Raw genomic sequence first — 288,358 nt, 5'->3', positions numbered from 1 at the left:
TCTCTGCTTTTGAATACGCTATCTAGGTTGGTCATAACTTTTCTTCCAAGGAGTAAGTGTCTTTTAATTTTGTGGCTACAGCCACCAACTTCAGTGATTTTGGAGCCCCAAAAAATAAAGTCTGACATGGTTTCCACTGTTTCCCCATCTATTTCCCATGAAGCTTAGGCAACTCCTAAACTTTATGAAGTTTACTCATCCACAAAACTGTTGCTTAAGACCTTTCTATTGTCGTTTACCCCAAATTACCCCTCTTCATCAGCAAGGTGAGTTTGACACATTCAAACCTAGCTGACCTTATGGAGCTATGTCACATTTGTGGGCCTGCATGTGTGGTTGCTAAAGTCATGTCTAATTCTTTGCAACCCCATGGACTGTAGCCTTCCAGGCTTCTCTGTCCAAAGGATTTTCCAGGGAAGAATACTGCAGGGGGTTCCCATTTCCTTCTCCAGAGTATCTTCTGGACCCAGGGATTGAACCCACATCTCCTTCACTGGCAGGTGGGTTCTTTACCATTGAGCCACCAGGGAAGTCCCAAAAGTTTTGAAATACAGGTCACTTCAGAGACCTCTCAGTGACTGCACTCTGCAGAGCAGACAATTTCTCAAATTATGTTGTCATTCTTTTTGTTCATACTAATTTCTGGACCATCCGGGCTGGCCCCTCTGCTGTATAGGGCTCTTTCCACAAGACTGAGCTTTTGCTTCTGTTTGTACCAATGTTATTTCTTCATCTTGAAGGAGGAAACAGAACAGGCTCTATCTTGAAAGCAGGACTCCATCTTGGGCCAGACTGTGGACTTTGAGCTATATGCCCAGTATCTATGGAAACAACATACCAACTGGAAAGCCAGGCCCCCTGAAGGAAGAGCCCCAGGGCTTGAATCTAGATTCTCCACCACCTAAAAGAATACCCTAATTATCTGTGTAACTGAATAGAATCATACATTCTATTATGGTTATTGGGGTATGACCACAGGCCTATTGATAATTGTCCACTGTTAACTACCTAGGTAAGGCATATGCATCACCGGTTAACTTTGTATCTTTGTTTTTCCTTTCTTCAGACTAGTTTCAGGGAATTTGGGGAGGCAGCTTTGTGCAGTTTTGCACACGTACACTTAGGGTATAAAAATTTTTCACAAAAACTAGTCAGGGTCCTTGGCTAAGAGGAGACTCTGTCTTGGGCCCACCAGTGTAATAAACTGCACTCCACTATCTGCATTGTCCTTCTGAGTGAGTGTTTCCCTGAACACATGGCTACAACAGTCTCAGTCCACTTCATGTTAAATGGAAATAGTAATAGATGACATTCAATATTACCTAGAACAAAGTAGCCATTGAATAAACGTGAGCTAGATTAGCAAGATGATTCTATATAGAAAGACATACCACTTCTGTCTTGGAAAAGTTCTAAATTTAAATAGCTAAAGGGAGTGGGGTTTGCTAAGGAGATAATGACTAAGTATCTCTGAGCAGAACTGGAGAGAAGCTGGGCACAGGCCCTGCTGGTCATCACCCTTGATTCCTGGAAATTCTCACAGTTGAAAGAGCTAGTGATTAAGCTTTAAGATCTGAACTTACATATTATCTAATATTTGAGAAAACCTTCTCTATTAGCTCCAAATTTTTTTGTTTAAAAAGAAATCACCTTTCCTTTAAAGACAAAGTTACTATTATTACTGCTACTACTAGAATCATATCCTGCTGACCAAAGTTATTTGACTGAATCATTATATAAATGGACTATGTACTTCCATTTGTGATGTTCATGGAGGAGCATAGGATAGAGATTTAGAGACTTTTATATCAGGACTTTGAGGGAGAACAGGGATGGTGGAGTCAGTCTTGGGTTGTAACTTTGGGCAAATGAGATCTTAGCAAGTCCAATAACTGTTGATCAGCACAGTTCCCTCCCTTGGCTTGACTAAACTTTAGACCAGTTTTGTCCTGACTATAGGCTCCCGACTTCCCTTCTCTTACAGCATTTACTTTAGACTACTTGTAATTGGATGGCGGGAGGGCATCATCAATTCAATGGACATGAGTCTGAGCAAACTCCAGGAGATAGTGAAGCACAGGGAAGCTTGGCGTGCTTCTGTCCATGGGGTTGGAAAGAGTTGAACATGATTGAGCGACTGAACAAAAACAACTTGAACTGTAAATTCATTTCCTTCATTTTTAAATGTAAATCTTTTTAAAAGCCTGTTACCAGTTTCACAACCCAGGGATATCTTTCTCAAGAAACTGGGAGCCATACTTTTGAAATATTAGCAAGGAATATAGAGTCTCTTCTCTCCCAGTCTCTGTGGGAGGGTAGGAGCCTAACTCCTGTGGGTGTCTTGGTCTGAGTTTAAAACTACCTTCTCTCAACTTTACCTTTCTTTTGGGTAAGAGCAATTAGCAAACACAGGTGGCCTAAGATTCCCCCCAACACACACCCTCCCACCACAACATGCACACACACGCTCTCTCTTAAAAACTCTCCCACCCTTCCTCTCTTCCTAGTTAAGTATACAGACTCGATGTGTTCCCCACCCGCCTATGCCTGGCAATAATATCAGACTAAAATCAAATTGTTTGCCGATTTTATCCAGTGAAAAAAATTTTAACACCCTACTGCCCATACACCAAGAAAGGAACAGAGTTTAGTCTTGGAATCCTACTATCTCGGATCCTTTCTTGACAGGTTTATAGGCCTTTGTAGGTCTGCCCCCTGCTTCATTTCTGCCAAGGAATGAGGCAGAAGATGACCCGTTCATGTGGGCATTCGTCAAGCTCTGCACCTTCCGGGTTGGAGACACCATCTTAGTTTTTTTATTTTAATAACATTGTGTTTCTGCTGTCAATAAAGGGAACCAGTTATATGTATAGCTTATATATACATCCCTTCCTCCCACCTCCTGTATCCCACCCCTCTAGGTCACGACAGAGCACCAAGCTGCACTCCCTGTGTCATACAGCAGCTGCTTTCTAGTTACCTAGACACTCTCTTTTTCTTTCTTTCTCCTTCCTTCCTTGTTCTGCCACCTCCCTCTTCCCCTTCCCATCTTTTTTCTCTTCTTTCCCTTTCTCCCCCTTACTTTAGTGACTGTTATTCATTTTTCCTGAAGGATCCATCCTCTCTTTAATGAGTTCAGTCTTTCAGGAGAAAATAAAATTGATTTTATTGTAATGCAAAGGAAATTGGCAACATGGTTCTGTTTCTTATCATGAAAAAACCACTGGTGAGGAAGTTAAAGGGCCAGGCTACCTTTTTGAAGGGGAAGAGGTTGAGACAAAATAGGTACAGAAAATAAAATAGAAAACTGAAATCTCAACAAAGTATCTTGCTAGAATAGCATGACCTGTAGCAACTCAAAGGCAATGCCAAAGAATGCTAAAACTACCACACAATTGCATTCATCTCACACGCTAGTAAAGTAATGCTCAAAATTTTGCAAGCCAGGCATCAGTATGTGAACCGTGAACTCCCTGATGTTCAAGCTGGTTTTAGAAAAGGCAAAGGAACCAGAGATCAAATTGCCAACATCCACTGGATCATCAAAAAAGCAAGAGAGTTCCAGAAAAACATCTATTTCTGCTTTATTGACTATGCCAAAGCCTTTGACTGTGTGGATCACAAGAAACTATGGAAAATTCTGAAAGAGATGGGAATACCAGACCAACTGACCTGCCTCTTGAGAAACCTATATGCAGGTCAGGAAGAAATAGTTAGAACTGGACATGGAAAAACAGACTGGGTCCAAATAGGAAAAGGAGTACGTCAAACCTGTATATTGTCACCCTGCTTATTTAACTTATATGCGGAGTACATCATGAGAAATGATGGAAGCTGGAAGAAGCACAATCTGGAAGCAAGATTGCTGGGAGAAATATCAATAACCTCAAATATGCAGATGACACCACCCTTATGGCAGAAAGTGTAGAGGAACTAAAAATCCTCTTGATGAAAGTGAATGAGGAAAGTGAAAAAGTTGGCTTAAAGCTCAACATTCAGAAAACGAAGATCATGGCATCCAGTCCCATCACTTCATGGGAAATAGATGGGGAAACAGTAGAAACAGTGTCAGACTTTATTTTGGGGGGCTCCAAAATCACTGCAGATGGTGATTACAGCTATAAATTTAAAAGATGCTTACTCCCTGGAAGGAAAGTTATGACCAACCTAGATAGCATATTAAAAAGCAGAGATATTACTTTGCCAAAAAAGGTCCATCTAATCAAGGCTATGGTTTTTCAGTGGTCATGTATGGATGTGAGAGTTAGACTGTGAAGAAAGCTGAGTGCTAAAGAATCAGTGCTTTTGAACTGTGGTGTTGGAGAAGACTCTTGAGAGTTCTTGGACTGCAAGGAGATCCAACCAGTCCATCCTAAAGGAGATCAGTCCTGGGTGTTCATTGGAAGGACTGATGCTAAAGCTGAAACTCCAATACTTTGGCCACCTCATGCGAAGAGTTGACTCATTGGAAAAGACCCTGATGCTGGGAGGGATTTAGGGAAGGAGGAGAAGAGGATGACCGAGGATGAGATGGCTGGATGGTATCACTGACTTGATGGACATGAGTTTGAGAAGACTTTAGGAGTTGGAACAGGGAGGCCTGGCATGCTGTGATTCATGGGATCACAAAGAGTCAGACACGACTGAGTGACTGAACTGACTGAACTGTAGCAACTCATCTTCCCAAAGGAGAAATGAAACTTTGGCTACCACTTCCCTATGAACAATTCAAGTGTAACTCCCTTTAAGTGAGAGTGTGGTAGGCAACCCTGAAGACTAGCAGCATCAACATCCTGGGAGCTTTCAGAGACACCAAATGTCAGATCCTACCTAGAACTACTGGATCCAACCTACAGAGCCATGAGGATCCCAGGGGATTCCAGTGAACCCTAAGGTTTGAGAAATCCTGGCATGAAAAGCAAACTTTGGAGTCAGAATAATAATGGTGGCAATTCAGGATGGTGTGTCCAGTAGAGTCAAGCAAGTTATCAACAATGCTTTAACAGATAAGGAAACAAGGCAATGAGAAGTAACTTGTCTAAAGGCACAAAGTTAACACAGACATACCTTGTTTTATTGTTCTTCACTTTATTGTACTTAAGATACTGCTTTTTTTTGTTGTTTTGTTTACAAATAGAAGCTTTCTGGCAACTCTGCTTTGAGCAAGTCTATCAGTACTACTTTCCAACAGCATTTGCCCACTTTATGTCTCTTTGTCACATTTTGCTAATTCTTGGAATATTTCAAACCCTCCACCAGTGAAAATAATACTCTTTGATGAAGATTCAAATGATGGCTAGTATTTTTCAGCAATAAAGTTTTAATTAATGTATGTATATTGTTTTTCATATAATGCTATTGCACCCTTAATGGAGTACAATATAATGTAAACATAAATTTTATATGCAGTGGGAAGCGAAAACATTTGGGTGACTTCCTTTATTGCAGTATTTGCTTTACTGTGGTTGTCTGGAAGCAAACCTGCACTGTAGCTGAGATACACCTATGAATGGAAAAGGAAGTTAAATAATAGTTCAGTTCAGTTCAGTTGCTCAGTTGTGGCTGACTCTTTGTGACCCCATGGACTGCAGCATATCAGGCTTCCCTGTCCTTCACCAACTCCCCGAGCTTGCTCAAATTCTTGTCCATCAAGTCAGTGATGCCATCCAACCATCTCATCCTCTGTTGTCCGCTTCCCTCCTGCCCTCAATTTTTCCCAGCATCATCCCAGGTCTTTTCCAAGTAGTTACTTCTTCACATAAGTATTGGAGTATTGGAGTTTCAGCTTCAACATCAGTCCTTGCAATGAATATTCAGGACAGATTTCCTTTCGAATTGACTGGTTTGATCTCCTAGCAATCCAGGGGACTCTTAAGAGTCTTCTCCAATACCATGCTTCAAAAGCATCAAAATAACACCTAAATTGAAGTCCTGAGTCTGCTACTTACTAGCTCTAGGAAATCTTGAACATGTTACCCAAACTTTCTGAGGCTTTCTTATCTAAGAAATAGAGGTGGTGTATACATTCCACAGTTGTTATGTAGATTAACTGAGATTACCTGTATAAAGAATCACATATGTTGATATTATTGTTTAGGTTTAATGCTTCTGATAATCTCTGGGGAAAAAGTAGTCATTCTGTTTAAGAATAAATATATTCAGTTATCTTTATGTTAGATGTGAGATGAGAGTGAAGGTAACCATAACAGGTAAGCGAGACTATACTGAGAGGAACTTACTTAGTTTTCAGATCCTTGGCTGTGGAAATACATGATATATTCCAGGGACAGAGTCTAGAGAAGAAATTAACAGGTCTGAGACTTCAAAGAGAAAATGAAAGAAGTCATGGGAGGGAATTTTAAACCAGCATCTTTTGTTGGCAATTAGCAGACAATTTTAACTTGATGTTTGCATTAAGCCCTGAGGTGTTTTAAGTTAGCATAATCAATCATTTTGCCATGTGATTTGCCTTAGGTTCCACCCCCCCCCTTTTTTTTTTGCTTTGTTTCTTTTTTCAGCAAAAGATTTACTCAATAGGGTCGAAGATGAGAGACATAAAAAAGTGGAACCTGTTAAGAAGTTTTGAGGTTAAAATCATATTCCTAGAATCCTGGTTCTATACTAGGCCTGCCAAGCCACGAGGCAAACTGAGAAGTCTCCTGCAGTGTTTTCAAAGAAACCCAATACAAAAAGAAAAGGAACAACCTAAAAGCAAGCAGTATGAGGTGTAAAAGAAGTCATGCTGCTGCAAAGACCCTCCCTTGTTTTAACCAGTAGACACACACTATGAGTGCACAATTCACCCTTATACACACACACACACACACACACACACACACACACACCCTTATATCCATTCCCCATTTATCTGCCTCCAATATTTTGCTTTGCTGGTAACCAAAGTAGAGGTTCTGAAATTAAAGGGAACATTTGAAAATTAAAAAAAGACTCAAATTTCCTTTAAAATATATTTTTGCTTTGAAATTTATCACCAGGCACATGTAACATGGGGCATGCTACAGTGTAGGCAGGGGAACTTGCTAGGGTTCCTCATGCCATTTAAACCTCCAATTTCTTAATTATCACCTACTTCCTACTCCCTAGAATGAACCCGTTAGTATATTTTATAGTATTAATAGATCTGTTATTAGCAATTGTGTTTCAGAATTGCTTTTCATATAAAAGGCTTGCACTGACTGTGTCATCCCATTGATCTTACCTCAATGTGCTCCTTACAGTCATTTCAAATGGCTAATAACTTGCTAATATAACTTTACAGGTACATTTTGTCCCTTTCTCTCCACTGATTGTAGACATACCAGCTCATTAAACGCTGTGAAAGAACACAGGTTAAGGTCCTTTCTTTTAACAAGCCAGCCATGTGAAACTGAAGTCTGAGCTCTTTTTCTTGTAATGATCTTGCTGCACCACCTCCATAATAGCAGGAGGTAGGGTGTGTGGCGAGAATATTTCACAGAGCTCCTTCTACAAGGGATAATTAATTTGGGGGTGGTATTTTCTAAAGTTTCCTTTCAGATCGTGCTTTAATCTTCTTGTTCCTCTCTCATGTTATTGCCAAATCTCATCGGTGGAGGTAGTGTGCCAACTGAGGAGCACGCCAAGGTCACACTGCAAAAAGAAACGTGTTGAGGCACACTTAGGCACTAACATTACTGCTTCTAGCCTGGAGCTACTTCTAACAACACATAAAAAGACAGCAAGTTGCGGTCACTTAGCAAAACAGCATCAGGGATGATGTGAGTCTGCAGGAGTCCTCAAGCGTTGGTGGTTGCTAGAACAGGTGCTAACTATAAAACACAGGATTTTCTATTCCTGGAAGTCCTTGTGATTGCATTTGATTTGGGGGTTAAGTTGAAATGAAAAGTGTTTGCACTAGTCCAGACTGTTTAATAAACTGCTTACATATAAAGGTGAAATAGGCCTGAAATTATTTAAATACTCAATAACAAAATAGACGCCAGTTAATAGTAGAACTATTAAGAAGTTAGTAGTGTCTCTTGCTGAGTTTACTGTGTATTTATGTAAAACAAATATTGCATACCTGCCAGAAAAGAAAATCACAGATTTTAATTTTAATTCCATTACCCCAGTTAAATTAACACAAAATGACAAAGTTGCTCAGTAATTGTGTTCTTTTATTATACCCACTGCTTATGATTTCAAATAAAATCAGTCAGCTCTTACCAACAGTGTTTTTCACAGGAGACCCTTTCAGTGAATGCCTGCTTCCAGAGTCTTCACTTAGAGTAAACCCCTGCTGACTCAATTCACTTACAGATATTTTCATAACCTCTCTCACACGAACATAAATGTTCATGGGCTACGTCCAAGAAGTTAACAAGCCTAAGATAAGAGCTCTGCTGAGCAATGAACTCAATTTCTGCTCTAGTTTGAGGGAGAACATGGGATGCAAGCAAAATAATGAAATGCAATACATCAACCTGTCTGCCTAGAGAACTCAACTCGCTCAGAATAAATTAATTTAAACCACCAATCCGGAGAGTTGAAATGCAAATGACCAACATGGCTGCATTACCCAGTCTATCTAGTTTTCACCATCTCAGTATTTTTCAGTGATTGGAACACAGTTCTCCTGTAATGCTATGTACACACTGTCATTCTAGCCTTTTCTTCCATATTTCACACTTCTTTGGATGACGTTTTTTCCCTAGGGATCTTGGGTGCCCTGAAGGTAGCACGTATATTTTGGTTTTAACAAATACTTGTCATATGAGTGAATGAATGAATAGGAATAGATTGAATATTTTAAAGTTTCCATTTTCTTTCACATGACCTGAGCTCTTAATTTATAACTTCTGTGTTTAGTATTCATACTATATTATGTTTGCAGATATTTTAAATTTCAAATGTACCATCTTTATTTTGCTAATCATCTTCCAAAGACCTTTTCAAATGTAACTTGAGCCATGAAGCCTTTGCCACTTCTTCTGACAGGTAGATCTCTTCCTTCTTTGATTACTCATAGCTCTTGAAACATATTTCTGTTTTAGAGCCTTTCTTACTGCTTTTAATTTAGAGTTATTTAATTTTTATTTCCCCAAACCCACAATTGGCTAAAATTTTCTCAAGGACAGGCAAGGACCCCCTTTTCACAGTTGCAAATTCAGCATATATTCATGTATATATGCTGCTGCTGCTAAGTCATTTCAGTTGTGTCCAACTCTGTGTGACCCCATAGATGGCAGCCCACCAGGCTCCCCCGTCCCTGGGATTCTCCAGGCAAGAACACTGGAGTGGGTTGCCATTTCCTTCTCCAATGCATGAAAGTGAAAAGTGAGAGTGAAGTCTCTCAGTCATGCCCGACTCTTAGTGACCCCATGGACTGCAGCCTACCAGGCTCCTCCATCCATGGGATTTTCCAGGCAAAAGTACTGGAATGGGGTGCCATTGCCTTCTCCGTCATGTATATATAAGAGCTGTTGATTCACCTTAACTAAAAATATTGATCCAAAATATGGCTCAATATTATGAAAGATATCTTAAAGATTTTGTCAGGGGAATGTGTAATTTCCTGGGTTCTGTCTCACCACAGCAAAAATTTGAAATGGCAGACTGGTGTTACAGCTCAGTTTTATTTGGCAAGCAAAGGAAAATACATCCTTGAGGGTTGAGAGCAGGTGGACCCAAAAGAAGAGGCTCAATCTTGGCTCCTCTTTTCACATGTTCTGTCTCCTTCCCCTGAGCCTGCTCTATGTAAATTGGGCTAGCCAGGGGGGCTGTTTGCTTCATCTGAGGTTCTCACTCCAGTCCTCGGATTTTCTTTTGTTCCATTTTCGTGGGCTTTTTCCCTTCTTTGCCTTTTAGCCACTGCCATTTTGGACTCCTGTTTCCTATTCTAGCTACCTAACAATTTTACAAAAATAAAACATGATCCCTGCTTATAAAAAGTTCAGGTCTTAAAATACATGAATTTTACCTAAATAACTCACCAAAATGATGAATGTGGGCTAAAATAGTTATAATAGAATAGGGAAGAAGCGATATTTTAAAAAGTAAAAAAGAACAAGAACTATAATCTATGAAAAACAAGTATCAGGAGTTATACTGTAATACAGTGGAATGAGCTCTGCCATTTGCTCTTTTAAGGGGCCTTGGCAAATTTGCATTGCCTTCTAGGATCTCTATAAAATGGATAATCATACCCACTTTGTTTATTGTGAGAAAGATGAGATTTCTGAAGCTTCTTTTAAACTTCAAGGTGCTACACAAATATGATTTAAACACACAGAGGATGTGGCTTCAGAAATAGAAGGAAATGGAGATGGATGGAAAGCTTTACGTCGTATTGAAAACTCTCAGAGCAGCTTGAATTTGAGGAAGTAGAAAGTAGAACATGTGCATCTATCTTTAATGTGGAGAATGATATTATAAACGTAGCTTTAAAATGCATAATTGCAAAGTATTCAGAAATAAGTCTGCCAGAGAAAGACAAATACTGTATATTCTTACCCATATATAGAATCTGAAGGAACTGAACTCCTAGAAATAGAAAGTAGAATGATGGTTTCCAGGAGCTGAGGAAATGAGATGTTGGTCAAAGGGTACAACCTTCCAGTTACAACATGAATAAATGTGGAGGGTCTAATGTACAATGTAGTGTCCATAATTAACATTGTATTGTGTTAACATACTTGAAAGTTGCCAAGAGAGGAGTTCTTGAATATTCTCACCACCAAAAAATGGTGATTATGTGAGATATTTTGTGGTGTCAACTAAGCTTATTGTGGTAATCATTTTGTAATATATATGCAGCACATTGTCCCCTTGTATACCTTAAGCTTATACAATGTTATGTCACTTAAGGGGGATAGGAATACAATAAATTTGTATGTGTGGGGCCAGACATTACCATTTTTTAAAAAAATATACCAGGTTATCCTAATGTGAACCAAATGGAGAATCAGACTGTATGCAGTGTTTATTTTACTATAATATGCTTAAGTTCCACTTGAGGACATTGTCAGTATGCATGTTTTGATGCAGTGAGTCTGGGTTGTAACTGAGATTCTGAGTTTGTAATGTCAGTCATAGGTCCTAACAATATCCTCTTTACTCTCAAATAAATAAACTTTAACAAAAAAATTTTTTTTAATGATCTGCAATTCTTAGAAATAAAAATTCCTATACAGTATGTAGTATTTGGGAGAAATATTTTTAGGGTAGTTTTTTCCCCACAAGTTTTATTGAGACATAATGGACATGTAAGATTTCTTAAGTTCAGCATAAACAAAATAATGATTTAATATATATTTATTGCCAAATTATTACTACCATAAGGTTTGTAAACATGTCACTTCACATAGTTAAAAAAAGTTTTCCCCTGTGATGAGATCATTTATGATCTACTATGTCAACATCTTTCAAACATATAATGATGGTATAGTATTAATATTAGTATTAGTATTAATACTAAATATAGTATTAATGATAGTCATCATGCTATACATTACATCCCCAGAATTTATTTGTAGTATAATGGGAAGTTTGTACTTTTTGACAACATTTACAGATTTCCAAACTTTCCACTCCCTTGCCCTTATAGCCACAAATAAGGTCTGTGTCCATGACTTTGGCTATTAGATTTCCCACATAAGTACTTATAAAGTGTTTTCCTCTCTGACTTATTTCTTAGAATAATGCCTCCAAGTTCCATCTATGTTGTTGCAAATGGTAGAATTTCCGTATCTTTTATGGCTGAATACTATTCCATTGTACATGTGTATGTACATAAACATATATAAATATATGAAAATATATAAATATTGGGTATGCTAAAAAGTTCATTCAAATCTTTCCATAAGCTATTACAAAAAACTCAAAAACTTTTGGCCAGCTCACATATATATTCCCCATTTTCTTTATCCATTCATCCCTCAATAAATACTTAGGTTGTTTCTATGTCTTGGCTATTTTAAATAAAGCTGCAATAAACAGGATAGTGTGTTCTTTTCAAGATAGTGATTTCATCTTCTTCAGATATTTTCTAGAAGTAGAGTTGTTGGATCATATGGTAGTTGTATTTTTAACTTTTTGAGGAGATTCCTACTGTTTCTTGTAGTGGCTATACCAATTTTCATTCTCACCAACAGCATTCAAGAGTTCCCTAGTCTTCACAGCCTTGCAAAACTTGTCTCAAAAAAAAAATTGTTTATTTTTACAGTCCTTATTAGTTATCTATTCTAAATATAGCGCTATGTACATGTCAGTCCCAAACTCCCAATTTATCTCTCCCCTCTCACTTCCCCCCGGTAACCATAAATTCATTCTCTAAGTCTGTGAAACTTTTCTGTTTTGTAAATAAGTTCATTTGTATCATTTTTAAGATTCTGCATATAAGCAATACGATATGATATTTGTCTTTGTCTGACTTACTTCATTTAGTATGATAATCTTCGGGTCCTCTGTTTTGCCGCAAATGGCATTATTTTATTAGTTTTAATGCCTGAAATATTCCCTTGTATATTCTTTAGCTGTACAGTATGTTCTTCAGCTATCGATGGATATTTAGGTTTCTTTCATGTCTTGGCTATTGTAAACAGTGCTGCAATGAACATTGAGGTGGGCATGTAACTTTTTGAACCATATCTCTTTTTTGATAATGGCTCTTCCCTGGTGGCTCAGACGGTAAAGCATCTGCCTACAGTGTGGGAGACCTGGGTTTGATCCCTGGGGCAGGAAGATTCTCTGGAGAAGGAAATGGCAATCCACTCCAGTACTCTTGCCTGGAAAATCCCATGGACAGAGGAGCGTAGTAGGCTATAGTCCATGGGGTCGCAAAGAGTCGGACACGACTGAGCGACTTCAATTCACTTCATTCTAACAGAAGTGAGGAACTTTTGACTTGCATTTGCCTAATGATTATGATGTCAAACACCTTTGTATGTACCTGTTGTCCACTTGAATATCTTTTTTGGAAAATGTCTATTCAGGTACTTTGCTTATTTTTAAAAATGAATTATATTTTTGCTATGAGTTGTAGAATTTCCTTATATATTAATATTTTGGAGATTAACCCCTTATCAAAGACATTATTTGCAAATGTTTTCTCTTATGCAGTAGGTTTTCACTGAATTTTGTTTATTGTTCCCTTTGCTCTGTAGAAGATTTTTACCCTTTCCCCATTGTGTCTTCTCGGATCTTTTGTTGTAAAGCAATTGACCACATATGTGTGGGTTGATTTCTAGGCTCTCTTTTCTGTTCTATTGATTTACATTTCTGATTTTATGTCAGCACATACTCTTTTGACTACTATAGCTTTGAATATAGCTTGAGATCAGGAAGTGTAACACCTTGAGCTTTGTTCTTCTTTCTCAGGATTGCTTTGGTTATTCGAGGTCTTGTTTTGTCCCATACAAGTTTTATAATTCATTTTCTATTTCTATAAAAAACACCATTGAAATTATGATAGGAATTGCGTTGATTCTATAGATGGCTCTGGGAAGCATGAGCACTTTACCAGTATTAATTTTTCTAATCTATGAGCCCTGGATATCTTTCCATCAATCTGTTTTCAATTTCTTTCATCTATATCTCTAGTTCTCAGTATATAAAACTTTCATCTCCTTGGTTAAATTTATTCCTAAGCATTTTGCTTTTGGTATTATTTAAATGAGTTTTCTTTTTCAGATATTTTGTTGTTAGTGTGAGGAAACACTACTTACTTTTGTGTGTTCATTTGATATGCTGCCTCTTTACTGAACTCCCTTATTAATGTAACAGGGTTTTACTGTTTGAGTCCTTAGGATTTTCTATGTATAAAATCGTTATCTGCAAACAAGGATAATTTAACTTCCTTCCAAATTTGAATGCCTTATTTTTCCTCATTGCTCTGATTAGGACTTCCAGTACTATGCTCAGTAGAAATGGTGAACAAAACCCTGTTTTGTTCCTAATATCTGTGCAGAGCTTTTGCTATTGAGTATGATGTTAGCTGTGGGCTTGGCAGATTGTTTTAAACTCTAAAATTTTAAAACACACGCAAAAAGCACTCAGCATGCCCTGGTGATTGAGAGACCAGAATTAGGAGACTAAGCTAGGAGATAGTTGTTGCCATTCAGTCACTAAATCATGTCTAGCTCTTTGCAAACACACGGGCTGCAGCATGCCAGGCTCCTCTATCCTCCACTATCTCCTGGAGTGTGCTCAAATTCATGTCTATTGAGTCGGTGCTGCTATCTAACCGTTTCATCCTCTGTCACCCCCTTCTCCTCCCACCCTCAATCTTTTCCAGTATCAGCGTCTTTTTTAGTGAGTTGGGCTCTCCTCATCAGGGGGCCAAAGGACTGGCGCTTGAGCTTCAGCATCAGTCCTTCCAATGAATATGCAGAGTTAGTTTCTTTAGGATCGACAGCTTTGATCTCCTGGCTATCCAAAGGACTCTCAAGAGTCTTCGCCAACACCACAGTTGGTGTTGTGAAAAGCATCAATTCTTTGGCACTCTGCTTTCTTTATAGTCCAACTCTCACATCCATACATGACTACTGGAAAAACCATAGCTTTGACTATACAGACCTTTGTTGGCAAAGTCATGTCTCTGGTTTTTAAGTTTGGCTGTCTAAGTTTGTCATAGTTATTCTTACAAGGATCAAGCGTTTTTTGATTTCATGGCTGCAGTCACCATCTGCAGTGATTTTGGAATCCAAGAAAATAAAGTCTGTCACTGTTTCCATTATTTCCCCCATCTATTTGCCATGAAGTGATGGGACCAGATGCCATGACCTTCATTTTTTGAAGGTGAGTTTTAAGCCAGCTTTTTCACTCTTCTCTTTCACCTTCTACCTGCCATAGAATCTACCTGCCAACGCAGGAGACACAAGCAACTTGGGTTTGATCCCTGGGTTAGGGAGATCCTCTGGAGGAGGAAATGGCAACCCACTCCATTATTCCTGCCTGGAAACTCTGGTGGATAGAGAAACCTGGTGGGCTACAGTCTGTGGGGTCGCTAAGAGTTGGACGTGACTGAGCATGAGCAGGAGAAGGCAATGGCACCCCACTCCAGTACTCTTGCCTGGAAAATCCCATGGATGGAGGAGCCTGGTGGACTGCAGTCCATGGGGTTGCTAAGAGTCAGACATGACTGAGCGAATTCACTTTCACTCTTCACTTTCATGCATTAAGAAAGAAATGGCAACCCACTCCAGTGTTCTTGCCTGGAGAATCCCAGGGATGGGGGAGCCTGGTTGGCTGCCGTCTGTGGGGTCGCACAGAGTCAGACATGACTGAAGAGACTTAGCAGCAGCAGCAGCAGAGCATGAGCAAGAGCACAAGACTGTCACCTTCGTCAAGAGGCTCTTCAGTTCCTCTTTGTTTCCTCCCATTAGAGTGGTATCATCTGCATGTCTGAGGTTGTTGAGCTCATATCTGAGCCAGGAGATAGCTATAAAAATTTAGGCACATAGGTGATTTAAGTCCAACTAGAATAATGGTACATAGAATGCAGAAGAAAAGGGAGAAAGCTGTGAGACATCTTAATGGAATACTAAGTAGAACTTGAACAGATAAGGATAGGATGATGGAAAATGCAGAAGATTAATAAAGCAGAAACAAAGAAAATTAGTTGTGGCATAGTAATATATGAAACAAGTGAAAAGATAGACCAATGTAATATTTTATGTTGGTTGTAAATTTAGAAAACAATGGTCATAATCTACAATTTGGGATATGGCCAAATTGTTGTAGTGTAATCACATAGATTTGGAGGAATTAGATAACCTATTATCCTGAAATATTGATCCAACCTCAACTTTTCTGGATGAGGCAGAGTAAAGGGGGTTCTTCATTATGTGAAGTGATAGTGCTCTCAGGAAGTATATCTGTCATTTAAACATGGTGTTAAATCCAGGACCTTTTAAACTAGAACTGTATCTTCTTGATGTTCATCCTACTTAGTACTTTTTAAAAATCTCTTATATAGAGTGAATCAACTTCTAAGTTCAAAATATAACTAGTAAACTAACATATGTCAGGTACTTAACACTATTATAAATATATGGAATGCAAAATAGAGAATCAAAGATGATTCCATGTTTACATGAGGTTTACAGCCTAAAAAGTAAGAAAGGTCCATTGTCCTTTCCAAATACTGTAAATGAGAGCTATTAATTTTAGACTAGCTGTATCTGAAGCTTGAGTTATTCCTGGCCAAAGCAGGCATGAATTAACAAGAAGAAAACTCATGTTTCTTTGAGGATCTTAGAACCCCACTAAATTGAAATCTAACCTTACCCTTGCTTTGTGTATCATACCTGTACTTCAGCCTTCGTCTCTCTTCTAGTCCTCCTTCTCTGCATGTTACTATTTTGATGGCCAACTAGGTCAGGTTGGATCTTTTCCCTTGGAGATAAATTTTGTACATATATTGACCAGGCCATAAATACAGTACAAGTGTACCTTGTCATCTGGACTCCTCTTTCTATAATCTGTCCATCAGATTCAGTCATTCCTTCAACAAATAAGTATTGAGCATCTAATATATTTCAGGTTGGCTCTTCACACCTACCTTTACTAGCCTACATCAAGTCTAACTCTTCTAACACTTTACATTGAACTTCTTGTAATGCCCTGATATGATTAAGACCTGTAGTCAATTCTGTTTGTTATTGTTTAGTTGCTAAGTCAAGTCTGACTATTTTGCAACCCCATGGACTGTAGCCCTCCAGGATCTTCTGTCCATGGGATTTCCCAGGCGAGAATACTGGAGTTGTTTGCCATTTCCTTTTCCAGGGGATCTTCCCAGTCCCTGGATTATACCTATGTCTCTGGCATTGGCAGGTGGATTCTTTACCACTGAGACATCAGGGAAGCCTCTGTTACTCTCAAATCTAATCTTGTTTCTACTGCTTTTTCTTCCCATGGGTTCATGTTGCTAAAATTTTAGCATCCATTGTGACTGGGCTGTCTAAGACCTTTTTTTTTAAAAAGGTACATTTATATAACAACATAGACAGATAATAGTGAGTTCCAAATGTGAGACTTCTTAATGAAATTCAAGTCAGTAAGTAGTGCCCTATGTGTAACAAACACTTTTTACAATTTTTTCTATGAATTTGCAGTCCATGCAGTTTTGCAGCTGAATAAGGTTTCTTATGTTCTTTCATCTGCCACCTGGTTTGCAACTGCATACCAAAATCTATTTACTTACTTTTCTCATCTTTGATCACATGATAATGGATAAATTTTTTCTGTACCAAGCTCTGGCACAGTTTGCTGTCCACAATATTTCCCTTTGTTTCTTTGAAGAGAAAACCAATTCTGCCTCTGTGGAAACTTGAAAAAAATCAAAAATTATAAAGGGGTTCCTAACCCCAAGTTTTTTCATTCTGGATACCATAATCTTAAATATAATTCTATGGATCCCACTCATCTCGATATCAACCCAAGAGAATAACTGAGCAACTGAAGCTGTTTTATTCTTAACCTTGTAAAGATAGCAAAATATTTAGTTGAGAGTATCTCCCACTATGGAATAAGAATTATATACATATTACTTAGAACAATTATATGAAAACATACTTTTAAAAGCTAAATATTCAGTAGAGCTATGATATTAATCCTGTTTATTCTCATTAAGCAATGGTGACAATCTTTAACCTAATATGGCACTGGTTCAACTGGGTTCCTGTTCTTGTGTTGTCAAAATAGCTGATCATTTTCTGTAGACTCCACACAATTCATCTTCTAAAAGACAGTTCAGAGGTATTACTTACTTATCACTGAATCTTTATCCTCTATTTTACCTTTTAAATTTGCTGAAGCTTTTTTCCAAGTACTTAGTCTAGGCCAGAGACAAGTTGGTTGCTCACCAAACTCATCTCCTCCTTCTCCTGAGACAGGAGTATATCATATTACTCTATAGAGCCATGTGGCTGTGTGACTAAGCTCTGACCAGTGGACTGTGGATAGGGAGCCACACCAGAAAAACCCTCCACAAGGGATTCAACATGCTTTGTTTCTCTTCTGACTAGCTGGAAGGAAGATGACCTTGAGGGCCCCTTTGTAAGCCATAGGTTGAAAATTCTTGAATAGTTAAGAGAAGAAAGGAGTCTAGGTTTTCTGTCATTGAGAGAAGAGCCATTCCTCAATCAGGAACACCTGTTTAGACATCATGGGAGAAAAAATAGAATGTACAATTTATTGAAATTTGAGATTTTATCTTTTATAGCAGCTAGTAATATCTTTGCTAATGTACTATTTAGGCCTGGAGATGACTGACATGATGCATTTCTGCTCATTGTCTTTACAAGTTCTGTATTTTGTGCTTGGCCATTCACTAGCTAAGTTTTGGGGCTTCCCAGGTGGCACTAGTGGTAAAGAATCTACCTGCCAATGCAGGAGACATAAGAGACGCAGGTTCAGTCCCTGAGTCGGGGAGATCCCCTGGAGGAAGGCATAGCAATGCACTTCAGTAATTTTGCCTGGAGAATCCCATGGACAGAGGAGCCTGATGGGCTACTGTCCGTAGGGTTGTAAAGAGTCAGGCATGATTGAAGTGACTTAGCATGCAAGCACATCCATTTATATCTTGGGTTTGGATTTTCAAGTTCTAACTTTACTTTATTCCTCAATAGTAAACAGTTTTACCCTAGATCTAGTTAAAATTCAAGAACATAGATTATTTTATTCATCTGTTCTCTTCCTACTCCTATTTCTGTGGTGTAAAGGAGATAGGAAACAGGAAAAAGAAAACATAACTTCTCAACCAAGGTTATCCTGCATCAGTGAAGAATTTAGTCTGAAGACTGGTCTGAATTATCTCTGGATGTGTAGGCAGATAAGCAACAAAGTAGACTCTCAAAACCAAACTCCAGTTTGAGAGGTGGTCTGGGAAGCTGTTCCATCCTAGAGTAAGCAGTTCACATCAATATTGGCCCCCTGGTTGGACAGAATCATGACATGGGAAGTGATATCTAGAAACTTGTCTTAGCTGTTGGACCCCCTACCATATAGGTTTTTATTCCCTCCACCTGCCCATGGAGAGAGACCCTTACCTTCCCTGTGCCCCAGGGTCCCTGCTTTGGCTGACACAGGATATATATTTCCTCTGGGCCCTGTCTCGGTACTCAGAATTTAAGCAGGCATTATGTGTTTTGTGACTCTTTGCGATGTCATGGACTATAGCTGCCAGGCTCCTCTGTCTATGGACTTCTCCAGGTAAGAATACTGGAATGGGTGGCCATTCCCTTCTCCAGGGGATCTTCCCTACCCAGGGATTGAACCCAAGTCTCCTGTATTGCCAGCAGATTCTTTACCATGTCAGCCCCCAGGGAAACCCTGTATTTTTTTACTAGTTCCCTCCTTTTTTATGTTAGGAAGTTTATACAAGTAAGCTTATATATTGGGTCTTACTCATTCTCCTCATACAAGTACTCATCTTCATATGCAGTAGCGTCACAGTACTCCTGACTGAAAAATAGAATCCTCACAAAATGTTGTAAATTGGAGAAGCTCTGTAAACTGGGAATTAAACCCTTTCTTTTTCCTCAATAATACTGCTCAACAAATAGTAAGCATCTGCTGTGTGCAAGACACTATACTTGGCTCTCTCTGTGAAAGAAAAAAAAGAAAAGCAGGCTCAGGCCCTGTACTAGTTGGAGCCTTTTGTGTATGTACTCAGCTATGTCCAGCTCTTTTTGACCCTTTGGACTCTAGTCTGCCAGGTTCCTTTATCCATTGTATTTTCCAGGCAAGAATACTTGAGTGGGTTGCTATTTTCTCCTCCAGGGAATCTTCCTGACCCAGGGATTGAACCTTCATTTCCTGTGTCTCCTGCATTGCAGGAGGATTCTTTACCCACTGAGCCATCAGGGAAACCTGTTGGAGCTGTAACTCTAGTCAAATAGTCTAGAAAGGAGAAATAGAGAAGCTGTGTTCTGTTGTTGTCAGAAATTATACTTTTCGGATGGTTATCTGGACTGAAAACACCTTCCTTTTTAATGTTATTAGCAGTTTGAAGGAGCTAAGTGAAATGATATTTAAAATGCTCATATTCTATGACCTGTGGGTCACAATAACTGTCTTACATTGTGTTTTCCCAATTTTTTTTCTAACAAGTTTGTACATTCTTCAGCATAGTAACCAAATTTTTCTACCCTTTTCACTGCCAAGCACACTACCTGGCACCTGATAAGCCTGCAGTAAAGAATTAAGTGATTTCTGCAAATATTTCTGTGACCAGATTGCCTGAGTACTGATTTTACTGGCCTGAAAAAATGGCTGCCCTCTCTTGTTACCTTTTACTATTCATAGGAGAACAATGGAAATGTGACCCACTGACTGTGAAAAGAACTCAATCAATCCTGGAGAAATCTCTTGATTAAACCTGTTTTCAGTTCAGGTTCAGATCTCCTTGTACTGTTGCCAACATCCCCATCACATTTCTAACTCATGGAAATTTTGTCTGCGTATATCCTTGTCCTCACACTGGGGCGGGGCAGGGGCCCGGGGGGTGGGGAACAGCAGGGCACGTTTGCATGCTTGCCCTTATTTCAAGAGAAAGGACTGGGAGGCACACTCATCAATCACTCTCTAGAAAGTAATGAGAGAAGGGAAATCTTGGGGAAAGCAATAATAAGGTGAGTGGGTGTACAGGAGACAGATGGAAGAATCCTGAAAATCAGAGTAATTTCAATGACAGAATTTCCTTACTCCAGATACATGCAAATATTACAGGGAATGTTGAAAATATCAAATTCTGAAAAGAATACTGGGTGTAGTTACAAGAAGTCTTTGGAACTGACCTGACTATTCATTTACTTATATTGACAGTAACTTTTTCCAAATGCTTAATGAAAACTTAATCATTAGGTATCATAAATTACTTATGGATAATTTCTTTAGAAAATATGCATTTTGTGAAAGAAGTTTGATTTGATTTAGACCTTTAATTTGTGCCTCCATGAGAAGTTATGTCTATCTTAGCATCAAATACTTTAAAAGCGTATGTGTATCAGAAGGTTACAAATGTATATCGCTTTCTGGTATAATTGGAGGTAACTGTAATATTTTTGCTAGTCTATAAAATTCTTGTAAGTGGTTTAGGTAATAGTCCTATCAGATAAAAGGGACTTTCATTCCGTATGCCTTTTACTATTACTAGCTTAGAGCAAAGCAAACATCATAAGACCTGTACATTCTGGAATTTTTATTGGTAATTAAACAACTTCAGTGAAGTCCAAAAGTTAATCAGATTATTTTGTTTCTTTTTCTGTCTCTGCAAACTTTTTGGAATAGGAATATGTAATGCCATCAAGTTTGTTGGTTCTGTCACAGTTAAAAATTAACCAAAAGTCAGATACACTGATATCAAGATTCACTCCACTCCACTACATGGCTTCCTGTAGATACTCCAGGGCACTGCTTCTATTAATTATTCAGTTATATTGTGCTATTTATAAGATTGCTCAGAGAATGAAGTTATTTATTCCATTTAAAAGGGGAAGTAGTATAAGATTCAAAACTGAGTGTTTGAGAAATAATATGCATTGAGAAATACTAGAAAATAATAATACATTAATATCATAGACATTTCAAATTTTTGTCAAGAAAGATATGGCCAACCAAGATTAAAATTTCCCTTGGAAAATGAGCTAAGAATAGAAAGTCCATGTTCTCCATATATATGTGTGTATTTATATGTGTACATATATCAGTCAAAAAAAGATGATAAGATGAAATCCACTTAGATTTCAACCTCTCAATTAAAATAGGATTGATCCTCCAAGCCAACACTGTTAAAAGAACAACTGCATGGGCCGGGTCAGTCATAAGTGAGGGCATTCTCTAAGTCAGAATCTATCAATAACTCCTATCTCCACTGTTCATATGTCCTCAAATGTAAATCTGAACATATGCCCCTACAAAAAGTTTCTCACTTCACCCTCACATTTCAGGGTTATCTTATAAGAGGTGATAGATAGAACCTTCAGTTGATCCTGAGAAGAAATTTAATTTGATTTTTCCTGAGGCAGCATCCTGCCACCCACACATTCTCTCTCCCTTGAGTTGAAATAGCTCTTAGCATTCAAATGAACAAAAGTTCAAATATGTAGAAAAATACAGCTTTGGAACTATTGAATTGTAGTCCAAATCTGCCTACAAAATGTAGAGAGTTTGAATAAAACTTAAAGCTGAGTCACAATATTATGAACATCTGGGTTCACACATACATTGTCAATAGCCCTATTGGGAAAAGTTAAGGGAATCCATGTGGAAACAGTCACTCAGACTCTGTATTTCTATTTGGTCATCCTTTCTATCCTCACAGTCAGATTTAGTGTTTAAAGAGCGTGACAGGGCAATAACAGAGAAACAGTCATCTTAAGTACCCCTTCCCACAGTATGGATTAAGTTCAGTCCACAGCGTAAGGGCGTTTTATTTTTTCCCCTCTTTGGGAAAATTTTTCTCTTTATAGTCTTTAAGCCTAGATTACCAAAGTGGCAGCTTAGTGTTTATAGTCCTTGAATTGCATTAAACACAAACATATTCAAAGCGAGTATTGTCATACCAGGCCAAGAACAGGCACTCAGCTGCTCTGGATCAGCTTCCACATCTGACACTTCACTAAAATTATTTTATACCAAAGAAGAGAAAATGTGGCCATGGTTTTTCTCGCATCACAAATTGTATACGAAGCAAAGGGCAAATTACAATCCATTACAAATGGAAAAGGGGCATTAATTTCTTCTAGAAAAGAAATTCTGATTTTAAATATTATCTTTTAAAAAAAATGTGGTAAGTTCATGAGATAGCAAAAAAACAAAAACAAAAACAAAAACAAATTGTCACCACCAGGAAAGAACCATATAATAAAATTAAAGATCTAGTATTTTAGAATACTTTTCACATTTTCTTACAAATTCATGAGTGTGTTCTTCTGTATATGACAATATTTTTTATGGAGCTTACATTTTAACTTATCATATGTGCTGTGTAATTTAAAACACTTCATAGAAATTATCTTAATAGCTATAAAATATTTAAACATGATTATATACTGCATTTCTTTTTAATTTTCCCAGTTTTTTGTAAAATAACTGACATAATATTTTATAATTAAGTTGTACAAGATAAAGATGTGATGCATGTATACATCCCCAAATGATTCATAAGTTTAGCTAACACCCATTACCTCACATAATTTTCTTTTTCCTTATGATGAGAGCCTTTAAGATATATTCTTTTCAGTTCAGTTCAGTTCAGTTCAGTCACTCACTCGTGTCCTACTCTTTGCGACCCCATGGACTGCAGCACGCCAGGTCTCCCTGTCCATCACCAACTACCAGAGTTTACTCAAACTCTTGTCCATTGAGTCGGTGATGCCATCCAACCATCTCATCCTCTGTCGTCCCCTTCTCCTCCTGCCCTCAATCTTTCCCAGCATCAGTCTTTTCCGGTGAATCAGTTCTTCGCATCAGGTGGCCAAAGTATTGGAGTTTCAGCTTCAACATCAGTCCTTCCAATGAATATTCAGGACTGATTTCCTTTAGGATGGACTGGTTGGATCTCTTTGCAGCCTAAAGGACTCTCAAGAGTCTTTTCCAACACCACAGTTCAAAAGTATCAATTCTTCAGCAGTCAGTTTTCTTTATAGTCCAACTCTCACATCCATCCATACATGACCACTGGAAAAACCATAGCCTTGACTAGATGCCTCTTTGTTGGCAAAATAATGTCTCTGTTTTTTAATATGCTGTCTAGGTTGGTCATAACTTTTCTTCCAAGGAGCAAGTGTCTTTTAATTCCATGGCTGCAGTCACCATCTGCAGTGATTTTGGAGCCCCAAAAAATAAAGTCTGACACTGTTTCCCCATCTATTTGCAATGAAGTGATGGGACTGGATGCCGTAATCTTCATTTTCTGAATGTTGAGCTTTAAGCCAACTTTTTCACTCTCCTCTTTCACTTTCATCCAGAGGCTCTTTAGTTCTTCTTCACTTTCTGCCATAAGGAGGGTGGTGTCATTTGCATATCTGAGGTTATTGATATTTCTCCCAGCAATCTTGATTCCAGCTTGGGTTTCAGCCAGCCCAGCGTTTCTTATGATGAACTCTGCATATCAGTTAAATAAGCAGGGTCTTTTAGGAACTTTCAGATATACAATACAGTGCTGTTAAGTATGGTCACCATGATGCATATTACATCCCAGGACTTATTTATTCTTATAACTGTAAGTTGGTACCTTTTGACCACTTTTATCCATTTTCCATGTCTCTACATCCTGCCTCTGGCAGCTATCATTATATTTGCTGCTTCTGTAAGTTTATTTTTTTTAGATTACACATATGAGTTCATATAGTTTTTGTTCCTAGATCTGACTAAATTCACTTAACATGATGCCCCCAAGGTTTGTCAGTGTTGTTGCAAATGGCATAGTTTGTTTTTTCTTTTTTTTTTTTTTATGGCAAGCAACACATTTTACCTATTGATTCATCCATCAATAGGCAGTTAGAATGTTTACATGTATTATTGGCTATTGTGACTAATACTGCAATGAACATGGAGGTGCAGATATCTCTTTAAAATAGATTCCATTTCCTTTTGACAAACACTTAGAATTTGGGTAACTGGGTCCCATGGTAGTTCTATTTTTAACTTTTCAGGAAACTCCATCCTTCTTTTCATTGTGACTGCACCCTTTTACATCCCTACAAACATGTACAAGGGTTCCTTTTTTCCCACCTCCACACATTTCCTTCATTTAGGTTTTGGTCTTCCACTATATAGTCTTTATTATTCTTCCTTGTCCAGTTATAAAAATACATATACAGTTTTTGATTCTATAGTGGTTATTTCAGAGTTTTCCATAAAATTCACAAACTGTGATTTTTTTAAAAATTTTACTTTATTTTACTTTACAATACTGTATTGGTTTTGCCATACATTGACATGAATCCAAATTGAAAGAGACATGCATACCCCAATGTCCATCGCAGCACTGTTTATAATAGCCAGGACATGGAAGCAACCTAGATGTCCATTAGCAGACGAATGGATAAGAAAGCTGTGGTACATATACACAATGGAGTATTATCAGCCATTAAAAAGAATACATTTGAATCAGTTCTGTGATTTTTTATGTTACTATTTTATAGAGTCATTCTGAGAAGAACTCGTTTAGGATATGTTAATAAATCATCCTAATGATCAGAAAAGCTAGGGATGTAACAACCATCCCTCCCAATCTTAATAGCTCCTAACAACAGGTTACCATTTTCTCTCAATTCTCTAGGGTGAGCAGGTTCAGCTCAGGGTCTTGGAATCTGTCAGGAGGGAGAGGGTTCCAGTCATTAGAACTCAAAACTATGGTAGATGCCCAAGGATATTCACTGTGACAGCTGGTAGCTGATCCCGGCTGTTGCTGAGTCTGAGCTGGGCTAACCAACTAGTATGTCCACATAGTTTTAACATGTGACTTTTTCCTCTCACAACAGAGTGGTGACTGGGTTCCAAGAAAAGTGTTTTTTGGTTGTTTTTTTTTTTTTTTTTTGCTTTTTGGTTTTACTGGCATATAGCTGATTAACAAACAATGTTGTGATACTTTCAGGTGAACAGTATAGGAACTCAGCCATACATATACAGGTGTCAAGTTATGACCAACCTAGATAGTATATTCAAAAGCAGAGACATTACTTTGCCGACTAAGGTCCATCTAGTCAAGGCTATGGTTTTTCCTGTGGTCATGTATGGATGTGAGAGTTGGACTGTGAAGAAGGCTGAGTGCCAAAGAATTGATGCTTTTGAACTGTGGTGTTGGAGAAGACTCTTGAGAGTCCCTGGGACTGCAAGGAGATCCAACCAGTCCATCCTACAGGAGATCAGCCCTGGGATTTCTTTGTAGGGAATGATGCTGAAGCTGAAGCTCCAGTACTTTGGCCACTTCATGAGAAGAGTTGACTCATTGGAAAAGACTCTGATGCTGGGAGGGATTGGGGGCAGGAGGAGAAGGGGACGACCAAGGATGAGATGGCTGGATGGCATCAGTGACTCGATGGACATGAGTCTGAGTGAACTCCGGGAGATGGTGATGGACAGGGAGGCCTGGCATGCTGCGATTCATGGGGTTGCAAAAAGTCGGACATGACTGAGCGACTGAACTGAACTGAACTGATTCTCTCCCAAATCCCCCTCCATTGCAAGCTGCCAAATAACACTGAGCAGAGTTCCATGTGCTGTATAGTAGGTCCTCCTTGGTTATCCATTTTAAATACAGCAGTGTGTACATGTCCATCCCAAATTCCTTACTATTCTTTACCCTCAACATTCCACCTGGCAACCATAAGCTCCTTCTGGAAGTCTGTGAGTCTGTTTCTATTTTGTAAGCTCTTTTGTATTATTTCTTTTTAGATTCCACATATAAAGGATGTCATATATTTCTTCACCTCCGTCTGACTTACTTCACTCAGTAGGATACTCTCTAGGTCCATCTATGTTGCTCCAAGTGGCATTATTTCATTCTTTTTAATGGCTGAGTAATATTTCATTCCATATATGTACCACATATTCTTTATCCATTCCTCTGTTGATGGACATCCAGGTTGCTTCCATGTCTTGGCTATTGTAAACAATGTTGCGATGAACACTGGGGTGCGTATATCTTTTCAGACCATTGTTCAAGGAAAGACTATTCTGATAATCCCAAACAGCACCTATAAAATGAATTTAGCATCAGAAATCCTAAGACAAGACAGTTTCAGATGCATTAAATTACTCAGGAAAAAGTTAAGACCAGCGTAGGTGCAAGAGGAGGAAAAAGTTCCACTTTTTTGTTGGAAAGAACAATATTCTCATATAAGGAGGGAAGGAATTGGTAGAGGGTGTATTTTAGATACTTAGAAAACTTTCTCATAGATATAATATTTTTGAACATACTGAAGAAAAATCTTGTGTAACAGCTAACCAAACTATTTTTTCAAGGCAAGATTTTTTTCCTCACACATAACTCATCATCCTTATAACAACAGTCCCTTAACAAGTAAGTTTTAGAAGTGTTACTTTAGGCCAGCATTGTCTAACAGAAATATACAACAAAACGTGTAATTTTAAGTGTTCTAAGAATCCCATTAAAAGTAAAAAATAATAGTATCTTTTATTTAACCCATTATTTCTAAAATAATATCATTAATAACATGTAATCAACATAAAAATTGATAAGATGCTTTACCTATTTTTGTACTTGTCTGAAATCCAGCTTTGTTGAAACCAGTTCTTTCTATATTAATTTTCTGTCTGACTGATGTATCCACTGTTGATCGTGGAATATGAAAATCCTCTCCTATTATTGTGCTACTGCTTCTTTCTCCTTTTAGATCTGTTTGTATTTGCTTTTTATAATTAGGTAATCTGATGTTAGATGCTCAAATATTTACAACTGTTGTATTCTCTTGATGAATTAACTTTTTTATCCTTACATACTAACCTTCTTTGTCTCTTGTAACCGTTTTTAACTTAAATTTTATTTTGTCTGGTTTAAGTATGACAACACTTGGTCTCGCTAAGCCTTTGCTTGGAATAGCTTTTTCTATCCCTTCCCTTTCAGTCTATGCATGTCGTGATGGCTAAAATGAGTCTCTTATAGGCAACATTTTCTGTACCCTGCTTTTCTATCCGTTCAGTCACTCTTCCATTTTGCTTGTAAAAGCTCATCAGAGGAGCTATTGATAGATGTGGCCTTGCTGTTGCCGTTTTGTCCACTGTGTGCTGTTTTGTAGTTCTTTTACCCTTTACCTCTCTTGTCTTCCTTTGTGATATGATGACTTTCTGTGGTAGTTTGCTTGGATTCCTTTAATTTACTCTTTTGTACTACAGGTTTTTCCTTTGTGCTTATCATGAATCTACATGTAATTTACTTATTATGGCTAGGCTGGTCTTTATTACTACACACAGACTTTTTAAGGGCTGCTCTCTGATTGTGCTGTTCAGGCTTCTCTCTGTGGTGGCTGCTCTTATTGCAAACCCCAGGCTCTAGAGCACAGGGGCTTCCATAGTTGTGCTGTGTGGTCTCAGTATTTGTATCGCATGGGCTTAGTTGCTGTACAGCATGTGGAATCTTCCCAGGCCAGGGATCAAACCCATGTCCCCCGTATTGACAGGCGGATTCTTAACCGTTGGATCACCAGTGAAGTTCTACATATGATATTTTGTAGGTAAACATCCCACTTTAAGCTGGAACATTTGACTGGGCGCCATAGTCACCTCTGGCTGGGTGGGACCACAGGCTGTGTTCCGTGGCAGGGTGAGGCCCCTGGCTGGAGTCTTTAATTACTGCTGCAAGGTGAGTTCCTCAACTTTTCTTGGCCAGATGGGGCCTTAGGCTGTGCTCCCCAAATCTACTTGTGTAGATTTTGCATTCAGGCAGGGCTGCAGGTAGAGCTTCATGATCAGACAAAGGCCTCAGGCTGTGCTCCACAATCAAGAGAGTCATAGCCTGTGCCCTGAGGTGAGATCAGGCTGCAACTGGGCTCCACCATTGGACAGGTGTTGGTTGTGCTCTGCTGTTGGGCAAGGTCCCTGGCCAACCTCCCTGGTCAGGTGGGCCTCCAGCTGAATCCTGCAATTAGATATGGCAGGAGGCTACTGTGCTTCTTGGTTGGGTGGGTCATTGTCCAGGGCCCTTGGTCTGGTGGTGTCATGGAGTGTACTCAGCAATAAGGCAGAGCCATACGTTGCACTCTGTTGTTGGGCAGGGCTGCAAACCAGTCTCTGAGGCTGGGCAGTTCCATAGGATGGGTCTGAACTGGAACCACTGCTTGGTCTTCCTGGTCAGACTGGTCAGGAGGGTTTGCTGAGGAATTTGACAGGTCTTCTGACTTATTTCCCTACCCAGCCATGCCGTAGAATGTGCTCTGTAGCTGTCTGGCATCTATGGCTGGATTTCCTGGTGGGGCAGGATGGGAGCCATGCTCAGTAGTTGGACGGGGTGGTAATTTGTTTTCTTGTCTGGGTAGGGCTGACAATAATGGGCTCCATGGCTTATATGGCTGCTGGCTGGGGACACAACCCAGGTACAACTGTTTACTGAGTTCCCTGGCCAGAAGAAGCCATAGCTGGGATCTCTGCTCATACCACCACCAGCAGAAATGTGGTCTGCCAATATTCATGCACTGGTTGCTGTAAGCTGTGAATTCCTTCTCCATCCCTGTCTGATTCCTGGGTGTCCAGGCACAGCCAGTATGCCTTAGAGGCAAGATCCAAGTGGCCCTTCTGGGGAGCATCTGACAATGGTGTGAAGGACATCTACGTAGCTTGGGCTCTCTTTTGCCCAATGGAGAAATTGAAGGCCAAGGCAGGCTCCTCTCAGTTTGGTGCTGTGCCAGCGTGGGGAGAGGGGCAATGCAATCAAAGTTAAATCACTCCTTTTGCATTTCTAATGTGGTCCTTCTCAGTCTCTGTGGTCCAAGGGAGTGCTTCTGCCTAACCCATGGGTTCTGGGGTCTTCGTATAGGTGTCTTGTCTGTGGATAGTTTCCAGTCTTGTGAATGGGATTGAAGTCAGGGAGCACCTATTCTGCCATCTTAATGACATCAGTTTGTTTCTTTTAATAAGGTAAAACTAACCTGGCTTCAGATTGTCAGTAGAAAGAAAACACAGATCACAGATAACCTTTTATTCTGCTCCTTAGTCCTTAGGATCTTATAAAACTGCTTCTGTCAGGTTTAAAGTAAACAAATATAAAAAGAAATGCATACCTCACTTGTGTTTATCCATAGGAATTCATCTGGTATGACTTTGCTGAACAAAGGTAAATTGCTGCCCAACCTCCTTGACTCTCTGTCAGAGACAGAAATTGTTTCTGTGCACCAGAATGTATTTCTTCCTTGTACAGGTTTATAATGTATAAAGGAAGATGAGAGATCACATCTTCAAACATGTACTGTATACACATCTTTCACTCTTCCTTCTCATCCACAGTATTTGGCATAAGAAAATTATATATATCAGAATCCTGTATCCTACTGAGCATCATCTTCAACTTCCTGTTCTACTGTTTCTTAGTAGATATAAGCCCCAAATGATAGAAGAATGTACTAATGGGACCTCAGGAAGGGGATAGGCTTGATTCTGCTTTAGAAACCAATACTGCACAGTAGGGGATTGATTGCCAATTTTCTTGTTGCTGCACAATCTGCATGAAAATGCAGGAAGTAAATAGCAAGGAGAACTAAACTCTCTTCATGGTAGATAGCTCTATTTCAAAATGGCAAAATTTATCACAGTACTGTATCTTACTTCAGCTCCATATGATCTAAGGTTACTGTAATTTATTCTCTCATACATATGGTACTATTAAATACAGTTAATTTCAGACGTTAATCAGTTAATCAAAACATTAATTCAGTTTAGCTAGTGTAACTAAAATGACGATAATACAACAACAGTAGTGATAGGATCCAATGTGTGTGCTCTTAGTTGCTCAGTCACGTTCGACTCTTTGAGACCCCATGAACTGTAGCCTGCCAGGCTTCTCTATCCATGGGATTCTCCAGGCAAGAATATTGGAATGGGTTGACATTTTCCCATCCAGGAGATCATTCCAACATAGGGATTGAACCTGCGTCTCTTGCATCTCCTGTATTTGCAGGTGGATTCTTTACTCTTGGAGAAGGAAATGGCAACCCACTCCAGTATTCTTGCATGGAAAATCCCATGGACAGAGCAGCTTGGCAGGCTATAGTCCATGGGATCGCAAAGAGTAGGACACGTCTAAGCGACTTCACTGTCTTTACCTCTAGCGCCACCTGGGAAGAACGATAGAGTCCAGTACTAGGTATATAATGATCACCAGAGAGAGTTTGTGCTCCCTTCTATTTTCTATCTTAAAGAAAAGTGCCAGGAGAAATAGGTGAAATATAAAGACATTGTTTGGTAATGATGCCAGGGTATATTTTTGACTAATAGGGAAAAGAATGAACCTTGCTTCTCCATAGCATGTGCTCTTTGCCTTTTTTCTAGCAGGGATGGCATCTCTTTGGAGTAGCTCCACATTATCTTTAGAAATCTTGATGCTTTGTAACTTATTAAGGCTTGTGCAAAGTAACTATTAACTATCTCCCATTTGGGAATGGGCTCTTGTTCTGGAAAATCCTAGAGTAATAGTACTCAACAGAAGGCAATTTTGCTACAAGACGGTTTGTAATGTCTAGAGTCATTTTACATGCTACAATGTATAGGACAGCCCTCCACAACAAAGAATTATCCATTCCAAAATATCAATGTGCTATATTAAAAACCTTGGTATGTACTGCAATGACCAGAATGAAGGCCACAGGGTGAGAGTGGGAAGCCAAAAGGAGGTGACGTAGGTATTTACATTATTACATCAATCTCTAATCTTCCCTATCACGATAAGCCTGTCATGTTGGTATTGTCTCCATTTTCCTCAAGAGGAAGGCGTTGTGTATGCACACTCATAGGTAGACCTGCAGATAGATACGTAGATGCATAGTAATATTATAAATAACCCTCCAAAGTGAATTTTAATTACCTGTTTGTGTGTGTGTGTATGTTCAGAAAATATTATGACAATTCAAATGAGTTATTTTGCTCAATAGCTCACAGAGCCAAGATCTAAATCCAAGCCACACTGCAGACTCTTTGTTGTTCCATGGTACCACTCTAACACCAGAAGTGCATATTCACTCATCTGTGAGCCACTAAGTCATTCACTCATTGAGCTACTATTTTTCTCTGAAGGGTGATTGGACCTGGAAAGTATCAGACTGCATGTGTTCACATCCATGGAGCTCTTTGCAGTTGTATAAAGTGCTTTTTTTTATATATTATCTTATCCTCAAAATCGATCGGAAAACTGTGGCTCTACAGATTAGAGAAATCAAGACTCACCATTGGATCTTTCTGATTCTTTCCATTAGCCTTCACTGGAAGAGCCATTCTCACCTTAGCTCGTCTCATGTTCACCATAAGTGTTATTTCAGTGCTTCCCCAATTTTTGAACAAAGTGGTAATACTTGCTCAGTCACTTTAGACAAAGAAAGTATTATTTGTTTATTCTCCTGGCACTTCAGCTGTGTCAAAACCTCCCAGGCCACAAGTGCTGAAAGAATCAAAGACTTGACACACCAGCAGGTTGTAGACACTGGCTGAGAGTATCTGGTTAGCCTCACAGACAGACTTTACAAGATGTCTCTGTTTACTCCCTTGCTCACTAAAATGTATTGGGTTCATTTGAACTATTTGTCCAGCCCAGTAGCAAGCAATACTAACATTATGTCAATAAAAGCACAAATTTATAATCAAAATTGCAATGATTAGTGCCCACATCAGATGACCATCTCTATAAACATATCTTCATGTTTCCTAGAATTTTAAACATTATAGAAGACTAATTCAAATATCATCCAAATTATTTCTGGAGGGATAAGGTAAAGAAATAGTTGTCTCTTAAGATAACACAAATGGCTAGTGTATTTCTCTCAGTGTTTTTTCTCATCATCAACATAAGCCAGTAAGAAAAAAAGTGAATTATGATATAATTATGTGCTTTTCTAGTATACCATTTACTGTTAATCCTTACCTTTACATGCTATTGTAATTCATTTTACTCAACAAAAACAACAGTCTTAATGATGTATTAGCTCAAATTTAGTGTAATATTTCAGGAAGTAGAAATAGGAATCTCAGATATAATAACATGTCAGTATGGGTGAATTCTGTGACTATGTCACTTTTGAGTGTATTTTTCCCCTCACTGGATTTTGGTCTTTTCAGATAACACTTCTCAACTCCCATCACAGCATTATAAATAAGTTTTGAGTCCTTTTATATTAAATAATCTCACAGGTTTTTCTTGGTTAACCTTTTCCTCTAGCTAATCTAGAATTTCTATGAATTGTGAACAGATCAAATAATCACATGCATCCTATTTCTTACTTGAATGTGTTAATTGCTAACAACTTCTTGCAGTATTTTCTGTTACCATGAATAAAATTACATCGATTCACTTCATCAAAGGTGCTGAAATAGTAACCATTTGTAAGAACAGAGTATATTAAATAATCTAGTTTATTTGATGGTTTTTTAGGAAAATTGATTTGTGATTGGGAGAGAGTATAGAATGTTCAAATATGGTATATCATATTAGAGGATATTTAGTAGCATTTTTGTGTGTGTGTGGTTATAAATTTTCAACCTGCTTTGTTAACAATTCTGAGTGAATCAGTAATTTAACCTCCTGGTGAAGAGAAGCCATGTTCTTGTGGAATTTTAGAAAATGCCAGTCATCTGTGAATTAATTGTCCAGAATCTAACCCCAATAAATTATGCACCTGCATTTTCAAAATACATATGTTATTTGTACTGTATATATAAATTGGACTGAATAAAGTTTTTTTGTGTGTGTGATTCATGTATTCATAATCCCAAAAGCTTAACTCTGAAAATTTGTCTTTTATCTAAAAACAATGTTTAGAACTGCTATTCCTGCTTAGAGTTACACACACACACACACACACACACACACACAAATTTCTTCTTCCAAGTAGAGAATTATTTATGCATGAGAAAAGTAATTCAAAAATAATCTATAGACAATGACATAATTGGTGTAATAGTAAAAAATTTTTAACAAATATAAATATGTTTATGTCACTGTCTTCCTCAAAGTCTTTGGTAATCCCCCCACTGACTTGAAGATAAATACTAGGCATTTTATTAGGCACCCAAGGTCCTTTAGCCTTTCCAGCCTCATGGCTCTCCCCTCTTCACCATGCCTTCTGTTCCAGGTTTGGTCTATCTGATATTCCTTGAACCTACACACCAGAAGTATTATTTTATGCTTTTGCCTAGAAGTACTTTCCCCAGGCTTCTGTCCTGAGAAGTGAAATATTTTTTCCCGCTGAGGGTAATCAGCATTCCTGCCTTTCCTTGTGTGTGTAGCCCTAGTTAGCCACTCGGGCTTCTTATGCTACACAATGCACACCTCTGCCTTGGTTAGAAGATGAACTACTTCTACAGAACAGAAATGTTTATTCCTCCTCCAAGAAACATACAAGACCTTAGAATGTGAATTTTGTACAGAAAACTTACACTTGTTTCAGTCTAAACTTACTTCTCCTAGTCACCTCTTTCCTTCACTTAATTTGTTTTGACCTTGTAGTTTTCTATGACTACATTTTCAAATAAGTAGATATACTTGTATTAACCTAGAAGTTGGCATTAGAATTCTTTTTAGAGAAAATTGTATTTATTAGGTAGCACACTTCTAAACCACGAGCCCCTGTGGCATGTGTTGGCAGCCTTCAAGATTACAAAAGCTATCATGCTATTGCTCTGCATTGACAATGAACAGGAATTTGTTGGTGGAAAATGAAGAGGAAAGAGAGGAGGGGGAGAAAGGAGGACAATGAAGATTTCAGCTAGACTTTGATACTGCAGAGAAACTTAGAAGCAGTGTTGTCCTAATGAGGTGATTTCATTGATGTAATATAGACCTGTCCATCATTCTAAATCTCAAATATATAATCTGCACCAGGAGACAGAATCCCACCTCTGGGATGTCTAGGTACATAGCAGGGACACTGGGAATGGTATCATAAGAGGATCCCTAAACTGAGCTAATCATGAAGGCAGCAGCTGAAATCAGGTATATCCATGAGAACAGAACCTCCTGATATATGCAGGCATGTTTTTCCAGACAACAGTCTATGGAAAGTCAATTAAGTCAATCTGAGTAATACTTTAAGGATAGTATGACTCAACTTGGTAGTAGTATGCAAGAAAATCAGTCATGGCACCATTAACATAAGACTTTGTTTTAAAAATGCCTAGCAAGAGAAGGCACAAAATCTTTCTAACTTGAGAAACAGGGATGGTGATTTTATAGAGCTTTGGCAGGAGGGTTAACTATTTTCAGCTAATTAAAAGAACAGTGCAAGGGCAAATGTATATTAAAAAATAAAATGCTTAATTTTCATTTTTGAAAATAGAATTTTATCCCTCCCTTTCCTTAGAAAATTTATTTTTGAAAACTTATAAGTTTTTTCTTTGTCTCTTTGAAATACATGTAAATCTTTTCAGAAGTTAGGAAGCCTCTTGCCAGCTTTATGACCCAATAATATTTTTCTCAAGGACCTGGGAGCCATCTATGTGAAATGCAAACATTAAGGAAGATAGCACCCCTACCTTCCCAGTGTCTGTTGGAAGGACAGGAGCCTAACTTCAGCAAGTGCCTGGCTCAAGCTGCAAAACTACCTCTTGTCATAAAGATATGATAAATTTATTTTCCTTTGGTGTGAAAGCAATTAACTATGACAGTCATCCCAATTACCAGGTGAATTTAGGGTGAACTATGGGAAATAGATGGGGAAACAGTGGAAGCAGTGTCAGACTTTATTTTGGGGGGCTCCAAAATCACTGCAGATGGTGACTGCAGCCATGAAATTTAAAGACGCTTACTCCTTGGAAGGAAAGTTATGACCAACCTAGATAGCATATTGAAGAGCCAGAGACATTACTCTGCCAACAAAGGTCCATCTAGTCAAGGCTGTGGTTTTTCCAGTAGTCACGTATGAATATGAGAGTTGGACTGTGAAGAAGGCTGAGCGCCGAAGAATTGATGCTTTTGAAGTGTGGCGTTGGAGAAGACTCTTGAGAGTCCCTTGGACTCCAAGGAGATCCAACCAGTCCATTCTGAAGGAGATCAGCCCTGGGTGTTCATTGGAAGAAGTGATGCTAAAGCTGAAACTCCAGTACTTTGGCCACCTCATGCGAAGAGGTGACTCATTGGAAAAGACTCTGATGCTGGAGGGATTGGGGGCAAGAGGAGAAGGGGACAAAAGAGGATAAGATGGCTGGATGGCATCACTGACTTGATGGATGTGAGTCTGAGTGAACTCTGGGAGTTAGTGATGGACAGGGAGGCCTGGCGTGCTGCAGTTCATGGGGTCGCAAAGAGTCAGACACAACTGAGTAACTGAACTGAACCGAACTGATGTGCAACAAATGGTGCTGCCAAGTACCCTGACTTGACTAGTTATTTATTTTTAGAACATGTATGCAATGAGCTGCATATGCTTACCTTTATAAAGGGATGTGGCTTCTTATTGTTTTTGTAATCTCTTCACAAATTGCTTATGGTACCTATAACGTTCTAGTTTAATGCTCATTCAGTAGTAAAACGTTTCTTTCTCTATTATCATTGTGATGAAGTTTTCTACATTGGGAGGAGATTTTGATTTTATTTATATTTGCAGGAACAATTGGTCAAAAGAAGTTTTCCCCAAAATGGAGCAATTTTTCTTGTAGATTACAATCACTGGGCAATTTGGATTTTACCGAAAGAGAATGGATAGGAGGGTATATTACATCAATATCTTGTGTATTAGACCAATATCTTGTGCACAAGAGGGTGGAAAAAAAGTAGATGTGAAAAAGAAGGGGAACACAAGGACATGAAAGAATCACAGTGGGAAATTCTCATTCAATATCTATTACAAAATATTATAGAAGTAAATTTATTGTTTAGAATTCTCTTTCTCCCATAAACACACTGACATCAAAGGGATTGTATAACTCATTCTGCATCCTTGCTGTCCAGCATTTACTACAGTAAAAAATGTTTCTTTTTTGAGTTGATATATAATTGACATTACATTGTGTAAGTTTAAGGTTATGTAATGTGTTGATTTGAAGCTATTGCAATATAATTGCCACCATAGCTCGAGCTAACACCATTATCACATCCCACAATTATTTCTTTTGTTGTATGAGAACATTTAAGATCTAGCCTGTTAGCAATTGTGAAGTAAATGCAGTATCGTTGATTATAATTAACAGGTTACACCTTCAGTTCAGTTCAGTCACTCAGTCGTGTCCGACTCTTTGCGACCCCATGAATTGCAGCACGCCAGGCCTCCCTGTCCATCAACAACTCCTGGAGTTCACTCAGACTCACATCCATCAAGTCAGTGATGCCATCCAGCCATCTCATCCTCTGTTGTCCCCTTTTCCTCCTGCCCCCAATCCCTCCAGCATCAGAGTCTTTTCCAATGAGTCACCTCTTCACATGAGGTGGCCAAAGTACTGGAGTTTCAGCTTTAGCATCATTCCTTCCAAAGAACACCCAGGACTGATCTCCTTTAGAATGGACTGGTTGCATCTCTTTGCAGTCCAAGGGACTGTCAAGAGTCTTCACCAAAACCACAGTTCAAAAGCATCGATTCTTCAGCGCACAGCTTTCTTCACAGTCTAACACTCACGTCCATACATGACCACTGTAAAAACCATAAAATAGCCTTGACTAGGCAGACCTTTGTTGGCAAAGTAATGTCTCTGCTTTTCAATATGCTATCTAGGTTGGTCATACCTTTTCTTCCAAGGAGTAAGCGTCTTTTAATTTCATGGCTGCAATCACCATCTGCAGTGATTTTGGAGACCCCCAAAATAAAGTCTAACACTGTTTCCACTGTTTCCTATCTATTTGCCATGAAGTGATGGGACCAGATACCTTGATCTTAGTTTTCTCAATGTTGAGCTAAGCCACATCTTAGGTCTCCAAAACTTTTTTATCTTCTAGTTGCAAGTTTGTACATTTCAATAACATTTCCCCAATGTCCCTGCCTCACAGTCCATGATAACCACTATTCTACTCTGCTTCTTCAAGTTCAGCTTCTTAAACTTCCATTAAATAAGTGATATCATACAATATTTGTTTTTCTATATCTGACTTTCCTCATTAAGCATAATTCCCTCAGTGTTGTTCTTTCTCTTTCATGACTTGATAACATTTTGTTGTATATAGCTAACACATCTTTATCCATTCATCCATTGATGGATACTTAGATTGTTTCCAGGTCTTGGCTATTGTCAATAATGGAGTGCAGATGCCCTTTTGATATCCTGTTTTCTTTTCCGTTAGGTATATACCCAGCAGTGAGATTTCTCAATCATATGGTAGTTCTATTTTTAATTCTTTGAAGAACCTTCATATCATTTCCCTTTTAACTGTACCAATTTACATTCCCACCAACAGAGTACAAGTTTTCCCTTTTCTCAGCATCCTTGCCAAAGCCTATTATCTCTTCTTTTTGATAATAGCAGGTGTGAGGCACTATCTCATTATGGTTTTGAGTTGGGTTTCCCTGATGATTAGTGATGCTGAACACCTTTTCATGTATCTGTTGTCATTTGTATGTCTTTTTTGGGAAAATGTCTATTCAGTTCCACTGTACATCTTATATTGAATTGTTTAGTTTCTTACCATTCAGTTGTATGAGTTCCTCATATACTTTGGATATTAACTCTTTATCAGATATATGATTTGCAAATATTTTTTTTCCATTATGTAGGCTGTTGTTTCATTTTGTTTCCTTCATCATGCAGAAGCTTTTAGCTTGAGGCAGTCACACTTACTGTTTTTTGCTTTTTGTCTTAGTTTTCAATGTCATATCCAAAAAATTATTGCCAGACCTGATGTCAAGGAGTTTGCCTCTTATATCTTCTCGATGTTTTATGATTTGAGGTCTTACATTCAAATCTTTAATTCCAGTAGATTTTTGTATATGATATAAGATAGGGATTCAGTTCCTTCTTTTGCATGTGATTGTCCTGTTTTCTCACCACTATTTATTGGAGAGACTATCTGTATCCCATTATACATTGTTGGCTCCTTTATCAGAAATTAATTGATCATACACATGTAGGTTTATTCTTGGCTGTCTTATTTTGCCCCATTGATCTATGTGTCTGGTATTATGCCAGTACATGCTGTTTTTAGTACTACAGCTTTGTAATATAATATGAAGTCAAGAAATGTGATGCCTCTGGCTTTGTTTCTTTTCATTGCTTTGGCTATTCAAAGTTTTTTTGGTTCCATGCAAAATTAAGGATTGTTTTTTTCTATTTTTGTGTAAAAATTACATTATAATTTAGAGAAGGATTGCATTGAATCTATAGATGGCTTTGAATATTATGGATATTTTACAATGTTAATTATTCTGATCCACAAACGTGGCATATGTTGCCATTTGCATTTTCAAGTCCTTTTATCAAAGTTGTCGTTTTCCTGGTATAGGTTTTCACTTCCTTGGTTAAATTTATTCCTAAGTATTTATTGCCTGTGATGCTGTTATAAATGGGATAGTATTATTTTAGCTCTTTTCCAGGTATTTAATTGATATATATAGAAACAATTAACTTCTTTATATTGATTTTACATCCTGTACCTTTACTAAATTGATTGATTAGTTTCAAATGATGTGGGGTTCAGTCTTTGTGAGTTTTTTATATACAAGATCATATCATATCATCTGTAAACTGAGACAATTTTACTTTTCTGATTAAAATGTCTTATTTCTTTTGCCTGGTTGCTTTGGCTAGAACTTGTAGTACTACACTGAATAAGAGTTGCAAAAGTGGACACACGTCTTGTTTCCAATATCTGAGGAAAAGTTTTCTATCTTGTGTCATTGAGTATAGTGTTAGCTGTGGGGTTACCATAACAACCTGCTTTATGTTGGGGTATGGTTCCTCTATGGGCTTCCCAGGTGGCGCTAGTGGTAAAAAAAAAAAAAAAAAAATCCTGCCTGCCAGTGAAGAAGACAGAAGGGACATGGATTTGATTGCTGGGTTGGTAAGATCCCTGGGAATAGAGCCTGGCAACCTACTTCAGTACTCTTGACTGGAGAATCCCATGGACAGGGGAGCCTGGTGGGCTAAGTTCATATAGTCACAAAGAGTCAGACATAACCGAAGTGACAGTATGCACGCACACATGTATCTTCCATATTCAATTTGTTGTGGGTTTTTATCATGAGAGGATGTTGTGTTTGTGACAAATGCTTTTTCTGTATGTATTGAGATGATCATATGGTTTTTATCTTTCTATTAATGTGAGGTATCACATTTATAGACTGATATATGTTGAATTCATCTATATATCCTAGGGATAAATTCCAATTGGTTATAGTATATGATTCCCTTTATGTGTTGTTGAATTCAGTTATTATTAATAATATTTTATTGAGAAGTTTTGCATAGGTATTCATCATGTATATTGGCCTATAGTTTTCTTTTCTTGTAATATACTTACCTGACTTGGGAATCAGGGTAATACCACCTGGTAAAATGAGTTGGGGTGTGTTCCCTGCTCTTTGGTTTTTTGGAAGAGTTTGAGAAAGTTTGTCATTAGTTATTTAAGTATTTGGTAGAATTCACCAATGAAACCATCTGATCCTGGGTTTTTCTGTGTTGGAAGGTTTTTGACTACCTGTTTAGAAACCTTCCTAGTTACTGGTCTGTTCAGATTTTCTATTTCTTCATGATTCTGTCTTGATAGTTGTATGGTATAGGAATTCATCCATTTTTTCTAAGTTACTCAGTTTCTTGGCACGTAATTATTCACAGTAGTCTCATATGACCTTACGTATTTTTGTGGTATCAATTGTAATGCCTCTTCTTCATTTCTAACTTAATTCGAGTCTTTTTTTTCTTAGTTACTCTAGCTAAATGATTTTTTTCTTCTTATCTTTAAAAAAAAACCAGTTCTTATTTCTGCTCTTGCTTTAGTGTTTCTGATCTCTTCTTTCATTTACTTGCATTCTGATCTTTATTTCCTTCCTTCTGCTAACTTTGGGATTAATTTGCTCTATTGGAAACTAATATCTGACAAACCTTTTCCAAGCTCTAGGCATCTATTACAAATTAACTTTAAAACAGGTCCAGATATTGTGAAAAAGAGGTCTTTTGACATAAAGCTTGTCTTTTTTTGTTGTGGTTTTCACATAGCAATTATTATCAATTTGATTTATTGTTAAACAGAAGTACAATACAAACCCAAGAATGCTTTTCTCCAGAAATTGATAAATTGATTCTAAAATTATATGGCAATGCAAAGCACATAGAATAACCAAAACAATTTAAAATAGATGAGCACAGTTTAGGAACAGATGACCCAGTTTAAGACATGCTGTAGCACAATGTTGACCAAGTGGTTCTGGCATAAGAACAGACAGATATAAGTGACAGAGATTCAGAGGTGTTAACTTCTAGAAACAAAATAAGTGACCCATGCGAATGAAATGTACATCATAGGGAATATGGTCATTTATATTGTAGTAACTTTGTATGATTATGGATGGTAACTAGACATAATACAGTCTTCATTTCATAATGTATAGAAATAGCAACTCACTATGTTGTTCATCTGGAACTAATGTTGTAGCTGAATTAAACTTCAATTAAAGAAATATGTAGACTGAGAGGAAATACATCCAAAAGGTAATAACGGTTACCTCTGGGATAGTGAGGAATATGGGTGATTATTCATTTTTAATTTATGATAAGGCTTCCTTGGAAGGAAAGTTATGACCAACGTAGATAGCATATTGAAAAGCAGAGACATTACTTTGCCAACAAAGGTCCATCTAGTCAAGGCTATGGTTTTTCCAGTGGTCATGTATGGATGTGAGAGTTGGACTGTAAAGAAAGCTGAGCACCGAAGAATTGATGCTTTTGAACTGTGGTGTTGGAGAAGACTCTTGAGAGTCCTTTGGACTGCAAGGAGGTTCAACCAGTCCATCCTAAAGGAGATCAGTCCTGGGTGTTCTTTGGAAGGAATGATGCTAAAGCTGAAACTCCAGTACTTTGGCCACCTCATGTGAAGAGTTGACTCATTGGAAAAGATTCTGATGCTGGGAGGGATTGGGGGCAGGAGGAAAAGGGGACAACAGAGGATGAGATGGCTGGATGGCATCACTGAGTTGATGGATGTGAGTCTGAGTGAACTCCAGGAGTTGTTGATGGACAGGGAGGCCTGGCGTGCTGTGATTCATGGGGTCGCGAAGAGTCGGACACGACTGAGCGACTGAACTGAACTGAACTGAAGGCTTTCTTTAATGACATTATTTCTCTCTCCATTTGTTGGAAACAGTATTTGTGCTCCCCAGAATCTACTCCCCAGACTGTGGGAGTAGATTCATTCCCACACCCCCCAGAATATGCTCCCCAGATCCCATCCAAATCTTCAGTCATTTAAATCTGATTTTGAACTTTGGCTTCTTCATTATGGTGGTTTTTTTAGGTTGGTTTGGCTTTTAATCTCTGTTCTTAAAAACCTCTTTGTCACTATCCTAATGCCTTATCATTTAAATAGCCCTTCAAAATTTACATGTTCCATAGAAGAGGTTTTAAAAACTTTGGAATTGAAGGATACAGTTTTCTCATTCTTAGTAAAGTTTCCTCACAGCATTAGACATTCTCCTTATTACTTCCAACCAAGGATGAACATGCTGACACAGCCTCTGAAAATCCCACGCCCAGCCCTGAGGGCTGCTTTAATCAAATCTGTAATCTCAAGGGGCATAAATAAGCATTTCTTTCTCTGCCTCCTACACCGTATTGCTAATCACCCTACTATAATCATGTTAACTCCTCCACCACCTCTTCCATCAGACAGAAGTTCCTAGATCAGAAATATACTCTATTTGTATTTTAATCATTAGCATCCTGTACCTTTCCTGGTGCTTAATAAGTGTTTGCTGACTCAGTGAGTGAATCATAATTTCTCCAAACACAAATAAATTTGCTAAATTAAACAATGAAAAGGAAGAAAGTTAAGCTGGTGGACATCTCTGGATGATTGGTAGTGACCATCTGGGAGCTATGTTGAGAAGGACTCTGACTATAAATATAAATATGTAAATAAATAAGTATGTACATACACGAACACACACTCCTTAGAAAGACTATTGAAATTAGTAATATTTTCTATGAACTAGTAGAATAACGCTGTCGTGAGTGGCACATATTTACCATTTTGAGGTCAGATTTTAAATGTGTGTGTGTATGTTTGTATAATTTTATAGATAGTTTACAAAGACCCTAATGTATTTTAAAGCATTTGATTTTTTACAACAAACTTATTTCCTGCTTTACAGATGTGTAAAAGGAGGTTAGAGCATTAAAGTCATTTTCCAAACATTATAATTTATAAGGTTACTCTGGGACTCAAACCTGACGTCTAACAACAATAGCAAAATGACAGAGATATTCCCACTATATCACTATTGCTCACTTCTCTATCACCTGTAATTATACACAATTCATGTGCAGGCATGCCCAAGCAATATATGGATGGCTTCCATTTTACCGTAATTATAGCAAGGAAACAATCTGGAGAATATAAACTAAACAATTTTTACCAAAAGAGATCCATATGTCCCTTGCAAATGTCAGTTATTAACAGTTACTAATTATACGTTCTTCTTCAGTACAAAGTTCTGTATTGTTTAAGTGATTGGAGGTTATACAAGAGTTAGTTTAACAACAGAAATATCCATAGTGATTGAACTTTGATGGTAAAATTAAGTTGAAACCCTTCTTATTTGCTTTGTATTGCCTGGAAAAGTCAAATTAGCATAAATAAGCAAATACTTCTAGCAACTATGATCCAAGTATAATGTAGCTCAAAAATATGTAAGGGAAAAGAATAAGACATGAGGGAAGAGCTCAATAAGGCTGACTCAAGGCATTAGCCTTCTCGTGTATTTGGTATTTTGTTTTATTATTCTACATATTCATTGTTTTTTCAAAGTCAGCCCCTCAGGGATTTAGATATGGATGATGAGCAGGGAAACAATTCTAGAATTCTACAACCCTCTATAAATTCTGCTAAGGGCCATGTAATATGTTCTGAGTTGGGGCCTGAGGAATAAAGAAGTTAGGGGGACAGAGCCAGAAAGGTTGTACACAGATATAGAAAGACACCAGCATTGCTGTGTGACTGTGGACAAATAGGTTCCCCACAGGTCTCTGGCCTCAGCTGTGCACCAGACGGTTGGGATAATAACATGGTGTTGTGGGGCTTTCCTGGTGGTGCAGTGATAAAGAATCTGCCTGCCAATAAAGGAGATCTAAGAAACATGGGTTCGATCCCAGGGTCAGGAAGATCCCCTGGAGGAAGGCATCGCAACTCACTCCAGTATTCTTGCCTGGAGAATCCCATGGACAGAGGAGCCTGGTGGGCTACATCCATAGGTTCACAAAGAGATGGGCACAACTGAAGCAACAGCTTGTACGCACATATGCTTGGAGTTGTGAGCAGCAAATGTGTAAATGTGCAAAATGCTTGAGAAAATGCCAGGGCAATCTCAGTAATTATAAGCTACTAGTAATAAATGTCAGAAAGGCAATGGCACCCCACTCCAGTATTCTTGCCTGGAAAATCCCATGGACGGAGGAGACTGGTAGGCTGCAGTCCATGGGGTAGCTAACATTTGGACACGACTGAGCGACTTCACTTTTCACTTTTCACTCTCACGCTTTGAAGGAAATGGCAACCCACTCCAGTGTTGTTGCCTGGAGAATCCCAGGGACAGGGCAGCCTGGTGGGGTCGCACAGTCGGACACGACTGAAGTGACTTCGCAGCAGCAGCAGCAGCATTAATAAAAGTAGGTACAGGGTCAAAACTATTGTTTTTTAAAATAGGAAGAATTGCAGGAGTACTGAAACTCCAATACTTTGGCCACCTGATGTGAAGAACTGACTCATTTGAAAAGACCCTGATGCTAGGAAAGATTGAAGGTGGGAGGAGAAGGGGACGACAGAGAATGAGAGGATTGGATGGCATCACCGACTCAATGGACATGAGTTTGAGTAAACTCTGGGAGTTGGTGATGGACAGGGAAGCGTGGGATGCTGCAGTCCATGGGGTCGCAAAGAGTCAGACATGACTGAGCGAATGAAATGAGCTGAGCTGATAGTGAGAAGAGCATACTCTGGAGTCTAAATACCTGGCTTTAAATACAACCCCTGCTACTGATAAACAAACCTCTTAACCTCACTGATTCTTAGTATCACCATTAGCAAAATGGATCTAATAATATTTAATGCAAAGAAGGCCTTGCACAGTTTAAAAAAAAAAGGTTTTTGTAAGTGAAAAGAAAAAATACTATGTAAACTTTAGTTACTTTATTCCCACAAATCATCAGCACAGTTTGAGAGAAAACTGTTATGTCAGTTATACCATAAGGTAGGCTCAGATTTGAAACAGACTTATGCCACTCATTTCCACTCTGACAACCAGGTAAGAGAAGATCTGAATGGCAGGCTGGAGAAGGAGGGCAGGGTCAAAAGAGAGAACTGGAGCATAAAGCACTCTTTTGGAAGGGTTGAAGTGATTGGTTATAAGCAAACAGCATTAGACCTCAGAGAAAGAAGACATTCAGTTCAGTTCAGTTCAGTTCAGTCGCTCAGTCATGTCCAATTCTTTGCAACCCCATGAATCGCAGCATGCCAGGCCTCCCTGTTCATCACCATCTCCCGGAGTTCACTCAAACTCATGTCCATTGAGTCAATGATGCCATCCAGCCATCTCATCCTCTGTCGTCCTCTTCTCCTCCTGCCCTCAATCCCTCCCAGCATCAGAGTCTTTTTCAATGAGTCAACTCTTCGCATGAGGTAGTCAAAGTACTGGAGTTTCAGCTTTAGCATCATTCCTTCCAAAGAAATCCCAGGGCTGATCTCCTTCAGAATGGACTGGTTGGATCTCCTTGCAGTCCAAGGGACTCTCAAGAGTCTTCTCCAACACCACAGTTTGAGAATCAAATACCCAAGAAAAGTTTCAGTCACAAACCACACGATTCAACTAAATTAGACCTAGCATGAACTTTTTATTTTCTTTTTGACTTAAAAACTATGAAGGATATATTATTGAATTGGACAAAATATTTTCCTTAGTTTAAGTATGATGTGAAAGCCATTTTTTAAGAGTTCATTGTGATTTGCCAGCTTACTAATTCACTCAAGTTAACTGTAAATATCCACATATAAATTACATTTTTCTTTAACCTCTGATAGATTGCTGTGCCGGAGAAGGCAATGGCAACCCACTCCAGTACTCTTGCCTGGAAAATTCCATGGACGGAGGAGCCTGGTAGGCTGCAGTCTATGGGGTCGCTAAGAGTCGGGCATGACTGAACAACTTCACTTTTACTTTTCACTTTCATGCACTGGAGAAGGAAATGGCAACCCACTCCAGTGTTCTTGCCTGGAGAATCTCAGGGATGGAGGAGCCTAGTGGGCTGCCGTCTATGGGGTCGCACAGAGTTGGACACGACTGAAGCGACTTAGCAGCAGCAGCAGATTGCTATGTTGCTGTGTTCAGTTGCTCAGTCATGTCCGACTCTTTGAGACCATGGACTGTAGCCTGCCAGACTCGTCTGTCCATGGGATTTTCCCAGCAAGAATACTGGAGCAGGTTGCCATTTCCCCCTCCAGGGGATCTTCTTGCGAAAAAAGCCTCCTTTATCTTAAATTATTTGGTGTTTTCTCTCCAAAGATTCTGTGATGAGCAATGCACAAATTCTAAACTGTTATAGTTTCTGAAACTCATTTTATAAAAGTGGAAAACAACGTTTTGGCTACCAGAAATCTCTGTAATGACACTGGCATCCTGAGCAGAGACCTGTAAAAGGGCCCACCTGTCAGCAGATCTTGGTAAAACATTACATCTCCTTTCAGAGCAGACGGTAGCTATTAGCTCTTTAATATGGAAATGAGCAGTCTCAGCATAGTTTCAAAACTTGTGAAATGTCACCACACACATTTCACTGCACCTGCATGAACCACAGAAATTACAGCCATGTTCCCAGTCTCATTAGAAACGTCATTGACAGTTGCCTTAACTCACTTTTTTTTTGCTTTGAAACCATAAACTCTATCTTCTGTTTCCTGTCCTAAGCAAAAATATCTAGACTTGCCAGGGAAGAGCAACTTTTTGAGATACACTGTGTGGTAATGCTAGTTCACACAAAAGATTTTAAAATTGCCTTTGATTCTAAATTGTGCCCTGTGGCATTCTTAATTAATTCTCAAATGTATTGTATTCCTTTCTAGGTATTCTCTACCTAGTTACAGCAAAGCCACAGTGAGATCTTTGCAGACATTAAGAATTAATACTTTAGTAAGCAGACTGGAGACTGAGATATAAAGATAAGTGAAGATAAAAAATTAAGGATTTAAGTAAAACTGAGCCCATGAAAGTAGTTCTCCCAAGATTATGAGCACTTTGGTTGGGTCTCTCATTCACTTCATATTGCCCTCAGCACATAGCCTGCTCAAATGTGCATTTTATAAATATCTATTGGTGATGACACACAGACATGACTTTTAATAACACTACAACAAGGAACCCAAAGTGCCAAGTTTTATTAAATCTCCTCCTTCCCCTCAACCAAAAAAAATGCATTCTCTCCTAAGTTCCCAGTTATTGACAGTAGCAGAACATTTTAGCTTCCCATTTATGTTTTAGGTCTAAATGCTATTTTTTAACATTCTAATTGCTCATCTCTGGACACTTTTTATTAGGATCTCAGATGTTGGTGAAGTTGAATGATGCTTTTCTTTGAAAGTTTGTATTTGCAAGTATTCCGTTCTTGAAAGTCAGACAAGTCTCCCAGAAAAAAAGGGAACTGGAACCCTCTCTGAGGTTTTTAAATATAAAAATATTGCTGACGGGCTTGAATAAGTCCTTTGAATCCAGCCTTCATAATTAATACCAGTAGCTCCTGAAGGGGAAATTCACATAAAGGTAAACAGCCTGGATTAATGATCTGGCCGCAGCACCAAGACCCAGACGTGTTTGGAGGAGAAGTCTAGGCTCTAGCAGGGCTGGTGCTGCTGTAGACTTCATGGTGATCCAGTCTCCCTGGCATCTTCCACGTGTGTAAGGGTAACGCCAAAGGACAAGACTCTTAAAGATAGATAACACCACTGTTGGCTCCAAAGATTGCTACAGGATGCATGGATTGAATGTGACATTGTGCTCTTGCCTGCTAAACCTGGGCATGAAACTAGCAGCAACAGCCTCACCCTCTGGCTTCCCTGGCAACCTCATAGCCCTGGTTTCCGCAAGGGCACAGTGATTTCTCAAGCAAGGAAGGTCCACCCGATGGTAGCACATTTCCTCTGGCTACCTTGGGCGTTGTTGAGTTCCATCTCATTGGTTCACAGGGTCCCATGGTCACCTACAGAAGTTCATTCTCAGGTTAATGAGCATCTCTGGGATTTGGAGAAAACATTCATGGAATTAACCAAGTAAAAGACTGAACTTTTTGCTAGTTAATATATAGTGTTAGTGTTCAGACACAGAGCAAAATGTAAACATGACCTTAATTTACTCAGATGTCCAACTGATGGACATAAATTTTTCCTCTCCATAATCAGCCTTCAAGAACTCTAGGGATTATCTGGCATAAAAACAAGCAAAGCTAAAGCATATTATAGTAAATCAATATGTCAGTTGAGTGGTACATATATAAATCTTGAAGTGTCATTTTTCACTGGAACCAGTTTTCCTGCACAGTGTCTGCAATATTGCTGCTGCTAAGTCACTTCAGTCATGTCCGACTTTGTGCAACCCCATAGACAGCAGCCCACCAGGCTCTGCTGTCCCTGGGATTCTCCAGGCAAGAACACTGGAGTGGGTTGCCATTTCCTTCTCCAATACATGAAAGTGAAAAGTGAAAGTGAAGTCGCTCAGTCGTGTCCAACTGTTAGCGACCTCATGGACTGCAGTCTACCAGGCTCCTCCGTCCATGGGATCTTCCAGGCAAGAGTACTGGAGTGGGTTGCCATTGCCTTCTCCGAATATGGCTTATCATGTCAGAGCTTTCCTGAGTAAGCGTCCTACAATTGAGATATACCTCCTTCATACTGAATGCTGATCACCAATGGGTACTTAGGTTCCTTGCTGGGTAGATGCCTTGCCTCTGTCTCTGTCAGCTGATGCCAAAGTCATGATTCACAAATTGAGCAGTCCTGACATGTCTAAGAAATTGACTCATCTCCTTGCTTTTAGTCACCATCTTTCTTCTCCTCTCCTTCCCTTCATTCAGATGTCATGTTCCTTGACCACTTTGTAGAGCAGCACTTGGCATTTTTAGCTACCTTCGACTCACCTATTGACTTTTTGCACTGTGGCACTTCCACTAATTGCATGGTGGTCAGTGAATTTTTTCTTCCCAATTTTAAAGGTGCATGAATTTAGAACAGTGAGATAAGATTATTATTTTAAAGTAAAGGATTTCTGACAATCTGCTGTTTGGATTTTTGAATCTTTATTTTTTTTTCCAAATTTATCCTCAGAATTTTTAGTTAAAAATTTCCTGATTTTTCATTATTTTGGCAAAATATTCATATACTAATTGAAAGCATGTAAGACTTCAACAATTCTTCAGTACCATACTGTCATCTTTGTTTATTTATAGTGGAGTCTAGTTGCTTTATGATGTTGTGTTAGTTTCTTCTGTACAATAGAGTGAATAAGTATATATCCCCTCTTGAGTGTGGGGGAGGATTTCCTTGCCATTGAGGTCAGCACAGAGCACTGAGTAGAGTTCCCTGAAGTACACAGTAGGTTCTCACTAGTTATGTATGTTATACAGTAATAATGTACATATGTCAGTCCCAGTCTCCCAATCCATCCCACCCCTCTACCTGCCTTGGTATCCATATGTTCGCTCTGTATGTCTGGTTTCTCTATTTCTGCTCTGCTATTTCATCTATACCATTTTTCTAGATTCCACATATATGCACTAACATGCAATATCTGTTTTTCCTCTTTCTGACGTACTTCATTCTGTATACCTGTCTCTAGGTACATCCACGTCTCTGCAAACGGCACAGTTTCTTTCCTTTGGTGTGCCTGAGTAGTATTGCATTGCATATGTGCACTGCGTCTTTTTGATCCATTCCTGTGTTAATGGATATTTAGGTTGCTTCCATGTCCAGGCTATTGTAAATAGAGCTGCAGTGAACATTGGGGTGCATGTATCTTTTTGAATTATGGTTTTCTACAAGTATACTCCAAGGGGTAGGATTGTTGGATCATATGGTAGTCTTATTTTTAGTTTTTTAAGGAACCTCCATCTTGTTCCCCATAGCGGCTGTATCAATTTACATTCCCACCAACTTTGTGTTAGGGTTCTCTTTCCTCCACACCCTCTCCAGTGTTTATTGTATGTAGATTTTTTGATGATGACCATTATGACTGATGTAATGCCTCTTTATACTTTTGATTTCCATTTTACCTTCTTTGGATAAATGTCTATTTATATCTTCTGCCAATGTTTTATTGGATTTTTGGGGTTTTTTGGTATTGAGCTACATGAGCTATTTGCATATTTGGAAGGGGGGTTACTTTTTAATTATTCTATTTATTTTTGGCTGCTGGGTCTTTGTTGCTGCATATGGGCTTTCTCTAGTTGGAGTGAGTGTGCTTGTTGTGGTAGCTTCTGTTGTTCTGGAGAACAGGCTCTAGGGTGTATGGGCTTCAGCAGCTGTGGCACACAAGCTTTATTGCCTCAGAGCATGTGGAATCTTCCTGGGACAGGGATTGCACCTGTATCCCCTGCATTGGTAAGTGGATTCTTTACCACTGGACCACCAGGGAAGTCCTGTTTGTATATTTTGGAGATTAATCCTAGTCAGTTGCTTCATTTGCAAATATTTTCTCCCATTCTGAGGGTTGTCTATTTATTTTGTTTACAGTTTCCTTTGATGTGCAAAAATGTAAGTATAATTAGTTAATTAAAATTCCATTTGTTTATTTTTGTTTTTTTCATACTCTAGGAGGTAGGTCAAAAAAGATCTTGTAGGAATTTATGTCAAAGAGTGCTTTTCCTATGTTTTCTTTCAAGAGTTGTACAGTGTCCTGTCTTACATTTACGTCTTTAATTCATTTTGAGTTTATTTTAGTGTGTGGCATTAAGTAGTATTCTAATTTCTTTTTTTTTTTTTTTTTTTTAACTTGTAGCAGTCCAGATTTCCCAGCACCACTTCCTGAAGAGGTTGTCTTTTCTCCATTGTATATTCTTGTCTCCTTTGTCATAAATTAAGTGATCATAGCTGTGTCTGTTTACCTCTGAGCTTTCTATCCTGGACAATTATTCTATATTTGTTTTTGTGCCAGTACAATACTGTCTTGATGACTGTAGCTTTGTATTATAGTCTCAAGCCAGGGAGCCTGACTCCTCCAGCTCCATTTTTCTTATGATTGCTTTGATTGTACAGGGTCTTTTGTGTTTCTATATAAATTGTGCACTTTTTAGTCTGATTCTGTGAAAAATGCCAATGTTAATGCCAATTTGATAGGGATTGCATTGAATCTTTAGATTGCTTTGAGTAATATAGTCATTTCTACAATATTGATACTTCCAATCCAAGAATATGGTGTATTTCTCCATCTGTTTGTATCATCCTTGATTTCTTTCATCAGTATCTTATGGTTTTCTGAGTACAGGTTTTTTCCATCTTAAGGTAGACTTATTTCCAAGTATTTTATTCTTTTAGTTGCAATGAAAAATGGGATTGTTTCCTTAATTTTGCTTTCTGATCTTTCACTGTTAGTATATGGGAATGCAGATTTCTGTGCATTAATTTTGTATCTTCAACATCACCAAATTCATTGATAAACTCTAGTAGTTTTCTGGTGTCATCTTTAGGATGTTCTATGCATAGTATCATGTCATCTGCAAACACTTGACAATTTTACTTCTTTTCAAATTTTGATTCTTTTAGTTAATATTTCTTTTTCTTCTCTGATTTTTGTGCATTTCCAAAACTATGTTGAATAAAAGTGGACACCCTTGTCTTGCTCTTGATTTAGGAGGAAATGCTTTCAGTTTTTCATCTTTGAGAATGATGATTGCTGTGATATTGTCATATGCAGCCATTATTATATTGAGGTAGGTTCCTCTTTGCTCACTTTCTGGAGAGTTTTAACATAAATGGGTGTGGAATTTTGTCAGGCTTTTTCTGCATCTATTGAGACAATCATATAGTTTTTATCTTTTAATTTTTCAATATGATGTATCACATTGATTTGCATATATTGAAGAATTCTTTTATCTGTGGGATAAAACCCACTTTATCATGGTATATGATCATTTTAATGTGCTGGTGAATTCTATAGGCTAGTATTTTGTTGAGAATTTTTCATCTGCATTCTTTAGTGATGGTGGTGGTTTAGTTGTTAAGTTGTGTCCAACTCTTGTGACCCCATGGACTGTAGCCTGCCAGGCTCCTCTCTCCATGGGATTCTCCAGGCAAGAATACTGGAGTGGGTTGCCATTTCCTTCTCTAGGGGATCTTCCTGACCCAGGAATGGAACCTGGGTCTCCCACATTGCAGGCTGATTCTTTACTGACTGAGCTATGAGGGAAGCCCACCTTTTGTGATATTGGCCTATAATTTACTTTTGTGTGTGACATCTTTGTCTTGTTTTGGTATCAGAGTTTTGGCGGCCTTGTAGAATGAGCTTGGGAATGTTCGTCCCTCTGCAATTTTTGGGGTGAATTTAAGAAGGATAGCTCTTTATTCTCTAAATGTTTGATAGAATTAACTTGTGAAGCCATTTGGTCCTGGACTTTTGTTTGTTGGAAGATTTTTAATCATGGTTTTAATTTCATGACTTGTGATTTGTCTGTTTATATTTTCTATTTCTTTCTTGTTCAGTCTGGGAAGGCTGCACCGACCTTTCTAAGAATTTGTCCATTTCTTCTTGGTTGTCTATTTTATTGACATATATTTGTTTTTAGTTGTTTCTTATGCTTCTTTATTTTTCAGTGGTGTCAGTTGTAACCTTTTCCTTTTCATTTCTAATTTTATTGATTTGAGACAGCTCCCTTTTTTCTTGCTGAGTCTAGCTAAAGGTTTATCAATTTTATTCTTTTTCTCAAAGAACCAGCTTTTAGTTTTACTGTTCATTGCTGTTGTTTTCTTATTTTCCATTTTATTTATTTCTGTTCTGATCTTTATGATTTCTTTCCTTCTACTAATTTGGGGTTTTGTTTATTCTTCTTTCTCTAGTTGCTTTAGATGTATGTTTAGGTTGTTTATTTGAGATTTTTCATGTTTCTTGACAGAGGATTGTATTGCTTCCCTCTTAGAACTGCTTTTGCTGCATTCCATAGGTTTTGAGTCATGGTGTTTTCATTGTCATTTGTTTCTAGGCATTTTTTTGGTTTCCTCTTTGATTTCCTCGGTGATCTCTTGGTTATTTAGTAGCATACTGTTTAGCCTCCAAGAGGCTGTTTTTTACAGTATTTTTTTTCCTGTAGTTGACTTCTAATCTCATAGTGTTGTGGTCAGAAAAGATGCTTGATATGATTTCAGTTATCGTAAGTTTACTGAAGCATGATTTGTGACTGAAGAGGTGAACTATACTGGAGAATGTTCCATGTGCACTTGAGGAAAAAGTGTATTCTGCTGCTTTTTATGAAACATCTTATAATAAGTATAAGTGAAGTCACTCAATCATGTCTGACTCTTTGCAACCCCATGGACTGTAGCCCACCAGACTCCTCCATCCATGGAATTTTCCAGGCAAGAGTACTGGAGTGGTTTGCCATTTCCTTCTCCAGGGGATCTTCCTGACCTAGGATCAAACTCAGGTCTCCTGCATTATAGGTAGACATTTTACCATCTAAGCTACCAGGGAAGTGTCTTATAAATATCAATTAATTCTATCTGGCCTAATGTGTCATTTAAAGCTTCTGTTTCCTTATTAATTTTCCATTTGGATGATCTGTACATTGGTATAAGTGGGGTATTAAAGTCCTCCACTGTTGTGTTACTGCCAATTTCTCCTTTTAAGGCTGTTAGCATTTGCCTCATATATTGAGGTGCTTCTATGTTGTGTGCAAAAATATTTATAATTGTTATACCTTCTTCTTGGATTGATCCCTTGATCATTCTGTAGTGGCCTTCCTTGTCTCTTATAACAGCCTTTATTTTAAAGTCTCTTTTGTCTGATAGGAGTATTGCTACTCTATCTTTCTTTTGATTTCCATTTGCATGGAATGTCTTTTACTACTCCCTCACTTTCATTCTGTGTGTGTCCCTAGATCTGAACTGAGTCTCTTGTAGACAGCATATATGTGGGTCTTGGTTTTGGATCCATTCAGCCAGTCTTTATCTTTTGTTTGGAACAATTAATTTATTTACATTTAAGGTGATTATTGAAATGCATGTTCCTATTGCCATTTTCTTAATTGTTTGGGGTTTGTTTTTATAGGTCTTTTCCTTGTCTTGTGTTTCCAACCTAGCACTTGTTGTAAAGCTGGATTTGGTGGTGCTCAATTCTTTTAGCTTTTGCTTGTCTGTAAAGCTTTTAATTTTTCCATTGAATCTGGATGAGAGCCTTGCTGGTTGTAGGTTTTTCTCTTTCATCACTTCAAATATATCCTGCCATTCCCTTCTGACCTACACAGTTTCTGCTAAAAAATCAGCTGGCAATCTTCTGGGAATTCCCTTGTATGTTATTTATTGCTTTTCCCTTGCTGCTTTTAATATTTTGGTTTTGTATTAACTTTTTGTTAGCTTGATAATGTGTGTCTTGGCATGTTTCTCCTTGGGTTTATCTTGTATGTGACTTTCTGCACTTCCCAGACGTGGGTGACTATTTCCTTTCCCATGGAAGTGAAGTTTTCAATTGTAATCTCTTTAAATATTTTCTCAGACACTTTGTCTTCCTCCTCTTCTTCTGGGATCCTTATAACTTGAATGTTGGTGTGTTCAGTGTTATCCCAGAGGTCTCTAAGACTGTCCTCATTTCTTTTCATTCTATATCATTCTGTTCTAAGGCAGAGACTTCCATCATTCTATCTTCCAGGTAAGTTATCTGTTTTTCTGCTTCAGTTATTCTGCTACTAAGGCTTTTATTTTCCTAAGGTATGTATAACTTACAGCTTTGGGGAAAGGTTTAAAGAAAAAAGAGAACCAAAATATATACAGTCAAATATATCCTACTACCCTATTAAATAAGAAATGTAATAGTTTAGCAAAGGAAGTTAGATAATGTGAATTGTGAGTAGTGACAGAGTTCTTCACACAACTTAATCAAAGTTATAATTGGCCCACCCAAACCCAAACCAGAGTAGCCAATAACTCAGAAAATCCTAGTCTCCTGTGTCAGTTTCCACCAAGACCCAGAGAGAAATGAAACATGACCTTTAGCTGCAAGATAGTGAATGCAGAGAATGCAGCTACCCTAGTCCAGTGTCACAAGTATCTTTTCAGTAGCAAATAGGAAAATATAGCCGGTACTACATAAATATAGTTGATAAAGACTCTACACCTTAAAATCTGAATTGTATAGACATATACAGAGAGCATAAGAATTGTCTGCACCTTGGATATCAAGCATAATATACAGAAGGGATCACAGTGTGGTGAGCCAACTCCTTTCTGATAGAAAAGAGGATTATAAAGCTACCAAACTCCATAATATACAAGGAAGGCTAAGGATCAAAGCTTTTAACACATACAATCTAAACTAGATATAGTTCCAGTTTTCAAGTTACATATATTGATTGGTATGAAAGCCAACTTGATATTGCAGTGTGCTGTGTGTGCTAGTCTCTCAATCATGTCCAACTCTTTGTGGCCCCGTGGACTGTAACGCATCAGTCCATGGGGATTATCTAGACAAGAACTGGAGTGGGTTGCCATGCCCTCCTACAGGGGATCTTCCCAACCCAGGGATCAAGCCCAGGTCTCCTGCATTGCAGGCAGATTCTTCACTGTCTGAGCCAACTACAGAGTGACCCAGAAATCAATGGTTCAGATAAGATAGAAATTTGCAATTTAACAGTGCAAGATTTGCCGGCAAGCTCCACTCCATCAGGCAATCTGTGGTTCAGATGAGCAGGGCAGTTCTACCATCCTATGGGCATTGTTATCAACTGCATAGTAGAACTGAGTTTGGAGGGTCCTGCAGTTCAAAGGGGACACATTTCGCTTCTGCCTACATTCCACTGAAAGAAGTAAGGAGCAAAACTTGGTGGAAACCTAGCAGGATTTGACTTAACAGCATGGCTGCACATTTCATTTTTGGTTTGAGAGAAATGTGTGGTTGGATGAATGGTTGAATGGATGATTGTCATCTATTAACAGTTTTCAAAATACTAAAATGTATATGATCTAGTTGGTGTAGTGACTCTTAATTAACACTTTTTATGTTATAAATTCAGTGTCAGGAGTTTAAGGGGAAAAACATTAATTGATCTGAATGGACTGAAATTTCAGAGATTAAAGTGTTGAGAATAAGGAGAATAGGTGAACAACAATATCACTGAATAATGTCTCATTAAGAATATCCCTAGACCTTCCCTTTGTTCATTAACAAGGATTTGCATTCATTTTCCCCATCTTCAGTTTTTTTTATTGATACATCTTTGTTTGTTAGCTTTCTTATATAGTGAGCAATGAGAGGTACAACATCCATATGCACATATGTGATAGGTCATTGAGAAATATACACCAAAAACCAGTAATAAAATGGGTTATGAGGTTGTGAAGAAAAGGAAACCATCATGCACTCTTGATGCTAGTGTAAATTGGTACGGCCACTATAGAAAATGATACAGTTTTCCTCAAAAAATTTTAAAAAGTATGATTTAGCAACCTCACTCTTGGTTATATGTCAAAAAGAAATGAAATCAGGAACTCAAAGATATCTGCACCCTCATGTTCATTGCAGAATTAGTCACAGATAATGAAAGATAGCCCAAGTGTCCATCAACAGATGAATGGATAAACAAAGCTGTGGGATGTATATAAAATGGAATAGTACTAAGACATGAAAAGGATTGAAATCTTGCCACTGTGATAACACAAATGGACCTAGAGAGTATTATGCTAAGTTAAGTAAGTCAGAAAGGGAGAGACAAATACCGTGATCCCACTTTTCTGTGGACTCTAATGTCAAAATAAATGAATATAAATATATTCATTTATATACATATATGCGCATATATATATGCACAGTAGAATGCTATTCAGCCTTGAGAGAGACTGAAGTCCTGCATTTGTGACAACATGGATGAATCTGTAGGAGATTATGCTCAGATTAAGCCAGATACAGAGAGACAAATACTGTGTGTGGGATCTACGAAAAAATTAAATGCATAGAAGAAGAGAGTAGAAAGGTGGTTCCAGGAGCTAGAGGGGTGAGGGAAATGGGGAGAACTTGTCAAAGGCTACAAGGTTGCAGTTTGTAGGACGAATAACTCCAGAGATCAAATGTGCAGCATAGGGTCTACAGTTAATGCTGTACTGAATACCAGAAATATGCGAATAGATTCAGGTACATTATAAAAAGAAATGATAACTATACGAGGAGATGCATTAATTAACTTAAATTTAGCAATTATTGCACTATACAACATGATTTGATATATATTTGATGTGTGTATATCAAATCATGTTGTATACTGTAATTATCTACCATTTATTAAAATGTATATTTTAAAATGTGCTATATATTGACTGATTTGGAGACCAACTGACTCGTAGTATTGTTGGAAAGAGGAAGATTTTTCAAGGAGTTCAAACCATTTTGTCCATAAAACTCTCTTCTCTCAAAGCTAAGTAGTTCAAGAGGGTATGAAGATGCATGTTTAGTGTTGTACATGTACTTACAGGCCAAACTCTCAACTGCTTTTCTGTCTGACCCATTCACTTTCACCATTTTCCTACTAATATAATGGAAATGTTTATATAGTGGGGAAGGGAATTATGACCTTTGAAGATTTCCTGATCTGAGACGAGCAGGGAGCATACCATTATGGCAGTCTGTCAAGAATGAGAGTTTAAACAGTATATTTAACCTGACTTTTTTGAACGAGATTATTTGATAGTCATAGAATCCGAGTACTACCTTTTTAGTTTCCCATTACATTGATCTCTGCAACATCTAAATAAAGAGAACGGCATGTTCTTAAAAACAGGAGGTTTCTAGAGCTCTGCTGAGCTGTGAGCAGTGGCAGCATCTGCAGAAAGTTGCATAGGAACAAGTTTACACCAAGCTTCTGTCAGTATTTCTTAGGATTTTACGCTCATTTCATTGACAAGAAATGGCTTCATCCCTATAAAAATGTCTTCCAGCAGTTTTTACTTGTGTATCAGTACTTATATAAAGCAGAAGAACACATTTAGAAGAACAAAGGAGGCGGTCTTATGTCCTGGTTATACTTAAAGGCTTTGTAGGCATACTGGTGTATATGCACCCACTGCTTGCTAGCTTTGAATCAGGTCAAATTATTTAAACAACCTAGGGCTCAGTTTCCTCATCTGTAAACGGACTATCATTTTGTTTCATGGTACAATCTGAGGATAAAGTGAGAGAATATGTGAAAAGCATTTAGGACAGTGCCTAGCACATGGTAAGCAGTCACTAAGCATACTACAGTTACTTACTGTTGTTTATTCTTTGATGGACTTTGATTTAAGAATAATATTGACTGTTTGTATAAATTATGACAAAACCCTGCTGTGGTCTCTATCTGGATCTGCAATCCATAGTTACTTCCATTAGTATTTAAATTGGTGGTAAATTCATAAGTTTCTACAGCATATCAAGATAATGTTTTCCTATATGCCTCAGCATTGACTGATGGTCAAAACATCTGAGACTCACTGTGCTTGAGAAACTGGTAATGAAGCTTATAGAGCTTATTGAAAATGCCATTTAACAAAATATATTAGCCCATTCCAAATGTCATCTCCAACTCTATTGTATTTCAAGTTAAAACACCATGCAAAAATATATCTAAAAGGCTCTATTACTTGCTTATTTTCAAGGGCATGGGGAAAATGTCACCAATTTGCAGATATCAAGGGCCTCTATAGTGTCTGTCTAACAAAATGGTGGGAAAGCAAGCTATGCACAAAACATGTGGTGGTAATGATCCCTCACTTATTAGAAATAATGTTTTCTGATTTCCAAATCTTTCAGAATAGAAACTGCTCATTTCACTATTTCATGGCATCTTTTTTGGTATCCATTAATGTAACATTTCCTTCTACATTCAGTGGGGGAGATTTCTCTCTAGTGAAATGTCACCCTCCATAAATAAGAGTAGTGCAAGCCTTCCATCACTGTAATAGTTAAACAATGGCAAAGCTGAGTAATTGAAACAGAAAGAGAAGTCACCTTGACAGGGTAGTTTAAGGTACCATAGCTTTTATTGTGAATGAGTTGAGTGAATTTATATATATTCACCAAACAAAATATATTTAAATAATATTCCAGTTTTGAGACAAATCAAGGAAATTCTTCTTGGACTTCTTACCTCCCTGTTTAGTTATTAAAAAAACATGCACAGTTTGGAAAATAAAATTAAACTGCAGCTTCTCTAGACATTAGGAAAATTACTGATTCCACTTTGAGATCTTCTACAAAAGAATGTCATTGAAATGAAAAGCGAATGAAGTGCTTGATATGAATTCTAGGATTTTTTAAAGGTTTGGGTTTGTTATTGTTTAATATCCCACAATGGGTATATACAAAATCAGTTATATTAGACTGTTTGGAGTTGTAGCTGCCAAAGTAGATATTAGGATAACATGGACTACAAGGACTTTAGAAAATAAGCATGCTACTTTAATATACAGCTCACTGGGTAGGATATTCTTTTATTTCCCCTGAATTGAACACATAATTGCATCAAATTGTCATTTGGCATCACTAAAGTAAACCTCTTTTGAACACTGTCATTGCTACTTTTTGTACAATCCAGGAATGGCAGCACTTCACTTTATATAATAAAAGTTAAAAGACTGCTTTGAGTTACAAATATGTGGAATTTTGATAACTTTTAGTTTGGACAAAGATTCTACTTAAATGATCTGAACAGAAATTAACTTGCCAGCTCAGTATTATTGACATTTAGATTCCATGTAGAAAATATTATATGACCCAACAATGAAAATTAGAGCTTTTTGTAGAAAAAAAAAAATAGAACTCTTAGTCTTAATGTCTATTGCCTATCAAACAGATTTTCCAAATTTATAAAATATAATGTGTTTCCATGGAGAAGGCAATGGCGACCCACTCCAGTACTCTTGCCTGGAAAATCCCATGGATGGAGGAGCCTGGTAGGCTGCAGTTCATGGGGTCGCTGAGTCAGACACGACTGAGCAACTTCCCTTTCACTTTTCACTTTCATGCACTGGAGAAGGAAATGGCAACCCACTCCAGTGTTCTTGCCTGGAGAATCCCAAGGACAGGGGAGCCTGGTGGGCTGCTGTCTATGGGGTCAGGCAGAGCTGGACACGACTGAAGTGACTCAGCAGCAGCAGCAATGTGTTTCCTGCTTTGATGCATTAACATTTCCCATCACACTTTCAATGGCATGGTGATTATTGCTTAAAATTAAACTTTAGCAGGCCTCCAAATCTAAGTCCAAGAGCTATTCAGTTGCTGCATGACATTTTTCTGGAAGTGACAGAAATATAGAAGAGATGCTGAAGTGAATTCATCAGGAATATGCCTTGTAGCACCCCACTGGGCAAGCTGAGTTTTTCCTGAAATAGTTACAGAATAACTTTTTTTCATGGAAGCAACTAGAGACCCTTTTAGTGAATTCAGGACCCATTGCCATGGGGATGTGTGAGATCCTGGACCCTGACTCTACATGCAAACAAAGCAAGCTTTGTCCCAGATGACCTGGAAATAACTGCTCAAGTCTCATCGGACTTTCTAGGACCACCTGTCTTCAACCAGGAATCACTGTACAACATAATTCTTCCCCAGTAGAGTGATTATTTCCTTTGTATAGGATGATTACAGTTTCTAAGCATACACACACACACACACACACACACACACACAGATGCTCACATGTTCTGTTAATGGGCTAGTTTCTTTTTTCAAACATCCTTTTACTTAGAATTACTTTCCTTTATGTAATATATAATGAAGGGTTTCCCTGGTGGCTCAGACAGTGAAGAATCTGCCTACAATGTGAGACACCTGGATTTGATCCCTGGGTTGGGAAGATCCCTTGGAAAAGGAAATGGCAACCCACTTCAGTATTCTTGCCTTGAGAATTCCATGGCCAGAGGTGCCTGGCAGGCTATAGTCCATGTGGTCGCAAAGAAACAGACACGACTGAGCAACTTTGAGAGAGAAATGCACAATGGAAACAAAAATTAATACTATGAGACTCTTGGTAGAGCTAAGAAAATCCAGAACCACCTGCTGAAACATGGAGATGAGATTTTCAGACTTGTGTTCTATCTATTTTCCTGGTTTCTGTACTTTGAGTATTTATTTATAAGCAAGGAGATCCAACCAGTCCATTTTGAAGATCAGCCCTGGGATTTCTTTGGAAGGAATGATGCTAAAGCTGAAACTCCAGTACTTTGGCCACCTCATGCGAAGAGTTGACTCATTGGAAAAGACTCTGATGCTGGGAGGGATTGGGGGCAGGAGGAGAAGAGGACGACCGAGGATGAGATGGCTGGATGGCATCACGGACTCGATTGACGTGAATCTGAGTGAACTCCGGGAGTTGGTGATGGACAGGGAGGCCTGGCGTGCTGCGATTCATGGGGTCGCAAAGAGCAGGACGCGACTGAGCGACTGAACTGAACTGAACTGAAGTATATTTATTATCAATGGTAATTTTGCTATTAAAACTGAAAATAATGCTGCATAGTTTGACACATACAAGTATACCTGAGAAATAGAAGAGGATTTTTTAAAACAGAATTTCTTTTAGAAAGTGAGATATACCGATTCTTAGCCCTTTATTCTATTCCGTGAAGAGGCTGCCCATTGGGGCAGAATATTGGCAGAACTGGTCTCAGACTGAAATGGAGTCACCACCTTCAAACCCAGAGATCATAGTAAAAGGTTAAAAATATTGAAAGGGTCTAAATCCTACTAGAGGCTTGGTCCTAGAAATTCCATTAACATAAGTCTTAACGTAATTTGCTAAAAGCAAATTCTTAAAGGGCCAAGCCTGACGATTGTCTTCATATTTAAATGACCTTTCAAAACTATTACAATAAATCTATAAAACAGCTATATGCTGCTGTAATATGATGGAGCCGATGGTTATCCTGACATGTTTTTCTTAGGCATTATCCTTTTTGCTTCTATAATCAATGCTATAAATTTTAAGTACAACTACCCTTTTATAGGAAAAGGTATTTCACATAAAAATCAGCCTTCAGCATTGTTCGACCTGAATATTACCAAATTATAAATCCCTTCTTTCTCAGGCAAGCAGTGCTCAGTGTTTTTGATACTCTACATAATCATTACATTTCCTTGCCAGGTTGATTTATCTCTGAAAAGAGAAAGATAAAATAAAGCTACTGCTTACTTTAACGTATATGTCTAATTAAGTTAATTCTATATTTCATTTGGCATATGAAAATATGTCACTGATGGCTATTTAACATCCCTCTTTACATGACATCCTTTGTTTAGATTCCTGATCCCCAATGGAGTCCTAGTATTTCTTCCAACTAGTTTCTACATGACAGATACAGTTGCCCCTTGAACAGCATGGGTTCGAACTGTACAGGTCCACATACACCCTTTTTTTTTAAAACAGTAAATATTACAATACTACATATTTCCTAGCTGGTTGAATCTGTAGGTATGGAACCATGGATACAGAGGAACTGGACTGTGTCTAAGGAGGGCTAACTATATGTTATAGGTGGATTTTCCACTGCTCAGAGTTGGCAGCCCTAAACCTTACATTGTTCCAGCGCCAACTTTACAGTGGTTATAAGTCCACTGTCGGACTGATAAAATCCCAGGCCTATGGTTCTGTGCACCTTTCCCATAAACTAGATCTGACAAAAATCTGGTTTCCTTGAGTTATCAAGACTCATCTATATGGTGAGTCACTAGAAACAATTATTCTTTCAATCTGTTCAACAGGGAAGAAAATTGAGTAAGTTTTGTCTCCTGGCATATTTGTTTCTAGCCTATCCTTACAAAGTCTTGAAAAAGTGGAAATGTGATAAATGCTTGTATAATCTTATCAAAGCATAGAGTCATAAAAGATAACCTACTTTTCACATTCCAAATCCAAGCTTAAGTTTATCATAGTGAATACATAGTCTACAGATTTCTACCTTTCTTAGCTTCTTTAAAAAATGATCCTTAAGAAGGAAACAAAACTTTCTATCCAACTTTCTAGAACCCTGAAAGAAGCCCAGTTTAAGTCAAAGAAGACTGTATTCGTAGAACTTGTCATCTGTTAAAAATGTTACATGAATGCTTGTTTTTCAAATCTAGACATTTTCCCTGTCACCCCTGTCTCAACTGAGATTACTGTTATAAAATTTTTCCATTAGCATCAGTGACAGAGGGAGGGCCGAGGGCTTAAAAAAGTCACGAACAGCAAAAGTCACATGAGACCTTGTGTCACATTTTATGTAGGTCTTCTTTACCAATTGTGCCACTGCAAAGACCTTGCCTACCAAATAGCAAGTTACCAAAAAGAAATGTTTTTTGATAGAATTATTGATTGAAATCATGATTTATATGACATAAATAGGTAAAATGCATCTATGCTCAGTCACTCAGTCAGGTTCAACTCTTTGTGATGCCATGGCCAGGCTCCCTTGTCTATGCAATTTTCCAGGCAAGAATACTGGGTGAGTTGCCATATCCTAACTCCAGGGTTTCTTCCCAACCCAGGGATCAAACCCATATCTCCTGCATTGGCAAGTGGAGTCTTCACCACTGAGCCACATGGGAAGCCCCCAAATAGGTAAAATAATATGCAGGAAATCTTACCTAAATATTAGAGTGTCAAGCCTCAATAGAAACAAAACAATTCTATTTCAAAACATTCTGACTGATTTGAACCTGTGTATATATTTGTTCATACTGGTAACTGTCACTCTTGTGAAAAAAATGAAAGTTTTGATTTTCTGAATGTTGTATTTTATCCTTTATTCTAGTAGGATAAAATTATTTTTTAAAATAAATGTATTAGTTGGGAAACTACTCAATAATAATTATGATGGTGATAACCACTTACCTGTCAGATCCCTCTTGATTTTAATTATTTCAAAAGATTTTCACAGCTGCAGAGTTAGTTGCTATTGCCCTTATTTTGGAGAAGGAAATGGCAACCTCCTCCAGTATTCTTGCCTAGACAGTAGGCTGCTGTCCATGGGGTCACACAGAGTCAGATATGACTGAAGCGACTTAGCATGCATGCATGCATTGGAGAAGGAAACAGCAACCCACTCCAGTGTTCTTGCCTGGAGAATCCCAGGGACGGGGGAGCCTGGTGGGAGGCCGTCTATGCAGACGCACAGAGTCAGACATGACTAAAGTGACTTAGCAGCAGCAGCAGGAGCTCTTATTTTACACAGGAGAAAATTAGGACTTAGGAAACATAAATAACGTGTGCCAAGTTGTTGAGACTGAACTGGGACCCAGGTCTTTCTGATTGTAGACACGAAGCTCTGAACCACTAAGCCAAATCAATTCTGTCCTTTTTATAGAAGTAGTGTACCATTGAAATAGGTTACAGTTATATGAAATTCAACATTCTATCTTCCAAAAGAATAAACATGTCTGAACTTCACTAACTATCTAATAGAATTCCAATACTGGAAGAGAAAATTAGAGTAGACAATCCCTCTGGCTGGGAGACTAGCAAATATTTGATATAAATTGACAGTCTTGTTGGTTGTATTTGAGACAGTGAGTATTATGTCACTACCTATGGAAGCACAAGCTGGAATCAAGATTGCCGGGAGAAGTATCAATAACCCCAGATATGCAGATGACACCACCCTTATGGTAGAAAGTGAAGAGGAGCTAAAAAGCCTCTTGATGAAAGTGAAAGAGGAGAGTGAAAAAGTTGGCTTAAAGCTCAACATTCAAAACACTAAGATCATGGCATCTGGTCCCATCACTTCATGGCAGATAGATGGGGAAACAGGGGAAACAGTGGCTGACTTTATTTTTTGGGACTCCAAAATCACTGCAGATGGTGCTTGCAGCAATGAAATTAAAAGACGCTTACTCCTTGGAAGGAAAGTTATGACCAACCTAGATAGCATATTAAAAAGCAGAGACATTACTTTACCAATAAAGGTCTGTCTAGTCAAGGCTATGGTTTTTCCAGTGGTCATATATGGATGTGAGAGTTGGACTATAAGGAAAGCTGAGCACCAAAGAATTGATGCTTTTGAACTGTGGTGTTGAAGAAGACTCTTTGGAGACCTTTGGGCTGCAAGGAGATCCAACCAGTCCATCCTAAAGAAGATCAGTTCTGGGTGTTCATTGGAAGGACTGATAGTGAAGCTGAGCCTCCAATACTTTGGCCGCCTAATGTGAAGAGCTGACTCATTGGAAAAGATCCTGATGTTTGGAAAGATTGAGGGCAGGAGGAGAAGGGGACAACAAAGGATGAGATGGTTGGATGGCATCATCAACTCGATGGACATGGGTTTGGGTGGACTCTGGGAGTTGGTGATGGACAGGGAGGCCTGGCGTGCTGCAATTCATGTGGTCGCGAAGAGTCAGACATGACTGAGCGACTGAACTGAACTGAACTGATGGCATGAAAGAACAGCCATAACTATTTCTAGTAAATTGTTTGCAGCAAGATCTTTTAGAATATAAATACATTATTATGCAGACTTTTCTACTAATAGTACTATGTTTCCCTTCATATGTTCTTCCTATAGTTATCTAATGAGATTCTACATATGAGAAATGACCAGGGAATCTCTCTGAGGGATAATTCCAGCAACTGTGGCATATGGAGACATTGTTTTCAAGTCCCTTTGCATGATTTCTAAGCACCATAATTACCTGGTGGTAGAGGCTAGAACAATTGTCATCTCTCACTTGTAAGTTTCACAGTGTTCTCTGCTGCAAATCTCAGGCTATCCTGACAGGTCTTGTGCTAACAGGAAACAAGGAGAAATTTTCTATCAGAATTTGAGTGCATGCAGTCTTTTGTCCATTCCACAGTGAATATTTTTCTGCCACCAAGATCAATTCCATGGCTCTATGAAAGGAATTGTTGGGACTTTTGCATTTGGTACATTTAGTTCTATGTCATTTATGAGCCATTTTGTGTTACTGAGCAGTTATGTTCCTCTAAATACAGGTGAAGATTTGTCAGACTGATAGGTTTTATTTCAGTAAAGATATTTCTCCCTCTATAGCTCTGCTTTTCCCCAATTCAAATCGAGAAGACATACCTTTGAGATAAGATGGTAGAGAGCTGTGATGTAGTGAAGATGACTCTTCACCTTCCTTGTCCTTCACGTTCCTTAAAGACTGTGATTGTGCCACTTATTTTTTCCCATGTTCCAGTTACACAGACATATTCACTCTATTTACTCACAAAGTAATGACCAATAAAGGCACAATCAAGGACAGAAATGGTATGGACCTTACAGAAGCAGAAGATATTAAAAAGAGATGGCAACAATACACCAAACTATACAAAAAAGATCTCTAAGACCCAGGTAACCATGATGGTGTGATCACTCACCTAGAGCCAGGTATCCTGGAATGCGAAGTCAAGTGGGCCTTAGGAAGCATCACTACAAACAAAGCTAGTGGGGGTGATGGAATTACAGTTGAGCTATTTTAAATTATAAAAGATGATGCTGTGAAAGTGCTGCACTCAATATGCCAGCAAATTTGGAAACTTCAATACTGGCCACAGGACTGGAAAAGGTCAATTTTCTTTCCAATCCCAATGAAAGACAAAGAATGCTCAAACTACCACACAATTGCACTCATCTCACATGCTAGAAAAATAATGCTCAAAATTCTCCAAGCCAGGCTTCAACAGTATGTGAACTGTGAACTTCACATGTGAACCAGAGATCAAATTGACAACGTTGAATCACAGAAAAAGCAAGAGAGTTCCAGAAAAACATCTACTTCTGTGTTATTGACTACACCAAAACCTTTGACTGTGTGGATCACAACAAACTGTGGAAAATTCTTAAAGAGATGGGAATACCAGACCACCTGACCTGCCTCCTGAGAAATCTGTATGTAGGTCAACAAACAACAGCTAGAATGGACATGAAACAACAGACTGGTTCCAGATTGGGGAAGGAGTACATCAAGGCTGTATATTTACAGAGTAAATATTTACAGAGTACATCATGAGAAATGCTTGGCTGGGTGAAGCACAATCTGGAATATTGAGAAATATCAATAACCTCAGATACTCAGAGGACACCACCCTTAGGGCTGAAAGCAAAGAAGAATTAAAGAGCCTCTTGATGAAAGTGAAAGAGGAGAGTGAGAAAGTTGGCTTAATACTCAACATTGAGAAAACTAAGATCATGGCATCTGGTCCCATCACTTCATGGCAAATGGATGGGGAAGCAATGGAAACAGTGAGAGACTATTTTGGGGGGCTCCAAAATCACTGCAGATGGTGATTGCAGCCATGAAATTAAAAGACGCTTGCTCCTTGGAAGAAAAGCTATGACCATATTGGAAAGCAGAGACATTACTTTGCCAACAAAGGTCCGTCTAGTCAAAGCTATGGTTTTTCCAGTAGTCATGTATGGGTGTGAGAGTTGTACTATAAACAAAGCTGAGCACCAAAGAATTCATGCTTTTGAACTGTGGTGTTGGAGAAGACTCTTGAGAATTCCTTGGACTTCAAGGAGATCCAACCAGTACATCTTAAAGGAAATCAGTCCTGAATATTCATTGGAAGGACTGGTACTGATGCTGGGAAAGATTGAAGGTGGGAGGAGAACGGAATAACGGAGGATGAGAGGGTTGCATCACCAACTCAATGGACATGAGTTTGAGTAGGTTCTGGGGGTTGGTGATGTACAGAGAAGCCTAGCATGCTGCAGTCCATGGGGTTGCAAAGAGTGGGACATCACTGAGTGACTGAGTTGAACTTGTGAAAGTGAAGTCTCTCAGTCGTGCCCGACTCTTTGTGACCCCATGGACTGTAGCCTACCAGGCTCCTCTGTCCATGGGATTCTCCAGGCAAGAATACTGGAGTGGATTGCCATTTCCTTCTCCAGGGGATCTTCTCAACCCAGGGATCGAACCCAGATCTCCCGCATTGCAGGCAGACGCTTTAACCTCTGAGCCACCAGGGAAGCTCTGAGCTGGCCGGGGACTCCCTCCCTGCTTCGTCCACACGGGTAGGGGTACGGTCCGTCCGAGTCTCCGAACGGGGATTTGGCTTCGATGTGCAAAAAGAAAAAAGAAGAAAGAACTATCAGCGAGGCGCTTCCAACGGGAAAAGCGGGCCCCGACCAGGGACAGCGCCCGGAGCCCAGACCGTCCTAGGCGGGACACCCAGGACGGCCCGAGCCGGTCCCCACCTCCTGACTGGGATTCAGGGAGTTGGAGAGGGGTAAGAAAAAGTCGCGTCCGACGACCGAGACCCACGAGGGCACGCTGAAGGGTCGAGCGCGCCCTCCCCGGCCACCCACGGAAGCAGGGTACGGTCCATCCACGTCTCCGGACCCATCGGGACTTTGACAAAGAAAAAGCATGTGTGCCGGGAGACGCCTCGGGCGACCGGACCCCACGGGGGACCGCACACGCGCCTCCCCCGGTCAACCCTCACGACTCCGGCGGGCGGGTCCCCACCTCCGGAGTGCGACGCGGAAAACACCTCGGGCAGAAAGAACCCGAGGGCCCGGACCCAGGCGCGCCCTCTGGCGACCTCCAAGCCACAGTCCGGGCAGGTCCCCACCTCCGGAGCGGGGCCCAGGGCGAAGCAAACGCTCCTGAGGGTGGCCCAGGAGAAGTCCGGACGGGCGGTCCGTCTCCGCGGCCGCAGGGGCACGGGGAGATGCTGGTCGACCCGATCAGACCGCCCCAGAGCCCGGATCTGGAGCGTCTCGACGGTCACCCTCCTCAAGCTGAACTTACTGAAATTAATGAACACATTCCTGGTTTGAGCAGCTCAGCACTGCCATTCACCACAATTCTGTGTGTTCAGTGTTGCCTATCATTGGAGATCTTTGCTTTGCTTATTATATCCCACTCCCCAGCTTGGTCTTTTTATGTTAACAGAATTAGTCTTCACTCAGACATATATTGTGATTCAACTATTCAAGCAAGCGGATAGTCCAACTTTTCTTTTCCTCCCTCACTTTTTCTTCTTTTATTTCATTATTTAAATAAACAGGAATGTGTCTGCTGCTTGCTAGACACTCTTTTAAGATCTGGGGAAATAATTCTTTAAAAAATAAACAATATCATACCTTCATGGGTTTACATTTTTGTCAGATTAGGGAGGGAGTTATGTAATATGTGAGTAAACTAGATAATACCATATTTGACAAAAGCTTTAAGGAAAATGAAATAAAGTTAAGTGGTGAATGGACAAAGTAAAGCATTGCATACTTTGACAGGGTACTTGGAAAGGCGTCTCTTAGGAGGAAACATTTGAAAAGAAATGTGAATGACAATTTGGAAGCTAACTCCCAGATATCTGGAGGACAGACGGAACAGTCAGAGTAAGGAATATGGGGTTTATTCTGTTGTTTGAAGTGTGGTAGACCTTTGGAAGGACTTTTCAGAAGAGTGATTTATCTATTTTAAATACAGGCATACCTTGGAGATATTGCACATATTGATCCAGACCATCACAATGAGGCAAAAATATTGCAGTAAAGCAAGTCTCATGAATTTTGTGGTTTCCCGGTGCACATAAAAGTTATGCGTATGATATAGTCTATCAGATGTGCAGTAGCATTATGTTTAAAATGCAATGTGCATGCGTGCTAAGTCACATCAGTTGTGTCTGACTCTTTGCGACCCCATGGACTGTAGCCATCCAGGCTCCTCTGTCCGTGGGATTCTTCAGGCAGGAATACAGGAGTGGGTTGCCATGTCCTCTTCCAAGGGATCTTCCAGACCCAGGGATCAAATGCATGTCTCCTGTGGCTCTTACCCTGCAGGCAGATTCTTTACTGCTGAGCCACCAGGAAAGTCCCTTCAAAGACAGTGTGTATGTCTTAATTAATAAATAATTTATTGCTAAAAGATGGCAACCATCATCTGAACCTTTGGAGAGTCATCATCTTCTTTGCTGGTGCTGAGTCTTGCCTTAATATTGATCGCTGCTGACTGATCGGGGTAGTTGTTGCTGAAACTTAGAGTGGCTGTGGCCATTTCTCAAAATAAGACAACAGTGAAGTTTGCACCTCGATTGACCCTTCCTTTCACAAATAATTTCTCTGTGGCTTGCCATGCTTTTGGATAGCACTATAACCACAATAGAACTTCTTTCAAAATTGGAATCAAGCCTCTCAAACCCTACTGCTCCTTTATCAACTAAATTGATATAATATTCTAAATCGGTTGTTGTCATTTCAACACCCTTCACAGCATCTTCACCCAGAGTAGATTACATCTCAAGAAAACACTTTCCTTGCTCATTCATTAACAGCAAATGCTCATTTATTTTATCATGAGTTCAGTCACTTCTTCAGATTCCATTTCTAGTTCTCTTGCTATTTCTGCCACATTTGCAGTTACTTTTTCCACTGAGGAAGTCTTGAACCCCTCAAAGTTATCCATGAGGGCTGGAATCAACCTTCTGTAAATTTCTGTTTGTATTGATATTCTGAATCTTCTCCAGGAATCACAAATGTTTTTAATGGCACTTAGAATGAATCTTTTCCAGAAGGTTTTCATTTGACTTTGCCCAGATCCATCAGTGGAATCACTATCTGTATATTTCTTAAAGGGTAGGTCTTGAAAGTCGAAATTACTCCTTGATGCATGAATTGCAGAATAGGTGTTGTGGTAATAGGTGTAAAAGTAACATTAAACTCATTGTATTGAATACATCAGAGCCCTAAGCTGACCAGATTCATTGTCAATAAGCAGGAATATCTTAAAAGGAATCTTTTATTCTGAGCAGTAGGTCTCAGTAGTGGGCTTAAAATACTCAATAAACCATGTTGTAAACAGATGTGTTGTCATCCAGGCTTTGTCGTCCATTTATAGAGCACAAACAGAGTAGATTTAGTATAATTCTTAAGGGAGCCTTAGGTTTTTTGGAATGGTAAATGAGCTCTGGCTTCAAGTCCAGTTGCATTAGCCCTTAACAAGAGAGTCAGTCTGTACTTTGAAGCTTTGAAGCCAGGCCTTGGCTTCTCCTCTCAAGCTCTGAAAGTCCTAGATGGCATATTCTTCCAAGGGAAATGTGTTTCATCTACATTTAAAATCTGTTGTTTAGTGTAGCCACCTTCATTAATTATATTAGTGAGATCTTTTGGATAACTTGCTGTAGCTTCTAAATCAGCACTTGCTGCTTCACCTTGTATTTTCATGTTACGGAAATGGCTGCTTTGCCTCTTTCGTGAACCAGCCTCTACTACCTTCAAAAGTTTCTTCTTCATTTTCCTCATCTCTCCCAACCTTCATAGCAAAACATTGAAGAGAGTTAATGGTATTCCTCTGGCTAAGACTTTGGCTCAAGGAAATATTGTGGCTAGTTTGATCCTCTATCCAGACCACTAAAACTTTCTTTGTATCAGCAGTAAGACTGTTTGACTTATCATTCATGTGTTAACTGGAGTAGTGCTATTAATTTCCATCAAGAACTTTTTCTTTATGTTCACTACATGGCTAAGTATTTGCTGCAAGAGATCTAGCTTTAAGCCTATCTCAGCTCTTGCCATGCCTTCCTCACTAAGAATAATCATTTCTAGTTTTTTATTTAAAGAGAAAGACATGCACCTCATTTCGCTTGAGCACTTGGAGGCCCTTATAGGGTAACTAATTTACCTAATTTCAGTATTTTTGTGTCAAAGGGAATAGGAAGGCCTAAAGAAAGGAAGAGAGATGGGAGACTAATCAGTCAGTGGAGCAGTCAGAATACACGCAACTTTTATTAAGTTCTCCATATTATAAGGGTGTGGTTATGGCACCCCAAAACAATTGCAATCGTAACATTAAAGATCACAGGTCACCATAACAAATTTAGTAATAATTTTAAAGTTTAAAATATGTGAGAATTTATCAAATATGACATGACAAACACTAAATGAGCAAATGCTTTTAAAATAAAAAGCAAAAGTGCCAATAGACTTGCCAGACTCAGGACTGTCACAAATGTTCAATTCAATTTGCAAAAACCATAGTATCTGCAAAGTGAAATAAAGGAAAGTGCAAAAAAAACAAGGTATACTGGTACATTTGATGCATTTTTTATTGAAACGATTATAGGTTCACATACGATTATGAGAAATGGTGAAGGGCAGATATGTTGTACCTCTTATGTAGCTTTTCTGATGCTAACATCTTGCAACACTATAATATTACAGAAAGAATGCTAACATCCATTCAACGTATCCCACTTTTACTTGCTGTTGTTTTTCACTTTAGCCATATTAATATATGTTGACTTATATCTCATTGTAGTTTTAATTTCTGTAGTAGCTAATTATTTTGAACACGTTTCCATGCACTTATTTGCCATCTTCAGATCCTCCTCAATGAAATATTCATGTCTTTCACCATTTTCTACTGGTAACCTTCTTTCCTCGTGTATATATATATATATATTTAATTAGAGGATAATTTTGTTACAGTGTTGTGATGGATTTTGCCACATATCAACATGAATCAGCATTAGGCAGACATATGTCCCATCCCTCCTGAACCCGCTTCCCACGTCCCTCCCCACTCTATCCCTCCAGGTTGTCAAAGTCAGAACAGAGCACTGACTTTGGCTTCCCTGTGTCATACATCAAATTCCCACTGGCTACCTATTTTACCTATGGTAATGTATATGTTTCAATGTTATTCTGTTGTACCATCCCTCCCTCTCCTTCCCCCACTGGGTCCAAAATGACTGTGTCTCCTTAGCTGCCCTGAAAGTAGGTTGTCAGTACTATATTTCTAGATTCCATATATATGCATTAATATGCAATATTTGTCTTCCTTTTTCTTACTTCACTCTGTAGGTTCATCTACCTCGTTAGAACTGACTCAAATATGTTCCTTTTTAGAACTGAGTAATACTCCACTGTGTATATATACCACAACTTCCTTGTCCATTCATCTGTTGATGGACATCTAGGTGGCTTCCATGGCCTAGCTAGTGCTGCAGTGAACACTGGAGTACATGTGTCTCTTTCAGTTCTGGTTTCTTTGGGTGTATGCCCCACAGTGGGATTGCTGGTCATGTGGTGGCTTTATTCCTAGCTTTTTAAGTTATCGCCATACTGTTTGCCACAGTGGCTGTATTAGTTTGCATTCCTACCAACAGTATAAGGGGGTTCTCTTTTCTTCATACTCTCTTCAGCATTTATTGTTTGTAGACTTTTGATGACAGCCATTTTGAGTGTGAGATATCATGTTGTAGTTTTGATTTGCATTTCTCTAATAATGAGTGATATTGAGCATATGTTCACGTGTTTATTAGCTATCTGTATATCTTCTTCATAGAAATGTTTTAGGTCTTCTGCCCGCTTTTTGATTGGGCTGTTTGGTTTCTGGTAAAGAGCTGCATGAGATGCTTGTATGTTTTAGAGATTAATTCTATGTCAGTTGTTTCATTTACTATTATTTTTTCCCATTCTGAGCGTTGTTTTTTCACCTTATTTAGTTTCTTTCATTGTGAATTTAAAAAAAAAAAAGAGAGAAGAAAAGAAAGAAACAACCTTTAAGCTTAATTAGGCCCCATTTGTTTATTTTTGTTTTTATTTGTATTACTCTAGGAAGTGGGTCATAGAAAATCTTGTGATTTATGTCAGAGAGTGTTATGCTATTCTTTTCTCTAAGAGTTTTTATAGTATCTGGTCTTACATTTAGGTCTTTAATCATTTTGAGTTTACTTTTGTGTATGGTGTTAGGAGGTGTTCTAATTTCATTCTTTCACATGTAAGAGACTAGTTTTCCCAGCACCACTTGTTGAAGAGACTGTCTTTTCTCCATGGTAAAATTTTGCCTCCTTTATCAAAGATAAGGTGCCCATAGGTACATGGATTTATCTCCAGGCTTTCTGTCTTCCTCCATTGGTCTATATTTCTATTTTCATGCCAGTACTATACTGTCTTGATGGCTGTAGCTTTGTAGTGTAGTCTGAAGTCAGGTAGGTTGATTCCTCCAGTTCCATTCTTCCTTCTCAAGATTGCTTTGACTCTTCAGGGTCTGTTGTGTTTCCATAAATGTTGTAAAATTATTTGTTCTAGTTCTGTGAAAAATACCATTGGTAGTTTGATTGGTATTGCACTGAATCTATGGATTGCTTTGGGTGGTATAGTCACTTTTACTACATTGATTCTTCCAATCCAAGAACATGGTATATTCCTCCATTTGTTTAGGTCATTTTTTATTTCTTTCATCGATGTCTTAAAGTTTTCTGCAAACAGGTCTTTGTCTGTTTAGGGAAATTTATTCCCAAGTATTTTATTCTTTTTGTTGCAATGGCAAATAGGACTGTTTCCTTAATTTCTCTTTCTGATTTTTCATTTTACTGTATAGGAATGCAAGAGATTTCTGTGAATTAATTTTATATCCTGTGACTTTACTATATTCATTGACCAGCTCTAGTACTTTTTGGTGGCATCTTTCAGATTTTCTTTGAAAATCATGTCATCTGCAAACAGTGAGAGTTTTACTTCTTTTCCAATCTGGATTCCTTTTATTTCTTTTTCTTCTCTGATTGCTGTGGCTAGAACTTCCAAAACTGTATTGAAGAATAGTGGTGAGTGGGCACTCTTGTTCCTGAATTTAGAGGAAATACTTCCAATTTTTCAACATTGAGGATAATGTTTTTTGTGGGTTTGTCATATATGGTCTTTATTATGTTGAGGTATATTCCTTTTAAGGGCTCCCTTAGTGGCTTAGATGGTAAAGAATCTACCTGAATTGCAGGAGACCTGGTTTTGATCCCTGGGTCAAGAAGATCTCCTCTAGAAGGAAATGGCAACCCACTCCAGTGTTCTTGCCTGGAGAATCCTATGAACAGAGGAGCCTGACAGGCTACAGTTCATGGGCTCACAAAGAGTTGGACATGACTGAGTGACTAACACTTTCACTTTCACTTTCATAATCCTTCTAGGGGCTTCCAAGGTGGTGCTACTGGTAAAGAACCCACCTGCCAAAGTACAAGATGCAAGCTACACAGGTTCAATCCCTGGGTCTGGAAGATTGCCCTGGAGTAGGAAATGAGTATCCACGTCAATATTCTTGCCTGGAGGATTCCATAGACAGAGGAGTCTACAGTCCATGGGGTCACAAAGAACTGGACATGACTGTTTGACTAACACTGCTTATATTCCTTCTATGACTACTTTCTGGAGAGCTTTTATCATAAATGGGTGTTGAATTTTGTCAAAGTCTTTCTCTGCATCTATTGATATAATCATTTGGTTTTATCTATTTGCTAGAATTGTGTTGAGGATTTTTGTATCTATGCTCATCAGTGATATTAGCCTATATATATATATATATATATATATTTTTTTTTTTGCAGCATTTTTGTCTAGTTTTGGTATCAGAGTGATTGTGGCCTTGTAGAATAAGATTGCAGAGAAGGCAATGGCAACGCACTCCAATACTCTTGCCTGGAAAATCTGATGGACAGAGGAGCCTGGTAGGCTGCAGTCCATGGGGTCGCTGAGAGTCGGACATGACTGAGCAACTTCACTTTCACTTTTCACTTTCATGCACTGGAGAAGGAAATGGCAACTCACTCCAGTGTTCTTGCTTGGAGAATCCCAAGGGCGGGGGAGTCTGGTGGGCTGCTGCCTATGGGGCCTCAGAGTCAGACACAACTGAAGTGACTTCGCAGCAGCAGCAGAATAAGATTGAGAGTTTCCCTTCCTCCGCAATTTTCTGAAAGAATTTGAGCAGGGAATGTGTTAGATTTTCTTGAAACTTATGGTAGAATTTGCTGGAGAAGCCATCTGGCCCTGGGCTTTTGTTTATTGAAAGGTTTTTTATTACAGTTTCGATTTCTGTGCTTGTAATTGGTCTGTTCATATTTTCTGTTTCTTCCTGGTTCGGTTTTAGAAGGTTATACTTTCCTAAGAATTTGTCCATTTCTTCCAAGTTGTCCATTTTATTGGCATAGAGTTGCTCATAGTATTCTCTTATGATCCTTTGTATTCCTGTGTAATCTATTGTAACTTCACCTTTTTCATTTCTAATTTTATTGATTTGAGTATTCTCCCTTTTTGCTTCATGCAGTCCATGGGGTAGCAAAGAGTTGGACATGTCTGAGCAACTGAACTGAACTGAACTGGTTTCCCCCACCCCTAGCAACAACCAATCTGCTGTCTGTTTCTGAGTTTGGTTGACTGTAGATTCCATATATAAGTGAGATCATACAGTATGCTATGTCTGACATTTCACTTAGCATAAGGCCCTCAAGGTCCATATACCTTGTCGTGAATGACAGAATTTCCTCCTAAATAATGTTATATTCCATTGTATGTATGTACACAGATGATAGCTTATGGTGAACAGTGTCAGACTTGTGATTTCCAAGGAAGAGAATTTAGCTTCGGGACTGGGGACAAGGCTTAATCACTCAGAGCTTTTGTGTAGCAGAGTTTTATTAAAGTATAAAAAGGATAAGGAAAATTTCTGACACAGACATCAGAAGGGGGAAGAGAGTGCCCCACTCCCCAGTGTTCTCAAGGCCGTATATACCTTTTCAACTGGTCACTAAAAATAGAGCCACTCCTATGACTTACATTTTAAGATAACAGGATTAGTCAGAAGGTTCTTAAGAAGGAGAAACATGTTCTTGAGCAAGATACATTCAGTTCAGTTCAGTCACTCAATGGTGTCTGACTCTTTGCGACCCTTCCCTGTCTATCACCAGTTCCCGGGGCTTACTCAAAATCTTGTCCTTTGAGTTGGTGATTCCATCCAACCATCTCATCCTTTGTTGCCCTCCTTCTCCTCCCACCTTCAATCTTTCCCAGCATCAGGGTCTTTTCAGAGTCATTTCTTTGTATCAGGTGGCCAAATTATTGGAGCTTCAGGTTTAGCATCAGTCCTTCCAATGAATATTCAGGACTGATTCTTTTAGGATTGACTGCTTTGATTTCCTTTCAGTCCAAGGGACTCTCAAGAGTCTTCTCCGACACCACAGTTCAAAAGCATCAAATCTTTGGCACTCAGCTTTCTCTATAGTCCAACTCTCACATCCATACATGACTACTGGAAAAACCATAGCTTTGACTAGACAGATCTTTGTTGCAAAGCAATCACTTTGCTTTTTAATATGCTGTCTATGTTGGTCATAGCTTTTCTTCCAAGGAGCAAACGTCTTTTAATTTCATGGCTGCAGTCACCATCTACAGTGATTTTGGAGCACAAAAGTGAAGTCTCTCACTGCTTGCCCATCTTTGTGCCATGAAGGGATGGGACCGGATGCCATGATTTTAGTTTTCTGAACATTGAGTTTTAAGCCAACTTTTTCACTCTCCTCTTTCACTTTCATCAAGAAGATCTTTAGTTCTTCTTCACTTTCTGCCATAAGGGTGGTGTCATCTGCATATCTGAGATGATTGATATTTCTACTGACAATCTTGATTCCAATTTGTATTTCATCCAGTCCAGCATTTGGCATGATGTACTCTGCATGTAAGTTGACTCATTGGAAAAGACTCTGATGCTGGGAAGTTTTGGGAGCAGGAAGAAAAGGGGATGACAGAGGATAAGATGGCTGGATGGCATCAACAACTCAATGGACATGAGTTTGGGTAAGCTCCGGGAGTTAGTGATGGACAGGGAGGCCGGGCGTGCTGTGATTCATGGGGTCACAAAGAGTCAGACATGACTGAGCAACTGAACTGAACTGAACTCTGCATATGTTAAATAAGCAGGGTGACAATATACAGTGTTGATGTACTCCTTTCCCTATTTGGAACCAATGTGCCATTCCATGTCCAGTTCTGAATGTTACTTGTTGACCTGCATACATATTTCTCAGGAGTCAGGTCAGGTGGTCTTATATTCTCATCTCTTTCAGAATTTTCCACAGTTTTTTGTGATCCACACAGTCAAAGGCTTTGGTGTAGGCAAAAAAGCGGAAGTAGATGTTTTCCTGGAACTCTTTTGCTTTTTCAATGATCCAGCAGATGTTGGCAATTTAATCTCTGGTTCTTCTGCCTTTTCTAAATCGGGGTTGAACATCTGGAATTTCACAGTTCACATATGGCTGAAGCATGACTTGGAGAATTACTCAAGCATTACTTTGCTAGCATGTGAGATGAGTGCAACTGTGTGGTAGTCTGAACATTCTTTGGCATTGCCTTTCATTTGGATTGGAATGAAAACTGACTTTGTCCAGTACTGTGGCCACTGATGAGTTTTCCTAATTTGCTGGCATATTGAATGCAGCACTTCCACAGCATCTAGGATTTGAAATAGCTCAACTGGAATTCCATCAACTCCACTAGCTTTGTTCGTAGTGATGTTTCCTAAGGCCTACTTGACTTCACATTTCAGGATGTCTGGCTTAGGTGACTGATCACACCATGGTGGTTACTGAGTCATAAAGATCTTTTTTGTATAGTTCTTCTGTGTATTCTCGCCACCTTTTCTTAATATCTTCTGCTTCTGTCAGGTCCATACCGTTTCTGTCCTTTATTGAGCCCATCTGTGCATGAAATGTTCCCTTGTCATCTCTGTTTTCTTGGAGAGATCTCTAGTCTTTCCCATTCTATTTTTTCCCTCTATTTCTTTGCACTGATCACTGCAAAAGTCTTTCTTATCTCTCCTTGCTATTCTTTGGAACTCTGCATTCAAACAGGTATAGCTTTCATTTTCTCCTTTGCTTTTTACTTCTCTTCTCTTCTCAGCTATTTGTAAGGCCTCCTCACACAACCATTTTGCTTTTTTGCATGTTTTCCTTGGGAACAGTTTTGATCACTGCCTCCTATACAATGTCATGAATCTCTGTCCATAGTTCTTCAGGTACTCTGTCTATCAGATCTAATCCCTTGAATCTATTTGTCACTTCTACTGTATAATCATAAGGGATATGATTTAGGTCATACATGAATGATCTAGTGGTTTTCTCTACTTTCTTCAATTTAAGTCTGAATTTGGCAATAAGGAGTACATGATCTGAGCCACAGTCAGCCTCTGGTCTTGTTTTTGCTGACTGTATAGAGCTTCTTCATCTTTGGCTGCAAAGAATATAATCAATCTGATTTCAGTATTGACCATCTGGTGATGTCCATGTGTAGAGTCTTCACTTGTGTTGTTGGAAGAGGGTGTTTGCTATGACCAATGTGTTCTCTTGGCAAAACTCTGTTAGCCTTTGATCTGCTTCTTTTTGTACTCCAAGGCCAAACTTGCCTGTTACTCCAGGTATCTCTTGACTTCCTACTTTTGCATTCCAGCCCCCTATAATGAAAAGGACATCTTTTGGGGGTGTTAGTTCTAGAAGTTCTTGTAGGTCTTCACAGAACCATTCAACTTCAGCTTCTTCAGCGTTACTGGTCAGGGCATAGACTTGGATTACTGTGCTATTGAATGGTTTCCTTGGACAAATAGAGATCATTCTGTTGGTTTTGAGACTGCATCCAAGTACTGCATTTTGGACTCTTTCATTGACTATGATTTCTACTCCATTTCTTCTAAGGGATTCTTGTCCACAGTAGTAAATATAATGGTCATCTGAGTTAAATTCACCCATTCCATCCATTTTAGTTTCCTGAATCCTAAAATGTCAACGTTCACTCTTGCCATCTCCTGTTTGAATGCTTCCAATTTGTCTTGATTCATGGACCAAAAATTCCAGGTTCCTATGAAATATTGCTGTTTATAGCATTGGAATTTACTTCCATCACCAGTCACATCCACAGCTGGATGTTGTTTTTTGTTTTTTGTTTTTTTTTTTTGTTTTTTTTTTTTAAATTTTATTTTTTTTTTATTAAATTTTAAAATCTTTAATTCTTACATGTGTTCCCAAACATGAAACCCCCTCCCACCTCCCTCCCCATAACATCTCTGTGGGTGATCCCCATGCACCAGCCCCAATCATGCTGTATCCTGCGTCAGACATATACTGGCGATTCAATTCTTACATGATAGTATACATGATAGAATGCCATTCTCCCAAATCTCCCAGCTGGATGTTGTTTTTGCTTTGGTTCTGTCTCTTCATTCTTTCTGAAGTTATTTCTCTACTGATCTCCAGTAGCATATTGGGCTCCTACTGACCTGGGGAGTTCATCTTTCAGTGTCCCATCTTTTTGCCTTTTCATACTGTTCATGAGGTTCTCAAGCCAAGAATACTGTAAGTGGTTTGCCATTCCCTTCTCCAGTGGACCACGTTTTGTCAGAACTCTCCATCATGCCCCGTCCATCTTGAGTGGTCCTCCATGGCATGGGGCTCATAATTTCATTGAGTTAGACAAGGCTGTGGTCCATGTGATCAGTTTGGTTAGTTTTCTGTGATTGTGGCTTTCTTTCTGTCTGCCCTCTGATAGATAAGGATAAGAGGATTATGGAAGCTTCCTGATGGGAGAGACTGACTGAAGGGGAAACTGGGTCTTGTTCTGACGGGCGGGGCCATGCTCAGTAAATCTTTAATCCAATTTAAAAAAATATACATTCAGTTCAGTTCAGTCGGTCAGTCATGTCCAACTCTTTGTGACCCCATGAATCACAGCACGTCAGGCCTCCCTGTCCATCACCAACTCCCGGAGTTCACTCACGTCCATCGAGTCAGTGATGCCATCCAGCCATCTCATCCTCGGTCGTCCCCTTCTCCTCCTGCCCCCAATCCCTCCCAGCATCAGAGTCTTTTCCAGTGAGTCAACTCTTTGCATGAGGTGGCCAAAGTACTGGTGGCCCTAGTTGTAAAGAACTTGCCTGCCAATGCAAAAGACATAATGATACAAGGGTTCATTATGGGTTGGGAAGATCCCCTGGGGGAGGGCATGGCAACCCACTCCAATATTCTTGCCTGGAGAATCCCACAGACAGAGGCCTGGTGGGCTTCAGTCCTTAGGGTCACAAAAAGTCAGATATAACTGAAGTACCTAAGCAAGCAAACAATTGAAAAGACTATCCTTTCCCTATTGTATTCTTGGCTTAACAATTAATTGACCATTTATGCATGGGTTTACTTCTGGGCATTCTATTCTGTTCCATTGATTTATGTGCCTTTTTTTGTTTTGTTTTGTTTTGTTTTATGCCAATGCTATACTATTTTGGATACTGTAGCTTTGTAATATGGTTTGAATTCAAAGCATGTAATGCCTCCATCTTTGTTCTTCTTTTTCAAGTTGCTATGGCTATTTAGGGCTTTTTGTGGTTCCAAACAAATTTTAAGAATGTTTACTGTATTTTTGTGGAAAATGACCTTCCAATTTTTATGGGGATTACATTGAATCAGTCAATTGCTTTAAGTAGTATGGAGTATTAACAGTAATAACAGTATTAATTTTTTCCAGTCTATATGCATGAAATATCTTTTATTTATGATGTCTTCAATTTCTTCCATCAGTGTCTTACAGTTTTTAATGTATAGGTCTTACACCTTCTTAGGTAAATTTTTTATGAGCATTTTATTCTTGTTGCCATTGTGAATATGACTTTTTAATTTACCTTTGATAATGAATGAAGTTGCTCAGTCGTGTCCGACTCTTTGCGACCCCATGGACTGTAGCCTACCAGGCTCCTCCCTCCATGGGATTCTCCAGGCAAGAGTACTGGAGTGGGTTGCCATTTCCTTCTCCAATATAATAATAAACTATAAAAGGTAAATTAAAAAATCATATTCACAATGGCAACAAGAATAAAATGCTCCTAATAAATTTACCTAAGAAGGTGTAAGACCTATACATTAAAAACTGTAAGACACTGATGAAAGAAATTGAAGACATCACAAATAAAAGATATTTCATGCATATAGACTGGAAAAAATTAATACTGTTATTACTGTTAATACTCCATACTACTTAAAGCAATTGACTGATATTAGTATATAGATACATAACTGATTTATGTATCTTGATTTTGTGTGCAACTTTAGTGTAATCTGTTTATTACTTTTAACAAATTTTGTTGGACTCTCAAGGTTTTCCTAGATGTTATATCATGTCATCTGGAAATAAAGACAGTTTTACTTCATTTCTGATTTGGATGCACTTTGTCTATTTTTCTTGCCTATTGCTCTAGCTCTTACTTCCAGTACTGCGGTGAACAAGAGCGATAAGAGTGGGTTCCTGATCTTGTTCTTGATCTTTGAGGAAAAGCTCGTAGCTTTTAAACATAGAGTCTGTGGTCTCATATATAACCTCTATTATGTTGAGGTACATTCCCTCTGTGCCAAGTTTCTGAGAGCTTTTATCATGAATGTATTTTGAATGCTGTCAACTGCTTTTTCTGCCTCTATGGTTTGTAACGACCATGTAAGTTTTCTCCTACATTATGTTAATGATGATATAGTGTATTTTTGTGGTATCCTCTCTGTCTTGAAGGAGTGGCCACATGTAGGAAATGAAAATTTTAGTTTAGCTTAGTCCTGACTCTTGTCTCTCAAACTTTTATGATTGTTCAGCTTTCTTTGTTCATAGTGATTCCCAATATTAGATATTGTTCCAAGACCTGTCAGTGTTTCATAGAGGAGAATCTCAGTCAACATCTAGATGCAGGCTTATTAGAAACTGAATCCTCAAGTACCAGGTTTTAAAATGTGTAAGTATACCTCTTTTAGGGGAGATCAGGAGATGGGTATTCTTGCCTGCTCCCTCTGGTCAGACCTTAGGTGGACAGAGCATTAAGAACTATTGTTGGTTTGCTGCCATACTCGGGCCAGTGAATACAATTCCTGCTGGTCCTCAGAGCCAGGCTTATCAAAGGAAGTGACCTCTGAACAGAAGGCACATAAGCCTGGATATCAGACATGTGCACAGTCTGTTTTGGGGAGATACTAGCATGCCGAAGTGAGACAGAGGGAGATATGACTGCTAGTCTCTCCATTATCTGGACAGTATTGCAGTCAACTCCTGGATGTGTGTTAAATTAGAAGCCTGGTCCTCTGATGACAGCTTTTATAATAAATCCACAGGGCTCTTTAGTGGGAAGACAGGATGTTTCAGTCTAGTGCCTCTGCAGTGGGCCCTGCTGGGGAAGGATACCAGTGGAGAGTCCATGTGTGCCCATTAAGAACTCTTTCTTAGTTCACAATAGCCTTATGGGTTTCATGGACACAATACCTGTTGTCTTTCAGAGGTAGATGTTTTAGGGAGCTCTCCCCCAGGTATAAATCTGAGAAGTTGGGGCATGAGATAAGGGGTCTAAACCTTTCTCTTTTCATGGAAACATTGTGACTTCTTTCCCATTATATGCTGATGCTCATGTGTCCCAATTATATGTTGCCAAGAATGGGATATGACAAAATTGCTCCTCATCCTCTCCTACCCATTTTTTCTCTTTTGTCAAATGTATGTGAGCCACTCAGTCAGCTCATTTCTGAATTTCTTTCAGAGGAAAGAATCTTCCATTTGTAGCTGTAGATTTAGTGTGTTCATGGAGGAGGTAAGTTCAGAAGCTTCCTGTATCATATGAAATTAAACTCTTACTGTTGAGTTTTAGAAGTTGTTTATATACTCTAGACACTAGTAATTTATTGAATATGTGGTTTGAAAATATTTTATCCAAGTCTTTCATCTGCCTTTTCAATCTTTTCACATGATATTTCACAAAGCAAGTTTTAAAATTTTGATGAGATTCAAGCTATTAATTAATACTTATGGATCATATGGGCTTCCCAGGTGGCTCAGATGGTAAAGGGTCTGCCTGCAGTGTGGGGGACCCGGGTTCGTTCCCTGGGTCAGGAAGATCCCCTGGAGAAGGAAATGGCAACCCACTCCAGTACTCTTGCCTGGAAAATTCCATGGATGGAGGAGTCTGGTAGGCTACAGTCCAGGGGTCGCAGAGTCGGACATGACTGAGCAACTTCACTTCACTTCACTTCGCTTCATGGATCATATATTTAGTATCAAGTCTAAGAACTTTTGCCAACTGTAGATTCCAAATTTTTCCTCCATGTTTTTTCCTAAAAGCTTTATAGTTTTGCATTTCACATTCAAGCCCACAATATCTTTGGAGTTAATGTTTATATAAGGTGTGAAGTTTAGGTTAAGATTTTGGGGCGTTTGATTTTGTTGATCTGTTTTATTGTTTGCCTGTGAGTGTACAATTGTCCCCGCACAGTTCATTGAAGATAATGTTATACTTTGGAAATTTTATTTTGGCTATTGTATGGGGAATGGATTATGGTAAGGGGAGATAGCTCAGCTAGTAAAGCACTGCCTGCAATGCAGGAGACCATGGTTCAATTACTGGGAATGGGATCAAACTGGTGAAGGGATGGGCTACCCACTCCCATATTCTTGGGCTTCCCTGGTGGCTCAGATGGTAAAGAATCTACCTACAAGCAGGAGACCTGGGTTTGATCCCTGGGTTGGCAAGATCTGCTGGAGAAGGAAATGGCAACCCATTCCATTATTCTTGCCTCGAGAATCTCCATGGAAAGAGGAGCCTGGTAGGTTACTCTCCATGGCGTCACAAAGTGTTGAACACAACTGAGTGACTAAGCACAGCACAACACAGCTTAGTCAGAGAACAGACAGAGAAATGAGGGAAGAGCAGCGAATAGGAATAAGGTGACCAGTTAATTTTTTTTTTTCATTTGTCTAGGTAAGAGATGATGGTGAATTGTAACAGGTGATAGCAGAGGAGATAAAGCAAAATATTCAATAGATTTAGAGTGTTTGTAGATGTGGAGTAAATAGCACTTGCTGATGGTATTAGTTGTAGCAGTGAAAGAAAGAAATTAGAGATGAATAAGTTTTAATGTGAGAAACTGAGTGTATTATAACTATATTTATGAAATTAAAGGAGACTGAGAAAGAAGAGCTGAAGGTTAAGACAGAGGAATCAAAGCTTCTGTTTTGTCCATATTCTGTTTGAACACTAATTAGACATTTGGGTGAAGATGTCAAGTAGATTTTTGGAATAAGGATCTTAGCATTCAAGGGCAAGATTAGGACTAAGGATACTAAATTTGAGGAGTCATTAGCATGAATAATATTTTTAGGGAGGAAATCTAAACAGAAAATATAAAATCTTTCATCATTGTCTTAGATTAAGAAATTAAGTCTCCTGAAAGATCACATGTGTATATTTCCTAAAAGTGATGAAGTTGTGTTAACTACGTATCTAACCCAGTAAAATTCTATTTAATTATTTATACTTGGCATGCATCTTTGATCAAATATTTTAATATATTTCATTGTACGAAATTACTAATTACTAAATTAAATTATATATCTTAGTAGTCTCGTGTATGTGTGTTATTGCACCTAAAAATTAGAATCTGGTAAAATAAAAGGCCTTAGCTTATGCTTTATAATCATTTGTCTTCCAAGAATAGCTTCAATGAAACTAAAAAAACATACTGAAATAAATTACGTTGGCTAAACATGATGTGTTTTTAACCTCAGAAACTATGATAATAAGTGAAGACAACCCTCATAATTCCAATCAATCCTCACATTTTATGTGTTTCAAAGGACTCTGAGTGACTAGTTTAGTGTTTTGGATACAATGAAAAGATTCAAGTCTGCTTTGGAGTGTACCACAGCTTTTTTATTATGAATCCTTAGTCATGGATATTTATGAATCCCTATAGGCTGAAAGAAAAGTTGATTCAAAATGTGTATATTCATTGAAAATGGGGTAGAGGAATTTACCTGAAGATATTGATATGGCTCTACAGACAGCTCTGTAATGAACTCCAAGTACTTATATTAAAAAAGATAAGTGCAAAAGATAAGAACACATTAAGTACAGACTGTGTATAATACAGATTTGTATGACTATTAATTAAAAATCAATAATAGACATCTGGAAAATTCTTGTTAAACTAACTCTCTTTAATTTCCTCTCAATAGAAAGGCCAGAACACCTCTTTTTGGCTAGATGCTTGTATGTTAAATGGTGATTGAGAGAGAATTTCAAAATATAATGGAGAGTATAAGTATTTTGGCATTTGGGAAGACTTAGAGACCAGCTACTGGTTTGAAGCCCTGAGACAGCTATGTCTCTGAATCAAGGTTCCCTATAAATTCATAGTCATTATGTGCATCTCCACATAAAGGTTTAAGTATTAAATGAGATTATATAAATCAAGGGTCTGGTGTTAGAGTAGGTGTGTTTTAAAATACAGTATTTTTCTTTAATTTCTCTTTCATTTCTGCTTGCTATCTCCAAAAGAATCACTCTCTACTGCAGCAGATAATTAACATGAGTAATAAGGAATCAGACACATATATATGTATATAGGAAGACATTCTTTCAATGGATTCATGCATCCGTTTCAGATGGATTATTTCTCAAAATTATTGAAAGAATTCAGATTACAGCACCAAATCATTAAATGACAATCACTAAGTAATCAGAGATAATGTAGAAGCACTGGGAGATGAAGGGTAGTAAACGTTCTGATTTCCAAAGACTAAAAGAGAAATAATGGTTGGATTATGGCACAAAGAGTTGATGTATGCTAGTCTAGGCTACAGAATAATTCTGAGTAACGCAGAATTCACTTGACCATAGTGTTAACAGTGAAAGTAAAAGTTGCACAGTTGTGTCTGACTCTTTGCAACCCCAAGGGCTATACAGTCCATGGAATTCTCCAGGCCAGAATACTGGAGTGGGTAGCTGTGCCCTTCTGCAGGGGATCTTCTCAACCCGGAGATCGAACCCAGATCTCCCCTACTGTAGGCGGATTCTTTACCAGCTGAGCCACAAGGGAAGCCCAAGAATACTGGAGTGGGTAGCCTATCCCTTCTCCAAGGGATCTTCCCAACTCAGGAACTGAACCAGCGTCTTCTGCATTTTAAGCAGATTTTTTACAAACTGACGAATGTTGACAGTTACATTGAAACATAACTGAGCCACACAATTTTAAACAAAAAACATATAAACCTCTTTATTCTAATTGGACATTTGTTTTGGAATATTAAACTGGATGTGGAGGAATCTTGACTTGTGATAGCATCCCATGTGCTATCATGGTTGTGTGTGTGTGTGTGTGTGTGTGTGTGTGTGTGTGTGCTCAGTCGTATCCAACTCTGTGACTCCATGGACTGTAGCCCTCTAGACTGCTCTGTCCATGGAATTTTCCAGGCAAGAATACAGGAGCAGGATGCTATTTCCTTCTCCAGGAAATCTTCACAACCCAGGGATCAAACCTGCATCTCCTGCGTTGGCAGGCAGAATCTTTACCACTGTGCCACCTGAGAAGCCTTGGTTATGGAAATATTCAAAGACAACTTCTAGTCAGCAGTGGGGAGCACACAATGACTCTACTAAGATCTTGGTTGTTTGCTCATCTCTTCTTTTCTGTTGTTTAGTCCAGATGAGACATCATCTGCATAGATAGTGTTGATCCACCTGGAGAGTGTTATATGCAAATCTAGCACTTAACGTTGTTTTATTTGTACAGCATTCAAACCAACTAACCTAGAAACTGCAAGCATCTTTACTTATAACCCATATGGTTTATTACCCACCAAAATTGATAACAAGTCAATGCTGAAGACCACAGTCTCTGTAACCAGATAGCCAGGATTTGAATCCTTCTCTACCACTTTTTAGCTAGCAAATTATTATACTTAACCCCTTCTATTCAGTTTCCTATCAGCTAAATGTAGGCAATCATAGTACCACCTTCATTAAGTGGTTGTGAGGACTAAATGAGTTAAAATTTGTAGAGGGCTTAAAACTATACATGGCGTAATCACCTAAAAATGTGAAGTAAACACTGAATTAAAATAAAGTATTGTTTTAATTTTGTCTTTAAGACTGCTCACTTAGAGATGGTCTTTTCAAGAGAATATATTTATAATTAGGAGTGAGAAGATGAAATATGATTCACTGCTTAGAATAGCATAAGAATGCCATACACAAACAACATTTACTCAAATCTAAAGGTATTTAGATGTACCTGAGAAAAGAAGAGAAGCTAAAGACAAAGGAGAAAAGGAAAGATATACCGATGTGAATGCGGAGTTTCAAAGAATAGCAAGGAGAGATGAGAAAGCTTTCCTCGGTGATCAATACGAAGAAATACAGGAAAACAAAAGAATGGGAAAAACTAGAGATCTCTTCACGAAAACAGAGATACCAACAGAACATTTTGCACAAAAATGGGCATAATAAAGGACAGAAATGGTATAGACCTGACAGAAGCAGAAGATATTAAGAAGAGGTGGCAACAATACACAGAACTATACAAAATGATCTTTAGGACCCAGATAATCACGATGGTGTGATCACTCACCTAGAGCTAGACATCCTGGAATGTGAAGTCAAGTGGGCCTTTGGAAGCAACACTAAAAACAAAGCTAGTGGAGGTGATGGAATTCCAGTTGAGCTATTTCAAATCCTAAAAGATGATGCTGTGAAAGTGCTGCACTCAATATGCCAGCAAATTTGGAAAACTCAGCAATGGCCACAGGATTGGAAAAGGTCACTTTTCATTCCAATCTCAAAGAAAGGCAATGCCAAAGAATGCTCAAACTACTGCACAATTGCACTCATCTTACAAGCTAGCAAAGTAATGCTCAAAATTCTCCAAGCCAAGCTGCAATGGTATGTGAACCATGAAATTTCAGATGTTCAACCTGGATTTAGAAAAGGCAGAGGAACTAGAGATCAAATTGCCAACATCCGTGGATCTTAGAAAAAGCAAGAGAGTTCCAGAAAAACATCTACTTTTGCTTTATTGACTACATCAAAGACTTTGACTGTGTGGATCACTACAAACTGTGGAAAATTCTTAAAGAGATGGTAATACCAGACCACCTGACCTGACTCCTGAGAAATCTGTATGCAGGTCAACAAGCAAGAGTCAGAACTGACATGAAACAGACTGGTTCCAAATTGAGAAAGGAGTATGTCAAGGCTGTATATGGTCATCCTGCTTATTTAACCTATATGCAGAGTACATCATGCCAAATGCTGGACAGGATGAAACAAAAGCTGGAATCAAAATTGCAAGGAGAAATATCAATAACCTCAGATACGCAGAGGATACCACCCTTATGGCAGAAAGCAAAGAACTAAAGAGCCTTTTGATGAAAGTGAAAGAGGAGAGTAAAAAGGTTGGCTTAAAACTCAGCATTCAGAAAACTAAAATCATGGCATCTGGTCCCATCACTTCATGGCAAATAGATGGGGAAACAATGGAAACAGTGGCTGACTTTATTTTTTGGGTCTCTAAAATCACTGCAGATGGTGATGGAGCCATGAAATTTAAAAATGCTTACTCCTTGGAAGTAAACCTATGACCAACCTAGATAGCATATTAAAAATCAGAGACATTATTTGCCAACAAAGGTCTGTCTAGTCCAAGCTATGGCTTTTCTAGTAGTCATGTATGGATGTGAGAAAAGTGAAAGTGAAAGCGAAGTCACTCAGTCGTGTCCGACTTTTTGTGACCCCAAGGACTCTAGTCGGCCAGACTCCTCCAGCCTTGGGATTTTCCAGGCAAGAATCCTGGACTTGGTTGCCATTTCCATCTCCAGGGGATCTTCCTGATTTCCTGGTGGCTCAGACGGTAAAGAGTCTGCCTATAATGCATGTAAAGAAAGCTGAGTGACAAATAATTCATGCTTTTGAACTGTGGTGTTGGAGAAGACTCTTGAGAGTCTGCAAGGAGATCTAACCAGTCCATCCTAAAGGAGATCAGTCCTGGGTGTTCATTGGAGGGACTGATGTTGAAGCTGAAACTCCAATACTTTGGCCATCTGATGCGAAAAACTGACTCATTGGAAAAAACCCTGATGTTGGGAAAGTTTGAAGGCAGAAGGAGAAGGGGACAACAGAGGATGAGATGGTTGGACGGCATCACCGATTCAATGGCCATGAGTTTAGGTAAACTCTGGGAGTTGGTGATGGACAGGGAGGCCTGGGGTGCTGTGGTCCATGGGGTCGCAAAGAGTCGGACACGACTGAGCAACTGAACTGAACTGTACAGCCAAGCAGCTTAGTTATCTGTATATAGGCCTTCGTTTAAATATTTTTCTATTACGCTTTATCACTGTACTATACAGTAGGGCCATGTTGTTTATCCATTTTATATGTACCAGTTTGCATCTGCTAATCCCAAACTCCCAATCCAATCCTCTCCCACTTGCCTCCCGCTTGGCAACCACCAGTTTGGTTTCTATGTACATGATTCTATATTTGTTTTGTAGGTAGGTTCATTTGCATCATATTTAGATTCCACATATATGTGATCTCATATGGTAGTTGTCTTTCTCTCTCTGACTTAGTATGATCTCTAGTTGCATCCATGTTGCTACAAATAACATTATTTTGTCCTTTTTAAAAATGGCTGATAGTATTCTATTCTATATTTGTAAACTTCTTCTTTATCCAGTCATCTGTTGATGGACATTTAACTTGTTTCCATGTTTCAGCTATTGTGAATAGTGCTATGAACATAGGGGTACGTGTATCTTTTAAATTATAGTTTTGTCTGGATATATCCAATAGTAGGATTGCTGGATTACATGCTAATCATATTTTTAGTTTTCTGAGGAACGTCCATGCTGTTTTTCACAGTGGCTACAACGTATATCCCCACCAGCAGTGTAGGAGGGATCCCTTTTCTGCACACCTTGTCCAGCATTTATTTGTAGACTTTTTAATGATGGCCATTCTGACTGATGCAATGTGGTACCTCAATGTAGTTTTGATTTGTATTTCTCTAATAATTAGTGATGTTGAGCATATTTTCATGTGCCTGTTGGCCATCTGTATTTCTTCTTTGGAGAAGTTTCTCTTTAGGCCCTCTGTCCATTTTTTAGTTGGCTTGTTTTGTTGTTGTTGTCAAGTTGTACAAACTGTTTGTATATTTTTGAAACTAAGCCCTTGTTTGTCACATCATTTGCAAATATTTTCTCCCAATTCTGTACACTGTCCTTTTGTTTATGGTTTTCTTTGCTACTTTAACTTAATAAATAATAAATAAATAATAGTCTGGGGCAGCAGAGAAAACCAGATACTATTATTTTTCACAGATGAGAAAATCAAGGCTCAAAAAATTTTTAAGTAATGTGCTTGACTAAAGTCTCAACTTATTTCATGGCCCAGATTCCCTGCAGTGCTCTCAAATAATGGCTAAGTCACAAATCAAAAACCTCTTTTACTTTTAATCTCCATATTTCTTTGAAAGAAATACCTCTTTCACAATGGGGAAATTCAACAGAGTTTCTGTTTACAGTTGGATGAGATGGATGCTGCACAAACTGAGGGACTGACATTCCCAAAGTGGTGTAGCTAAGTGGTGCTTCTTGAATCTGTGCAGTGCCCAACCTATATGAGCACATGAGGCAGGGATGAAACAACTAGCTTTACTGATCCAAAAGCTCAAATTAGAAACACCAAACAGCTGTAGAATTGCCATCCTGGTTTCTGTTTCATTGTGTTTTCACCCCAAAGAAGAAAAAAAGATGAAAATCAAACAAATGTAACTGTAAGAGAAAATTTGTCACTCTGGTTGAATTTTCTTTTACTTGGAATTCACCCTGTCTATACGCAATTGAATAGAATGACATTTGATTGAACTGACTGGGAAAGAAAGTGACAAGATACATCCGGATTCAGGTTCTCATATTCGGTTTATTGTTTAGTGCAGCAATGCCTGAAATTAAATGAACACACACAGAAGATTCATCATAATGCTATCTGTAGAGTTCTGTTACAGGAAGACATTGCTGTTACAAAGTCTTCCCACAGTTGAACTCTGAAGATGGACTTGGCATTCTGCAGAACAGCACAATTCATGTGAGTCTGAAACCTTTTTTCCCATATATTCACTGAAATTAGAAATCTGGTAATTGGATTTGTAAAAGTGCCTTGTGAAGTAAGTATCTGTAATACATTCTCAAGTATTCTTTCTTAGTAAACCTGTTAGGGATGCTAAGAGATACCCCACACCTTCCTTTCACAACTGCCACATGGTCCTCTTTGAAACTGGTTCCAATAATGAGTTCCTTTAAAAGAGAAAACAAGCTGTTTCAACTTTTAAAAACTAAATAAGAATCATAAGACAAAAAGATCTAATGTTTAGTTAGAGGTGAAATGAGGAGGGCCAGATAAGTTTCACTCAGTGTCGTTACAATGCTACCAGAAACAGTTAAGCCAACAAAATATTTAAGCTTCTATTAGTGTTTAGAGATGAGGAGGGCCAGATAAGTTTCACTCAACGTCATTACAATGCTGCCAGAAACAGTTAAGCCAACAAAATATTTAAGCTTCTATTAGTGTTTAGAGATGAGGAGGGCCAGATAAGTTTCACTCAGTGTCGTTACAATGCTACCAGAAACAAGCCAACAAAATATTTAAGCTTCTATTAGTGTTTAGAGATATTGGCAATATATATCATTAGTTTTCATAAAGAAATACCACAGCATTTTTAAATGGATAAAATCATCTTTCTAAAAAATAGAAACCAACACATTGTAAAGCAAGTATTCTCCAGTTAAAAAAAATAGCACAGAATAAATTAATAGAAAGCATCTAAGGTAAAAATATGACCAATGCCGGTGATGTTTTAGTAATATATTTGGAATGCCTGACAATGAAATAGCAATAGATTGTTCATGTATTCTAGAATAAACATTTAAATTATAATTTGAGTGTTTCCTAATGCCTTGAAATTAAAAAAGAAATATTTTCCATGCGAACTCACCAGCTAAGACTGACAACAGTGATTATCTTTCTGCCAGTTAGCAGCATGGAAATTAGAAGGAGCCATTTAATCCCTCAGATTGTTTAGCTGTGACATTTTTGATGCATAGTACAAGAGATTTAACTATCAGCCAGAAAACAAACAAAGATTAACATGACATTTGCACTGCAAATCACAATCAGGCTCCATTTGCCAGAATCTTTCTTAACAGCTGATACTCAGCATTTCCAAGTTAGCAACAAGTTAGTCAACAAGAAGCAAACTCGCTTATTACTAAGTGTGACTAGGTAGTACATATTAAATCATGGAATGATTTCATTTAATAAGCAATGTCTTCACTATCTGCTGCATCCCAGACATTCTTGCACAATTAGAATTGAGACAAAAAGCTAGGATTGCAGAAGTGAGACAGCAAACAAATAAGCACTATAAAGGAAAGCAGTGGGAGCATAGAGAAAAGGCATCAGAGTTGGCTTGGGTAGGGGGAGAGGCAGGTCAGGGGAGGCTTGGCAGAGACACTCACTGAAGGAAAATTCTTATTTTTTTCCTCTTGCTCATTTTATAAAAGGAAAAGAGGCTTTAATGGACTGCAGATAATTACCTCAAAAGCAACTTTTAAAAACTCTATGTAAACTATTTTCAGTTCAAACTTTAAGATATCAACAGGAAATATATATATAACTAAGATTAATAATAATAATTTAATACTACCTATGCTGAATTATGGAGAAGGAAATGGCAACCCATTCCAGTATTCTTGCCGAGAGAATCCCAGGGACAGAGGAGTCTGGTGGGCTGCCGTCTATGGGGTCACACAGAGTCAGACACGACTGAAGTGACTTGGCAGCAGCAGCATGCTGAATTAAATCTTTCTTGAGAGCTTCTTAAGATGGTAGGTGTTGCAAGAGGGCATCAGAGGGCAGACACACTGAAACCATACTCACAAAAAACTAGTCAATCTAATCACACTAGGACCACAGCCTTGTCTAACTCAATGAAACCAAGTCATGCCTGCGGGGCAACCCAAGGCAGGTGGGTCATGGTGGAGAGGTCTGACAGAATGTAGTCCACTGGAGAAGGGAATGGCAAGCCACTTCAGTATACTTGCCTTGAACAGTATGAAAAGGAAAAATGATAGGATACTGAAAGAGGAACTCCCCAGGTCATTAGGTGCCCAATATGCTACTCAAGATCAGTGGAGAAATAACTCCAGAAAGAATGAAAGGATGGAGCCAAAGCAAAAACAATACCCAGTTGTGGATGTGACTGGTGATAGAAATAAGGTCCAATGCTGTAAAGAGCAATATTGCATAGGAACCTGGAATGTCAGGTCCATGAATCAAGGCAAATTGGAAGTGGTCAAACAAGACATGGCAAGGGTGAACGTCGACATTTTAGGAATCAGCGAACTAAAATGGATGGGAATGGGTGAATTTAACTCAGATGACTATTATATCTACTAATGTGGGCAGGAATCCCTCAGAAGAAATAGAGTAGCCATCATGGTCAACAAAAGAGTCCGAAATGCAGTACTTGGATTCAATTTCAAAAACGACAGAATGATCTCTGTTCGTCTCCAAGGCAAACCATTCAATATCAGTTATCCAAGTCTATGCCCCAACCAGTAACGCTGAAGAAACTGAAGTTGAACGGTTTTATGAAGACCTACAAGACCTTTTAGAACTAACACCTAAAAAAGATGTCCTTTTCATTATAGGGGACTGGAATGCCCAAGTAGGAAGTCAAGAAACACCTGGAGTAACAGGCAAAGTTGGCCTTGGAACGTGGAATGAAGCAGGGCAAAGACTAATAGAGTTTTGTCAAGAGAATGCACTGGTCATAGCAAACACCCTCTTCCAACAACACAAGAGAAGACTCTACACATGGACATCAACAGATGGTCAACACCAAAATCAGATTGATTATATTCTTTGCAGCCAAAGATGGAGAAGCTCTATACAGTCACCAAAAACAAGACCAGGAGCTGACTGTGGCTCAGATCATGAACTCCTGATTACCAAATTCAGACTCAAATTGAAGAAAGTAGGGAAAACCGCTAGACTATTCAGGTATGACCTAAATCAAATCCCTTATGATTATAGAGTGGAAGTGAGAAATAGATTTAAGGGCCTAGATCTGATAGACAGAATGCCTGATGAACTATGGAATGAGGTTCATGACATTGTACAGGAGACAGGGATCAAGACCATCCCCATGGAAAAGAAATGCAAAAAAGCAAAATTTTTGTCTGGGGAGGCCTTACAAATAGCTGTGAAAAGAAGAGAGGCGAAAAGCAAAGGAGAAAATGAAAGATATAAGCATCTGAATGCAGAGTTCCAAAGAATAGCAAGGAGAGATAAGAAAGCCTTCTTTAGTGATCAATGCAAAGAAACAGAGGAAAACAGCAGAATGGGAAAGACTAGATCTCTTTAAGAAAATTAGAGATACCAAGGGAACATTTCATGCAAAGATGGGCTCGATAAAGGACAGAAATGGTATGGACCTAACAGAAGCAGAAGATATTAAGAAGAGGTGGCAAGAATACACAGAAGAACTGTACAAAAAAGATCCTCACGACCCAGATAATCATGATGGTGTGATCACTAATCTAGAGCCAGACATCTTGGAATGTGAAGTCAAGTGAGCCTTAGAAAGCATCACTATGAACAAAGCTAGAGGAGGTAATGGAATTCCAGTTGAGCTATTTCAAATCCTGAAAGATGATGCTGTGATAGTGCTGCACTCAATATGCCAGGAAATTTGGAAAACTCAGCAGTGGCCACAAGACTAGAAAAGATCAGTTTTCATTCCAATCCCAAAGAAAGGCAATGCCAAAGAATGCTCAAACTACCACACAATTGCACTCATCTCACATGCTAGTAATGTAATGCTCAAAATTCTCCAAGCCAGGATTCAGCAATACGTGAACCGTGAACTCCCTGATGTTCAAGCTGGTTTTAGAAAAGGCAGAGGAACCAGAGATCAAATTGCCAACATCTGCTGGATCATGGAAAAAGTAAGAGAGTTCAGAAAAACATCTATTTCTGCTTTATTGACTATGCCAAAGCATTTGACTGTGTGGACACAATCAACTGTGGAAAATTCTTCAAGAGATGCGAATACCAGACCACCTAACTTGCCTCTTGAGAAACCTGTATGCAGGTCAGGAAGCAACAGTAAGAACTGGACATGGAAAAACAGACTGGTTCCAAATAGGAAAAGGAGTACATCAAGGCTGTATATTGTCACCCTGCTTATTTAACTTCTATGCAGAGTACATCATGAGAAATGCTGGACTGGAAGAAGCACAAGCTGGAATCAAGATTGGAAGTGAACTCTGGAGAAATATCAATAACCTCAGACATGCAGATGACACCACCCTTATGGCAGAAAGTGAAGAGGAGCTAAAAAGCCTCTTGATGAAAGTCAAAGAGGAGAGCGAAAATGTTGGCTTAAAGCTCAATATTCAGAAAACGAATTCATGGCATCTTGTCCCATCGCTTCATGGGAAATAGATGGGGAAACAGTGGAAATAGTGTCAGACTTTATTTTTTCAGGCTCCAAAATCACTGCAGATGGTGACTGCAACCATGAAATTAAAAGACGCTTACTCCTTGGAAGAAAAGTTATGAGCAACCTAGATAGTATATTGAAAAGCAGAGATACTACTCTGCCGACTAAGGTCCGTCTAGTCAAGGCTATGGTTTTTCCTGTGGTCATGTATGGATGTGAGATTTGGACTGTGAAGAAGGCTGAGCGCTGAAGAATTGATGCTTTTGAAGTGTGGTGTTGGAGAAGACTCTTGAGAGTCCCTTGGACTGCAAGGAGATCCAACCAGTCCATTCTGGAGTAGATCAGCCCTGGGATTTCTTTGGAAGGAATGATGCTAAAGCTGAAACTCCAGTACTTTGGCCACCTCATGCGAAGAGTTGACTCATTGGAAAAGACTCTGATGCTCGAAGGGATTGGGGGCAGGAGGAGAAGGGGACAACGGATGATGAGATGGCTGGATGGCATCATGGACTCGATGGACCTGAGTCTGAGTGAACTCTGGAAGATGGTTATGGACAGGGAGGCCTGGTGTGTTGCGATTCATGGGGTCTCAAAGAGTCGGAAACGACCGAACCACTGAACTGAACTGAACTGAGAGCTTCATTCCAGGAATCTTTGTTTAAAAATTATTTTACCAATAGTAATCTTATGATGTCTCAATTTTTCCCCATTTAATTCTATAGTAGAATTGTTAACATAATTTGATAATTTAAACTTACAGATGTGATTTAAAAAACTGACTGGCAAGGCAGCAGGAAAATACAGGTAGAGTCCAGCTTCAGAGACAAAAGAGGTGTTTGGGAGGAGCAACTCCAATACTTTGGCCACCTCATGCAGGAATTGACTCAGTGGAAAAGACTCTGATGCTGGGAGGAATTAGGGGCAGGAGGAGAAGGGAACAACAGAGGATGAGATGGCTAGATGGCATCACCAACTTGATGGACATGAGTTTAAGTGAACTCCAGGAGTTGGTGACGGACAGGGAGGCCTGGCGTGCTGCAGTTCATGGGGTCGCAAAGAGTTGAACACAACTGAGTGACTGAACTGAACTGAACTGAACTGAACTGAAGGAAGTTTTCAGAACTACCTGCAAGGATTGGGTGTGATAGGATTTAGCAGTACAAGCATTCTTGTTCAGTCCCTAAGTTGTGTCTGACTCTGTGACCCCATGGACTGTAGCATATCAGACTTCTCTGACCTTCAGTATCTCTCACAGTTTGCTCAAACTCATGTCCACTGAGTCAGTGATGCCATCCAGTCATCTCATCCTCTCTCTCCCCCTTCTCTTCCTGCCCTCAGTCTTTCCCAACATCAAGGTCTTTTTCCAATGAATCAGCTCTTTGCATCAGTTAACCAAAGATTTGGAGCTTCAACTTTAGCATCAGTCCTTCCAATGAATAATTCAGGGTTGATTTCCTTTAGGATACCTTTAGTACAGACATGGGGTGGGGGATGGGGCAGAAAGTATGTAAGGGCAAGAAAGTGGAAGGCCATTTATGTCTGATATAGAGTATAGGTTTCATATCAGGACCATGAGGAGCCATTGGAGAATTTAAAGTTGATGTTCCAAAATCATATTAGAACTGAAAGGTTATTCACATAAACAAGCAAAGTTTGTTGGAGGGGAGTAAGATTAGCATGAAGCCACTAGAGGTGACTGAAAACATGGCCCCAACTCTTCATCCTTTCTTCTATCTAACCTTACAATGTGACTTTATAGCAGCTTTCACTAAGAAGTGGTGATTTGCAGTGATTTGCAGCTTTCTCCACCTGCAGAATATGAGTTACCTTCGTAACTGGCTATAGCCACGAAATGTAGTCAAAGTGAGTCTTTACCAGTTCTGAGTGTGTATCTTCATGGTTACAGAACCCTGCCTGCTCCGCTGCAAGAACAAGCCAAACTACCACTTGGAAGTAGTCCAGTTGTTCTAGCTAAGATCATCCTAGACCAGCTTACAGTCAGAGACTCCCAGGAGATGTGAAAAATTCCAGATAGACTCAGCAATGCCTGCCCAAACACAGCTCCCTACATACATAAATGTGAGCCCAGCCAAGATCAGAAGAACTTACCAGTTGACCTATAGACTTCGGAGGCAAAACTGAGGATTATCTTTTTATGCTGCTGCATTCAGGAACTGTATATTACACAGCAGTGGGTAACTGATACATCATTCTTACAAATCTTCCCTTGCATTATGAATGGACATAGTAACAGAAAACTCAGCTTCCAATTAAAAATCAAGGATAAATCCTTAACAAAGAATGCAAACTATGTGAAGTCTTTCTTCTGTAACATACTCAGGCCTTAGTGAGGTTCCTCATTGCTAATGCTGCCTACCTTCATCAAAATGATAGGCTGCTTCTTGAAGCATTTGTTTTCCTGCTCTTCATTTCCATGTTGTACTTTGAGTCAGTACTATCTCTCTCTCTGAGTGCTGCTCTATGCAAACTCAGTGTTTTGTGGAATTTATCTGAAGATTCTTCAGTTGATTTACTAAAAGTTCAGTTTATTATCACCCCCGGGAGGGATATCATTTGAATAAAAGGTAAAAGTTACATTTCATTCACTGCATCTAACATAGTTCTTGGCACATAGTAGGAACACAAAAATGTTTGTTAATGAATTAATGGCTCACTCCTAATTATTACTCATCCTTAATAAGACTGTTCTCCACTTTCAAATCTATTTCAAGTCTCTGTTCCCCTCCCTAGATTTAAAACCAACATTCCTTTTTATTTAACTTGCTCTTTGAATTTTCCTACAGCTCATGACACATGATTTGCATGGCTAAATTAACACCCTACTAGTTGCTACTCTAAAGGTTAAAATCCTATCTCTGCCACTTACTATTATGTGACACTGGGGAAATTGCTTGAACACTCTGTGGCCCCAGTTTTTTTAATCAGCAAATTGTAATGTCGAGAACACAGATCTCAAGTAAGGTTAAATATACACTTAAAGTGCTTAGAAGCTTCCCTGGTGGCTCAGATGGTAAAGCGTCTGCCTGCCATGCAGGAGATCTGGGTTCGATCCCTGGGTCAGGAAGATCCCCTGGCAAAGGAAATGGCAACCTACTCCAGTACTCTTGCCTGGAAAATCCCATGGTCTGAGGAGCCTGATAAGTTAACAGTCCATGGGGTCGTGAAGAGTTGGACATGACTAAGCAACTTCACTTTAAAGTGCTTAGAAAGAACCCCTGGTACAGAGTAAGCTCAAGAGATGCTAGTGATCTTTTTTTTACATTGTCTATATTCATCCAAAGTTGATTCCAACTATTCATTTTCACCCTTCCTTTCGTCCAGACTGCAGTGCAATGATGGAAAAGCCACACATCTCTACCGATTAAATGTCCTATGTTGTGACTCTTTCTTTTGAGCTCTCAGCATCTAAAAACATCAAGGTTTATTTGAAATATTTTCTACTTCCCTTGGAGATTCCAAATTGAATTTTGTCCCTTGTATACTCAGCAGACAAAAATCTACGTAACACCTAGATGTGACATTCTTTCACCCAGAGGCTTCTAGCATTATTTTCCTTGGCCTCAGTACCAAATTTGTCTTCAACTTCATCCATCTTTTTATTTGCTTATCTGACAAAAGGAAGGTTATTTCTCTCACACTAACCCTTCTGCTTAATATTCAAAACCCCACCTGTTTCTCCTTCCTCCAGGATATTAATCCATCCCTCCCTTTACCAATTTCTCCTTCCCTACTGCCTCCTTGCACTCAGCCAATAAACCTTTCTGCCTTAACCTGTCAGAAAAAAAGTACTTTCACTTAGTCTGAGACTAAGATTACTCTTTTACCTTCCTTATAGTCACTTAATTCCAGGGGTGGGGGAAGAAATTATTTAAATGTAATGCCTCTACAATGTCCTTTTCTATTTATCATTTGTAATGATAATAGCCAGCTCCAAACTCATTTATATCATATATAGCTTTATTATTTTCTACCAGCTTGACTTTACACCATTGCAGAACAAATGGGATTTTGACATTTTTCACAATGAAAGAACCACCATTGAGTAAATACTATGCACAAGATAGTGTGTTAAACATGTTATGTGTATTAACTCACTGAATCTTCACAACAATCTTGTGAGGTAGATATCTTCATTTCATGAATAAGGATACTGAGACTTAGTTAATTTATCTCTTTTTTCTATTTATGATCTTCAGTTCAGTTCAATCACTCGGTCGTGTCCAACTTTTTGCAACTCCATGAATCACAGCACGCCAGGCCTCCATGTCCATCACCAAGTCCTGGAGTTCACTCAAAGTCAAGTCCATCGAGTCAGTGATGCCATCCAGCCATCTCCTCCTCGGTCGTCCCCTTCTCCTCCTGCCCCCAATCCCTCCCAGCATCAGAGTCTTTTCCAATGAGTCAACACTTTGCGTGAGGGGGCCAAAGTACTGGAGTTTCAGCTTTAGCATCATTCCTTCCAAAGAACACCCAGGGCTGATCTCGTTTAGAATGGACTGGTTGGATCTCCTTGCAATCCAAGGGACTCTCAAGAGTCTTCTCCAACACCACAGTTCAAAAGCATCAATTCTTCGGCACTCAGCTTTCTTCACAGTCCAACTCTCACATCCATACATGACTATTGGAAAAACCATAGCCTTGACTAGACAGACCTTTGTTGGCAAAGTAATATCTCTGCTTTTTAATATGCTGTCTAGGTTGGTCATAACTTTCCTTGCAAGGAGTAAGCATCTTTTAATTTCATGGCTGCAGTCACCATCTGCAGTGATTTTGGAGCCCAAAAAAATAAAGTCTGACACTGTTTCCACTGTTTCCCCATCTATTTCCCATGAAGTGATGGGACCAGATGCCATGATCTTAGTTTTCTGAATTTATGATCTTAGAATTAGTAATTCTGTAAGCCTAAATAGCCCAGGGACAAGCTGATACTCATCTATGTGCTGATCAACTTCAGTGATTGCTTTTTGACTCATGGTCTAACTACCTAATGACATTTCTCTGTCGTCAGTCACCAAATAGCTAAACACCAATGGACTCTTCACTGTACCCTTAGAATTTCTAAGGGATTTGGTCCTGATTATTCCTCATACATTTTACCTTTTTTTCCATCTAGAGAGGAATGCCCCTATTTCATCTATTCCTTTATTCCTTTACATTTTTAGCCCTAGGTTCTTAACTTGCCTCTCCACCTTTCCTTCCCTCCATAACAGTATATATAAACAGTCTAAACTACTGCACAATTGCACTCATCTCACATGCTAGTAAAGTAATGTTCAAAATTCTCCAAGCCAGGCTTCAGCAATACGTGAACCATGAACTCCCTGATGTTCAAGCTGGTTTTAGAAAAGGCAGAGGAACCAGAGATCAAATTGCCAACATCTGCTGGATCATGGAAAAAGCAAGAGAGTTCCAGAAAAACATCTATTTCTGCTTTATTGACTATGCCAAAGCCTTTGACTGTGTGGATCACAATCAACTGCAGAAAATTCTGAAAGAGATGGGAACACTAGACCACCTGACCTGCCTCTTGAGAAATCTGTATGCAGGTCAGGAAGCAACAGTTAGAACTGGACATGGAACAACAGACTGGTTCCAAATAGGAAAAGGAGTACGTCAAGGCTGTATATCATCACCCTGTGTATTTAACTTCTATGCAGAGTACATCATGAGAAATGCTGGACTGGAAGAAGCACAAGCTGGAATCAAGATTGCCAGGAGAAATATCAATAACCTCAGATATGCAGATGACACCACCCTTATGGCAGAAAGTGAAGAGGAGCTAAAAAGCCTCTTGATGAAAGTCAAAGAGGAGAGCGAAAAAGTTGGCTTAAAGCTCAACATTCAGAAAGCGAATTCATGGCATCTGGTCCCATCACTTCATGGGAAATAGACGGGGAAACAGTAGAAACAGTGTCAGACTTTATTTTTTCAGGCTCCAAAGTCACTGCAGATGGTGACTGCAGCCATGAAATTAAAAGATGCTTACTCCTTGGAAGAAAAGTTATGAGCAACCTAGATGGTATATTCAAAAGCAGAGACATTACTTTGCTGACTAAGGTCCGTCTAGTCAAGGCTATGGTTTTTCCTGTGGTCATGTATGGATGTGAGAGTTGGACTGTGAAGAAGGCTGAGCGCTGAAGAATTGATGCTTTTGAACTGTGGTATTGGAGAAGACTCTTGAGAGTCCCTTGGACTGCAAGGAGATCCAACCAGTCCATTCTGAAGGAGATCAGCCCTGGGATTTCTTTGGAAGGAATGATGCTAAAGCTGAAACTCCAGTACTTTGGCCACCTCATGCGAAGAGTTGACTCATTGGAAAAGACTCTGATGCTGGGAGGGATTGGGGGCAGGAGGAGAAGGGGACGACCGAGGATGAGATGGCTGGATGGCATCATGGACTCAATGGACGTGAGTCTGAGTGAACTCCGGGAGATGGTGATGGACAGGGAGGCCTGGCGTGCTGCGATTCATGGGGTCGCAAAGAGTGGGACACGACTGAGTGACTGAACTGAACTGAACTGAATTTCTATATTACTAAAAATGCACCATTTCAATTCTGCCTCTCTGACACAACCAGTGTGCTACTTTTCTATTTTATTTCCTTTGGAAATAGAAGGGGATTAAAAACATGTGCTGTTTCCACTTTCAAATCTCTCATTTACTCTCCAACCCACTGAAATCTCAAATCTACAATAAACAATTTATTGAAACTGCTCTTTCCAAGACCAACACTCTGTAATTACAAATCCAATAAAACCTGTTCAATTCTTATCCAACATGATCTTTCTGAATGTTTCCTTGGCACTTTAAACTCATTAGGCTTAAAAAATTATTTCATCTCCACCTGCCACTCAACTCCTTTTCCTCCAGAGTTTTCTAATATTTAACTAAATCTCAATTATCCCATTTTAGTAGGCTCAGGACTAAGTTCTCTTCCACATCTTCGTTACACTTATCCAATCATCCTACCCAGCTTCTCATTTCTACCTTGGCAAAACCCTTCATTATTTCTTAACCCAGTGAAAGAAAGTGTTAGTCACTCACTCATGTCTGACTCTTTGCAACGCCACAGACGGCAGCCTGCCAGTCTCCTCTGTCTATGGAATTCTCCAGGCAAGAATGCTGGAGTGGGTAGCCATTCCCTTCTCCAGGGGATCTTCCCAAGGCAGAGATTGAACCTGGTTCTCCTACACTGCAGGCAGATTATTTACCCTCCGAGCCACCAAGGAAATCACCCAAAGAGCTTTTTAAAAAATATTTGTGCCCAGATTCTAATCCTAAACCAATTAAGAGACTCTCAGAGAGTAGAGTTGGACATTGGTAGTTTTATATCTTCAAGTAATTTAAATTACAACCAGGATTGATAGCCATTTGTTTCCCCACATTCTCTTCAAGGTAATAGTCCAAGCTCAGGCCCTCAGTTGCTCTCTGGCGTTATGTCAGTCGCCTCTAATTTCTCTCCAAGCCCATAATCTCTCTTCTTTAAGACCTTCTATCACTTTTTGCTGAAATCTCTGAAACACAACTTTGCAGTGCCCTGCTCACATAACTTCTAGAATAAAGTTCAATTGCTTTGTATAACAGATAAAATCTTTCAGAAGAATTTTGACGAAGTGCATACCATTTAGTAATTTGAAATATAGTGAAGATTTGAAAAAAATCAAAACAAATATGAAACACTTTAGTCTCCTCTGTACCTACTCTCCGTTGATTAGCATAGTGCCCTGATGATGCATGACATTTAAAAGTATCTATTGAACAGATTTTAAAGACCCTTTAAAAGGTAAACTTCAGGTAAAATTTGATTTAGCCAAATATGCTTGTGCCTAGTAGGAATTTAGTAAGTCAATGAGATGCTGGATAATTGTAATATTTATACTACTTTTCAGTATCACACAAAGTAGTGAATAAAATCTGCTACCTGTACCCTTTTTTCAAAGCATTCTATATATTTAAAACAATAGAGAAAGAAGGGAAGGAACGGCAGGATGGGAGGGAAAGGATGGTAAGGAAGAAAACAAGAAAAGAAAGGAGGGGAAGACAGGTATGTAGTCAGACAGACAGACAAACCTATACTTTAATAAAAACAGTAATGTTCTACTATGAGTTCTCTATGTGGGTAAGGGGAACAGGAGATGCCCAGTATATGTCTCCCCAACTTTTCAGCTTCTCTAGGATGTCTTTCTTTTTCATAATTTTCTCTACATAAGTGGGTCAAAATGAGAAACATCTCCATGATGATAAATACTACTAGATATCTTTGCACATGTTGTTCTGTCAGATGGATATATGATCATGAGGGTTTCCCTGCTGGTTCAGAAGGTAAAGAATCTGCCTGCAATGTGTGAGACCTGGGTTCTATCCCTGGGTTGGGAAGATCCCCTGGAGAAAGGAACAGCTACCCACTCCAGTATTCTGGCCTGGAGAATTCCAAGGACAGAGGAGACTGGCAGGCTACAGTCTGTGGGTCACAAAGAATTGGACATGACTGAGCGACTTTCACATATGATCATGAATTGAGAAAATGATCAAAACTTTTTAAAAGATCATGACCCAGTTAATGTCCCACTTAATCACTGTGATACTAACCATTGTGTACTATTAAAAGTCACAGTCCAATTATATAGCATTGTATATATGGGTCTTGCTAAGAAAAATGAAGAACGGTAACAAACTCCTTTTTTATTTCAACCATAGATACAGAATCTCAGACCTCTTCCTATCCATTAATACGAACTGCAAATTTGAAATCTTATATGGTACTGTGTGATGTTAAAACTGAAGGTTTCCATTGTGTTAATGCAATAAGAATGTAAATGAAATAAAATAACTCTATAGGATGTCATTCCATAAATAGAGAACTTCAAAAAAGTCATCACCAATCAAACACCTATTGACCCACACTCTGTGTTGTGACATACTGGAGTAGATATTTACCAAATTAATTAAAAAGAATAGGATCATGCATCACATATTATTGTTGTTTAGTCTCTAAATCATGTCTTACACTTTTGTGACAAACCTATACTTATACTTTTCTAGGCTCCTCTGTCCCTGGGATCTCCCAGGTAAGAATACTGGAGTGGGTTGCCATTTCCTTCTCCAGGGGATCTGCCCAACCCAGGGATCGAACTCACACCTCCTGCATTGGCAGGTGGGTTCTTTAACACTGAACTACCAGGGAAACCCCAGGCACAAAAATAAACATACTCAAAGTGTATGTGGAACAAGTGAAGTCTGAAAATTCTGTATTTGAGAGGATAGTATTGTACCAATGTCAATTTCTTGGTTGTGTAAGATGTTATCACTAGGGAATGGTGGGGAAAGGGTACACAGAAGCCTTCTGAACTGTTTTCATAACATTTTATAAAAAATCTTAAATTCAAAATCAAAGCTATTTAAAGTAATTTAAAAGGCTAAATCATAGCCATATGTGTTTTAATTAACACTCCCATTTATGGTTGACCTTTGAACAATGCTAGGGTCAGAGGAGCTAACCCTCCTTGCAATTAAAAGTCTACATATAATTTAGAATCCATCCTCTCTGTATGTGGTTCCTCCATATCCATGATTTCACCTCCCTGGAATTAACCTCAGATTGTGCAGTGCTGAAGTATTTACTATAGAAAAAAATCCATGTATAGGTGGACCTAGGCAGTTAAAACCTGTGTTTTCAAGGGTCAACTGTATAATGAATTTCAAAGGATAAGCAGTATATTCTTTGACACAGTTTTTTAAATAAAATGAGTTTTGCATATTGCTAGCAAAAATTTGCCAGTTGTGCTCACAGTCAAGATGTGAGCAAGTGGCACAAGTATAAATATATCTATTTCAATTGTTTCTTAGCAAAGAAGCAACCCAAATATTGGAACCTTGTGTAAATGGCAAGATTTGCCATGGATTTTTATAAAACGATTAAAGAATATATGTCAGCTTTCCCATAAAATCAGAGGTTTTCCAGGATAGTAACTGAAGTGCTTTTAAAATAAAACACTGAAAAACAGATTCTCTGAAAATAACTCAGGAAAGAGAGTCCATTTTTGTATTCCAATTTTATTCACCTTTTCTGAAGAGTCACAACATTACTGGGGATAATCTAGTTAGTATATTTGAAATTCCATTTATTTTTTCTATTGATATGCATGTATTACACTTGAATATAATACAGTATTTCCAGCGTTGTTTTAAAGGACATAGTTTAAAAAAGAGAGGCATAATCTATAATTTCAAAGCTAGGACAAATTCATAATTTCTAAAATAATATAATTTTCCACTTTGTTCCAAAGAAATTAATATTATCACTGATGCAGAAACTCCAGCACAACTATACTCCTTTCTTTACAAGTTCAGACAGTCTTGAACCATTGTACAATTCACTCAGAGCCATCAAATTGTATGCATAATGAAAATGGAAGAAGAAAGTCATTCCATGGATTTATGAGTTAGTATACTTTAGTTCAATATCAAAAGTATACTTTACAAATTTCATATTTAACAAATTTTACAGTGTTAGTCATTCTGCTGAGAAAAGATTCTGGGTAATATATTGGTCTTTGAAGATTGTTACCAATTTACCCTGGAGAGCTTTGGTCTATATGTCAGCCTCCATCATGGAAATCAACATATACATAATTGGCCATGTGAGTGAGTTTTAAAGTCACAGAAGATACCCACACTCTCTCTAACATAATCGAATGTCTAACAGGACAGTTTCTGAAGTATCTTTTTATTAATCTAAGATGAGTAAAATACAGAAGCCTCTCCTTTTACAATCCTTCAAAGTATACATTTACACAATATTATTACAGAATGGCTATGCAATATCCATTCTTCTTTCCCTCCACATAACAAATGAAGCAAAATAAAAGTAGTATAAAATTATACATTCTGTGAATAACTTAGAAAAAAAAGTACATACGTGTTTAAGGCCTTGAAATATTTGTAAGATTTTCCTTTAGAACTGAAAACCACAGATGTTAAAAAGACTACAAAAACATAGACAAAAACTGACCTAAGAAATTGTTTGAATGGGAAAACTATAAACAAATATTTATAAATTTGAAGCCAAGGAAATGAACAATTTATTCTACCAACAACTTGCATAAACAAATAGGCATTCAAACAGTCCTTGGAATCAAGCAAGAGACAGTCTTTTAAAAATGAGATAGAAAGGACAGTTTAAAAAAATATTAGAAGAAATCTAAGCAAATAACTTTCAAGCTAAGAAATCAAAACCCACATGCATCCCTGGCAATTTTTTGAAACTGAAGGTTACCTAAATACTTGACTGCTCACTGCTGATTTCTGTGAAGGGAAAAAGTAAGGATAAACATAAAAGAAAAAGTTCACTTAAAAAAAAAACAAAACTCTGAAAGGGAATGTACTCTAGAGGTACCAAATAGGAGTATATAATGAAAATGGTAATTCAGTTCTAACTACTACCTATTTAACTGACAGAGAGCTGCAGTAGTGTGTTAGCCTTGGGGAAACATGTCAGCTTGTCTATACATTCTTATATGATTGATGTTTTCAGATAACTATAACTTGCCAACAATAATTATTATCAATGGATATATATTTCCATTCCTTTAACAAAAGCAACTTTAAGATGTTAAAACATGTAGGCTTTCAGAGCTCCAAGGTTAGGATACAAATTAAATTGTCCCAGTCTTCACCATGCCAAAGGAGAAGTTTGCAAAAGGAAATGTCACTGAAGCCATGTACAATCCTAGCCTGTTCCTGGGAGCCAGGAACAGGTCCATGACAGAAGGCCAGTACCCTTGAGAGACTTCAGAAACCAGAAAGGCAGTCACATTTGGGGCCAAGAGCCCAAAGTGTAGGTGTCTCTGATACCATCCAGAAATGCCAACTCTTCAGACAGCAACTTCTTTTTTTAAGTACAATTATACAAGTTGAACACAGTTCAGATCTGATGAAATCTTCATGATACTGAAGTTCATGTAGGACTTCTAAAGAGTCTTGATTCCAAGAAGCTGATTATGAGCCATGAAATCCCCCAGAAGTAATAGACTCCAGAGTGCCACTTTGGAGCTGTATAAAATTTTTTCTTCAAGATCACCTATGAATTATGTTTGTATGCATATGTTCAGTGTAATCAGCCTTGAGGATCACTTGATTTCACCTTGGTTAATGGGTTACCTACAAAGAAAAAGAAAGTAGAATCATTTCATAACAGCTATCATCTTAAAACTCTACACAATTAAGTATTAGAAATGAATATGTAAAAACTCAAAGTGCTGGTATTTGCTATATTAAATAAATTACTGAATTTTAAGGGACTACCATATTTAGGTATTTATAGCTTATTAAAATTATTTTCTCTATTATTTCATAATATTTTTGAGAGCCATTTGCAGTTATCCAAGTGACTCCAACAGTGACCAGGAAGATCTCAACTGGAAAAGTTACCCCTTTTGGACCCAAAGATTGATTCTGGAATCCCTGTTCTTTGCATAGACTTTGTGAACATAACCCAGAGATCATACACTTCACGCCAGGTGTCAGTGAAGGAAAGACTTTTGTTCTTAGGAATCCTATCAGACCACATCTTCAAGAAAGCCCTTGGGATTTGGTTCCATAAAACCCATTCTTGAAATAGTTGACAAATTGAATGCTTATTTGACTCAACTGCATTTCAGAAAATCCACTATTCTTAATGAAAAAAAAAATTGGGGAGAAAAACAATTATAGTACAATCCTTTACCAAATTTTAAAAGTCCCCAAAATTTCTCATGAAATTGATTAGAGCAGTATTATTAATGCTACTGTACATATTACTGAGGCAGAATCATGTGGATTTTCACAGGTACTCAAGTCAAAAGAACGTTTATTTACAGGAAAAAAAGAATAATAGCTAGAATACCTAATATATACATAGACATCATTATATGTATGCAGAAGAAATATGATACAAAGAGAGACAAAGATTTCTGCTGTGTCAATGAATTTCTAGTTATGCTCTTAATACCATGGTACTTAGGATTGCCTAGCAGTTCTTTTCCAGTGATGCTTACAACAAAAAGTGAATTTTTAAAACTTACTGTGGATATTTTATTTCATTAAGTAACATAGTTACTTATCTTTTCTCAAAACATTTGCCAAAAGACAAGTTTTTGTTTTGTCTGTAGTTTGATCAACTATGAAAAATAGAAAAATAAAGTAACAAGATGTTGCTCTGCCATGGCTGATTTCAAACCACAGTGTGAAAGAAAGGTGTAAAATTCAAACATATTTATTCTGCATGGAGGCAGCAACCATGTTTGTGTCTCTTTGGTCAGTTTCATTCCCATAGGTCTGTAGCTTCTTATTCCTATGCACAGACAAGGACTGAACTGATGATGAGGGGATACAAACATAATGGGCCTGCTGGACTCTAGAGATTCTGGGAGCAGGGGTGTCTTAGACAGGGCAGCGATTTTATTATCAATTTGTCTGCCATTCAGTGGTTACTTTACACAAGTTCTGTGAAGGGCTCCCAGTCTGGGAGTCAGTGTAAGAAGAATATGGGGAAGACATATATTTCTATGTGTCATAGGTTGCTAATGAAGATAGCTCATCACTGGGGAAAATACAGAAATTTTACTTTTATGATACACTTTTTTGACAAACATTGATTTAACACAGTTTTTGATTTCCGGGGGCTGAGAAAATTCACCTGCCTTTTCTGAGAGTTCTCCTCTTGGTTGCAGGAAGAAATCACTGTGAAATGTAATATGGGCACCAGTGTTTGAAATGACAGGAATAAGGAAGAGAACAACCGATTTAGCCTCAGGAGAGGTTCAGCACTGACCACATAAGAGGCACGCTGCAACAGCTCCAGGAAAGCGAGTAACACGTCCTCTCAAACTACTACAAGCCCAGATTCTGAGTAATCTATAGGTGGGTACGGAGGACACATTCTTACATCTTCATTCCAAGGTAAGCATTTTGTTCTGCTGGTTTATATAAAGCTGAGGAGTGATTCTCTCAACTATTTATGTATTTAAAGCTTTATTTTCACATAATTTTAATTTCAAATAATTTTTAAAACAGATGTCAAATTGACAGTATAAAACCAAGGACTTATATATCTGAAATATGACTTTCCTCCATCTCAGTAGAGGAAACATAAATATATACAAACACAACTATACAATCCAGATCCTCATAAATGTACATTTATACTATGCTGTGAATTATATACATGTACATTTACATTTCTATCAGCTAAAATAATTGCTAGAAAACTAAGCTTAACTCAAAGAAGTAATTGTCTAAATAAGCATGGATTGAAACGATGAAAGCTTTTCCTTATTCTCTAATTTTGTACAATGTTTCCTGGTTTCCTAGTTTTTTAATCCTAAAAACCCCCACATTTTATGAGATGAAGAGTAACAGACAATTTATTTTAGGTATGATTTTTGTGAATTATTTGATTTTGATCAGAGGGCCACTGTAGTTGGGCATATAGTTGCTGGATTTAGGTCAGTGTGGCAATAATGATACTGGCCGCGTCATGCAATATCTGGGCCCCACAGTTTCCCATGTGCAGAACGGGAATAATCTTGTTAGCCTCACAGTGTTTCTGTGAAGATCAAGTATATTTATGAAAACCTAGCTTTCTCAACTATGAAGTACCATTAAAAATAAAAGTTTCAGAGTTGGGATCAGTTTTCTTTTTTTCTTTCAATACATAAATCTTTAACAAGAGAACCACTAAAAGTAGAATGAGAGAATCCTACTAACAGACAAGTTAGAGGATTCAGGAATTCAAACAAAGGCTGTCATAATTTGCCCTTTTCAATGAAATATAAATATGAACATATATCATCACCCTCCCTGATAGCCTCCAGATTTGTACCAAACAAAATGGCAAAGCCAAAGATTTTAAAACAGGCAGATGATTCCGAATACAGGTACATTATCATGCAAGATCCGAATAACATTTTAAAATAATTGTCTAAAATTTAATACAAAAAACTGCATTTATGGTTTTTATGCTCATTAAGTTCAAGTGACTCATAGTTAAATTCTGACATGCTAATGGGGGAGAAATGAATTTTACCCTTTATAGATGATAAACTGAAACATCATTTTTTTAAACTGAAATTTCTTGATATGAAAGATCTCAGGCAATACTTATACAATCCAACATTTAAAAAAATTTCTTCCACTTACAAGTAAGTTTTTAGTATACCAAATGAAACACTGCCTTTTTTTTTTTTTTAGAACTTAAATATTATTCTCTTTTCACTCAAGCCCTATCTTTTGGAAGAGGCCAACTAGCAAAAGTTTTACCTTAAGTTTTCAGTGACTAAAAGCAGGAGGTTGCAATAAAACCACTTTTACAGGATAGGAAATAGCATTTACTATCATGAATTCACTGTTTTCTCATTCTGAGGGCAATAGATATAAAATACTGCATGAGAGAGAGAGAAATGTTCCTGTGATCATTACGGATATGCCTTGAGCTTCATACACTATAATCACTAGTCTCAGTAAATTTGCCTTTCCAAAGGCAGTATTCTACACAGCTGTTCTTTTTCATGCAACTTTTATTTGTGTGTGCTGCACACCAGCCAATTCAGTAAGTGAAACTGCTGGGCTGCTGAACACATGCAATAATAATAACCATTAGTATTATTATTTCTAGTTACAAGCACAAAGCTACCTTGGTAATGAGCCACCAGGATGAAGAAGCTAATCTGATAACATTCAATAAGAAGCACCATTTTTTTTTAATTTTTAGATATAAGCATCCATTTATTTCTTTCAGTCGAACAAATCTATTATAGGGCTTTCAGATTTCTCAATAATTTATGCTAAAATCATGTCTTTTAAATCTGCTCACCAATTTAAATTGAGAAAACAAAACCAGGTAAATGGCATATTTGAGATTAAGTGAAGTCAACTATTTTAAAATTGTGTGTGCTCAGTTGCTGAGTCATGTCCGACTCTTCGCCTGTAGCCTGCCAGGATCCTCTATCCACAGACTTTTCCAGGCAATGGTACTGGAGCCAGTTGCCATTTCTTACTCCATACTGTATTCATTTTGTGTTTGGACCATTGTGTTATATCCTCTGCCTATCTTCAAGGTAAAATAAATTTAAAAGGCAAAAAGGAAAAATATTCAAGAATCTATTCTGTCCCCAAATGTAAAAGATGCTTTGATGCTTCTATACAGTTCCTAAAATTGTTATATGTATGGAGTCTACAGTTCTTTTTACCCTGTTTAAGTCGTGCTGATTAGGTCACCAATGGGAGACAGTACACCATGGGGAGAGACACAGTGACAAGTAGTGTGAGCTCTGCAGACAGACTGCCTGAGTTCAGATCTTTGCCTTACCACTTTCTCACACTGTGGGGTTGAAATAAATTATTTAAGCTCCCTGAGCCTTAGTCTCCCCATGTGAAATACAAAAACGGTATTATCAGCCCTCATAAGTTTGCTATTGTGATTAAATCAGATAATCCCTGCAAAGCATCAGTCCAAGCAAATGCTTTTCAAATATTAACAGGTGGTAACAGTAGTAATTCCCAACTAAGATTCAAAAGGTGATACATAGGATATCTATGGCAGAGGACATTACATCTTGTTTCTCTACAAATATTGATTTAATTAGTTAATTTTCTGACTTATAGTAACTGAATTTGCAATCATTCATTTCATATGCTGTTAATCAAAGTCATAAGATGGTAGTTATACTCCAGTACTTTGGCCACCTCATGCGAAGATCTGACTCATTGGAAAAGACTCTGATGCTGGGAGGGATTGGGGGCAGGAGCAGAAGGGGACGACCGAGGATGAGATGGCTGGATGGCATCACTGACTCGATGGACGTGAGTCTGAGTGAACTCCGGGAGATGGTGATGAATAGGAAGGCCTGGCGTGCTGCGATTCATGGGGTCGCAAAGAGTTGGACACGACTGAGCAACTGAACTGAAACTGAAACTGATATATCAAGAAGAAAGCACTATTGTTTTGGTTGGCTATGGGAGAGACTGTCTTTTCAGACAAGGTGAGAGGGTATTTAATGGTCAAAAAGAATATACTTTGAAGTCAGGTTGTGTAGGTTCAATGTTTCATTCTGTTGATAACTCAGCATGTGACCTCAAATAAGACAGCTATAATATTAGTACCTACATCATAGGATTGTAAGAGCTGAGGAAAAATAAGTTAATTAGTCAAGTGCTTATATTATAAGACTCCCCTGGTGCCTCAGATGGTAAAGAGTGTGCCTACAATGCGGGAGACCCAGGTTCAATCCCTGGACTGGGAAGATATCCTGGAGAAGGAAATGGCAACCCACTCCAGTATTCCTGCCTGGGAAATCCCATAGACGGAGGAGCCTGTCAGGTTACAGTCTATGGGGTCCCAAAGAGTAAGATAGGACTGAGCAACTAACACTGAGAATTATATTCCAAGGTACATAATGAGCATTATGTAAGTGGTAACTATTATTATTCAGGTATGGATACATTTCTAGGCAGCTGAATGCACTGAATTAGTTTTGCTCTCAATTATTTCTGTGCATACGCTACTAGTCTTTATAGGCAATTCCATTATTGGTCTTACTGATGAATCAGCTGCCATCAGACTCTGAATTCAGGAAAAATATTTAGGAAATTAGTACTGTATTTTAACCATCTAGGCTCAAAAATAAATGTGGTATAATTATGCCAAACAAAATGCAGATTTGTAAATTTCCTTATTCATTATGGTTCTTCTGATATATTTGAGTTCTATCCCACATATCAGATATTTATTTTTTTAATTTTAGATATTCACTTTACCCACCTATATAAGTTTGTGAAATCAATGCCAAAACTCCATAATATATACATGAATCTTATCCTATTAGCTTAATTTACAAAATATTCTTATTTTTTCCTGGGTGGTCACGAAAATCTTGTTATGAGGAACTATATTCCTTTGCATGTAAAATAAGTCACATATACAAAATATTAAATACAATGCCTTATGAAGATTAGAAGTCAATTTCATTTTTTAAAAAGTTAAATTTTCGCTAAAATATCTGTGTAATAAGAGAAACACTTGTCTTTAGACTGATGGATATTCTTTAAACAACTGGAAGGCAAGGACTATGTAGCTGTATTTCTGAAGGGAGGCAGTAGGTTGAAATGCAGTACAAGTTCAATTTTTACAATACAACTGCTTAATAGCATCATAGATAGGCACCATTTCAAATGAATGTTTTAATAAATAAATTTAGCTTAGTCGATACAGGTGAAAAGGAAGACTAGAATACCCTCACAATCCTAAATGCTGACTTTTTAAATTAATTTCTTTATTGAAATATAATTGACATACATTATGTTAGTTTCATGTGTATAACATAAGGTAATCCACCATTTAAAATCTTTCTGAATCAGTAACTGGATTCTTAAAGCAATCCCATTTTTTTAAATCACTAAATGCTGATTTGAATGAACTTTTCTTGCTTGGAATATAATTGCTGCTTCACTGCAAATGTATTTTTTTAATGTAGCTGTTACAAGTACATGAATTAAATTCTTGCTTCACTCTTTGTGTACTAAATGTGCAATTAAAACATCATTACTCTGGAGTAGCAGGCTTTCTCATTTAAGCAGGATAAAAGCTCCCATTCAGTTGGTTGTAACAGTACATGAAAATGCACTTGTGCTTTCTTAAAGCACCTTATGCAATAAGGTATTATGAAATGAAAGATTCCTATTGGTCTGAAGTAATCATTTAAGAGCAAGCTGACCAGACAGCTCTTTAGTATGGATGATGTGGTATGAGGCAATGACTTACATGAATTACTGTCATAAACATGTACGTCCATATAAAAAAGAAAACATGTTTTGCTTTCATGGTGTTGGAGGTGATTCCAATAAGCCCTGAAGCCCACTGCATTTTCATATCATAGTTTAATTTTCCTTCCCAATAATGGCTGGTGCTGTGGATTGGCCTCCACGTTCGGGGCACAAAAACCAATCTACTTAGCACTTCAGCTAGGGTCAACATTACTGTGAACTGACCTTGTTATCTGTTCTAGGAATTCTCAAAAAATTTAACAGCCTTGGGCAATTAGAAATACAGTCATTTCAAACAATAGAGCTGTAGTTAATTGATTCTATGTAGGTGTACCACAGTGTGGGTCCCAGTGTGGAAGCAGAAAATGGCATAGTCTTCCTAGACTTCTGAAAAAAAAAAAAAAGAAAGAAAACAGAGCCCCAGACTGACTGAGAAGAGGTGGCCTTGTACTGATAAGAGTTTATAACAGTGATATTGATACTACCGTCTGATTTTTAGAACTCTGAACAAGTCACTTAAAAAGACCTCTGAATCTCTAGGGTTCATTCACACGTGCCAAACAAGTTGGCTGGACTCAGTGAGTTTCTGATTCCCTTCTGTCTCCAAACTCATGACTTTTCCTAAGGACTAATTCAAAAGAGGATAAAACTTTATCCTGATTATTTAAATTCATGGGTGGTATAGCCACCATGTAGACTTCATTTTTCTGAAAATCCTATATTAGAATGCAGAATTAGTGAGCTTTTTACTGCAAATACAACATCTGTCAGTGGCTTTCAGCTTCCTGTGCTGTGCCAGTGAAGATCTCTACTAGAAATGAATCTTCGGGAACAGATGGACTTGCCCCATTTCTTGGAAGTTTGAAAGCTGTGCAGTGTGCCTGCCATGAACTCTTTCTTCTATGTGAATCAGGAAAGCAGATGACTGTTTCCATTGCCATTTATGCACATTCATCCACTCAGAGGCAGATCAGCTAACATTAACTGTTAGCCAAACAAAACATTCCCTGGTTTCTCCTTGGGTATTTAATAATTTCCTTTGGGACATTAAGAAAATTTAAAAATTTTCTTCTTCTCCTGGTCCTGCACCATACACATTCTTTCATTTACTCCAAGTGGAAAATGATGAAAAATAGATACTTTTGAAAGACAATAGTATAATGGGATTACACTGTTCAAACTTTAAGGAAACATGAGAAAGTCCTTAAAATGGGAACACAGTTATTTTGGATGCTTTGAGGAAAGCTGATAGATTTTTAATAATATTTTTCTATATACTATTAATAGCAAAGTTTACCTATTTTCAGAGACAGTTGAGACTTTGAATGCAACTGGAAAGGCACTTTACCTGCTGAGTTTGATTGGTTCATTTTTTAAGACTCACTTCTCATTTATAAAGGAGTTATTTGAATGGATAGTTTTCATCCAATTTCTGTCATAAACACTTACTTTAAAAATTTATATTTGCTCAAGCATCATAGTCAAGTATTTCAGCCTCACAGCATATAAGGGCTAACAGAAGTTTGGAAGAAGACTTTGGAGAAATCTGAGTTACTGGTGTAGGAATTACTAAGGGCAACACTTTCTCTTAGCTTCTGGTTGGTTGAGTTATAAATATAAGTGGCTGTAGGTAACAACTTTTCCTTGGGATACTTGTCTGCATAAAGAATATGCCTCTGTCATTTTGAAAAGAACCTGGTGAAATTTGTGGAAGTATGAGGCTAGTACCATGCCTGAAGGATCCTTATATTCTGCCGTAAAATTAAGTTTAGAGATGACCACTCCACATGTGGTATATCTTTGGGAAAAAATCATTCTCTAAGTTAAAAAAGCTATAATTCACTTTCTGAAGGTAAGGGCAGCATAGGCAATGATGTTTAATATGTCAGAAGTTTCTGCTTTTTTTCTATTTCCCAGATATATTTCTCACTTTTTAAAAAATAGTCTTAATCCAGTAGTCTCAAATTCCCAAAGTTGACTAAAATATGAATCTTTAAATCCAACCAGTTCTAATTACCTAGATGCTGGTATGACATAACTTATTCAATTAAGATGCAATTTAAACATACAAAGAATTAATGATTAGGTAAGAATACAATCTTCATTTGGCTTATGGAGATTAGGTAAAAATTTGATGGTTCTATGCTTTTCATGCTAATTCACAGACTAATAGGCAGGTTGAACACTGACAGAGGTCCACTTATACACTCAGGGTTTTGTTTCTGTTCTTAAGAGAACAATATATTAGCTACAGGGTCTTTGTAGGTGACAACATTCGGTTGACCAACAATGACATTGGCTATTTGTGGCCAGTTTGAGGGCCTCCTATTAAAAAAATGATGCCTCCCCTTCTTCCCTTTTTATGAAGAATAGTTCAGAACCTTCTTTACTGACCACTGAGGCAGTTTTGGAGTCATTTTGAATCTTTACTCCTTAATGAAGCTTCTGCCCCTTCCTTAGAATGTCACCAACACTAGGATTTGCCACACTAATGCTCCAACGTGGAGCCAGAACATTTTTGGGGTGTGGAAAAATAAAAAATTGTCATCAAACACAGCAGAAACCTTCTCTTTCTACTTCTCTGTTCAAATTTGAAAAGTTTTACACGTTTGCCTAAGGAACAAACACATGTCAGGTACTCCACTGTTAAAAACATTATTACAGGAAACAAACCTGGGCAAAGGGGAGTATTTCAACAATCATAAAGGGACAGCAAGACAATAACTTCCTTTACCTCCATAAAAACCCACAATGGGGACAGTTTTGCATCTTTCCTAGAGGATTATAAACTCTTAGAACATTCTTTTTATTTCAGAGAAACACATACCCATAAATAGGACCTAAAATAAACAGCTCTTATGAGAAACTGATAAAAGGATAGTAAGCATTTCTCGTGACTATTTTGGGAAGCATTCTGTGCAAATGTAAGAAAGGAGTTCATTTAAAATCAAGGAAGAACATATATAAAAATCAATAGACAACCATTTTAACATAAAAGGGTAAGAGAATTGTAGAAACATTATGTAACAATATGTAATTAGAATTCGCAGACTTAATATTTGCAATCGTAACCATTCATAAGTTGCCTGAACATCCATATCTACAGTAATTTGTAATTTGCTAAAGCATGAACCTGAATAATACCTACTTTAATGCTGATAAATAAGGCCATGTCATTTACCCAGTGTGTCTGGCCATCCATGGGCCTTCAATTCTCAAGGCAGCTTTGCTGTTCCCTATCATCAACTGTGTAACCCCCACTAACGGTCTGAATGGGATTCATGACTTTTTTCAGTTGTAATTTATGACATTTTGTAGACAGACTTTCAAAAGTTTTCTTTATAATCTCTCTTTCCCAAAGTACCCCCAAAATATAAAACATATACTGCTTGATTTTCAAATATTTAAATATTCGACAGTATGATATGAATAATAATAAATCACCTGAAGGAGTGGCTAGTAATCAGGATCAGATAACAGAGAGCTTTGGTAAAATGAATCAAAAGTAAAGTAAAACATTTCCCACATAAATTGAGAGTTCTGGATAGTTAAAATTAATAGCATAAAGAAGATTAATCATGTCATAATATAAAAAGATGTCTTCTAATTTTGGAAAAAAAAAAAAACACAAAAAGATGGGTCTTTGTGCAACAAGAACAGATCCCTGAGTCCTTGTGCAACAAGAACAGATCCCTCTTTCCCATCATTACACCTTGGCCTCTCTCTACCTAACCAGAAAATGTGAGATAAAAATGATTGTCTGAGGAAGAACGGAATTTTGGGTTCTAGTCACATGTACTGACTTTATCCAGATATATCAGGGCCAATACAGCTATGAAGTGGGTCAATGTCATGACTTGCCATGGTCACGTGTGACTGAAGGCAAAGGGTGAAGTTGGAGAAAATTTAGAAGACCTTCACATTTTTTAGAAAAAGCAAGGGACAGATGAGAAATACACTGATTCATATTTCCAGGCCTCCATTTTCTTCACATTGTTCAAAAACATGGAAAGCCTTATAGGAATGTTCTTTAATTTCATTTCTCCCCATTGAATATTTTCAACAATGATAGTATTTTCTCCAGATGTTTGTCTCTAATTAGTTTCTAGACTCTAGTTATCTTCTTAATCAGTTCCCCACTCTGTCTCATTGTTACTATCTTAATCGAAGCCTTTATTCTGGTTTGTGGGATTGGAATAACGTCCTAATTTGTCTCCCCGAATGGTCTCATGCCTTGGAGCTTCTCCTCCTGTTTGCTATCATGATCCTGAAAAGAAAAAGTTATAAAAATGTCCTATTATAGAAGGAAATCTAAATTCTTGCTGGTAATACAGACAGTTCTTTATGATAAGACCTCAACCCACCCAGCTTCATCTTTCCTCTTCCCACCCTCTTCAGAGAGACACAGACCCAGCTCCAGGCACACCTAATGAGTTAATGCTCCTAGGACTTGACATGCCCTGTTGAATCTCCTTATCTTTGGATACATTTCACCTTTGCCTAAAATATTTTCCTTTCAAACCTCAGAACAAACATTACCACTTCATTATTCATAAGCCTTTGTGATTCATCCAGTCAACATATTGGATGGAAAACATACTTTTTCCATACTTCTATTATAAGACATATCTTATTGCATTATGATTATTTATTAACCTGTTTGTTTCTCTCACATAACTATGATGTACTGAAAAAATATTAGCATACATTTTGTTTCCTCAGTGCTAAGCTGTATTTCACTCCAGGTACATAAATAATGCCTAATACTTACTAAATGAAAGGATGAAATGATGAATGGGTAGGTAGATGGATAAATGAACAAATTAATGTATAAATATAAGAGAAAAGTGATAAGTAATTTCAGAAGGGAAACTAGAGGTACTATTTGGATTCTCTGGGAAGAGCAAGAGGAATGATTAGTGACTCAAAAGGTCAGTACCTCCATTAAAAAAAAAATTAGGATTATTCCCATGATGCTGTGGTTTCAGAATTTGAAATTATAGATATGCATGGGTCTTGACATCAGCTTCACATTTGTACCTCAGATATTTAAATTTATTCTCATTTGGAGAAGGTCTGATTTTTAAAATGAAATTAATTCAGGAAAATAATAATGCAAGAAGATAATAGCAATCCGTGGTGCTTTAATTGGTTTTAAACTAACCACTTGGGATGTGGGAAATGTCCAAATAGATACATCAAGGTTCATTCTGGCATATACATTACAGTTAATATTTCAGTTAAAAATTATCCTAATTAAAAAAAAATAACTCTCTTGAGTAATTTGCATACTTCTGCTTAACACTGTCAGGATATTTTCTCATGAACTACTATGTGGTGACAATTACCCTACATCTAGGTATTTCATGTTCACTTGCATCAGGTATGGTGGTACAAATGAAATATCAAATTTCTTATGATGTAACAAAGTAAACAGATACCATGATGAGTGCTTCACTCCCAAAATACTGTACATGCAATCTCTATCTCTCTCTACCATACATGCTATCGATATACTAATTTAATTTATAGCTTCTATATTTAAGATGCCTGACCCTTCCAACCACCACTTTATTTTTTCAAATAAAGAGACTAGAATTTTTAAAGGCAAACAAGTTAATTTTTGCTTAGCAAAATGCAGCTGACTGCATTTTCTGGTCTGCACTCTAACGCCAAAGACAGTGAATCATTCTGCTCCTCAGGAAAACCTGGAATCACTCTTCCTTTGCATTTATTCCTCAGGTCATAATTACGGGCATCAGTAGACAGCTGAGTGCACATCGATTTTCTTTTGCAATCCTCATGATTATTATGCGAGATTTTTCAACTTTTACAATTTATTGTTAGTCTTTGTTACTAATTACTATCATCCCCAGTTTATAGTTGAAGAAACTGAAGCTCAGATAACTTAAAACTGAAACTTCTCAAAGAAGCATATAAGTGTGAGTGATACTCTGGGGGCTGTGATCCCTATTTGAGGGGCTTTAAAACTAGTGAAACAGGTCCTTCATACCTGGTTCTTCCATTCATTTGTTGGACTAATACTTACTGAGCACATAATAAGTGGTAGGCACTGTCCTATGTATGAGGGGGAAAAAAAAATCACTGCTCCTGTGAAACTGACAATCTGGAGAGCCAGACAAATGATAGACATGGCCAGTAAAATTTTAAAGTATGTTAGGCCATGCCAAGAGAACATTAGGAGGAAGAGAAGGATTTCTGAGGCAGGGATATGCAAGTTCAGTTAGATGGGGAAGGCTTGCTGAGAATGTGAAATTGCAGTTAACACCCACAGAGATAAGAGAGCCAATCAAGCTGACATCTGGAGGAAGAACATTTCAGGCAGAAGGAACAGCATCTGCAAATGTCTGGAGACAAGATAAGTAAGAGGGGAAGGGTGGTGGCAACGGAGTAAGCGGTGAGCAGAGTGGTAGTAGATGAAGTCACAGACGTTTGCTCATTTGTTCATTCGTCTATTTCTTTGTTTATTCCACAAGTGTTATTGCTCCTATGTGACCAGGATAAAAATGGGCAATGCAGATACTATCCTTGTTCCCACTGGGGGCTCAAAAAGAAACCACATTGAGGTTATCAGAAACACACATGGCTTTGTATGCTCCTCCCTCTAGAAGCCTCATTCCTGGAACTTGGACCTGGAGAGAGCCTAAGTACATACGTGAATGAGACCACAATGACTTCTTTTCATAATGGACTCTTTTCCTACTCAAATATTTATTCTTATAACTTAGAGGGCTACTGTTCTTTCTGTTTAGACAATGAAGGCTTGCAATGTTTTAAGGAGGAGGGTAGTGAGGGACTGTATCCGCACACATAGGGCAAGCAATAGAAGTTTTTCCTGGCAAATGCTTTCCACTGACTGGTGGCAAAGAATTCCTGCATACATGACTTACATTCACTTCTACTGCAGCTAAATTGAGACATCTCCTAGTATAGAAATCCAGTCTAGAAAGAAGAAGGTCACTCATCCCTCCACTGTAGCATTTCGTTTTCCATGTCTACAAGAAAAGCTTGAAAGCCATGTTCCCTCCCCCTAACTATTCAGCTGTTCTTGAGCTATTGAAGTTAAAGAGAAATGTGAGTTCGGTCATGAGAAAAAACACCATCTCTCTGCTTTTAGAAGATTCTCAAAGAAAGAGATGGAAAAGCAGCTAAACTAATATCCGAAGTACAGGGGAAAGAATATCTTAGGTGCTACCCCATCCATGGCAAACTCATTTGAAATGTGTATTAGAGGGAAAGCCAAAAACTATTTGGTCCATTTAGGCTCTTCTACTCAAATATTTGTTCTTATAACCTAACGGGTAGATTGCCTGCATTTCATCCCAGCTCCATTGCTGATTAGCTCTGAACCTTTGGGCTACCTTTTAATTTCTCAATCTCCTCATGTGTAAAATGAAGATAATAATCATGACTATCTCATGAGGTGTTTGTGAGGATTAAGTGAACTAATATGTGTTAAGTGCTCATACTACTTCTTGATAATACTGAGAACTTAATATTAGTTTTACTAATTCTAGTAAAAAGGGAAGTAGCATGAAGCACTAATGTATGCAGAAAGTACTTATGTGAATTCTTCATGAGGAATTAAACCTTTTATTAGGAAACATCCCGTCTTAACAGTAATTGTTGCCACAAATTCTTCTTTATTACTAGTATTACTATATCACTATTTGTTAGGTTAGTTTTTACATAGTGTATCTTTTCTATTTAAAAAAAAAAAATGTTCAGCTTTCCCTTACTTTTATAGTTCAGAGGCACTATATATAACAGGCACTCCTGTTAAATACCATATACTTGTGTTTTGATTTTTTGATCTGGATTGACAATCGTTGTATTTACCTTTTATTAATAATTGGGTCACTCAGGCCTGGGGGATTTGATATAATCACTGACAAATATGGGTTGATAACTACCGAGTACTTGCTCTTTGTTTCACTTATTCTCGATTCCCTTTTCCTCTCCTCTTGGCCTTCTTTTGCACTCTAACACTGAGAGTTATCTCCAAGGCTTTAGTAACTCCCCAGACGGGACTAATCTCTCTTGCTCTTCATCACCACTTCTGCACCCTTGCCCACCACCCCCTCGACCTTGGACTCTAGACTAGATGCTCTTCCCTTTCTTGCGGACTTTTCAATGCCTCCAGGTATACCACCTTATAATTTGCCAAATTCTTCAATCTCCTTTTGGGGGCAGGAAAGAAGAAAAGGGTGCCTTGACCATATTACTAAATATCCATTACTAAAAGTGAAAGTCAAGTTACGTGGGCTCAGTTTTAATGATGCACCTGGTGTTGATTAGTCATCCAACAAGTTAAGATCCACCTGGGTATTCACCCGCATCGTACCTCTGCATTGTAATCATGTTTAAGCCAAGCCTGCTCTTCAAACTTACTTTCCTCCAATGCTCAGATTAGAAATTAAGCTGCTTATACTTGGGCTGACTATATTTTCTCATTTGCCTTGGATAATCCTGATTTACACCCGTCGTCCTGACTTTCTGTAGGGTCTACCCTGGAAATAAGGCCTCAGGACCATAAATTCTATTATCACCTACATAGACTAATTACCCTTATTGTGGAAATTTAAATTTTAGTAAATAATTCCTGAATGTTGAAATCCTTAAGCTATGAATGAATGACTCTCTGATACAAGAATATCAGCCACTGAAATTCAGGCAAAAAGGGAACATAACTTGAAGCATAAAACATTCCTGAAACCCATTAAATCACATGAAATTGCTAATAAATTTTTAAGGCTGGCATTGAAGAAGGGTTCCTAGATATAGCTCTGTACTAAGTTCTTCAACATTTCCATCATAAAGATGAGACATAGAGGTTGTAATGTGAAAAGCTGACTATAATATTATTAGTTAGTATTGTAATCCAAGGTCATGAACTCTGAAAAGCAAATTAACGCTGTTGCATAGACTATTACTTTTAAGATAAAATATTTGTTATAATAAAAAGGCAAATAGGCTTTGTACAAAATCTAGGTCTATTTCAAAACACTCTCTTAAGTATAGGGTTCATTTCCTGAACTTGGGGGGTTATGTCTATCAGTTTATAAGTAAAAATTCTATTATGATGGAACTTTTGCAATTTTGCCCGAACTTGAAAAAGGCAATCATTTGTGAATTTAAATTTCTCCCAATTAAAAAAAATTTTTTTATATGTTTGACTTATATGAATGCTCATTAACTGATGAGGAGGAGGAGGAAAATGATGAATTTAGGATTTTTAGAAAATTAGGCAGGCAGTAATTATAAGCAATGGTTAAGAGCATGGGGTGAAGAACATTAACCAGCCAGGGAGCTTATCCTGAAGTAGCTATTTGTCCACTGTGCAGCCCTATTATTTCACTCTCAAAAACCCCTCAGTTTTCTTCCCTATCAGTTCAGTAGCTCAGTCGTGTCTGACTCTTTGTGATCCCATGGACTGCAGCACGACAGGCTTCCCTGTCCATCACCAACTCTGGGAGATTACTCAAACTCATGTCCATTGAGTCAGTGATGCCACCCAACCATCTCATCCTCTGTCATCCCCTTCTCCTCCTGCCTTCAATCTTACCAAGCATCACAGTCTTTTCAAATGAGTCAGTTCTTGGCATCAGGTGGCTCAACTATTGGAGTTTCAACTTCAACATCATTCCTTCCAATGAATATTTAGGACTGATATCCTTTAGGATGGATTAGTTGGACCTCCTTGCAGTCCAAGGGACTCTCAAGAGTCTTCTCCAACACCACAGTTCACAAGCATCAATTCTTCGGCGCTCAGCTTTCTTTACAGTCCATCTCTCACATCCACACATGACTACTGGGAAAACCATAGCCTTGACTAGATGGCAAAGTAATATCTCTGCTTTTGAATATGCTGTCTAGGTTGGTCATAACTTTTCTTCCCAGGAGTAAGCGTCTTTTAATTTCATGGCTGAAATCACCATCTGCAGTGATTTTGGAGCCCCCTAAAATAAAGTCAACCACTGTTTCCCCATCTATTAGCCATGAAGTGATGGGACTGGATACCATGATCTTAGTTTTCTGAATGTTGAGCTTTAAGCCAACTTTTTGACTCTCCTCTTTCATTTTCATCAAGAGGCTGTTTAGTTTTTCACTTTCTGCCATAGGTGTGGCGTCATCTGCATATCTGGGGTCACTGATGTTTCTCTCAGCTATCTTGATTGCAACTTGTGCTTTATCCAGCCCAGCGTTTCTCATGATGTGCTCTGCATATAAGTTAAATAAGCAGGATACAGCCTGATGTACTGACAATATACAGCCTTGATGTACTCCTTTCCCAATTTTGGAGTTAGTCTGTTGTTCCATGTCCAGTTCTAACTGTTGCTTCCTGACTTGCATACAGAATTCTCAAGAGGCAGGTTGGGTGTCTGTTATTCCCATCTCTTTCAGAATTTTGCACAGTTTGTGGTGATCCACACAGTCAAAGGCTTTGGTATAGTCAATAAAGCAGAAGTAGATGTTTTTCTGGAACTCTCTTGCTTTTTCAATGATCCAACGGATACTGGCAATTTGATCTCTGGTTTCCTCTGCCTTTTCTAAAACCAGCTTGAAAATCTGGAAGTTCATGCTTCACATATTGTTGAAGCCTGGCTTGGAGAATTTTGAGCATTACTTTACTAGCTTGTGAGATGAGTGCAATTGTGTGGTAGTTTGAGCATTCTTTGGCATTGTGTTTCTTTGGGATTGGAATGAAAACTGACCTTTTCCAGTTCTGACCACTACTGCATTTTCCAAGTTTGCTGGCATATTGAGTGCAGCACTTTCACAGCATCATCTTTTAGGATTTGAAATAGCTCAACTGGAATTTCATCACCTCCACTAGCTTTTTCTTCCCTATACAAGGAGATAATCCCTATCTCATCCCACTACTGTGAAGGTTAAATGCAATAATGCCTGTAGTGAGAATACAATCAATCCTAACAAACACTTTGATTCAGTACTTGGAAATAAATAATTTCAAAAACATAAGTTTAGGCCCCATTTCATCGCCCTCAGGAAGCTCTGCCAAACCTTTTCTTCACTTTACAGCAGAGGTGGGAACCTCTGCCTTAGAGGACTAGAGGGGAATGTCGCAATTTTGGGGTAGAAAACTCTGGGTTTGAGACTATAGCACTGCTTTTCCAGCCAGTACAAAGCTGTTTGGAGGCTGTTAGGGGTGGTGAGGCCCAAAACAGCTTCTGAAATTTCTGAGCAGCCCTGGTCAATACAAGATGGACCCAGTAGTCTTGAGTTACATGGACAGTCTACTCTGGCAATCAGACTTCTCACTACTGGATCCTCCAAGCTGGCTCAATGTCCATGCTATTGGGTTTGCCTTTAAGTACTTTTCCAGCAGTCAGTTTCATGCCTGCTCTGACCATGTCTGCTTCATCAGCCCTGAAGTTACTCAGTTCATCAAGTGCACTGGCAGCCCAGCAGAGAGTGCCATGTTCCTTGAACCCTTGGACCTCCCCAGTAACAGAGTTATATTTTTAGCCATCAACGAGTTCCAACCACACAGCTGGGGGAACCCACTGGAGCTTTTTGGTTTATCTACAAGATAAAAATGGCCTTTTTCATTATGATTCTTATGATTACAGTAACTCATTCCATGCAAAGCAGGTAGCAGAGAAACTAGAGGCTTTCTTAGGCAGAAAAGGAAACAAACTGGCCTTTATGGAAGAGATAGCCCCTGCTCAACAAAACAGCTATGACTGTGGGATGTATGTGAAATATAACACTGAGGCCTTGTGTCAGAACGTCTTTAGACAACAGCCAGAATCACTACTGCAGCTACTCAATCCTACATACATCACAAAGAAGAGAGAAGAATGGAAAGATCCCATTGCCAGACTTGCTAAAAATGAGCTGTTGAAATATATTTGACTTTTGAAGTCTCTTCCTTCTGCTGTCCCCATGTGTTGGATGGCTGCAATCTCAGTGCCTGAGGGAAGATGCCTGGGAGAGGAATGCTTAGAATGCTTACTTTCTCCTGAAAGTATGTAGTCCTCTGCATTATCCTAGTGGAAAATGTCACTTTAGCCCTAACTTCAGAGCAATATGTTCTGTAAATATGTCTTCAAAATATGCACCAAAACTGGTTAATTCCCTTTCGGGGTCCTTTATACACATTAGTTTATTCCAAAGAAAAAAGATTGATCTCTAAAACAAATTGAGAATATGTGAAATCTAGAAGCAAGAAGAAAATCATAGAGCAACTAAAACTTACCGCACAGCCCACATCCTTCAAGAGATCAACTGGCTAGAAGCAGATCAAGACCTAACCTAATTCAAGATCGCAGTATTATCAGTTACTCCGTTCTGTGATACCTATTCTACTCAACAAGCAAAGGCTTTCCCAGCTATGCTGCAACTGCTTCTGCTAAGTCGCTTCAGTCATGTCCGACTCTGTGCGACCCCATAGACAGCAGCCCACCAGGCTCCCCTGTCCCTGGGATTCTCCAGGCAAGAACACTGGAGTGGGTTCCCATTTCCTTCTCCAATGCATGAAAATGAAAAGTGAAAGTGGGGTGTTAGCCCATAGTCACCCATCTGATTCCTAGAGCACTTTAAGAAAGGGGGAATCTTAAATAACTTTGTTGAAATAAATGAATGTCGTGGACCTCTTGTTTTGCATCTGAAACTTACTAAAAGTTAATTTATTTTTGAGATATAAAGGAGAAAAAGTGACCTTTCTCAACTCTCACTTAATTCAAAATGCAGACAATGTAATTTTTGAAATGTGGAACCAAGAGTAAAAAGAAATGCTACTCCTTCTAAAAAAGAAAAATCAAAAACAAAAACATGTTTAGATACTCTAGATTATTCTCATTATTCCACTGTTATAAAATATGAACTCTAATTATATAATAAGGCATTATGTGTAAATGCATTTCTGGTTCTTTGATAATATGATTGTTCTTTCAGTGCTATGTATCTCCTGTGTCAAGTCCACTTTATTTTCAAAGGTTATATTAGAGTGAGGATAAATTACAAAGAAGGTATATTATGGACATAAGATCTAACTAGTTTATTTCCTAAGATCAAAAATGTATGTGTAACATATTTTGTTTGAAATATACTGAGGTTAAAAAAATCACTTAACTTTTATTTGTTATGCCATAAATAGGAATTATTGGCCTCTGCTAATTGCTGAATATCTATAAATGCTTCCATCAGTTTCTACTTGGTGTTTTTGTGATTTAGTGAGAGCATTAATGTTGTATTAGCAATAGCAGAATGGGCAAGGGGAGCTCCACGTTCAATAAAAGTCCTTTACTGCTGCAGCAACTAATCTCATCTCTCATTGCTATAGGCAAACAACTGCAACAAATTTAAATGAAAAAAAAAAAGAACCCTCCCCCCCCATACCTAGCATGTAAACCACAACATAACATACCTCCCTTTCAAGTTAACAATTTAACCATAAATGGATACCTTCTGTGAGTCCTCCTTGAATTGTATCAGTGAATATAAAAGCATCAGTGAAGTTAATGTCAACAACTGCAATAGGCAGGGGGAAAAAAAAAGCCACCTTTACTTTGTAACTTCAAGAAATCCTCAAAAGAAGCTGCTGAAAAGCCACCAAAGGAGAAACTGTTTCAGTTCCTGCAGCATAAACCTGGGAAAGATATCTTTACAACTGATTAATACAGAAGTTCCCACTAGGCTTATCTGTCTTATCTATAATAGGTAACTGGAAAGGCCCAGAGCCTGTGACTATTACAGGCACTGGAATCCACTTACTCCATCTCTATGGTTTAGGATGAATTTTTGTAGCTAATCCAACGGGGAGGGAACGGGTACACACAGACCAACCTCAAGGAACTTGTTTGTTCTTTAAAAGTGAAGTCACTCAATCATGTCCAACTCTTTGTGACCCCGTGGACTATAGCCCGCCAGGCTCCTTTGTCCATGGGATTCTCCAGGCAAGAATACTGGAGTGGGTTGCCATTTCCCTCTCCAGGCAATCTTCCCAACCCAGGGATCGAACCCAGGTCCCCCTACATTGCAAGCAGACACTTTAACCTCTGAGCCACCAGGGAAGCTGTTCTTTAAAACCTTTGTTTAAATGTACATGGAGGTGGTAAAAGAAGTCTTGAGAAATCTCTGTGTCAGTATTTATTTAAAAAGACTGACTCCTGTGGAATAATTATGTTTATGTTTGAGTTATGAGAAAACTGGTCCACTTCTTGAGCCTATTAGTAACTTGCTTGATTCATATATTTCACTTAACAAGGCTATATAGCCCTTGCACTCGGCCAAGAGCTGTTTTAAATGCTTTACAAATATTAACTCATTTAATCCAAATACGGAGACTATATGGTAAGTGTATTGTTGCCCCAATCCCACAGATGTGCAAATTGAGGAGCACAGATGTAAAGCAATTTGCTCAAGGCCATCAATAACTCAGTTGCAGAACAGGGATGTGAACTCAAGTAATCTAACTTCTAGACAGTTGGTTTCTTAATCATCATACCATCCTTGAAGACATTCTCAATGGAACACAGCAACCATTTCTCATTGAAGCAAATGAGATCCTTTGTGAAAAAACAGACAGACAGACAGAAACTCCTGACAATGTATCCACTGAGAGTAGCTAAGGCAAAGCTAATAGAACTCTGGGATCCTTCCTAGGGTTTTCAACAATTAGTGATTTTGTTTTTTTAATGTAAAAGTCCTACTAAATTAAACAGACTATTTACTCCCCTCCCAAAAAACAAAGCTTCTTTGCTTACATGTTAGGCTAAGCAGCTAGGCATAGAGCTCCACAGTGTTTTGATGACTCTACTTCTTAGCTCTGTTGTTTGTGGTATACCTAAGGACTGAGATTATTTTCTTTGGTGTTGTAACAGTTGTTTTTTTTTTCTTATCAAAATCACATACCTTAGACATAGATGATTTAAGATTACAACTTTTCAAATTACTTGTCTGCTTTACATATCTTATTAGAAGATTGCCCTTTCCAAAGTAATCTTGTATCTAATAGTCATAATAAAAAGAATGTAGCCTAAAGACATCAGAAAATATATGTCAAAACTTCTACTGTAGATAGGAAAATATGTAATAAGAAGAGACCTCTCCATTCAGCAGAAATATTGTGACTACATTTGTCTTTGAATATCCTGTTCCTGATACAACGACTGGCATTGAATATATGTTGAATAACTGCTTAGTAAATAATGATTCAGATTTGATTTGGTCTTGCTATATCTATTGATAGGAACTATATACAGGGTAAAAAAATTCTCCATATTTACATAGAGTGCCAAACTATACACATGAAAAATATCCTCTAGGCATATAGAAAGATATCACTTCTTTTTATATAGGTGTCATATATAATGTGTGTGTGTGTATATATATATATAATGTTAATTTTTTATCTTTTCTATTATATTTTAGTCTCTTTTTCATTTATTCCTCTCATCCTTGTTAGTTCATTCCTTCCACTATGTTTGGGTTTAGGTTGCTGTTTTCTCCTAGGTTCTTAAGGGGTAAAGTTAGGTTGTTAGAGACTTTTCTTGTTTCTTAGGTTTTTGTTTTGTGGTTATTATGAGGCTTACATATAACAACTTACGCTTATAACTCTCTATTTGAGGTTGATAATAATTTAAGTACAAATAATCTAAAGTTCTACAGTTTTATTCCTCATACCACATTTTATCTATTTGATGTTATGTTTCACATCCTTCTATCTTATATATCCCTTAACAAATTATTATAAATATTTTATAAATATTTATTATAAATATTTTTATTATTATAAATATTATAAATATTTTTATCTTTCATTCTTCATAATAGCTTTCTAAGTAATTCATACTTTCTCTACATATTTATCTTTACCAGTGAGATTTATACTTTTTATATGTTTCCTTGTTGCTAATTAGTGCCCTTCCTTTTTAACTTAAAGGGGTCACTTTAACATTTTTTTGTGAAGCCAGTTTAATAATGAACTTGGTTAGTTCTTATTTGTCTGGAAAGTTCATCCATTCCTTCAATTCTAAATGACAACTTTGCCAGGTAGAATATTCTTAGATGGTAAGTTTTTCTTTCAGTACTTTGAATATTTCATGCCACCTCCTTCTGACCTGCAAAATTTCTGCTGAGAAAACTGCTGAGTCTTTTGGGGGTTTCTTTACATAACAGATTGTTTTTCTCTTGCTGTTTTTAAGATTCTCTCCTTGTCTTTAATTTTGACATTTTCAGTTCAGTTCAGTTGCTCAGTCATGTCCGACACTTTGCGACCCCATGGACTATAGCACGCCAGGCCTCCCTATCCATGATCAACTCCCAGAGTCTACCCAAACTCATGTCCATTGAGTCGGTGATGCCATCCAACCATCTCATCCTCTGTCGTCCCCTTCTCCTCCTGCCCTCAATCTTTCCCAACATCAGGGTCTTTCCAAATGAGTTAGCTCTTCTCATTAGGTGGCCAAAGTATTTGAATTTCAGCTTCAACATCAGTCCTTCCAGCAAACACCCAGGACTGATCTCCTTTAGGATGGACTGGTTGGATCTCCTTGCAGTCCAAGGGACTCTCAAGAGTCTTCTCCAACACCATGGTTCAAAAGCATCAATTCTTTAGTGCTCAGCTTTCTTTTATTTATTTTTTTAATATAAATTTATTTATTTTAATTGGAGGCTAATTACTTTACAATACTGTATTGGTTTTGCCATACATTGATATGAATCCACCATGGGTATACACATCAAGTCTTCAACCCTCAGCTTTCTTTACAGTCCAACTCTCACACCCATATATGACTACTGGGAAAACAATAGTCTTGACTAGACGGACCTTTGTTGGCAAAGCAATGTCTCTGTTTTTTAACATGCTGTCTAGGTTGGTCATAACTTTCCTTCCAAGAAGTAAGCATCTTTTAATTTCATGGCTGCAGTCACCATCTGCAACAATTTTGGAGCCCCCCAAAATAAAGTCAGCTACTGTTTCCCCATCTATTTGCCATGAAGTGATGAGACCAGATGCCATGATCTTAGTTTTCTGAATATTGATTAAGCCAACTTTTTCACTCTGCTGTTTCACTTTCATCAAGAGGCTCTTTAGTTCTTCTTCACTTTCTTCCATAAGGGCAGTGTCATCTGCATATCTGTGGTTATTGATATTTTACCCGGCAATCTTGATTCCAGCTTGTGCTTCATCTAGCCCAGCGTTTCTCATGATGTATGAATACAGATTGGGTTCTTTGGTTTCCATCTCATTAGGAACTCTCTGGACTTCCTGAACATGAATGTCTGTTTCCTTCTCCAAGTTAGGGAAGTTTTCAGCCATTATTTTTTCAAATCAGCTTTCTGCATTTTTTTCTTTCCTCCTTCTGTGATCCCATCATGCCAGTGTTAGTCTGTTTTATATTGTCCCTTAAGTTCCTTAAGCTAATCTTGACTTTTTTTTTCTTTCTTTTTTACTGCTCTGATAGGGTATGCTCACTGTTCTCTTTTGAAGTTCATTGGCCTTTTTTTGCCTCCTCTAGTCTGCTGTTGAACCCCTGTAGTGTAAATATCTTTCAAATCAGTTATTCTAAACTTTGGCTTCCCTGAGAGATAAAGACCCAGGAGACATGGGTTCGATCCTTGGGTTGGGAAGATCCCCTGGAGAAGGAAATGGCCACCCACTCCAGTATTCTTGCCTGGGAAATCCCATGGACAGAGAAGCCTGGCAAGCTACAGTCCAAAGGGTCACAAAGAATTGGACACTACTGAGCAACTAAGCACATATTATAAACTTTAGTCCTGTGACTTCTATTTGGTACTTTTTATATCTTCTTCTCATATTGAGGTTTTCCCTGTGTTCATTTATTCCACTCCCAAGTACAGTGATCATGCTTAAATACTATTACTTTGAATTATTTACCAGGTAAATTACTTATCTCCATTTCACTAAGGTATTTTGACTGATAAGACAGAGGAGTTCAGTCTTTTGTTCCATTTAGGACTTCAAATGATGGCATGAGGCCCACCCACAAAATGAAGGGTAATCTGCTTTACTCAAGTCCACCTAAATTTAAATCTCTCCTAAAAACAGCCTCATAGACGCCTTTAGGAATGACTATCTGATTTGAGTTCGTATAATAACTGTCCCTTGGAGAAGGCAATGGCACCCCACTCCAGTACTTTTGCCTGGAAAATCCCATGGACAGAGGAGCCTGGTAGGCTGTGGTCCATGGGGTCACGAAGAGTCAGACTGAGCGACTTCCCTTTCACTTTTCACTTTCATGCACTGGAGAAGGAAATGGCAACCTACTCCAGTGTTCTTGTCTGGAGAATCCCACGGACGGGGGAGCCTGGTGGGCTGCCATCTATGGGGTCACACAGAGTTGGACATGACTGAAGTGACTTAGCAGCAGTAGCAATAACTGTCCCTGGAGAGGACAATGGCACCCCACTCCAGTACTCTTGCCTGGAAAATCCCATGGACGGAGGAGCCTGGTGGGCTGCAGCCCATGGGGTCGCTACGAGTCAGACACGACTGGGTGACTTCACTTTCACTTTTCACTTTCATACATTGGAGAAGGAAATGGCAACCCACTCCAGTGTTCTTGCCTGGAGAATCCCAGGGATGGGGGAGCCCGGTGGGCTGCTGTCTATAGGGTCGCACAGAGTCGTACACGGCTGAAGCGACTTAGCAGCAGCAGTAACTGTCCCTAGTATTAGGAACTATGGAATGGAATATTCCAGAGATAAGAAATGCAAATTCAAATGAGCTATTACAGCTAGATCCAGATGCATTAGGTATTAAGTCATTACCCCTAAAATTGATCTTTTAGATACTGTAGTATGTCTTCCTTTAAACTGTGAAATCAGTTTTCCAATAATTTCTAACAATGAGAATACACCAATGTGTTGTGCCATGGCACTTGTAATTCCGTAAATGTGCTGTCCCCGTTGAAAATTAGGTAAAACAGTTTTGAGACCTGTGACTTCATGCAAAATGTAGCTTAAACCATTTAAGATTGCTGTCTCCTGGGGGTGGGGGTGACCTTGGAATTACCGGTGCTGATGAAATCTGTTTTTCTCTTCCCTCAAACACATACAGACACACACATACCTCCACAGAAACATCCCCCAAAATGTTTGACCGAATATCTTGGCACTATGGCCCAGACAAGTGTACATATAAGATTAACCATATACCAACTAATACCTTGCCCTTGACTTTCTGACTTTCTGAACACACAGTTCCTATACTTTACTGCCTTGTAATAATCAAGATCATGTGATGACTGAGCAACAGTTGCAATATTTCTTGAACTTCTTTCTGGTGGAACTTGAAAGGGACACTCTCAATGTGACCATTCTACTTGTAAAGCCTATAAAGTTGTGGCCATCATTTGCCTTTTGAGCAAGAATTATAGTGTCACTTCATGATGAGTTTGCAGAGCTCTGAATACTGAAGTGCTTAGGGGTGCCACCCTTGCACAGTCAAAAATCTGCACATACACAATTCCATATCCATAGATTCAACCAGTCATGGATCAGGTAGTATTACTGAAAAACATCGACATGAGTGGATCTATACAGTTGAAATCTCTGATGTTGAAGGGTCAACTGAACTTCTATCCTAGATATTTTTAATCTATTGATAACAAACACTTTTCTTTCATGTTACAATATCTTTGGTATAATATACAGTGATGAGATATAGTTTCACTGAATTAGGGTCTCCTTAGACCATTGCATATGTGAAATGTGAATTTGTCAAAAGTCACCATTAACCAAAAGCTTTATTCATAAGGGACTTCCCTTACAGCTCATACAAGAAATCATCAAGGTTATAATGCGGAGGCAGATAGTTCACATCTATATTATACATGCAGGGGTCCTCTCAACAAGTTGATTTCATTGCTGAAATTTAATCTCAAACAATGGTCAGCTGTCTGGCAGACATTTGCCTTCAGTAATCTCATAAATCGATCACACGTTGTAATTGAAGTTGGAGGCTGAGATTTCTAATCATGATACCTGTTTAAATTTATCTGTCAGCCAATGTGTCTGTTGAGAATATTCAATTTTATTTCAAGATAGAATAAAAGAATCTCAGTTATGAATCCTAGAAACAGGCTGACCAAATCAACTCTCTTCATGATTACTCAAACAGTCCTTTCTAGAATAGAGTGTTTTAAAGTTGCAAAACACATTGCATTTGATTATTTGCAAATATCCTTTGAAAGTGAATTTACACTGCCTGGTGTTATTTTGTCTGTCTGTCTGTCTCTCTTACTTCTAATGTTCCTTTAATAGGGCTAGAAAGAGAACAGGAGAGGCAAGGTAAAGGTAAAATATATTTGCCACCAGAAGAGAATCAGCAATAAAGAGTGAAGGTAAAATAGCCAACAGTAAACAGAACCTCAGCAGAACAGCCCTTTATTGACTCCAGGTTAATCCCATCGTAAATCATAGGAAGCCAACATCACAACTTAATAGGAGCAAAGCACAATAATACTGAGGCCACAGCAGCAAAAGGTACATTCAGCAGTAAATAATTCTTGTCTATAATAAGTTCAATATTAAGCATTATATAAATGGAATTCCCTATCTTAGTTATAAACTATAAAGATTTTGGCTTCTTTGCTTTAATTTGGCAATTTGAGTTTTATATCTTAGGTGACATTTTAACTGAAAGGCTGGTTTTGCTGTTAGTAACATGTTAAAGATTTTAAAATTCTTCTATAAGCTTGAAGCATTAATTGATATGCACAGTGTTATAAGGCTCCAATATTCTTTTCAGGCAGCAATTTTAAATTATTTTCCATTTAATTAGAGCTATTACTATGGTCCCATATACAAATCTTCCTCCTTCCCCTCTCTCATATTTTAAAACTAGCAGAAAATTTTTAAGTGATTTAAAAGTCTAATTCAGAAAGTACTCAGTGTTGTCTCTATGAATAGTTCATCAAGAGGAAAGAATCTAGTCGAAAAAGCATCCTAATGGATTTTCATTTTCGTATAGTAGTAGAATACCAGGTGGAAAACAATGAAATCAAATCTTGACATCACAGAACATAATATTTTCATTGTGCTTAGTCACTATCTATTAAGGAGACAAATTATTTAGTAATTTGCATTTGAATGGTCTAAAAACTTGTTGTCCATGTGTTTTAGGAAGGTTATAGGCCAGCAACATTAAACTGCCCATGCACTCCAGTGGCATCTATATGAATCTCTGTCCTACCACTTTTGTACATGAAAGTGATTTATTGACTTTCTCTCCAATTGAACGTGAACTCGGACAGCAAAGGTTCATGATTTTTTTTTTTTTTAATTTGAATCCCCAAAGTCTACCACACCATCAGGCTCAGTGCCACATAACAGACCTACAATTGACCTTTACAGACTGAATGAACAAAAGAATGGATAAGCCTCCCTTAAATAGAGTAAGTTAGTTCTGCTAAAGGGAGTCATACTCTTATTTTAAAAATGTTTCTAACACTCCTTTCTGTTTTAAATAGATGCATATTCTGCAGTGTTTACAATGTGTCACCAATGACACCATCCAACTAGGAGTCTGGTATTAAGATTATGATAGTAAGTAATATTTAGCTGACAGATCAAGAACTTCCAGTATTTCTTTCAAATATCACACCCAGAAAGAAACTTGAAGACGATATAGTCTGTCTGTAGTTTCTATGTCCTTGTTGGATCAGCTGATGGCCCTATCTCTCTGGAACTGGAACTCTCCCATTCTGTGTTCTCTTGGAATCGCTCTCTTGGTTTTCTGAGCTCTCTGTCCACACTTCATGTTCCTTAGCAAGTACCTTATACATTGCCAGCTAAAATGTCATTGATGCTCTTCCCTTTCAACATATTCTTTTTAGGAGAGCCTTCTTAGTTAATTATTTCAACACCATCTAGGTACGATCGGACTTCCCTGGTGGCTCAGATGGTATAGAATCAGCCTGCAATGAGGGAGACCCAGGTTCGATCCCTGGGTGGGGAAGATCCCGTGAAAAAGGGAATGGCCACCCACTCCAGTATTCTTGCCTTGAGTATTCCATGGACAGTGGAGCCTGGTGGGCTGCAGTGCATGGGGTCTCCACAGAGGTGGACACGACTGAGTGACTAACACTTTCACTTCAAGGATGATCATTCTTAGACTTCTATCTTGATTTCTAGGGCTATATAGTGAACTATCCACTCAATATCTCCACTCCACTGTGTCTTTATCAATTAGTATTACCAAACAGGTTAAGCCAGAAATACAGTGAGAGAATTTTCTCTCAGGAGCCTCTTATATTCAGCTAGTTACCAAGCCTTGCTGATTTTCCTTTCCACTCCTGGACACCCTCGGTGTATCACTTTTTTTTTCCCTTAGTTCAAGACTGTTATCCTTATCTCAGTTCCCTACAATTCACCACTGTAGCCAAACAGACTTTGTAAAGTGTAAATCAGACCCTTCTCCTTTACTATTTAAGGTTCTTCAGTGGTTCACCATTGCTTAGAGAATAACACCCACTTCTTTTAGCATGGCAGTTAAAAGGCCATTGTGATTCCCTTTTCAGGGGTCCCATCACACAGATGAAATTACCCCATGAGCTGATTTTAATCCTAGGAGTAAGACATGCTCCTCTATGCCTCCCCGGCTTTGCATAAGCTATTTTGTGTTTGTTGTAGTAAAATGAACTAGTTAACTCTGAATTTATGCTTATCCTTTTAAGTCACAGATTGATGACCTCCAGAAATGAGGAACTTACCATTTCTCAAGGCAACCCATTCAACATCACCTTGAGCTGACACCAGGAGAGTTATTCCTTGCCCCTAATTATATTCTCTGTAGTCACACAGAACAAGTCTAATGTTTTTCTTTTGCATGTTATATCTTCAAAAAACTTAAAAACTATTGCTCCTAGTACTTCTATTCTCTAAGGGAAATAGCTACAAAATCCTTTACATAAACTTCTTTTTTCTCGCTCACTGAAAGTTGGTGTCCAGAATTTTATGGGTACCACAGATGAGGTCTAACCATTATAGAGTTAAGCTCAACCCTGCTTTCGTACACCTCAAACCAACTGGCCATTATTAGAGGTAGTCTGTGAAGAGGGGGATGGGATTCACTCTCATCCAAGAGAGTCTGCACAAAGCATTTGGAATTCTGAGCTTCAGGGAAATTTTACCATATTCTCCAAAGAAAATAAAAGTGGATCTGAAATCATTGATTCAGGCATTTAAATTTCATAGAAAATGTGTGGGGAGTAGTGGGAAAGAGCCATTGGAGAATGCATTCAGGAAAGGTTATATTTCTAATAGAGGGGTTGTTATACACCACAGAAAAGAAAAAGGCATAGAGATGCTTCAACTTCCTGTTCTCTTCTCCCAAGTCCTAGGACGTACTGTTCTTCTTTGATTGTGCTCAGTCATGTCCAACTCTTTGTGACACCATGGACTGTAGTCCACCAGGCCCCTCCCTCCATGGAATTCTCCAGGCAATTATACTGAGTGACTTGCCCTATCCTTCTCCAGGGAATCTTCCCAATCCAGGGATCAAACCCATGTTTCCTGCTTTGCAGGTGGATTCTTTACCACTGAGCCACAAGGGAAGTCCCCCAGGAATACTTAACTTTGAACAAATAGCAAGCTCCTTAATATTAAAAATAAATCTCTGACATAGTTTTAGCCCTCACATAACAGACAGGAATACTGTTTAGGCAGTAGCCTAAAGATATAAACCTCATAGTGCTAATGAAATTTTATGATGCCTGAACTAGATTCCCATTACAATGTGCAAATATTCACAACTAATTATAAGATTATAAGCACAATATTCAGAGTAACGCCTACAAAAAATACCTGGCACAAGTACTGTAGAAGCATTTAAATCTTATAGGAACTTCAAAACACTCATGTGTTGTCCATTTCTCATTTCAATTGTAAAAATATAGGCCAAGTTTTTTTTTCTTAGAATATATTTCCTGATGATTTATTTGTTAAAGGTCTTTGCAATAATTTCTAATAGCTATCTTAATAAATAACAATGGAACCACTCTTGGCTCTTTTAAATTATTATTAAGTAAGTAAGCAGCTCTTAAATTTAAAATACTAGGTTTAAAATGTCATTTTTAGTAGTGGTACTTCTTGGACACCTAGCTTGGTATTCCCCTACCCTTAGACTCAAATCTAATTGAGGAAAAAAACATTCTGTCCACATCTCTTTTAAAACCTTAATATTACAGTAATTACAGACTTGCTTAAATGCTTCTTTCAAACGTCTGTGTCATTTGAGATTTTAAATCTCCAGTATGAATTTCACTCAATTTCTCCATTTTTTTTTACCATGATAAAAAAAATTTTACCTACTCTTCTTAATAAATATCAAATTTAAGAAGTTATGCTTAAATTTCTACTAAATAACCTAGATTTAGTGGGTATTAATGTAAAACAAAGTCTGTTCTCCCCACAGTTCTCCCCAACTCACCTAATGTCAAATTCCACATTCTATTTGCTCGAGACAAAAATTAAAGTCAATACTGACTTGCCTCATATTACCTTTCTAATCAAAATGTGACCACTTGCCCTTGCTCACTCCCCTCAGGCACACTAACATCATTGCTATCTCTTGAATATGATATTCCCAGAGGAGCTTCCATGGCAGGTATTTTGTGCTTTTTCTTCCCTTTACCTGAAAGGCATGGCCTCTAGATGGTCATGTGACTGGTCCTCGCATCTCCTTTGAGACTGCAGTATGCAGAATGCAATCCCTTGGCTCAGCACTCTCCATTTCTCCTCCCTGCTTTCCTTTTTCCCATGGCATCTACCACCATCTAATATATACTTTACTCATTTATCTTTATTTTGTCTCTGCATGTCTGATAAGGAGAATTCTAAAGATATACTCCCAAGATTCCTGTCCCCTAGGTATTCAAAGAAACACTAATCTTAGTACTTCTGTGAGGGGACTCTGCTAGGTAATTAAAGTTGCTAATCAGCTATCACTTCTTGGGAAATAGATGGGGAAACAGTGGAAACAGTGTCAGACTTTATTTCTGGGGGCTCCAAAATCACTGCACATGGAGACTGCAGCCATGAAATTAAAACACACTTACTCCTTGGAAGAAAAGTTATAACCAACCTAGAAAGCATATTGAAAAGCAGAGACATTACTTTGCCAACAAAGGTCCGTCTAGTCAAGGCTATGGTTTTTCCAGTGGTCATGTATGGATGTGAGAGTTGGACTGTGAAGAAAGCTGAGCACCAAAGAATTGATGCTTTTGAAGTGTGGCATTGGAGAAGACTCTTGAGAGTCCCTTGGACTGCAAGGAGATCCAACCAGTCCATTCTGAAGGAGATCAGCCCTGGGGGTTCTTTGGAAGGAATGATGCTAAAGCTGAAACTCCAGTACTTTGGCCACCTCATGTGAAAAGTTGACTCACTGGAAAAGACTCTGATGCTGGGAGGGAGGAAGCAGGAGGAAAAGGGGACAACAGAGGATGAGATGGCTGGATGGCATCACCGACTCGATGGACATGAGTTTGAGTGAACTCCGGGAGATGGTGATGGACAGGGAGGCATGGCATGCTGCGATTCATGGGGTCGCAAAGAGTTGGACACGACTGAGCGACTGAACTGAACTGAACCTTAAAATAGGGTGATCATCCTGGACTATCTGGGTGGGATGAATGTAATCACTTGAGTTTTTAAAAGCCAAAGAGTCAGAGGAGAAATGGGGGAATAAGGACATCAGAGAGATTCAAAGTGTGAGAAAGACTCAATGCACCCTGGCTGGCTTGATGATGAAGGAGGCAATGTGATAGAGAAAGCAGGTATTCTAACGGAGGTAAGAGAGGCTTCCAGATGCCAGCTGCAGGGGGATAGAAACCTAATTCCTGCCTCTACAAGGAACCAAACTGCCAATGACCTGAATGGGCTTGGAAGCAGATTTTCCCTTAGAGCCTCCAGGAAAAAAAACACAGCCCTTTTTGGAAAAGATGAAGCACCCATTGGTTTGAACCTTGTGAAACACAGAGCAGAGAAACAGCCAGGCATGGAAGTTGGACCTACAGATTAGTAATGGATGTTGCTTCCCGTCACTAAGTTTGCTAAGGCAACAGTAAAAAACCAACAGCCCTATAAGAATCTAGGCCCTATGAGGCCAGGGATCCAGTCTGTTTTCCCCTGAGCTGTGCTATGAAAAAAGAAAAGCGACGGTGTTAGTTGCTCAGTCATGTCTGATTCTTTGTGAACCCATGGACTGTTGCCTTCCAGAATCCTCTGTCCATGGAATTTTCCACACAAGAATACTGGAGTGGGTAGCCATTCCCTTCTCTAGTGGATCTTCCCGACCCAGGGATTGAACCTTGGTCTCTTGCATTGCAGGCAGATTCTTTACCATCTGAGCCAACATGCACTAGAACCTAGAATAATACCTGACAATAAAAGACAATAAATACTTACTAAATTGAAGAGCAGATACAGTATACACATTCTTTCCCAGGAAAAATATATTTTACAAACCTTGTGCAATTTTTACCCCAAAATATTGACTAAAAATATTTAAAATATAAAACATGAACTGACTTGAAAACTGTCTACTCAATAGCTTGTATCTTTGCAAGTCAGCAGTGGCTATCACTTCCATGCAGCCAACACAAGAAGCAGTCAAATACCACTTCTAAAGTCATAGTTTTCAACTTGCATGTTGAAACATATTGTTGGGTTATAAAAATCAATTTATGGGGTTGATGAAGAGAGGGAAGAATGAAGGAAAGAAGAAGGAAGGAAGGAAATAAAACACAAAAATCAGAATATGAGTGTGTGTGTGTGTGTTAGGGTGGGTGTTGTATATATCTTGGATCATAATGTAAGATGTATTTCTTACTTAGGTCCCATTAAAATAATTGAAAACTACAGCCCTAAAGAGTCATCATGATCTGTCATGGATGGACACGGACAAGAATGCAATTCAGGCCCTGGTCAGATGTGAGATAAAGACAAAAGAATGATGAATGTGTCTGTTAGAAAGGGCTGATCAAAAAAAGACCATACTACCTTAAGTCTATGTTAAATTCACAAGTCAAGAAGGGAGCTTGTGATTGAATAATTCACACAAATTGCACCACCTTAAGGTGAGAAAATGAACCTTTCTTCTCTTGCTGTGTTCTTGCCTTGCCTTGGACCTGGAGTTGCTCCCCTGGACATCACTCAGACCCACTAACTGAGAATCATCAAGTCTTGGTATAAAATCAGGCAGCATCTGGAAAGGGGTGACTTGAGGATTTAATCAGCCAAGCACCCTAAATTGCTATTTCTTTTCTCCCTTAGAGAGAGAGGATGAAAAACCTAACACTTATTTATCTTCTGATATCAGCCAGTTATTAGTGTCATATAAATTTAGCTGGAAAAGAAGTTAGAAATGTCCTTGGCACAAGGAATCAAAGAATAAATGGTGGTTAGAAGAATCTGAAATTGAATCTAGATCAATATTCTTTTTTTTTGCAGATGAGGAAGCTGAATTACAGGCTTATGTTATCCCTATTATTATACAATGTTATTCTTGACTTAAGTTTACCAGTAGATTCCAATGTTTATTGTTGCTGCTGCTGCTGCTAAGTCGCTTCAGTCATGTCTGACTCTGCGACCCCATAAACAGCAGCCCTCCAGGCTCCCCTATCCCTGGGATTCTCCAGGCAAGAGTACTGGAGTGGGCTGCCATTGCCTTCTCCGAATGTTTACTGTTAGTGATCTGCATATGCATAGCAAAAGAATAATGCAATTGTATACTACTTTTTCCCCTACTCAAGGGCATATTCCTGGTGGGCAGGCAACATGCTATATATATATACACATATATATCTTTGTGCTCTAGTTAGTAACTACTGTAGTTGGGGAAATTTAATAAGATAATACCTTCAATGTATTTAGCAGAGTACCCAAGCATACTTTAAGAGTTAAGTAAATATTTTCATATTTGATTTTGTTGCTTTGATTATAATATTTTTACTATAGAATATTTAGGTATTTTGGGGGCTCCAAAATCACTGCAGATGGTGACTGTAGCCATGAAATTAAAAGACACTAACTCCTTGGAAGAAAAGTTATGACCAACCTAGATAGCATGTTGAAAAGCAGAGACATTACTTTGCCAACTAAAGTCCATCTAGTCAAGGCTATGGTTTTTCCAGTGGTCACGTATGGATGTGAGAGTTGGACTGTGAAGAAAGCTGAGCACCAAAGAATTGATGCTTTTGAAGTGTGGTGTTGGAGAAGACTCTTGAGAGTCCCTTGGACTGCAAGGAGATCCAACCAGTCCATTTGGAAGGAGATCAGCCCTGAGATTTCTTTGGAAGGAATGATGCTAAAGCTGAAACTCCAGTACTTTGGCCACCTCATGCAAAGAGTTGACTCATTGGAAAAGACTCTGAAGCTGGGAGGGATGGGAGGCAGGAGGAGAAGGGGACGACAGAGGATGAGATGGCTGGATGGCATCACCGACTCGATGGATGCAAGTCTGAGTGAACTCTGGGAGTTGGTGATGGACAGGGAGGCCTGGCGTGCTGCGATTCATCGGGTTGCAGAGTCGGACACGACTGAGCAACTGAACTGAACTGATTTAAGTATAGGAAATTTTTAATATTTGCTGATTCTCACTGAATTACACAACAAAGTAAAATCATGTTTTATACCCTTAAAATCCATTATGTTTGAAGGGACGTTAAAAAATTAGAGTTCTTATCTGTTTAAGGCATTTAAAGTAAATGAGTAAAGATGAAAGAATTCCAATTAGTTAAAAATTACTCAGAAAATGTCTTGTTAGGCATATGAGGACTTATGATAAGATAATATCTTTAATGAAAATATAAAACTCTTCTATAATATCAAGTCAAGTTCACTTATCCTTAGGTAAGAAACAGACCTCAGAGCTGTGTGACCACTGATGTTTGGAATCTGTACCAATGCTGAAGGGCTGTAAATCCTAAAATTAGAATGTGACTCCTTTTAGGAGATATTCCACAGAGAAAGAATATCCAAACATTAAAAGAAATGAACCACAGTCTATTTTTTCTGAGGATTCCAACAATGTTATTAAAGTTTTTTTTTTTTTCTCAACTCTTACATGTTCTGTAGCACCTTTCCCCTCTGCTACTTTTCTATTCTATAATTAGCAGATAATTATGTGCTCTTTCACAGTGGAAAGACTATTCTTTTATTAATGACTCTTTGAAAAGTTCTTTATTATTTATCTTTGAAAGTGTTTGAAATCAAAAGTCTTTCATGGCTCTTTTCTTTTTAACTTAGGAGTTCTTTAAAGTAATACACTAGATGCTTACAGATGTTGTATGCAGTCATTAAGTTTTACCTTTAGGCGAGAAGTAGGGCTTGGGAAACAAATGTTGCATCCTCCTTTCTCTGCAGATTAAATGTCTGAGGTTTTGAAGAGCATGTATGCAAAATATTGATGCTCCAACAAGGCCTGTCTATGCTATGCCTTTTCCCCTTGTTAGGACAAACAGAAAATGGGTTATAACAATAAGCTTCCTGAATCTAGTACAAAGACAGAAGGAGGATATAATTAGCATTTATGGGAAGTACAATGTAAGTTCCAAATTAGTCTTAAATGAGGAATTCACCCAGCCCCTGATCTGTAGTCAATTCTGGAAAGTATCATACGTCTCTGCTGAGGCCAAGCAAGCCTCATTGATGTTTTTGGCTGACTGCTTTTCTTCTAACATTAAATTTACCAGAGCACTCCAGATTGGATATGGGCAATTATGAGGGAGGGTGTACGTTATCGCAAATTTTAATCATTTCTTGAGCCATTTTGCTTGCAGTGTAATCCCACAAGATCAACATATTCTGCATAAGAAACCCAAATGGCTTTTGGCTGAGAGCAGCTCTTCAGTTACTTTATAACCTATTCCTGCTTAACTTCTAGACGCTCCTATTTGTGGCTAGGGCCTGCCAAATCAGGGCCTCAGGGGCTTGTTGGCTCCCCAGTCATGGCTACCTTATCCAAGTGGATAGTAATACCAGTGGTTAGAACAGTGATCAGATTTCTTCTCAGCACTATTGCTGCTACCTACCTCTATCCAACACTTTCACTATGGGTAAAGTAATGTGCCAGAACTGTTTCAAGAATTTTTCTTATCTCCTATACCTTTGGGGCTATTTCAACAGAGATGGCAGAACAATAACAATCTGATGACCTTGGGAACTTTTCTTCTTTGGGGCTTCAGGGAAATTCACCCATGTTGTTGTGTAAGCCAAACTCACATTCATAATTTAACATCGTTTTGCCCAGCCATTTGAAATGCCATGATGCTCCTTTAGGTGAAAACATCTAAGTAGCTTCATTTTCACCAGCAATCTTTTTACTTGTGAAGCAAAAAATTAAAATAATTTACTTTGGTTGTATAATGAAGAAGCTCCTTCTCTTAAGCCTCTTATTTTCTCTTATATATAATGATTTTTCCTTTTTAAATGAGAATCAAAGACTCTCAGGCTTGGGAGGAATTATTAAAACATAATTTAATACAAACACCCACTGTTTCATGAAACCTTTCGACAGTGTCTTCCAGGAGGTTTTACAGCTGTTCTCCAGGGCAAAAGAGATGATGGAAAAATAAAAAGGGCAATCCACTGTAAGTGGATTAGTTATATAAACTTATAACTAAAATAAACCAGAGGATCTAGATGTGTCTTCCCTACTCACAAGTTCTCAGTCTTTATCCATCTTGTTTAATTACACTAGGAAGAATTTGTGAAGAGACTCAATTTTAACTTTGAACTCTTGAGAATATGGCCAAACAGGGAGTAAAGCAACACTTCTGAAACAATTAATTACGAGAATTTAGATCGCATGGTACCGACCTTTTCATTTCAGTGATCTGAAAAGCTAAAAATATTTTTAAAGGTCTGCTTGAACAGAATGATAGTAAATTTTAATAATAGTTACATAAGTTAAATGATCTAGTATAAACTATGGGTTCAGAGGTTAGGTTCTGTAATAAAAAATGTATAGTTTGAACCCTAACTTCTTATTAATTAGCTATATGACCTTGAGAAGTCACTTAATATTTTAAAGCTTTGGTTTACTCAGCTGTATAAAGGAGATAATATTACCTTTTTTACCAGGCTATTAAGAGGATTAAATGAGCTAATTCACATGAAGCACGTTTTCAGTATATGGCATATGTTTTACATATCTAATAAATGTTAGCTTCATCTTTATCCACTCATTTAATAAAAACAGAACTTTTACTGGAGCATGGCTGCTTTACACTGCTGTGTCAGCTCCTACTGCACAGCAAAGTGAATCAGCCATACATATACATGCATCCCCTCGACTTCTTTCCCATTTAGGTCACCAGAGAGCACGAATAGAGTTCTCTGTGCTATATATAGAGTATGTTCTCATTAATTATCTGTTTTATACATAGTATTCATACATATGTCAATCTCAGTCTCCCAATTCACTCTACCTCCATCCCCCACCATTCCTCCTTGGTATCCATGTGTTCTCTACATATGTCTCTATTTCTGCTTTGCAAACAAGATAATCATACCAGTTTTTAAAACTCTCCACATATGTGTTAATGTACAATATTTGTTTTTCTCTTTCTGACTTACTTTACTCTGTATGGCAATCTTCAGGTCCATTCAAAACTCTGCCTATGTAAACTTAAAAATTTTTGCACAGCAAAAGGAAACCATAAACAAAACGAAAAGACAACCCTCAGAATGGGAGAAAATATTTGCAAATGAAACACCTGACAAAGGATTAACCTCCAAAATATACAAACAGCTCATGTAGTTCAGTATCAAAAAATCAACCCATTCAAAACTGGACTGGAGACCTAAACAGATATTTCTCCAAAGACGACATGCAGATGGCCAACAAGCACATGAAAATATGCTCAAAATCACTAATTACTGGAGAAACACAGATCAAAACTACAATGAGATATCCCATCACACCAGTCGGAATAGCCATCATCAAAAAAATCTACGAACAATAAATGCTGGAGAAGATGTGGAGAAAAGGGAATCCTCTTGCACTGTTGGTAGGAATGTAAAAGATACAGACGCTATGGAGAATAGCACAGAAATTCCTTAGAAAACTAAAACCAGAGCTACCATATGATTCAACAATCCTGCTCCTGGGATGTACACAGAGAAAACCATAATTCAAGCAGGTACATGCACCCGTGTTCACTGCAGCACTATTTCCAATAATCAGGATATGGAAGCAACCTAGATGTCCATAAATAAGAGGAACAGATAAAGCAGCAGCTGTGGTACATATATACAAAGGAATATTACTCAGCCATAAAAAGGAATAAAACCATAGACGTTAGAGGAATCACTACTTTAAAAAAAACTGTTTCATAATCAAATCTTCACTCATTTCCATGAGTGTTATTTTAGACTAAGGATTAATAATTAGGGGGGGGCGGATTTTCATGCTATAAGTAGCTTATAAGGAAGTTTGATATTGCTAGAATGATTTTAACAAATCGGTATGGATTATATCATGTGCCAACTGAATAATACAATTATTCTAATTAACTGATCATGCCCTCCATGGTTTTAGAAAGGAGTGTCAGCATTTAACTGACAAGTTAGAGTCATAAATCATTTGACAAAATATAAAGTTATTATTTATTATAAACTTGGTTACTTTTGTGTATGTCTGAATACACAGAAAATACACTAAAGATATTATTTAACATTATATCTCATGGGATTTTAAATTAATCCTCTTGAATATGTCTGGACAAGATTAAAAAAAAAAAAAAAGAAACTGCTACTGTTAAATAATACCCTAAGTTAACTAGTCTCTAGTTTTATGTTACTTTTTATAAAGCATTATTATCTTCTAGTCCCCAGTTATCCAATTCTAAGCAATAGTCAGCTTTCCCTTCAGAGCAAAAAGCAAAATAAGACAGAACTTTCATCTGCTGATTCCACAAAGAATTTAAATTCTGCCAGTCTAGAAGATCCATTGGAGGTAATTAGAAAATCAAAGAATAAAAGTATTTTTCACTTCTCCCCAGAAATCAGTCATTGCAAGGTGAAATACATTTTGATCCAGAAATTAGGGAGGTCAGAAGAATTACTTTCATAAAAATGAAAGAATATTAACTAGGAAATGTTTATTGAGTCATAAATAAATTCTCCTTTTTTTTCAGGGTTTTTCAGATTACTATCCATCAGAAGAATGAGAGATTAGGGTCACCTCCCCAGCATTTAACATGCATCCTCTGGCAGGGGTGGGGGTCGGTTCACATTACTGTGAGTATCTCATCAAGGAATAAACAGTATTTAATTATTAGATAACATGACAGTTGTTGGCAACCTACAGATATTATTCTGAGTGAAACAAAAACGTGGTATGAAGAAATGAATTAGGGAGAAAATGAGGGAATAATGTACTGTACCAGGGAAAACTGTACCCTCTCAATCCTACAACCACTTAAAGAGGTCACTGCACATGCTCCATGCTCTATGAATTCAGCGATCTTTTACTTTCACAGACTGACTGTCCACTTACCCTAGTTGTTTTCACTTTATTCCCGGAGGAACAGCTCCATCCTTTCCGATCTGGAAGAACTTTACATTCCTCTCCTTCAAGACATGGTTGCATATGGCACCACCATTTTTGTTCCACTATGGAAGCTATAGGAGATTAAAAAAAAAAAGCAACTCAAGATTTTCTATTCGGGCTTGTTAATTCTCTGGGTGTGCATGCTTTTTTGTTTGTTTGTTTTTGGTCCAAAGGGAATAAACTTTTCTAGATTTTCTGACTAAAATATTTTTAATTTTTAAAAATTTTATTGTGATAAGAATACCTAAAAGTTTAAGAGCGTAGATCTCATGTTCAGTGTATAATACAGTATTGTTAAAGATAGGCACATTTTTGAAGGGTTTTTCATATAAACACATAGGTTTCATGGAAATTAGCATATTAGAAACAAATTATGTGAATGTATTCATGTGCTGATTTACATAAACATATAAGAAATTGAGTCTATGACCAGTTTAGAATCAATATTTTAGAATCAATGTAATATCTCCCCCAAGTAGACTAAATTCAGGAAGGCATTCAAATTGATGTCTTTTTTTTAACTATGGGCAGTAACAATCATTGCAAAGAATGCATCATGAAAATATATGAGCCCTTAACAAAATATTATTTATGATCACATCAATTACACAGATCCACATAAATATTTATATCCTATTAGGTGAATCCTCCAAGAAAGAAATTAACATTTTGATGAACCTCTATAAAAATATTTCATGTGACTTCTATCCACAACTAAACATTCATTCATATGTATGATGTTTATTTTTTCATTAAGAACCATCCATGGGTTTAAGGACCCAAACTATTTTAATTATCAATTTTTATATTGCCTTTTCCAATTAATTTACACACACAAACAATACACACTGGCTCTCCACTGGCAAATCAGTATTTCATGGTATCAAAGTAAGAAGTACACGGACTTCTTGGAACCTCATTATAGTGCCTTTTGCTACAAGACTGCACAAGTCCTTAGACCTTTATTCAGTGGTTTTTAAATTTCAGAATGCTCTTCAAATGATCTTGTGCCAACCATATGATTGATGGTGAGGCCCCCCAGGATGAACCCCAGAATTGAGAATCACAGTGAGATTCCAGTTCTATGCAGTCCCCAGTTACACTATCACAAGAGCAATGGAAGAAGCCTCACCATCCACACAAGATGGAGCTGCTCGTGTGGTGCCCGCCACCTGCCCAGGGAAACAGGAGCACTTGACTGTTTGTGACCGTTCTTCTATCTTGTTCTTATTACAGCATCTGTGGAGTGCCACCACTTCGCAAGTGCCCGTTTTAACATGGTGAGCTGCACACAGAAAAACAAAAGATGAGACAACACTGAGAAAGCTTTGGATACTTCCCCCCTTTTTTAATTAGAAGTGCATTAAATATAGCTCTATAAAGGGTCTACCATGCATAAAACTAGAAATACAATGATGCTGACTCCATAATGCAGATTTGATTTCTTTGCTAAATGTGGTAGGACCATTTCTATCAGTAAATGCTTGGTGAAGCAGGAACAATTAGTGGCTAGATTAGAATGAGCTGTTAGAACAGTCTGAAATATAGAGGCAATATGTGGTGCCATCAAAAACATATTTATTTGCATGTGGCCTTTTTTTTTTTACACCTTTTTGTTCAACATGTTGATCAAAGTAGGGTAATTCCATAGACAAAGTGCGCTCTATTGGGGCTGAGATGAGCCTTATTGTCAAAGTGGGTGGGTTGATAAAGGTGATAGTCTTTAGGCTACACTCTGTCAGGTTATGGCTTAGAGTCAGGAAGGGAATTTCTTTTCAGAAATTAGGACGTCTGAGGGTGGGAACCCACCTCTTCAGGATTCTTCTCCTCAGTTTTCTTGGAAATGAACTAACTGGGTGATTTTTTAAATTGCTGCCATTTTCCTGAAAGTTCCATCCAGTTTCAAGACCCACAGATCATTCCTGTCAATTTTGCCTGAGGGAACAACTGCCACCAAATGGCAACAACCACAGCCAGAATGTGGACGGACTTATATCTACGCAGGCAAAATCCAGTCCAGTGAGCTGTGAGGCTCCATTAGCCATTTTGTCAGCCTCACAGTAAGGTTACCTAGTTGTTTAGGTGATTGACACTTTTGGACCTCACTCATCATATTAGGATATGGTTCAAGTTTGCCTTCATTGTTTCTTTTTCCCCAGCATGTCTTCTTCAAAGTAGTAACCTTACTGTGAAACGATAAACCAAAAGTTCCATCTGCTAGAAATAAAAAACAGCTTAAAATCAAACATTTGTTGAAATGTTACGTTTTCAGAAATTTTAAAGCATGTGATTGCTATAAAAACAGAGATTTAAATAGAAAAGTAGGACATCTGAAGTTATTTAATGTTATAAACAAATTAAGACCCATTTTGTAAATGAGGTTAGGACATCATGCATTTATATTAATCTTCCCCTTAGAGATGGGGAACCACTGAGCAGGGACTCAGGTTAGATTGTTTAGATTTTTCTTGTGAGAACAGATCACATTCACTGTCCAGCTCCTTCCCTATGTGAGACCAAGAGACTCAGGTGTAGCTTTGACACATAATCCTCAAAAGAATTTGCAAGAAGCAGGTACCATTTCCAATGTCATGAAGGTTTTTCTGCCATGGTATATACAAACAGGGATTTCTCTGTGTGTGCTTCAAGCAGAAGGCTATCTTTACAAAAGGTAAAAACTTGAAAGCCAAATTTCTGTTCCTTGTGCTCTAGACAATATTCTCTTAGCTAATAATGATTCAGTTTCTCTCAATTTATTGAATGCTTTATGTAATAAGCAAGTCAAAATACTGCTTTCTACACTGAACCTCCCTTATTCCCTTTTCTTATTGGAGTATAATTGCTTTACAATGTTGTTAATTTCTGCTGTACAACAACGCAGATAAGCTATATGCATATGTATACCTCCTTCCTCTTGCACCTCCCTCCTAACCCACTATCCCGCCCTCTAGGTCACCACAGAGCTCTGGGCTGAGCTCCCTGCACTATCAGCAGGTTCCCACTAGCTATCTGTTTCACACATGGTAGCGTCAGTCAGTTCAGCTGCTCAGTCGTGTCTGACTCTTTGCCACCCCATGAACTGCAGCATGCCAGGCTTCCCTGTCCATCACCAATTCCCAGAGTGTACCCAAACTCATGTCCATTGAGTCGGTGATGCCATCCAGCCATCTCATCCTCTGTCGTCCCCTTCTCCTCCCACCCTCAATCTTTCCCAGTATCAGGGTCTTTTCAGGCTCTTTGCATCAGGTGGCCAAAGTATTGGAGTTTCAGCTTCAACATCAGTCCTTCCAGTGATCAGTCCCTTCCATGGTAGTGTAAGTCAGTCCTAATCTCCCAATTCATCCCACCTTTTCCTTCCCCTCCTGTGTACACACGTCTGTTCTCTATATCTGTGTCTCTATTCCTGCTATGAAAATAGGCTCATCTGTACCATTTTTATAGATTCCACATATATATGTTAATAAACGATATTTTTTTTCTCTTTCTGACTTACTTCACTCTGTATGACAGACTTTAATTGAGTTACTACCACATATCTGAGATGGTTCTGAGTAATGGGGATGCAACAATGCATAAGATGGATAGAGACCTGCCCTCGGAGCACTCATATACCTCTGGAGAAAGCGAATAATCCTTAGGGACTAATGATTAAGTAAGCCAACAGTGGATTTTCTAGCTCCTTAAAAGAGATGCAATAGGGTAATGTGATAGAGAGTAGCCAAACAGCAAGGGAAGGCAGAATTGTATGAGAGTCTCAGGGAGGACCTCTCTGAGAAGGTAATCTGAATGATGACCTGAGTGATGAGAAAGGAAGCCTCCATGATGAAGAGCTAAGAAAGGAATAAGTTTCCAAAGAGATGGAGCAGCAAATGACATGGTTCTGAAATGGGGAAATGTGGGCTGTGTTCTCAAGACAGCAAGATGACCAGTGTGGCTGCACCGTGGTGGAACAGCTGCGAGGCTGAGGACAGTGTGTCAGAAACAGAGGGAAATGGCTTATGGGCAGGTGTGCCACAGTAAAGAGGTGGAATTTTTTTCTCATTTCAAGACAAAGCCTTTGAGTGGATGTGTTATCTCTGAGTTTGATCCCTAGGTTAGGAAGATCCCCTGGAGAAGGGAATGGCAACCCACTCCAGTAATTTTGTCTGGAGAATTCCATGGACAGAGGAGCGTGGCAAGGCTACAGTCCATGGGGTCACAAAGAGTCAGGCAGGTCATCTCATTAATGCTTTAGGAGTTTACTCAGGCCACTCTTTAGAGAAAAGACTGAAGAAAGCAAGAGTGGAAGCAGGGATACTAATCATGAAGGGGCTACAGGAGTTCAGGAGATGAAGGATGGGACACAAACTAGACTAAGGGCTGGGATGAAGTACCAGATGAGGACGTATTTCAGGGTAGAGTTGGTTTGAATGGATTGAATGTGAGCTGTGAGGGAAAGAAGAGTTAAAGATCATTTTTAAGCTTGTCCTGAGGAATTAAAAGTTGGTGGTTCTGGAAGATAGAGGAGGCCTGGGAAAAAGGTGTTTGTTAAGAGTTGGGTTGGGTTAGAATTACTGTGCTTCTGTTTTGAATTTGTTAAGTCTGAGAGTCCTATAAGACACTGGAGCAGAGGTGTAAATCAGGCAGCATCATTTATACAATGGGGTTTAGGAAAGAGATCTGGACTGCAGATACACACTTAAAGGTGATATTTAAAGTCATACACTGACTAATTACCATGAAAAGACTACTGATAGAGAAGCAGAGAACTAATAGTCTAGAACCTAATTCTAGAATTGGGGAGTGGAACATGAAGTAAGAGGAAAAGTACATGAGACAAAGGCATGGAAAACCAAAGACTACACTGTTTCAAGAAACACAGATCGGTCAGTTATGTCAAATGCTGCTGAAAGCTTTAATAAATAAAGCAAAATAATTGTCTACTAAAGCAGTAATATGGTACAGCAGTTCAAACAGAGCCTCCAAAACCAGAGTGCATGTGTGTGAAGTCGTTTCAGTCGTGTCCAACTCTTTGAGACCCTATGGACTACGGCCCATCAGGCTCCTTTGTCCATGGGATTCTCCAGGCAAGAAGTAGCTGGGTTCACGTCTGCTGCTGCTGCTGCTAAGTCGCTTCAGTCGTGTCTCACTCTGCGACCCCATGGACTGCAGCCTACCAGGTTCACATCTAAGCGCCTCTAAATAGTAGTGCGACCTTGCCCAAGTCAGCAACTATCTCTGGTTAGCATTTTTCATATCTAAAAGATGAATATTAATAGCACCATCTTCATATGATTGGTTAGAGGATTAAATGAGTTAATATGTACAAAGTATTTAGAGCATTCCCTGCCTCATAGCAGGCACTCTGTGTTAGCTATTATTAGCACTTGATCCAGATGAAAATCATTTAATGGCATGATGGAGATAAAAGCATGATTAAAGTAAGTTTATTAGATAATGAGATGCAAAACTGTAGACAATTATAAAAATTTCTTTCAAGGAGTTTTTCTGTAAAGGGAAAAAGGAAATGAAGCAGTAGTTGGAATGAGTCTAAGGGTCAGGGAAATTTTTTTAATGGATGCCATAAAAGCATGCTTGCTAGCTGCAATAATCCAACAGAAAAAGAAAATAACAATAAAGGAGAGAAAATGGGTAATTTTAAAAAGACTGTTCTTGAAAGGGGAAAAAAACGAATTGAGATTCAGGGCATGTGGTGGAGTTGGTGTTAGATTCATGTGGGGACATTTAATCCATTTTAACAAGAGTGAAGGTGGAATGCGTGAACTTAGGTAGGTGTGAGCTGTTTAGGTGGTTAGAAGATAATGCAGTTTCATATCTGATGTCATCTCATTTGCTATGAAATATGAGAGATGTTTGAGAAAAAAAGAACATGAAATATGTATTTCAAAGAGGAAGAATAAATTTACTGGGAAGGAGTAGTTGGAATGCCTGGCAGGGAGCTGGCTGATGGACAAGGTAAACCATAGAGGACACAGTGGGATGAATGGAGGGGTGGGATTACAGCACAAAACGGAAATAAACATCTGGGGGATGACACACTATTCGGGATGCTTGGACCTCCAAGAGGGATGATGGGATGTGTCCTGCAAGTCTTTGAGTGGAAGCCAGAGACAAGAGATTATTAGGGTTTCTTAATATAGTGATGCCAGGAGGCAGAGCACTGAGCTGAGACAGCTTCAGGGAGAGCTGGATGTTGGCTCAGTTCTCTCTCACAGAACCACAGAAGATAGGCGCACACAGTGAGGTTCCGCGGGTCCCTACCCTGAGAAAAGAAGCACCATTTCAGCATTTCCCACCAGGGCCATTTTATCATCTTCATCATACGGAGATTTCATCATAAGTTGGAAAAGAATTGGTGAAAAACCTGCATCTGGTTTCCCCTTCCCAATGTCAAAATTCTTTTATACTTTGCCTGACAAGAAAAACTGTACTTCACCCCATTAATTACATTTAGATGTGGTGATAGAACTTGCTTTGGCCAATGAAATGAAAACTAGACTTATGAGCAAAAGCAAATGATATCAGTCTGTGAGGACATTTTAATAGTATTCATTCACCAGATTTCTCCCCACCAGCCAGAGCAACAAATTTTACAGAAATTACTTAGCAACTGAGCACAAGAAAGGGATAATTAATTTTTTTTAAAATAGAATAGATGGTAGGTAGGTAGGTTGATGATGAAGACTATATCAACCTCAGTCCCCAAGTGAAGAGACACGAAACAGAGTCCCCACCAACCACATGGACATAAGAGTGAGAAATAAACCATAAAGTAACACAAGGCTCTAAAATTTGATGGCTTGTTAATATCACAAAACAGCCTACCCGGACAACACAGTAGTACTTTCTACTGCTTCCTAGGTTGTTCAACAGGATATATATATACAAATGCATTGGTGAGTGGATAAGTCAGTAAAGAATGATATCTCAAAACCAGATCATTCTAGGGCATTGAGTCAATGAATGAATATATACAAGAAAATGCTGTTTAGATATTTATATCATTAAATGAATTGTAATAAATTATTCCCAATTGGATAATGCTGGCTAAATTCAGTATGTCAGGGCTTTGGTTGAAGAAAGTGTGCTTCTTTCTTCTTTGAGGAGAAAAAAGGTGAAATGGTGCCCAAATGGTATGAGGAGAAAGATAAGGTTGGAGCTGCACTGAGAAGAAGAGAGGCATGTTTCCCTTCAGAGAAGATGGGACTAAATGTTAAGGGATTCATAATAAAGGTAACCTGGAAGACCAAGCCTCACAGACCCACAGGTTTTCTGCCTATGAATAAAGTGCACAGACACACAGATTGTTTCCTTGTTAGAAGTGGGATTTTGTAAAACAAACAAATAAACTCTATCAATCTTGTTCTTTTTATTAAAAATTAAAGTTGTAAAGCTTTTTTCAGGGGAATTAGAAAGGGATCAGAGAAGGAAATGGCAACCCACTCCAGTATTCTTTTTTTTTTTTTTTTTTACTTTATTTTACTTTACAATACTGTATTGGTTTTGCCATACATTGACATGAATCAGCCACGGGTGTACATGAGTTCCCAATCCTGAACCCCCCTCCCACCTCCCACCCCATATCATCTCTCTGGATCATCCCCGTGCACCAGCCCCAAGCATCCTGTATCCTGTATCGAACATAGACTGGCGATTTGTTTCTTACATGATAGTATACATGTTTCAGTGCCATTCTCCCAAATCATCCCACCCTCTCCCTCTCCCTCAGAGTCCAAAAGTCCATTCTATACATCTGTGTCTCTTTTGCTGTGAGCAACCTAGATAGCATATTCAAAAGCAGAGACATTACTTTGCCAACTAAGGTCCGCCTAGTCAAGGCTATGGTTTTTCCAGTAGTCACGTACGGATGTGAGAGTTGGACTGTGAAGAAGGCTGAGCGCCGAAGAATTGATGTTTTTGAAGTGTGGTGTTGGAGAAGACTCTTGAGAGTCCCTTGGACTGCAAGGAGATCCAGCCAGTCATTCCACTGCTGGGCATACACACCAAGGAAACCAGAATTGAAAGAGACACATGTACCCCAATGTTCACTCCAGTATTCTTGCCTGGGAAGCGGACAGAGTAGCCTGGTGGGACTGGAGAACTTCGGGTCACAAAGAGTCAGACATGACTTAGTAACTGAGCACAAGAAAGGATAGTTACTTTTTAAAAAATGGAATAGATGGTAGGCATATAAATAGGTAGATGTGGAAGGATGGATGGAGGGATGGAGAATCCTACACTCAAAGAGTTTGAAGACATGGGTAGGGAGAATATTGCCTGTTCAATATTTTTATATATGCCAGTTAATATGGTAAACAAAATGAAATACTTCAAAACAGACAAGTGAATCTTCTAGCAAAATTTCATTCACCTAAGCATGGCACCTGTCTCCTGAGAAACCTGTATGCAGGTCAAGAAGCAACAGTTAGAACCCTTTATGGAACAATTGATTAGTTCAGGATTGAGAAAGGAGTATGGCAGGGCTGTCTGTTTCACCCTGTTTTATTTAACCTATAGGCTGAGGACATCACGAGAAATGCCAGGCTGGATGAGATACAAGCTGGAATCAAGACAGGTGAAATAAACATCAACAACCTCAGATATACAGATGATACCACTCTAATGGCAGAAAGCAAAGATGAACTAAAGAACCTCCTGATGAGGGTGAAGGAGGAGAGTGAAAGAGCCAGTTTAAAACTACATATTAAAAAAAAACTAAGATCATGGCACTCTGCCCCATTACTTCATGGCAAATAGAAGGGGAAAGCCTGGAAGTAAGGACAGATTTCCTCTTCTTGGGCTCTAAAATCACTGCAGATGGTGACTGAAGCCATGAAATCAGAAGACAATTGTTTCTCGGCAGGAAAGCTATGATGAACTTAGACAGTGTGTTGAAAAGCAGACACATTATTCTGCCAACAAAAGTCCGTACAGTCAAGAGTATGGTTTTCCCAGTGGTCACGTATGGTTGTGAGAGCTAGACTGTAAAAAAGGCAGAGCGCCAAAGAATTGATGCCTTTGAACTGTGGTGCTGCAGAGGACTCCTGAGAGTCCTTTGGACTGCAAGGAGGTCAAACAAGTCGATCTTAAGGGAAATCAACACTGAATACTCATTGGAAGGACTGATGCTGAAGCTCCAGTACTTTGGTCACCTGATGCAAACAGCCAGCTCACTGGAAAAGTCCCTGACGCTGGGAAAGACTGAGGGCAGAAGAAACAGAGGGCATCAGAGGATTAGATGGCTAGATGGCATCACCAATGCAACGGACATGAACTTGGGCAAACTTCAGGAGATGGTGAGGGACAGGAGGCCAGGTATGCTGCAGTCCATGGGGTCACAAAGAGTCGGACACAACTGTGCAACCGAACAACAAAAAGCATTGCATAGGTGTTCACATATATAATTCTTATTTTTCTGCTATATAACTTAACTTCTTACATCAAATTCTTGTAGACAAAGGCTAATTTTTCATGTAAACTGCTCAGTATGTGGTACATGTTTAATAAACAGTAAACAAGTAATAAGAAGGTAAAACTAATTTCTGTTGTTTTCCTTTAAAAGCTTAATGACTATAAAAAATTAAAGCAGTTACTAGAATTCTCTACACAGAGTCGGGCAGAGCTCATGATAAACTAATCTAGTCAAATATTAGGCCTTTCCAAATTAACAAAATAGACTTCACAAACAATCAGTTAGCATCATGCTAAAATGATGCAAGACCCCCTGGAGAAGATTTAAATGAAAAAAGAACCACCAATTTCCTTGATGTCATAACCCCAAGTCACAAAAGATAAAACAACAACAACAACAACACCTCACATCTTTCTGCTACATTCTCCTCCCTGGACATAAAGCAGAGCACAAAATGTTGCCTCTTACGTTTTTGTGAAATGACACTAGACACACATAGGCTTAATTCCTATGAAAACAGGAATACCAAGTCTTGCCCAGCTCTAATTGTTGCCTGCCAAGATTATTCTTGCCACCTCTTATTAACAAATATCTTCTGCTTCTGTTAGGTCCTTACCATTTCTGTCCTTTATCATGCCTATCCTTGCAGGAGATTTTCCCTTGATATCACAAGTTTTTTTGAAGATATCTCTCTTCTTTCCCATTCTATTGTTTTCCTCTAATTCTTTGCATTGTACACTTAAGAAGGCAGTTCAAAGCCTCCAAAACCAGAGATCATCTGAATTAAATTTGCCCATTCCCATTGATTTGAGTTCACTGATTCCTAAGATGCCAGTGTTCACTCTTCCCAATCTCTTTCTTGACCACATCCAATTTACATTAATTCATGTACCTAACATTCCAGGTTTCATTATGATATCATTCTTTACAGGATCGGACTTTCTTTTCACCATCAGACACATCCACAACTAAAAGTCATTTCCACTTTGGCCCAGCCTCTTCATTCTTTCTGGAGCTATTTCTCCAGTCTTCCCCAGCAGCATATTGAACACCTTTCAAATTGGGCGGGTGTGGGGGGTGGGGCTCATCTTCCAGTGTCATATCTTTTTGCCTTTTCCTACTGTTCATGGGGCAAGAATACTGGAGTGATTTGCCATTCCCTCCTCCAGTGAATCACATTCTGTCAGATCATGTATCATCAAGGGAATATCCTATGCAAGGAGGGGCACAATAAGGGACAGAAATGATAAGGACCTAAGAAGAAGCAGACAAGATTAAGAGGAGGTGAAAAAAATATACAGAAGACCTATACAAAAAAAGGTCATAATGACCTGGATAACCACCATAGTGTGATCACTCACCTAATCAGACATCCTGGAGTGTGAAGTCAAGTGGGTCTTAGGAAGCATTACTATTGAATAAAGCTAATGGAGGTGATGGAATTCCAGCTTAGCTATTTCAAATCCTAAAAGATGATGCTGTTAAAGTACTGTAGTCAATATGCCAGCAAATTTGGAAAATTCAGCAGTGGCCACAGGACTGGAAAAGGTCAGTTTTCATTTCAACCCCAAAGAAGAGCAATGCCAAAGAATGCTCAAACTACCACACAATTGTGCTCATTTCACATGCTAGCAAGGTAATCCTCAAAATGCTTCTAGCTAGGCTTGAGCAATACCTGAATGGAGAAATTCCAGGTGTACAAGCTGGATTTAGAAAAGGCAGAGGAACAGAGATCAAATTGCCAACATGCATTGGATCATAGAGAAAGCAAGGGAATTCCAGAAAAAAACATCTACTTCAGCTTCAATGACTACACCAAAGCCTTCAACAGTGTCAGTTCTGTTCAGTTCAGTCGCTCAGTCGTGTCCGACTCTTTGCGACCCCATGAATCGCAGCACGCCAGGCCTCCCTGTCTATCACCATCTCCCGGAGTTCACTCAGACTCACGTCCATCGAGTCCGTGATGCCATCCAGCCATCTCATCCTCGGTCATCCCCTTCTCCTCCTGCCCCCAATCCCTTCCAGCATCAGAGTCTTTTCCAATGAGTCAACTCTTCACATGAGGTGGCCAAAGTATTGGAGCTTCAGCTTTAGCATCATTCCTTCCAAAGAAATCCCAGGGTTGATCTCCATCAGAACGGACTGGTTGGATCTCCTTGCAATCCAACGGACTCTCAAGAGTCTTCTTCAACACCACAGTTCAAAAGCATCAATTCTTCAGTGCTCAGCCTTCTTCACAGTCCAACTCTCATATCCATACGTGACCACTGGAAAAACCATAGCCTTGACTACACAGACCTTAGTTGGCAGAGTAATATCTCTGCTTTTCAATATACTATCTAGGTTGGTCATAACTTTTCTTCCAAGGAGTAAGCGTCTTTTAATTTCATGGCTTCAGTCATCATCTGCAGTGATTTTGGAGCCCCCAAAAATAAAGTCTGATACTGTTTCTACTGTTTCCCCATCTATTTCCCATGAAGTGATGGGACCAGATGCCATGAATTTATTTTCTGAATGTTGAGCTTTAAGCCAACATTTTCACTCTCCTCTTTCACTTTCATCAAGAGGCTTTTTAGCTCCTCTTCACCTTCTGCCATAAGGGTGGTGTCATCTGCATATCTGAGATTATTGATATTTCTCCCGGCAATCTTGATTCCAGCTTGTGTTTCTTCCAGTCCAGCATTTCTGATGATGTACTCTGCATAGAAGTTAAATAAGCAGGGTGACAATATACAGCCTTGACGTACTCCTTTTCCTATTTGGAACCAGTCTGTTGATCCATGTCCAGTTCTAACTGTTGCTTCCTGACCTGCATACAGGTTTCTCAAGAGGCAAGTTAGGTGGTCTGGTATTCCCATCTCTTGAAGAATTTTCCACAGTTGATTGTGATCCACACAGTCAAAGACTCTGACATAGTCAACAAACCAGAAATAGATGTTTTTCTGAACTCTCTTGCTTTTTCCATGATCCAGAGAATGTTGGCAGTTTGATCTCTGGTTCCTCTACCTTTTCTAAAACCAGCTTGAACATCAGGGAGTTCACGGTTCACGTATTGCTGAAGCCTGGCTTGGAGAATTTTGAGCATTACTTTACTAGCATGTGAGATGAGTGCAATTGTGCGGTAGTTTGAGCATTATTTGGCATTGCCTTTCTTTGGGATTGGAATGAAGACTGGCCTTTTCCAGTCTTGTGGCCACTGCTGAGTTTTCCAAATTTCCTGGCATATTGAGTGCAGCACTTTCACAGCATCATCTTTCAGGATTTGAAACAGCTCAACTGGAATTCCATCACCTCCTCTAGCTTTGTTTGTAGTGATGCTTTCTAAGGCCCACTTGACTTCACATTCCAAGATGTCTGGCTCTAGATTAGTGATCACATCATCATGATTATCTGGGTTGTGAAGATCTTTTTTGTACAGTTCTTCCCTGTATTCTTGCCACCTCTTCTTAATATCTTCTGCTTCTGTTAGGTCCATACCATTTCTGTCCTTTATCGAGCCCCATCTTTGCATGAAATGTTCCCTTGGTATCTCTAATTTTCTTAAAGAGATCTAGTCTTTCCCATTCTGCTGTTTTCCTCTATTTCTTTGCATTGATCGCTGAAGAAGGCTTTCTTATCTCTCCTTGCTATTCTTTGGAACTCTGCATTCAGATGCTTATATCTTTCATTTTCTCCTTTGCTTTTCACCTCTCTTCTTTTCACAGCTATTTGTAAGGCCTCCCCAGACAACCATTTTGCTTTTTTGCATTTCTTTTCCATGGGGATGGTCTTGATCCCTGTCTCCTGTACAATGTCACGAACCTCATTCCATAGTTCATCAGGCACACTTCAACTGTGTGGATTATAACAAACTGTGAAAAATTCCTAAAGTGATTAGAAATAACAGACCACCTTACCTGTCTCCTGGGAAACCTGTATGCAGGTCAAGAAGCAACAGTCAGGACATGGAACAACAGACTGGTTCAAAGGGGGAAAGGACCACAACAAGGTTGTATGTTGTCACCCACATATTTAATCTATATGCAGAGTACATCATCCAAAATGCTGGGCTGGATGACTCACAGGCTGAAATCAAGATTTCTGGAAGAAATATCAACAACCTCAGATATGCAAATAATACCACTCTAATGGCAGAGGGTGAAAAGGAAATAAAGAGCCTGTTGATGAGGGTTAAAGAGGAGAATGAAAAAACTGGCTTAAAACTGAACATTCAAAAGACTAAGATCATGGCATCTGGTTCCATCACTTCACAGCAAATAGGTGGGGAAAAACTGGAAGCAGTGACAGATTTGATTTTCTTGGGCTCCAGAATCACTGCAGATGGTGACTACAGCCATGAAATTAAAAGGCTCTTGCTCCTTGGACGAAAAGCTATGATGAACCTAGACAACGTATTAAAAAGCAGGGACATCACTTTGCCAAAAAATGCCTGCATAGTCAAAGCTATGATTTTTCCAGTAGTCATGTATGGATGGGAGCATTGGACTATAAAAGAAAGCCGAGTGCCAAAGAACTGATGTTTTCAACTTGTGGCACTGGAGAAGACTCTTAAGAGTCTCTTGGACAGCAAGGAGATCAAACCAGTCAATCCTAAAGGAAATCAACCCTGAATATTCATTAGAAGGACTGATGCTGAAGCTGAAGCTCCAATACTTTGGCCACCTGATGCAAAAAGCCCACTCATTCAAAAAGACCCTGATGCTGGGAAAGACTGAAGATAGGAGGAGAAGGGGGCAACAGAGGATGAGATGGTTGGATGACACCACCAACTCAATGGACATGAGTTTGAGCAAACTCCGAGAGATAGTGAAGGACAGGGAAGCCTAGCATACTGCAGTCCATGGGGTCACAAAGATTTGGATACAACTTAGTGACTAAAGAACAACAAGCTTACTACCCTTGTATCTCATTTCAACAATAGGATACAGCCCTACTGGTTCCCTAGAAACATGCCCTTAAGAGACAGCCTCTTAAATCATATCTCAAGATTCTTAAATGTTATTGCAAAGCTATTATGACTGGGATGAAATCTTACAAGGCATTTTACTAAAACCTTTGTTTCTAACTATGTTTCACCTTCTCCAGGGGAGAAAAAAAAAAAAATCTGAATAGCAATTGATTTGTATGTGTGCACAAATTAAATATATATATATATATGCAGATACCTATATATACACATAAAATTATATACACATATTGTTTATATAGGGACTTTATATATATATATATGTTAATGTAGTCACATTTTACTTATTACCTATGAACCAACTGAAAAGAAAGTAAAGTCTCTGAGTCATGACCCCATGGACTGTAGCTGCTAGGCTCCTCTGTCCATTGAATTCTCCAGGCAAGAACACTGGAGTGGGTAGCCGTTCCCCTCTCCAGGGGGTCTTCTCAACCCAGGGATCAAACCCAGGTCTGTCTGAACCACCAGGGAAGCCCAAGAATACTGGAGTGGGTAGTCTATCCCTTCTCCAGAGGATCTTCCTGACCCAGGAATCAAACTGGGCTATCCTGCACTGCAGGTGCACTCTTTACCAGCTGAGCTGGCAGGGAAGCCCTGCTAGAAATACATAAATATGAAAAATTGGTTCACAGTAGAATAGTATTTATGCAAATTATTTACCTTCAGTAGTGGCTGCTTGCCTTTGGTTAATAAGAACACAAAGCTATGCATATCACATTCTAAATGTAAGAATAGTCCATTCACTCTGGAAACAATTTAAGGGATAATTACCATGGCTAACATCTATAGAATATTCACTGTATACTATGCATTATTCCATTTTATTATCACAACAACCATTAAAGAGGAAACTATAATCATCCCCAATTTACAGATGAAGGAACTGAGCTAGGAAATGATAAGTAACTTGCCCAAAGTAAAATAGCCAATAGACAAAAACAGATGTGAGAATTCAGGGCAGTTTGCTTTCAGAAGCCACGATCTTCAACTCTGTCATGTAATGCCTTTTCTGTGGAGCTCTGCACACCATGCAGTAAACTATAGTTTCAGACGATGTGAAGGAAAGCACGAAGTGTATCACTGTCCCTACAAGTGATGCTTGGTAGCCTTGAAAAGACGAGGGCACTGGAACTGAAATACTTCAATACAACTCTACCCTGTAATGTACTATACTTGAGTGAATGCTTAAGTCTATTTGCCTTTCAAAGAACTGCTGTTCATCTCTAAAATAGCTCTGGAGTCCTTATAAAGATTTAAATGAGATAATGTATGTGAAACTGCTTTTAAATTGTATACCATTAAATATTTTTATTATAACTATTAATGCAATTAACATCAAAATGATTCAACATATATACATTTTAAAAATATAGCTAAGAAAGATCCATATTCTATAAAAGTTCCAATTTCATATATATATATATATATATATATACTTAATTATGTTGACATGAGATGCTTGTAAAAAGAATCTGACACAAGCTACAGAAAAGAGTGAATTTAGCATCAAGCTGTGAATTTTTCCAACTTGATTTCCTCTCCATTAGATTTCAGTTCTTATTTGTATTCTGATTTGTCTCATTGATTCTGAAATTTTGTTTGTCTCCATATACTTCTTTTGAATAGTTTTATCATCTTGACTAGCTCCCCAGACAGTCTGCATTACAACTTCTAAGCAGAAATAAAGCATTGCCTACATTCACCAAAAGTTATCTGAAATGCAAGCTAGTTAGTGGATTTAGGTTGCTGTAAATCACGTTGAATGGAAAAAATGTGCTGAAACAAAAACTTTTTGAGACAGCTAATTTCTCACTTTAATTCATTAGACTGAAAAAAATAGGGCACATGTTTAGACTTTCATGCTCAAGCAATCTAATTGAAAGAAATGGTCATTTAAAAAGCTAAATGAAATTTCAAAAGTTCACATAATTTATGAAGTCAGGGTGATCAAGGAGGAAATAGCCAAATGCCAATGACACTTTTACAGAGCTTGTTTTCTAAAATTGCTCCAGTTTCATATGGAAAAGATAAAATCATTGAGGAAAACCAGATTGCCACTAAACGATAATAATCCTAATAACAGTACAGTCTCCATTAACAAAAGCAAACCCTCGACCAGGGGATGTCCTGCAATCTGTTTTAAGAGAAAGAAGCAGAAAAAAAGATTTATTCTTGGAAGAGTTTTAGATTTATTGCCCCTCAGCTCAATCATGAACACCTTCCACTATATTTTAAATGAGAAGTGATGTTGAGGAAGGTAAGCCTCAAGGAATATTGGTTTCTTTATAAACTGCTGGTAAGGTCTGCTCTGAAAAAGAACTGGACCCATCAAATCCATCTCTCTAGAAATCTGAACTCAAACTTACAGAACTGTCCCCTGGAAATGGACCCTTACATCCAAAGGCCATTTGGTGTCAGGAGCTTTTTGCAAGATTCATGGTGTTGAGAGATAGGGACTCACCAGAAGCAGGTAAGAGCAGGAGCTAAGCACGAGGGCAGATGTAAGAGATAAAGAAGTAGGTAGTCTACTACCCGCCCTGGTGTCCACCTTTCCTTAGGGCTTCCTGAACTTCCCCCTCAATTCCTGAAACATTTTATAGACTAGGTTTCAATGAGCCCCTTTTTCCTGATATAATCTGATGATGTCTCTGTTCTTTGACCCCCAAATAATATACCGACTAGGCTATTTCTTCTTTTTAAATAAAGTTAAAATTAACAAAAGCTAATTAGCAATCAGAACTATTGTATGGCACTGGGAACTATATTCAATATCCTATAATAAACCAAAATAGAAAAGAATATGAAAAAGAACACACACACATCTGATTTACTTTGCTGTGCATCAGAAACTAACACAACAATCAACTATACTTCAATTAAAAAAAGAAATATTTTCTACCCCCATTTTTAAGAGTAAAAGACAAATTTCTACCTTCAAAGTAGGATCTGGGAAATTCACAATTCAACAGTCTCACTTTCTATATTTATCTCATATTGAAAACTGACATTTCAAAAGATGACTATCACCAATTACTATGAGGGGGACATGGTCCATTATTTTCTTTTAAATGTTTCTAAAGACACTTAAAAATAGACTTCCTGCTTAATCCAAAATTATACCCCCAAAATGTGAAGAATCATAAGACCCTCAATTCCTAAATACTATGAGAGTCAATGCTATTCTTTTATGACTGATAATATTCCTATAAGTGCTCGTAGGAAGAAGGGCAGTGCAGCCCAAGTGCTTTTTGAGGAAAATGATAGAGTGAGTAACAAGAGCAGTGAAAAAAACATGGGATTTTTGTCCCTGAAGAGTGAAATGTTGAGTGTTTGAGTTTCTTTCCTCATCTGCAAAATGAAGAAATCAGGCTAGTTTTAGAGTTAATTTAGAGGTTCCCTCCAATTCTAAAATGCTGTGAGCTTATGAAATGACAAGTTCCATTATAATTGGTACAATATGTTAGACCTAATAGAAAGTGAAAGTCAAAGTAAAACATATTTTTAGTAGATTCAAACTCACAAATTAACTTCATAAAGTCACTGAACTTAATGAGAAACTGAGAAGAGAGTTTATGAAATTTATATTGTGAATGTATTTCTTATCTGTATGAAACCATGAATCTTAACTGCACAGTATAATATTCACTATAAAGTCAACCTGTATCTTCATCCTGCTTTATGCACAAAATAGTTTGATTATTGTTGATTCCATGAAATCAATCAAGTCAGAATATTATATATAGCATGGTGGCTTAGGTGACCTTTAAAAGCAACTATCTACCTATTCACCAAGACTCCCTTTTCTTTCCCACTGGGCACACAAGTAGACTACGTTTTCCAGTCTCCTGGCATGCAATACATGGAATAAGGGCAGGAGGGAGCTATACTTCTTCATGATCAGGTCTTCAAAAACCCTCCCCCATTATCAGCCACTCTCTGTCTTCCTCTTTCAGACAGAAGTCAGTGTCAAGGGTTATCTTGAAGAATCACCATCATCCTGGGACCCTGAATGATGTATAGAGAGGAGATCTACCCTCTGATACTAACTAGATTCACATGCACAAGAAATAAACTTAGGCTTTGTTAAACCAGTAAGATTTAGAGGTATCTACCTGCAATGCAGAAGACCTAGGTTCAATCCCGGGGTTGGAAAGATCACCTAAAGGAAAGCATGGCAACTCACTCCAGTACTCTTGCCTGGAGAATCCCAGTGGACAGGGGAGCCTGGCAGGCTATAGTCCATGGGGTCGCAAAGAGTTGGACATGACTGAGCGACTAAGCACAGCTGTTAGAATAGCATATATTAATTAGTATGCAATAATATTCCTAGTAATGGATGTAGGAAGGAGTTGGATGCACTCCAAACACTTGATAAGAAAAATTACACAGAGAATAAAAAGAGCAGTTTTATAGCCTGAATGTTTGTGTCTCCTCTCCCACTTGAAATTCATATATTGAAAACCTCATGCCCAAGGTGATGGTATTAAGAAGAAGGAACTTTGGGATCTTTGAAGGTGATTAGATTTAGTGCTCTTATGAAAGAGACTCCCTGAAAGATAATGATGCTTATATATGAGAAAGAGTAGATTTTAGCTATAATTATTAGATGCTAGGTAGAATTATTATGGATACCTTACTTAAACCCTTGAATTTATTCATACACAATGCAGATATCTAAGAGAGAATCTTTGACTTTTAGAGACTCCTAGAGTAACAAAGTCCTTTGTTGTTTAGTTACTCAGTCATGTCTGACTCTTTGCGACGCCATGGACTGTAGCACACCAGGCTTCCCTGTCAGAAATTGATGGTGAGAAAACACAATGCTAATTCAAGATTGTAGATTAGTACTCAGCTCTCTTAATTTTAGTCCAGTGTCACTTCCATTACCAACCCCCACATCTCTGCTCACCAAATTCCTCTCTTTGCCTCTTTTAAACCTCCTTAATTTCCCTCTCTCCTCTACAACTTCACTTCTACTGTCCTAGCCAAGCTATCCATAGCACCTTTTCCGTAAATAATCATGAGGGTCCCTATTGGCTAGATCATTCCCTTACACAAAACACACAGACCACCTACCTTGGTAGGTCTTTCTAAAAAAATTGTAAATAGATAATAAAACTAAGGCTATGGTTTAAAAGTATTCTTGGCTTTTTATTTTTCATAGGATAAATTCAAAAGTCTTGGGTGTAGCATGAGCATCCTTCCATCAGACCAATTCTGATTTCTCCAGCCTCACTTTCCTGGGTACTCTTGACGCAACCTACACAGAAGTTATATCAACTATTTTTATAACCTTATTATATATTTGCTCAGCTCCTTTCACTCTTTCTTGAATACTGGCCCCACTTTTTACTCTAAGGAAATACCTATCCCATCTTTAAAGTTCAGAAAACTGTGAAGCTGTTAATCAACCTCTCAGGTAGACTGTACTGCTCTGTCCTCTGGTTAGCATTTTCTTATTTTGCCACACTTGTCATAGTTTTCTATATTTACTTTTTATATCTCTCTTTCCCTCTACTAAATTGTGAAGCCCAAACTCATGATTATTCATCTCTGAATCCCTAGCTTGAGGTACAGTTTGAGATCCATAACAGAGAAATCAATATCCTTGATGAATAAATGAATAAATAAATGCTTTACTATAAGAGTTCTCAGGAGAGGGAAAAAACAGTAAATTTTAATCATTTTTTCAAGTCCAGTCTTAGATGAACTTATTAGAATTGTAAAAACATTTGACCTTGCTATTTTGAAATGGATACATGAATATGTGTTGAATTTGTTCTATTGGAGAACCAAGTAGAGTTTCAAGAGGAAAGACACATTCAATGAGCCCTGGATTGGGCAGTTGGAAGCCCTAAATTCTATTTCCAGTACTATCACCAACTGGGCTTCCCTTGTGGCTCAGCTGGTAAAGAAACCACCTGCAATGCCAGAGACCTGGGTTTGATCCCTGGGTTGGGAAGATCGCCTGGAGAAGGAAAAGGCTACCCACTCCAGTATTCTGACCTGGAGAATTCCATGGGGTCGCAAAGAGTTGGACATGACTGAGTGACTCACTTCACTTCACTATCACAGACTGACTAATTTTGAGTAAATCACTTAATCTGTCTATTCACAATTCATCATCCACAAAATAAGAAAGTTGGCCATATATAATAGAGAAATATTTAATATCATATATAAAGAAAATAATATGTCACCTAAAAGCATTTCAACCAGTAGCATTTGTACATAATAGAAGAAAGTTCCAACATAATCACCAAAAGTCTGTTTATCAGAGAAGTCATGTGATATTATACTCTGATGCAGGAGACCTTAACTTTGGTCTCAAATTGGTCAGAAAAGCTCTTTGAAAAATCATTTTACTTACTTAGACTGCAGTTCCATCAACCACACAATTAGAAGGATCTCTGTTTCTTTTCCACTCTGAAAATTTACTGTAAGCTACATACAAATCTAGATAGAGGTACTAAAGTCATTTAATTTTAAGAAATGATTATCCCCTGAGAGAAGGTTGAACTTCTATTCTCTGGATCTAATTTTGCAGATTCATAATTTCATACCCTTCAGTGTACTAAGAGGTTTTCTACATTGGAGGCATTTTGGGGGGCCAGCAAGATATTTATAAACAGAAGTAATCAACATTATTCAAGAATGAACAAAATCTCTACCTTCCAACAAAATCTTTTCTCATACATGGAAGGTTTTCTTTGTTCCCAGTGATTGACATGAAAAGGAAATTTAGGTTATCTTTCCTCACCACTTCAGCAATTTCAATATGGCACTTCTGGGTTCTGAGTGTCACTGTAGATCAAAAAGATGTAAATCCTAAGTCAAATTATTAAAGAAGACTAGATAAGGCTTTGTTTTAGTTTTTAGATGCCAGTAGCTCTTTGAGAAATTATATTCCGTACTACCTAGTCACTGGGTAAGAACTTTACGCTGTCATAAAAACCAAGTTTTATGGTTGTTGATAGCTTCTCAGATAATGTCCTCTTTTAAAATGTGTTCAGAATTCACATTTGATTGGAAATTCAAATTAGAATAGAGAAATAGCAAAGTGTAGTAGAAGGATCATTGCTGGATGAGTTGGAAAAATCTATGCCCTCCTTTGCACTCCACTACCAACTAACGCTGCATTCACACATGGAAGATATACGTAATACTGATTATATCCCAGGCACTGTGCTGTCTCCTGAGAATATAAAACCAAAGGGAAAACAACTCTCAATGAGCTCAGAAGGCACTAGAGGAAGAGAGCCGTGTGCACAAAAAGTAAGATAAAGTTATTAAAGGGCCATGAAATTCATAGCCACAGATTGTACTAAGATAATCTAAATCCATGAATTCTACCCAGGAAGGGGCAGGCATGAGAAGGGAGATAGGAAATAATTTGTAAAGAAGATGTTTAATCTGAATTTTGCAAGGTGCTTGAAAGCTTGCCAAGTCAAACCAGCAACACTGGCCTCACTTAGCTTCCAGATCTGGAATAGATGGTCTCTGAGGTTCCTCTGGTTTTAAATTTCTATAATTTCATTGACCTTTTCAATAAAAATATAGAAAGGTTTATATTGATTTGGTTTACTTTACCACATACATATATGCAAATATGTGTATACTGAACCAGAGAACATGTACTATCCAAAACCTTATAATAAAATATTTAGAATATAAACCTTTCTAAAACACTTGTCCTTCTTTAAACATTTATCTCCTAAGTATCACTTAAGTTTCAGTATTAATCCTGGCCATGATTCTCAGCTTCCAGCCCTCAGATGCACTGGAAGTGTAGCTTTACACAGATGCGAAAAAACATAAGACTCAGTGTGAAATGTACCAGTGAGTGAATACTAACCGGGTGACATCCCAGGAATGTTATTTAGTGGGAAAGGTCCCTGGTGTTAGTTTGTTCTTTGCATAATTTTCCTTTTTCTTCTAAAAGTGATGTGAGCATGTATAGTGACAGGCCCTCCTGGGCAGTGTAAAATGGTCACCATCCAGCAAAACTGATTAATGAGTCAGAGGCTCAGGCGGCCTTCCGCTGGGGGGTAGCAGAGCATCTGGTGATTTCAAGAGGCAATCAGACAGATGCCGGCTTTGCCACAGCTGAGTCTTGCTGTGTGACTTTGAGCAAAGTTCTTACAGTCAAGCTGCAGTTTCCTCATCTGCAAAACAGGAATAATAAAGCTACTTCACAATCTAGTTAGGAAGATTAAATAAAAGAAAGTAGGTAAAGCTCTTAGCACTGTGTCCACCACATAGACAGTGTTCAGTGGTTATTGGCTGTTATTATCAACATTATTATTACAAATATGGGGCTCCTATTATCCTGCTGAGAACACTCTTCAGGATAAGAGCTAGGACAGATGGCAGTGGTTTTAACTGAAACAGTAGCATTGATACACACACGCACTACTATGTCTAAAACAGATAGCCAGTAGGAAGCTGCTCTGTAGCACAGGGCAGCTTGGTGCTCCATGATGACCTAGAAGGGTGGGATGGGAGTAGGTGGAAGGGAGGCTCAGGAGGGATGGGATATATGTTTACATATAGCTGACTCACTTTGTTTTACAGCAGAAACTAACACATTGTATAGGAATTATACTCCAACAAGGAATAAAAGGAAACTAATTTATGGATCTAGTCATCAGCAAGTTACTCTCTTTTCTAAGTCAGTCAGTTCAGTTGCTCAGTTGTGTCTGACTCTTTGCAACCCCATGGACTGCAGCACGCCAGGCTTCCCTGTCCATCACCAACTTCTGAAGCTTGCTCAAACTCATGTCAATCGAGTTGATGATGCCATCCAACCATCTCATCTTCTATCATCCCCTTCTCCTCCTGCCTTCAATCTTTCCCAATAGATAATATAAATAATCGCACATAGCATAGTTGACACTTGAACAACATGGGTTTGAACTGTGATAGTTAATTTACACACAGATTTTTTTCAATAGCAAACAGTATAGTACTGCACCATCCATGCTGGATTGAATTTGCACAAGTGGAATCCTGAAGGTACAGGAACCATGTGTAGGCAGGCCAGACTGTAAGTTTTACGGGAACTGTTGACTGCTCCGAGGGTGGATGCCCCCTACTGCCACATTGTTCATGGGTCAGCCATAGCTGAGAACACAGTCTAGAGGCAGACTGTGTGTGTGTGTATGTGTGTGTGTGTGTGCATGCGTACGTGTGTGTGTGTGTGTGTGCATGCGTGTGTGTGTGTGTGTGTGTGTGTGTGCATGCGTACATGTGGTCAGTCATGTTCGACTCTTTGCAACCCTTTGGACTGTAGCCTGCCAGGTTCCACTGACCCTGAGATTTCCCAGGCAAGAATACTGGAGTGGGTTGCCATTTCCTCCTTCAGAGTATCTTTCTGACCCAGGGATTGAACCTGGGGCTTCTGTGTCTCCTGCATTGTAGGCAGATTCTTTACGGCTCAGTCATGTCTGACTCTTTGCGACCCCATGGACTGTAGCCTACCAGACTCCTCTGTCCATGGGATTCTCCAGGAATGAAGCTGGAGTGGGTTGCCATTACCTTACTCAGATTCAAATTCCAGTTTTGCTCTTTACTTGCTGCATAACCTTTGACAGGTTACTGAATGTCTGCATGTTTCTGTTTCATCATGTGTAAAATGAAGAAAAATCATAGTATCTGCCTCACAGCACAGTTTTAGGGACTTAATAGCTAATAAATAGAGAGCATTTGCAACAACAATATCTGGTAATAGTACATATTCTGTAAATGTTTGCTATTGACATAAATGATGATTTGCTTAACACCTTTGTTGAAGCAGGAGGTAATGTCATTGATGAGGGATGAGTGGGGAGTGAGGAGGAAGATATGGTTGGTGGTAGGTAACTTCTTAACTGCAAAATAACATTCTCAGGAAGCCTTCCTGAGGAAAAGGATAGCTTAGAGCTCATTCTCTAGGGTCAGAGACACCCGGATTAGAAAGGTAACCTCACTGAAGTTACTTCACTCCAAATTCTCAAGGGGCTCAGTCATAAAGTGAGAGACAATCTACCTCATGAAAACGTTGTGAGGATGAAATGGAATACTGGATGTGAAGCAGTTACCTCTATGCCTTGGGAAATTCTTTTTAAAGGTTTGACCTAAGGGCTATGTCAACTCAAAGCCCTCAACTTAACCACTGCTGGGCATTGTCTCTCTAGGCTAAGACCCAAGAAAGCCACTCAGAAAAACTGTCAAACTATACTGCCACCAAACCCCACTCTTGAACCTTATTCCTCATTATATCATTTCTTCTCCCTCTAACCCCAAGCTGCACTTGCTTCTTACCTTGGGTTCTTAATGAGAGTCCTCATGACACCTTGTGAACATTTACCAACAAGTGCTTGCCATCATCCTTGGTCTTTTGGTCCAATTCTGTTCCCACCTACTCACCCCAGCTCTTATCTCTCATCCTATCACCTTTCTCATGGATAACTTCAATTATTTACTCATTTATTATTGACTAATGACTTGTGGTATGCTAAAGGCTGTATATTATCACCCTGCTTATTTAACTTAAATGCAGAGTACATCATAAGAAATGCTAGACTGGAAGAAACACAACCTGGAATCAAGATTGCTGGTGAAATATCAATAACCTCAGATATGCAGATGACACCACCCTTATGGCAGAAAGTGAAGAGGAACTAAAAAGCCTCTTAATGAAAGTGAAAGAGGAGAGTGAAAAAGTTGGCTTAAAGATCAACATTCAGAAAACGAAAATCATGGCATCTGGTCTCATCACTTCATGGGAAATAGATGGGGAAACAGTGGAAACAGTGTCAGACTTTATTTTGGGGGGCTCCAAAATCACCGCAGATGGTGACTGCAGCCATGAAATTAAAAGACGCTTACTCTTTGGAAGAAAAGTTATGACCAACCTAGACAGCATATTCAAAAGCAGGGACATTACTTTGCCGACTAAGGTCCGTCTAGTCAAGGCTATGGTTTTTCCTGTGGTCATGTATGGATGTGAGAGTTGGACTGTAAAGAAGGCTGAGTGGCGAAGATTTGATGCTTTTGAAGTGTGGTGTTGGAGAAGACTCTTGAGAGTCCCTTGGACTGCAAGGAGATCCAACCAGTCCATTCTGAAGGAGATCAGCCCTGGGATTTCTTTGGAAGGAATGATGCTGAAGCTGAAACTCCAGTACTTTGGCCACCTCATGTGAAGAGTTGACTCATTGGAAGACTCTGATGCTGGGAGGGATTGGGGCAGTAGGGGAAGGGGACAACCAAGGATGAGATGGCTGGATGGCATCACGGACTCGATGGACATGAGTCTGAGTGAACTCCGGGAGATGGTGATGGACAGGGAGGCCTGGTGTGCTGCGATTCACAGGGTCGCAAAGAGTCGGATACAACTGAGCGACTGAACTAACTAACTAACTAACTAAACATAGGGAGGCCAAACTCTCTGCCTTGGTGGGGAAGACAAACTTTGACCAAACTATGATAGAGCTGGAAGGCAGTACAGGGGACTGATTTGGGATACAGGCTATGGCAGCTGATTGGGCTTCCGAGGTGGCACTAGTGGTAAAGAACCCACTTGCCAATGCAGGAGACATAAGAGACATGGGTTCAATCCTTGGGTTGGGAAGATTCCCTGGAGGAGAGAATGGCAACCCACTCCAGTATTCTTGCCTGGAGAATCTCATGGACAGAGAAGCCTGGCAGGCTACAGTACATAGGACTGCAAATAGTCAGACACTACTGAAGCAATTTAGCACTCATGGAGTCAGATCAGCCCAGGTCTTCATGTTTATTAGCTGTCTTCAGTGACCTATGTCATTGCTCTAAGATTAAGTTTCAGCTTTTGGGACATGTGAATACCAATGACCACTTGTAATTAGAAGACTAACCCTCTTACATTTACTTGCCCACTACTTGTCTTTGGTAATTTGCTTAAGACCAAAAAAGGAAAAGAAATCATTTTACCTGTGACCCTTTGCTTGCAAAGACAGATGGAAGAGAAAGCTAATTTTAAAATATGATCTGATAAAAAGGAAAAAAAACTTGTTTTCAAAGCTTTGGCTGATCTTTCTATAAATAAAAGATCACCACCACATCTCTGTTTTTTGAAAACACAAAGCAGCAAGCTCCACTAGAGAATGTACTGTGCTTAGTGTCATAATAAAAAGCTCTGAGTTCATCTTGGGCAAGTATCTTTGAATATTATGTTGCATTTAAGAAAACATTTTTCTTCTTAAATTATGCTTAAAAGAGAGTCAGACTGAGAAGTACATTCTTTGTAAGTATTCTTTGTACATTCTTTGTAGTATTGTGCATATCTGTGTGTGTGAGAGAGAGAGAAAGAATATGCTGCTGTCATTTCAGTTGTGTCCGACTCTGTGTGACCCCATAGACGGCAGCCCACCAGGCTCCCCGTCCCTGGGATTCTCCAGGCAAGAACACTGGAGTGGGTTGCCATTTCCTTCTTCAATGCAGGAAGGTGAAAAGTGAAAGTGAAGTCGCTCAGTCGTGCCCGACCCTCAGCGACCCCATGCACTGCAGCCTTCCAGGCTCCTCCGTCCATGGAATTTTCCAGGCAAGAGTACTGGAGTGGGGTGCCATTGCCTTCTCCGAGAAAGAATATGAGAAACTTTAATCTAATAATTGCACATCTGAAAGCAGGCAGAATGAGGAGAACTTTTACTACACACTGGTACAGGGGTCAAGGACCCTCAGAAGAAATCAGCACTTTGAGTGACTGTTATGTCCAAAGTCTGAGTCCCCAAAACTGAGAGAATAAGACGTCCACAGCAATGCAAAAGCATGAAGGGGGTTTTATTGCTACCTCAAGCTAGGGCCCAGGTCTCATCCAGCACAGTGGAATCCGACAAGAGCCCTGAGCTCTGAATCACAGCTGCTTATATACAGGGGGTCCTTTGTTTCAGCAACAGGGTAGCTGGCATTAAATGACTGGCTAAGCAGTATGCGCACACGTGAATTTTGAACCTCACGTCCCATTTGGATTGGCTTAAGCTTGGCCCGGGAGGGGACTCTTCTGAGTGGCCCGGGGGCGCAGTCTTCCGGAGTCATCATGACTCAGGTTTCTTTGTTTTAGGCCCAGTGAGGTTTGTTAAGCCTGTCTTGGCTCAGGTTAGGTCCCAACATTCCCCCCATCTCTGGATCATATAGAGGAATCTTCCTCTTTGTTTTGGGGCACAGCCTGGTATTGCTGTCTCAGTATGAACAGCTGGACAGTATTGATTCGTTCCTTTATATAAGTCACGAGCCTGTTCAGGATGCATGGGCCAAAGGTAAGTATTAGTAAAAGCACCATAAGTGGCCCCACCAGGGTAGAAATTAGTGTTGTTAGCTAGGGAGATTGCTGGAACCAAGACTCAAACCATCCCTGTTGGGCCTCTCGCTCTCTTTTTCATTGGGTTAGTCTTTTTCTCACCTTGGGCATAGATTTTCTTACCACTCTGGTATGGTCTGCGTAAAAACAACACTCTTTTCTCAGAGCTGTGCAGAGCCCTCCTTGCTGCAGGAAAAGTAAATTTAACCCTCTTCGGTTTTGCAAGACTACCTCAGACAGGGAGGTCAGTGACTTTTCTAGGTGACTAATTGACTCCTCTAGGCGGCAGATGTCTTCATCTATGGCTGCTCGTAATAAAGCAAACCCTTGGTCTTGGAGGGACAAGGCCGCTATTTCAGTTCCAACCCCGGCAATTTCAAGGCCGAACATGGTTGCTAAGGTGATGGTCGTGATGGCCTCTCTCTTAACCCTGCTAACCTTGTTACCTGCCACCTGATCTATTGTTTTTTCAGGCCAGTAGCTATATATAACTTCTTCGGGGTGGTATAAGATTTTGGGCACAACAGCCACTAATATGCAAAGCTCCTTATTTTGATTAAAAACTGAGACATGTAAACATGGAGTCAGTCCCGTATGAGAGCAGATCCACCATCCCCCTGATTGTGGCACAATCCATTTTGATATACCTGACTCGGTGTGTCTATCTGACTCTGTGAGCGTGGCTGATAGGGCACACAAGGGGGATTTGTTAGGTGGAACTCTACCTATACAAAGTCCTTTTCCCTGAACCTCTTTCATTGTGAGACCTACTTTTAGTTCTCTCTAGCAACATTGAGGTGGATGGTGATCAGGTCGTAAGAGTGTTGAAGCTTACTGCTTCATAGTAGGGAGGATATAGATCATAGCAGAGCCAACAGAATTTAGTTGCTTTTGGGTTGGCTTGGTTTAGTGTTGTATAGACTGCCTTGACTAACTTTCATAATGGGTCCGATCTTCCAGCATTGGGACTGAGAGCCCGGAGACCGGGGGGAGTGGAAGATGTAAAACCCAGCATGGCATGACTTGGTGTTGGATTAATCTTTCTGACCAGGTTGGGGCCTATATTATGTACCTGTATTGGCTCTATGATCTGGCTGACCATTATGACTCCGTGACATTGACGAGTCCCATATGTTTGTATTTGTATTCCCCAGGACAGGCCAGAAGGCCAAGACCTCTCTTTGTTTGCTGCCTCCCGATTGAACCTTATCCTAACTTGTACAACATTACAACTCTCTTCACATATGAAGAGATGAAAATGAAAAGGTGAGGAGATCTCGACTACCTGCCTCCCAACGCTGAGACCTCCGCCCAGCACCACAGGTCGCGCAACTCAACGACTTACAAAAATAGTCTTGTACATCCCCACACGCTCTCTCGTGATTTCTCCTCTGGTGTCCTGGACATGCCCAGAACCCCTGCATCTGGAGGGAGCCTCTATCTAAATGTTGTACGCCCACCACCACCGGTTTCAAGTGAAAATACAGATCTGGCCACCAGGTGTTCAGAGGATGTACTTCTGTGGTTGAGTTGAGCACCTCTCGTGTCAGTCCGTTCTGAAGTTTTCAGGTGATTCTGACTAGCGGGTGCGGGGTCCCATTGGCAGCTCCAGGGTTGAGGAGGATGGTCACCAACAGGAAGGTTAGGGTGACTTGCCTGGATCTTGCCGACGGGCAAGCTTCATCTTTAAGGGGTTGGAGGGATGTGGTGCCACCTTTCATTTTTGGGGGGCTTTTTCCCATTCCTCTGGAGTGGCATGGTGCACGTGGTTACAGTGTAACCAAGGTCCAATACTGTCGACCTTCAGGGCAGTAGGGGTAGTAAGAAGAACAACGTAAGGCCCCTTTCATCTAGGTTCTAATGTCTTAACTTGATGCCGTTTGACCCAAACCCAGTCCCCTGGACCAATGCTGTGTGAAGGAATTGTCCCTTTTTCTTGGCCTTCATGGATTTCCTTGACTAAAGCCCAGATGTGCACATGCACCTTGCTTAAGGCTACTAGGACTTCCTGGAACTGCCGCAACAAAGGAAGCGGCTGGATTTTTTTCTCAAAAATAGGACACACTGGAGGGGGCCTCCCATAAACAATTTCAAAGGGGGTCAGGTTTAACTTGTAGGGGGTATTACGCACTCGGAAGAGAGCGAAGGGAAGGAGAGTCACCCAGTCTCCGCCAGTCTCTATTGCCAGTTTTGCCAAAGTCTCTTTTAGAGTCCGATTCATTCTTTCAACCTGTCCTGAGCTCTGGGGATTGTATTTGCAATGTAGCTTCCATTTGGTCCCCAGAGATAAGGCCAGTCCCTGAACAATTTGACTCACAAAAGCAGGTCCGTTATCAGAGCCGATGGTTGCCAGCAGCCCAAATCTAGGTACTATCTATTCTAGGAGCTTTTTAGCTACCGTAGTTGCTGTTTCCTTCTTAGTGGGATGAGCTTCCACCCACCCAGAGAAAGTATCAACCAGAACTAACAGGTAGCAGTACCCATACTTGCCTGGCCTTACCTCTGTAAAATCTATCTCCCAGTGTTGTCCCGGTCTTTCTCCCCGGTACCTTATACCCATATGCTGTCCTTTTCCTGGTCTCATCATCTGGCACACCTTACAGGCATGGACTATGTCTTGTATAGTTGGCTTTTGTCGGGGAAACCGCAGACGCGCTGTCTGTAAGAGTGCTAGAGTCTTTTTCTCTCCAAGATGGGTGTTCTGATGTAGGTGCGTGCAAAGGTGTCGACCCAAGTCAGCCGGAAGCAACAAGTCGTCATTTCGGTCTTGATACCATCCATCTTCGTCCTCCAGACGGTTGGCATTTTCTTGAATCCAACTGAGATCAGAAGAGGAATACTCGGGGGTCGGGGGCAAGGCTCCCATTCCCGGGGGAGGCAGCCCCACAGTCAGTATGGGTGTATTGCAGTCTCTGGTGGCTGCCTCGCGAGCCGCCATATCAGCGGCACGGTTGCCTTGAGCCTTGACATCTTCCCCCTTTTGGTGTCCTGGGATATGTACTATGGACACTGCTTGGGGCCTTTGGACTGCTGCCAAGAGTCTGCGGATCTCAGGTAAGTTCTTAACTTCCTTTTCCTCCGCTGTCAAAAATCCCCGCTCTTTGTATGTTGGGCCCTGGATGTGTACGGTGCCAAATGCATACTGGCTGTCGGTATAAATGGTGACCCTCTTTCCTTCTGCCCTTTCCAGAGCCTGTATTAAGGATATTAATTCCGCCTTCTGGGTGGATGTTCCAGGGGGTAGAGCTTCTGCCCAGATGACCCTCCCAGAGTCATCAATGATTGCTGCCCCTGCCCTCTTCTGTCCATCTTTTACAAAACTGCTTCCATCTGTGAACCACACCAGTTCACTGCCATTTAAGGGCACATCTTTCAGGTCTTTCCGTATGGCCGCTACATCGGTCAATATCTCACCACAATCGTGGAGGGGGCCATCCTTCTCCGGGTCGGGCAGGAGAGTAGCCGGGTTCAGGGAGCAGGGCGTCCGAAAGTGTATCCAGGGGCTGTCCAGCAGCAAGGCTTGGTGATGGGTCAAGCGGGCGTTAGAGATCCACTTACCCGGTGGCTGCTTGAGAATACCTTCAATGGCATGGGGAGTGTAGACCAGGAGCCATTGTCCATAAGTTAGCTTGTCAGCATCATGGACCAGGAGGGCAGTAGCGGCAATGATTCAGAGGCAGGGTGGCCATCCTGCGGCCACTGGGCCCAGTCTTTTGGAGAGGTAGGCCACAGGTCGCCTCCAAGGCCCCCTTTTTAACACTTTTCTCCCCTTGAGAGTATCTTACCGGCAGGACGTCCACAGAGCCAGCCGCCTCCCCGGCACGATGCCAGGCCTCGGCCTTATGCTGGTCTTAACCAGAAAACAGAGCCAGCCGCCGCCCCAGCACAATGTTGGGCTTCGGCCTTACGCTGGACTTTATCAGAATTAACACCGGTGTTCAGAGATCTCTCCTCCTAGTGAGGAAACCCCTTCTGCCGGGAGAGTGTTATTCTTCCCAGTTGAAGGGATCCCGGACAAGCCCCCAAATGTTATGCCCAAAGTCCAAGTCCCCAAAACTGAGAGAATAAGACGTCCACAGCAATGCAAAAGCATGAAGGGGGTTTTATTGCTACCTCGAGCTAGGGCCCAGGTCTCATCGAGTGGAATCCGACAAGAGCCCTGAGCTCTGAATCACAGCTGCTTATATACAGGGGGTCCTTTGTTTCAGCAACAGGGTAGCTGGCATTAAATGATTGGCTAAGCAGTACGAGCGCGCGTGAATTTTGAACCTCACGTCCCATTTGGATTGGCTTAAGCTTGGCCCGGGAGGGGACTCTTCTGAGTGGCCCGGGGGCGCAGTCTTCCGGAGTCATCATGACTCAGGTTTCTTTGTTTTAGGCCCAGTGAGGTTTGTTAAGCCTGTCTTGGCTCAGGTTAGGTCCCAACAGTGACAAAGTTCAAATGACCGTATCATTTATTATCTGAATCAGGACCCATTCAAGAGTGAAAGGTTTGCTATTAATGATTATGCTTAAATAATAGGTATTAAATGGAGCTGGCTGGATGCAAACTGGAACATATAATCACAGCCAGTGCTCACCCTGAACCAAAGCCTGCCCTTGATAGGAATAGTCTTACTCTAGCCTAAATACCCAAGCTTTTAGAAATGTGCTGCTGTGGATCATTATGTCTTATTAACTCTCATGGTGGGGATTAGGACTTAGATTCCAGAAGAGACTAAAAGCCATTGGGAAGGTACAGGCTTCCCTAAATAGGGATGGAGATTTTTTTCATTCTGAGGCATCAGTCGCTGTTTTTTTCTCTGAAAAGGCTGTGCTGGGCTCCAGGCTTGCCTGGGTACAATCAAGTAGTTTCCTCTCACTACCACAAAGCAGAACTGTGATCAGCAAGAATCAATTTTGACTCTTCCATGCTAGATCTGCGTCTTTGGCCACTTTTGCTATTATAATCACACATAATGGCCTGTCTCAGAGAACCCTGCCTGCTCTGCCTGCCACTTAAAGTGTCTTTGGTTAGATCAGAAAGAGATAATCTGACCCGGCCCACCTGTGAATGATTGTAAGAAAAAGAACTAACACATCCCCCTGCCTGAGGCTTGCCATTCTAGGAGATTAAATGGTCTTTTTACTTTGTTTCCACATCTCCACCTCATCTCTGACCCATAAAAGAACCTGGCATCCAGACTCTGACAAGACGGTTATTTTGAGACATTAGTCAACCATTTTCTCCACCAGCCTGCTATCCAAATAAAGTCCTATCCCTTGCCTCAATACCCCACCCTTCAGATTCATTGGCCTTTCACAGAGTGAGCAGAGTAAGCTTTGATTCAGTAAGAAAACTGTGGCATCTGCAGTGTCTTTCTAGTAAATCTTTTCTTTTCCTTTGTTTGTTACTATAAATATTAAAACTCAGTAAGACAACATCTCTATTAATGAAGAGAGTACAGCCCAAATGATATTGGTCTTAGGCACAACTTTACAACCAGAGGTGTATTTTTGTGTTCAAGGTGTGTTTGAGGATATCAGAAAAGCTGCAGTCCATGGAGATGTAACGAGTTAGCGACTGAACAACAAAGCACAAAGCATTTGACATGTTCAATGTCAAATCTCCCTGAACATAATATAGGTGATTCCAAGGCATAGAGCATATGGAAGAGATGGCAGAGCTCAGATCAAAAAGGCAGGCAGGCAACATATACAGAGAGGATAAATGCCAACAGGCACACCTGTGCTAGTGCAGGACAAGGGTCACAAACGGAAGGAGCTGATGGCTCAGTGGGTAAAGAATCCACCTGCAATGCAGGAGACATAGGAGACGTGGGCTTGATCCTTAGGTGGGGAAGATCCCCCTGGAATAGGAAATGGCAACCCACTCCAGTATTCTTGTGTAGGAAATTTCATAGACAGCATAGTCTGGTGGGCTACAGTCCAAACGTTCACTAAGAGTTGGACATGACTGAGCAACTAAGCACATAAAAATGCAGGGACATGAGATCAAATTCAGTGAGAACCAGAAACTTTCATATGTTTTTCAAAAATGAAGAGCTTAGAGGTGAGGTTAGAAAGGGAAAGAATGTGGAAAGTGGATGACCAGAAGGCATCAAGTTCTCTTCAGCTTAACTAAACCTGAGATGGATTTTTTTGCACACTATACTCCCCTGACTGTCCTTTTTTTTTTTTTTAAATAGGTGTTACTGTAGCAAATTTGCAATCGAAAATTCTTCCTTTCCTCCTTTGAGATATGAATTGTCTCCCAGCCTCCTGCCAGTTTTACAATCCAGGAATGTTTTTCTCGAGGATGCAAAAGAAGCCATCCTTTTGAAATATAATCATCAAGGAAGTTGGAGCCTGTCCCAGTTCCTGTGGGAGAGGAGGAGCTTCACTTTAATCTGCACCAATTAGCAGATGCAGAGGAACACAGATAGACCAGTCTCCCCATAATGTCCTCTAGTACTTTTCCTCCAACTCAACTTCTTCCTCCCACCCCTGCCCCCATTGTTTAAAAATCCTCCTGCCTTTTATCTCAGTGATATTCCATCTCTCTTCCCTTGGCACTAGTCTTGAATGAAGTCTTCCTTGACATTTTTAAAGAAGGCTGAGTGCCGAAGAATTGACTCGTGCTGGAGAAGGCTCTTGAGAGTCTCTTGGACATCAAGGAGATCAAACCCGTCCATCCTAAAGGAAATCAACCCCATTGGAAGGACTGATGTTGAAGCTGAAGTGCTAATACTTTGGCCACCTGATGTGAAGAGCTGACTCACTGGAAAAGACCCTGATGGTGGGAAAGATTGAGGGCAGGAGGAGAATGGGACAACAGAGGATGAGATGGTTGGATGGCATCACTGACTCAATGGACATGAGTTTGAGTAAACTCTGGGAGATAGTGAAGGACAGGGAAACCTGGCATGCTGCAGTCCATGGAGTTGTAACGAGTTAGTGACTGAACAACAAAGCACAAACTTTTCTTTTTCAGTGTCTCACTGTACAGCAGTGCTTGGATACTGAAAACATTATAAGGTCTAAATTAACTTTGTGTGACCAGGATAAATGTGATTTCTGAGGCTCCTGAGAGCCTTCTCCTAATCTTGCTCTCCAAACTATCTCTTTACCAGCTTGCTGAGGAAACAGAGTTTTCCTAACAGGGAATAAGCCTGTCCTACGATCGGAGAGAAAAGTCTGGTTGATGCAATGCTTCAGTGTGAAGGCATTCCAGAAGTGTTGTAATCAGTCAACCAATAGGTATAAATGGGTCTTTATAAGATCCTTTCCTGTTTGAATTGAGGAGCAGGAAGCCTGAGAAAAACAGAAGGACAAAGAGGAAATGGGGAGGAAGGGAAAAGTCAGAAAAAAGAGGGAAAAGACAAATACCACAACATTTACAGCTTACCTAGAGTCTGCCTCATCTACCTCCAACTGGGTGGAATAAAAAGAAGTTAGGTGCTGAGGTATTTTTGTCCTGCAGCTGCAAACACAGGCTGCCACACTCAGCTTGATTAATGAAGATGTTTAGGGTTTGTTTTATTAAACACTCTGACTTCTTGCAAAGTAGCTTAGATTTTAGAATATCACTGTACTTGAAATCTGACATGGTTTTTCCATTTTTCTTTCTATGGCATGAATCAAATTTGTGGTGTGTGTATGCGCACACATGTACAATACAGCCTCAGGCAAAGCAAAAATTATCAATCCCCTTCCATATCAGACAATGTCATGTTGGGGAAAAAAAAAAGCCCTCAGTGTAAAAGTGTTAGAAATAGACCACAAACATACATCTTAAAGTCATTAGCGAATCTTATAGAAAAAATATTGTAACAATAATATGTTACTACAAAAAGTTTTTACTGAATAACCTATAGCAAAATAACTGAACTAAAATAATAATAATTACAATTTAAAATCCAGAAGAGTAGCAATTTAACTTTCACTTAGGGATAATTGCCAATAGAAGTAAAAATGGCAGTTTATGAGATTTCGTGTCATTCACCAACCCATAAAGCTCATAAAACCTTTTCTACCTGTTTTCAATTTTGTTCTTATACCTCCTGAACTGGGGTCCTCCTTAGGTAACAGTGGGATTTGGGCCAGGAAGGATTGTGTATTAGACACAGTGGTGGTGTAAATGAAGACTGAAAAAAACCTTTATTCCCATGTAAATATTTGAGCTCAAAGGTACAAGGTTAAATTCTTGGCCTAAAAAAAGAAGCTTGCAAAGATTTTCCCTATCCCTTTGTTATTTAATCAGGTTTCAAACTCCTCTTAATTCAGGGAAGGTTTAGAAGAGGTTTTAACTAAAGTTGACATTGTATGTAATGCAGTATTTATGAGCTTAGGTGAAGCAAATATATTTACTTTCTATTCATTTAAAGTATTTAGGAATATTTGAAAGAGCTCTTTAATTTCCTGATAATGAAGACCATAGCTGACATTTTTATCGAGGTCCTAGAATTTAATCTTAAAGCTTGAGGAAAATATTTGTGGAGAATCTATGCTAAAATACTTCACATATTTTGTTCTCAATATACTGTACTTTAATAAAAGGGTCAATAAGTTGTTTGAAAAATACTTAGATAAAACACTGCTTACAGATCGGTAACTACCTGATAAGCAGCCTCAGGCAAGGAAGTCTGAAGTGTTTGGAGCCCACAGAAGATCAATCAGAAATATAAAAACCAAACTATAAAGAAATAAGGAATACAAAAATTAGTATTCACTTACATGGTATTGTTGAGTAACACCTCCCTTTTTTGGTTAAGACAAATTCATATGAATAGGCCTTGATTTCATAATGTCTAATTATACATGACAGAATCAAGTCTATTTCTGATAATACTACTATCTGATAATAAACTGTTTCTGATAATGAAGAGTTTGGTACCATTCCTCTCTGTCCCACTAGTGTACTTAGTTATCAAACTCTATTGTAAAAACTGGCTTCCTCTGCTCAGACAGGGATTTCTTAATTTGGCACAGAGTGTGAAAAATGGAATACCGGCTGCCATGTCAATAAACAAGGACATGACAGTCATCAGTGACTGCAGCCCTTCAGGGTGAGCTGGTGAGCCCTTAGGGCACTCAGGAAGAAGAATATCATCTGTCTGGTAGCCATCAGACGGCAGTCACTCCCTAAGGTGAGCACCAAGGGAGCTCAGGATGTGAACAACACAGGATACTGGCCCTGATAGCTGAGAAGAATATGAAAGAAATTTTATTTCAGTGAGCCCAGACTCTTGCATCTTCCCATACACAGAAAAACACTAAATTCCTTAACTTGAAATACCTGGTTTTCTTTAACAATATTTTGATGTTCAGACTACCTCCCCTTGGCTGTAAAACTTCTATAGAACCTAGTTCCTCCCTTCACCTCCTCAGAGCAGTTCTCTCAGGGTTACTTGAGATACTGTTTCTCAGGTTTGACATCCTAAAAATTCCCACTGAATAAAACATAACTCTCAGTTTTTAGGTTGTGAATATTTTTTATGTAGACAGTAGGTTTTCAATAAACATTTACTGAATAGAAATGAATGAACATTAAGGATATGCCAGACAGGAAGCTAACAAAGTATCCTTCACTTTCTATCCCAGACTTGACATTACTTACTTCATTAATAAAAAAATGACTTCAGAAAAGGGAAGTGTGCAATAGGATCTGCTCTTTAAACTAGCAGAGCATAGGTGGTCTACTAGCTGGTCCACTGGACACAATGGTCTTCATTGTGTCTAAGATCACAAGTAAGAACCCTGTCTTGCTGTGGGTTGTATAGACTGCATTCCTTCTGAAACAATTTTAAATTATTTTAAACGTAATTCATTTGGATTCTTAAGTCCCAAGGCAAAATCAAGACCCCACTAAAAACTGAAGAATTCAGCACCCTATATTTACAATTTTAAAGTCAGTGTCATTAAGAAGGAACAGAACAATGTCTTTTCAATATTTATATAGCTTAATGTTCCATTTCAAGGCTTTTACTCGTAGTTCAGTCAGTCAGAAAAGATGACTATGGTGGTAATTCTACATAAGTAACCTAAGGCAAACTTAAATCAGGCATAAACAGAAGATCAAACGGCAGTCAGAGACGCGAAAGCAGCGTGGTCACGTTATGAAAGCAGTATGCTTTGTGATCAAGGTTTACCTAGGTGGCCGTGCTTTCTCCTGTGAGATAGGCCTTTCCTAGAAAAGAGTGGAAAGACAGAGAAGGAAAGGTCATAGTCTAACCCTTTTTGAGAGTTTGAAAATAAGTCCATTCCATGCAGAAAGAAAGGAAAGGAAAGAGGGGAAAAGATGGTAAGAGACCTATCAGACTTCGTCAGTTTGGGCTTCTATAACAACGATATTATAGACTGGATGGTTTAAGCAACAAACATTTGTTTCTCACAGTTCTGGAGGCCAGGAGGTCCAAGATCTAGGCCCCAGCAGATCCAGTGTCCAGTGAGAGTGTCCTGGCTTGTAGACAGCTATCTTTTTGCTATATCCTCGCATGCCTGAGAAAGAGTGAGGTTATGTCTTTCCTATCCTTTTTGTAAGAGTGCCAGCCCCATTCATCAGGGCCCTACCCTCAAGACCTAATTACTTCCCATAGGCCCCATCTTCTAATATCATCCCATCGGGGGCTAGAAGCTTCAATACATGGATTTGGGGAGCGAGAAGGACACAAGGCTTCAGTCCACAGCAGAGACTGCCTCTCACTCTAAATCTTTTGAAGTGTGGATGATTGGAAAGGCTCTGAGAAATTTTCTTGTTAAAAGAGGGATCCAGTACCTAGGATCAGCATAGCAAAGAATGCCGAGCACATCAAGAGAAGTGACATAACCGAAGCTCCCTGAGAAAGGTGTAACACATGGTTCATCCCTGGTCTTCACTGTATCTAAGATCAGAAGTAAGAACCCTGTCTTGCTGTAGGTTATACAGACTGAGTTTCCTCTTTCCCCTTTCACTAGCATAGTATCATCTTCATGGAATTGTTTCCGATCCACAGTCTGGAAAAGGAGTTTGGGGAGAAACTTTTCACAGTCCAGTACAGGGGAGAAAATACTTTAGAGATAAATTCCAAGTGTTCAATAATTTATCAAAAGAGAAGAAAATTAGATGGGAGTTCAATCACAAGTTCTAATTTAATGAAATGGGACATTCAAAGTGTCTTGCAATATCTTCTTCTCATTTTTCAAAAAATTGTATTTCAAATTTACATTACAGGAAAAGAAAGCTTTATATATTTAGTCTTTTTACATCTCTCATTTAAAATTATTTCCTTTTTTTTTCTTTTTAAAGTTAATTTTCTGCCTCCTAAGAAAGGAATCCTAACAGGAAATGAATGTTGTCACATTTTACTACAGTACAGTTTTTCCATGAAACCAATGCCCAGATTATTCCTATTTTTGGGAAATGCCAATGCCATATTAACTGTAAATATGAAAGGGGAAACTTATCCCTTTTTGTAGTCAATGAACTGCCAATCATGTCTAGAGCTGTCTGTATGGATGTGGAGTATAACACCTCTACACTTTGAGTATATGAGCAAATTTGTATTATATTTGTTTACTGATACCAACATATTTACTCTGATACAAGCTAAAAAAAAGTCATTTATATGTACACATGCTCCTCACAAAATCCTATGTAAGACATGTTGGAAAAAGAAAATAATGATCAATAAAAGTGGGAGATATTGGAAGATTAAAAAATCAAAAATTGAGCACAAAACAGGAAAAGTGCTTTACCAAAATATACTGTTTATAAGAGGATTTAAGTATTAAATACTTACCAAGTTACAAAATAAATATGCCATATCATCTAAACTTGCTGTTCTGGCACTGAAACAAAATGCAGGCATAAAAGTAACTTTTATCCACCAGTCTCTATATCAGTAACTCATACTTAATTTTTAATGATTGAGTACACCAGTATATTATCATCTAAACCAGATCTTTTTCCCCAACTGATATCCAAGAAGAAAAAAAACAAGTATTCCCTTTAAGAAGAACCCAGAATAGCATACTGAATCTGTTCTCTTATACGTATTATCTCATTTAAACTTTATAACTTCATAAAAAGGAAAGCTCACACTTTTAAAACAGGCTCAAAGAGGTTTTGTTCAAGGCCAGGTTTCAAACTCCTCTTAATTCAGGAAAGGTTTAGAAGAGGTTTTAACTAAAGTTGACATTGTATGTAATGCAGAATTTATGAGCTTAGGTTAAGCAAATATATTTACTTTCTATTCATTTAAAGTATTTAGGAACATTTGAAAGAGCTCTTTCATTTCCTGATAATGTGGTGAGTAAGTAAGTAATTAGTAAGTAACAGAGCCAGGACTGAAACTCAGGTCTTCAGTTTCCAAATTCTAGTTTTATATAGATGAAAATGGTTTACTCATCAAATGACCAGATATTTGTTATAAGCCTTAACTAATTGTGGTGAACTGGAAGTTACTTAAAAAAAAAAAAAAAAAAACTAGGTGACTAGGGAATTAAAGTTTCATGCTTTCTCCAAAGGAAACTAATTCCCATCTGAGAATAGTTTAATGTCTATTAGAACCATGTACAAAATGAAGCATTAAACTTAAGAAAAGAAAATACAGAGGAAGATCCCAGTTAGAAACTGTTGATTCTCCCCATGCACCAGCTCCAAGCATCCAGAGTGATGATATGGGGTGAGAGGTGGGAGGGGGATTCAGGATTGGGAGCTTGTATAAACCTGTGGTGGATTCATGTCAATGTATGGCAAAACCAATACAGTATTGTAAAGTAAAATAAAGTAAAAAAAATTTAAAAAAGAAACTGTTGATTCTTGGTTGAGGAGACACAGTTGTGAGTCCAGGAAGGAAAAAACAGCTAGAGTTTACAAAACAGTTTACGATAGAGGAGAAGCTACATAGAGAGAGAATTCGAGTAAAGAGCAGAGTGATGATGAGCACGTGCTTATGAAGAAAGTATCTGAGGCAGGGAAAAGAAACACCCGAAAGGATTAAAGGAAACAGTAGCTACAGATCACACAGGACTGGGAATAGTGCCTGGTTTCAACAGCTAGACTGGAAAATCTTATAATTCATGAAGTATTGAATACTCAGAAGGACCTTACCTCAGTGGTAGAGGATAATTAGTTTTAGACTAAATGCTGCCCTGGTCCTGCCTTACTAATCTTAAAAAGCAAGATCCAGAGAATATACAACTATTTCCAAGTAACTTAACAGTGTACCAAAATGAAGTTTAACAATATTTATCATTTTAAAAAATCCAGCACCCAAAAGGGCAAAATTCACAAAGACTTTCAATCAGTCAAAAATTAACAGACATGTCAAGAAACAGGAAAACATGCCCTGTAAGAAAGAAAATAAAATAATGAAGCAAGTGAAACTGATCCATAATTGACATAGATGTTAGAATTAGCAGACAAACCTCAAATTAGCTATTGTATTTACATTCCAAATATTCAAGAGGTGAGAGAGAAAAAGACTGAAAATGTTTCGAGAAAAGGAACATACAAAAATAATTCAAACTGAACTCTGAAATATAAAACCTGCAATGTCTGGGATGAAACAATACACAGGATAGGATTTGTGGTGGCTTAGACTTTCATGCATTGGAGAAGGCAATGGCAACCCACTCCAGTGTTCTTGCCTGGAGAATCCCAGGGACAGGGGAACCTAGTGGGCTACCTTCTATGGGATCGCACAGAGTCGGACATGACTGAAGCAACTTAGCAGCAGCAGCATACTTGCAAAAAGAAACAATACTATAAAGGCAGAGCAACTGAAACTACCCAAAATAAAACATGGAGCAAAACAAAGACTAAAAATATAAACCATAAATAGAGAGCCAGCAAGCTGTGGGTCTAAATTATGTGTAATTGGAATTTCTTTAATTATATGTGTGTATGTTTCAACTACATTTATTTATTTGTCTTTCATCCACTTTGAGTTTCTGAAGAAAAGGAGTGAGGTTGAAGGATAAAGAAAAATATTCGAAGAACTCATGGATAAAATCCTCCAAATTTGATTAAAAATTTTAAACTACAGATATCAAAAGTTCACCAAACCCCAAGAAGAGATATGAAGAAAACTGCAGCAAGGAACACTATAATCATATTACTCTGATAAACAGACAATCATAAAAGCTTCCAGAGAAAAGACACTTATTAGGTCCCAAAGACCAAAGATGAGGAAAATAGAAGATCACTCATTGGAAACAATGCAACTGAAAAGTAGTGGAACATGCTTTCAAGGCTGAAAGATAAAAACTGTCATACTGATAATTCTATATCCAGAAAAAAATGTCTTTTAAAACTGAAGGCAGAATAAAGAAATCTTTAGAAATACAATAGCTAAATAATTCATCACCAGCAGAGTTGCACTACAAGAAATGTTAAAGGAAGTCCTTTAGGCATAAGGAAAATTGTACCAAATGGAAATATGAATTTGTGTAAAGGGATAAAGAGTATAGGATGTAGTATGATGTGGGAAAATATATAAGATTTTTCTTATAATTTAAGTATTTAAAAGAGTGACTCCTTATAAACAATAACAATATAGTTTGAGGTTAATTATACATGTAGATATGAAAGATAAGCTAGCAATAACGCAGAGACCAGAAAGGGCAAGCTGAAGTACACTACTGTAAGATTTTCACAGTATAAGTGAAACATAGTATCACTGGAAAATAAACTGTTATCTTTAGTTAAAGATGTGTACTGTATACTCTGAAGCATCCACTGCAATAACAACAAAAGTTATAACTAGCAAACCAACTAAGATATAATGGAATCATAAAAATTACTCAACCCAAGAGAAGAAAAAAAATATTAAAAAGGAGTAAAGACTATATAGGACAAATAGAAAACAAATAGGGAGATGAGTGATTTAGACAACCATATAAATAATCAAAAGTGTTTAAATATGCTGATTACAAGGCAGAGATGATTAAATTAGGTGAAATTTCAAGATAACTATTTAAAGATAAAATAGGTTAAAATTAAAGGATGGAACAAGCCATGCCAAGCAAACACTAATCAAAACAACTGGAATGAGTATTAATTTTGAACAAAGTTGATTTCAGTGCAAAGAATATTAACAGGGATAAAAAACAATACAAACAGAGATAAAGAGGTCAGCTCATCAAGAGGATATAACAGTTGAGTTATACAAAGAATATTTTCTGGACACAGTGGAATTAAATTAGAAAGATCTACAAATTGCCCAATTATTTGGAGACGAGATAACATATTTCTAAGTCATAGGTCAAAGAAGACATGGAAGAGAAAGTAAAATACTTTTAACTAAAATTTTAATGAAAATGAAATATAATCTGCCAAAACTTGTGGGATGCTGGGAAACTAACAGCACTAAGTACCTACATTATAAAAAGAATAAGAATATATTCTTATTCTTATTTTATTTAATTAAATATAAGTTATTATATATATAATATATTATTATATTATCTTATTATATTATTTATATATAATAAGAATCTTAAATCAGTGCCCTCAGCTTCCTTCTTAAGGAATTATAAAAAGAAGGGGAAATTAAACACAAAGTAAGCAAAAGAGAGAAAATACTAAAGATTAGAATTAAAAATCAGTGAACTAGAAAAACAGAAAAACAATAGAGAATATCAATAAAAACCAAGAGCTGCTTGAGACATTTATGCAATTTAATAAATTTCATAAACCTCTAGCCTGGAAGAACAAATGTGAGAAGAAAAAAATTACCAATAGCAAGAATGAGAGATGTGACCTCACTACAGATTTTATAGATACTAAAAGGGGAGAAATAAAGAAAATAACTTTGGGCCAATAATGTTAATGGCTTAGATGAAATGGACAAACTCCTTGAAAAACATAAGCTAGAAACTCTACTCAAGAATTCGATAACACAAATAGCCCGTATCTATGAAAGAAATTGAATTTTTAGTTAAGAGCCTTCCCACAATGAGAACTCTATGCCTGGATGACTTCACTTATTAATTCTACAAAATATTTAAGGAAGGCATAATGCCAGATCTACCAAAACTCGCTGAAAATTCAAGAGGGGAGACTATTTTCCCATTCATTCTCTAAGGCCCATATAATCCTGATAACTAAACCAGCTAACTCATTATAAGAAAACTATTGAAAGATATCCCTCATGAACACAGAGGTAAGAATTTTAAGCAAGATTCTAGCAAAATAAATCTAATATATAAAAATGATAATACAGATTGATCAAGTAGGGTTTATCTTAGCAATGCATGGTTTGTTTAGTATTTGAAAATCAGTGTAATCTACCACATTAATCAACTGAGAAAATGATTTTGATAAATACAGAACAAGCAACTGACTAAATCCAACATCTATTCCTGTGTTGTTTTTTTTTTTTTAAAAAAAACCTCTCAGGAAATTAGGAGTAGGAGACAACTTGTTAAATTTGATAAAGAGTATCTATGGAAAACCTACAACTATTCTACAGAACTGTGACATATTGAATCAGAAGAAAGACAAAGATGTCCATTCTCACAACTACTATTAACATTTTATTGGAAGTTCTGAATAGTTCAATCAGGCAAGGTAAAAATATAAAAAGTATCCAGATTGAAAACGAAGATATAAAACTGCATTAACTGATAATATGATCACCTACATAGAAAACCTATAGAATCTACAGAAAAGATACTAGAACTAAGTGAATTTAGCAAGATTGAAGGATACAACATTAACAGACAAACATAAATTGTATTTCTATATATGAGCAACAATTAAAAATTGAAAAAATTTAAATAGCATCAAAAATTATGATTACTTTAGCGACAGCAACTAAGGACGATCTAAATCAATGGAAAGATATATCTTATTCAAGAATCAAAACATTTAACATTGCTAAGATGTCAATTCTCCCCTTACTGGTCATTAGGTTTGTCGTGATCTTAACCTAACAGGAGATTCTGTAGAATCAATGTATCTAAAATTACTGCAGAAGTGCAAAAGACCTAGAATATTGAAAATAACTTTGGAAAACAGAACAAAAAAAAGCTACAGAACTAATACTTCTTATATGAAGGTTTATTCATGGGAAATAGATGGGGAAACAGTGTCAGACTTTATTTTGGGGGGCTCCAAAATCACTGCAGATGGTGATTGCAGCCATGAAATTAAAAGAGGCTTTATTCCTTGGAAGGAAAGTTATGACCAACCTAGATAGCATATTAAAAAGCAGAGACATTACTTTGCCAACAAAGGTCCATCTAGTTAAGGCTATGGTTTTCCAATAGTCATGTATGGATGTGAGAGTTGAACTGTGAAGAAAGTTGAGCGCCGCAGAATTGATGCTTTTGAACTGTGGTGTTGGAGTTCCGGGGTCCAGCCCCAGTGGATCCAGGGTGATTCGAAGGTGGGGATGGAGTCGGCGTCTTTGGAAAATACATATTTAATCACAGATATAGAGAGATTAGAAATGGATAGTGTAGTCGGAAGATCAGTGGAGAAAAAGAGGCTGAACAACTTGGATTATGTGGAATAGCATCCATGCTCCAGATGGGAATTCAGCCAGAAAAACAGGAGCAAGAAAGAAGCGACATGGGGGAATCAGTCTTTCCGGAAACTGATCCGATTTCTTTATTTTTGGCTTTGCTTATATACCTTTTGTTACACATAGGGATAAATACAGAGTCACGTGGGGGTCAGCAGTCCTGACGTTTATCAAAATCAGGTGCTTCACATAAATGTATAAAAAAAAGGTACATCATCTTCTGGCCATGAGTGAGACCTGCTGACATTTTATGATCCTTTCTTTCTGATAACCAAAAAACTTATTTCTTCCAAGGGTGTTTTTTCTTAAACCAGGCACCACCCTCCAAACAAAGTTACATTCCTATAGGGTGAGGGTGTAGTGAGTTACAATCAAGAAAGGAATTTATTTAACCCAAGGTTAACATGATTAGTCTTAAAGGTTAATACTTATTTCTTCCTATATGCTTAAAGGTTAATACTTATTTCTCCTATATGCTTAAAGGTTAATACTTATTTCTTCCTATATGCTAGTTATATTCATTATAATTGTAGGGAACATGGAGATTTAGCAACAAACATCAGCCCAACAAATGAAAATCCTTTCACCAATGCTCCTCTTAAGATCTGTTTAGTCTTAAGGTATGATAAAGTTACATTCTTACATAGCAAGGACACAGTGATTTATAACAAAGTACAGTGATCTATTACAAAAGAGAAAATCCATTAACTCAAAAAGTCTAGTATTGCTAACATCAAAAACTACTATATTTCCTTTGCTATATTCCAAATACATTGATTAATATATTCCCAGGTGCCTAAGGATACAGGGGCCTGGCGGCAATCATTGACTCAACAAGAAGAAAAAGCCCTATGCTAATTAAGACTCTCCAAATACTCCAGAACTCTCTGTGCTGTTTATAGTTGAGAGGTAGTAAACAATCATGTGGCAGGAGTATGGATAATCCTGTCACACAAGCTAGTCTGTCAGCAGAGAGGTTTGACCTGAGACATCCTTGTCCAACCCAGAGCAGGGAATTAGCAGCAATTATTGACACAACAAATGAAAAAACCCTTCACCAATATAATTCCTAACCAACCCATTATACTAATAATTTCTAACTGCCCCAAAGAATTTGCCTTTAGTAAGTCTAAAACATCTCGTGCCTCTCAGATTGGGAGGCTATAAACAATCACATGTGGCCGGACGAACCTATACAGGTGGGCTAGATAACCTTCAGAGGAGTCCGTAAGCTGAAACACTCTTGTCACGCCCAAGAATTTTTATTGCCTTGGAGCTGCACGTTTACTCCTTCTCCGAGAGAAATGGTTATGGGGGAGAGCCCCCCGTAAAATCAGAGGTGTAGGTGAGAGCATAAAACAGACTCTGGTTTTGGGGTTAGATGCTCGGGAACAGGGGGTTTCCTGAGGCTTGATCACGCCTTTGCATATGCCAAGCCTCCTTCCTCATGACCTTTGCCATGGGCGGAATTCCTCACGCTGGCCCCTGGCATTGGAGAATACTCTTGAGAGTCCCTTGGACTTCAAGGAGATCCAACCAGTCCATTCTAAAGGAGATCAGTCCTGGGTGTTCTTTGGAAGGAATGATGCTAAAGCTGAAACTCCAATACTTTGGCCACCTCATGCGAAGCGCTGACTCATTGGAAAAGACTCTGATGCTGGAAGGGATTGGGGGCAGGAGGAGAAGGGGACGACAGAGGATGAGATGGCTGGATGGCATCATCGACTCAAAGGACATGAGTTTGAGCAAGCTAGGGAGTTGGTGATGGACAGGGAAGCCTGCCGTGCTGCAGTCCATGGGGCTGCAAAGAGTCGGCCATGACTAAGCAACTGAACAACATCTTTGAAAAGAGTTTGACAATTTCTTATAGTGCTAAATATTCCATATGACCTGATCATTCTATTCCTAGTATTTTCTCAAAAGAAGTAAGAGCATATCTATATAAAGACTTGTAAATAAATGTTTATAGCAGATATAGATATACACACAAACAGGCATACTCATCAAAACCTTAAAATGACTCGGCCATCAACAGGTGAGTGGATAAACATATTGTGATCTAATCATACAATATACTACTGCTAAGTAGTAAAAAAGCAATAAACTATTGATACAATCAACAACATAGATGTATCTCAAATAATTATGCTGAAAATGAAAGTGGCCAGATTTAAAGAGCATATATTATATAATTCCATTTATATAAAAGTTTAGAACAATTCAAACTAATTTGTAATGATAGAAAGCAGATTCATGGTTGGCTGGAAGTTGGGAGCTAGGATGAAGTGAGGGAAAGCAGGAAGGCAATATTTTAAAGGAGAAGAAAACAAGGAAAACATTACACTATTCTCCTATGCTAAGAAAGAAATTTCTTACTCAAATAGGAAAAGACTCAAGAAATGAGATTTGAAAGGTATTACTAAAATTGTGATTTGACTTGAAAAGTCACGCGTGTCTAGCAGTTTTGAGTCCAGCTATTGTCTTTGCAATGAACAGAAGAGAAAAGTAACTTAGCTTTAAACGTGTCTTAAATTTAGCTCTGAACAACAGTGAAGAATCTTCTTGTTCCTAGATCATGAGACATGACAGGCAGTCTTTCTGAATCTGAAATTTACTGACTGCACAGTTTAACATAAGTATAAATGCAGAAACCCTGATGCTGGGAAAGATTGAGGGCAAGAGGAGAAGGAGGTGACAGAGAATGAGATAGTTGGACGGCATCACCTAATCAAAGGACATGAGTTTGAGCCAACTCTGGGACATAGTGAAGGACAGGGAAGCCTGACATGTTGCAGTCCATGAAGTTGCAGAGTCAGACACTACCTAGTGACTGAACAACAACCTGTTACAATGCAGAAACATTCCTAAGAACTACCAAGTAGTACAGGTACAGTGGACATCCTTCATCATATATCTTTCAGGCAACTGTTACAAAACTCTCAACCAGACCACTAGTTCCAGAGAGAATAGTCAGCAAATTCACAAGAGTAATTCTTGGTAATTGTTTACCACCCAATTGCCAGGCCAGCTAACTTGAATGAGCTAATTTCATTGAGCAATTAACCTATTTATTCCAGTTGGATGTGAGCAGAGTTCACACAGCATCACACACCAATATCATCTCTAGTAGCCTTCAAAAGTGAGGCTAATGAATGGTTTGCCACAGCCGCACTGCTGAGCATGCCCCACTGCACATGCCAAACGAAAAAAAAAACCTCATCCATCAGCTTGCTTTCCAGCCACCAATAACAGCCATCTGTCAAGGAAAACTTTTCCTCTTTGGAAAAAAAATCAAGGAAAATCAAAATGTCAGCATTCTCTTGAGCGTTATGCACTAATGACCCAGTGAAATTAAGCCCCAAATAGTATCAGGACACTTCCAATGAGCTGCAGTGGACAGCTGGATGGATTTATAGCTGCTGATTCAGGGAAAGTTTTACATGAATTACATGGCAAATTGGCCTAGACTCAGCTGGGTGCAAAACTCTGTAAAAAAAAGAAAAAAAAATAGAAAACCACAGATGGAGTAGTTCATGTAGAAACTCTAGAATCTGGCCAGTTTTCATCCACCTGACTTCAGCCTCCTCAGGGTACAGGGACTTATTTATTCAATCAGTGCTTCACTGGTAAAAGCATGTTTCCCTGAAAGGTGATCTCATCTTCCACAAAGTCAAGACCCCTCCTTGGCCAGAGAGACAGATAAAGCTTTATTGCTGATGCTTCAGTTAAAGCTGTAAGACATCGGTTATCTGGACTTGTTGATGCAAGGGTTTACTGCCTATCAATTAGATTTCCTCCCATCTGAAATATTTTTCTTTTAATATTTTGAATATCAACCATAAAAAGAAATATATTTTATATCAGTAACCCATACCTACAAAGGGGTTTTTCCAAATACTCAGCAATCAGTGTGTCACTGGCATCAATTTTTCACCAGCACATTTCCTATCAGAATAGGGAATTTATCAAAGGGACTAAGACATCAGCCATGTACAGCCTATTACTGCCATACCAATTGGCTACATTATCATGAAACACAAGTTTGAACTGTACTTCCCCTTATGGTGAGCAATGCATTTATGTATTTTATTCTGTTCTATTCTCTTTCTTTCATTTGTTTATATGCTAACCATCCCAGATGGTGCTAGTGGTAAAGAACCCACCTGCCAATGCAGGAGACACAGGTTTGATCCCTGGGTTGGCAAGATCCCCTGGAGTAGGAAATGGCAACCCACTCCAGTATTCTTGCCTGAAGAATCCCACAGATGGAGGAGCCTGGCCAGCTATAGTCCATAGGGTCGCAAAGAGTCAGACACAACTGAAGCAACTTTGCAGCCATACACATGACCTATTAAAATGCTTTCATGATCAACTAATGCATATAGCATGCAGTTCAAAAAACACTGCCCTGACAAGCTGATTAAATTTTTTTATTGTGGGAAAATATACATAACATAAAATGTACCATTTTAACCATTTAACTGTTCAGTAATATTAAGTACATTCACATTGTTGTGCAACTATTACCACTATCCACCTCCAGAACTTTTTCATCTTCCCAAACTGAAATTCTGTACCCATTAAACACTAACTTCCCACCCTCTCTGTCCCTAAACCCTGGCAACCACCATTCTGCTTTCTGTCTCTATGAATCTGACTACTTTAGGTACTAAGGCTCATTTTTTTTTTTTAATTTTAAAATCTTTAATTCTTACATGCGTTCCCAAACATGAACCCCCCTCCCACCTCCCTCCCCATAACATCTCTCTGGGTCATCCCCATGCACCAGCCCCAAGGATGCTGTATCCTGCGTCAGACATAGACTGGGGATTCGATTCTTACATGATAGTATACATGTTACAATGCCATTCTCCCAAATCATCCCACCCTCTCCCTCTCCCTCTGAGTCCAAAAGTCCATTATACACATCTGTGTCTTTTTTGCTGTCTTGCATACAGGGTCGTCGTTGCTATCTTTCTGAATTCCATATATATGTGTTAGTATACTGTATTGGTGTTTTTCTTTCTGGCTTACTTCACTCTGTATAATAGGCTCCAGTTTCATCCATCTCATCAGAACTGATTCAAATGAATTCTTTTTAACGGCTGAGTAATACTCCATTGTGTATATGTACCACAGCTTTCTTATCCATTCATCTGCTGATGGACATCTAGGTTGTTTCCATGATAAGGCTCATTTTTAAGGTATAATATTTATACAAAGTATGAATAAGCATATAACAGAACCATCATCAAAATGTGAAGTTCTCTCATACTTATATATTATATTGTTAAATGTCTTATGAAAAGATACTACAGATCAGTGATACAGAGATCTACATGAGATATTTAAAATATTCTATATATCCATCAGCAGATGAATGGATAAGAAAGCTGTGGTACATATACACAATGGAGTATTACTCAGCCATTAAAAAGAATACATTTGAATCAGTTCTGATGAGGTGGATGAAAATGAAGCCTATTATACAGAGTGAAGTAAACCAGAAAGAAAAACATCAATACAGTATACTAATGCATATATATGGAATTTAGAAAGATGGTAACAATAACCCTGTATGCGAGACAGCAAAAGAGACACAGATGTATAAAACAGTCTTTTGGACTCTGTGGGAGAGGGAGAGAGTGGGATGATTTGGGAGAGTGGCATTGAAACATGTATAATATCATATATGAAATGAATTGCCAGTCCAGGTTCGAGGCATGATACAGGATGCTTGGGGCTGGTGCACTGGGATGACCCAAAGGGATGGTACAGGGAGGGAGGTGGGGGGGGGCAGTTCAGGATGGGGGACACGTGTATACCCGTGGCAGATTCATGTTGATGTATGGCAAAACCAATACAATATTGTAAAGTAATTAGCTTCCAATTAAAATAAATAAATTTTTAAAAAATAAAATAAAATATTCTATAGAATAGTGTCTAAGATAACTGATTATATGATCTTTAGGGGGAAACACTTAGCATCACCAAATTTTCTTCTCCATTTTTCCTTCATAGGGCCAAGTGCCAATAATCTGAACCTACCAACAAGCAGCATATCCTAGAATAGCTTTCAACCAAAACACAAAAACGGATAGAAAACACAGCTTTCTTCATTCTCAGCTCCACTGGTTCTCTATATGACTTGTACAAAATTTGCAGATAGCCTTTATTACCAAACATTTGAGTAAAATCCACATCACTTTTTAAATTCACAGACAGATAATAATACTTTGTGGATAGGGAACAATATTACAGAATCCATTTGAGATTCTCACAGCACATGTTTGATCCTCTTTTTCTTTATATTTAAAAATAATGTGCCATTCAATGCTTAGTAGTATGTTATTATTATTATTATTGACTTTGGGGAAGAAGTCACATATACGTGTTATCAATAATTTAGACTTTGTCATTAAAGACATTGGTCCTACCTTGGGACAGGTTTTGATGGGTATAAGAGGGGCTTATTGGAACTGAGGCAAAGAGTATAGCCCTTTCAAGAGGGCAAGAAAACCACAGCCCTAATGGGGTAGGACCACTATCCAAGGCTCACCACAAACTTCTAAGGTAAACAATTAGAAAATATATTCATATATCCAATTTAGAGATTAAATAAACAAGGATAACAGGATAAAATAATTTACCCAAGGGTGGAATCCAGGCAAAGAGAGATGGTGTCGGGTTTCTAGTACAGTTCTCTTTTTCTCTGGAAAAGTTTTAATTTTTTCTATTCCATCTAGTTTGCTGCTGCTGCTGCTAAGTCACTTCAGTTGTGTACGACTCTGTGCGACCCTACGGACAGCAGCCCACCAGGCTTCTCTGTCCACAGAATTTTCTAGGCAAGAATACTGGAGTGGGTTGCCATTTCCTTCTCCATCCATCTAGTATAAGATTGTATAAATCAAGTAAATTACATTGCTTGCAAATAAATACTATCATTTGCAATGGTAGGTAACAGATACTTTTATAAATGATAACTGAGAAAATATCATAGAATTAATTTAAATGGCACTTAAAAAGCAGAACATAGTTGAAGTTATAAAAGTAGTAATCAGAAGATAATATAATTAATCATAGTCATGAATAATATATGGACTATCTATCCATGTTGTATATATAATGTTGGTAACCTTTATCTATGATGTCTCTTTTAATCTTCAGTAAAACCCTAAGAAGTTGGTAATATTCTTGTATGGGAACTCTAAATTCAAATTTAAAACTTGATGGAGAAAGAAGTACATAATTGGAACCCTCCTTTCAGAAGAAAAATTTGACAGCTTTAGGCAATTTATATTTATTAGGAGGAAGTTGTCAGTGAGAAACCTTGATTCAATAACTGAAATCAGGAAAATATGAGAGGACTTTATTTGGAGATGTTGAATTACTGGTAACAGCCCAATAGAGAGGGAGAAATTCATCAAGACTTTGTTGGAACTGTGGAAACTTGATTGGCCTGAGAAATGAGCTGGGAAGTCATTTGCTACAACAGTAAAATCCATGAAGCTTTAAGAGTACAGAGGGCACCAGCAATGATAAGGACTCAGAAGGCAGAATTTTAGAAATAGATGAGAATGAACCATGAAGGAGAAGGAATATTCAGAGATACAAGGGAAACAGGGTAAGGCCAACTAGAGATGGAAATGGAAGACAGATTTGAGAAAGTGGTTGTAGGCAACTATGTCAAATGCTTCAGAAAGGCTAAGAAGGACCCTTAGGGAGAAAAATCCTTTGCTGACCTTCAAGAGAACACTTACAAGTCACAGGGTCAGAAATAGACTCCACATGGAACAAAAGAGATAAAAGTTAATGAGATGCCATTTATCATTCTCAGTGTAAGACACTGTAAAGCCAGCAAGGATCACTGTATTGCATGTCAGTTATGAAGACTGCCTCAAAGGAATCCACTGGGCTAGGTATTTTCAGTGTCAGAGAGCTCCATGTGTGTGTCGTTCTACACTGAAAGCATTGTAACTTGAAACATCCACCGTCCTTTAAAAGTTGTTTTTGAACTTTGAAAAGCAATATATTCCATTTTTAAGAATGGAGAGCATAAATAACTATTTCACATTTTCCTCCGGTGGAATATAGAGCTAACCAATACTTTTATCCATGTGGTACAGATGACAAACAAGACAAGGCAACTGATAAGAAAGATATGTCCAGTGACAGGAATGACTTACTAGGGAGCATGGCTGGCTATGTTCTCAGCTCTCAAACCCAAAGTTCTGTTAGCTCAAAGTCTCTGGCCAAGGAGACTTTCCCCTGGAATTCTAAGTCTATCATGCAGCAGCGTAGAAAGTGAAAAAGAGGAATCAATGATGGCAAAATTAGAAAATTCACTCTCAAGTGACATGAAACAATGTCTGATTTCATTTAGGGTAGATTTCACTCAGATTCTGCAACAAACTTTGTTCCCAACTTTAAGCATCAATGTTCTATTCACTCTAAATATACTAAATAAGATTATTCTATTATTCAAAGCAAGAACCTATGTCAGTAATTGTACATCTTATGGATAACAAAATTGGCCTAAATCCCCTTAGGCATATGTTGTATCAGTCAATCCTGTACTGGCACATATATATAAACTGAACATAAACACAATTTTTTTTCTAATATTTTACTCAACTGTTTAATATATATAACTATAGCTTGTTGATATATAAATATTTTTGTGAATTTTTAAAATCTGAAGCACAGTAACTTCTGCCTTCATGACTAGCTAAATGAGATCTCAGATTAGCTATTACAAATCACTGAAATAACAAAAATATAATACATATTACAGAATACTAAGAACAATACGAACAGCTAAGATTTACATATCACTCCCCATGTGCCAAGTGTAAATGTATGCATATTATGTATATTATCTGTTTTAATACTCTTAATAAGACCATAAGAGAGGTATTATTACTAAATACAATATTAGTCACTTATCAAATTAAGGAAGAAAAATACCACCAAACTCAGGGCATTTGATACAACTTTTCCACTCAAAATATTCAACATCTTCAAATGACAGTATAAATTCCGAGACCTCAAGTACCAACCCACAGTTTCCTATCCAAGTCAAGACTAGAATACAATGGCTTTGCATACTTAAATGAAAAAAAATCTGTGACTCCTATTTCTCTTTTATAAACTTTCAACATGTAACAGGGAGTTGACACAAGTGCCTAATTCACTATTAATGTGATTAATATGTAGGTTATAATGTCCATCTTCAAATACACTTGTCACTAATTATAAGCATTCACAAGCATATCTGTCAAGAACTTGCTATAAACAAAGCCATATGGTTTATACTGCTCCCTTCTCACAACTTCAGATTCAGGGAGACTTGAATTAGCTCATCAGGCACATTCTCCTTGATCTTCTCCATGAGAGAAGGACATGAGAAGGGTACTTCAACCAGTTCCTACTTATGAAGTTATGTTAATGTCACCCGGAATGTAGATTAGGTCAAGTCTGGAGCAGACAATTGAGTCAGGAACTGCATTTTATATTACAATGATTCTGGATGTCATTCATATAATACCTTTGGGTCAAGGTCGTCAAACCAAGGTAAGTTTCTATGAAACAAGCTCCTACAGTAAGTATGCTTTCAGGAATCATTATGCCCAGAAGTCTTTTAAAAATTAATAAATTCTAACACCTTCGAAGCACTTGCTAGTCCCAAATGCTTTGTACACATTATCTCATTTAAACCTTACATTAACCCTTTGTACCTCTTATTATTCCTACTTTTCAAATGAAAAAATTGAGGCACAAATAAATTAAGTAACAACCTAAGATTATATACTCACAGTGGGTAGAACCAAGACTCAAATTAACAAAACTTCAAATTTCAATGGTCTTTGGAAAGTTACCTATCCTTTATCCATAGCATTCCTATTTCTACATAAAAATGATTTGACATTGTAGCCAGACAGCAGGACAAGTCTTACTGTAACATTCACATGTTATTAAGCTTAAAGCTTAATTAAGCTTAGAAGCAGATTTAATGGGTAGCATAAATGCTATAATCATTCCTTGCACAAAATCAACAATTCTATTTTTATCTATCCATAATAGAATACATATCTCGCATTAATTCACAATAAAAACAACATATATTATGATCAAAATCTTATTTTAATAATGATTCACTAATTTAAAATAAATAGTACTTCAAGAAATATAATGGATACAATGAAGGCACAATGCTTTCTAATGTACAAAAATTGACCACAATATGTAAAAATTATTATTTGTTAAAACACATTAGCAGTTCTAAAAAATGGCTAAATGAGACCCATAGCACATGCTAGCGAGATATCTATACATTACCTCATTCCTGACTATATATAGAAACATCCAATTTTAATTCAAAAACTCAAATTAAATGACTATTAGATTACATATTACTAAATTTATAATAATATGTTTTTAAAAAATGAACACAAAATACACTTCAGATAAATATATTTTTTAATTCTTTGGGGAATTCCCTGGCAGTCCAGTGGTTACAACTCTGCACTCTCACTGCTGAGGGCCTGAGTTCAATCCCTGGTCAACTCAGGCCCTCAGCAGTGAGAGTGCAGAGTAAGTCCATCAGGACACATTAGGCTATACTTTTTTAATTTCCAGAATGAATACATACCTGCTGTAGAAATAAGGAAGTGTATTCACTAGCATGTGCAAATGTCAACTTGCTTGATGTTACCTTTTGAAAGCACAGAGATACCAATAAGCAGAGCTCATTACCATGTTTTTAATATGACAATTATCTATTCATAAACCACAAAGCTAGGGTGGAATTGATCAATTTCTGATGATTTTATTTCAACAGAATTAATAAAATATTAAATTGTTTATTATGTGCTTGGCAATATGCAACACTAAATACAAACATAAGATATACTGTTTACAATCAAGATATATAGAAGTGAAGCAAGTTAACAACAATTAACATTGAGTCTGTCATTCAGAGTGAAGTAAGTCAGAAAGAGAAAAACAAATATCGTATATTAATGCACATATGTGGAATCTACAGAAATGGTACCGATGAACACATTTGCAGGAACAGAAATGCAGACATAGAGAACAGACCTTGGACACTATGGGGGAAGGAGAGGCTGGGACGAATTGAGAGAGTATCTTGACATAGATACACTACCATATGTAAAGTGGATAGCTAGTGGGAAGCTGCTGTATAACACAGGGAGCTCAGCTCAGTGCTCTGTGGTGACCTAGAGGGATGGGATGGTGCGGGAGGCTCAAGAGGGAGGGGATATATGCATGCATATAGCTGATTCATTTTGTTGTACTACAGAAACTAGCACAACATTGTAAAGCAATTATACTCCAATTTAAAAAAATAACAACAACAAAAATTGCTTACTTAGAAGTGAAGGATAGAGAGGGAAGATGATGACTTGTTTCCCCAAACTGTGTTGTAATTTTGAAAGGAAAATGTATGATTATTTTTGTATTTTATCCTGTCTAAAAGTATAGTGACTAGAAAAAATGGCATATAAGTGTATGTGTGTATATGTCAATTGCATTCCCCATCTCATGGGGAAGAAACCCCATAGGAAAACCTTTAAGGATGATTAGAATTTAGATAAGCTGAGAAGCAAAGCAATGTGCAAAATCTTAGAAGTACAAATGAGAGTGTGCCAAAGAATTGATGCTTCTGAACTATAGTGTTGGAGAAGACTCTTGAGACTCCCTTGGACTGCAAGGAGATCAAACCAGTCAATCCTAAAGGAAATCAGCCCCAAATATTCATTGGAAGGGCTGATGCTGAAGCTGAAGCTCCAGTATTTTGGCCATCTGATGCAAAAAACTGACTCATTGGAAAAGACCCTGATGCTGGGAAAGATTGAAGGCAGGAGGAGAAAGGAACGACAGAGGATGAGATGGTTGGATGGCATCACTGACTCGATGAACATGAGTTTGAGCAAGCTCCAGGAGTTGGTGATGGACAGGGAAGCTTGGCGTGTTGCAGTCCATGGGGTCGCAAAGAGTTGGACACGACTGAGAGACTGAACTGAACTGAACAAATGAGAGGATAAGACATGATGTTTAGTAGGATGGTAAGATTAGTTTGGTGTTTTAAAAGCCTTTAAGTTTAAGCAGAAGATCTTAGATTTCCAGGATAAAAACAACATTGTAGGACTACTGGTCTGGAAGAAGTCTTGCAGGAATGGGTTATAGGGGGGAAAAGATTGGAATCAATGAATTAATGTGGTTGGCAATAGACTTATATCCCTACACAGTGCCTGCAGCACAATATGCAATCAGTAAATGTTTACCAAGTGAAGAATAATGAATGAACTATGAGATCAAAATGGAAAGGGAGGCTAGTTAAGGCATTTAGAAATGGTGGCGATGGGGAACAGATGAATCACAGATGACACCCAAGTTTGGAGCTATGTGAAAGCACACAGTTTGAAGGTGCTTTCTGTGCAAGATCACACCTATGGAAAGGCAGAGAGCACAAGGTTCAGTGAGCAACATCAAAAGTCAGGCTTCCTAGATCATATCACAGTCCTAATGCTTGCTAGCTAAACTTGGGCAAGTTCTTTCACACGTGAGCCTCGGTTTTCTCATATTTAAAATACTGATAGCAATAGTGCCTTTGTCTTTAAAACAGCATCAGGATAGTACTTGTAAGATTAGTTGAGATAATAAAAGTAAAGCACTTCATAAACTGTCTTACACATGTGTGTGTGTGCACATGTGCACACATGTTCTCAGTCATGTCCGACTCTTTGTGACCCCATGGACTGTGTCCCATCAGGGTCCTTTGTCTATGGGATTTTCCTGGCAAGAATACTGGAATGGGTTGCCGCTTCCTACTCCAGGGGATCTTTCTGACCCAGGGATCGAACCCATAGTCTCCTGGGCCTCCTGCATTTGCAGGCCATTTGCCATTGTGCCACCTGGAAAGCCCTCAGGTTACACATAGTAAGCTTCAATAAATGTTAGTTACTATTCTTGAGGTTGGGGGTTTCCCCGATAGCTAAGTAGGTAAAGAATGTGCCTGCAATATAGGAGGTCGCCTGCAATGCAAGAGACTCGGGTTTGATCCCTGGGTCAGGAAGATCCCCTGAAGAAGGGAATGGCAACCCACTCCAGTATTCTTGCCTGGGAAACTCCAAAGACAGAGGAGCTTGGTGGGCTACTGTCCATGGGGTCCTCCTGAGAACTACATTTCCTTTCTCATCATCTTTGCCATCTGATCAGATTATTTCCTGTGTGTAAAAAAATAAATATAGATTTACTGTTCCTATCATTTCATCACTTAAAGATTACTCAAATTTGGGAAATGAACACCAGAATATTTTTCCTTAAACTAAGCCTTGCCCAATATTTTAAGAAATTCTGCCTCTGATCTTCAGTGTATTAAACCTAACTGCCTAAAATTATTTCGACTCTTTTTCCAATGGGGCTGGGGAGGAGGAAGTGTTTTGAAGGAAGCATTGTCATTACTTTGAGCTCCTTTAAAAAAAAAAATGCTGTAACTTTAGGGCAAGACTCCTGTGTCTTTAAATGTAGATATTTCCACTTACAATTAAGTGCATTTTAAGGGATTAAATGTAGCCTCAGATAAAATTTAGATAATTTGGGAGGGCAGTGCTGGCAACCAAGAACAGATTCAAATTATTGTTTCACATGATACAATTCCTATTACTTTAAGAAGACTACTCTCATGACATTTAAGCACTAATAAAATTTAAATAATATGGCAGAAATAGCTTGTGATCTAATGAGACAGCTATCTCCCTTGTACTCCTTTCCTTATTTCAGAGTCATTGCTGGAAAGCAGCTGCCTGGCTAAAGACTACACTTCCCAGCTTCCCTTTTATCTTGGTGGAGCCAAGCTGTAGTCAGTGGAATCAAGGCGGAGGTGAGATTCACTACTTCCATTCTTGGGGCATAAAAATGTCCGATAGAATCCTCAGTGATCTTCTGTTCTTCCCATGTCAGCCAGCTGGAAGTATTTGCTTAAGGTGACCTCCTAAGCCAGGTGTTGAAGAAAGCAGATTTTAGTCAGCCTAGGTTTCTGAAAGACTGGATGAGAACTGAGATCAACCCACCACTATTCCTGACACTGGGAGGGAATAGAATTAATTGTATTAACCTATTGAGATTTGGTGGTTTATTTATTTATTTTTGTTTACAGCAGCTAGAGTAATCTTTAATCTACCCAGTTCAAAACTCCTCTGTCCATGGGATTTTCCACGCAAGAGTACTGGAGGGGGGTGCCATTGCCTTCTCCAAGTTACCACACAGTAAACCATTAATACATTAACACTACATAATTTACATGTAAGTAAAAATAAAAATTTCTCTCAAAGGAAATCTTCAAAGGAAGATTTCTAAATAGCAATGCCAAGTGATAAACTATTATTCTTATTAATCTTAATAAAAATAATTTAAAAAAATAATTTATTTAATATTTATCAATTGTTTATGATGTATGAGAAGGAAATGGCAATCTGCTCCAGCACTCTTGCCTGGAAAATCCCATGGACGGAGGAGCCTGATAGGCTACAATCCATGGGGTCGCAAAGAGTCAGACATGACTGAGCGACTTCACTTTCACTTTCGCTATGATGCATGAAGTGAAGTGAAACTCGCTCAGTCATGGCTGACTCTTTGCGACCCCATGGACTGTAGCCTGCCAAGCTCCTCTGTCCATGAAATTCTCCAGGCCAGAATACTAGAGTGGGTAGCCGTTCCCTTCTCCAGGAGATCCTTCCAACCCAGGAATTGAACCCAGGTCTCCCATAATTCTATATAATTATCACAATTAATTCTAAAAATCCTAGCATTAAAAAAATATAAAGCACAGAGAGGCTAAGTGACTGAACCAAGGTTATATTGTTATTAGTTGGTAGAGAAGGGATTTAAAATACTCAACTGGAAGATAATCATATGGCTAGAGAACAAAGAGAATATTAAGAAATTGAAACCAACAACAAAAAAAAGCAAATCTATAAGTTGACTGTTCAATTAGAAAGTGTTTATATACAGGGCATGGTGATATTCAAGGACTGGGAAATAAGATGTAAAGGACATAAATCATGACATGAAGCACTTTTAAAACTAGTTGGAGACAAACCATGTACAACATAACTATAAGAAAACAAAAGTATATGTCATAATAATATTGAAGGTTATGATGAGAGTTTAAGTGAGAAAGTTCACTTTCCAGTAAGAGTGCAGTTTTCATAGAAAATGCACTTAATCTGGCCCTTCATAAATGAGTAGAATTCAAGTTGGAAAAAAATCAAGTGGACAAAAATATGCTATAATCAAACATAGGAAATGAATGAGCAAAGAGCCAGAAAAATAAGCAGGAACAGTTCACAGCGAATCTTGAGTATCAAGCTAAGTTTTCACTTTATTAAGCACATAACTGAAGCCACTAGCAGAGTTTTATACCAGTTAGATCAGTGGTCCCCAGCCTTCTTGGCACCAAGGACCAAGTTCATGGAAAACAATTTTTCCACAGGGTGGGGATATGGTTCAGGCAGTAATGAGAGTGATGGTGAGTGGCAGATGAAGCTTCGCTCATTCATCCGCCTCTCACCTCCTGATGTGCAGCTGGGTTTCTAACAGATCCAGCTAGTACTGGTCTATGGACTGGAGGTTGGGGACCCCTGAGCTAGATAAGGGCTTCCCTCGTGGCTCAGATGGTAAAGAATTGGCCTGCACAATGAGGAAGACCTGGGTTCAATCCCTGGGTTGGGAAGATCCCCTGGAAGAGAACACAGCAACCCACTCTAGTATTCCTGCCTGGAGAATCCCGATGGATAGAGGGACTGGCGGGCTACAGTCCATGTGATCAACAAACCTGGTGACCGAGTATGGATTGAACTAGAGGGTTCAAACCTGAAGAGCCTCATCTTTTTCTCCCTGTGTTAGTGTACTGGCCATTTTGTTTGGTGCTTTCCCTTTCTTTTTAATAAAATTTACCAAAGATGATTTTAAAAATTTGGATGAATTGAAAAATGCAAAATAACTTCCTAGCTTGTTTGCTGTAGTTCCTTCCTTAATTTTCCCTTGAGTACATACACAGAAAACTGCTTCACAAAAATCACTCTTGCTGCTGTATAACCTCCTTTTAAAACTTTTTCATCATAGTGGTTTTATAGCATCCCATCAATTGACTAAATCATAATTTATCAAAAAAGACCCAATTATAAAATTAGTTTGTACTCATTATTGACTAATATTAATAACTGTGATGAATATCAGACTAATGCCTCTCCTCAATAAGACTTCCCTGGTGGCTCAGATGGTAAAGCATCTGCCTACAATGTGGGAGACCTGGGTTCAATCCCTGGGTCAGGAAGATCTCCTGGAGAAGGCAATGGCAACCCACTCCAGTATTCTTGCCTGAAAAATCCCATGGATGGAGGAGCCTGTAAGCTACAGTCCATGAGGTAGCAAAGAGTCAGACACGACTGAGTGACGTCACTTTCACTTTCACCTCCCCCCAACAAAGATGTCCACATCTTAATCCCCAGAATCCGTGTATATGTCACCTTACATAGCAAAAGGAACTTTGAAGATATAATTAAGTTAAAAAACCATCAGATGGGAAGATTATCCTGGAGGTTGGCCCAAAGTTCTCAAAAGTGTCCTTTAAGAGAGAATGTCGAAAAAAAGGAGTGAGGGAGGAATATAATAGTGGAAACAGAGGAAAAAAGATTAGAAGATGTTACACTGCTGGCTTTAAAGATGAAGGGTGGGGCAATGAGTCAAGAAGATGCCTTCTAGAAGCTAAAAAAGGGAAGGAAATGGGTTTTCCCCAAGATGCTCCTGAAGGAGCAAAGCCCTGACTCCACAGTGTGTTTATCCCAGTAAGACCCACTGTAAACTTCCAAGATAATTTGTTTTTCTCTAAGTCATTGAGTGTGCAGTCATTTGTTACAGCAGCAATAAGAAACTAAATACATAAGGTTTTTGCATCAAATATTTAAATGTGAGAGAAGATAGTGTCATGAGTAGAGCAGCGGTGGCAGAAATAGTAGAGAAATGGAAAAATCTGATATATATTTTCAAGGCAGAACTAGTAGGAGAGGCCTTAGACCAACGGGTTTTGACTTGAACAAGCAGACTGGGAAGACCATGTATTAAGTTGGGAAAATTGTGGAAGAAACAGGTTGAGCAGGAAGAAGAATGGGAAAATAAAGAGTTTTATTTTGAAAGTGTTAAATTTCAGATGCCTTTTAGACATTCAAGAGGCGGTCAGAGTATACTGGCAATTGAGTATATTCATCTGGGACTCAGAGGAGAGGAAAGGGCTGGAGACAAAAAATTTACTTAGAATTTGGGAGTCATCAGTATTTAGACAGTAGTTAAAGCTGTGAGGCTATATAAAATATTCCTCCATGCTCTCTTTATTAAGCACTTACTTTTCTAATATTGGGACATTACAACAGTGAACATCAAGACAAGACTGCCTGTGCTTTCATGGAGCATTTATTCCAGGGAAACAAAATAAAACAAATGAATAAATAAGAATATAAATTAAAATAAGTGTTATCAGAAAAATAAAGTGAGGTGATGTGGGTTCTCAGGGCTGTTTGAAATGAATGAAGCAGTTGGAAAAGTCTTCTTCAGTTGACAAAAAGTACTAGAGTTTGGCGGAGGGAAGCATCATTAGATTGGGAGTGAGAGACACCTTCACTGAGGAAGCACTTAAGCTGACACGTGTATGACAACCCTACCCCTAACCCTTCCTGTGTATGATGAAGGAGCAGCCATACTTGTTGGACTTCTTACCTGTTTTCTCCCATTTGACTGAGCATGTAGAGAACAAATTTATTACCTAATAATTAATTCTTTCTGTATGTACAGAATCTGGCACTGATAGAGCTATTATGATTATCTATATTATGATGCATGACTTTGAAACATTATGAGCAAATGATAACTATGTATTGTGTGCTAGATTTGGGAGACCAAAAGAAATAAAGAGATTTTTTGCTGTTTCCAATAGCTCACAATCTGTTTGAAGAGACTATGTATAAAAACACAGTGACTGAAATGCAAATATGTCAGAAGGCATATTGTACATGCTACATTATATGTGACATGATGACATCCTGATAAAGTGAACTAAAAGTGGGCTTATATGAAGGCAAGATTCTTAAACCGGACCTCACATATAATAGGATTGGAGACTTTGACAAGTAACTCCTGAGACTCAATTTTCTAATCTGTAAATGGACCTGTCCCATGTTCATGGGACAGGGCTAAGTCGGTCAGAAAGTGGAAACAACAAAATGATTATCATGATAGTAAAAATAATATGTATTTCAGATAATATATCCTAATTATCAGTATGATAACATTATTAAGAAACTAAACTGTAAAATATGCTCTGGAGATAGAGAATATATAATGAAGAATTTATATGATTTTGACTTACTGGGACTCTTAGACATACACAATCAATTCCTAGACAAGATTTTTTTTCCCCTAAAAGTGAGATTTTTATCTTTTCCTACTCCAAAGGTCATCTTAAAGGTAGTGCTTTAAAGATGTTTTCTGTGTTAAGTGGCGACTAGGTATGCCCTAGGTCTTTAAAAACCAATGCCATAACTCTCTCCAGTTTTGATGCAGATTAGTGTAGCTCAGAGCAGCCATAAAAAAGCCACAATGAGTGAATTTTAGCAAAAAGCAATAACAGTGATATATAAAAATCACCAGAATAAACATAAATCAGCCACCTCAAAATGACATATTGATACAATTCTGTGGTCTTTTCAACCAACCTCTACTTTTCTCCAGGCATTTTCCCCCAAATACTCCAAACTTCATTCTCAGAAACTTTAAATCACAGAGATGGCTCTGGGGAGCCTCCATTGTTCAGTTTTCCTTCACTTCTTGCTTTCATCATCCTTTAGCAACACCCAAGGCTGCCAGCTATCCAAAACAGACTCTCCCCAGCGTCCAGCGTCAGCTGTATCATTCCTCCTCATAATTCAATGCAGGATGCCAGCCAGCCTCACCAGGAGAATGGAATCCACATCTTCTTCCATTGGGATTTGAGCCAACTGACTTTGATCATTTTTCTGAAGCCCCAACTTTCTATCTTGCTCAACCATGATTAAATCTTCACCTCATTCTCTCTGGTCTACTGTCACATGTCTTCTTCTTCTTTTTTTTTTTTTTTTTTTTTTACCATATATATAGCATCTGCCAAACACAGTTTAATAAAAGTTGTGCTCATTTAAGTGCTCATATTATTTTGCTTGTGTTTAATAGCCACATGCTCAGTTACTCAGTCGTGTCCGACTCTTTGCAAACCCACAGGCTGTAGCCCACAAGGTTCCTCTGTTCATGAGATTTCCCAGGCAAGGATACTGGATTGGGTTGCCATTTCCTTTTCCAGGGAAACTTCTTGACTAAGGGATCAAACTCTTGTCTCCTGCATCTCCTGCATCGGCAAGTGGATTCTTTTACCACTGAGCCACTTGGGAAGCCTGTTTAACTGGCAATCTGCCAAAAAAAAATTCACTTTGGGTAAGTAATATAACCTCCCTGTGTCCTCATCTTCTCATCAGTAAAATTGGGGTCGGGTGGGTCAAAATTAGTATTTTTCAGACCTTTATTAAATAGTGAGATTCTTTCTCCAGATACTATTGTATATCAATATACAAAGCAAATCACCTGGAATGGAACCCCTCCAATCACCAGCTGATGCAGGTTGAATAAGATTCCAGAGTCCTGTCCCCCTGATGTATCATCATCATTTCCTATGACAGCCCCTGAGATATTCTCAAGTCTCAAGACTCCAAGGGGCACACGACCATCTTTGAACAAAGTGATCAAGAAGTTCCTGTCTAGCTCCAATATCCAAAGATACTATTCAATGAGGAAAGGAAGATTGAGAGGCAAGGAAACTATATTGTTGAGTGCTAATTTTTCTTTTATTGAATTGATCATAAACAGTATCTCATTCAGTTCCCCACAACAATGCTATCATACTCATTTTTACAAATGAAAAGACACACACTCAGAGATTGTAACCTGATGGTTTACATATTTGTAGGAGACTAGGAGGAGATTCAAACTCTTGCTTATCCTATTATTGTATATTGCCTCTAAACAACATCACCTCTTCCTAACCTAGCCTTCATCCAGCCATCATCACTGGTTAATTGCATTCTCTTACATGGATGTTAAGCATATCTGACCCATGGAATATTTATCCTAGTGAAAAGTAGAATAGTAGGAAAGAGTAGGTTTATGTAGACCACTAAGAAATAATAGTTTTGAGCTCAAGAGAAATAGAGATGACAACACTGATAAACTTATAAATAGTTAAAATGTGCAAAACCTAAAAATTTTTAAATGTACTAGAAAAATTGTGATTACCTGAAAAGTTTACTTCAAAGAATATAGTTTGAATTCCTCTTAACTCATTCAGTATCATCAAGTTCAGGGCATTTATGGGATTTCTGGCACTTGTAAAATCTTTCCAATAGTAAAATGTAAAGATAAGCAGACTTTTTTTCTCATATAACCAGCTGAATTACACGTCCCCAGAATACCTCTTATGCAAATCCAAATATCTCTGGATAGTTACAGAAATAGTATCATTGTAGAAAACATACTAGGGATCTGAACTCAAAAACTTGTTAGATACTGCATTATCACTCCCTATTTATCAGTGTCTATCTTTCCTCAGATTCTATGCTATCTTTGCTCTTTTTCCTCTGGCAGATGTTCAGGGGTGAATTATGCAATTTAGAATCCAAAATTCTACTTCATCCAGATGCCTAATTTGCTAACTATTCACTTGTCGAAAACATAAGTTTACTATCTATTACATAATGGTGACAGCTCAGAACAGCTTCTGTTTTCCATTTCATGAATCGATATTCAGAATCTGACAAATGTCCCGGAAGGCATTTTTCAGTACACATTTCCATGAAATTTTATTAAATTTCATAAGTGCATCAACATCTGGGAGGTTAAAACTTTCTCCACCAAAGTTTTAAGTTTCAAAATCGTTGTACATTTTTCATTTCAAAATCTATGGACAAGTTTGTGAGATAATCATGAAACTTCATTTAGTCTCCAAATCTTGTTAAAAGTGTAGCTGATCTTGAAAAGAGCCACTCTTCCCTATCCAGACAACATGGGGAGAAATTCTTTGTACAAGTCTTAATAATCACTGTTGAATTCTTAAAGAATCTGCATTTACATCAGTTTCTTCTCCAATAGCTGCCAACATCTCTCACTATGTTAAGGATTCCATTACTCTATGGATCAATGATGACATAATGATAGACTGTGCATCTAATTTATTCACTTCAACATGACATGTTTATAAAATGATGGTGTGGGCATGAATTGTTTAAATAACTGGACACCAAGAGATAATACTATTGTATTGTGTTCCAACCTTAAATCTGTCTCTCCATATTCAAATAATGTGGGAAATATATGTTTAGATTTAACTCTAACATCTACATTCATCCTTTCATTGATTTTCACTTACCTCTAAGGAGCAGTAATAGTATTATTTATTTCTTTCTAACTATGTGAGTCTTTCACTCTACCTAATTGTGAGTCTTAGCAACTTCCACTGTCTAGAATGCTGCCTGTCAGAGTCAGTAATACAAAAGGAGGAGGAGGAGGTAGGAAGGTAGAGAAGGGGAGAGGGGGAGAGAGAGAGAAGAGGAAAGGAAAAGAAGGAGGAGAGGAAAAGAAAAAGATAAAGATAAGCTTAATTATATGAATGTGAAAATAACTCTACTTGGGAAGTGAGACGGATTCTAATCCAAGTTCTTTTTCCTTGCTGGAATATTTGAAAACATACTTGCCCTCCCTGGACCTCACGTATGGAACAAATGACTGGGACTAGGGGACTGGTAATTCTAGCAGTAACATTCTAATAGGTTTTGTTGTTGTTGTTGTTGTTGTTGTTGTTGATTTTTCTTTTTTTAACAAAGGGACCTACACACACACATGCAGAGAAAGAGAGAGAAAAAGAAATATTCTTGTTCTTTGTTTTGAAATATTATTGAGTCAAGGGATATATCTATACCAAACCTTGAGAAGATGTCTATACCTTCTCTAATTTGTTAGTGAGAGAGATAGCATCTTTTATTGCCTCTACATATTAGGTATTCATTCAATGACCAGCTCCTCTTCTTTCCTAAAGATTACTTATAGTGTTGACACTTCATTTCATAGGGCTCACGCACCAAACACACACACCATGCAATTAAATGAGGGCACTAAAACATCCCATTGCAATCTGAACTAACTACTGCAGGTAAGATAAATATATCTCTTAACTCACTTTTTCTAGCCATAGGGTAAAATGTTGATATATTTAGACTCATGATTAAGTATTTATTATATAGGTAAGTGGCTTGAAAATTCTCAATATTTTATTAAATGGAATCTGTTTTTATGAGTCTTTTTAACAGCTAATCTAGGAAGTGGTTAGGAAATAAAAAGAAAACCAATTAAATAAAAGTTCTTTTTCAGAACTCAAACTGAACTTTTCAGATAGTCTGGTGAACATTATCTTTTATTAAAGCAGACTGCAAGCAAGAAAGAGAAGAAAACAATGGAAGAAGGGAGGGAGTGATGGAGAATAAGAGAGAGGAAGAGTGAGAGACTCTTGGAAACGTTTCTAGGAATTGTGTTCCTCACTTGGACTGTGACTCATACTAATATAAATTTGCAAGTAAGAACTCTAATAAGAATATTTATTCTCCATCCTTAAAAATCCACCAGCACTTCTGCAAGAGAATGTTAATTATAAAAATGTGTAACTGACTTTATGAGATTTAGACACAGAAAAAAAAAATTTAATTAACTCATTTTCTGTCATACCTCAAAACTTTTTTCTAAAACTTAGTAAAATTTCTGAACTTAATTTTCCAAATTTTAAGTGATTTTCACTTCTGTAGAACTTTTAATTCATAGGAATTTTCCTATTCATTTTTATCTTTGAGTTTCTAATCCACCTATGGGGTAGATTGGAATTGTTAGCCCCATTTAATAGATAATCACAGTTATATGTGATTAAATGAATTAATTTTAGCATTTCTAGAACCAAAAATCAATTATAAAGCAACAAATACAAAAAATTTAATGATAGGTTTTATGGAAAATCTCTCTTTGAATATATATTTTGTAAGTGATAATTTCTCATTTATTTCAAGATAAAAGATAAAATGAAAAGAAAATATTAATTTGTGTACTAATTCAATCTGTAGCTACTGTAGTTAAAGGTTTTCATCTTATTCTTTGATGATGAGAAAACATGAATTTAAAACATTGAGAACTGGCTCTTTCACCATTGAAATCTTGTAATTCATGTACTGCAAATCTAATATAAATCACCTATTTATTACATATTTATTAATGCATTTGCCATGAGGCCCTGTAGCATTAAATTGGGAGTAATATAAAGTAGTAAAGCAAATGAATCATCTGTGCCCCTAACTGCAGTCTATTACAATAAACCCACCTAAATATAAGATCAAATTGCCAACAACTACTGGATCATAGAAAAAGCAAGCGAATTCCAGAAAAACATCTACGTCTACTTCATTGACTACATACACTAAACCATTTGACTGTGTGGATCACAACGACCTGTGGAAAATTCTTAAAGGGGTGGGAATATCAGGCAACCTTACCTGTCTCCTGAGAAACCTGTATGCAGGTCAAGAAGCAACAGTTAGAGCCAGACATAGAACAATTGACTGGTTCAAAATCGGGAAAAAGGTACATCAGGGCTGTATACTGTCACCCTACTTGTTTAAGTTATATGAAGCATACATCATGCAAAATGCCAGGCTAGATGAAGCATAAGCTGAAATCAAGATTGCTGGGAGAAATATCAATAACCTCAGATATGCAGATGACATCATCCTTATGGCAGAAAACAAAGAAGAACTAGAGCCTCTTGATGAAGGTGAAAGAGAAGAGTGAAAGAGCTGACTTAAAACTCAACAGTCAAGAAATTAAGATCATTGTATCCAGTTCCATCACTTCATGGCAAACAGATGGGGAAACAATGGAAACAGTGATAGACTTTTTTCCCTGGACTCAAAATCACTGTGGATGGTGACTGTAGTTATGAAATTAAAAGATGCTTACTCCTTGGAAGATAAGCTATGACAAACCTGCAGAGTATATTAAAAAGGAGAGATATTACTTTGCTGACAAAGGTTCATCTAGTCAAAGCTATGTTTTTCCTGTTGTCATGTATGAATGTGACAGTTGGACCAGAAAGAAGGCTGAGTGCTGAACAACCGATGTTTTTGAACTGTGGTGTTCGAGAAGACTCTTGAAAGTCCCTTGGACTGCAAGGAGATCAAACCAGTCAATCCTAAAGGAAATCCATCCTGAATATTCATTGGAAGGACTGATGCTGAAGCTGAAGCTCTGATACTTTGGTCACCTGATGGGAACAGCCAACTCATTGGAAGAAAACTCTGATGCTGGAAAAGATTGAAGGCAGGAGGAGAAGGGGACGACAGAAGACAAGACGGTTGGATGGCACCACTGACACAATGGACATGAGTTTGAGCAAACTGGGATAGAGAGTGAAGGACAGGGAAGCCTGGCACGCTGCAATCCAAGCGATCGCAGAGTAGAACACAGCTGAGGGACTGAATAACAACAACAAATATTCTAAATCAGAATGAAAGTTCAACCATGAAGAAAAAGAATCAAAATGCAGATAAGGTAAAACTGCTAGAAAACTAAGAAACCAGTTTGAAGCACAAGATGTTTGCTCACTGTGTACCTTCCTGGTGTTAACGGTCACTTCTCTTGTCAGTCTCTCCAGCCCTTCAGATACAGGAACTGTTCCAACTGCAGATTTGCTCTAGGGTTAGTTTATATCACCACACTCTTTTTTTTTTTTTCACCACACTCTTAACATTTGTTGTTGTTCAGTTGCTAAGTTGTGTCTGACTCTGTGACCCCATGGACTGTGGCACTCGAGGACCTCCTGTCCTTCACTATCTCCCCGAGTTTGCTCAGAATCAAGTCCATTGAGTCTGTGATGCTACCTATCCATCTCATCCTCTGGTACCTCCTTTTCCTTTTGCCTTCAATTTTTCCCAGCATCAGGATCTTTCCCAATGAGTCAGTTCTTTGCATCAGGTGGCCAAAGTATTAGAGCTTCAGCTTCAGCATTAGTCTTTTCAATTAATGTTCAGGGTTGATTTCCCTTAAGATTGACTGGTTTGATTTCCTTGTTGTCCAAGGGACTCTCAAGACTCTTCTCCAGCACCACAGTTCAAAAGCTTCAATTCTTTGGTGCTCAGCCTTCTTTATGGTCTGACTTTCACATCTATACATGACTATTGGAAAAACCAGAGCTTTGACTATACTGACCTTAACATATTGCATGATAACTTTGTTTATGTTTCCTTCTTTCCCAATAGACTATGAAATACTTAAAAATAAGAACTAAGTCTTGACCTATGTACTTTTAGGGCCAGTGTAATGTCTAGTATGTAGTATATACTAAAGTGTATAAATATGTAATTAAGAATGAATGATTTATATTAAGGGTAATACAAATATATTCTCCAAGGAGTAGATCCTAACCAGGATCAAGAAAAGCACCAGGAATACAGCCAACATTCAGATAAAGGTTCTTCATGTATTTATAATTGATCATTTCGACCACTCATTCCATATGTATTCTCTATAGAGTTATATTTAACTCTGAGGAAATACAATGGTAGTTGTTTTTATTCCATAAGCTAACAGCTAGCACACGCATTAAACATCCCATTTTAAGAATTGTGTAAAAGAATCTTTTAATTTTCTTCTTTATGTGCCAAAATAAGCATAATATCTATGTGATTTTCACTGTTATGTCAATTTAAAAATGTTTGTAAAAATATTTTAAAACCCTGCTTCTTTGGATCAAAGCCAGTCTCCATAAACTATATTTAAATGAAGAAATTTCAGTGCAGGTGCTCATTAACTTTGCTCTCTAAGAGCCCAGGTTCTCCAGGAAGGTCACAAATTCAGCTTCAATTCTGAGCAAACCACTCAATCTCTGAGTAGTTTTGTTAGCAAGTCAGTAAAGTGAGTAGTTGTACCAGACAACTTCGCAGGTTCTGTCCTGCTCAGAGCACTCTAACCTGGTATAATTGCTCTTCAGGAATCTTATTTTGTACTCTGCAGTGGTTTCAGTCCTTGAAACAAAAACCAGATAAACATAGTCTTCTATCCCCTCCTAATTCATCGGGTCCTTCAATGTTTCTATCCTATCAGTGGAGATCTGGCATGAACTTCTTCTTTTTTATTTTTTTTTTAAAGAGAGGTAGGGATGCACTGCCCTGCTAGTCCAATGGTTAACCCTGGTGGTCCAGTGGTTAAGGATCTGCCTGTTGTGAAAATGAGTACACTACCAAAGCAATCTATAGATTCAATGCAATCCCTATCAAGCTACCAATGGTATTTTTCAGAGAACTAGAACAAATAATTTCACAATTTGTATGGAAATACAAAAAACCTTGAATAGCCAAAGCAATTTTGAGAAAGAAGAATGGAACTGGAGGAATCAACCTGCCTGACTTCAGACTATACTGCAAAGCTACAGTCACCCAGACAGTATGGTACTGGCACAAAGACAGAAATATATATCAATGGAACAAAATAGAAAGCCCAGAGATAAATCCACGCACCTATGGACACCTTATCTTTGACAAAGGAAGCAAGAATATACAATGGAGATAAGACTGCCTTTTCAATAAGTGGTACTGGAAAAACTGGTCAACCTCTTGTAAAGAATGAAACTAAAACACTTTCTAACACCATACACAAACATAAACTCAAAATGGATTAAAGATCTAAACATAAGACCAGAAACTATAAAACATAGGCAAAACACTCTCCGACATACACCGCAGCAGGATTCTCTATGACCCACCTCCCAGAGTAATGGAAATAAAAGAAAAATAAACAAATGGGACCTAATTAAACTTACAAGCTTTTGCACAACGAAGAAAACTATAAGCAAGGAGAAAAGACAGCCTTCAGAATGGGAGAAAATAATAGCAAAAGAAGCAACTGACAAAGAATTAATCTCAAAAGTATACAAGCAGCTCCTGCAGCTCAATACCAGAAAAATAAACAACCCAATCAAAAAATGGGCCAAAGAACCAGACAGACATTTCTCCAAAGAAGATACACAGATGGCTAACAAACACATGAAAAGATGCTCAACATCACTCATTATCAGAGAAATGCAAATCAAAACCACAATGAGGTACCATTTCACACAGGTCAGAATGGCTGCTACCCAAAAATCTACAAACAATAAATGCTGAAGAGGGTGCAGAGAAAAAGGAACCCTCTTACCCTCTTAGTGGGAATGCAAACTAGTACAGCCACCATGGAGAAGAGTGTGGAGATTCCTTTAAAAACTGGAAATATAACTGCCATATGACCCAGCAATACCACTGCTGGACATACACACCAAGGAAACCAGAATTGAAGGAGACATGTGTACCCCAATGTTCACTGCAGCACTGTTTACAATAGCCAGGACATAGAAGCAATCTAGATGTCCATCAGCAGACAAATGGATAAGAAAGCTGTGGTACATATACACAATGGAATATTACTCAGCCATTAAAAAGAATGCGTTTGAATCAGTTCTAATGAGGTAGATGAAACTGGAGCCTATTATCCAGAGTGAAGTAAGTCAGAGAGATAAACACCAATATAGTATAATAACACACATATATGGAATTTAGAAAGATGGTAACTATGACCCTATATATGAGACAGCAAAAGAGACACAGATGTAAAGAACAGTCTTTTGGACTCTGGAAGAAGGTGAGGGTGGGATGATTTGAGAGGGTAGAGTTGAAATGTGTATATTATCATAGGTGAAGCAGATTGCTGGTCCAGGTTTGATGCATGAGACAGGATGCTCAGGGCTGGTGCACTGGGATGACCCTGGGGGATGGGATGGGGAGGGAGGTGGGAGTGGCATTCTGGACGGGGAACACATGTACGCCCGTGGCTGATTTTTGTCAATGTATGGCAAGAACCACTACAATATTGTAATTAGCCTCCAATTAAAATAAATAAACTAATTTAAAATAAAATAAAACATTGTCAATTTAAGGCCACAGATACAAATAGTTAAACAGATGTGGGAAAGCTATTTGTTGTACTACATGACGTGTGGGTTGAATTTTATAATAAAAAGTATAGTTTTCTATTAAAAAAAAAAAAAGAATCTGCCTGTCAATGCAGGAGACATAAGTATGATCCCTTCCCAGCTTTGGAGCAGCTAAGCCCATGTATGACAACTACTAAACCCATGCTCCAGAGTCTGTGCTTCACAAGACAAGCCACTGCAATGAGAAACCTGCACACTGCAACTAGACAGTAGCCCCCACTTGTGGCAACTAAAGAAAGCCGTGGCACAGCAATGAAGACCCAGCGCAGCCAAAATAAATGAATAAATAATAAGTCTGAAATACTATATTCTGGATACTTTTTTTCAAAAAAGAAGTAGGGGTATGATTCCTATAATATTAACAACAGAATCTGAAGAAGGACTTATGCATGAGCAAATAGCAACCATATGCCAAAAGCCATCACTGTGGTGCAAGATTTTAAATTGGCCTCTAAGATACCCAGCTACTGGTGTCCACACCCTTGAGGGTTCCCCTCCCTTTGAGTATACGTATGACCTGTGATGAGCTTCTAACAGGTAGAAGATGGCTAAAGTAATGGGATGTCATTTTCTGATTGTGTTATATGAGACTCTGTCTTGCCAGCAGAATGGCTCCTGAGTCTCTCTTCCTTGACAGCTGTGAAGAAGCAAGCTGCCAGGAAGTGAAAACACACTACAGGGATCTGCTGGTCGCTAGGAGCTGAGGGCAGCCTCAGTCCTACAGGCTACAAGGAAATGAACTTGCTGATCACCTGAGTGAGCTTGGAAAGAAAACTCTCGCCTGGTTGAACCTCTGATGAAATTGCAGATCCAGCCCAAACCTGGACTGCAGCCTGGTAAGATCCTAAACCACTGAACCCAGTTATATAGTGTCTGAGCTCCTGACTCACAGAAACCATGAGATAATAAATCATGTGTTATTTGAAGCTGTTAAGTTTGTGGTAATTTGTAATGTAATAATATCAATAGATAACTAATACAACTGTGAAGGTAATCTTGGTCTTTTCATACCTGTATTTTGTGTAGGGTGCTCATCAGTGCCATGCTAGGTAGTAAAAAGTATTCTTATCAATTTTCACCTCTCTATTCAAACAACAGATAAAGCTATTTTATTTCCTTCCAAAATGTAACACATTATTCTCTCAGAAAATTGAAATAAAGAATACCTTATAAAATAAGTGAGGAACTTATTCTCAAAGTTAACTGATGAGGTCTTTGGCCATTCACTGCAGTTAGAGTCCACTAATACTGAGAATAACAAATCTCACTTATTCAAATTTATTCACTTATTCAATCATCAAATATTTAATGAAGTTCTATTTCGTGGAACCTGTGGAAAGTACTCTGGGGAATCCAGATATGAATAAGGCATGGCTGATGTCCTAAGAGAAATTACAGCTCTGCTGCAGTAAGTTTTGACAATGTGTCGTGGATGCAAAAAGGTTTTAAGTTGTTTATAATACTGTATGTCCTAATGGATCATAGTTTCAGAACAGAGGAAAATAAATGCATTATTGCAAAGTAAAATTACTTGTATGAACCCATCTATAATATCTGTTTTTTAAAAATTTGATTTCAGATAAATAACCATGAGTCTTATAGATGGGTAATATTTCAATAACTGGATACATGGAAGAGAACACTCTATGGGAGAAAACAGTGAATAAAGACACACAGAGCTAAGAATAAGTTTCTGTTGTTTGGTTGCTAAGTCTTGTCTGACTCTTTGTGACTCCATGGATGGTAGCCCACCAGGCTCTTCTGTCCATAGATTTTCCCAGGCAAGAATACTGGAGGGGTTGCCATTTCCTTCTCCAAGGGATCTTCCTGACTCAGGGATTGAACCCAAGTCCCCTGCATTGGTAGATTTCCCTGGTCGCTCAGATGGTAAAGAATCTGCCTGCAATGCAGGAGACCCAGGTTTGATCCTTGGGTTGGGAAGATCCGCTGGAGAAAGAAATGGCTACCCACTCCAGTATTCTTGCCTGGAAAATTCCATGCACAGAGGAGCCTACAGTCTATGGGGTCGAGAAGAGTTGAAGATGACTGAGACTAACACTCCTGCATTGGCAAGCAGATTCCTTACTGCTGAGTCACCAGGGAAGCCCCTAAGAATAAGGGGCATGTAGAAGGCAATGGCACCCCACTCCAGTACTCTTGCCTGGAAAATCCCGTGGACGGAGGAGCCTGGAAGGCTGCAGTCCATGGGGTCGCTGAGGGTCAGACATGACTGAGCAACTTCACTTTCACTTTCATGCATTGGAGAAGGAAATGGCAACCCACTCCAGTGTTCTTGCCTGGAGAATCCCAGGGACGGGGGAGCCTGGTGGGCTGCCGTCTATGGGGTCGCACAGAGTCAGACACGACCGACGTGACTTAGCCTTAGCCTAGCCTTCAAATAACAGAGAATTTCAGTTTGAAAGTCATCATGGTTTACTGGAAAGATCAACAGCACAGTATAGAACATCAGTTAAAAAATAACAAGGGCCTGAAACAGGCTGGGATCAACAGAGGATCCAAGCAGACAAGAAAGATGTCATGGATGTGGACCCTAGAATAAGCAGGACAGCTGACTGCATGAGACAGATGATAGAAATGACTTGAAAATGACTCTGATGTTCCAAGCCTGCATGAGAGGGAATAGAAGCATCATTAACAGAGTAGGGAAAGCTGAGAGGCAGTACCGGTTTATGAGGAGGCCATAGTTGGATGTGGTACCTATTTTACTTAAGGGCTAGTGAGAAGGAAGGGCTGAGAAGTAGGTATGGAGAAGGAGATCAAGGAATGAGGAAACAACTAAAGCAGTAGTTTTGACTGTTAGGTTTATGATGAGCCAATCTAAGCTGGTAGAGAGAAAAATGGGCACAGTGATATATTTAATACCTTTTCAAGGTGACCAAGCAACAAGGGCTTCCCAGGTGGCGCTAGTGGTAACAAACCCACCTGTCGATACAGAAGATGTAACACACGCGGGTTCAATTCCTAGGAGGAGGGCATGACAACCCACTCCATTATTTCTACCTGGAGAATCCCATGGACAGAGAACCCTGGTGGGCTACATTCCATAGGGTTGCAAAAAGTCAGACATAACTGAAGTAACTTAGCATGCATGAAAGCAACAAGGATCTTGAATAAGAATGTGGGGAAAATTAGAAGATTGGAGTTTTTCAGGCTGTCTTATAAGATGAGATGTTTTTCAGGCTATGTATTACAAGAACAAATCAAAAGGAGAGAGCTCTGATCTGAGTATTTTCAGAATATGAAAATAAATGTTTATTAAAAGATGCTATAGATATCTATAAAGCACAAATTTAAACTATAATTGTTATTTTGGAACATAGCAAGTTCCTTTTCTATTAGGGAAAATTAAAGAGAAAGAAGACTTTCTGTCTCTATTTTGAATATAGTATAAATAAGCCACAGAGCTATAAAAATGGAATATATGTATAGCTGCATTGAGTATGGAAAGGTTAATGAAGGTTGTGGATAAGCTGAAGTTATTTTATATATCTTCTTTGTGCAATTTTCTGACATGCTTTCCAATTCTTAATATAGCACCCCGAGTTGAATCAATGACAGCTAGATGCAAGATTATAGCACTTTTTTCAGCTATGGAAAGCAAGTTATTTCTTGATGATGAATGTTAGGTCCAGACAAGCAAACACCATGCCCACTAATCCTATAATTTGCATTTGTTTTAGCAGATTTCCATGGTTTCTATTTTTAGAACATGGATAGCATGATGTGCCACTCTTCCACATCTCAACACAGCACTTAACACAATCACAGGGAGAAAGAGCTTATACTTATCCATTGACCCATAATTATACATACACTTATCTGTAAAATTGAAATTGTGTTTTAGGTGAGAAAACAGATGTAAAATAGCTAGCAAAGTGAATTCTCATTAAATTCTTAAAAGAAACATGCAACTTAGAAATAGTCACTGACAAGTTTTGTGATTAAAAATAAGAAAACTGGGAAACAGTTCTAAGCTTAGAAATATTAACACCGACATAAAGCAAATAATTTATGAAAGTTTGAGTGACCACAAGTCAGGCAACCCATGTGAGTTTTAACACGGTGTAGTGCATGTGTACTCAGCTGTGTTCAACCCTTTTTGACTCCATGGACTTCGTCCACCAGGCTCCCCTGTCCATGAGATTTTCCAGGCAAGAATACTGGAGTGGGTTGACATTTCCTACTCCAGGGGATCTTCCCGACCCAGGGATTGAAGCCCTGTCTCTGGCATCTCCTGCACTGAAGGCAGATTCTTTACCACTGAGCCACTGAGGAAGTCTCATGGGTTTTGATACAGTACATATTAATTTCCTAGTGGCCAGGGAATCTCTCCAAATGCAAAATATGACCCTCAGCTTTGACTCATGCAAGATGCATTATGCACAGTCTAGACTGTGCTTACCTTCTCATTCACTCAATTTCTGTCTCTCAGCTCTTACTAACATTTGCATACTTTCTTCAGTCTTAGGTACTTAAGGAATGACAGGATGTCAAAAAACAGAGTTAATTTGCAGAGGTCATGTTTTCTTACAAATATGGAAGGAACTGTACTGACTATACAGAGACTGAATATTGTTCTCCAATACCCGTGTTCTCCATCTTGTACAGTAAGAGAACTTCCCAATCTTTAGCTGGGCATGTAACTGCTCAGAATGAACTAAGCCCAGGCCCTTGCAGTTGCAGGTTGCCTTCTGATTTAGTTTTGGTCACAGGGATAACAGTAGAAGTATGATATGCAATTGACAAGCTGTACCCTTGTCAATAAAAGAAAGTAGCCTGTCCTCCCCTTCCCCGTTTCTACTATCATGGTCCAGGAAGATGAAGGGGTCACATTAGGAAGCTGAAGGGAGAAGAATCCTCCATCTTGATGAATTCTTGTCACAGATCTCCAATACCACTTCAGAATTTTATGAGAGAAATAACCTTCTATCTCACTTAAAGCAGTATTACTCTGAATCTTGTCATGTTGCTAACCTATCTAAACACTTATGTATTATTGAGGAAATAATTTCTCTGGTGTTCTTTGTTCTTAGAAATAATGCTTGTTTTATTTTCCTTTTAAACTTGTAGCTCCACTTTGAGAAAATGATTATATTCAAATAATCTCAGAGCAGTAAAAATTTTAAGTAACATGTGGTCTGATGTTTCCTGATATGTAGTCAGTTGGATAAGTAGAAGTCTCATAAGATATAAATAAAGGGTATTAAAGCCAAAAAAGTTTAGAAAGCACTTAAAATTAATTCCCTTAAGATTCATGAGGCATATTAGTATATCAAAAATAAGAGTATTCCTGAAATAAGTGAAAATGTTTAACTTTTTTCCCCCTAGAAACATAATATAGAAACATTTAAACACAAATGTATTAACATACTTCATAAATACTCTTCTGTAGAACATTCTTTGGAGATTCTGAATCACTAGTTAATGCATAAGCCCTACTATATGTTCAACAAATGGCCCTCCATTTCTTGCTTAGATACCATCCAATAACAGAAAACACATTACATCAAAAGATGGTCCATTTCAACCACTTCTCACTTGTGAAAATAAAATTAATTAAGAAGGATATTAATTAATTCTATTAAATGTGTCCATGTCCTCCTTTTTTACCCCCTTTCCATTTGCCACAGTGTATTAAGGGTGGTTTACCAGTTTATGATGGCATTTGAAAGTTCAATGAACTCATTTGAAACAGTTCACATACTCAACCTACCTAGTGTTTCAGTTTCAGTTTAGCAATGTTTTATCAATTCATTTCAGTTTCACAAGCATTCTACACATTAGAGAGGAAGGAGTAAATTGAGGAAAATTTACTTTCGTTCAATCATCTGATAACCTAGCAAATAACATTGAAAGAAAGTGAATAATATTCAGATAATCACTATGGCCCATTTCTTTACTTGTCACTTAGCTAGAATCTTGAGGGTTGGAAAGTCAAAGAATTATGTAACTAAAGTGCTCTTTTAGTCTTCCATATCTAATCTCCTAATCAATAATTACTGCCACATTATATGGCCATCAATCCATATATGCAATGGGCCACATTAGTTTTTCATTAGTCATAATAAAGCAGAGTCTATTAAAAATTTTTGGATCACAACAAACTGTGGAAAATTCTTTAAGAAATAGGAATACGAGATTACCTTACCTGTCTCCTAAGAAATCTGTATGCAGGTCAAGAAGCAACAATCAGAATCAGTCATGGAACAACAAACTGGTTCAAAGTGGGGAAAGAAGTACATCAAAGCTGCATATTGTCACCCTGCTTATTTAACTTATATGCAGAGTACATCATGCCAAACACTGGATGGGATGAAGCACAAGCTGGAATCAAAATTTCAGGGAGAAATTTCAGTAATCTCAGATATGCAGATGACACTATCCTTATGGCAGAGAGTGAAGAGGAACTAAAGAGCCTCTTGATGAAGGTGAAAGAGGAGAGTAAAGAAGCTGGCTTAAAACTCATCATTCAAAAAACAAAGATCACGACATCCGGTCCATCACTTTATGGCAAATAGATGGGGAAACAATGGAAACAGTGACAGACTTTATTTTATTGAGCTCCAAAATCACTGTGGACAGTGACTGCAGCCATGAAATTAAAAGATGCTAGCTCCTTGAAAGAAAAGCCATGACAAACCTGGACAGCGCATCAAAAAGCAGACATCACTTTGCTGACAACAGTCTGTATAGTCAAAGCTATGATTTTTCCAGCAGTCATGTATGGATGTGAGAATTGGATCATAAAGAAAGCTGAGCGCCGAAGAACTGATGCTTTTGAACTGTGCTGTTGGAAAAGACTCTTGAGAGTCCCTTGGAGAGCAAGGAGATCAAACCAATCAATCCTGAAGGAAATGTATCTTGGATTATTCACTGTAAAGACTGATGATGAAGCTGAAGTTTCAACACTTTGGCCAACTGATGGAAGAGCTGACTCTTTGGGAAAAAGAAAACCCTCATGCTGGGAAAGATTGAAGGCAGGAGAAGAAGGGGACAACAGAAGATGAGATTGTTGGATGGCATCACTGACTCAATGGATATGAGTTTCAGCAAACTCCAGGAGATGGTGAAAGACAAGGAAGCCTGGCATGCTGCAGTCTATGCAATCGGCGAGAGTCAGACACAACTGAGTCTGAGCAACAATAAACCAAAATAATATAATTTACAGCATTCAGTTCAGTTCAGTCGCTCAGTCGTGTCTGACTCTTTGCAACCCCATGAATTACAGCATGCCAGGCTTCCCTGTCCATCACCAACTCTCGGAGTTCACTCAAACTCATGTCCATTGAGTCGGGGATGCCATCCAACCATCTCATCCTCTGTCGTTCCCTTATCCTCCTGCCCCCAATCCCTCCCAGCATCAGAGTCTTTTCCAATGAGTCAACTCTTTGCATGAGGTGGCCAAAGTACTGGAGTTTCAGTTTTAGCATCATTCCTTCCAAAGAACACCCAGGACTGATCTCCTTTAGAATGGACTGGTTGGATCTCCTTGCAGTCCAAGGGACTCGCAAGAGTCTTCTCCAACACCACAGTTCAAAAGCATCAATTCTGCGGCCCTCAGCTTTCTTCACAGTCCAACTCTCACATCCATACATGACTACTGGAAAAACCATAGTCTTGACTAGACAGACCTTTGTTGGCAAAGTAATGGGGTCTCTGCTTTTGAATATGCTAATTTACAGCATCAGTTCAGTTCAGTCGCTCAGTCATGTCCGACTCTGTAGCCCCATGAATTGCAGCACGCTAGGCCTCCCTGTCCATCACCAATGGTGATGGATAACTCACAAATTTATATAAATATTAATGTGCATGGTAAAGGTAACTGTTTAACTATGAAATTAAAAATTGTTGGCAAAACCAATACAATATTGTAATGTAATTAGCCTCCAATTAAAATAAATAAATTTATATTCTTAAAAAATTGTTTTACCAAGATAACTTATACTTGAGAAAAGAGTATCTAAATTATTTGTTTGATCAACTTTTTAATAGAATTATTGTCTTGGCCAATTTTTGATCAAGCTGTTTTCAATCAGATTATTTGCTACCATTTAATAAATTAACCAAATATATAGTTCTCAGCAATTTTTTTAAGCTGCATTCAGTAACTCTAACTAATCAAACTGATTTCAATCAAATCTCTTAGACCTTACTAACTGTAGCTTTCAACACTAAATGTCAGAAGTTTAATTAAAGAGAATTAATAGTGATTCTACTGAGCTCCAAGTAATATATAAACATTTGAATAGCCATCTAATGACTCTACATGGACAGTTTGATTCTGAATACAAATATATCCTTGAATAAATTAATGATGTTTTTGTTTCTTTTCCCAATTACAATTTTAAATTAAGCTTATTCAAATGTCTTATCACACTGGTAAGATATTTGTGGGTATTCATTAATTCTATTTAAAACTATAAAGGTCTCAGGATACCTTTAGTTTCTGAGCTGTTTGTTGGACACTTCTGTTTTTCAAAGGAATTGTGCATATAATACAGGCTTGCCTCATTGAACTTCTGTGTGATCAGTGCTCACATAATGAACAGGTAGATAACCATAATTCCTAATCACAATAACATAAATTAAATAAAGACAGCGAGTTACTTGGCTCCTTTGTTAATAGGAGAACATGTAACTTGGAGGAAATGTTCTTATGAGCTTTGTATATTAAACTATTTTAGTCACTAATGCAAATTTATTTTTTCTAACAGTAAAATGCAATAATTTATATTTAATATTGAAAGTTGCTAATTTTACATAAAAAAAACAATTTAAAACATCCAAAGGTTTAAACAAATATGGACATGTATGTATTTAATAAATTTCAAATAAATACACATTAGCTAGACAACTTTAGGAAAAACATATCTTTTTTTGATCCAAATTTTTTTATTAAATGTAAATAATAGTAATATATGTAGATAATAAGGGAGAATAGTAAAGATTATAATGCTAATCTTTCTATAATTATTTAGTTTATAAGTACTGACAACATTAAAATATATTTATTTCAAATTATCTTCAGAGAAAATACAAAGAACACAAGTACAAAAAAGAAGAAGGTTTGAGAGAAAAATGGCAATGAAATCCCCCTTTGCACATGTTCCTTTGCAGTGTGATACTAGCACTAGCCAATCAAGAGATGGAGTCTACTTCTCTCCTTGAGTCTGCTTATCCTGTTTTTATCTGAGCTGTCCTTAGCATCTTGCTTGTGTCCCAAACTATGGAGCAGTAGAATGGGACTGTGATTTCCCAAACTAGATCACAAAAGGCCATGCGTCTTATACCCGCTTCTCTTGGAAAGACCACCTATCAGATGTTCCAGATGTGACTTTAGACACTTCCTCTGAGAAACAACCCTGGCACCATGTTGTGACATGCCCAAGCCAGAGGAGATGTCGCCCAGAGGTGCTCTGGTCAACAGTCCCAGCTGAATCCATCTGCCACTCATGTTTGACCTGGCACCAGACATACAGACAAAGGCTTCAGGTAACTCCAACTCTAGTCTTCAAGTCACAACAAGCCAATCAAGTGTTCTCAGCTGAGACCCCAAAGAATCCACCACTGCTCTGTTGTGTCCCAATTCCCGATTTACAGAGTTTTGAGCCTAACAAAATGGTCATCTTTTTGCCACTAAGTATGGGATAGCTGATTATGCAGCAGTAAGTAACCAGAACATTCACAGATTTATTATTTAACTAAATCCAGTGTTTTCTATTCATTTTTTATCCTTTCCAACCTTATATTAAATATTCATATTACCAGTATATTCATGACATAGCATATTCTGATTCTCTCACTACCTCGATCTCTTTCAGTGGATTCATTTCCTCTGAATGAATAAACTCTCAAAGGAATCCCAAAGGTCCTTTATTCAGCCCTTTCCCTTTTGATTACCTCATCCATTGCTAGGATTTAAGTTATAAATTCATTTATTGATTAATTCATTCAATAAGTATTTATTGACCACCTACAATATGTGCTAGACACTATTCTAGGGCCTGGCTATATATTACTATGCACCATACAGACAGCATCCTTCCTCTGAGAATGCATACACTCCCATAGGAATAAACAGAAAATAAAGTAGTACATAATAATATCCCACATAGAAATCAGCACTATGAAGAAATAGAAAGCAGGGTGAAAAGGACAGAGGGGTACTATTTTACAAAGAGTTGTAATGGAAGACATTTTTTATAAGTTATATTTCATCAGAGATACCAAGGGAACATTTCATGCAAAGATGGGCACAAAAAAGTACAGGAATGGTATGGACCTAACAGAAGCAAAAGATATTAAGAAGAGGTGGCAAGAATATACAGAAGAACTACTCAAAAAAGATCTTCATGACCCAGATAATCACAAGGGTGTGATTAGTCACCTCGAGCCAGACATCCTGGAACATGAAGTCAAGGGGGCCTTATGTTAGGAAACATAACTATGAAGAAAGCTACTGGAGGTGATGGAATTCCAGTTGAGCTATTTCAAATTCTAAAAGATGATGCTGTGAAAGTGTTGCACTCAATATGACAGCAAATCTGGAAAACTCAGCAGTGGTCACAGACTGGAAAAGGGCAGCTTTCATCCCAATCCCAAAGAAAGGAAATGCCAAACAATGTTCAAACAACCACACAACTGCACTCATCTCACACACCATCAAAACAATGCCCAAAATTCTTCAAGCCAGACTTCAACAGTATGTGAACTATGAAATTCCTGATATTCAAGCAATATTTAGAAAAGGCAAAGGAACCAGAGATCAAATTGCCAACATCCACTGGATCACTGAAAAAGCAAGAGAGTTCCAGAAAACCATCTACTTCTGCTTTATTGACTGCACAAAAACCTTTGACTGTGTGTATCACAATAAACTGTGGAAAACTCTTCAAGAGATGGGAATACTAGACCACCTGACCCGCCTCCTGAGAAATCTGTATGCAGATCAACAAGCAATAGTTAGAACTGGACATGGAACAAAAGACTGGTTCCAATCGAGAAAGGAGTATGTCAAGGCTGCATATTGTCACCCTGCTTATTTAACTTATATGCAGACTACATCAGGTGAGATTCCAGGATGGATGAAGCACAAGCTGGAATCAAGATTGCTGGGAGAAATATCAATAACCTCAGATATACAGATGACACCACCCTATGGCAGAAAGTGAAGAAGACTAAAGAGTCTCTTGATAAAAGTGAAAGAGGAGAATGAAAAGTTGGCTTAAAGCTCAACATTCAGAAAACTAAGAACATGGCATCTGGTCCCATCACTTCATGGGAAATAGATGGGGAAACAGTAGAAACAGTGGCAGGCTTTATATTTTTGGGCTCAAAAATCACTGCAGATGGTGACTGCAGCCATGAAATTAAAACACACTTACTCCTTGGAAGGAAAGTTATGACCAACCTAGACAACATATTAAAAAGCTGAGACATTACTTCGTCAACAAAGGTCCGTCTCGTCAAGGCTATGGTTTTTCCAGTGGTCAGGTATGGATGTGAGAGTTGGACTATCAAGAAAGCTGAGCGCAGAAGAATTGATGCTTTTGAACTGTGGTGTTGGAGAAGACTCTTGAGAGTCCCTTGGACTGCAAGGAAATCCAACCAGTCCATTCTAAAGGAGATCAGTCCTGGGTGTTCATTGGAAGGACTGATGTTGAAGCTGAACCTCCAATATTTTGGCCACCTAATGCAAAGAACTGACTCATTTGAAAAGAGCCTGATCCTGGGAAAGATTGAGAGCAGGAGGAGAAGGAGACAACAGAGGATGAGATGGTTGGATGGCATCACTGACTCAATGGACATCGGTTTGGCTAGACCCTGGGAGTTGGTGATGGACAGGGAAGCCTGGTGTGCTGTGGTTCATGAAGTTTCAAAGAGTTGGACACAACTGAGCGGCTGAACTGAAGAATGATCCAACAGAGGAAATAATTGATAATGCAGGGGAGAAAAAGGAACAACTGAAGAAGTGAAGCCTTGAATTATTAAGACAGGATTTATTATATATTTAGAGGAAATTTGTCATAAATAGAGGCATGGCCAATTCATCGATTCTAACAGAAGAGAAAGTATTGAGTAAGAAGATGGGTTTATAGGTTTGGGTCATATGAGAATGTCAAAGTTCTCATCTGTTTTTATTTTCTCAGAAAAAAAAGAACAAAGTCTACAACTTCAAGTCATGAGGTAAAAAGATGAAGAACATGCAAAGAGTAATAGAAAATGTAAAAAGATTTTACCAGTTTACAAGTGAATTGGTGGGGGCAGAGGATCTCAATCTGGGTTGCATAGTGGATTCACCTGGAGAATCCTCCCTTGCAGTCAGTGTCCACACCTACTCCAGAACAATTAAAGCAGATCTTCAGGAATTGGGAGTAAAGCACAGTTATTGTTTAAGAGCTACCTATGAAATTATTAATTGCAGCTAAGTCTCAATTAATTTGATAACCATGAATTTCAAGTTAGAAAAGGCAGCATGATTCTTTCCAAATCCCTCTAGAAATGGTGACATTTACATTCGTGATTCTTGGAAACAAGGACATCACTCTTAGTCCCTACTCATTCTTCATGAGCCTCTACTTCCTAGCCAGTAAAGTCAAATATCTCTAGTGTAGTACCCAAGAGCCCTTATATAATAGCTCTAATCAATAACTATCTTTCTGAATGTATCTCCATCTATAAAGTTCTATAAACTCTATTGCCCAGATAAACTGGGGTGACTTACTACTCCAAACATGCCATAAACCTCCACAACTCCCTACATTTCATTATGCTGTTTTACTCTTTCCACAGCTCCAAAATATCAATGACTTCAAATCTGGCTGTGCATCAGAATAATCTGGGGAGGTCTAACACACACATTAAATAGCCCCATTGCAAGATCTGAGGTAGAGGCTAGGGATTGTCACTATTCTCATGCAATTCTCATGCAGTCAGATTGGTCCCTAAACCAAGAATGAAAACCACTGTGCGAAATGAACCCATTAACAATCTGCTCATCCTTCAAGATCCAAGGGATATCTCTTAATCACTACTCCTTCTTGCTGAAATTCATTACTTTCTCACTTACACTATGTTTATATTTTTTCTACATGCCAAGCAGTGATCTAAATGCTTTCATACACATTACCTCACTCAATCCTCACAAGCACCAAAAATCAACATAGCTTAGATAGGGTTCCTTCCTGTTTGCATCATTTTGCTCCTGTGCCTCATGTGGACATGTGCCCAGCTTATAGACGTCTGCTTCTCACTCAAGAGAAATGGGAATGTGGCAGCATGAGCAGGAAGTCAGTAAAATCAATAGTATCAGCCTGCCTGATGTGACTTGCTGCTGGATTCCTTACCTGCACATCAGCCCTTATTTCTGCAGTGAGTAACTCCTGTGATTCACAATGTTGACCTTAGCCTGATCCAGTGACTTTAGCTTCTGCAGGGGGAAATCTGGTGGACTGACTTCGCCTTCAGGCCAGTCTGCAGCTCCATTTGTAATAGAGCCCACCCGCAGGTTGTAAGTCTCAATACAGTTTTGCTCTGACCTGGTGTACAGAGCTTTGTACAATGTTTTGCTAGGAGGTCAGTACATGTTTTCCCAAGTCTCTTCCTGAGGAAACATCAACTCATAGGAGACTATCCCAATTAGATAACTTCAAACCCTGAACAAACCCTGAAGATAAAAATAAGTGGGAAATAACTGCAAGAAATGTCCAGCTTTAAAATCCTACCAACAGTTGATTTTACCATTTGACTAGATTCTTATTTTTTCTGGCCTAAGTGACAGCAATTTCTCTTTATTATCACTCCTTATGCAATAAAATCAGTAATACTATATAATTCACTGAAGCCACAGCAATCATTTTTTACATAAAATCATGTAATTTATTTCTTCCATGGTCCCTCAAAACAATTCTTGGAACACAATATTTCTTTTTTTTTCCTGTCTGTCATTTTCTTAACTTTTTTTCCTCTGTGACTATGAGCCTCCATAATTACTTGCGTTGTCTCAGTTGCTCTGTCTTGACTACTTTCTACATTTCTAACTAGGTGCTAATCCATTTCTCTTCATTGCCTGAGAGAAAAATCAGCTTGACTCCGAACTTTACTCTCTTCTTCTGACTATAGAATACATAAAACCTGTGAACAGGTATCAAAGAACATAAAAAGCTATATACAATCCAAACTGAGCTACTGTTAACAGTAATATGTCTTTCCTTCTAGGTTTTGATATATCTATATATAAATAACTATATTTTTAAAATGAGGATAACACTATACAAGGTTTTTACTCTTATTAAATTATATATGTCAAATTTTGTGCATGTCTCATGTTCTTTGGGAAAGGAGACTTAATATTTAATAAACAAATTATCTTTAATGCCTATAATATTTTACTAGACACTACTATGATAAATTGGTTTTCAAACAATTGAATGTTCAGGATACTTTTCATCATCTACTATTGCAAACAACACTATGAGCAACACTATGTCAGTCAGTCGCTCAGTCATGTCCGACTCTTCATGACCCAGATGGACTGCAGCACGCCTGGCTTTCCTGTCCATCAGCAGCTCCCGGAGTTCACCCAAACTCATGTCTATCGAGTCGGTGATGCCATCCAACCATCTCATCCTCTGTCGTCCCCTTCTCCTCTTGCCTTCAATCTTTCCCAGCATCGGGGTCTTTTCAAATGAGTCAGCTCTTTGCATCGGGTGGCCAAAGTATTGGAGTTTCAGTTTCAACATCAGTCCTTCCAATAACACCCAGGACTGATTTCCTTTAGGGTGGACTGGCTGGATCTCCTTGCAGTCTAAGGGACTCTCAAGAGTCTTCTCCAACTCCACAATTCAAAAGCATCAGTTCTTCATCACTCAGCTTTCTTTATAGTCCAACTCTTACATCCTTACATGACTACTGGAAAAACCATAGCCTTGGCTAGATGGACCTTTGTTGGCAAAGTAATGTCTCTGTTTTTTTAATATGCTGTCTAGGTTGGTCATAACTTTTCTTCCAAGGAGTAAGTGTGTTTTAATTTTATGGCTGCAGTCACCATCTGCAGCAATTTTTGGAGCCCCAAAAAATAAAGTCTGCCACTGTTTCCACTGTTTATCCATCTATTTGCCATCAAGTGATGGGGCTGAATGCCATGATCTTAGTTTTCTGAATGTTGAGCTTTAAACCAAATTTTTCACTTTCATCAAGAGGCTCTTTAGTTCTTCTTCACTTTCTGCCATAAGGGTGGTGTCATCCTTAACAATAGCTTTAAATTATCCAGAAAAAAAATATGAATAAACATTCTTAAATATAGATCCTCTGGGAATTTCCTGGCAGACTCTGCACTCCCACTACAGGGGGCCCAGGTTGCACCCCAGGTCAGGGAACTAAGATCCTGCAAGCCCAACAGCATGGCCCAAGACAAAACAACACAGATCTCTGACACAGGTCTGCATTTGTCCTGAGATAGATTTATAGAAATGAAATACCACTGAATGAAAGACCACAAACATTCTGTTCCTTTCTTCATTTAACCTAAAAACTGTGCTGTTTATCATCTATTTTGTGTCAGACCCTGCCATAGGTTCTAGAAATACAGCTATGGACAAGATACAGCACCCATCCTTAAGGGGCCTCCAGTCCAGAAGGAGATACAGTAATTGTACAATTATACCAAGCATCTTCAGTACTGAAATAACAGTAAGTAGAGTAGATATTCCCTTAACTAACCTCTGTTTTTAAACTCTGGATTATTTGATGTCCTCCATTCCTAGCCTTTGACTAGTGGATTCCCCAACACCAAGAGCAGCATACTCTTGGTTTATGGCTACTTGTTCCTACTGGTTAAATTTTGTATTTACCAAAAATCAATTGGGTGTCCTCACAAACATAGTTATATCAGCTGTAACTGCACTTACATAATCCAATTAACTATTATAAAAATTGATACTGTTCCAATGTGAAAGATTTGGTAAGATTCAAGAAAGACGATGAACTAAAAATGTACTTCTGAGAAGATAGACATAAGTGAAAAGTGTAAAAGATTAGAGAAAATATATGGAAAAATGCTGCACACAGATTATTCAGCAAGTATCTCAGATTCTTGAATCCCAACCTGGAAATTTAGATCATACATTGAGTGCTGTTTATACAGGGAAGATAAGGCAAAACTTTATTCAGAGGACCAATTTCAAAGCAAAGGCCTTAGCCCTCCATAACAGTTGAGTGAATTGATGTACATTTTAAATTTTACAATTTCCTCCTTAAGCCAGCTGTTGGACTAATTACTGCTGGTCTCAATGACACTGAAAAAAACTAAATAATTCTTTAACAGAAGCAAAGCTCTTATAAAATAGCTCCGAACTGCTTTGTTGAAAGTTTGTCTAATTCTGTTCCTCAAAACTAATTCATGTGTCTTTTTTACCATAAATTAGCTATCACTTAGAATTCGGAACCTTTGCTAAGAGTGTGTGTGTGTGTGTGTGTGTGTGTGTATAATTGTTATGTTTTTAGAAAATTAATAGTGAAATGGAACCAATATTTGAATGTTTATATGTTTACTGGGAATCTGTGTTCCTTCCTTTGTAAATTTTCTGCTACCCTCTAGGAGTGTTTTTGGGGTTTTCCCTTAATGGCTTGTATTAATAAAACATTCATAATGTATTTAAGCTATTACCTCATTACGTCTCATAAATAATTTTTGAAGTCTGCTTAACTGACCAAAGTTTTAAAGTATCATATAGTCATATTCATTATTCCATAACTTTACACTTTAAACGTATCTCCACCTTGTGAATGATATAATAATCAACAGATTTGATAAGGGTTGCAATCAATATTCTATCTTAGAGCAATGTTATTTTTAATTTTTTTCCTTTTATTACTGTTTCCTTATGTTTTAACAATCAAATTCAGTTCAGTTGCTCAGTCATGTCCAACTCTGTGACCCCATGAACTGCAGCATGCCAAGCCTCCCTGTCCATCACCAACTCCCAGAGTCTACCCAAATCTATGTCCATCGAGTCAGGGATACCATCCAACGATCTCATCCTCTGTCGTCCCCTTTTCCTCCTGCCTTCAATCTTTTCCAGCATCAGGCTCTTTTCAAATGAGTCAGTTCTTCACATCAGTGATATTGGAGTTTCAGCTTCAACATCAGTCCATCCAATGAACACCCAAGACTGATCTCCTTTAGGATGGACTGCTTTGGATCTCCTTGCAGTCCAAGGGACTCTCAAGAGTCTTCTCCAACACCACAGTTCAAAGGCATCAATTCCTTGGCATTCAGCTTTCTTCACACTCCAACTCTCACATCCATACATGACTACTGGAAAAACCATAGCCTTGACTAGACGGACCTTTGTTGGCCAAGTAATGTCTCTGCTTTTTAATATGCTGTCTAGGTTGGACATAACTTTCCTTCCAAGGAGTAACTGTCTATTAATTTCATGGCTGCAGTCACCGTCTGCAGTGATTTTGGAGCCCAGAAAAATAAAGTCAGCCACTGTTTCCACTGTTTCCCCATTTATTTGCCATGAAGTGATGGAACCAGATGCAATGATCTTAGTTTTCTGAATGTTGAGCTTTAAACCAACTTTTTCAGTCTCCTCTTTCACTTTCATCAAGAGGCTCTTTAGTTCTTCACTTTCTCACATAAGGGTGGTGTAATCTGCATATCTGAGGTTATTGATATTTCTCCCAGCAATCTTGATTTCAGCTTGTGTTTCTTCCAGCCCAGTGTTCGTCATGATGTACCTTGCATAGAAGTTAAATAAGCAGGGGACAATAAACAGACTTTTCTATACAATATACAGACAATATACAATGTACTCCTTTACCATTTGGAACCAGTCTGCTGTTCCACATCCTGTTCTAACTGTTGCTTCCTGACCTGCATATAGGTTTCTCAAGAGGCAGGTTAGGTGGTCTGGTATTCCCATCTCTTTCAGAATTTTCCGCAGTTTATTGTGGTCCACACAGTCAAAGGCTTTGGCATAGTCAATAAAGCCGAAATCGATGTTTTTCTGGAACTCTCTTGCTTTTCCAGTGATCCAGCAGATGTTGGCAATTTGATCTCTGGTTCCTCTGCCTTTTCTAAAACCAGCTTGAACATCAGGGAGTTCACGGTTCAGGTATTGCTGAAGCCTGGCTGGGAGAATTTTGAGCATTACTTTACTAGCGTGTGAAATGAGTGCAATAGTGCAGTAGTTTGAGCATTCTTTGGCATTGCCTTTCTTTGGGATTGGAATAAAAACTGACCTTTTCCAGTCCTGTGGCCACTGCTGAGTTTTCCAAATTTGCTGGCATACTGAGTGTAGCACTTTCACAGCGTCATCTTTCAGGATTTGAAATAGCTCAACTGGAATTCCATCACCTCCACTAGCTTTGTTTGTAGTGATGCTTTCTAAGGCCCACTTGACTTCACATTCCAGGATGTCAGGCTCTAGGTGTGTGATCACAACATTGTGATTATCTGGGTCATGAAGATTTTTTTGTACAGTTCTGTGTATTCTTGCCACCTCTTTTTAATATTGTTTGCTTCTGTTAGGTTCTTACCATTTCTGTCCTTTATTGAGCCTATCTTTGCATGAAATGTTCCCTTGATTTCTCTAATTTTCTTGAAGATATCTCTAGTCTTTCCCATTCTATTGTTTTCCTCTATTTCTTTGCATTGATCACTGAAGAAGGCTTTCTTATATCTCCTTGCTATTCTTTGGAACTCTGCATTCAAATGGGTATATCTTTCTTTTTCTCCTCTGCTTTTCACAGCTATTTGTAAGGCCTCGTCAAACAGCCATTTTGCTTTTTTGCATTTTTTTCCCATGTTAATGGTCTTAATCCCTGTCTCCTGTATAATGTCATGAACCTCCATCCTAAGTTCACCAGACACTCTGTCTATCAGATCTAGTCCCTTAAATCTATTTCTCACTTCCACTGTATAGTCACAAGGGATTTGATTTAGGTCATACCTGAATGGTCTAGTGGTTTTCTCCACTTTCTTCAATTTCAGTCTGAATTTGGCAATAAGGAGTTCATGATCTGAGCCACAGTCAGCTCCCAGCCTTGTTTTTGCTGACTGATAGAGCTTCTCCATCTTCGGCTGCAAAAAATATAATCAATCTGATTTCGGTGTTGACCATGTGGTGATGTCCATGTGTAGAGTCTTCTTTTGTGTTGTTGGAAGAGGGTGTTTGCTATGACCAGTGTGTTTCCTTGGCAGAACTCTATTAGCCTTTGCCCTGCTTCATTCTGTACCCCAAGGCCAAATTTGCCTGTTACTCCAGGTGTTTCTTGACTTCCTACTTTTGCATTCCAGTTCTCTATAATGAAAAGGACATCTTTTGGGGGTGTTAGTTCTAGAAGTTCTTGTAGGTCTTCATAGAACCATTCAGCTTCAGCTTCTTCAGCACTACTAGTCAGGACATAGACTTGGATTACCGTGATATTGAATGGTTTGCCTTGGAAACGAACAGAGATCATTCTGTCATTTTTGAGATTGTATCCAAGTACTGCATTTCAGACTTTTTTGTTGACTATGATGGCTACTCCATTTCTTCTAAGGGATTCCTGCCCACACTAGTAGATATAATGGTCATCTGAGTTAAATTCACCCATTCCAGTCCATCTTAGTTCACTGATTCCTAGAATGTCGATGTTCACTCTAGTCATCTCTTGTTTGACCACTTCCAATTTGCCTTGAATCAAAGATTATGCGGCACACATGTTATTCCCCTATGTGATTTCTTCTTCATTCTTTAACATCTCTCCTCACAAGGATAAAAAATGACATTGTTCTTTCTTCATATCATAAGGTTTAACCCATTGTTGGCTACCTGACAGTTACATAAATTGCAAAGCAGTTCTGAGATATAACCATTCAGCAGTAGTATTTAAATATGAGTCATATTCTTGGTTTAGACAGGATGAAAGAAAGTATCACATGAAATCCACTAACTACATGAAATCCAGTAACTACATGAAATCCACTCATAGTCTTTTAAATGAAACTAATTTGGAATCTGTGAACACTTCATCTCTAATAATCATCACTGTTATGTCTGATCGGCTCATTTAGAAATTTTGTGACTGAATCCAGGAATGCATTCCTACATTCAATAACTACTAATCAGATAGTACTCTTAGCAAGATTCTGCACTAATTGCTGAAAATAACACAGAACAAACAGATGTGGTTGCAGCATTCCTGAAACTTGCATTCTAGTGGGGAAGAGCAATGGCAAACAAATTATACCAATAAAAAAGTAATTACAATTTTAATAAGTGTTATGAAGAAGTGCAAAGCGCTACAAGAGCTTGTAATTAGGGTTCTTTGAGGAACTACCCTCAGAGAGGAGCACTGAAGTAATGGAAATAATTAGCCAGTAGAGTAGACAACTTTGGAGTTGGTTGAGTGGCTCACAAAATTCACAAAGAACTCTGTACTGCCACATCTGTTTTACACAGGCTTAGCTCACAGCCTGAGCCGATTAAAGTAGGCATGGACATTTGACCCAAGGTGAGGCAACTCTGGGGACTAACCCTAAGAAAGGAGAGTCAGTGCCTCTCCAGTCATAGAAGAGTCAGCACAGGAGGCAGAACCAGCACTTCACTGTGGCTGTTCTTGGCATTGGGAGGGAAGACATTGTAGGAGAAGAAAATAAAGGCTATATGAGAGATTTAGGGACACGAGAGGCAGAGACACAAGGGAATCCAAGCAATATTTAAGTTTCTTGAGGCAGTTGTCACCAAGACCTGGATCACACCTGCCTTTCATACAGCTATGGGAGATGCTGCAGCGTGCTTCCAATAAATTCCACGTTTGCCAAAGCTTGTAGAATATGATTTATTTTTTCATTTCAACCCAAAGCATGCTAAGTTACAAAAGCAGGTAAAATGGGAGAAAGTGTATTCCAGACAGAGAAGACAAGACACCAAGGCTCAAAGCAGACAAAAAGTTGACACCTTGAAAGAATTCTTCGGGATGAAGAGAGAAATCATCTGAGCTGAGACAAGGTAGGAGGAGTTGGAATCCTGGGGGGCCTTATGGACCACCTACAGAGTCTGGGATATAGCCTATGAGAAATATTCATACCGTTCCTCCTGAAGCAGAAAAGGAAACAAACAAACACAAAAGGCAATTCAATGACTTAAAAACATGTTCCTCCTAGGTAGTTTTAAATACTTTCAGCAAACAGTTTTGAGCACCTATTATATGCCAGGTGCTACAGACGTGCAGCAGGACAGTAAGGGGAAGGATAAGTATGGAAGGATGAGAGTTTGACTTCCCAGAGAACATTTATATATATACATATATATATATGTATATATATAACACTTTGCTGTACATCTGAAGCTAACACAATACTGTAAATTATCTATACTTCAATTTTTTTAATGGTTAAAAACTTAAAGTACATTTTTCAATAATTTTGAAGCAATAAAACATTTGTAAAGACTGTGATTAATAACCTTAAAGCTATGATTCTCAACTGGGGAAAACCCCAGTCCGACTCCCCAGGGACATTCAGCAATGTCTGGATATATTTTTGGTTGTCAGGCCTGGGGTAGGGGAACTGCTTGTATCGAATAGGTTGAGATTAGTGATGCTGCTAAAATCCTGCAGTGCAGAGGACAGGCTACCCACAACAAAGAATCACCCATCTTCAAGAGTTGAGAAACCCTGCCTTGCAGTAAGCAAGGTGATCAGTTCAGTTCAGTTCAGTCACTCAGTCGTGTCCAACTCTTTGCGACGCCATGAATTGCAGCACACCAGGCCTCCCTGTCCATCAACAACTCCCGGAGTTCACTCAGACTCATGTTCATCGAGTCAGTGATGCCATCCAGCCATCTCATCCTCTGTCGTCCCTTTCTCCTCCTGCCCCCAATCCCTCCCAGCATCAGAGTCTTTTCCAATGAGTCAACTCTTCACATGAGGTGGCCAAAGTACTGGAGTTTCAGCTTCAACATCATTCCTTCCAAAGAAATCCCAGGATTGATCTCCTTCAGAATGGACTGGTTGGATCTCCTTGGAGTCCACGGGACTCTCAAGAGTCTTCTGCAACACCACAGTTTAAAAGCATCAATTCTTCGGTGCTCAGCCTTCTTCACAGTCCAACTCTCACATCCATACATGACCACTGGGAAAACCATAGCCTTGACTAGACGGACCTTAGTCAGCAAAGTAACATCTCTGCTTTTGAATATACTGTCTAGGTTGGTCATAACTTTTCTTCCAAGGAGTAAGTGTCTTTTAATTTCATGGCTGCAATCACCATCTGCAGTGATTTTGGAGCCCCCAAAATAAAGTCTGACACTGTTTCCACCGTTTCCCAATCTATTTCCCATGGAGTGATGGGACCGGATGCCATGAGCAAAGCTATTATACATGAAGTAGCCAAAAGTGGAGATTTCATTCAGGCTTGTTCTATCAGGTGTTAAAATTTGCCTGCGCCTCGGGAACACTGAAGCAGGCCATCTGTTGAATTCTAGAAACTTAGTAACGGGGGCCATAGGACAGAAAGATATGAAGATGAATAGATAACAATCAATCCTAAGATACCAATAAACATATGATCATGTAAAACAATGAAGTGACTATCTGATGTAAGAGTTGAATCATAAGAAAGTCTGGGTGCCAAAGAATGATGTTTTCACACTGTGATGCTGGAGAAGACTTTTGAGAGTTCTTTGAACTGCAAGGAGATCAAGTCAGTCAAGTCCTAAGGGAAACTAAATCTGAATATCCATTGGAAGGACTGATGCTGAAGCTGAAACTCCAATACTTTGACCTCCTAATGGGAAAAGCCAACTCATTGGAAAAGACCCTGATGTTGGGAAAGATTGAGGGCAGGAGGAGAAGGGGGTGACAGAGGATGAAATGGCTGGATGGCATCACTGACTCAATGGACATGAGTTTGAGCAAATTCCAGGAGATAGTGAAGGACAGGGAAGCCTGGTGTGCTGCAATCCACGGGGTCACAAAGAGTCAGATACAACTGAACAACGACAATCTAACCCAGACTAAGGGATCAGGTAATACTTTCTCAGGGAAATATGTCTTAATAGCCACCTGAGAAGATAAAAGCAGGAGTAGAATCAGTATCAGAAGAATGACAAGGACTAAGCAAAGCAAAGTTGAAGTAGACAATGGGATAAAGATTGCAGGTAGAAGGAACCTGAAATATGAAGATCTAGGGCTGCCATCTATGGGGTCGCACAGAGTCGGACACGACTGAAGCGACAGCAGCAGCAGAGCTGTCAGAGTGCGTGGAATGTCCGTGGGGCTCAGGTTCTCAGGAAATCTAAGGCAGAAAACCGAGGAGGAGCAAGGCTAGCCAACAGAATGGTGAAGGGGTAAGTCCTTGCTGTCCTTACTCCAGGGGCAGGAACTCAAACTGAAAGCAATGAGGCCGCAGTGTGTGTGCGCCCATGCTCAGTCATGTCTGACTCTTTGTCTCCCCATGGACTGTGGCCTGCCAGGCTCCTTTGTCCATGGAATTTTCCAGGCAAGAATACTGGAGTGGGTTGCATTTCCTATTCCAGGGGATCTTCCCAACCCAGGGAGCAAACCTGCATCTCTTGCATCTTCTGCATTGGCAGGTGGTTTTTTTTTTTTTTTTTTTTACCACTAGTACCACTTGGGAAGCCCTAATGTAGCAGCAGTCCAGCTAACAAAGCAGGGCTGTGACTTGGTATACTGTGAAGTAGGAAGCAGTGGCATTTTTAGGTTAATTCTGACTTAATATGCTTCAAGTCTATTTTTATGTATGTGCCTGAAGTGCCCGAGTTCTGTATTTCACTGTGCCTGTATATTGACAGTGTGATAAATCAGGGATAATGTTATTTGGCATGTTTCACAACCAGTCAGTTTGACTGACACAAGGAATCAACCTTACATATTTTAAAACCTCTTAAATTTACTTTGGTCATAAGGCTGGATACATGAAACATTCACCTCCGTTTTTGTTCCTTGACAAACATTTCTTTAATTTTGTAGACATGTTAGTCTGCAACATATACCCTTCACCCAGAGAACAGACGGCAAGCTGCACAGATTCTGTAACTAGTGGTAGTTTAGTCGCTAAGTCATGTCCAACTCTTGTGATTCCATGGACTGTAGCCTGCCAGGCTCCTCTGTCCATGAGATTTTCCAGGCAAGAATACTGGAGTGGGTTGCCATTTCCTTCTCCAGGGGATCTTCCCAACCCAGGAATTGAACCCAGGTCTCCTGCATTGCAGGCAGATTCTTTATCAACTGAGCTACAAGAGAACCCCAACATATACCTTTCAACCAGAGAACAGACAGTAAGCAACACAGATTCTGTAACTAGAAGACTTACTAAAGACACTGGTTGAGAGATGAAAGAATAAGCCTACTGAAAAATCTCAGGAGAGAACAAAACAATTTGATACCAGCTGCCAGAGAATTATCTATGTTTCTAAGGTAACTCCCAACATAGCTTGTTGTCTTCAGTAGTTATTATACATCAGAAACTTTTTTTGGCTTTTTTCTTTCATTAAAGGTCTTTTATTCTTTGAAATAATCCAGATCTCCAGCTAAACAAAAAAAGCTACTATTTTCCTGACCAACTGCCTAGTAAAGGAACAAAGGAAAACAATAATCTGTTTCTTTTCTGACAGTGTTAGCTGCTCAGTCATGTCCGACTCTGCAACTCCATGGACTGTACTGTCTGAACCAGTTTTAATTCAGTTTCTCTTCTGAGACTAGAACAGTGAGGATGGTGTTAAACAGATAGACACTTCAGAGGCCGGGAACAGAAGGCATGAGGCAAATTTAGAGTTAAAGTAAGGTCAAGGTCAGCGGCCAGAGGCCAATAATTATAGAGATGCTGGAAATCAAGGCTAAGTAAGGTCGACCATCAGCAGGAGAGTCAAGATCCCACTTACAGAAAGAGTCTTATAATGGCACAAAGCATCTTCAATTTAATTCAACAGACTGATGGAGTGCCTAATCCTCCCAGGGCCCTAAGCATATCCATGCCTCCAGCTGGAGCAAGGGTCAGCCTGAGCTAGTCAGGCCACAGACTGCTTGTACCAGAAGGTGCTGTGCTGTGCTTAATTGTTCATTCGTGTCCAACTTTTGGTGAGACACAGTATAAATGTGGTCCATGAGAACTGTGTACCATCACAGATGGTGTCCAAGCACAGCGAGAATAGACCTAGCAAAAGAGTTGCACTAGATTATAACAAAAGTTCTCTCCCTTTATTCTAAATTTAAATAATCAACATAGGACTTTTCTTCCCAAAAGAAAGATATTTTGGAAGAACCTGTCTCAAGCCAGCATACTTCTTAAGGCTGGGGCTAATTCAAAAAGTAAAAGTTTAAAAGCTGACTGATTGTGTGTATGCGCATGGGATTCACCAGACAAGAATATTGGAGTGGGTCACCATGTCCTTCTCTAGGGGATCTCTTGACTCAGGGATCAAACCCACGTCTCTTGCATCTCCTGAACTGGCAGGCGGATTCTTTGCCACTGTGAAAAGCCAGCTGATAATAGGGTATCCAAATTGGTCAAGAGAGGTAATGGACAAATAAGAGCCCAGAAAAACCAAGTAATATTTCAGTTTCTACCCTCAACTAAAATACTGGTCAATGCCAGATAAAGCTTAAGATTTACGAAAAGGACCAGGGGGTTTTAACGGCACAGTCTTCATAGGTAAGTTTTGTTTCTGTTTTAGCTCATGATTTAAAGTTGTATTGAAAATAATTACCCTTAGCCCTAGATTATGAATTTCCTCAGCCACCTACAAAAGCACACAGGGACAAAAGATATATAGTAGAGAAAAAAAACACCATCTGATTCATTCAACCAAAGAGATTCTCCCACATGGAGGAACTTGCTCTTTATTTTGAGGGGGGTCAAATGCAATGGCACCCCACTCCAGTACTCTTGCCTGGAAAATCCGATAGATGGAGGAGCCTGTTAGGCTGCAGTCCATGGGGTCGTGAAGAGTCGGACACAACTGAGCGACTTCACTTTCACTTTTCACTTTCATGCACTGGAGAAGGAAATGGCAACCCACTCCAGTGTTCTTGCCTGGAGAATCCCAGGGACAGAGGAGCCTGGTGGGCTGCCATCTATGGGGTTGCACAGAGTTGGACACGACTGAAGCGACTTAGCAGCAGCAGCAAATGCTCAATATCAACTGCAACCAAGAGTCTGTATTCTAAAGGCAGATGCAATTTCAACATAGCGTGTTCCTGATTTTTTTTTAAGTTGAACTCTTTTGTTCTTGAAAATGTCAGATACAAATCCTCTGAAATGTCTGACATCTTCAACCTCCAAACAATGGATTACATAAATGTGTATGAAGAATAAGAAGCCAAGTTAAGAACCTGAGTTTATTCAGGTCTGTGAGACTTTTACAATGAGCCCATTTAAAGAATTCTCATGTCAAGGCCAAGTGTACTCAATGCAATACTTTCAATAAATCAAAAGAAAACACATATTCTAGGATAGAAAAAGTCAGATGTGACTCATTTTTTCAAAAACCTCAAAGCATGAGGAGCCCCAAATATTTTATGATGTTTTAATTTCATCAAAAATGAAAAATACAAAGTAGCAGCCACAAACTGAACGTTAGGAAAACCCAAATAGCTATACAACAGTGAAGCAGATGTTCTCTCTCTTTGAAATGCCCTGCACAAGTCAGATTTAAACCTCAGATGGTAAAGAATATACCTGCAACGCAGGAGACCCGGGCTCGATCCCTGGGTTGAGAAGATTCCCTGGAGGAGGGCATGGCAACCCAGTCCAGTATTCTTGCCTGGAGAATTCCCATGGACAGAGGAGCCTGGCGGGCTGCAGTCTATGGGGTTGCAAAGAGTTGGACAAGACTGAACGACTAAGCACAGCAGCACTGTTACTGAAGACATCTCTTTGATGAATTTTCACTTGATATTTGAACTACAGTAGCCCCAGGTTTATCATGTGGCTGCAACTGATGTTGAATAAACTGGAGAGTAGATGAGTGGCCATATGCACGGAGAAGCTGAGCAGGTCTACAGAGGGAAGAATCTCCCAGACATTCAGGGGAGTGTTACGATTAACCACCACATGGAGAGACACTAATGGCCTGCTGCCTTTGTATTACTGTATGTTTATTAGGTCGTACAGGAGACCAGGGACAAGTTTCCCAACAAACTTTCCTCACTAAAAGCACACAAGGAAGAAGACGGCAATATGAAAAGTTATTTCAGAAAAATCTTTTCTATCTGTAACTACAAGTCTGAGCTCCCCGAGTCAGATAAATTATTTGCTAAATTACTCTACATCATTATTTCCTTAAAACAAAGTTCAGTTCAGTCACTCAGTTGTGTCTGACTCTTTGCAACCCCATGGACCAGGCTTCCCTGTTCATCACCAATTCCCACAGTTTACTTAACTCATGTCCATCGAATCAGTGATGCCATCAGACCATCTCATTCTCTGTTGGCCCCTTCTCCTGCTGCTTTCAATCTTTCCCAGCATCAGGGTCTATTCTGGTGAGTCAGTTCTTCGCATCAGGTGGCCAAGTATTGGAGTTTCAGCTTCAACATCAGTCCTTCTAATGAATATTCAGGAATGATTTCCTTTAGGATAGACAGGTTGGATCTCCTTGCAGTCCAAGGGACTCTCAAGTCTTCTCCAACAGCACAGTTCAGAAGCATCAATTCTTCGACACTCAGCTTTCTTTATGGTCTAACTCTTACAACCACACATGACTACTGGAAAAACCATAGATTTGAGTAGAAGGACCATTGTTGGCAAAGTAATGTCTCTGCTTTTTAATATGCTGTCTAGGTTGGTGATAGCTTTTCTTCCAAGAAGCAAGTGTGTTTTAATTTCATGGCTGCAGTCACCATCTGCAGTGATTTTGAGCCCAAGAAAATAGTCTTTCACTGTTTCCCCATCTATTTGCCATGAAGTGACTGGACCGGATGCCATGATCTTAGTTTTCTGAATGTTCAGTTTTAAGCCAAGATTCCCTTGTGGTTCAGATGGTAGAGTCTGCCTGCAATGTGGGAGACCTAAGTTCAGTTCCTGGGTTGGGATGATCCCCTGGAGAAGGAAATGACAACCCACTCCAGTATTCTTGTCTGGAAAATCCCATGGACAGAGGAGCCTGAGAAGCTACAGTCCATGGTTTCACAAAGAGTCATACACAACTGAGCGACTTCAGTTTCACTTTTGCTTTCTGCCATAAGGGTCATGCCATCTACATATCTGAGGTTATTGGTATTTCTCCCAGCAATCTTGATTCCAGCTTGTGCTTCATCCAAAACACAGATGGGTTACAGTAATTCCCCATTATCCACGGTTTTATTTTCTGTTGATTTCCAAAATCAGTAAGTAGAATATTCCAGACATAAATAAGTCATAAATTAAACTGCATGTCATGCTCAGTAGCATGATGAAATCTCACAATGTCCTGCTCAGACCTGCCTGAATATAAATCTTTGCTTTGTCCAGTATATGTAAATCAACATTATCAGATCAGCTATCAGGGGATCACAGTACTTGTGCTCAGATCATCTTTGTTTTACTTAATAACAGTTTCAAAGCACCAGAGTAGTGATGCTGCAATTCAGAGATCCCAAAGAGAAGCTGTAGAGTGCTTCCTACAAATGAAAAGGTGGAAGCTCTTGACTTAACAAGAAAAAAAATTATGTACCTATGCTGTTAAGATCTATGGTAGGAATGAATCTTCCATTGGTGAAATTCAGAAAGAGGAAAAAAATTCACTCTAGTTCTGCTATCACACCTCAAACTGCAAAAGTTAAGGCCACAGTACATAAGTGCTTGGATAAGATGGAAAAGGAATTACATTTGTACATTAATTTTCATCACAGTATATTGCTATAATTGTTTTCTTTTATCATTGGTTATTATTTTAATCTCTTACTGTGCATCATGTATAAACTGAACTTCATCATAGGTGTGTATGCGTAGGAAAAGACAAAATATATACATACAGTTTGGTACTATCCTTGGTTTCATGCATCTGCTTGGGGTCTTAGAATGTATCCCCCATGGATTAGAGGGGGTTATTAGGAAGCAGTTGAACTCTAGATATTGGGGAAATTGTTATTTAGGAAAATCCGGAATTGCAGAAAAAGCAACATAAAGACTTTAGAAAACTGTATTTCTCATTTTATTCTGCTTGAAATAGTCTAGAATTAGAGTAATTTGTAAAATACAGAAGTAACTCCAAGAATCATAAAGGTAAGCCTGTTTCTGAAGATGAATTGAGAAATTAGCTGATGTTAATTCTAAGGAAAGGAGGACTAAAAGATGCGTGCCTGAAAATATTGAAAGGATCATTACACAGAAGGAATAGTCATGTGATGCCTTATTATCTGTTTTCAACTGGTTGCAATTATGCAGATATTATTACTTCTAATTACGGAAGTAGATTCATATAAATACAGATGAACAAATATAAAAATATATACAGACATGAGAAAAATTTTGAAACAAGTTCAAATGATTTGATATTTCAAAAAATGAAACTGCTGATTGTGGCAATACATTAAAAAAGCTGAAGATTGGTCAGGAGTATTGCCTTGAGTTGGCCAAAAATTTCAGTTGGGAAAGCGAAATGAACTTTCTGCCCAACCTGACAGAACAGTCATGCTCTGATTAATGGTTACAGTATATGACCTCCAAGAATTTTTCACTTCTGAAATTTTGAGTTAATTGGTTAACATGGAAAGAGCAAATGTTCAGCATTAATAATAATACTGGAAAAATAATACATACTTGGCTAATAAGAGGTGATTCTAGAGGCACTTAATAATTTATGTAGTGATGTAGATTATGAGGGGCAGGTGATGCTTTAAAAGATCAGTTTTTATAAACCAGTGCCTTCTCATTATTCATTGAATAATTTCTTCCCTAGAAAAGCCACATGACTTCATGAGAATTCCACTTTAAATTAATTCTACATTTCAGCCAATAAAGAATTACTTCAGCCTTGAACTTCAGAATGACATGGAGTGGCAGGCATCTCCTGCTTGAAAAAGATTCTTATTTAAGTGGTTTTCTGAGAAATATTTCAAGGCATTTTCAGTAAGACTGAAATCTGGTCAAGTGGTGTTTCAGTGTTGCTATATTCAGAACTGAATCATATATATGGAGTCATTTGTCAAAATAGACAGACAAGTTTGCTTTATTTTTATAGTAAGACAAAAGAAAGTAGCATTTTCTACATATTTTCTACCCATTGTTATTTCTTTGGGATATAAAATTTATATTACTGAGACTAAAGTCATTTTGAAATAGGTTAAAATGAATCATTTTTATAGAACTAGGTTTTAAAGCTCATTACGCCCAAAGATTTCCATTATGATCTAATTTGAAATGAAAGTAAAGAGAAATAATAATTTTATTCTTCTAAAATAAGAAGTCACTGTGCTTCAATAAAATATCACAAAACACAGTTATAGAGAAGTAACAAACTGGCTAAAAAGCACAACTCACGAACAATTATCAGCCATGTGAGAATCTATTATTAGTTCATAGAAAATCATCCTTGTCTATGAGGGATAACTTGTTGTTTTCTCATACCTAGGTGATATATAGTTTCCTGCCTTAAAAACACTCCACAAAGCAACTTTATCTGGAGTATTACCAAACTTAGAAGAAAGATACACAGTGTATATTTATATATTACATATAGACTATCTACAATGCAAAGAAAGCTACCATTATGTTGAACTTAGGACCAAGTACAGAAATGGTGTGTAAGTCAAAAGGAATTAAGAATGATGAAGTAGTCTACTTAAAGTAGTAGCTGGTGGTGCCTGGGTAAACACTAGAGAATAAACAGAAATTTCATAAGTAGAAAAAAGTCAAATGATAAACTGAGAAAGCAACTGGCTGAGCTGACATTGTAAATCTTGGGCGCCTAAGATAGTGGCAGCCTAATCGTGTCCACAGCAGTTGTAGCACTGACAAAAATACAGGAGTATCTTTACTGTGGCACAGGCCATTCAGAGAGACTTACTAAAGTGTAAATATATTCAAGTTTTTATTTACAGTATTCTTAACACATTTTACCTAGGTCACCTTGCTTACTCTGTAACATTATCTCTTAGCGGGGGAAAAAAGCATATGGAGATTCCAAATATGCCCAAGAGCTTAGGCACCCCCAGATTCTGGCTCCCAATATCCCAAGCCCCACATTTCTCATCACCTTATAGGGTCAGGACAACTGACATAGAGACCTCGAAATATCACATCATGAAGCATTGTGCCTCTATGATCCATCTTTGATTTATCAATAAGAATAGGCTCTTTAGCACAGAAATTGTCCCTGTGAGGATTTGATATAAGAGAAGCCATATATGAGACATTTAAAAAAAAATCCCCTCAACAAGGACTTACTGTATAGCATAGGGAACTGTACTCAGTATCTTGTAAAAACCCATGATAGAAAAGAATCTGAAAAAGAATACACACACACATAATTGAATCACTCTGGTATACACCTAAAATGAACACAACATTGTAAATCAAGTGTACTTCAATTTTAAAAAGCCCCCTCAACGGAGTATCCTGTGGGGAACAAACTACCGATTTTCCAAAGAGAGTATCTCAGCACTTGGAAATACAACCTTATTACTGAAGTTTCCCAGTGTGTCCAGAGGCACAAGCAATCATTTGCTAACTCTATAAAGCACTTTGCTGCTAGCACTCACATAAACAATCCATAAAATAAGGTTCTATAAAAATATAAAACATCCGACATACCAACATACCTTGTGGAAAGATTCCAGGATGTTCCTATTAATAAAATAGATATAAAGTTGCCTAAACCCATTTTGAAACAGGAAAAGTTAAAGTGTTTGTTAGCTGCTCAGTTGTGTCTGACTCTTTGCAACCCCATGGACTGTCTGTTCTCAACCCCATTCTCTGTTGTGGAATTCTCCAGGCAAGAATACTGGAGGAGGTAGCCATTCCCTTTTTCTGGGTATATTCCCAACCCAGGGACAGAACTAGGTCTCTTGCATTGCAGACAGAGTTGCTACCATCTGAACCACCAGGGAAGCCCATTTCCTAAGATCATAATTCCTTCACTAACACTACAGTAGAATGGTGGTGTTCAAATAACCAGAGAATTCATTGTATTAAAAAAAGTTTGTATTCCACTTTGAGGACATTAAAAGTAATATCAACCTAGACTTCGAAATAAATATATTCAGAGTCCAGATTAAAAGTCCAGATTCTCTTAGAAAAATGAAACTTTACCTAAGCAACAACAAAGTCAACCTTGAAAACTGGCAATTCCAGTACTGATCAATACTAATACAAAATCCCAGAGTTATCTTCACAGGTAGTGTCATTGCAGGTCTAATATACTAGATGAATAGACTTTCTTTCCTATGCTTATTAACACAGTGTAATTATTTGATATTTGATATTCTATAGCATATTTTTGTCCAAGTTTTTAAGAAATTGTTCTCCATTTTTCTTTTTATCAAAAAATATACAGCTCCTCACGGCGGCGGTGGCGGCGGCAGCTGGTTGGGTGCGGCGCTGAAGCGACGGAGCCGCTGCTAGCCTGGCGGCTGAGCGTCAAGCTCCAGCCCGGCCTCCGCGTGCCCCTCGGGCTCCGCACCGCTGATGCTGCTCGGGCGCTGAGCCCGCCCCGGCCGGGACGATGGTGAAGTATTTCCTGGGCCAGAGCGTGCTCCGGAGTTCCTGGGGCCAAGTGTTCCCTGCCTTCTGGGAACACTATAGCAAGCATGTCTTGACGGAAGACATAGTGCACCGAGAGGTGACCTCTGACCAGAAGCTCCTGTCCCGCCGACTCCTGACCAAGACGAACAGGATGCCCCGCTGGGCTGAGCGACTGTTTCCTGCCAATGTTGCTCACTCAGTGTACATCCTGGAGGATTCTACTGTGGACCCACAAAACCAGACCATGACCACCTTCACCTGGAACATCAACCGCGCCCGGCTGATGGTGGTGGAGGAACGATGCGTTTACCGTGTGAACTCTGGTAACAGCGGCTGGACCGAAATCCGCCGGGAAGCCTGGGTCTCCTCTAGCTTATTTGGCGTCTCCAGAGCTGTCCAGGAATTTGCTCTCGGGCGGTTCAAAAGCAACGTGGCCAAGACTATGAAGGATTTTGAATACATCTTGGCCAAGCTGCAAGGTGAGGCCCCTCCCAAAACCCTTGTTGAAACAGCCAAGGAAGTCAAGGAGAAGGCCAAGGAGATGGCACTGGCAGCTCCCGAGAAGGCCAAGGACCTGGCCAGCAAGGCAGCCACCAAGAAGCAGAAGCAGCAGCAGCAGCAGCAGCAGCAGTTCGTGTAGCCAGCCCAGGCCCCGAAGCAGCAGTCTAGCAGACTACCAGCTCCAGTCCCTGTGCCCCCTCCTCCTGTACTTTATTATTAAAAGCCAGCTTTCAGCCCTCTGGACTGTCTGGGTGGTGGGCTGAGGGTAGGTGCCCTGTTTGGCATCTCCAGCACAGCCAGCCAGTTACCCATGTCTGAGCCAGGCCTCCTTACTCCTGTATCGGGTGGCTGAGGACAGAGGCCCAGTGACTTGCCCAGGGTCACTGCATCCAGGTGAGGTGGTCGTAAATGCTAGACTGTAAGCTCCATGAGGGCAGGGACCGTTGTTTTATCCTCTGATGTGTCCCAAGTATCTGAAACAAAATCTTGCGTGTAACAGGCACTCAATAAATACTTGATGAATTCAAAAAAAAAATATATATATATATACACATATTTGGTTTCTATAGCTTTTTCTAAATGGTTAGATTCAAGTTCAGAAATACCTCTGAAAGATGAATGGGATTCATTCTAGTACTTATACCAAGGTAATATTCTTGGTAGTTATTCTACCAGGAATTTTCATTAATGATACAATTTCTTAAAAGTTTATGACTTATGTGAGAATTCTGTACTCTGATAAAATAAGATCAGAAGTCCAAAACAAATTCAAGTCAGAAATCTCTTAAGGATAACTGGTTATAAATCTTTCTGTGATATCCAAGTTGACTTGATTAGAGCTACTATCTTTGTTTATGTAACTTGAATCTTATTTCACTTAAAAACTTGATTCATGGTTAAATGAGACATGTAACCTAAGACGATTGCCTGGCCAAAGGCAGCTCTGAGAATGACAGTCACATTTTAGAAGGTGTTTCATTTCCTTCAGGCAAACACAAAGAAATTTCAACAGCTGTTAAGTTACAGTGGTCAAAGTTCTGCAATTTCAAAATCCAAGCTGCTAGTCTAGAAAAACTAAAGACTTGAATTTTATCTCCCAGAGGTATTTCATCAGCTAAGTCATATTGTGATCACAGCCTGCAGTCCTACCTTCCTTCTTACTTCCCACACAGATTCCTCATCCTTCTCTGAGCCCCATTTCAGCCCTGACACGTTTCCTCCCATTACAAATCCTTCACTCATTCATTACACATCCTCTGTCTCCGGCTTTCACGAACCTTCTCAGGCTGACACATATTTATGCATTTTCTAGTAATTTTACTTTTTCTTTAGCGCTCAGATGGACTTGTCTCTATCATTTCTTCTGCTGTTTATATACCCGTGCACCTGCTTTGTCTTTATTTGTCTGTGAATAGGTAAGATTTTATTAAATACTCATTGTGTTCAGATTTTCATTAGACAAATGTGTTTTTCTTTTAGTTGATGACTTCCTTGAGAGCACAATGATCTAACTCACTTTGATAGTTTCTTGGTGACTAAATAGTATCTGGCATGTAATAAATGCACAACACATATTTGTTGAATGAATGAATGATATATAAATTATCAGGAAACTAAGTGGAAAGAAAAAAACCAATGGGAATTTGATATTATTTCTGAAAGTAACTTGTCTTCAATATCTGATACATATAAATACTTTGAAAAACTATAATATATAAAGTGTTTAAGAAAAATATGTTAGGACACATGTATTCCTATGTCAACATAATTGACCTAAAAAGACTGAAATTTCTTCATTTTTTAAAAGAATTCATTTACAAAGTTTATTTAACATAAATTTTAAGAATATATATATATATTGCAAAGAAAGAAAGTGCTTTATCTATCTTTGACCCAAATGTCCCCAAGGCATGAGCATTGTAGAGGAGTATTTGCTACAGTGTTTCATAGTTTTAGAATAGCATATCTTTGTTAGGAAACAAACACAAGAGTGGTTTTACTGAAGTAACATCTATTTTGAGACAAGACATTTGCAGAGTTAGGAAATAACACATAGGCCATAGCTACTACACAAACACAAATAGCCTAATAATTTATTAAAATGGCATGCTAACACGTTTTTTCCCTGAATCCTCTATTAGTGTGGCTGTCACTTTTATCTATAGCTGATTTTCACTTCTTTTTATAGCTCTAATGTTTCAAGTCAGGAAAAAACTTATTGATTTTCTCAGCATTAACCTTCCAGTGAACTAGTTATAACTTTACAATATATTATCAAGCAGATAGATTTTTTTTTTTCTAACAGGTAACACTCAGTTTCCTCTAAACACTCCTATAGATGCACATTTGCAAAAACATTTTAATTTCATGTATGGGGTTGATTATTATATATATCATATTTCAAAATAGCAAGAAAATGTTTCCTTTATGACTCACACTTTAGTTTATTTCCCAAGAAATGCCTTTCAAAACTATCAATATTTATAAAAGCATTATCCGTAAAAATTAAAAATTTTGTATATAGTAGAAACTATAATGAGTTATGGCACTTTAAAAGAAATTTCATATGCATTATCATTTTTTACCTCTATACCAATCCAGTGTAGGAAAATGAACACCTATTACTCCTATTTTAAAATACCCTAATATCTCAAGGTTAATGTATTTCACCCAAGGGCATTCAGCTCAAACCCTAAATTCTCCTGACTCCAAATCTTCTCCTTTTTTCACCACTCTGTAAAGTAGCTTAGGCACCACTGCAAATTAGTTTTACAGTTTGCATATCCTACAGATGCAGTCTTCTCTCATATCCACTGTGAACTTATAAACAATTTATTTGGGGAAGTAGACATGTTCATCATGAGTAATCAGCTAAGTAGTCATTTTGTTTGGTAATTTAATACCCAATCTTGTGTCCTGTTGATTTTATTTTATTAACATCCAAATATCATGACCAGACTTGATTTAGTAAAGTAAATGACTTCCTATTATACAGACAGCCAGTACAGTAATGATACACAAATGGAACTCACAATATGAAAAAATAGAGACTATAGTGAAATTGTTCAGTCGTGTCCGACTCTTTGCAACCCCATGGACCCTACCCGGCTCCTCTGTCCATGCAATTTTCCAGGCCAGAGTACTGGAGTGGCTTGCTATTTCCTTCTCCAGGGGAAATTCCCAACACTGGGATCAAATCCAGGTCTCCCGCATTGCAGGCAGATGCTTTACCATGTGAGCCACAGGGGAAGCCCATTAGAGACTATAGAAGATATTAAACACATTTTCCAGTGACTTGTTAACTTATATTATAAAATTATAGAACAGTATGATTTGGTAATTTGATAAGAAAGGTATTCACAGAAGTCCACTGTGACTGAAAAAAAATTTTAAGTACTTCAATAAGCCATCATCTATTTGCTATGATACTGTGAAAAAAAATACAAATAAACCAAACTGTAAGATATAGAAAAGAACTTTTTCCTCAAATATTTTTTCATATGAACTCACAAATATATAGATTACTGATCTAGTAGGTTATATGAGCTTCTACAAGTCCTTATATCAAATGCTACTAGGAATTTTTACAATGATTAATGAGAGGAAAAGAATATTACTATGACACAGAAATCATAGTAATGAAAATTGATTAACTCTGGGTCATGCACTTGTAACAAGAGTAATATCATCCCACAGAGGTGTGAAAATTGCTTCATGGGAACCATGAAAAACTATGGAAAACTCTTACCTTCTTTATCTACAAAAATCACAGATACATATACAGCACATAAATATATACAAAATTTCAAGGGGTGAGAATTAGAAAAAAACAATCTAAAAATCTCCTTAGAGAGCAAAAGTAGAAAAAGAGTTGAAAAACACTGCTCTAGGTAAATAAGAATTACCATATTCTGCAGTAGGTTAAAAAACAATTCAAAACTCCTTTGATATCCTTTAATTGTTGCTAGGTGATTACAATCAGTCATAGGAATACATTATAGAAATTCCCCAAAGTGAGTTATGAAATGCTTGTTGATAACTGCAGTGTCTAGCATATACACCTGGAAATAACTGAACATTTTTAAATTAATGAATGGTTCACAGTCAAAAGATAACAAATGTTTCATAATTTTCATCTTTTTTTAAGCACATAACTATGCAATAATGATATAACTTCATTCAGTGAGTATCAAAACCACCAACACCAGAAAACTATATCCACCTAAAATAGTAAGATTCACTCTTCTCTTAGCAGACTTGCTTTGAGTTTATTACAAAAGCAAAAAATTCCTGAAAGCCGGGAAAGAAGCTACAGTAAAAAAAATTTTCTTTCATAGCCCAAATAAATAATAAATATGAAAGCATACTAGAAATAATATGTAGGATTACTTCATCTGTTTTAAATTTAAATATTCAGAATTTCCCTAATTTTATACCTCTAAGTATAAAGGTAGTATGCCTCCAACACTGAATATTCAATGGAAGGATGGATGCTAAAGCTAAAACTCCACTAATTTGGTCACCTGATGAGAACAAACTCGTTGGAAAAGACTCCGATGCTGGGAACGATTGAAGGCAAAAGGAGAAAGGGGTGACAAAGGATGAGATGGTTATACGGCATCATCAACTCAATGGACATGAATCTGCACAAACTCCAGGAGACAGTGAAAGATAGGGAAGCCTGGCAGGCCGCAGTCCATGGGGTCACAAAGAGTCAGAAATGACTTAGCAATTGACAAACAATAGCTCCAAGCACATCATAAAATGAAAGCAAAATCCAGTCTCTTAAAATTGAGGAAATATAGAGGGAAAGACTTCTTACATGTCATTTTTAAACTGTATTTTTGAAAGTCAGTAATTAATTCTGGAATACTACACCCGCCACCATTAAAATAGGAAGAAAAGACTAAGCATACTTGCTATCACCATTAATTTCTCAAACCCTTTTATAGCTTCTGTTCAGTGTTTTGAAACATGAAATCTTTTAAAGAAAAGACCCTATTATAATTTCATTTATGCTACATACTCTTAGGAACAGGTGATGCCTGAATACTTGAATCCATCTTCATAGAGCTTTTGAAGCACTATGTTAATGCTCATAAAGCATTAACAAAAAAAATCACACAAATAATTCATTGAGTACAATTATAACAAGAGATGTAAAGGAAACAAGGTGCCATGTGACCAAATCACAGAGAAACTAGAAAGGTAAGGAAAGCTTTCTGGGGGAGATACTGGACATCAATGAAGGCTTGTAGTTAGCTAGACAAATAAAGCAACAAAAATGTGAAAAGCACAGAGAGGAAAATGTGGCAAAAAAGAGCACAGGGCCTTCAAGAAAGTGCAAAAGAGAATATGTCTGGATCACGTTGAGTTAGAGGAAAAAGAAGAGAAGAGACAAACGAGGGAGAGCTAAAACCAGCAACATTTATTTTTAGAAATAAAACTCACTTTACCCACTGAGTGGAGAACTGACCAGAGTTTGGAAACTTGTAATGAGATAGGAATTACAATAGTTCAGAAACGACAAAGACAACAGTATTCTACAAGCAGTGTGACAGCATCATTTAGAACATACATTGCTGTGTGACCCAGGGAACTTAAACTGGGCCTCTGTAACAACCTAGAGGGGTAAGGTGGGGAGGGAGGTGGGAGGGAGGTTCGAGAGAGAGGGGACACAGGTATACTATGGCTGATTCTTGTTGATGTCTGGCAGAAACCAACACATCTTATAAAGCAATTATCCTTCAATTAAAAACAAACAAATTTAGCTATTAAGAAAATTACAAGATCTAAAAATAAAATTTATAGAATTCTTAATTTGTATATCCATATCCTTCAGGAAAGATGGAACTTGATCAAAGTAAAGATGAAGAAAGCTACAACCGAATGTGGAGGAAAATTTTGGAACCAGGAAAGAGACACATGGAAATAAAATAGAGCCTAATTGATGCTTTCAAACTGTGATAGTGGAGAAGACTCTTGAGAGTCCCTTGGACTGCAAGGAGACCCAACCAGTCCATCCTAAAGGAAATCAGTCCTGAATATTCATTGGAAGGACTGATGCTGAGGCTGAAACTCCAATATTTTGGCCACCTCATGTGAAGAGTTGACTCATTGGAAAAGACCCTGATGCTGGGAGGGATTGGGGGCAGGAGGAGAAGGGGACAACAGAGGATGAGATGGCTGGATGGCATCACTGACTCAATGCACATGAGTTTGGGTGAACTTCAGGAGTTGGTGATGGACAGGGAGGCCTGGCACGCAGAGTCGGCCGCAGAGTTGGACACGACTGAGCAACTGAACTGAATTGAACTGAACAAAATAAATAAGAGTATAAGAAAACTAAAAAGAAAATGGCAAAATTTAAAACATTATTAGTGTTCTGATTTAAGATGGTGGGTGGAAATAATATATTTAAGTAGGAGGCAACAACAACAAAATTTGAGAACCGACATCAAACTCAAGAGACCTAGAAGTGGAGAAGCATCAAAAGAATTAGAGACAGGAAGCTTCAGGTAGGTCTGGAAAGGATAAAGCATCGGGGGCTATAATTAGAAGCATTGATAAAAGCTGTCTGAGAAGCAATTAAATCTTTAATTACCCTTGATCATTCTATGTCACTAGGTAGCTGTCTTACCTGCCAACCAGGCAACAGCTTGAAGATTTATTTGAGGGGGAGAAAGACAGAGGTGTTCTGTCTGGACTGGGCAACACAAGACACAGCAGAGGTTGTAGGCACCACACTGAATGAACTACAGAATGCTGATATGAGATGTACCTCCTCACCCTTGGGCTTCCCTGATGGCTTAGAGGTTAAAGCATCTGCCTGGAATGCGGGAGACCCGGGTTCAATCCCTGGGTTGGGAATATCCCCTGGAGGAGGAAAATGACAACCCACTCCAGTACTCTTGCCTGGAGAGTCCCATGGAGGGAGGAGCCTGGTAGGCTACAGTCCATGGGGTCACAAAGAGTTGGACACGACTGAGCGACTTCACTTCTTCTTCTTCCTCACCCTACCTGCTTTCACCTGTCAATTCTCACAATCTCAGACAAGAGATTAAAGGATTCTTCTTGAAGGAATCTGGCCAATCCAAAAGAAAACTCAAATAGACTAACACTAGTTGTCCAGTAAAAGCCCTGTCACATCATCTTGGGCTTTCAAGATAGCACCAGTGGTAAAGAACCCACCTGCCAATGCAGGAGAAGTAAGGGGTGCAGCTTCAACCCCTGGATTGAGAGGATCCCCTGGAGGACGGCATGGAACCCACTCCAGTGTTCTTGCCTGAAGAATCCCATGGACAGAGGAGCTTGGCAGGCTATAGTCCAGAGGGTCACAAAGAGTAGGACATGACTGAAGTGACAGTACGCACATCGTCTTGCTTTGAATCTCAAAGTCCACAAGCTCCACTAACTGACTCAGAACTTCCAGAGCAGTTTGGGATTATCAGCTATCTGAGGAAAGCTTCTATCACAGAAGACAGAAACTAAAAGAGCGAAGGGGAAAATCTAAGAGAAAAAAGAGACTTTGCAAGAAGAAATACTCATAAATGGAGCAGGGAGCTGGGGGCAGGTGGTGCAAGGCATGGGCATGAGAACATTCAGAGAACAAAAAATAGCATGCAAAAAATTTAAAAGTGTAAAAGAAGATATAAGATTTTGCACAAGTTTGGGCAATAAAGGTGAAGAAATCACCCAACCCTTCTCCTTCGAAAAGAGCAAAAGAACACAAAAAATATAGAAAAATATTAGAAGACAAGTTCAGGAGGTCAAACAGCCAAACAATAGGAAATCCAAAAATTGAGCTAGGAGGAAAAAAGTGAAACTGGGCAGAGAGATAGGAACACTACTTAAATACAAAGTGAAAGTAAGATTATCTTTGAAAACTTACGTCTAAGCTTGAAAAGATTCACTAAATAATTAAAAGGACAAAGCCTAGATATATATTGGCAATATTTATTTTTTTAATTTAAGGTGACCCAGGGATTGAACCCAGGTCTCCTGCATTGCAGGCAGATCCTCTACCATCTGAACCATCAGGGAAGTCCTAAATTAAAAGAAACTATGTTAAAAGGCGGAGAAAGCAATGGCACCCCCCTCCAGTACTCTTGCCTGGAAAATCCCATAGATGGAGGAGCCTGGTGGGCTGCAGTCCATGGGGTCGCTGAGAGTTGGACACAACTCAGTGACTTCACTTTCACCTTTCATTTTCATGCACTGGAGAAGGAAATGGCAACCCACTCCAGTGTTCTTGCCTGGAGATTCCCAGGGACGGCGGAGCCTGGTGGGCTGCCGTCTGTGGGATCGCAGAGTTGGACACGACTGAAGCAACTCAGCAGCAGCAGCATGTTAAAAGGATTCAGGTACTCCACACCCACCATCACTCCACCACAAACAAAAAAGAAAAATTACCCATAGCTAGTGAAAGAACAAACGTGGTTGCAAACACATTGTCTGGAGTTCTGAAGCTGTGCTCCTGCATATTATGTGCAAATACACTAATCAGGCAAAATGTAAACTACTGGTAACAACTCAAAGTGCTAATCCTTTATAAAGAGCTCTCATAAAACAGCATCACCTAATAAAAACAGTGGATAAATTACATGAAAACATAATTAATAAAAAATATCAACAGTCAATAAACCAATAAAATTTGATCTTTAATAACTAAAAACTGCAAATTAAAACAAGATGAAATTGACAAAAATTAGAATGATAAATCTCAAGGACTCCAAAGTGGTCTGGCCAAGTGTTGACAATAGTGTGTAAGCTCTTTGCTGATGGGAACATGAATAGGGACGTTTGCAATTTTTCAATAATATCAAAATGCACACATTTTAACATGCATCATGTTAATAAATCAATCTGCCTGCAATGCAGGTTTGATTCCTGGGTGGGAAGACCACTGGAGAAGGGATAGGCTACCCACTCCAGTATTCTTGGGCTTCCCTGGTGGCTCCAGCTGGTAAAGAATCTGCCTGCAAAGGGGAATACCTGTGTTTGATCCCTGGGTTTGGAAAATCCCCTGGAGCAGGAACAGCTACCCACTCCAGTATTCTGGCCTGGAGAATTCCATGGACTATATATAGTCCCTAGGGTTGCAAAGAGTCGAACAAGACTGAGTAACTTTCACTTTCACTTTGTGAATATATTATTACATATATTACATCATTTTAATTTTATCAGTGCTTCTTTTATACTTTCCAAATATTCTAAAATGAACATGTTATTTTTATAGTTAAAAATATCATTTTTAAAATTTAAGCCATTTGAACTGGTACTCCATTGCTGCAAATCTAGCCTAATAAATAGATATGGGGAAAAGCAATTGCACATATAAATGTTTATTGCAGCTTTATTTTTACTAGAGGAAAAATAAACAGCTCTACCATCCAATTATATAATATGTTTAAATAAATATTTTCACAGGAAAGATGAAGAAATGCTCACAATATAATAAGGAGAAAAATCTATGAATACAGTATATTTCCAATATTATATGAATCACATTTGAAAGTTAATAATTATATATGTATGTAGGTGTTTTAAATTTTCTTTTTTATATTTTATACATTGTCAAATTTTCTCTGACAACAGTGACATCCGAAAAACTACAAACAATCTATAAACACTAAATCTGAAAACCATGTAAACTGAAAATACACAATGGATGTGACCAAGGTTTAAACGTTATCTAAGGTTTTCAAACATCAGTGAAAGAAATATTAAACTGTCAAAGGAATCAATGAATAACTCAAATATTAGAAAATGAAAATAATTCAAATGTTAACTATCCATTAACTGAAAAATATAAATTAAAATATGAATAAGAGACTATGTCAGGATCTTCTACCTTAACAAAGATATTGATTTGTAGCCAATATTTTCAGACTGGTGAGAAGCAAAGTCTTATATACCTCTGTGAAGGAATAAAAGGTAATTCAACAAAATGTATAAATATTCCTGCAGCAGCTACCTGTCATTTTCTTTCAACATATATCTTTCTATATTCCTGTCTGTACTGAAGTAGGTTGAAAACTTAAATACTAGATTCCTCTGACTTTCTTGCCAGCTGGCTTCTGGTTAGATTCTGCACATGGTAGTGCGGCAGTCACAAAGATGGATGCTTAGTTCTCCCTCAAAGGTACCCACTGCAAAGAACATAGTTGAGTGATGGCCTCCAGTAACTCCACCTGCGGATCTATGGTAGGATCCTATCAAGACCACAGTTCATTTGGGCAGCAAGCAGGCAGTGACACAACAGCCCATTACGGGACTCCCTCCAATGGGCAGCCTTTGCTCCAGGACTCAGAATTGGCCTGGCCAAGACATTTTCAAAACTGTGCTAAAGTTTAGGGTTCTTCCTACTCAAGCCTCCTTCCTTCTTTCTCTTCTTTCACAGGTCTCAAGCATTCCTCCTGGTCTGAAGACTCACCCCATGTACTCTTGCTCCCTCCCTCTTTATACTTCAAAAGTATTTCCCACAATAAACAATCATGCACATTGAATTCTGTCCTGAAGTCTGCTTCTTGGAGGAAGGTGCTCATAAGAAAGAGGGAGTCCAATTCTTTTCTCCTGCTTCTGGCTTCAAAATGCTAAGGGAGATTGCGTGAATGTCTGTTGACTTCAGCAGCATTTGCTGAGACTCTAGCAGTGCTGGAGGCCCGTGGGCTCTTGGAATCTCGTGAGAGAATTGGTTTCAGGCTTCTGGCTTAGCAGCAATGGAAATGATGCCCAAAGCACCAGCAGTGCTTCAGCAGCCTCAACAGCAAACACTATAAGCTGGAGCTCTGGGTAATGCTGGGCTTCCCTGTGGCTCAACTGGTAAAGAACCTGCCTGCAGTGTGGAAGACCTGGGTTCAATCCCTGGGTTGGGAAGATCCCCTGGAGAAGGCAACAGCTACCCACTCCCGTATTCTGGTCTGGGGTAGAGAAGGGAAGAGCTACCCACTTCAATATTTTGGCCTGGAGAATTCCATGGACTATATAGTTGTATAGTCCATGGGGTCACAGAGCCAGACACTACTGAGAGACTTTCACTTCACTGGGTACTCCATTTTCCTTTTTGCTCTCCCATCCCTATGGGCAGTTATAGCTTTCTGTAGTTAAGCAATATCTGGATAGTAACATCACAATTCCCTGTCTCATTCTCCAACACTTTCAATGCTGTGGTAATCAGTTCCTTATTTTAAACCACTTACTGAATTTCCTTTTTACCAAGTGAATGCTGAATGACACAAAACTAATCATTTTATTCAGTTTCACCTCAAAAGTTCTCACTTGTGTTAACTATGTAAATAAGTTTAAAATGAACAAAATGCATTAATAAAATTTAATTAATTGATAACTAAAGGAGTACGTCAAGGCTGTATATTGTCACCCTGCTTATTTAACTTATATGCAGACTACATCATGAGAAACGCTGGGCTGGAAGATGCACAAGCCGGAATCAAGATTGTCGGGAGAAATCTCAATCACCTCAGATATGCAGATGACACCACCCTTATGGTAGAAAGTGAAGAGGCACTAAAAAGCCTCTTGATGAAAGTGAAAGAGGAGAGTGAAAAAGTTGGCTCAAAGCTCAACATTCAGAAAACGAAAATCATGGCATCTGGTCCCATCACTTTATGGGAAATGGATGGGGAAACAGTGGAAACAGTGTCAGACTTTATTTTGGGGGGCTCCAAAATCACTGCAGATGGTGACTGCAGCCATGAAAAAAAAATACTTACCTCTTGGAAGGAAAGTTATGACCAACCTAGACAGCATATTCAAAAGCAGAGGCATTACTTTGCCAACAAAGGTCCATCTAGTCAAGGCTATGGCTTTTCCTGTGGTCATGTATGGATATGAGAGTTGGATTGTGAAGAAAGCTGAGCACCAAAGAATTGATGCTTTTGAACCGTGGTGTTGGAGAAGAGTCCCATGGACTGCAAGGAGATACAACCAGTCCATTCTGAAGGAGATCAGTCCTGGTTGTTCATTGGAAGGAATGATGCTAAAGCTGAAACTCCAGTACTTTGGCACTTCATGTGAAGAGCTGACTGATTGGAAAAGACTCTGATGCTGGGAGAGATTGGGGGCAGGAGGAAAAGGGGATGACAGAGGATGAGATGGCTGGATGGCATCACCGACTCGATGGATGTGAGTTTGAGCGAACTCCGGGAGTTGGTGATGGACAGGGAGGCCTGGCGTGCTGCGATTCATGGGGTTGCAAAGAGTCAGACATGACTGAGTGACTGAACTGAACTGAGTTAATATTAATATCAAATATAAATAAAAATTCTCACACAAATGTTTTTATATTAGTATTAACAAAAAAAACAGTCTCAAAGAAATCTAACAACAAAGATTTTTTATGTAATTTAGGGTACATTATTACAATGTTTTTTCATGTCCCAATTAAAAAATGTTTTATGGATAGTTTTAGATATATAAAAAATATATCTAGATATATATTTAAATATATAAGGGCTTCACAGATAGCTCAGTTGGTAAAGAATCTGCCTGCAAACAGGAGACCCTGGTTTGATTCCTGGGTTGGGAAGATCCCCTGGAGACAGGATAGGCTACCCACTCCAGTATTCTTGGGTTTCCCCTGTGGCTCAGCTGGTAAAGAATTTGCATGCAACGTGGGAGACCTGGGTTCTGTCCCTGGGTTGGGAAGATCCCCTAGAGAAGGGAAAGGCTACCCACTCCAGTATTCTGGCCTGGAGAATTCCATGGACTGTAGTCCATGGGATTGCAAAGGGTCGGACATGATTGAGCAACTTCCACTTTCACTTTAGATATATAAGTAAATAAACATCATTTGTTGCTATTTTGTTGCTGTTCAGTCACGTTCAGTCGCCGAGTTGTGTCTGATTCTTTGCTACTCTTATGGACTGCAGCACATCAGGCTTCCATGTCTCTCACCATCTCCCAGAGTTTGCCCAAGTTCATGTCCATTGAATCAGTAATGCCATTCAACTATCTCATCCTCCATCACCATCTCCTTCTGCCTTCAATCTTTCCCAGCATTAGGGTCTTTTCTAATGAGTCAGCTGTGTGCATTAGGTGGTCAAAGTAGTACAGCTTTAGCATCAGTCCTTCCAAAGAGTATTCAGGGCTTATTTCCTTTAAGACTGACTGGTTTGAGATGGTTTCACAGTAAATTCTATCAAAAATTTAGAGATGAACTAACATCTATCCCACTTAAACTCTTTCAGAAAATTGCAGAGGAAGGTAAACTGCCAAACTCATTCTATGAGGCCACCATCACCTTAATAACAAAACCAGACAAAGATGCCACAAAACAAGAAAACCACAGGCCAATATCACTGATGAACATAGATCCAAAAATCCTGAACAAAATTCTAGCAAACAGAATCCAACAATACATTGAAAAGACCATACATCATGACCAAGTGGGCTTTATCCCAGGGATGCATGGATTCTTCAATATTCACAAATCAATCAATGTGATACACCACACTAACAAATTGAAAGATAAAAATCATATGATTATCTCAATAGATGCATTTGAATCCATTCTAATGAAGTAGATGAAACTGGAGCCTATTATGCAGAGTGAAGTAAGTCAGAAAGAAAAACACCAATACAGTATATTAACGCATATATATGGAATTTAGAAAGATGGTAACAATGACCCTATATGCAAGACAGCAAAAGAGAAACATACAAAGAACAGACTTTTGGACTCTGTGGGAGAAGGTGAATGTGGGATGATTTGAGAGAACAGCACTGAAACATGTATATTACCATTTGTGAGATAGATCGCCAGTCCAGGTTCAGTGCATGAGACAGGGTGCTCAGGGCCGGTGCACTGGGAGGACCCTGAGGGATGGGATGGGGAGGAAGGTTCAGGATGGGGGACACATGTACAGCCATGGCTGATTCATGTCAATATATGGCAAAAACCACTACAATACTGTAAATTAATTAGCCTCCAATTAAAATAAATATATATATTTTTAAAAAAGATTGACTGGTTGGATCTCCTTGCTTTCCAAGGGACTCTCAAGAGTCTTCTCCAGCACCACAATTTGAAAGCATCAATTCTTCGGTGCTCTGCTTTCTTTATTGTCTAGCTCTCACATCCGTACGTTACTACTGGAAAGAACATAGCCTCGACTATATGGATCTTTGTTGGCAAAAATGATGTCTTTGCTTTTTAACAGTGTCTAAGTTTGTCACAGCTTTCCGAACAAGAAGCAATTGTCTTTAATTTAGCATTTATTGCTAATTATACTACTAAGTGCGGAAAAAGATAAATTTCAATATGTACTTATCATATATAGCCCATAGAGTTTTATTCAGAAAAATATACTTGGGGCAAATTGTGAACCTGTGAACCAAAGTGCACGTACAATAATGTCCACAGTATCATTGGCAATAACAGCCAACGACTGGAAAAACCCATATGCCCACCACAGTAAAAGATAAATGCATCACATTCTTCTCACACAGTGGACTCCTATGTCACAATGTGGATGAATCTCAAGAAAAAAAATGTTGAGGGAAGAAGCCAATAACACTTTTAAAAATACCTAACATAAGATCCCAATTAACAAAATTAAAAAACAGACAAAATAATCCTCTATAGTTAGGCATAAGAAGACAAGGAGGGGTACCTCTGTGGGCAAAGGGTTGTAATCAGGAAGAGGGATAAGGAACTTTGGGGGGCTGGTAATATTTTATTTACTGTCCTGGTTGGTATTTTACACAATTGCTATCTTTATAATTGTTAGAGTGTACATATGTGTTTTGTGCATTATTCTGTATACATGAGATATCTTAATATTAAAAAGAGGTGAAAACTCAGGATATAAACTCAGGGTAAACTCCAGGAAAACAGCAACTTTATCTGCATCATTTAAATCAGAATCACCAAGACCATGGTACAAAAGAGTTGGGCATGACTCGGTGACTAAACAATAACACCACCACCAGCCCAGAACCGCATAGTCTCTCACCTAGTCCATGTCAATAAACGTACAAATAAATAACAAATGAATGAGCAGAATGCTCTCAAATATGTTTAATGCATTCATAAATTAAATCAGATGAAAATATGCCCACATGCCATCTAATTAATTATATGTGCATGAATTATGGGTAATTTGATTTCTCTTCTTGATATTTTTCTTTCTTACCAAAGCTTCTCAAATAAACATGCATTACTTTGAAAATTCAATAAAATAAATAATAAAATGTATTGTTAAAAGTCGAAAGTAGAGTCAGTTGATGTTATGGCCATTTTTCTTTCTCTTAAGCCTTTAATCTAATTGTTCTCATAAACAAGGCCCTTGAAACACTATGAATTATAAATCAAGGTTCTTAAATTTTGGTGTACATCATAGTCAACTGCAAACCAGCACAAGAGAACATAGTAACATCCTTGCTAAATTAGATCAAACAATTTTAACTGAATATGACCCCAAAGGATCTGCTCCAGCCACATCCCCTGTTTAACTGCACACACCATCTTCCTTGCTTTATGTCCTTGAGACACAGTGATCTTGTTTTTGCTCCAAAGTATTATCTTCCTTCGTGTTTTAGCACCTTTGCACAGGCTACTGATTCTGCCTGGATGTTAGACCTAAATTCAAATGTCTCTTCCCTAGAAAAGACTTTCCTGATTGCCTTCCACCCATTTTGTACATTATATACTACTATCCTGAATATCTCTAAATACTTTAATGCAATTTATATTAAATATCTATTTTCTCAATCATCAAATTAACATTTTTCACACCTACTATTTTGTAAGTTCCACAGAGCATGAACCAAGCTTGTCCTGGTCACTTATTAACCTCCAGAACCTGACCTAAAACCCAACACTTAACAAATACTCAATATGTATTTTGTATATTTTAAAGTGAGAAAAGGAGGTCACAAAATTTTATACTGTTTTTGAGAGGGTAAAAGTGGTTATTTTGAAACATGAAATCATGAATGGCTTTTATTTCTGCCTCTTTTGCTTACCTATGTTTTTAAAATATCAATTATTGTTGTTGTTCAGTCACTCAGTTGTGTCCAACTCTTTGTGACCACATGGACTACAGCATGCCAGGCTTCCCTGTCCTTCACTATTTCCCAGAGCTTGATCAAACTCATGTCTATTGAGGCAGTGATGCTATCCAACAATCTTGTCCTCTGTTGCCCCCTTCTCCTCTTGCCTTCAACCTTTCCCAATCAGGGTCTTTTCCAATGAGTCAGCTCTTAGTGTCAAGTGGCCAAAGTACTGTCATTAGTAAATATTTATTGTTTTGGAATTAAAACAAATTTTGTTTTAATGAATATATATATATATATATTATTTACTGGGTAACTGGTTGGAGATATGAATAAACTATCAAATGAACCAACAAATAAATCAAGAACTACCAAAAGGAAAAAACTAAATGGCTGCTCTCTCATGTAGGCTTTAGGCTGAAAATCACAGTTTAACTTTTCTCTGAAAAAATTTCATTTAATCAAAAGTTCCAACTCATATTGGTAATTACCTAACATGACACCTAATATGACAGATGTTCAAGCTGGTTTTAGAAGAGGCAGAGGACCCAAAGACCAAACTGCTACCACCTCTGGACCATGGAAAAAGCAAGAGAGTTCCAGAAAAACATCTACTTCTGCTTTATTGACTATGCCAAAGCCTTTGACTGTGTGGATCACAAGAAACTGTGGAAAATTCTGAAAGAGATGGGAATACCAGACCACCTGTCCTGCCTCTTGAGAAATCTGTATGCAGGTCAGGAAGCAACAGTTCGAACTGGACAAGGAACAAAAGACTGGTTCCAAATGGGAAAAGGAGTATGTCAAGCCTGTATATTGTCACCCTGCTTATTTAACTTCTATGCAGAGTACATCATGAGAAACGCTGGGCTGGAAGAAGCACAAGCTGGAATCAAGATTGCCGGGAGAAAATATCAATAACCTCAGATATGCAGATGACACCACCCTTATGGCAGAAAGTGAAGAGGAGCTAAAAAGCCTCTTGATGAAAATGAAAGAGGAGAGTGACAAAGTTGGCTTAAAGCTCAACATTCAGAAAACGAAAATCATGGTATCTAGTCTCATCACTTCATGGGAAATAGATGGGGAAACAGTGAAAACAGTGTCAGACTTTATTTTTCTGGGCTCCAATATAACTGCAGATGATGACTGTAGCCATGAAATTAAAAGATGCTTACTCCTTGTAAGAAAAGTTATGACCAACCTAGATAGCATATTCAAAAGCAGAGACATTACTTTGCCAACAAAGGTCCATCTAGTCAAGGCTATGGTTTTTCCAGTAGTCATGTATGGATGTGAGAGTTGAACTGTAAAGAAAGCTGAGCACCGAAGAATTGATGCTTTTGAACTGTGGTGTTGGAGAAGACTCTTGAGAGTCCCTTGGACTGCAAGGAGATCCAACCAGTCCATTCTAAAGATCAGTCCTGGGTGTCCTTTGAAAGGAATGATGCTAAAGCTGAAACTCCAGTAACTTTGGCTACCTCACGTGAAGAGTTGACTCATTAGAAAAGAATCTGATGCTGGGAGGGATTGGGGGCAGGAGGAGAAGGGGACGACAGAGGATGAGATGGCTGGATGGCATCACAGACTCAATGGATGTGAGTCTAGGTGAACTCCGGGAGTTGGTGATGAACAGGGAGGCCTGGCGTGCTGCGATTCATGGGGTCACAAAGAGTCAGACATGACTGAGTGACTGAACTCACCTGATCTGGACTGAATATGACACTGAAGGATAACATATAATCAAATGAACTTTAAAAACACGTATGTGTGTTTAACTCTCATCTGTGTACCCGTTCAGTTCAGTCATTCAATCGTGCTGCCTACTCAGAACCATATAGGACTCTTGAGAGTCCATTGGACTGCAAGGAAATCAAACCAGTAGATCCTGAAGGAAATCAACCCTGAATACTCATTGAAAGGACTAATGCTGAAGCTCCAATACTTTGGCCACCTAATGTGAACAGCTAATTCATTGGAAAAAACTCTGGTGCTGGGAAAGATTGAAGGCTGAAGGAGAAGAGGGTGACAGAGGATGAGATGGCTGAATGGCATCAGCAATTCAATGGACATGAACTTCAGCAAACTCTGGGAGATGGTGAGGGACAGAGAGGCCTGGTGTGCTGCAGTTCATGGGGTTGCAAAGGGACAGACACAACTGGGCAACTGAAACACAACAGCCCCATAGACGAGCAAGAGAGAAAAAAAGGGAGTTAAATAGTGATGAGGTTAATGACCTCAATGGTCACAAGAAGAGGGTAGTTGCTATGTACCAGGACAGAAGAAAACAGGTTAGGCTTTCATATGGTCCATTGAGGTATTTCTTGGCAACCCCAATGTCCAGTTACAACCACAAATTTTTAAGTTTGCAAATACAATAACCCCAGAATTAAGAGCATGATAACACAGAGCTTAGAACCCTTAGCTGTGAGGTCTAGGTAAATCATCAAGATAAGCCTTCTAGCTGAATAGGAAGGAGATAGGAATCTAAAGGCTAAGGAAGTGGGCAGATAATGAGTATCAGCTAAGGCCTCAGTGTCAGCTGCATTAGTGATGGCCCCACAATACCTCCTCAAGTAAGTGTTCTTGGAAATTGTAACCAACCAGGATCTTTGATAAGCTTTGCTTGGACAGAGTTAAGTTTAAATAAGAAGCAAGCAGATCCGAGGGGTAAAAGAAGTGATACGTAGCTGTTGGTTCATTACCAAGATCCTTTTTATCAGCAGTGCACCTTAACCACACTTGCTGTGAATGGTAGGAGATTACAATTCACAGCCCCTCCCTTATTTAGAGCTCGACCACCTGCTAAAGAGAAGCTACTTCCCCAGGAGGGTGACTCCCTACCATGTTTAATATGTCAACAGAGAGTGCCAAATGGACACAAATGTAGAAGAGGCCCTTTATCTCACCTCAAGGAGGGAATCAACTCTGTGGAGCAATTTATGTTTTTGAGCCACCTGAAGGACTTGACCAGGCTATTCTCTAGCTGAGACCCTATTTGTGCTCAACTTTTATCTCCAACTCTATCCTGCTGTACTTGCTCTCCATCTCCTGAGAGTATTCTTTCTATTAATCACATAAAGGAGAATTCCTGACTTGGCTCTGATTTTAGAGAAGCTTATCTAAGACACATGGCATATGCAAATCAACTCAAGAAGAATGAATTCTAAATATAGGCCTTAAAAACTCTCACAAATATGATTCCAATAAACATTAGCTCATAAAATTTTAAAATCACAAAACCCTAAAATAAAGTACTATGAGTGAGGGTCATGAGGAGGAAATTGCAAAAATTTCATAAAACAGAAGCATCAAATTTTATATATGTGTGACATTTGATATATAATGTATAAAAAGAAATATAAACTAAGCAAATAAAGAACAAAATATATCAAAAGCCAAGCCAATTTGTAAGAAAAAAGAGTTTTTAGTAACATGTGATAGATGAAATTAAGACTCAATAAATACATGAAAGAGCAAATTAGACCAAAGAGAACACATAATTAGTTTGGTAGGGAAAAAAAAGATTTGAATTAATACTGTAGAATATAGCACAGAAAGACCTGAAGGTGTAAAATAGATTGAAATACATGCAGAACAGAGAGGGGAAGCTGACATACATATAACCATAGTTCTAGCTCAGTAGAGATATAGAAGGAATATCTCAAGACGTAATATCTGAAATTCTTTCAAAGGTCAGGAAAGACACCAACCAATCCACAGATTCAGGAAGTCAACTAAATCCCAAATAATACAAAGAAATTCACTACCAGATATTTGTCATGTACATGGAATGAGACTTCCGAGATTTGATTTCTTCTCCCAACAGTTACTAGCTAGGCAACTTGGGTCAAATTATTTAACTTTTCTTTGCCACAGTTTCTGATCTATATAATAGATAAACTAATAGTACCTACATTATAGATTGTCATAAGGATTAAATGTTCATATTGACAAGGCTCTTAGAATAGAGCTGTTGGATTTTTAATATTCATCTGTATTACTTTTACCTTGAATGCTCACACAAACTGCTCTGGATCAGAGATAGATTTCTTATTAATTATCTCACAATAAAAACTGAAAATAAGCAAACAGGCCTCCTTTGCCCTAAACCTAACCTATGATGAAAGCCATGTAGTCTGTGGGAGACAGAGACTTCACCCTTAAAGAACCCACACAAACTCCCACATGTTCTGGCACCCAGTGCAGGAGTAGTATTGATAGAAGCCTGAGCTAGACCTAGCAGAGTTGCCTGGAGAGCCAGGGACTGGCTGCAATTCACTCTGGGGACATAGACATTCACAGTAGCCACATATGGGAGCTTTCTACCACATGGACACTGCTGCTTGCAGCTGCTATCATGGGATCCTCCCTCTGGCTCATTAATGCCAAGACCTGGCCCCACCCATCAGCTTGTGCTGCAAGTTCAGTTCAGTTCAGTCACTCAGTCATGTCCCTCTTTGAGACCCCATGAACTGCAGCACACCAGTTTCCTGTCCATCACCAACTCCTGGAGCTTGCTCAAACATATGTTCATTGAGTCAGTGATGCCATCCAACCATCTTATCCTCTATCATTCCAGTGCTGGGAACCTCAGGCCAAACAACTAGCTGGTTGGGAACACAGTCCCACCCATCAGCAAACAGACTGCCTAAAAACTTGCCGAGTTCACAGCCACCTCTAAACTCAGCACTTCCGAAGAGTCCACAGTACCAGAAGGCCAAGACCCAGCTCCACCCACCAGTAGGCCAGCACCAGCAGCTCGCACCAGGAAGCCTGCACAAGCCTCTAAACCAGCCTAATCCATGATGGGGCAGACAGCAGATGTAAGAAAACCACAATTCTTCAGCCTGAGGACCTCATCCACCTCATCAGGCCAGACCCTACCCTGGGACCAGTGGGGACCCAGCTCTGTAACTAGCAGGCCAACACAAGCTTCAGGACACCATGGACCACATATGCAACTGTGTCAAGAACCAGACCCCTGTCTACCAATGATCTGACACCAGCTCTGGGATCCCTGGGACCTGAAGCAGGACTCTAGGACTGATCTCACTACCTGCCAGTAGTCTGGCACTAACTCCAGGATTCAGATTCATTCACCAGTATGAATGGGGGTACGACAGTCCCAGAGTCTTCTGGACTCTGACTCCAACCACCAGTGAGTTAGCATTAGCCTCAGGGCATCCTGGGGTTCTGCAATCAGCTGCCTCCTGATCAGGCCCCACTAGCAAGGCAGGGTCTGATAAACATCTGGGCCAGGAGCCAACAAAACCTGCCAGCCTGCCTACACAATCAATCTGCCACAACAGAAGGACCTAGGCAGCCCTCTTAGAGGGAATCTCAAGAGCATATAGCTTAGATGACAAGAGAGGAGTGTGCTGCTGGGTGTTTTGATTTTTTTTTATACAACTAGAATGAATAATTCTAAAATTTGTATTGAAACACAAAAGATCCTGAATAGCCAAAGGAATCTTGAATAAAAAGAACAGAACTAGAGGTGACACATTTCCTGATTTAAGAATATGCAATAAAACTATAACCAACAAATTAGGATGGTACTGGCACAAAAACAGACATGTATCAATAGAACAGAATCAACAGCCCAGAAATAAACCCATGCACCTTATGGTCACTAATCTATGACAAAAGAAGCAAGCGTATGTAACGGAGAGAAAACAGTCTCTTCAATAAGCGGTGGGAAAACTGGACAGCTACAAGCAAAGGAACAGAATTAGAAATTTTTCTCACACCATACATAAAAATAAACTCAAAATGGATCAAAGACTAAATGTAAGATCGGAAACTATAAAACTTCTAGAAGGAAACATAGGCAGAATATTCTTTGACATAAATCATAGCAATATATTTCTGAATCTCTCTTAAAGAGCAATGAAGCAAAGTCAAAAATAAACAAATGAGATCTAATTAAACCTAAAAGCTTTTGCACAGCAAAGGAAGCCATCAACAGAACTAAAGACAACCTACTCCATGGGCAAAAACATTTGCAAACAATATGATAGATAAGGGGTTAATATTCAAAATATATAAACAGCTCATACAACTCAAAAAAATACAATTTGATTAAAAAATGGGCATAAGTGAATAGACATTTTTCTGAAGGAAAACACACAGATGGCCAAGTGGCAAAAAATGAACTTCACTAATCATCATGGATATGCAAATTGAAATCACAATGAGATACCACCTCACACCTGTCAAAATGGCTATCATAAAAATGATCACAAATAATAAATGTTCACAAGGATATGGAGAAAAAACAATCTTTGCACACTGTTGCTGAGAAGCGGAATGCAAATTGGTATATCACTATGGAAAACAGGATAGAATCTTCCCCCAAAAATGGAAAAATAGATCTATTATATGATGTAGGCATTCTATTCCAGGGTATTTTCCAACATAGCCAGAGAAAACTATAATTTGAAAAGATACATGCTTCTGAATGTTCATTGCAGCACTGTTTACAATGGGCAAGTTTTGAAAGCAACCTAAATATCCATAGAGAGCTGAATGTATAAAGAAGATGCGGTATGTATGCACAATGGAATACTACTGAGCTATAAAAAAGGATGAAATTGTGCCATTTGCAACAACATGGATAGACTTGGAGGGTATTGTGCTTAGTCAAATATGTCAGAGAGAGAAAAAAAAACACTGTATGTTATTAAAATAAACAAATGAATATGGTAAAACAGAAACAATCTCTTAGATATAGAGAACAAATTAGTGATTAATAGTGGCGAGAGGAAAAGAGGAGGGGAAAAATAAGGGTTGGGGATTAAGAGACACAAACTATTATGTATAAAATAAGCCATAAGGATATAGTGTATAGCACAGGGAAAGTAGCTAACATTTTATAATAACATTAAATGTAATATAATACATAAAATTTTTGAATCACTGTTATATACCAGAAACTAATCTAGTATTATAAATTAACTATACCTCAATAAAAAGAAATAATTGAAAAACTTTCTTAGTACTACTTTGAAAACCCATCTGACAGAATCTGGCAATACTGAAGATGTGCAATGCCCCATGACCTAGAATTCTACTCGTTGGAATGTGCCCTTGAGACACTCTTGCACATGTGCAACAGGAAAGAAATACAAGAATATTCATAGAAAGTTAGTTCATAATGAAAAGAACACAAAATATTCATGTATGGACTGTAACCACCAGGTTCTTCTATCCATGGGGATTATCCCAGCAAGAACACTGGAATGGGCTGCCATGCCCTTCTCCAGGGGATCTTCCCAACTCAGGGATCGAACTTAGGTCTCTTGTATTGCAGTCAGATGCTTTACCAAAGAGCCACTAGGGACTCCCAAGAATACTGGAGTGGGTAGCCTATCCCTTTTCCAGGGGAATTTCCCGACCTAGGAATAAAACTGGGGTCTCCTGCAATGCAGGAGGATTCTTTATCAGCTGAGCTACCTGGGAAGCCAAAGAAAAAACAGAGCAACATTAAATAATAATAATAATATTAACCACAGGTATTTACCATCAAATATAACGAATGTCACAAATATACTGTTTGGCAAAATAGCAAATTATAAAAACACAGTATAATACTATTATGTAAATCAATAACAAAATTCAGCAGCATGTCATGTGGATATACACAAATACATAGTAAAATTATAAATAAAAGCAAAGGAATTATAAACACAAAATTTAGAATAGGGATTAGCTTGGGTAAGGAGGCAAACAAATGAAATTAGAGTGGAAGACACATGTTCAAGAGAACTAGAAATGTTACATGTCTCAATAGGGTGGTGAGAACACTTGTGTTCTTTTAAGAATATGTCCTAAATATTCAGTTCAGATGATGAGTCATGTCCAACTCTTTGCACCCCATGAACCGCAGCATGCCAGGCCTCCCTGTCCATCACCAACTCCCAGAGTCCACCCAAACCCAGGTCCATCGAGTCGGTGATGCCATCCAACCATCTCATCCTCTGTCGTCCCCTTCTCCTCCTGCCCTCAATCTTTCCCAGCATCAGGGTATTTTCAAATGAGCCAGCTTTTTGCATCAGGTGGCCAAAGTATTGGAGTTTCAGCTTCAACATCAGTCCTTCCAATGAACACCCAGGAGTGATCTCCTTTAGGATGGACTGGTTGGATCTCCTTGCAGTCCAAGAGACTCTCAAGAGTCTTCTCCAGCACCACAGTTCAAAAGCATCAATTCTTCGGCACTCAGCTTTCTTCACAGTCCAACTCTCACATCCATCCACAACCACAGGAAAAACAGTAGCCTTGACTAGACGTACCCTTGTCGGCAAAGTAATGTCTCTGCTTTTTAATATGCTGTCTAGGTTGGTCATAACTTTCCTTCCAAGGAGTAAGGTCTTTTAATGTCATGGCTGCAATCACCATCTGCAGTGATTTTGGAGCCCCAAAAAATAAAGTCTGACGCTGTTTCCACTGTTTGCCCATCTATTTCCCATGAAGTGATGGGACCAGATGCCATGATCGTTTTCTGAATGTTGAGCTTTAAGCCAACTTTTGCACTCTTCCCTTTCACTTTCATCGAGGCATTTTAGTTCCTCTTCACTTTCTGCCATAGGGTGGTGCCATCTGCATATCTGAGGTGATTGATATTTCTCCCAGCAATCTTGATTCCAGCATGTGCTTCCTCCAGACTAGCCTTTCTCATGATGTACTCTGCATAGAAGTTAAATAAGCAGGGTGACAACATACAGCCTTGACGTACTCCTTTTCCTATTTGGAACCAGTCCATTGTTCCATGTCCAGTTCTAACTGTTGCTTCCTGATCTACATACAGGTTTCTCCAGAGGCAGGTCAGGTGGTCTGGTATTCCCATCTCTTTCAGAATTTTCTACACTTTATTGTGATCCACACAGTCAAAGGCTTTGGCATAGTCAATAAAGCAGAAAGAGATGTTTTTCTGGAACTATCTTGCTTTTTCCATGATCCAGCGGATGTTGGCAATTTGATCTCTGGTTCTTCTGCCTTTTCTAAAACCAGTTTGAACATCTGGAAGATCATGGTTCAAGTATTGCTGTATGTACATTAATTAAAATATTATGTATGTGTCAAATAATATGTTAATTATACTTATTAGATGTAAAATAGTTTAAACAAAAGGAACATTTGCATAGAAAATATAAAAGGAAGAAAGAAAGGAAAAGGGGAAAGAGGAAGAGAAATTTTTCCTAAATTCTTCCTCCAAAACATTCTTTATAGGGTGGAAATGGATCAGCAAAACAACCCAAAAGTCATTTCTATACTGTACTGGGTTTGGCACTTTGAGTAGGTTTTCTGAGTCAATGTACAATCTCATATGTTCAAGAAACATTTTTTTTTTTTTGGCAAAAAGTAAGAAAAGATCTTTGTTTTGAGGTTAGCACAGAACATAGCAAAACATATAAGTTCTTAAAAGCAGTTCTAAAAATTGTATGCAGTATTCACTATGGAGCAGTCCTTTTGATTGATTCTCTTAGAGACCCCACAACTCAGCTTTGGAGATGAGAAAACATCCTTATCATGAACCCTTGTTTTGCTGGACTGACAATTACTGTGAATCTCTCCCATTTCTCTCAATTCTATTTTTATAGACTGGGATGACCATCCATGGGGACCATATGGATGATGTGTCTTCTCTGTTCAGTTCAGATCAGTCTCTCAGTCGTGTCTGACTCTGAGACCCCATGAAACACAGCACTCCAGGCCTCCCTGTCCATCGCCATCTCCCGGAGTTCACTCAAACTCAGGTCCATCGAGTTGGTGATGCCATCCAGCCATCTCATCCTCTGTTATCCCCTTCTCCTCCTGCCCTCAATACCTCCCAGCATCAGTCTTTTACAATGAGTCAGCTCTTCGCATCAGGTGGCAAAAGTATTGGAGTTTCAGCTTTAGCATCAATCTTTCCAATGAACACCCAGGACTGCTCTCCTTTAGGATGGACTGGTTGGATCTCCTTGCAGTCCAAGGGATTCTCAAGCGTCTTCTCCAACACCACAGTTCAAAAGCATCAATTCTGCAGCGCTCAGCATTCTTCACAGTCCAACTCTCACATCCATACATGACCACTGGAAAAGTGGTGTCTTCTCTAGTGAAGTACAAATCAGGGGGCCCGGCCCCAGTAGTTTGGCACTTTTTAAAAGGTGAATATTGAAGGCTGTAGTTATAAATAGACATGAACAAAGGACTGGATTAAAATTGGAAAAGGCGTACGTCAAGGTTGTATATTGTCACCCTGCTTATTTAACTTACATGCAGAGTACATTATGCAAAATACCAGGCTGGGATGAAGTACAAGATGGAATCAAGATTGCAGGGAGAACGTATCAATAACCTCAGAGATGCAAATGAAAACACCCTGATGGCAGAAAGTGAAGAAGAACTAAAGAACCTCTTGATGAATGTGAAAGAGGAGCATGAAAGAGCTGGCTTAAAACTCAACATTCAAAAACCTAAGGTCATGGCATCTGGTCCCATCACTTCATGGCAAATAGATGGGGAAACAATGGAAACAGTGACAGACTTTATTTTCTTGGGCTCCAAAATCACTGCAGATGGTGACTGCAACCATGAAATTAAAAGATGCTTGCTCCTTGGAAGAAAAACTATAACCAACTTATACAGCATATTAAAAAGCAGAGACATTACTTGGCCAAAAAAAGGTCCATTTACTCAAAGCTATGGTTTTTTCAGTAGTCATGTATGAATGTGACAGTTGGACCATAAAGAAGGCTGAGCACCAAAGAATCAATACTTTTGAACTATAGTGCTAGAGAAGGCTCTTGAGAGTCGCTTGGACTGCAAGGAGATCAAACCAGTCAATCCTGAAGGAAATCAATCCTGAATATTCATTGGAAGGACTGATGCTGAAGCTGAAGCTCCAGTACTTTGGCCACCTGATGGGAAGAGCTGACTCATTAGAAAAGACCCTGATGCTGGGAAAGATTGAAGGCAGGAGAAGGGGATGACAGAGGATGAGATGGTTGGATAGGATCACCAACTCAATGGACATGACTGAGTGAATTCCGGGAGATGGTGATGGACAGGGAGGCCTGGCAGAGGATCAAATTGCCAACATCCACTGGATCATGGAAAAAGCAAGAGAGTTCAGAAAAACATCTCTTTCTGCTTTATTGACTATGCCAAAGCCTTTGACTGTGTGGATCACAAGAAACTGTGGAAAATTCTGAAAGAAATGGGAATACCAGACCACCTGACCTGCCTCTTGAGAAATCTGTATGCAGGTCAGGAAGCAACAGTTCAAACTGGACATGGAACAACAGACTGGTTCCAAATAGGAAAAGGAGTACGTCAAGGCTGTATATTGTCACCCTGCTTATTTAACTTATATGCAGAGTACATCATGAGAAACACTGGGCTGGAGGAAACACAAGTTGGAATCAAGATTGCTGGGAGAAATATCAATCACCTCAGATATGCAGATGACACCACCCTTATGGCAGAAAGTGAAGAGGAACTAAAATGCCTCTTGATGAAAGTGAAAGAGGAGAGTGCAAAAGTTGGCTTAAAGCTCAATTCAGAAAATGAAGATCATGGCATCTGGTCCCATCACTTCATGGGAAATAGATGGGGAAACAGTGGAAACAATGTCAGACTTTATTTTTTTTGGCTCCAAAATAACTGTAGATGGTGACTGCAGCCATGAAATTAAAAGATGCTTACTTCTTGGAAGAAAAGTTATGACCAACCTAGATAGCATATTGAAAAGCAGAGACATTACTTTGCCAACAAAGGTCTGTCTAGTCATGGCTATGGTTTTTCCAGTGGTCATGTATGGATGCGAGAGTTGAAATGTGAAGAAAGCTGAGTGCTGAAGAATTGATGCTTTTGAACTGCGCTGTTGCAGAAGACTCTTGAGAATCCCTTGGACTGCAAGGAGATCCAACCAGTCCATTCTAAAGGAGATCAGTCCTGGGTGTTCTTTGGAAGGAATGATCCTAAAGCTGCAACTCCAGTACTTTGGCCACCTCATGGAAAAAGTTGACTCATTGGAAAAGACTGATGCTGGGAGGGATTGGGGGCAGGAGGAAAAGGGGATGACAGAGGATGAGATGACTGGATGGCATCACCAACTCAACGGACATGAGTGAGTGAACTCCAGGGGATGGTGATGGACAGGGAGGCCTGGCATACTGCAATTCATGGTGTCACAAAGAGTCAGACATGACTGAGCGACTGAACTGAACTGAACTATTTTAAGTGTTAACAAAATTCAAGGCAGTCTTAACTCTAATCAAAAATAAGAAAGTAAGTTGCTAATCTATGGACTTTACAGAAGAAAAAGAACTAGATTTTAAAATCATATTTCACAGAAAAATCTAAATTGACTTTTCAGGTTACGAATACTTAATCATGGTAGGAACAGTCCAGAAATAGCCCATTTTAATTCATTTGGGAAAAAGTATTTATTCACTATGCTGAGTCTCATGCTCAGGAAAGAGAACAGAAAGAGGCATAATTTTGAGCTATCAAGCTTAATACACATATATAAGACAAATATCCTCCCTCCCCCTTTTTCATGGTAGGATTGAGCCTGCTTAATATCATACTAGTGGTAAAACCCAAATAGTAGCCAAAGATATACTCTGGCATGAAGAAATATGACATACAAAAAGTACTGAAAGGAAATTCACATGTATACATATTATTAAGATAAGTATCATTAAAGATGCTTTCATTATTGGATAATTACACATGGAAACTCATCTTTTTGCCTGTCAACTCAACATTTTAAAAATGGAAATGGTACAAATAAAGCAGATTTTCGATTCTGTACTCTTTGAATATTATTTGCAGAAGTGACCATAATCTTGGAAACATTTTAATACTCATTCATTCCCTATCAAAGCCATAGTAGGAATAAGTCTCTCTGCATCTTCACTTGAAAAGAACTGCAATGGGCAGACCCATATTTAGTAAAAGTAATTCACCAGTAAAGGCAGAACACAATAGTCTCTATTAAAGAGAGTTTCCTTCCATAGACAGCGAGGAAGAAATGAGAAGAGCTTACCTTTATGATGGTTTGCACTAGATACAACTTTCCCCCACAAGGTTACAATAAATATTATTATTAGCAGTTTTCCTTTTGTTGCTTTCTGTAAGTATCTCTTACTCATCCTGCAAAAGATAATAATAATAATTAAAATCTTAAGTATGTGAACCCACTGTTTTTCCACTATAATCATGGTACATGTACAAGTTCCTATGACATCTTAAGGAGAAGGCAATGGCACCCCACTCCAGTACTCTTGCCTGGAGAATCCCATGGACTGAGGAACCTGGAAGGCTGCAGTCTATGGGATCGCACAGAGTCGGACACGACTGAAGTGACTTGGCAGTAGCAGTATGACATCTTAATACCTAAATTTGCATTTCTTATATTAAAATACTGTTCTCTATATATAAATTATGAACAGAAAAAAGATTAAAGTTTTCCAAACACAGTACTTTGATACAATGCAAGGGATAAGAGAGGCCCTACCTCTATCAACCTTGTTTCACTTAATGACAGCTGAAATCAACCAGAAAACATTACTATTTTTCTCTCCATACAAATATAGATTCAACTTTTTCAAAAAATTCAAGGCACAGTTGTTCGAATAATCTTTTAAGTAAGTGATTTGTTTTACTTTTAAAAAATCCTTCTTCAAAGCCAAGTCAAATGGTCAGGGTAAACAGTTGAGATAAAATGTATTTGATGAATTCCTGCACAGGATAAAGTCACTTCAAATCTACTATTTCTAATGTGCTTTTTAAAAGTCACTTTACTGTACAGCATCACTACTGCTGAAACACAGATGTCTTAATATTGTTGGAATCTACTATGCTGTACTTTATGACTAGGAGAAAAATGAAATAGCAGAATGAAAAATAGCAAGTTAACATTTGCAAGTTGAGACTACAAAACAGGAAAACAAAGCAATGTTATAATAAAATAATAGCTACCCAAAACAAAAGTTTAGCACCTACTTTCTGTAGCACTGAATACAACATTATTTCAACTGTTCTTCAGGACAAATTGGGGATGTTGGTATGTCTATCCCTTTTTATAGATGATGGAGGACAAAAACTACATTAAATTTGTGTTTAATGAAACAGTAAAAACTCAAACAGCAAATTGTCTTAACCTAAAATCTTTACATTAACTATTATATTGCTAAGGGGTAAGCAAAACATAAAACATAATCCATCCACATTTTATTCATGAGGGAGATAAAATATACTTCCATCACACTGTACCTCCTCAGATTCGATCCTGAATGGACTGAATTCCATTCTTATCTGACCTGCATTCTTGTCTTAGTTCCAATGCAAGTTTGTGAGATTGCTTCCTCACCTAGCCTGATTCCTCCTCCTGAGTCCTTCATGTTATCTTTTTGCTCACACCTTCACTTCCAAAATATTCTGGCTCCAGAAGTATGACTCAGTGGTAGCAATGATGACTGTATAATTTTGAAGAGGAGTCACTCATACCAATAAATGGATTAAAAATAAATTGATATTTTATACATATTTAATACAGATACACAGTTACACTTCTTGGCCTGGAGAGATTGTTCACACTGATTCAGATGTTGAGGGGGCAGCACTGTATGACTAAGACTCCAGACTCCAGACTTACTCCCGAGTCAGACTGTTTGGATTTGACTCCGGCTCTCTTGGCTTCTAATTGAGCAATCTTGTGTGAGTTTCTGGATCTCCTGCCTCAACTTTTTCTTCTGCCATATGGAGTATGTATGTGAAAAGCCTGGCCCCATGGCTGGCATGTATAAGGGATCAGTGACTATGAGCCTGGAAAGTGTTCAGTCACTTGGATGTTTTGTTGTTCCTGGAGTACATGAGTGGGCCATCCATTCATGAGATGATTGAAGGGAATTTCAGTGGGCCCAACAGCTGCAAGTACTCCATGGACCTTGGTCTTGTGACGTGTTTAGATAATGTACAAAGGGATAAGTGTTGACCTTTGGATTAGATGGCTTGGTTTAAAATCTGGCTTCTCGCCTACTGTCTATATGACTTTGTAAATTACTTAACTAAGTATTTTTGCAACCAAAATGAGAATAATATCTATCTCATAGTTGCTGGTACAAAAACTAAAGGAGTTAGTTCATGGAAAGAATTTACCACTGCGCATACAAGATAATTAATGCTCAATAGGTTTTAACCGTTACTACGGCCGTAACTTTGTTAGACCTACATTTCCCAAATCTGTGTGTTCTGCAAGGCATCACTTTCACAGAATGTTAATACAGTATTAGTGAAAAACAAAGGGGGCAAGTAGATTTACACAACTCTGGGTGCAATTAGATTTTTTGAAACAAGAGGCATATCTGAGTGTACAGCATTGTCTAGAAACCTTTCTTCACAGTGTAATACAGTATACTAATGTCCTCAGGAAGTATCTTAGAAAAACAATCTGGTTTAGGGGTGTTCAATCTCAAGTGCCCATTTTGTTCCCATTTAAACTCTTCCCTTCTATTACCTTTGTGGTTTTTTGGCACTCTTACTGTTAGCTTTGCTATGAGATTCTTCTTTTCTCACATTTTTGCCACCATCCTGCCTCCTCTCCTACATCCAATCCCTACAACCATATTGTACTGCATATCCTATAACAGAATGAACAGTTTAGCAAACTTAATCTGACAAGAAGAGCTGCTTAGCATAATTCTTGATAATAGCTTTCCCGTAGCAAATGGCCTCTGCTACAAGGTCAATGACCCATTGTATTTTCCCTATCATTGTTCACCAACCACATGGCATGACAGAACTGACAACTGGTCAAACTGATTACTAGACATATGGAAACAGAAACACCCACAAAGTCACCAGGCTGTCAAACTGAAAAAGGAAGGAGAAAGCAGGTCAACATTTGGAAGCCTGTAAAGACCCCTGCCTTTCCTCTCATACCACCCCTACCCCGATCCAGTCAATGACCACATTCTGTCAATACTGCTTTCTGAATATCTCTTACTTATGCACACATCCCTGCTGTAATACTGCAGTTCAGGCCACCAAAATTTTTCAAGGGCAACACGCAGCCTCCTAACTGGACTTCCTGCTGCCAATATTGTCATCCTTTGGAACCAAAGGCTGGATCTTTGTCTGCTTTTCTTGTGATTCTGTTTGTTGTATTTAGTGCTTAGGAAGTGCCTGATAAATACTGCTAATCGAGTGAAACGCATTCTCTATGTGTGCTGTGTTTAGTCACTTTTGTGACCTCACGGACTGTAGCCCACCAGGCTCCTCTGTCCATGGGATTCTCCAAGCAAGAATACTGGAGTGGGTTGCCATGCCCTCCTCCAGGGGAATCTTTCCAACCCAGGGGCCAAACCCAAGTCTACCATGTTGCTGGCACGTTCTTTACCATCTGAGCCACCAGGAAAACCTATATAGCAGTCTCTATACTGTAGCCAAACATGTAACTATGATCATGAGACCCCCTTCATATGATTAAAACCTTCACACAATTCTCTGTTTAAGAAAAAAAAAAAAAACTTGTACTGGTATCAGAGTTAAAAACAATAACTTTACTCTTTCTGTCTCCAATCTTACTTTACACCATTCTTCCCCATCTCTCTCTCCACATACACTCATAGTCAATATTTTAATTCTACAAAATTTCCTCCACATCTTCCAGCTGATGTCACCTGAATCTCCATGTCACCTGAAACATATCATCCACCTCCATATGCCACCCACTCTTCAAACTGCTAACTTCTATTCATTGTTCAGAGTGTAGCTTAGAATTCTTGCTATAGGACTTGGTCAAGACCATGTTAACAGCCCTACTTTATATATACCAGGCACATGTCACACTGTAATATAATTTTCTATTTACTTATCCCCATCCCTCACTGTCATACGATATGGACTGTGAACCACACACTTGAAAATACCTAGAGCCTGAGAGTCTCTTGAACTGCAAGGAGATCAAACCACTCAATCCTAAAGGAAATCAACCCTGAATATTCATTGGAAGGATAGATGCTGAAGCTCCAATACTTTTGCCACATGATGCAAACAAGCCAATTCATTAGAAAAGACCCTGATGCTGCGAAAGACTGAGGGCAGGAGGATAAGTGGGCGACAAAGTACAAAATGATTAGACAGTATCACCAACTCAATGGATATGAACCTGTGCAAAGTCTGGGGCATAATGAAGTGCCGGGAGCCAGCGTGGAGAATCCCACCCATGGCAAAGGTCATGAGGAAGAGGCCTGACGGGCAAAGGCGAGATCAGGATTCAAAGGACCCCCTGAACTTCCTTG

At 38.6% G+C, this 288,358-nt stretch overlaps 2 protein-coding genes and 2 pseudogenes across 2 annotated transcripts; 2 read left to right on the top strand and 2 right to left on the bottom strand.

The window, feature by feature from the left end:
* Positions 1-68,166: 68,166 nt before the first annotated feature.
* On the bottom strand, positions 68,167-123,239 carry LOC138078652 (tigger transposable element-derived protein 1-like; annotated as a pseudogene).
* Positions 123,240-126,095: 2,856 nt separating this feature from the next.
* On the top strand, positions 126,096-126,780 carry LOC138078651 (sentrin-specific protease 8-like; annotated as a pseudogene).
* An 881-nt stretch (positions 126,781-127,661) lies between these two features.
* TAFA2 (TAFA chemokine like family member 2) lies at positions 127,662-284,206 on the bottom strand. The gene is made up of 4 exons (XM_068971452.1): positions 284,101-284,206; positions 149,583-149,735; positions 148,397-148,521; positions 127,662-127,670 (listed from the first exon to the last, which is right to left on the bottom strand). Exons 1-4 carry the CDS (start codon positions 284,204-284,206, stop codon positions 127,662-127,664), a joined length of 393 nt encoding a protein of 130 aa, XP_068827553.1.
* On the top strand, positions 254,524-255,183 carry LOC138079160 (PRELI domain-containing protein 1, mitochondrial-like). The gene is made up of 2 exons (XM_068972017.1): positions 254,524-255,022; positions 255,056-255,183. The coding sequence occupies exons 1-2, from the start codon at positions 254,524-254,526 to the stop codon at positions 255,181-255,183; spliced, it is 627 nt and encodes a 208-aa protein (XP_068828118.1).
* Positions 284,207-288,358: the final 4,152 nt, after the last annotated feature.

The sequence above is a fragment of the Capricornis sumatraensis genome, chromosome 4, assembly GCF_032405125.1.
Source record: "Capricornis sumatraensis isolate serow.1 chromosome 4, serow.2, whole genome shotgun sequence".
NCBI lineage: Eukaryota > Metazoa > Chordata > Mammalia > Artiodactyla > Bovidae > Capricornis > Capricornis sumatraensis.
This window is presented reverse-complemented; position numbering and strand designations above follow the sequence as displayed.

Excerpts from the sequence above, each read along its gene's own strand:
- TAFA2 (XM_068971452.1), bottom strand. The coding sequence starts at position 284,206 with ATGAGTAAGAGATACTTACAGAAAGCAACAAAAGGAAAACTGCTAATA. Across the intron at positions 149,736-284,100 it reads TAGTGCAAACCATCATAAAG|CTCACCATGTTAAAACGGGC; the intron begins GTAAGCTCTTCT and ends TTCTGTGTGCAG. Across the intron at positions 148,522-149,582 it reads AGCTCCATCTTGTGTGGATG|CTTCCATAGTGGAACAAAAA; the intron begins GTGAGGCTTCTT and ends AATCTCCTATAG.
- LOC138079160 (XM_068972017.1), top strand. The coding sequence starts at position 254,524 with ATGGTGAAGTATTTCCTGGGCCAGAGCGTGCTCCGGAGTTCCTGGGGC. Across the intron at positions 255,023-255,055 it reads CATCTTGGCCAAGCTGCAAG|CCAAGGAAGTCAAGGAGAAG; the intron begins GTGAGGCCCCTC and ends TTGTTGAAACAG.